The sequence below is a fragment of the Carettochelys insculpta genome, chromosome 7 (assembly GCF_033958435.1).
Source record: "Carettochelys insculpta isolate YL-2023 chromosome 7, ASM3395843v1, whole genome shotgun sequence".
Lineage (NCBI taxonomy): Eukaryota > Metazoa > Chordata > Testudines > Carettochelyidae > Carettochelys > Carettochelys insculpta.
Genome location: NC_134143.1, coordinates 71,417,533 through 71,636,939, shown reverse-complemented (window position 1 = coordinate 71,636,939; position 219,407 = coordinate 71,417,533). Strand labels below are relative to the sequence as shown.

At 46.6% G+C, this 219,407-nt stretch overlaps 5 protein-coding genes across 12 annotated transcripts; 2 read left to right on the top strand and 3 right to left on the bottom strand.

The window, feature by feature from the left end:
* Positions 1-31,714: 31,714 nt before the first annotated feature.
* On the bottom strand, positions 31,715-106,817 carry PCGF6 (polycomb group ring finger 6). 4 transcript variants are annotated; one of them, XR_012646200.1, is made up of 11 exons: positions 106,459-106,817; positions 103,981-104,080; positions 102,907-103,003; positions 101,296-101,351; positions 96,849-96,908; positions 84,917-85,025; positions 73,852-73,879; positions 72,275-72,373; positions 36,077-36,159; positions 33,412-35,040; positions 31,715-32,546 (listed from the first exon to the last, which is right to left on the bottom strand). XR_012646200.1 is itself a non-coding variant. In XM_074999242.1 (10 exons), exons 1-10 carry the CDS (start codon positions 106,747-106,749, stop codon positions 55,400-55,402), a joined length of 984 nt encoding a protein of 327 aa, XP_074855343.1. In that variant the 5' UTR covers positions 106,750-106,788; the 3' UTR covers positions 53,933-55,399. The 4 variants fall into 4 exon arrangements, 2 of the variants coding, with proteins under 2 accessions (XP_074855343.1, XP_074855344.1); XR_012646201.1 differs by having other exon boundaries at positions 33,412-35,109; positions 106,459-106,815; XM_074999242.1 differs by lacking the exons at positions 31,715-32,546; positions 33,412-35,040; positions 36,077-36,159 and adding exons at positions 53,933-55,456; positions 56,525-56,611 and having other exon boundaries at positions 106,459-106,788.
* A 1,530-nt stretch (positions 106,818-108,347) lies between these two features.
* TAF5 (TATA-box binding protein associated factor 5) lies at positions 108,348-131,773 on the top strand. Of its 2 annotated transcripts, XR_012646199.1 has the most exons (12): positions 108,348-108,867; positions 110,760-110,997; positions 112,721-113,036; positions 113,861-114,024; positions 115,585-115,720; positions 116,556-116,676; positions 120,054-120,183; positions 125,408-125,572; positions 126,249-126,426; positions 127,343-127,520; positions 130,076-130,396; positions 131,015-131,773. XR_012646199.1 is itself a non-coding variant. In XM_074999232.1 (11 exons), exons 1-11 carry the CDS (start codon positions 108,348-108,350, stop codon positions 130,291-130,293), a joined length of 2,364 nt encoding a protein of 787 aa, XP_074855333.1. In that variant the 3' UTR covers positions 130,294-131,773. The 2 variants fall into 2 exon arrangements, 1 of the variants encoding a protein (XP_074855333.1); XM_074999232.1 differs by having other exon boundaries at positions 130,076-131,773.
* A 1,699-nt stretch (positions 131,774-133,472) lies between these two features.
* ATP5MK (ATP synthase membrane subunit k) lies at positions 133,473-142,191 on the bottom strand. The gene is made up of 4 exons (XM_074999233.1): positions 142,121-142,191; positions 140,487-140,584; positions 140,304-140,398; positions 133,473-133,572 (listed from the first exon to the last, which is right to left on the bottom strand). The coding sequence occupies exons 2-3, from the start codon at positions 140,571-140,573 to the stop codon at positions 140,306-140,308; spliced, it is 180 nt and encodes a 59-aa protein (XP_074855334.1). The 5' UTR covers positions 140,574-140,584; positions 142,121-142,191; the 3' UTR covers positions 133,473-133,572; positions 140,304-140,305.
* A 223-nt stretch (positions 142,192-142,414) lies between these two features.
* PDCD11 (programmed cell death 11) lies at positions 142,415-193,679 on the top strand. 4 transcript variants are annotated; one of them, XR_012646198.1, is made up of 36 exons: positions 142,415-142,446; positions 144,362-144,476; positions 146,576-146,707; positions 147,384-147,551; positions 148,501-148,662; positions 149,307-149,430; positions 152,046-152,227; positions 155,746-155,853; positions 157,126-157,332; positions 162,065-162,189; positions 162,805-162,865; positions 164,108-164,254; positions 165,471-165,722; positions 167,373-167,516; positions 168,943-169,137; positions 169,785-169,955; positions 170,540-170,759; positions 172,760-172,912; positions 174,583-174,698; positions 174,912-175,426; positions 176,252-176,314; positions 177,151-177,259; positions 177,992-178,081; positions 179,010-179,112; positions 179,736-179,913; positions 181,676-181,732; positions 182,908-183,030; positions 183,551-183,673; positions 184,719-184,899; positions 185,679-185,789; positions 187,675-187,818; positions 188,552-188,802; positions 189,520-189,688; positions 190,815-190,968; positions 191,643-191,788; positions 193,156-193,294. XR_012646198.1 is itself a non-coding variant. In XM_074999229.1 (36 exons), exons 2-36 carry the CDS (start codon positions 144,375-144,377, stop codon positions 193,325-193,327), a joined length of 5,478 nt encoding a protein of 1,825 aa, XP_074855330.1. In that variant the 5' UTR covers positions 142,425-142,446; positions 144,365-144,374; the 3' UTR covers positions 193,328-193,679. The 4 variants fall into 4 exon arrangements, 3 of the variants coding, with proteins under 3 accessions (XP_074855330.1, XP_074855329.1, XP_074855331.1); XM_074999229.1 differs by having other exon boundaries at positions 142,425-142,446; positions 144,365-144,476; positions 191,623-191,788; positions 193,156-193,679; XM_074999228.1 differs by having other exon boundaries at positions 142,427-142,446; positions 191,623-191,788; positions 193,156-193,679.
* A 6,371-nt stretch (positions 193,680-200,050) lies between these two features.
* On the bottom strand, positions 200,051-212,206 carry CALHM2 (calcium homeostasis modulator family member 2). Its single transcript, XM_074999902.1, has 3 exons — positions 212,024-212,206; positions 205,053-205,671; positions 200,051-202,197 (listed from the first exon to the last, which is right to left on the bottom strand). The coding sequence occupies exons 2-3, from the start codon at positions 205,593-205,595 to the stop codon at positions 201,781-201,783; spliced, it is 960 nt and encodes a 319-aa protein (XP_074856003.1). The 5' UTR covers positions 205,596-205,671; positions 212,024-212,206; the 3' UTR covers positions 200,051-201,780.
* Positions 212,207-219,407: the final 7,201 nt, after the last annotated feature.

Genomic DNA, 219,407 nt, shown 5'->3' with positions numbered 1-219,407 from the left:
ATCCTCTCTGCAGTGCTGCAAGACAGAGCAAGTGCCACGTCAGGAACACGGACCACCATGCTTGCCGTGGCTTTTGTGATTCTATGAAATGCAACTGCAAGCGTTGCCTGAGACCCAGACCGCTGTGAGGATGCAAAACAATTGATCTGGTTGTCCCCGCATTCCTCTGCTAGGTAAGCTAGCGGCCCATCTACGAGTGTGAGGCACTGACACAATAGGTAATTTGCACATGCTCTCTCATTGAAGCGCCGGGACCACCGATCCCGCTTTGGGGAGGGGGGCAGGCGGATGAGCGGGTTGAAAAGGCAGGAGAGGGACCCATGGGTGCTGTTGCACACCCCCTAGCTAAAAGTGGTTTCCAGCATCTAAAGTGGCCGTCAACATCCGCACTATACAACTGTTCCAGCACGTATCCTGGAGGTACCTGGAGCATAGGTGCTGGAAGTCCGGGGTGCTGCAGTACCCTCTGACTTGACAGTTTATTGTATACCGGATTTACAGTTTGGTTTAATGGATCGCAGCATCTCTACTTTCAAAATTCTTGCAGCCCCCCTGCTTGGACTGATGCCAAGGTCAGTCCCACAGCAAACAGGGGCTGTATGCAGAAGACTATGTAATGCATTCAGACCTTTGCAACAATCACCCTTGGTTCACACAGGGCTGAGACCACTCTGCACAGATTAAATGAGGCTGCAGTTTCAGCATCCACAGCACAATTGTTGCTCTCTGCAGCGGATGCCAGAGACCCCTGTCTTTTTCCTGCCCCCATCCCTGAACTGCAACAGCAACTATGACACTGGGTCTCTCTTCTCAGTGACATTAACAGTCAGAGCTGGCAGTGCCAGTCCCCCATCCCAAAAGCTTTAAAACCTGGGCAGCCTCCTGTCCCTTGGTTGGCAACCGGGTTTGGTGGTGCCAGCCTAGTCTCCCCATTCCATTGGCTTCAGAGACAATTTGCCAAGCAATTGCAGATATGGCTGGCTCTTTTGTGCATTACTTATGCTGTAAAGTATCAAAAGGTACAAGCTGGCCTGGATGAAAGATGCAGATGAATGTGGGGTGAGTATGGGGCAACAGACAATATAACAGAGAAGTAGCTGGTGTCCATATGTTTATCTCACTATGAGTAGTAGCATCCTTCAGTCTACGTAGACTATGGATTGCGCCCTTCCTAGTTCCGTTTGGCATCCTCATTTGCAGCGTTGGCTGTGACTGTGAAGACCCACATGAGAGTGACAGTCCTTGCTGCATCTGTTGCATATGTAATGGGTGTCTGGCAGGTCCTTGCTGTGCTTTCTGTGGGCTTGCTTCTCCTTTGCTAGCTGTCTGATCCTCAGCTCACCCTTCTGAAGGCCCTTGTATAGTTCCTGCCTCCATCTGCTGCGATCGTCTGCCAGCTCCTCCCGACTGTCTGGCTTGATGTCTCCTTCCCTGAGGTCTCTCTTGCAAACATCATTGTAGCGCAGCTGGGGGCGTCCAGGAGGTCTTTTGCCAGAGGCTAGCTCACCATACAAGATGTCTTTTGCGATCCTTCCATCATTCAGCCTGTGGACATGGCCAAGCCAGCGGAGCCGCTGCTGCCTGAGGAGGGTGTGCATAGTTGGGATTCCAGCTTGCTCAAGGACAGTCGTGTTGGACACTCTGTCCTTCCATGATATTCCAAGGATGTGCCTGAGGCAGCGCAAGTGGAGAGAGGGAGAGGTTCCACAGGACATGCGCGACGCTAACATCGTAACCTTGTATAAGAACAAAGGAGACAGAAGTGACTGCAACAATTACAGTGGAATCTCCCTCCTAAGCATCATTGGTAAACTGTTCACTCGCATCATCCTCGGCAGACTCCAGAAGATTGCTGAGAGGGTGTATCCTGAATCACAGTGTATCTCACTATCATGGTAGAGTAAAGCTGGTGCAAGCATGGGAAACAGAAACATGCACACTCTCTGAAGGCACTGATGAATCTCACACCCACCACGTACACATTTCAACCTGTTAGAAGATAAGGGTTTAAAGATTTGACAATCAAAATGGGAAGAAAATGAAAATGTCTCCTTCTGTCCGCCAAAATAAATCCTATATTTATGCAGAAAAATTAATTGGCTTATTACTCTAATTGGTTTGTGCTCCAAACATCCCAGACTTTCCACCATCTGCTTAGTAACAGCAACCTACCTTCTGCACTGTATATCACATAGCAAGCATCCTGGGCTGCATCCTTACTTCTACAACTCTGCACCAGGGAACAAGCAAGGGAAACCACAGCTTCAAATATACTGTCCTGTGAGAACCGTGTTTTGCGTATGTATTGCCAAAATGGACTACAACTGTACATAAAATAGACAAAAACATTTGCTGCCTTTCTAGTTTTAAAGTTCTGTTCCATTAAGTTCCATTAAAAGTTTGTATTGTGTGGCCTGTTTTTGCACATGGTTTTCCTGTCCAGTTTTTGACACTTCATACATTTTTAATAAAATAATCTTTATGAGTTTGCAAGATGTTGCAGCATGTTGAGCACTCCCAAAGCATCCTCTATTTGTCAATATACAGCACCACAGAACTGATAGGTTCAAGAAAATACCCAGTCTTACATACAAATATACAGTAAACACCAGACAAATCCTAATAACCCCCAGAACTTCAGTCCAGCTTCAGGATGTTCCTGTAGCTGACTGGTAAAGGTTGAAGTAATTAGTCAGGGCCTCCCTCTGCTGCAGTGACTCTTGTCTCTGGCTGTTTGAAGTCAGTAGCCAACCACTCCTCACTTTGGCATCTACTTTTCCACCTTTGCCTCAAAAAATATTTTGCAGAAAACAGCGCTAGCTGTAACCATTGGGCTACTTTTCTCAGTGAGATCCAGCCTAGTGAGTTGAAATTGCCAACATCCTTCAATTTCTCAAAAGCAAATTCGGCTCCCATTCTGTACCTGCCTACCAGCGGTTGAATCTTTCTTTGGTGCTGGTGAGTTGGCCATTGTAAAGATTCCCATCATTCATCCTTGGCCACAAGAAATTTTCTACCACCAAGTCCTGTGTCTTATGGTGGCCAAAATGGTGCACAACTGGTGAGTCATGGCATATCCTTAACACTTTGAGTTTGGGCCAACCTTCCTGAATGTAAAGGCACTGTCTATGATATTAGTAGAACATCATACAAACAGACAACTGAGCTAAAGGAGGCATTGGAGCAATCATGGGTCTGAGGGATTTTGGTCATCTGCAGGTCTTTTGGGAGTAGAGTCTGAATGGGGGACATCGAACTCAGGGCTTCAGTTCCACAAATAAAATTAGTTGGCAGATAGACAAGTTAGATAGACAAAAATAAAATACTATGGCACAGTATTTTTGGGACCCATGATCAGTGCACCAAGAAAGCTCTGAAATCCCTTTACATACTGTGGGGTGCTCCACCCGGTGGCAGCAGATACTTTCAGTTGTCCGTTATTGAACCCTCAGGGAAATTGATGTGACTGAGGACCTCGACAGTGTCCTTGTTGAATTTACATTTATCCAGTTTGATGGGAAGAGGTTTCTGGCAGAGTATGGCACTGGCAACTGGGTAGCGAGATCTCAGCCAGCAGAGCAGCAATCTGGGTCTACAGTCTCTGCAAGCTGCTGATTACCTCTGTCAGGAAGAGGAAAGCCTTGACAAGGGCCAAATTTACAGCTGAACACAGTCTTTGGTAGTTCTCTCGTGGGCTCCGTAAACAGTTAGAATCACCACTGGGATCTGGGCAGCTAATGCCTAGAGCTGTGGAAGTGGCCAGGTCTGGAATTTTAGAGCAGAGCCAAGGGGGTCAAAAGTAAGGGCCCTGGGACACCTGGGGGCAGAACTCGGAGCAAAGCCAAGAAACAGAGTCATGGAACAGAAACCAAATGCCAGAGAGGTGGCTGTAAAGCAGAGCTGAGGGTACATGAAGGTGAATGACAGAACCAGAAACATGGTCATGCAGCAGAGCCAGGTTCCTGGTCAAGAATCAGAAGCCAGAGCCAAGGGGTGGGCTGCACACATGGTCAGAAAATGGAGCTGGGGATCAAAGCCAGAGGTGTTGTTGCCTGATCACAGATTGCTTATGAATTTCAGTTCCCATCTTTAGGGCTGACAGGTCCTTTGTCCCAGGATCAGCTCCAGTATTTAGTTACTCTGTGGTGGGACCCTGATGTGCACAGTTGCAGCATTCAGACTGCAGAACTCTTTTATATTTAAAAATATAGTGTTTAAATACATAGAGCAGTCAGGAACACCCCAATTGTATAAGATACACAGGGAACGTTCATCTATATTTTCATACCATATACTCACATCATTCTTTCTAGAACAATCCGAGGTTTTCCGCATCGCCTTTGCCTTCATCATCATTACCAGTGGCTGTTATTCTGGGGCCTCCCAAGGACTACATCTTTTTCTCCCACCCCCTATGCTGGGATGTGCCATTTATAATATATTATTGCTGACGTTATGTTTGATACATATTCAGTAGGGGATGTTTCCTTTTCTCCTTATTTGTATTTTCTCACCTTATTAATGGTGAAGTGTTTTTCTCTGGAAGTCAGTATATTGCTGATCTCAACTTATTATCCTATACGTCAGTTTGTTATCACAATAGTTATTTCTATTCTACCAGCATATTTAGTCTGGTCTTGACCGGTTATTTCAGGTTTTTCTAAGTAATGATGAACCTGCAAAGCTCAAGGGTACTTTTGGAAGCCAATAAGCATTGGAAGTTGCTTTATCTAGGTTAAAGGTCCCAAATATATGCAGACTGACTTTGCTATCTGGGTGAAAGCCCCAGGCCTGTGCATGCTAACTTTGCCTTAGCTCCACATACAGGATGTAGCCTCTAAGACCCTTGTGTTACAGCCAAATTGCCAATACAAACCTACTGAAACTTATTATGACAAACATATAATCAAAATAATAAAAAAATACTAAATCTATCTATTTATCTGTCTATAGGCAAAGCAGCAGGTTTACCCTATAGGCTACCTCCCTCTTGATGGGGTGAAATATAAAATGAACCCTGTCACAAGGCACAGATGTAAATGGTCAGATATTTGTAGGGGCAGTTTCAACACTATTTTCCCCCCACTCAGGGTGGATGAGACGTATCATAAAGATGATACTTCTGATATATTTCCAGGATGTGCACCATACACATACATGTGCTCTTATCAATGTGTGGCACCTGTCTAGGTCTTTGATTGTACTTGTTACTGTCCTAGAATAATGAAAATCCCAATAATTCCTGATCTATAACCCTTAGCCTCGCCAAGCACCATGACAGTGATTACTTATTCCGTTACTCCCCCCCGCTGCAGTCCACACAGAAGTGTCTGTCTTAAACACATTACATCTACAGATTAGCAAAATAGTTTATTAGGTGAGCTTTCGTGGGACAGACCCACTTCTTCAGACCATAGCCAGACCAGAACAGACTCAATATTTAAGGCACAGAGAACCAAAACAGTAAGCAAGGAGGACAAATCAGAAAAAGATAATCAAGGTGAGCAAATCAGAGAGTGTAGGGGTAGGGGGGAAGGTCAAGAATTAGATTGAGCCAAGTATGCAGACGAGTCCCTATAGTGACTCAGAAAGTTCCCATCACGATTTAAACCATGTGTTAATGTGCCGAATTTGAATATAAAAGCCAGCTCGGCTGCTTCCCTTTCCAGAACGGTGTGATAATTCTTCTTCAGTAACACACATACCTTTAGGTCATTGACAGAATGCCCCATTCCATTAAAATGTTGACTAACTGGTTTGTGGATCTGGAGTGTTTTGATGTCTGTTTTGTGCCCATTGACCCTTTGTCTAAGGGAGTTAGAAGTCTGTCCAATATACAAAGCATCTGGGCATTGTTGGCACATGATGGCATATATGATGTTAGTAGAGGAGCATGAGAAAGTGCCCGTGATTCTGTGAGTAACCTGGTTAGGGCCAGAGAAGATATGTGGACAAAGTTGGCAGCGGGCTTTGTTGCAGGGAAAGGTTCCAGGACTGGTGTTCCTGGGGTATAGACTGTGGCTGCTAGTGAGGATCCTCATGAGGTTGGGAGGTTGTCTGTAAGAGAGAACAGGCATGTCACCCAGGGCCTTCTGGAGTGTAGCATCGTGATTAAGGACAGGTTGTAGGTCTTTAATAATTCGTTGCAGTGGTCTGAGTTGTGGGCTGTAGGTGATGACCAGTGGTGTTCTGTTCTTGGCTTTTTTGGGCCGATCTTGGAATAGCTGGTCTCTGGGTACTTGTCTGGCCCTGTCAATTTGTTTTTTTAATTCTCCTGGTGGGTAATTCAAGTTTATGAATAGTTGGTAAAGTTCTTGTCGTTTTTGGTCTCTGTCAGCTGGATCAGAGCAAATGTGATTGTACCTAAGAGCTTGACTGTAAACAATGGATCTAGTCACGTGTGCAGGATGGAAACTAGAAGGGTGTAGATAAGTATAGCAATCAGTAGGTTTTTGGTACAGTGTAGTACTGATCAGGCCGTCCTTGATTAGTACTGTAGTGTCCAGGAAATGTATCTCTTGCATGTTGTAATCGAGGCATAAGTTGATGGTGGGGTGTAGATTGTTAAAGTCTCTGTGGAATTCTTCTAGAGCCTCTGTACCATGGGTCCAAATCATAAAGATGTCATCAGTGTATCTTAAGTAGAGGAGTGGTAATAGGGGATGAGAGCTGAGGAATCGTTGTTCTAGGTCAGCCATAAATATATTAGCATATTGTGGGGCCATGCGGGTGCCCATAGCAGTTCCACTAATCTGGAGGTATAAATTGTCCCCAAAATGGAAATGATTGTGTGTGAGAACAAAGTTACAGAGGTCAGACACCAGACTGGCTGTGGTGGTATCAGGGATGGTGTTCCTGATTGCTTGTAATCCGTCTTTTTGTGGAATGTTAGTGTACAGAGCCTCTACATCCATTGTGGCAAGGATGGCGTTATCAGGAACTTTGCTGATGTTTTGTAATTACCTCAGGAAGTCGGTGGTATCTCAGATATAGCTGGGAGCGTTGGTGGCATAGGGTTTGAGGAGGGAGTCCACGTAACTGGATAGTCTGGTGGTAAGGGTGCCAATACCTGAAATGATAGGGTGTCCAGGGTTTCCAGGTTCGTGGATTTTGGGAAGTGAATAGAATAATCCAGGCTGCGGCTCAGATGGTGTGTCTGAGTGAATGAGGTCCCGAGTAGCAGCAGGGAGTTCCTTCAGTAGTTGTTGTGATTTCCTTTGGAATTCCAAAGTGGGGTCAGTGATGAGAGGTCTGTAAAATGTGGTGTTGGAGAGTTGTCTGGCTGCCTCCTGTTCATAGTCTGACTTATTCAGGATGACAACAGCACCCCCTTTGTCAGCTGGTTTGATTTTGCTAGTCTTTAAAGTGCTACTTGACTACTTTTTGTTTTGATAGTGTATAGACTAGCATGGCTTCCTCTCTGTTACTATTCTGCATCTACAGATGTACTTGATCTCTGTGTTCTACACCCCAAGAACTCAGGTTTTTCCATTGGGCTGTTAGTCCGTATAATTAGATATCAATTAGGTATTATGGGCCTATTATATCAGATATTAGAGTTGATTAGCTATTATAGGTCTGGAGATTTAAACTAACTTGCCAAAACTAATGTCTTATAGGATACAGGCCTGCAGATGACTTGCATAATTGCTGATACGAGGCAGTACATAATGGAGCAGTGAATATAATGAAGCAGGAACAGAGTGGCAGTAAATATAACAAAGCTAAATTAGCCCACCAAGCCACAGTGTCAAGGATGGAGAAGGGCAGGACTGAAACTGGCCGGGTAGGAACAGGAGCAAGAGCAGGAGCATGCCCAGGCTGGATGGGAACAGGCACAGGAAGGAGCAAGTGCAGCTGCAGTGTGGGATGCAATGATCATCCAGTGAACTCTGGCTCTGTTGGCAGGGGCAGCAGGTTTGCAGAAAGGAGATACCCCAGGTGAGTGCTGCACCCCCTCCTCCTGTGCTCCTGCCTCCTCTCCTCACATTCCCTCCCAGAACCCACAACTCTTCCCCACTCAAATTCCCTCCCACCTGCCTAAGGCTCCAGGGGGCAATCAGGATGCAGGAGGATGTCTGTGATGCAAGACCAGGAGATTTTAGGTGCAGAAGCTTCAGCAGTGATGGCAACTGCAGCTCTAGGCCCCCTTGAAAGGCCAGACCCAGGGCAATTACCCTCCCCACTGTTGGCACGCCTGCTCCTGCTAATACACCCCAATACTTTTTTGCAACAGTTCACTCATATTTAGTGTGTGATCCGCTATGACCTCTAGATCCCTTTCCCTCGTATTTCTTCCTAGGCAGCCATTTGCCATTATGTATGTGTACAGCTGAAAGTTCCTTCCTAAGTGGAGTACTTTGCATTTGTCCATATTGAATTCCATCCTATTTTCTTCAGACCATGTCTCCAGTTCATCCAGCTCATTTTGAATTTTAATCCTATCCTCCATAGCACTTGCAACCCCTCCCAGCCTGGTATCATCTGCAACTTTGTGGGTGTACTGCCTATGCCATTCCCTGAATCACTGATGAAGACATTGAACAGAACTAGATCCAGAACTGAGCCCTGTGGGACCCCATTCATTATGCCCTTCCAGCACGACTATGAAACAGTGAGAACTACCCTCTGAGAATGGTTTTCCAACCAGTTGTGCACCTATCTTATGGCAGCTCCAGGTAGGTTGTATTTCCCTAGTTTGTTTATAAGCTTATGCAAGACAGTATCAAAAGCCTTACTAAGGTCAAGCTATGCCACATGTGCTACTTCATCTCATCCACAAAGCTTGTTATTATGTAAATTAAACATGCATTCATGCCTATGGCCGTGGCCTCACTTGGCCAAACTTTGAAATGGCCATGCTAATGGCCAAATCGAAGAATACTAATGAGGCGCTGACGTGAATATTCAGCACCTCATTAGCGTGCTGCCAGCCGCAGCACTTCGAAAGGGCCACTTTTGAATGCGTGCGGCTCGGCACGGCTACATGGGCGTGAAGCTGAGAGGAATAAGGGGATTTTGAAATGTGCAGGGTCCTTTCGAAAATGACCCCCATGTAGCTGTGCCAAGCCGCGCGCGCTTGAAAGCGGCATTTTTGAAGTGCCATGGCTGGCAGCATGCTAATGAGGCACTGAATATTCAATTCAGCACCTCATTAGTATTCTTTGATTTGGCCGTTAGCATGGCCATTTCAAAGCGTTGGCCAAGTGTGGCAAGAGCCTATGTGTACAGAGAGCCTATTCCTGCTCTAACTGAAGACAGTGGGACTGTGTCTACACTGAACCCTAGTGCTGACAGTTTGATGCAAATAAGCAGCCTTGAAAACACAAAATTGTGGCTCATTTGCATATTCATACAGCTAATCTGCCTATTTGCAGAGCTAATTTGCCTATTTACAGCAGAATTCAAGCCATGTAGATGTGGTTCTGCCAGCAAAACCTCCTTTTGTCAGCAGCCCCTTATGCCTGATTTTTTCCAGGCATAAGGGGCTTCTGACAAAGAGGTTTTTTGCTAGCAGAGTGACATCTACATGGCTTGAGTTCTGCTGCAAATATGCAAATTAGCCCTCATAAATAAGCGCATTAGCCATGCAAATATGCAGACAGACCATATTTTGCATTTTCAAGACTGCTTATTTGCATCAGACTGTCAGCACTATGGCTCAGTGTAGACTCAGCCAGGGAGTTTTGCCATTGACATAAATGGGAACAGATATGGGCCCATATCATCACACCCAACTGAAGAGCTGCAGCTGCCGGCATGCTAATGAGGCGCAGAATATGCATTTCAGCGCCCCATTAGTAATCTTCGAAATGGCTATTTGCATGGCCATTTTGAAGATTTGAGCTAGTGTAGACATGGACCTAATGGTGTAAGATGGTCATCAGCATGCCGGCAGCTGCAGCTCTTCGAAATTGCTGCTTTTCGCTGCCACGCAGCTCGTCCAGACGGGGGCCCTTTTTGACAGGACCCCGCCAACTTTGAAATCCCCTTATTCAGCAGATAGGAAAAAGGGGATTTCGAAGTTGGCAGGGTCCTTTTGAAAAGAGCCCCTGTTTGGACGAGCTGCGCGGCAGCGAAAAGCAGCAATTTCAAAGAGCCACAGCTGCTGGCATGCTAAAGAGGCGCAGAATATGCATTTCAGTGCCTCACTAGTAATCTTTGAAATGGCCATTTGCATGGCCATTTCGAAGATTTGGGTTAGTGTAGACGTAGCCTAGGAGTGAGTATTTTCTAGTGATAAGAATGTGGGACTGGGAATCAGAAGGTCTATTTCCCTTCCTGCTCAGGGCATGACTCAAAGAGATCTGAAATGACCCAGAGAAAACTGAGAACGCTTTTCAGGAGTAGATGGCACCAAGGCCGTCAAAGTTAAACCCCTTCAGGTCTTCCACCTCTTATTAGAGAGAGGAGCAGAAGAGGCCAAAACTGCAGAGGCGAATTTGGTAGGGCAAAGTCCCGACATTGTTGCACATGGGGAAATTCTGCAGATTCTACATTTACGCCAAACCACCCACTTAATCAATGAAAACTTTAAAAAGAAAATATTAGTCATTCATTTTGTGAAACCTAAAAGAACATTCACAATGGAATGTCAGCTGGGAAATAGAAGTCCATGGATAATTGCTTTAGAAAAGCACAGACAGATGACAGTGGGAGTTCTACACAAAGATTAAAGCCTGACAAACATCCTGGTCCTGCAAAAACTTCTACATCTCTTTAACTTTACTTAGTTTACTCACTACTGAAGTCGTCCATGGGGCCACACTTGTGATTAACGTTACCCAAGAGCATCACTTTTTGAAGATGGAAGCCCAAGGCACAAAGATATTTAAGCTCCTCATTCCTACTGCAGTCAGGAACGTTTGAGGATCTCCTTTGTTTTGGACTCCTTCTTTTGGTTTTTCCATAGCAGTCAAAGGGATGCCATCAAAATGAAATCCATTTTCTTTCAGAAAATGAGTTCAAAGAACTTTCAAGACATGTGCCTCCCCTTCAGTATTTCTGCTAGTTTTAGTTGGTTTGCAGGCAGATTCTTCTTTTGATAAATAATCCCATCTCCACTGTCACTACATGTAAAACATGCACAAAAGCTCAAGAGGAGGCTGAAGTGACAATGCAAGATGCAGTGGAAACCAACTGTGCTATATACAAAGTGCTGTATAATACACAAGTAAAACAAAAAGCAGTCAAGTAGCACTTTAAAGACTAGCAAAATAGTTCATTAGGTGAGGTTCCGTGGGACAGAGCCACTTCTTCAGACCTGGTCTGATGAAGTGGGTCTGTCCCACGAAAGCTCACCTAATAAACTATTTTGCTAGTCTTTAAAGTGCTACTTGACAGCTTTTTGTTTTGATAGCGTATAGACGAGCACGGCTTCCTCTCTGTTACTACACAAGTAAAACTACTGAAACTATTATTAGCCTCAGTTGTCTTAAGTGTTTCTTGTAACAAACTAAAGTAAAACCTCAGAGTTATAAACACATCAGAAATGGGGGTGTTGCTCATAAATGAACCAATTTTTATGTTTATTTCACAAGTTTATAACTGAACATTAACTTAATACAGCTTAGAAATATTACAATGCAGAACAAAAATGACCATCTTAATTCAAATGAAACAAGCGCAGAAAGTTTCTTTACCTTTTCACATTTTTTTTTTAAATTTTCTCTCTTTTTTTAGCAGTTGACATGTAACAGCACTGGATAGCATGGGTTTTGGGTTTTTTTGGTCTGCTCTTTGATTGCTTACTTTCATGTCCAAAGGAAGTGTATGACTGACTGGTCAGTTTGTAACTTGCGTGTTCTTAACTCTGAGATTCTACTGTATGTAAAAATACCCCACCCATTTCAGACAGAACTGTGAATTTCAAGTTGGTAGTGACCTTTCCAGCTACCTATATGGTCCCGTCATGGTAATTTTTCAATGAACTTTTCTGTATGATATCAGTTCCCTGAATGATAAATGCTGCAGATGTTCTTTACATAGGCAGGTGTGCACATGTGTCTTAGTTCATCACTCGCATGTGCATGGACACGAAAAATGTATGTGACTATGGATCCATGCACAGATATGTGTGCAACTAACTTGACATTGATGAAAAGTGGTTTCCAGCTGCTGAACTATGCAAGATGTCAGAAACAACTGGGCATCTAGAAATATCTCCACACTTAAAACCTTCTTGTCCAAGGGTGGGAGCACCCTTCCAAAGTCAGTACCAACCCTGCTGTTCCAGCAAATTTCTTTCCATGCTAGAAACTACTAACTAGCATCCATTAGTTCCATCTTGTCAAGCTTGAGCTTCATCCAGCTAGCTCATTCACCACCAAATCCAGTGCTGGCATACACTGCAATAACTATCCACTCACTTCTAGTCCATGTGAGGCAGAAAGGGAGACAGAATAACTCCACACAAGAAAGCCTGAGGGGCAGGTGAACAACTATGTATGTGTGTGATTTTTGTGTGTGCAACTCTGGAAGTGTGTTAAGTGTGTATCTACATGTGTGTGTATGAGATTCAGTGTGTCCATGTTTGCGAGCTTGTGAACACGTGTGTGTTTCATTCATACCTGCATGCCTTTGTGCATCCTTATATGTGTCTGTGTTTGGCTATGTATTTATAATAGTCTATTTGTATGTGTGTGTGTGTGTAATTTTCTGTGTTCATTTGTGTTAATATACTTATCTTTGCTTCTGTTGCACTAAGGGTTTTGCTTGACATAACCACAAACCCCAATCTTTCTTTTACAAAGAGTGTCACTCGCTTCTGCCTGTCCAACAAGAGAGCTGCTGGCAGCAGCTGGATGGAAGATGCTTTCTGCCTTCATTAGTCTCCAGTTCTGCAGCCAGGGGAAGCATTCCCTTCCCATGTGACTCTTTTGCACAAAAGCCAGGTGATGAAACATGCATCTAGTATTTGTTTAATGGCGCGTGCTGAAAATTGTATGAAACAAGCACATTCCATATGTGGCATATGCAATAACAAGACATCTTGCCTTTTCATCACAGACACTGAGCAGAGCCAGACAAATTGCAGCTAGTGGGACAAAGTTTAATAGGTGGACCTTGTACAGTGAGGACCACAAAGGTGTAAGCTACTTCCTATTGAATCTGCATTGTGAGGTCCAAAAGAGATGGCAAGATAATGGCTATGCCATTGTTCTATGCATATTGCACATTTAAATCTCTTAAGCGGTGTATACACTTGCATTCCTCTTTTGAAAGAATCTTGCAAATGAGGGAAATCAAAAATGCAAATAAGATGCAGATTTGCATATCTGGCACCTCACTTGCATGTTCTTCTTTCTAAAGATTCTTTTGAAAGAAGAAAAGCAGTGTAGACACAGCTCTTTCAAAAGTAATCCCCATCTTTGAAATAACTCTTCTTCCCATTAAAAAAAAGGTAAGAAGGGTTCTTTTGAAGACGGTGTCTACTTTCGAAAGAATATGCAAATGAGGTGCCAGATATGCAAATATACACCTCATTTGCATTTCCAATTTCCCTCATTTGCATGCCTCTTTCGAAAGAGGAATGCCAGTGTAGACACAGCCCTAACGATTCAGCCATCTATAGAAGCAGGAAGCTGCTTTTTGTGCAATTTGGTGCAGACTAGCACACAGGAAACGAGGAAGGTCACGTCTCCGCTGCTTTTGGAAGCAGCGGTGGTGAGAATGTTGGGAGGGGATTGTGTCATTCACCACAGAGATCTCTGGCCCAATGGATCTGCAATCAACTGGGCCCCTCCATTTCAACTAACAGCTGCTGTAGTCCACCCTCAAAATAGCTGCATTTCAGTGGTGGATGGAGATGTCCATTTTTATTGCTTATCACTTCCCTCCCTCACTGGGGAGTTGTGAAGCTCTGGTAAATACTGGCTGCAAAATGCTGTGAGATCAGGCTATAGAAGTGCAAACAGATTTATTGTCAAAGAAATGTTATCAGCAAGCAATGAAAATCATCAGCATGCCAACCAGTGACGCTCAGAACAACCTAAAAGGAAGGCAGCCATTATTCAACAAAGGGGAAATCCAGGGAAAGAGCCCAGAGTCTAAGTAATTGGGTTGTGGGATCATCCGTATGCATATGGGGCTTGGCTGGGCAATGGAATCCTCAGCCCCAGGCTGTAACAGCTGGAGACGAAAGGTAGAAGTAGCATCCACATGTCACTGTTACCCCCACTGCACAGTTCACAGACATGCCTGCCATGCCTCCCACCTGTCCCATCACACCTCCTCATCCTTCCTGTGCACAGACCATGACTGAACTATGCCCCACGCACCAACAGAGGATGCAGACTCCCACCACCTGTGCTTTCTGTAGCCTGAGTACAGATAGGCTCTTTCCCAAGAATTTGGAGTCAGCTGTGTCTGTGCAGGCCAGGCTAGGGTCTGGCCACAGCGGTCTCCTCCATCGGATGCTTTGGGGGGCCCCGTGGTGGCTGCTTGAACCATCCTATGGGTGTGGCCCAGGGCAGCCCAGGGGATTACTTGGGGGCTGGCATGGGGCAGCAGCAGGGGTTGTCCCCCCACATTCACTACGGCCGCAGGAGCCAGGGCGACCCAGCAGCCTGTTTTGCTTGGCCGCATCACCCTCTCCTGGGCTGCTGTGCTCAGCTCCACTGCAGCAGCAGGAAGAAGAGCACCTTAGCCCAGAGCACTCCACTTCCCGCGGTTGCAATACAGGGGAGTGCAGGAGGTGGGAGATGCGCAGCAAAGTAGAGCAGATGCTGGGTTGCTCAGGCTCCCAACGCTGAGGTGATTGCAGGGGGAGGCAACCCTGCTGCTACCCCATGCCAGACCCCCGGTAAACCCCCAGCTCTTGTCACTTGTGGGAGGGGGCTCTGGGCAAGGGGGTGGAGCAGAAGTGGGGCTTGGGGGAGGGGTGCAGCCATAAGCAAGGGGGATACCCTGGGCCCCACTCCTGCCTGGGGGACGATTGCCTCGGGCCCTGAACTCCCCCAGGGATGGCCCTGGTCTGGCCTACAGTTCCTGAGGCTATAGGCAGTATTCACTGCCTTTCTCTGAAGTTTGCAATAACACTTTGCCCATATAAGCTCTTTGTCAGAAGGACCTTCTTATTATTTCATGTATGTACAGTGCTTAGTGCAGTGATACCAAGAGCTTCCGGGTGTTACTGCAATGCAAATAAATAACAGTCACGTAAAGCAGCTTTTATGTGGGAATCGGAAAGATTCATTTTCAGGCCTGGACTCTGAGCTTAGAAGAGCCATTAACTTGTTTTTCCATTATAAATTTTGCTGCTATAATGAATTACGTTCTCCATTGCTCGAGCACGTTCCAGCCCAGATTCTGATCCTGCAATTAGATCTGTTAGAGTGGGCCCCTGCTGCCATTCAGAGCCCCATTGAAATCAATGGAGCTCAGTGTGTGAACATAAGAACAGCCACACTGGGTGAGATCAATGGTCTATCTCGCCCAGTATCCTGTTTTCTCGCAGTGGCTGGCAGAGTCTTCTGAGCGAGTGAACACAATAAAGCCATCACTGTGTGATCCATCCTGTCATCCAACCAGCTTCTGACAGTCGGAGGTTTGGAGACACCTAGAGAATGGGGTTGCACCCCTGAACATCTTAGCTAAAAGTCATTAATGGACCTACCATCCAAGTCACTAGTGGACAACCAATGGCCTGAGGGCCTATGTGGCCCACTGGGGTTCTATATGTGGCCCACGGGATATTTTATTTACTGCTGCTCATGCGCAGGGTTGCCAGATCCCTCTGCTTTCTGTCCGCGTAGTTTATTTTTCCTACTAGCATTGCAAAAGGGACACACTTAGAGCCAGGGCACGTGAAGCGAAGTGTATGCTGACTGCACACAACACTGTGAGACTCATGCAGTCCCTCTGCAGCCAGTCAAAGCACTGCCTTCGTTCAACTGGTGCACCCTGCGGTGGTGTGTTGTGGGAAGAAGGACCCCCTTATGTTTATTTTGAATGTTATGCCCATTAATTTAATTGGGTGATTCCTGGTTCTTGTGTTATATGAAGGGGAAAAGGACACTTTTGTATTGGCTTTCTCTGCACCATTCATAACTTTATAGATCTCTATTGTATCTCCTCCCTTTTGTGGCATCCACTCTGGATGATCTACTTACCGGAGTGGGACTGAAATCCATTCAATACCAGTAAAATACAATCATAGCTGGGGTGGAACGCTGTGACTAGCACACAGTGCACTGCAAAACGACAGGGGGAGAAGGGAAAATTTTGGTGAGGTGCCAGCCACTTCCCTTATAAAAGTCTCAGGGGAAATTTAAGGTCTATTCCAAAGCAGTAGGACCTCCCTTTGTAAGGCTTCAATTGTGCGTTTAACACATTTCTTTGTTCATAGATAAGTAAAACTTGTGAAGTTTTTGGGGGGTAGTCAGGTTAGTTTGTTTACAAAAAAAAAAAGCAGTACAGTGGCACTTTAAAGTCTAACAAATTTATTTGGGGATAAGCTTTTGCAGGCTGACAAAATGGGTTCCAGACCACACAAGCTTACGCCCAAATAAATTTGTTAGTCTTCAAAGTGCCACAGGACTCCATTACTTTTGAAATTATCACCTCACCATATTCAGACTTGTCACATCCTTATGGATATTTGTACATCTATCATAAATAATCACAAATCTATCTGTTGTCATTGCTATCTTTTAAATAACTATCATTTTGGATATTCTATATTATATATTAAAATAAAGTAGTTCTATATGAGATCCACCCATGAGAACACCCTGTCATTCCCTCCCTAATCAATCGCATTTGTGACAGAAAATTCCTCACAAAAATATTCTGTAAAGCACACAGATGTGCTCATTCACTTTAGCTAAAGCTACTACATTAAATAGATTCTTTCCACCTTTTAACTCCTAGTCAGCAATCTGACATCCATCACTAGTTTTAACTCCATTGACTTCAGCAGGGTTACACCATGGTCAGCTTTATCCCAATATGTGAATGCAGTACTGTGCAAAAATTCTGGAAATTTTCCTGTTGTTGATCAGTGCACAGAGCTGAGGGCAAAGGTGATTTTAATGTGTTTCTTTTCCATGTGTTTCTAACTCACTAAGGCAGGAGAAGAACACAGTGTAACAGAGCTCAAGAGTGAGTTAATCCAACCTAGTCTAAGTATCTAATCAGCTATGCACTTACCTATTCGCTCACTTTTTTCATACTCCAATTTGAGGTGGGTCTTACCCACGAGACCTCATTACCTAATAAGTAAATGTGTTAGTCTTTGAGGTGCTACAGGACTGCTTGTTAACTGTCTGCTCCCGCACCCACCTAACCCACTCCCAACCCCGCACTTCCTAGGCCTTGCTAAAGTGGATCCGGACCTTTCCTTCCATTACATTTCTCCTCCAGGGGTCTTGCACTCTGCTGTTCAAGTTGCCTCAGGCCAGGCGAATACAGAGCCACAGGTGACTGCAAGATGCCAGCCTGCGTTAAGACTGCAGCCAGAGGGGGGTGTGAGAGTAGTAGTAGTAGCATCCTTCAGTCTATGTAGACTATGGATCGCGCCCTTCGTAGTTCCATTTGGGATCATCATTTGCAGCATCAACTGTGACTGTGAAGGCCCAGACGAGAGTGACAGTCCCTGCTGCATCTGTTGCATGTGTAATGGGTGTCTGGCAGGTCCTTACTGTGCTTTCTGTGAGCTCGTTTCTGCTCTGCTGTCTGATCTTCATCTCACCCTTCTGAAGGCCCTTGTGTAGTTCCTGCCTCCATCTGCTGTGATCGTCTGACAGCTCCTCCCAGCTGTCTGGCTTGATGTCTGCCTCCCTGAGATCCCTCTTGCAAACATCTCTGTAGCACAACTGGGGGTGTCCGGGAAGTCTTTTGCCAGAGGCTAGCTCGCCATACAGGATGTCTTTTGGGAAACTTCCATCATTCATCCTGTGGACGTGGCCAAGCCAGCGGAGCCACTGCTGCCTGAGGAGGGTGTGCATGGTTGGGATTCCAGCTTGCTCAAGGATGGCGGTGTTGGGCAGTCTGTCCTTCCACGATATTCCAAGGACGCGCCTGAGGCAGCGTAAGTGGAAGACGTTCAGCCTCTTTTCCTGGCGGGCGTACAGGGTCCAAGACTTGCTGCCGTAAAGGAGGGTGCTGAGGATGCAGGCTCTGTAGACTTGCATTTTGGTGTGGGTGTACAACTTGATGTTATTCCACACTCTCTTGCTGAGTCTGGACAGAGTTGTGGCTGCTTTACCAATCCTCCTATTTAGCTCAGTCTCCAATGACAGGGTGTCAGTGATGGTGGACCCGAGGTGAACAAACTCGTGGATGACCTCTAACGAATAGTTGTCAATGCTGATTGATGGAGGTTCAGCAACGTCCTGACCAAGTACGTTTGTCTTCTTTAGGCTGATGGAAAGCCCGAAGTCCTTGCATGCTGTGGAGAACTGATCCAGCAGTTTCTGAAGCTGGTCTTCTGTGTGTGACACTACAGCAGCATCATCTGCGAACAGCATATCTCTGATAAGGATTTCCCGCACCTTAGATTTAACTTTCAGCCTTGCAAGATTAAACAGTTTCCTGTCAGATCTTGTGTGCAAAAAGATGCCCTCTGTTGAAGATCCAAAGGTGTGCTTCAGGAGGAGTACAAAGAAGATCCTGAACAATGTCGGAGCAAGGGCGCATCCTTGTTTGACGCCGCTCCTGATGCTGAAAACATCCGATAATGTGCCATCATACTGGATGGTTCCTCTCATGTCTTCGTGGAAAGACTGGATCATCTTGAGTAACTGTTGGTGGACAGCCTATCTTGTGGAGCACTTTGAACAGTCCATCCCTGCTGACCAAGTCGAAGGCCTTGGTCAGGTCAATGAAGGCAATATAGAGTGGCTTCCTCTGCTCCCTGAGAAGAGGTGATGGATTTCCTGCCCCCTCCCACTTCCTGCGGGGGGATCTGTCCATCTGTCCAGCTCCCCCTACCAGGAAGCATCAGCCCCACCTCTCCAGCTCCGCTGCCTGCCTTCTCTTACCCGGCCTGTACTTGGCTGGACCACAGCCTGGGGCTCTCATGGGTGGAGCTGAGCCACGCTGGGGCCCGCCCAGGCCGGAGCAGCTGCCAGCGCGGCTGCTGGGCCGCATACCTCGGCAGCGGGAGCAGCAGAGGCGGGGGGCCGAGCTGTGGTGGTGGCGGGTCCAGCTGGAGTGAGCCCGGGCTGGAGCAGCTGGCCACGGAGGTTGCATGCTGCGAGGACAGAGCAGGGGCTGAGAAGCAAGCGGAGACACTGCAGGAGGTGCTCGCCTTCCTGCTCCAGGCGCACGAGGGGGAGCTGCAGCCAGAGACCTCCAGGCTGGAGCTGAGCTCGGCGCTCCAGGAAGTCCATGCTCAGTAGGAGGCGCTGGCTGCCAGGAGTGGGGCTGCCCTGGGGTTGTCCGGCTCCGGGAGCAGGAGGAGCGCAGCAGTCAGGCCCTGCGGAGGCAGAGGCAAGCGCTGGAGGAGAGGTGGAGCAAGGAGGGGGGCGGATTGCATGTGAGGGAGCTCCTGCAGCGCCGGGCACCTCTGTCTCTTGTTATCTTGCATGCTCTGTGCAGCGTTAGGCACCTCTGTTCCTTGCAATCCTGCATGTTCTGTGCAACGTTGGGCACCTTTGTTCCCTGCAAACCTGCATGATCTGTGCAGCGCTGGGCACCTCTGCTCCCTGCAATCCTGCATGTTCTGTGCAACGCAGGGCACCTCTGCTCCCTGCAATCCTGCATGCTCTGTGCAGCGCTGGGCACCTCTGCTCCCTGCAATCCTGCATGCTCTGTGCAGCACTGGGCACCTCTGCTCCCTGCAATCCTGCATGCTCTGTGCAGCGCTGGGCACCTCTGCTCCCTGCAATCCTGCATGCTCTGTGCAGTGCAGAGCACCTCTGCTCCCTGCAATCCTGCATGCTCTGTGCAACGCCGGGCACCTCTATGCCATATAGGGGTACTTGTTTGCTTGCAGCATTGAGTATTTCTCACCCACGCAGACCTAGGGACCCATGGCCATCTCTAGCTAGGCCCAACTGCCATATTTCTTCCTTGCAGTTCCGGGCATGTCTGTCTTGTGCAGCATTGGGCTGACTCCATTGCCTGAGCAATGACAGTCTGGGAAGTCCGGTTCTTGCAGCTCAACCAGGGAAGCCTGGTGAGTTTTCCAGTTTAAAGGGGAAGCAGTGACCACGGAGTTTTCTTTCAAACCAACCCATGCATGTGCAGCTGGAATTGCAGAGGTCTCGCACCTGGGAGAAAGTTAAAGGACGTTCTGGGGGAAAAGATCCCAGAAGACGAAGGACATCTTGGGGCTGGCTGATAGGGAGATTTGCCATTGGCTTTAGTGGAGCAAGGATTACATGCATTGTGTTGGACTGCGGAGCAGCTGCGCCGAGAAGGTAGTTGTGTAAGTGCATAGATTTGCGACCGGGTGCTGGCAAACAGGGTGCGTGCTAACAGGAGGGAGTTTGGAGAGGCTCTCCTGGAGGAGGAGAAGGAAGGAGCAAACTAAAGCACCGTGGGGTAAGTGGCTGCTTATATTTGGAGGTTTTGGGCTTGTGTGTTTGTTTGGAGTTTGGAGTTTGGAGTTTGTTTGTTTGGAGTGCTGAGCTGAGTGTGTGTTTGTTTGTTTGAAAGGCCGTGTGCTCAGGCAGGCAGGCAGGCAGCTGGAAGCTGATTAGGTTTGAATTGAAACACCGTGTGCTGATTGGCTGAGCTGTAGGCAGAGGGAGGAGCTATCAGGGAGGCCGAGCACTTAAACCCTGCTAGTAAGCGACCAGGGAGCTTTGCGACCGGGTGCTGGCAAACAGGGTGCGTGCTAACAGGAGGGAGTTTGGAGAGGGGAGTTGAGAGGGGGAGCTTGGAGGGAGCCAGTGACTTCTGTTGCCCTTAAACTAAATCCTTTATAACAACCTCTATCTGAAACATTTAATTAACCCTCATATATAACTAGAGTAGGAAATGGAGGCAGAAGCCCAGCAGCAGAGTGGGGGCTATCCTGTTTATTGTGTCGAGTGCAGTATGTATGACTACCTACCCTGTGGGCGGGTGGCGTATGTGTGCGCTCGATGCAAGGAGCTCCTGGCCCTCAGAGACCGAGTGCGTGCTTTGGAGGCCAGGGTGGCTGAACTGGAGGAGCTAAGGAAGGCAGAGGTGTTTGTGGATGAGACTTTCCGGGACATAGTAGGGCTGTCCCACCTCCAATCTGACAGTCCTGAGGCTGTTACGGAGGATGAAAGGCTCAGGGAAGGAGAGCAGTCAAGGGGAGCAGAGGGAAACCATCCCGTAGTTGGGACCCTCCTTCCAGAGGGTGGTGATGTATCCTCTCATGCCGAGGATACTTCTCCGGGGGAGGGAGCGCCAGCTGTTAGGAAGAAGCAGGTTTTAGTAGTGGGGGATTCGATCATTAGAAATATAGATAGTTGGGTTTGTGATGACCGGGAGAACCGTATGGTGACTTGCCTGCCTGGTGCGAAGGTTGCGGATCTCTCGAGGCATCTAGACAGACTTATAGGCAGTGCTGGGGAGGAGCCGGTCGTCGTGGTACATGTTGGTACCAATGACATAGGGAAGGGTAGAAGAGATGTTCTGGAGGCCAAATTTAGGTTACTAGGAAAGAGACTGAAATCCAGAACATCTTTGGTGGCATTCTCCGAAATGCTTCCAGTTCCATGCGCAGGGCCAGATAGACAGGCAGAACTTCAGAGTCTCAATGCGTGGATGAGACGATGGTGTAGGGAAGAGGGGTTTAGATTTATTAGGAACTGGGGACACTTTTGGGGTAGGGGGAGCCTATACAGGAAGGATGGGCTCCACCTAAATCAAGGTGGATCCAGACTGCTGGCATTAAACATTAAAAAGGACATAGAGCAGTTTTTAAACTAAGAGGTGGGGGAAAGCCGATTGGTGCGGGGGAGCACCTGGATCGGACGGAGACTTCTCTTACACGAGGCTCCATAGACAGGGATTCCCTAGAAGTTAGTCAGATAGGGAACGTGGGAAATAATATATGGGCAAGATCAGATGTGAAACAATCGTGCATAAAAAAATCCAACGCGTCTGTGAAAGGCGGACATATAAATAGTGGTAGTTTTCTAACATGCTTTTACACTAATGCTAGGAGTCTGTCTAATAAGATGGGTGAACTGGAGTACCTCATATCAAAGGAGGAAGTTGACATAATAGGCATCTCAGAAACATGGTGGAATGAGGACAATCAGTGGGACACTATCATACCGGGATATAAATTATATCGGAAAGACAGAACAGGTCGTGCGGGTGGCGGAGTGGTACTATATGTGAAGGATAATATAGAATCAAATGAAGTAAAAATCCTAAAGGAATCAAAATGTTCCATAGAATCATTATGGATAACAATTCATTCCTCTAATATGAATATGGCATTAGGAATATATTACCGACCACCTAACCAGGACGGTGATAGTGATGCTGAAATGATGAGGGAGATTAGAGAGGCTATCAAAATAAAAAACACAGTAATAATAGGAGATTTCAATTATCCCCATATTGATTGGGTGCATGTCACCTCAGGACGGGATTCAGAGATTAAATTTCTTGATGCCTTAAATGACTGCTTCTTGGAGCAGCTAGTACAGGAACCCACAAGGGGAGAGTCGATTCTCGATCTAGTCTTGACTGGAACGCAGGATCTGGTCCAAGAGGTAACTGTTACTGGACCGCTTGGAAATAGTGACCACAATATAATAACTTTTAATATTCCTGTGTTGGGAAGAACACCGCAGCGGTCAAACACTCTGGCATTTAATTTCAAAAAGGGGAATTACACTAAAATGAGGAAGCTAGTTAAACAGAATCTAAAAGGTAGAGTAATTAAACTAAAATCCCTGGAAGCTGCATGGAAACTGTTTAAAGACACCATACTAGAGGCCCAACTTAAATGTGTACCCCAAATAAAAAAACACAGTAAGAGACCTAACAAAGAACCACCATGGCTAAACAGCCATGTTAAAAAGGCAGTGAGAGAGAAAAGGGCAGCTTTTAAAAGTGGAAGTCAAATCCTAGTGAGGAAAATAGAAAGGAACATAAACACTCCCAAATTAACTGTCATAATGTAGTAAGAAAAGCCAAAAAAGAGTTTGAGGAACAGCTAGCCAAAAATTCAAAAAACAATAGTAAAATGTTTTTTAAATACATTAGAAGCAGGAAGCCTGCTAAAAAAGCAGTGGGGCCCTTGGATGATAAAGATATAAAAGGAGCGATCAAGGAAGACAGTGCCATTGCGGAGCGATTAAATGATTTCTTTGCTTCAGTCTTCACGGCTGAAGATGTTACAGAGGTTCCTAAATCTGAGCCAGCCTTTTTAGGCGACAAATCTGAGGAACTCACTCAGATTGAAGTGACATTAGAGGAGGTTTTGGAATTAATTGATAAGCTGAATAGTAACAAGTCTCCAGGACCAGATGGCATTCACCCAAGGGTTCTGAAAGAACTCAAATGTGAAATTGCGGAGTTATTAACAGTGGTTTGTAACCTATCCTTTAAATCCACTTTGGTACCAAATGACTGGAAGACGGCCAATATAACACCAATATTTAAAAAAGGCTCTAGAGGAGATCCTGGCAATTATAGGCCGATAAGTTTAACATCAGTACCAGGTAAATTAGTAGAAACACTAGTAAAGAGTAAAATTGCAAGGCACATAGAAGAGCACGAATTGTTGGGCAAAAGTCAGCATGGTTTCTGCAGAGGGAAGTCGTGTCTGTCTAATCTATTAGAATTCTTTGAAGGGGTTAATAAACATGCGGACAAAGGGCACCCAGTGGACATAATATACCTAGATTTCCAGAAAGCCTTTGACACGGTCCCACACCAAAGGCTTTTATGTAAATTAGGTGGTCATGGGATAGGAGGAAAGGTCCTTTCATGGATCGGGAATTGGTTAAAAGACAGAAAACAAAGGGTTGGAATAAATGGTAAATTTTCACAATGGAGGGGGGTAACTAGTGGTGTTCTCCAGGGCTCAGTCCTGGGACCGATCCTGTTCAACTTGTTCATCAATGATCTAGAAAATGAGGTAAGCAGTGAGGTGGCAAAGTTTGCAGATGACACCAAGTTGTTCAGGACAGTCAAAAGCAAAAGGGATTGTGAAGAACTACAAAAAGATCTCAGCAAACTGAGTGATTGGGCAGCAAAATGGCAAATGAAATTTAATGTGGGTAAGTGTAAGGTAATGCATGTTGGAAAAAATAACCCAAATTACACGTACTACATGATGGGGTCAAATTTAGCTACGACAGATCAGGAAAGGGATCTTGGAGTTATAGTGGATAGTTCTCTGAAGACATCCACGTAGTGTGCAGCGGCAGTTAGTGAGGCAAATAGGATGTTAGGAATTATTAAAAAAGGGATCGATAATAAGACAAAAGATATCATACTTCCCCTATATAAAACTATGGTACGCCCACATCTCGAGTACTGCGTGCAGATGTGGTCTCCTCACCTCAAAAAAGATATATTGGCATTAGAAAAGGTTCAGAAAAGGGCGACTAAGATGATTAGGGGCTTGGAAAGGGTCCCATATGGGGAGAGGCTAGAGAGACTGGGACTTTTCAGTTTGGAAAAGAGGCGATTGAGGGGCGATATGATAGAGGTATATAAAATCATGAATGGTGTGGAGAAGGTGAATATAGAAAAATTATTTACCTTTTCCCATAATACAAGAACTAGGGGACACCAAATGAAATTGATGGGTAGTAGGTTCAAAACTAATAAAAGGAAATTTTTCTTCACACAGCGCACAGTCAACCTGTGGAACTCCTTGCCCGAGGAGGCTGTGAAGGCCAGGACTCTATTAGGGTTTAAAAAAGAGCTTGATAAATTTTTGCAGGTCAGGTCCATAAATGGCTATTAGCCAGGGATAAAGTATGGTGCCCTAGCCTTCATAACAAGGGCAGGAGATGGATGGCAGGAGATAAATCACTTGTCTTCTGTTCTCCTTCTCTGGGGCACCTGGCATTGGCCACCGTCGGCAGATGGGATGCTGGGCTTGATGGACCTTTGGTCTGACCCAGTATGGCCATTCTTATGTTCTTATGTTCTTATAGAGGTGCACTCAGCCATAGCCAGGGTTCACACTTAACTTTTTCCATCCATGGGCGGAATAAATTTTTATGCACCCCAAGGCATTTGCAGATGTGCACGACCAACAGAAACACAGGCTCTTGGCTGTGGGTGCTCTGCTAATCAGCTGGATGGCACATGACTCGTTCCTGGAAGTCATCCAAGCATTCAGCTAACAGGAAACACTGGCCATAGCCAGCAGGGCCAACAGCCAACTTGGGCCCAGGGCAAGGTGGGAGGGGAAACCAGTTGGGGCCAAGGGTAGAATGGGTGGATCTGATGGCAGTCAGCTGTGCCCCTCCTCGCCCCCCACTTCCCACTCCCTCAGAGCCCCATGCAGTGGGGTGGCACAGCACTGCCATGGGGTTTCAAGGAGGCCTGGGGCAATTGCCCCTTTGCCACTCCCTGTTGGCAGGCCTGGCCTATAGGAATGTGTAAGCAAAGGGGTCAGTCTCCAGGTCTGCTTTTCCCACCCTCATGAACGTGTATCTGTGTCTGCACTGCAAGTACCATGTGTGGTGCTGCAAAGCCTGTCTCTATCCAAGGTACTGAAGTTGACATTTACCTTCATTCGACTTCTGGGGATCATCACAGAAAGTCTTTTAATTAATGTGAAACGAATGAAGAGAATTTCTTCCCAAGTCAGCCGTTAAAATCAATTTGGTCACTTTGCATCAAAGCTGGAATCCTGGCTGGAAACTGGGTCATTTCTAGAAATCATTTGAGCTGCATTACAGCTGCCTTTCCCTGTTTTCAAGGGCATTTCTTATATGTATGTGTAACCTTAGAACTCTTCAAAGCGGTCCTAGGAGAATTATTCCTTAGGGCCTTTTCCAAAGAGTGGAAAAGAGTCACCCTGATTAAACGGGCTCTTATATGGTGAATAGATGCTAATTTAAATTCCCCCACTTCTCAACAAAATATTATGTTTTTTCCTATTTTTCCTATGGAGAAGCCCTCATGATGATAAAAAATAGCAAGGTTGCAAATCTTGGTACTGTAAATGATCAGCCATACCTCAGCTGTGCAGCTTCTTTCTGAATAAATGACTTAATAGTGAACTGATACTATTTAATGTTTGTATTGCAGTACCACCTCTGTCATTTTCAGGGCCTCACTGTGCTAAATTGCTTGCAATCTAAGTAAATAGTTTGTGCTATTCTCCTTCACTTAATAATATGGAATTAGTTTGGTGTCCTGTGACATTGCATACAGGTGAACACAAAGGAATTACATATTAGTAACTCTCAAATATTGTGGCCCTTATGCCAGGTGAAAAGAGACTGCAAGAACATATGTAGGAAGAAGTACTACAACCAAATTAAAATCTGGCATAGTTGAAATTTATCTATTTATGAAATACTGACTTCTGAATGTATGAACTTTGGATTTTCGGTTAGTGGGGGTAATACTTAGCTACATCTCTTGCAAACCTTCTAGGAAATTATAGAGATTAGATCAGGAGTGTCTATTTTAGCAGAAAATTAGATTCTTTCTTTCATTTGGGACTTATTAAACCATCCTGTAGATTTCTCCAGCAGAGATACATTTTCTCTATGAAATTCTACAGCACTGTTAAAAAACACACAGAAAGAGTCTGAGTTTCTATTCAGTTCTATGGAGCTGTGCATACACTAGCCCCTTCCTTTCAGAAGGGCATGGTAATGAGTGAGGTCAGAAGATACTAATGAGGTGCTTCCCTGAATATGCTGTGCGTCATTAGCATAATGGCGGCCATGGAGATTCAAAAGTGTTGCTTTCTAATCGCACATTGCCAGTGTAGATGGGAGTCTTTCGAAAGGACGCCTCAGTCTTCAAAAGCCCCATTTTCCTAACGCCTCATCAGCATCTTCTGACCTCACTCATTACCATGCCTCTTCCAGAAAGAAGGGGCTAGTGTAGACACAGCTTAGACTTTTCCTCACAGCTGCTACCACCTGATTCCTTGTTACATATAACTCTCCAGACTTGACTGCTGTTTTGTTCTGAAATAGCTTCCTCATGCTAGCAGGCACAGGCCTTGGGCCAAATGTAGCCCACTCTTAGGGTGACCATATTTTCCTGTGCTGAATATGGTACATCTGGGAACATTACTCCTATTCAAACAAGTTCAATGGCAGCCAATCAGAACTAGTTAGTACAGACATTCAAATTAACCTCAAATTGACTGAGCCCCTGTTAAAAGGAGATACTGCACAGCTGGAGTCTTTTTATTTACCTTCAAGTTTTGCATGGGGAGAGGTGAACCCCACAATCACCTGCACCACTTTCACACAAGGATGGGCTGGCCAACCAGCCTGACCCAACCCTCCCTGACCAGTGCTCTCCACGATCCAGGCCTGGCTGGGCCCCCAGAATGGACCCCCATCTCCTGGTACCTGGCACTGCATCTTCTTAAGGCAAACTGTAGGGGGTCTCCAGGGTCACATACCTGCATCCACAGATTTCTGTTGGGGTTCACACAAGAACGAGGCCAGCAGCACCCTTTTGGCACTGTGCAGGAGGGAACGGACAGGAGCTGTTTCAGCTGTTGGGGTGTGGGGGTTAGGAATAACTAGGCCCATGTCCCTGCGGAGATCCTTTCTTCCCCCTGTTCCCCACCCCACTCCCTGGTGGCTAGAAGCAGTTTGTCTCTTCCATCCAATAGAAAGGCAGCTAACACCTCCAAGCTATTGTTGGCCAGTGACATGAAATAGCTGCCTCCTGCCTCCTGGCTGTAGATTGGGCAGTAAGTGGTTAAGCCCTCGGGTTGCAGTTAGCACCAGAGCCCAGGAAATCTGACTACAGAGGCTTCAGAAAACCTGGCCAGACAGGTGGCTCATCAGGAGAGGGTGTCTAGGGGACAGAGTAGCCCCACACTGCCTTGGGGCAGGACCTAAGGTGGGGGTGGCATGTAAGTCGCTGCCAGGGGAATGGGGGCTGCTGTGGAGCCTGCACGGTTGGGTCATAAATGGTCTGGACATGGTTTCCTCCCCACCATTCTACAGCTCAGCTAAGGGGCAGATAAGCTTCTCTGTAACCGTTCAGTGTGGGCCTACGGCATGTGTGGGGCTTGGCCTCTCATGTCCAGCACCCTAGACCAGAGGATCTTCAGCTTTCCACAGCATCCAGCCCAACCAGCGGCAGTGGAGGGAGGAAGGAGCCTGCCAGCCAGGCTCTTGGTGAGCTGAAAGATCTAACTAGGGCCTGTTTCTCTGCACAGTGCTGGCAACAGGATGCATCCTGCGGGGTGTGGGGGGATATGAAGGAGCAGCCGGGCTGAGGGGGTGAAGGGGCACTGCAGGGAGAGGGCAGGGAGAAGGGACACATGTAAAGGGCTGATGGTCAGGCGGCAGAAACAACACCACCTGCGCCCACAGCAAGCAGCCAACGGTGGCTGGAAATGGGACAGTGGTGAAGGTGGCCTGCTGGCTAAGATGAGCCACACAACAGGACTGCGCGATGGAACAGTTGGGGGGAGCAGCCAGCCTCATGCACTGCAGTGTTGCATTGCACACTCACCCCACTGTTACCTCAGCGCTCACCGCTGGTGGCTGGCGACCAAGGATTGGGCTGGCAGAAGGCTCCAACAGTACTTATGGGAGTGGAGAGACAAAATATGGGACAATTTGCTACTTGTTAAGAAAATATAGGGACACTTGCAGAAGGGACTGTCCCTTTAAAAATGGGACATCTGGCCCCCGTATATTGAATTCAACAATTAGGACCATTGGTACCTTCATAGTTGACATGCAGGTGTGGTCCAGCATGCAGTGCTCCTTCATTTCATCTGCCTGACATTTCGTTTCTGAACGTTTCCTCTTCCAACAGTTATGGGGGCTACAGTGCAACAAGGGCCTGAATAAGGGGCTTGGTTTAGTAAAACGTAAAGGGAAGATAGATTATTAATTACAGTTTGACCCTAAGAGGTGCTGAGCACCTGCCGCTTGTACTGAGTTTCACAGGGCATCACAAGAGCTCCCTGAACTCAAACCCAGAGGTAATCATAGAGTCATGGAACTCTAGAACTGAAAGAGATCTCGAGAGTTCATCAGCTCCAGGCACCTGCCCTGGTGGCAGGATCAAGCACCATCTTGCCCATCCCTGACAGGTGTTTGTCTAACCTGTTCTTAAATATCTCCAGTGATGGAAATTCCACAACGTCCCTTGGCAATTTATTCCAGAGCTTAACCACCCTGACAGGCACTTTTTCTTAATGTCAGAGTAAACGGTCCTTGCTGCAATTTAAACCCATTGCTCCTTGTCCTACTTTCAGAGGTTAAGGAGAATAATTTTTTCCTTCCTCCTTGTAACAGTCTTTTAGGTACTTCAAAGCTGTAATCATGTCCCATCTCAGGTCATGTCTACACTAGGAAAATAAGTTGATTTCAGATACACAGTTCTAGCTATGGCAATTGTGTAGCCAGAATCAACTTATCTTAAATCAACTTACCTGGCTGTCCTCACTGAGAAAGGCTGATGCAGAGTTTCTCCCACTGACCTCCCTTACTCCTCATGACAGGGAGGAGTACAGGGCTCGACTGTAGACCCCGATAAGTTAACTTCACGCACACCTACTAGACACGCGAAATCGAACCCTAGAGGACCAACCCTGGAGCAGGTCAATCTTCTGGGTAATGTAGTCGTGGCCTCGGTCTTTTCCAAACTAAACAAACCTAGTTCTTTCGATCGTCCTTCATATGTCATATTTTCTAGACCTTTAATCATTTTTGTTGCTCTTCTTTGGACAGTCTCCAATTTCTCCACCTCCTTCTTGAAATGTGGTGCCCAGAATTGGACACTATGGCTACGTCTACACGTGAAGCCTACATCGAAATAGCTTATTTCGATGTTGCGACATCGAAATAGGCTATTTCGATGAATAACGTCTACACGTCCTCCAGGGCTGGCAACGTCGATCTTCAACTTCGACGTTGCTCAGCCCAACATCGAAATAGGCGCAGCGAGGGAACGTCTACACGTCAAAGTAGCACACATCGAAACAGGGATGCCAGGCACAACTGCAGACAGGGTCAACGGGCGGACTAGCGCTTCCGGGGCAACAGCTAGCCGCTCCCTTAAAGGGCCCCTCCCACATACACTCAGCCTGCACAGCACGCGGTCTGAGGAGCCATAGGCACACAGACCCCGGGTGCCGCAGTCATGGACCCCCAGCAGCAGCAGCAGCAGCAGCAGCTAGAGGTCCACCCAGCCCTCCCGGCAGGAGCAGGGCTTGCCCTGGCCCATGCCATGTGGGAGGCAGCTGAGTACCTTCTTGCCCCAGGGGAGGAGATGCCCCCAGGGCAGCAGGGCTCAACCCCTACCCCTGCAGCACCCCGCTCCACCCCCCGCCTCACACGCCGGCGGCTGTGGAGCTACCCCACCAGCACCGACTGGTGGGAGCGGCTGGTGCTTGGGGAGTGGGACGACGACCACTGGCTCAGGAACTTCAGGATGAGCCGGCAGACATTCCTGGAGCTGTGCCAGTGGCTCACCCCCGCACTCAGGCACCGGGACACTGCCATGCGGCGTGCCCTCCCTGTGGAGAAACGGGTCGGCATCGCTGTCTGGAAGCTGGCCACTCCGGACAGCTACCGATCCGTGGGGCAGCAGTTTGGTGTTGGAAAGGCCACCGTCGGGGCTGTCTTCATGGAGGTAAGAGAACCCATGGGGGCAGGCCAGGGCAGGGCAGGGGGGCCAGGGCAGGGCAGGGCCACGCACACCCTGCTCACCCCTTCTTGGGGCTGTCCTATGTGCTTTCTCTGCAGGTCGTGCGTGCCATCAACGCCATGCTCCTGCACAGGCTCGTGAGGCTGGGGGACCCACATGCCACCGTCGCTGCCTTTGACACCCTGGGCTTCCCCAACTGCTTCGGGGCTCTGGATGGGACTCACATCCCCATCCGCGCCCCGCATCACAGTGGAGGACGATACCTCAATCGGAAGGGCTACCATTCTGTCGTCCTGCAGGCCTTGGTGGACAGCCAGGGACGTTTCCAGGACATTTACGTGGGCTGGCCTGGAAGCACCCACGACGCCCGGGTTTTTCGGAACTCGGGCCTGTGCCGCTGGCTGGAGGCGGGGACCTACATCCCCCAGCGGGAGATCCCTCTGGGGGACACCACCATGCCCTTCTGCGTCATCGCAGATGCGGCATACCCCCTCCGGCCGTGGCTCATGCACCCCTACACGGGCCATCTCTCCGCTAGCCAGGAGCGCTTCAACGAGCGCCTGAACCATGCACGCCAGGTGGTGGAGCGCTCATTTGGCCGCCTCAAGGGACGCTGGCGATGTCTCCTGACCCGCCTGGATGCGGGCCCCAACAACATCCCCCAGATTGTGGGTGCCTGCTGCGCCCTGCACAACCTCGTGGAGAGCAAGGGGGAGACCTTTCTGCAGGGCTGGGCCGCGGAGGCCCGCAGGGCACATGTGCAGCCACCTGCTGCCCCCAGTTGGCAGGTGGACCCCGAGGGGACCCGGGTCCGGGAGGCCCTGCGGGCCCACTTCGACCAACAGGCCGCGGGGTGAACTCTGCCCAGGCCCCCTACTGCCCGCCCCTTCCTCCCCCACACTCCTGCCCCAACGCCCACACCATGGAGCACCCCACCGCCCCCCCCCCCCAACTTGTCCTGGACAAATGACAGCACGAACTTGTGGCTGAACGTAAACTTTTTTTTTGTCTTTCAGAACCTTTTGTTTTTTGTATGTAAATAAATAAATATGTGAAACACAAACCAAAAAGTAGGGACAAACGTTCAACAAAAGCAAGATGTGCACAAATAAAACAATACAACAACAAAGCAAACAAGTGTGCGCCATCAACAAAAAAGAAAACCAGGGAGGAGAACGGGGAGAACTATTTACATGGGGGGGATGGGGCAAACGGGGGCACCAAAAAAAACCAGTCCAACTATATACAACAAGGGGGGGCCACGTCCCGGGCCCCTCGCGCCTAGAGCCCAGCACTGGGCGTGCCCGGCCGGGAGCCCCGCCGTGCCTGCAGTCTGGTCCACGGCTGGGTGGGAGCAGGCTGGACCGGAAGGTATCGGTGCCGGCGAGTCTCAGGTGGCTCCAGGGGTCCCTCGGCGCTCTGGCCCTCGCGGGTGGGCGGTGGGGCGACGGCGGACGGCCCGGCGACGGCCGGAGCAGCTGGTGGTGGGGCTGCAGGAGCGGGCACGGCGGGCGATGGCTCGGCCGGCGTGGCATGGGGGGCCAGGTACTCAACCAGCCGGTTAAATGTCTGCATATAGGCCCCCCATGCCTCCTGGCACCAGGCCAGCGCCCGCTCCTGCAGCTGGAGGTGCTGCTCCGAGACCTCCAGCTGCCGGCGGAGGATGGCCAGCAGCTGGGGGTCCGTCGCCATCGCCGGTAGTAGGCGCGGGGTCCGCCGTCTTGCCCTCCGCGGGGCTGGTCGTTCCTCAGCCGAGGGGCTGCCCTGGAGCGATGGTCCCAGAGGGCTCTCCGGGACAACTGAGGCCTCGCCGGCGCTCTCTTCCGGTCCTTCGGATGGTGCAGGTGCAGGTGCAGGTGCAGGACACAGGAGAGGAGGGGGGAAAGAAGAATGGAGACAGGCGTTAGTGTGGGCCCCGAGCCGTGGCCTCTGTCCCCCCTGCCCTGTGCTGCAGGTTCCCCATCCCCGTCCCTGGGAGATGCTGCTGTGATGGATGGGGTTCAGGGGTCCCCCTGCCCTGCACCCCGTCCCCTGGTGGGAGCGACTCTCACTTCACCCCGCAGGGTCTGAGAGCAGGAGAGCTTTCTTAGGCCACAGATGGCCAGTTTCTGGCAGGAGTGACAGCACCAGCTGTCGGAAGAGACAGTCCTTCCAACCCGTCATGGGGAGAAGACCCCAAGGGGGGCCCCTCTGGGATGCAGCTTTCCCCCTCCTCTGGCTGGCTGCCTACCAGCTCTCCCTTCCCCTAGCCTCTACCTGTGGCCCCCGCCCTCGCCCCCCAATTCCAAGCCAGCTCGGCTCCTCCCTCCTGTTTGCTCAGGGCAGAGGTGTCACCTGCCAGCTGTAGCGCCAGGATCCTCCTTTGGCCCTGGGAGCTCTTCGGCTCTGGTGGCTCATATGTAGCCTGAGTCTCCCTTTGGCACTCCCCCCACTCCATCACATGCTGCTGCTGCGGGGTGTCCCACTCCCTCCGCCCGGGGGCCCCTCGAGGTTCCGCTCCCCCCTGGCCCGGGGATGGGGCATGGCACTGTCATGCAGGGTGGGGGGGCAGGGGCTGATGGCTGCAGTGCTGTGAGGGCCATGGCCCTGGTGTCCTTGGGGCCATGGCCATGTGAGCGTGTGGGGGGCCCTGGACACATCTCTGTTACCCCCGCCCCTCAAGCCCAGGGGTGTCCACCAGAGAGGGGTACCTACCTGTGGGTCCGCTCCCACGGTCTGGAGATCCCCGGGGGTCGGAGGCCCTGCTGCTGCTCCAGGATGGCAGGAGGAGGATCTGCAGGCTGGATTCTGTGGAGGAGGAGCCCCCCTCCTCCTCCTCCTCCTCCTCCTGCCGCGATGTCCCGGGAATGGCCTCCGGGGGGGGGGCCCCCGGGGTGCGGGGCTTGCCTCCGGGGCGGACTCCGGCTGCAGGGCCTGCTGGGCCTCGTCAGCCGAGGTGTCAAGGGTGGCCGGAGGGGAGGAGGTGTGCCGGGAGCCCAGGATGTCCCTGAGCTCCCTGTAAAAGGGGCAAGTGACGGGGGCGGCCCCAGATCGGCTGGCCGCATCCCGGGCCCGGGCATAACCCTGCCGCAGCTCCTTCACCTTACTCCTCACACGATCCGGAGTGCGGGCAGGGTGACCCTGGGCAGCCAGGCCGTCGGCCAGCCCAGCGAACGCATCCGCGTTCCACCTCTTGCTCCCCATTACCTGGAGCACCTCCTCCTCGCTCCAGAGCCCCAGCAGGTCCCGCAGCTCGGCCTCCGTCCAGGAGGGGCCCCGCTGCCGCTTCCCAGAGTGGCTGGTCCTCTGGCTTGGCTGGCTGCCCTGGCTCCCCTTGGGGGGGGTCCCCTGGGGGCGCTGGGGGGGCTGATGGCTCGCCATTGCAGCTGTGTGGGGGGCTGATGGCTGTGCAGGCTGCCCACGTGTGCAGGCTGCAGCCTGCACGTTGCCTCAGCTTCCTGCAGAGTCAGGGCGGGGAAGGGGACCTTTAAGGGGCCGCTCCACGCGGCCACCAGTGAGCTGAGGGGCTGGAGAGAGCGTCTCTCAGCCCCCCAGCTGATGGCCGCCATGGAGGACCCGGCAATTTCGACGTTGCGGGACGCGGATCGTCTACACTGTCCCTACTTCGACGTTGAACGTCGAAGTAGGGTGCTATTCCTATCTCCTCATGGGGTTAGCGACTTCGACGTCTCGCCGCCTAACGTCGAAGTTAACTTCGAAATAGCGCCCGACGCGTGTAGCCGCGACGGGCGCTATTTCGAAGTTAGTGCCGCTACTTCGAAGTAGCGTGCACGTGTAGACACAGCTAATAGTGCAGATGCAGCCAAACCTTTTTACAGTGTCGGAACAAGTGGTATGAAAAGCAGCCTCATCTCACCCATGTGAGCTTCAATCCAATCTGGGGCCAGTGGGGTAGGAAATACATTTATCATGTAGGCAACATGTGGGGACACACAGGGGCCGCATGCATCCCACAATGCCCTCCCCTGCACTCAACATCAATGCTGCATTTTGCTGCTTCTGGTGAGTGTGGGGGCTGTCCCACCCCTCCCCAAAAGCAGCATGGCCCGAGAACAATGTGAGCTTCCCAGCTCCTGCCACTCTCAGGCCACACTGCTCCGGGGTTGGGGAGGGGACTGCCCCTGCCTTCACCAGAAGTGGCACAGCGTTCCTGCAGGAAGAGGCAGGAGGGGAGGGGCATGGGTGGGGACATGGCACTTGGAATCTCTGCACCTGTTGCCTCTGATTTACCTGCATCTTCATCTTGGATTTCCACATGACTGACAGCCCCCGATAGCATCTGAAGTGTGACTGCCACTCCCTGTGCCTGACACAAGCTGTTCCCTGCTGACACAGGATCATGCAGAATGAAATGACAAAGAAGCTGGATTCATATGTTGGTCCAGAACCAACCTATGATAGCAGGAAAACACAAACTGTACTTAAAAAAGGGGTGTGGCGGTGGGGCACAGAGGCGGAGCTCTGTCTCTGAAATACTTAAGTCTGTCAATATGCTGGATATTCTTGTCCCACCCTAGAGCAATAGGGGAGAGGAATATAGCCAAGTTGTACACAGGAAAGGTTTTGTATGCACAATTGCCATGACCAAAGGATTAGAGGAAAGGAAAAGAGCAGTGGTTTGTCTGAGAGTGGAGTTATTACCCAACAAATCCAATGTTGATTCAGGCGGTCAGTGGCACAGCATTTTTCTAGAAGAGAGCTGGATTGAAGTTCCATGGGAGCCACAAGATGTTGCTCATCTGACCCCCAGCTGAGGTTAGCATGGTAGGTCCCTCCCTCTCAAAGGTTGGAGTGTTGCCTATGGAGTGGCCATAGACAGTATGGGGTCTACCAGGCTGCCATTTTGCTGCTGCTGTAGGACACTTCAGTTCCTGCTGTACCATGGAACAAGTTTGTAGCTGTGATCCAGTGGTTAACATTTCTCCATGCAAAAAAAGTGGTGTCTACTCGTAGTCGTGCCTAAACTCTCAGCTAAACCCTTAGCCATGAGAAAGGGAAGGCCTCTCTAGCCCAATCCTTACCTTTCCTTTAGGGCTTGGGCTCCCACCACACATAGCTCTTGTCCTGCCTCTGAATGGTCAAGACCAACGCCATTCCACAACTTCCTGCTTTATTTTCTCAATCTCTAAGGGCCAAATTCTCATAGGAGGTGCTGAGTACCCATCTCTTCCACTGGCAGATGGTGGTCAACAGCTTTCAGAACTGGGTCCCTAGCGAGTTATTTCTCTCAACCCTCGGTTCCCTAGATGTGACTAATTGGACGCATTTGTCAAACTGTTCCTATAACAAACATCCAAGAAATTAAATAAAGCATTTGGAAAAATGGAAGAGGCTGCTCTTGTTTTCATGTTGCAGTTACCTTGGTTGGAATTTCCCCTTGCTTCCCTCTCGTACAGGATTCTGCTGGGATGAATGAGTTGGCAATGGTATTTGTTCCTTTCTCTGTAACGAAATGAACATAAAGCGTTCAGCGCAGGACTTTGCTTTTGAAACACGGCTCCTAATCTCTCTGAGTTTGCTTTATTGCAGGCCAGCATCAGTCAGCTGCCGAATGATGTGAGGATCACAAAGAGCGAAATGGCTCATCACCCGAGAGAGCATCAAGACTTGCTCAATGTTCAAATGGCTCTGGATATGGAAATCGCTGCATACAGGTAACATAGCACAGTATTTATTTGACCTGCCCTCCTCTGTGCTGCTCTGCCTGGTATAAAACTACAGATTGAACCCCTCTAAGCCAGAACTCTCTGGTCTGGCAACATCTCTGGTCTGGTAGAATCAGGGATGTTTCTGGACCAGAGAGCCCTGCTGGCTGGGAGTCCAGCAGCAAGAGGGCTGGTTTCCAGGAGTGGAGCTGGACTGGTGTCAGAGGGGCCAAACTTGCAAATAAACAGAGTTAGCAGGAGCTATTCAGGTAAATTAATATTGTGCTAGCAAACCTTTAATGAATCATGTATCTGTTTGAACATGCATTACCTGAATGGAGTTCGTGCGTGACCTGTGAGAATAAGATGATAGAGCAAACTAGAAACCTTATTGTAAATCTAGGAGAACTTACCTCTCCATGGACACGGGTAGCCTAGAAGATCCCCTAACCAGGGGTGTGCAAAGTGGGGGGCAGCCCACACTGGGGAGGTGTGAAATTTCATAAGTGGGGGGGGTACAGGACAATTGGCTGCTGGGTGTCAGGCTCACCCATCTCATTAAAAATGCTGAAATACATAACTATTTCTATGTAGGTGTAGTCACGTGTATGTACCAATTAATAAGGTATTTACATTCTACATACTTATTTTCTTACACATTCCAACACTTTTTTTTCTGAGATAGAAGAGCTTAGGAGACAGCTGAAGTTATAAACCCAATAAACCATACAAGCCAGGTCACAGAACACGCTGGAGGTAAGTATTTAAAGCCAACTGCCAGACAAACCTTTCGCCAACTGCTAAAAGGAAAGCCAGAGCAGATCCACAGAGCACTGAAGCTTCATGTATGGAATGAACAGAAGCAAAGAGCCACATTAATCTCAGTAGATGCCCAGAACAAAACAGGAAAGAGAAAACAAGGGAAGGAGAGACAATCTCTACAGATGCTCCATGGGTGCACAAAGCAGGTCCTGGACCACAGTGGTACATCACTTTGTCATCTGTCATGGTACAACAGTCAGAGACGCAGGCTCCCTTTTAATGAGGGGCCAGCCTGCTGTTGCAGCTGCTACCCTGCACTGTGCATGTAAGCTAGTTAACTGGCTATTCCAGTCTGCTGAGCAGAGGGTGACAAGGGACACAGCCCCACTGGCAGCATGAGAAGCAGAATGAGGCTGCCTGCCCGAAGGAATAAATAGTCCAGAGCCTCAAGCAAGTGCTTGCCTTAGCGATGACTGCTGTATTCTTCATTCACTGCCAGGTCTTGCTGCTAGTTCCTGTCTTCATTCCCCTGACTCTGAGTCCCCCTTAAGCCCTACCCTTCTTTCTCCCATCTCCCCCAAATTCTCCCTCCCTGCCCCTGCTTCTTCTCTGACCCCCATTTTAAATCCAGATGATCCTGCCTCTCCTATTTCTCTCCTTTTCCCTCTTCTCTGTGTGCTTTCACTCTCTCCTTTCCCCGGAAACACATGAAACTATCAGGGCAACACATCACCAGGCTCAACTGACACTCGAAAGCATTTACCAGTGCAACAGTCCTTCAAAGCTAGACTCAAAGGGGAAAGCAATACATCATTGCAGAGCTAATCTGAGGTATTTTGAATGGTTAAACCTTTCCGGTTGTTGCCCTTCCCCCATCCCCTTTGAATTTAAATGGAGTGACTCTGCACTTCAGTCACAAACACAAACCTCTATTTGGTTTCTTGCTTAGCTGGCTCTTCCAAGTCTAGCTAACGAAGCCTGGATTTTTATTTGAGTGAAGGAAATCCAAAGGAATTACGTCCATTTTAATAGAATGGAGACAGGAAGGGGGGGTGTTTTTAGAAACCAGATTTAATTTAATTAATTTAGCATTAAAACTTAGAACAGGCTTTTCTGGAGATTTCTAATATTTCCTGGTTTCTGCCTGGGCTAGAACTATTGCAATATTTTGGCACTTTCCTTTCCTGGTTTGCTTCAGAGCACAGAGAGAGGGGGCAGGAATCAGGAAAAGCTTTGGAAGGGAATCAAACACTTAAGAAATGAGAGGTTCTGGGTTTTTTATGACAGTCACACAAATGTGCATGGTGCTATCTGGGCATGCAGTAAACCATGGTTCCAGCCCAAATATTTGATCCTGCCAAACCTTACTCACTCAACTAGCCCCCAACACATGAAAATAACCCTAGAGAAGTCCTATAAAGATTAGTTTTATAAGAGCTTGCAGGGTGGGCTACAAGTTAAGACAATTCACAGGGAAAGAGCCCAAACCTGGGAAATGATAGAAGCCTTCAGTTCTCAGTCAATCAGTGGAAACTGAGGGCACTAAGCACCTGGCACAATATAGTCTAATGGATGATGAGAAATGTCAGGTAATTTTAGCCCCTATCCTTGCAAGATTACACACACTCACAGTGACTCCAATGAGATATTGCACCTGAAGTGGAATCAATCATATGGGTAAGATCTTACAGAATGGGTCCTCTGATTGATAGTCTCATATTCTGCCTCGCCTAATAACATCTAGGATACCGTATATCAGCAGTGAAGCAAATCTTGGATATTAGAGCAGTTGTTATGTTTCTGAGCACGAAGTTAGCAAGGGAAGGTTAACAGAGAGGAGTGAGTTTTGAGGAGGGGGAAGACCTGGGATGAGGGAAGCTCCTTCTGACACAAGGAAAGGTGCATAAGTGCAAGCAGAAGGAGTCAGCAAAGGGTTCTTGGAGGAGTTCTTCAGTTCCTGGAGCCCTGGTGTCATGTCCCACGCCAATGCTTTATTAAAATTGGATTATGAATATGAATATCTTGTAGATGCTTTACACAAAATACATAATGAAACACATCACTTTTAAATGTACAGTCTGCTCAATGTGTATATTCTCGTTTTGTGCTTGTATCATTCTGGTATGTGAAGTTAGAGATGTGAAGTGTGATCTGTTTATAGTTCTAAATGTGCTAAAGGTGGCCATTAGTGATATTTCAGGTACCAAATAACTCAGTACTCAAATCAATGACCTGTGAATGGTTGTGCTTGTCCTAATGGTTGTGCTTGTCCTAGAAAGACATGTAACCCATGCCAACTGCTATTGGAATCCATCTTGAACCTGGTATTTTTCCATGGGACTGGAGGGTGCTGAACAAAGGGTTCCTGGGCGGGGGAAAGTCTATTTAAGCAATGGGAAGCCATCAATGCTTTGTCTTCAGCTAGCTTTTGAAACTGCATAGCCCATCCTAAGAGGATACCTGACAATGAAGGACTCTGAAAAAGCTTTAGACCCAGGCCAGAATAAAGATCAACTCTGACTTGAAGCTTTTTACTTGAGGTAAAAACAGCTGTTCAGGATAAGAATTTGCATGGAACAATTTTCTTAGTGGTAAGAACTAGCTAACATTTTTTATTCATTTTAATTTAGTAACTTTGATCTGTTTTCACTTGCAACCACTTAAATCCAACTTGCCATACTTAAAGAAACACTTTTTTATTACTGAACCCCCTCTAAATAATTGTTACTGGCGAGGGGAAGGGGAGGGTAGTAACCACTATGTATCTCTCATTTTCCTTGATAAAGTGGGCAACCCTTGTGAGCTTTTTCATTGCAAAACTTTTACATTGAGTAAAATGAAATTATTTGGGGTTTCAGGCCTTTTGGGGGTTTGCTTTCCTGGGTGCTGAGCCCTTGCAGCTGAGCCCCTCTGGAGATGAACTGGTTCTGCACCTGAGTTGTTCTGCAATGGGTAGTAACCCGAAGTCTGTCTTGCCTGGGGGAGACCAGAGGATCTGACCCAGCAGGAAATGGTGGTGGGGAGCACCAGAGTACGGGAAGGCAGGTGTCCATGGCATGATCAGCATCCTGGGGGATAACCCCAAGGCGATTTCTGTGATCTAACGCGTCATGCCTGGGAGCATGTACAGGGATACCAAGGGCACAGCTGTAACCAAGAGCAGAGAGAGGTTCAAAGTGAGACACCAATGCTAATTTTTTGCTACACCAATTCATTCCTTCTGTAAAAATGCATGTGAGGGTGGCTCCTTTCCAATACACACACATTAAATGGGACATTGTTTGTTCCATTGGCTTCTGGAGACTGGCCCTCCACAAACACTTCAGCAATGGAAAAAGGAAAGTGGTGGCTAACGCACAGAACTCACATGCTATGGTGCTCAGCAGCAGGACCTGGGCCTTATCACGTCTCCCAGCTGTAAAGAGAGAACAATACTGACTTTGTAGGGACACAGTGAACCTTGGTTCCCTGATAGCTATACAAAGGGTTTTAGACACTCAGAGGGAGAATGCAGAGAATGGCAAAGCATTTTTTACAGAGAATGGCAAAGCATTTTTTACAGTGATCGGGAAGCCACTTTCAGCACATTAGCCAAGGCTAGTAATTTACTTATCAGTTTCTTTTTTTTTCTTCTTTGGAGCCTTTGCTGCTGGATTTGATCACAATTTCTTTCTTGAAACTAAGCTAAACAGTTCATGCGTGAACAGCCCTGGCACAGGTTTATGTTCTCAGCTGACATCACAACTCACGTGGGCTCTTACAAAACTGTGTGACCACACACCTCTGATGTAAGCCCTTGGTTCCGACACACCAATACGTGCCACCGGGAGACTGCCAGTTCACGCAGAGTGGCCTCGTAGATACCGCACATGGCTGATAATAGCCTAAGATTCAAATTCCAACCTCAGTTTTGCGAGTGTAAGCCCTGAGGAACCTCAGTAGTTACACACTGGATTTCCACACAGAAGTTAAGAGCTCACTCTTCCAAGTGACTGCTGCACCTCTTCAAGAGAAGGAAGGACTGCTGTGTGCTGCTGGCTTCTTCATCCTGTAACAATGGCTCGGCATGAGCCAAGCGAGTGGAGATCAGCTCAGTGCAGTAGGGAACTAGGACCACAACATCATCAGTTACTCTCCAGTGCTTGTGCCTGCCCTGGAGGGGCGGCTGCACCCTCCAAAGCCTATCCAATAAAGAGAAGGTGACTGGAAGACCCGTGAGTGGATAGAGGCAGCGCCTGGAAGGCCCTGGCTACCAAGTTGAATGAAGGCCACGCCCATGTTTTTTTAAAGAATTTCTTGTAAGGTTGCAGATATTGATGAGTGGAAACAGTCCAAAAGTCAGTGGGTGCTTTGAGATCCTGTCTCTTTAGGCATGAATCATCACACTTGGATTTTGGCAAAGCTGGAAGGCTGAGTTCAAACATTCAGGGTCTCTGTCAGTCCCTGGCCTATGCTAATTGCCCCTACAGAACCCATTGCACAGGTGACTCTGCATAGCTTCTGCTCACTGTTGTAATTGGGTTGAGTAAGATCCAAGTGAGTAGCTTATAAAATGCCAGGGTGTGTAAAGAAGCCACAGTGAGCCATCTCATCCCCAGGCAATCTGTCAGATGCACCCCAAGCTATCGCAAACCCTTGTTTGACGTCACGGTTCTTAGAGTTAGAACTGTTCTGACACAGCGCTGGGTGCTTTTTGTCTAGCCCCACCAAGCAAGCTTTCATTACTTTACTCTCCCCATTTGGAAATGTCAGTGGGTGAAGCTAATGATTATAGACTGACAGATCTACTTGTCATTCAATTTGCATTACATTTGCGGTGACTCCAGTGGCTCCAGATTCTCTTTGTACATTCATTCATCTATTCCAGTGTGGCTGCTTTTGTTTACCTGCCACTCTTCTTTGTAAGAGTCCTCGGACAGGGGTCCAGGCTGGAGCTGGGTAACAAATCCTCCTTTGTGGTCTCATGTTTCTACTGGATTCCTTGCCAAGACTGCATTAGGAAAGGAGTGAGTCACACTGCAGATGTGGAATGATTTATACCTCTGCAGTGACTGGCCCCTCTGAAAGAACAGGCAGTTGCAGCAGCTCAGGTTGCACTGTTTGAAAAAGAAGCAGCAAAAAGCTTTCCATTTCTTGGGACCCATCTGAATATTTATCATTATGGTTAGCTTCATCCTGGGGCCACCAGCTCACACTGAATGGCTGAGTGCTTATTTCTTTGCCAGTTACTTTCCCTGTGGAGGGTGATAATGGCTGGTGCACAGCATACCACTGGGCTGCCTCATTTTATGGCTGAACAGTAACAGAAGTAGCCCTGTTAGTCTGTAGTCTAACAAAACAAAACAGCAGTCATGTAGCACTTTAAAGACTAACAAAATGATTTATTTGGTGATGAGCTTTTGTGGGACAGACCCACTTTATCAGATCAATCGCATTACCAGTACAGAGTTACATCTATAAGTACTCTGTTGCCAACTTTTCCACATATTTATTCTGGGGATACTGTCACTGGACCGAACCATGTTAGTTACAAGATCAAGGGCTCGTTCTCATGTACCTCAACCAATATTATATATGCCATTATGTGCCAGCAATGCTCCTCCACTATGTACGTTGGACAAAATGGGTAAACTCTTCGCCAAAGAGTGAATGGACACTGAGCAGATATCAGGAATCGCAATACACATAAGCCAGTCAGTAAACACTTCAGTGGAGTGGGCAATTCTGTAAAAGACCTGAGAATATGCATCTTACAACAAAGAGACTTTAAAAACAGGCTGCATAGGGGGATTTGTGAATTGGAGTTCATATTCAAATTTGACACATTAACACTTGGTATGAACAAAGACAACAATTACCTCACGCATTACAAGGACTGGAAACAGAGAGGTAGCTGGGTTAGTCTATATTCTATCACGACAAAAACGCAGTCCAGTAGCACTTTAAAGACTAACAAAATTATTTATTAGGTGGTGAACTTTTGTGGGATAGACCCACTTCTTCAGACCATAGCCGTACCAGAACAGACTCAATATTTAAGACACAGAGGCTATGTCTACACTAGCCAAAAACTTCAAAATGGCCATGCAAATGGCCATTTCGAAGCTTACTAATAAAGTGCTGAAATACATATTCAGCGCCTCATTAGCATGTGGGCGGCTGCGGCACTTTGAAATTGATGCTGCTCGCTGCTGCGCGGCTCATCCAGACGGGGCTCCTTTTCGAAAGGACCCTGGCTACTTCGAAGTCCCCTTATTCTCATCTGCTCATATGAATAAGGGGACTTCGAAGTAGCCAGGGTCCTTTCGAAAAGGAGCCTTGTCTGGACAAGCCGCGTGGCGGCAAGCTGTGTCAATTTCGAAGTGCTGCGGCTGCCCGCATGCTAACGAGGCGCTGAATATGTATTTCAGTGCTTTGTTAGTAAACTTCAAAATGGCCATTTGCATGGCCATTTCAGAGTTTTTGGCTAGGGTAGACACGGCCAGAGAAACAAAAATAGTTATCAAGGTTGACAAATCAGAATATATTACAAAGACTGCTTCCCTTCCTTTGATGCTCATGATTACCTCAGGCAAGACATTTAACATCCTCCACCCCTCACTCCCCTCCTTCAGTCCTATGTACTTGATTTGTCAGTTTTTATTGCAATTTTTTTTGGACTTCTTTAATTACAGATGTCACTCTGTACTGGAAATGCTATTGATTTGATGAGGTCTCTGTCCCATGAAAGCTCACCAACGAATAAATCATTTTGTTAGTATTTAAGTATTTAAAGTGCTACATTACTGCTGTTTTATTTCATTTCATGGCTGTGTGACTCCACTTGCTTCACTTGCATAATGATCAGCTACAGCGACTGCAGTTAGTGGTGGGTAGAGTTCAGTTGATTTCACAGCACCTAGGCAATAGAAGAGGCTCATAAATTCGAAGGCCAGAAGGGACACTGCTGTCCTCTAGTCTGACCTTCTGTAGAGCACAGGCTATAAATGTCACCAAAATAATTCCTAGAGCACATATCCTAGAAAAAAAATCCAATCTGGATTTAAAAATTGCTAGCAATGGAGAATCCATCATGTCCCTTGATAAACTGTCCCAATGGTTAATTATCCTCACCATTAAAAATTGTGCTTTACTTTAACTCTGAATTTCCAGCCACTGGACTATGTAGACCTTTCTCTGATAGATTGAAGAGCCCACTACTAAATATTTGTTCCCCATGTTGTGGTAGTTGCAGTGGAAAATTACCAGCAATAAAGTCCTCATCACCTTAGATGCGGTGGAGACTGAGGCCTGAGGCCCGAGGCCCAGGTGAAACCAGAAACAAAAGCCTTGAGCACATGGTATTTTCCCCCATGCCGCCATATAAGGTGATAAGATAAATCTCTGCTAAAAAGAGGAAACTAACCTATTGCGAACCCCACATGCCATATAAGGCAATCTGCCAAAAAGAGAAACTTAATCTAGCTAAAGTGCAAAAAGGAGAAAAGGTATAAAGAAGTAGGAGCATCCCCCTGCCCCCAACGAGCCACGCGGGGTGGAACAGATCACCCAGACAGCTTGATTCCCATCACCCAGGATACTGGGGGAAGGGGGGGGGTACTCCCGGGAGGGCAGCTAATACCTGAGGGAAGAGGGTCGTCTGTCCACTGGGGACCCTTGCTGTGCTTGCGAAATAATTGCTGGAGCTTTTATGTCAACAAACTAGATCTTTAGTTTACTATTTGGAGTTACTGGCCTTTATTGAATGTGGTCAGCTCAGCTCTCAACAATAAGGCATCACCCTATTCTGCACACATGGAGGCCTTTTAATTTTTTTAATTAAGAAAATAGAAAGGCTGAGTTTGCTACTGGTGATTCAGCAGGCTTTATTTTCACTCTCCAAACACAGATACACTCAACTTCCTGCACAGGATTCTGGGTAGCATAGTCCAGAGTCATTTCCTATACCAAGAAATAATATCACTAGAGCAAATCTTTCTGTCTTAGGTACATGTATGGCCTCCCGCTATCATAGTATCTGAGTGCATCAAAATAATTAATGCATACATCCTTTCCACCCCGTAAGACATGGCAGTGCTTATGTTCACCTAACTCTGTAAGTGTTTGCACTGAACTGCCACTTCCACTGATGTAAGCTGCCCACCCCACTGGCCTAATAACTCCACCTTCGCAAGAGGCATAGTGCTGAGGTCAAGACAGTTAGGTCTCTGCAGTGTCCTTGTAGGCACTGTGAAGCTTACATCGACTGGTGCTGCCTTTCAGAAGCCATCCCACAATGTCCCACGCTGACAGTTAAATCAGTGCAAGTGCTTTTGGTGAAGACGCACACTGCCGACACAAGAATTGTAGTGTGGATTATGCAAAAACTATTTCATGACTGTGGTGGCTCCACAATGACATAACTTAGGTCAATTTAATTTTGAAGTGCAGACTTGCCCTAAGGAACTTGCCCAATGTCATACAGGAAGTCTGTAGCAGGGCAGGGAATTGAATCCAGAGGATTCAACCACTAGACCATTCTTCCTCCTTGGAAATTCACCCAAGTGCAGAGGCCCGGATCATGCTCTATGCAGCAACCCCACTTAAAATCTTGATTTCAGGGTTAGGTGGTAAATAGAGCCTTCTGCAAGCTCTCTGTACTGGGAGGGCTTTATGCGAAGTGCACATTGCACACACAAATTCAATCTAAACAGTGCTACATACTCTGTGAAACCGACACAGACACATACTCAAGAGGCTGAGGAAAGGCAGCAAGGGTTTTGTGTATGGACTGTTCAGTGCAACTACACTAAGCCTCCTCACAGGACGGTGGGCTGGAAACTTGCTGCATCACAGGAGTGTGAGAGGAGGGGTAATGGCTGCTCCTGCCAGGAGGGCTGGGTGGACCTCTGGCTGCTGGCTTTAGGGGAACGAAGGCGACCTCTGGCTGCTGCTGCTGCTGGGGTTCCATGACTGCGTCGCCCGGGGTCTGTGCCCCTATGGCTCCTCAGACCACGTGCTGTGCAGGCTGAGTGTGTCTGGGAGGGGCCCTTTAAGGGAGCGGCTAGCTGTTGCCCCGGAAGCGCTAGTCCGCCCTGTGACCCTGTCTGCAGCTGTGCCTGGCATCCCTATTTCGATGTGTGCTACTTTGGCATGTAGACGTTCCCTCGCTGCGCCTATTTCAATGTTGTGCTGCGCAACGTCGAAGTTGAACATCGACGTTGCCAGCCCTGGAGGACGTGTAGACATTATTCATTGAAATAGCCTATTTCGATGTCTCCACATCGAAATAAGCTATTTCGATGTAGGCTTCACGTGTACACGTAGCCAGAGAGAGAGAGGAACAAATCTATGGAGGGATGTCAAAACAAGGAAGGGGACATTTCAGACAGGATCTTGAAACGAAGTAGGAGACAATGGAGTAGTTTGAGGTCAGAGGTTATGCAGTCACTATTTATATCACAGTAGTGCCTGGAAGTCCCAGTCATGAACCAGGACTAGGCACTGTGCTAGGTGCTGTACAGACACAGGACAAAGAGACCTGCCCAACAGAACTCATAGTAAAGCTTGTTTGCACAGACAAGACTGAGAAACGCAGCCTGTGAACGTCTAACAGAGATGGAGAGAGGTTGGAAGGCACTACTTCTAGCCCAGGAAATAGCACACAGAGGCTTGTGGTTACATTTTCCTTCCCTGTGAGAGGTCAGAGGATGAGGACTGTGAAGTGTCAAGTGTGGGAAAGCTCACATTACTGCCATCAGCTGTTGCCAGCTCCACTCAAGGACGGAGGGCTCTGGTTTCTGACACCACTGCTTCTGCTGTCACCACAAGTGCCAAAGCATCAAGGGTCAAAAATACAAACTTCAGTTTTGACCTCCTGGGTCCAGCACCCTCAGGACCTGAGTGGTCCCAGATGAGGGATTTTGCCCAACCAGAGGAGGTCAGTGCTCCCCTGCTTCAGACAAAGGAATGCACAGAATAGGCAGGGCATTAAAAAAAAAAAAAAGGGGCGGGGTACTGGTATACAGTCATCACCATATGGGATTACAGCAGCACAAGAGCAGCTGGGTTCTGGCTGGGACTGCCATGGGGTCCCTGGAATTCATTTCACCAGTGACTTGTTCAGTTCAGCTGAAAGAGAAAATGGTCCATGAATGAATGTTAAAAAAAGAAAACGTTTGGCAACAGGACAAAGGTCTCCATTCCCAAAACCTGAGTTGCAGTGTCTTTCCGTCTGCACACCCAGCTTCAGTCTCCTTCCCAGCCAGTTCTCATTCCCAACTCCGGTCTCATCTTTTCCTCATGTCCCCACCCCCCGGCATCCCCAGCTCCCAGTCTCCTTCCCTGAGTAATTCTTGCAATCTCAGTCTCCCCTCTGAACCTGCTTCCTGGCTCCTTACTCCAGATTTATTGCTCAGTTATTCCCCCAACACTTCAAATCCTTGTGTCAGATCTGTCTGTCCCCCCCTGCCAAGTTGAAAGACCCGGCTCCAAAGCATGGGGGTATTAGAGTATTTCAAAGAAAAGGTTGCCAGAGTTTGTTTTTTTCCCCACATGGTCATAACAATCTAGTTTTGCCCTAGTTTCATTTTCAAAAATTGCTCAACCATTTTTACTGAATAAATTTTTTTTTTCCAGCCAAAGGCAGAGACCAGGCATGGAAAATTTCAGTTCAAACATTTTAAAACTTAGCATAGTTACAAACAACTGAAAACAGGGCCTTAGAATGGGAAGTGGAAGGCAGCCTTAACAATTGGCACCTCTACCAACCTTGCCTATAATATATACGAACAAGTTAATAGCTATGAAAAGACTATCCTTAGTATTCTGCCAGCCAGTACCCTGCTTCTATGTATTAACACTTAGCACTTACTGTATATAGTGCTTTTCATCCACAGCTCGTCAAACCTTTTAAAAGAGTGGGTATCTATTATTACTGTGAAAATTGTGGCTACAAGTCACAGAGGGAGCTGGGAACACAACACAGATGTCCTGACTCCCACTCTGTCACCCAGTCTGCAAGCTCACACAGCCTTCCATGTCTAAAGTAAATTACACAGTATCAAGAACAATCACAGTAACATTTTATCTTAACACGCAACCCTCCCCCCCACATGCTACAAGAACACATCCTGAACATACTGTGATCTCTTGGAACAAAACATCTATTCTCATGCACAAAGTGAAAAATGGTTTCAAAAAGACACACATAGATATGCATTATGAAGCAAACAACCTCTGCCAACAAATCAAATAAAAAAACCCCAACAACCCATGGCTCAGTCTTCTATTGTTAACATTTCACTTAGGAAAAAATGGACATTGGAAGCTTTGAAAGAACTTTTTATATAAACAAGCCCTCCCAAAAGTTTCCCAGCCTTTACATTCAGAGAAATACATTGGTGTCAAACCATCAGTGACCTGCCCTCCAATCCCAAAATCCCCAACACCAAACCCAACCAGCATCACCATTAGAACTAATTAAAAAGTACTAAACATAAAATTATGCCATCCAGCATGGAAAAGCCAGCAAGTGTTCTGCAGTCAATCAGAACTGTATTTCATTTGGAAGTGGGTTATCACTAATGTCTAGAGGCAACAAAATGTAAATCACAGCAGTCTAATGATAAAACCCAAATCCATGGCAACCTGTTAAAACTACCAGAAAGCCTTAGGTTTCTTGACCCTTAGGCTACGTCTACACTAGCCCCAAACTTCAAAATGACGCGCAAATGGCCTTTTCGAAGTTTACTAATGAAGCGCTAAAATGCATATTCAGCGCTTCATTAGCATGCAGATGGCTGCGGCACTTCGAAATTGACGTGCCTCGCCGCCACGCGGCTTGTCCCGACGGGGCTCCTTTTCGAAAGGACCCCGCCTACTTCGAAGTCCCCTTATTCCCATCAGCTCATGGGAATAAGGGGACTTCGAAGTAGGCGGGGTCCTTTCGAAAAGGAGCCCCGTCGGGATGAGCCGCGCGGCTGCGAGGTGCGTCAATTTCGAAGTGCTGCGGCCGCCCGCATGCTAATGAAGCACTGAATATGCATTTCAGCGCTTCATTAGTAAACTTCGAAATGGCCATTTGCGTGGTCATTTCGAAGTTTGGGGCTAGTGTAGACACGGCCTTAGATGGGGAACTCGCTCAAACAATAAGAATCTCCCAGAGAAGACAAAGGTCAGAAACAGGTGTGAACATCAGCTTGCTTCTGTTGGTCCAAACTGGTTCATCAGTCATGAATGGTTATAAACAAAGGGGTGGGGAAGCACCCCTGTTGAGAACTTGCTGGCTTGCAACAGGCTGTGGCTACGTCTACACTATGAAATAAATTCAGATTTAGTAAAATCAATTTTATAACACTGGATTTTATAAATTCGAATTTGAGTATCCTCACCTCCCCACGTGTTCCCCACAAAGTCGACTTATTGTGCCATACTTGATTGGCAAACAACGACTGTTATAACAGTGCATTGTAGGAACCTATCCCACAGTTCCCTCATCCCCATAGCATTCTGGGTATTTTCACTGGTGCAACATGGGAAAAAAATGCCCAGCAAGTGGTTGTGGAGTATTTGACATCATCTTCCCCCATTGTATTGCCCTCATTCCTTTTCCATGGTACGCACATGTCCATTCTTCCAGATGGAAAGAAGGAAAAGTATGGCATCAACAAAGATCGCCGAATAACAAAGACCACCAAATTAACAGAAATCTCTTGCTTCTATAACTGAATTGCTGTTTAAAACTGTAACAGTAACTGAATTATCAAAGGCTTTATAAAAAGCAGCAGGCGTGTGTCTTCTCAACTGGCTCTCCACCCACTGTCCCCTCACCATTGATTACATCTGTTCCCTGATAATAATACAGGGACAACGCAAAGCTTGAAGAAAGAGTAGATAGTCAAGATTTTGAAAAAAGAGGTTTGGTGAGGGAGGGTTTTTGGCTTACCAGTTCATTATACAGCTTCTGTGCACAGTCTGTGTTTTCTCAGCTGGCCCTCCACCCACGCTTCCCTGCATGAAGGGGTCCAATGTTAGAAGAAAGAGGATAGAAAAGGCTATGGAAAAAGATTTTTGGCTTCCCTCTTCACTACACAGACACTGCCAACACAGGGGATTGGGCTCGCCAAATTTCATTGCCATTGTGGGACAGTTTGGTATTTGGGAGGTTGAATGGCCAGTTGACGTGGTCCCCGAAAATCTTTTTGGGTGGTGGGTGTGGGGTCCATGGCTTGAGGGCCACTTCAACTGTTCCCCTCGGGCGGCAGCCAGGCCCCGCAATTCATATCTGCTAGAGGGAGACTTCCCCCTGGCGACAGCTAGCCCCCAGTTCCCTTGCTGTGGCGGGCGATGTGGGGAGGTTTGGGTGGAAGACCAGTTGAGGTGTTCACCCCAGGTGGCAGCTAAGCCCTGCAAGTCTTAGCTGCCAGGGAGAGACTTCCCATGGGTGGCTGCAAGCCCCCAAAAATCTTTCCTGCCCTTGTGTGCCCTCACTGCACACAAGCCGGGACGTGGTGCTGTCTGGCAGTATGGTCAGCACTGAATGGCAGGCACATCCTTTTATTGTGTGAGGGGCTAGCCATGTGTTGTGGTTGAGCACGGAAAAGACAACGACTACATGGCACCTATGGGGGAGGGAACGGAGGTCTGCACCAATGTAAACTGCGGAGAAGTTTCTCAGCCTTTCATACAAGCACAACCTCTGCAGCAGGTGCGGCAGGGCATTGGCTGACGCCAGACAAAACAGAAAAAAAAACCCACCCAAGTATAGAGACAGAACCACAAACTCCATACTGGGGCTATTTGTAAAAGGTAGGTGTGCTCACAGAGCTAATAGCAAAGAAAGAAAGACGTTTCTCAGTCTCTCATATAAGCATGACCCCACAGGGCTTCCTGGTCCCTAATTGAAATTCAGAGTCTTCCTGTTACCTAATTCATGTGCACCTGCAGAGCAGCGGAGATGGAAGCGGCCAGAGCGGAGCACTGGGGGGCATTGTGGGGGCACATACAGGATATCTCTGGAGGCTAATAAATTCAATGTTAAGACATGGCACTTCCACACTAGCTTTCATTTGAACCTTTAGATTCAAACATGATGCTACACCGAGCCAGTGTTGGCGATATTAGTGCTCCCTAAATCGAGCTAATGGTATTTACAGTGAAGGCAGTCACATTGTAATATTGAGCTAACTGCTTTAAATTTCAATTTATTTCACAGTGTAGACGTAGCCTGTGTCTGCCTCTCAGCAGGGATCTGATGGAACTGAATGAGTAATCTTAAAACCACCCAAAGATTCAAGCAGGTGAGTTATGTACTGCATATATATTGAATACACAGCACATATATGGCATTTCAGTGCACCTCAATTTTAAAAGAAAATACATAGCACCTTCCTGCTCTAGTGTTTGCAAGCAGCTGACAGGGTTAATCAATGCTGAATATGAATGGATGAGATGCAGCTTTCACAAGAATATGAATGAACATAGAAACAGAGTAATCTGAAAGTACTGTGCTGGCCATTAACATCAGTTAACTCATTGTGCAGGGGAGGAGATGAAGAGCCACTGAAATGCGCCTAAGGCAGACCAGCATCTTCACAATGTATTTTATTGAGCTCATCTTGTGTCTGAAGAATTGAATGTTAATAGTTCAATTGGCCTGTGCATATTACAGTCTGGTGCTGCTGCAAAGAGAGAATTGAAATACACACTTAGGGTAACTCGTCCCCACCCTGTCTGGATGAAAGGACTCTCAGCTGCCCATTTCCACATACTTCTGTGCTTTCCTCCTCATAGCTCTGGATCTGTATGACGCAGACAGTAGTGAACATGAATCGAGTGGAATTGCTAACAGTGCTAGTGAAGCTCAAACATTCTGAGCTGGCTGGCGTGTAGCCCTGTTTTCTTTTTAAAAACACTACATTTTGAACCCATTTCAACACAACTCTGCCAGCTCACATCAGGAGAACTTGAAATCCATTCGCAGTACTGCGCAAGTCCTGTTTAGTCAGGACTTATTAGCCATATTACTGACATGTAGGAAACCAGAAAAAACCAACTGCTCCATCAAATAAGACAGCAGTAGACTTAGTTGTGGGACAGCTGTACTGCTCCTGACCTCTCTCCATCCTTCAAGAGTGAGAAATTGGCACATCTCCCAAAAGGACAAAGAAACCATACCAAAGAGGGCCTGCTGCTTCAGATCTTCCATGCACAGGGCCAAAAGTGATTGGAAGAAAGCCAAAGACTTAAGCAAGCAATGAACAGGAAATAAAGCAGACACAGGGGCAGCTGCAGGCAAGTAAAAGGAGACTGGGACATCTTAAAAATAAGCAGCATCCAGCATAGCTTTCATGTGGGTAACTGAGCAGCCTCCGTTCAAATCTGGTACTAACCAGACATCCCCTTCTGTGTCTAAGTGCCCACACTAGTACCTGATGAAGCAGTGCAGGAGCTTGACAAAAGATGAACAGTGATCTCACACATCAGTGCACTGAAAACTTGCTGCAAGGCAGGACAGCAGAATGCTTTGATTTCAGGCCTCCTTGGCCAGAAGAATGGGCTGGTGTTGTGCTGTAGGAAGGCCCTGAAGGGAGAGAAGTGGAAGAAGGAAGAGTGGGAAAATAGGCAGTGCAGGCATCACCGAGGCCATGCCACATGCAGGAGCAGCAGCAAAAACACCCACAAGCTGCATCCTTCTAATTTATCGGTTTTAAATAAAACCTCTTCGATAGGCTTGCTAACACTGGGACTGCCACATGGTGATGGGTTTACCACAAACTTTTTTCAAGGATATGGCAAAAACGGGGTGTAAAGACAACCACCTCCAACAGATCCACTGCTGTGGTTACTGCTCCATGTGCACAGTATCAACCAACCAAGTCAAATGGATTAGCCAAATTGTGATCAAAACTAATTTATTTTCAAAGGGAAACCAACTTCTGTGTCAAAAATGCTGGTACATTTACTTACAGGAAGGGCGTCTCTTAATGAAAGCATTGTAATTTTGTGCCTATACATGAATCAGCCCTGTAGGCACAAATGGTCTAATATAAAGATGGGCATTCTGGAATGCCCATGATTAAAATTAGTTAAGGCTTTTATAAGTGCAAGTTGTCTTTTAAAATAAGCCTTTTTTAGACAAAGGATGAAGCCAGAGTTCACAGCATAACGAGTGACTGAATTAACAGGCAATTTTTTAAAATAGTTTATACAGAAAAAATAAAGTGGTAATGAAACAGGAAGCAGCCCTACTGATGTCTTGATATCATGTATCAAGCCAGAAAGATCAGCACTGAAGCCATAGGCATGGCCATACTAGATCTGATAAGAGATGGATTACCCCGATTAAATGGATTAAGCACAGATTCTGACAAGAAGTGCATTACAACACGGAGGCATCCAATGAAGAGAGTCGCCGCCTAAAAATGAAAATCTTCTATAGCCTCCTATGTCTGTGGCAACCAATTTTGTCTTAACAGGTAATCAACCCATTTTTTTTATTTAATAAAAAAGCAGATCCCTAAGATTTCACAGCATTTTAATTCATAATATTTCAAAGTCCCCATTGACATCAGGCATTTTAAAATACCACTTTCTAATTTCCTCTTCACACGTGTGGATTCTGGTTAAGTAAAAATGTTTGCTAGTCATCTCACTAATTTCACTAGCAGTTATTTTAGGGTAAAGTGAAGAAGAGTAGTCTTGCAATAAATATTTCTTAGAACATATGAATTTCAAGTAGGCTAAAATAAAATTTTATTTAACTCTTACAAGATATAATCTCCTCAATAAAATGCACATATTGTTTATAAAATAATCCCTTTTTCTGCTTCATTTTCAGCACTACTTTAATACAAACCTTGAAAATAAGTCAGAAATCTTGGCTATTAGTTGTTTTTACACATTTTTAGATGCATCACAAGAAGTGACTTTAGGTAAACAAGGTTTTTTTTCTTAAAGTGTCATCTTCACAGGCAAAGAAAACATTGGTTTTAAAGACTTCAGGGACAGATTTTCAAAGGGCAGTTAGACATCTAAGTCTCATTACAACCAATGGGAGTTAGGAACCCAGTTACCTATAAATCTGGCCTTTAAGTCCTAGTATGCAACAAAACCCTATTCCTGCATATCTCTAGTTATCTGTGGTAGAAATCATTCAAGTCTGATAAACAGAATATGAAAATATTAAGTGATCATAACAACAGATAGGTTAAAATTAAAAACTTCCTAGTAGTCTTAGTGAAATTGTAAAAACAGTAGTAATAACAGATGATCATTCCATTGCCCTGTACTCAGGAGCAGCCTCAAATGCGGTCTACCCCTAAATGCATTCCTGCTACTTGGAAGAGAATGTGAGTATCTTCATTTTTGCTGGGTTGCAGGGAGAGGTGTTAAAAATGAAAGGCTTTATTTTGTTACAGGCAAGTCAGCTGATTGACTTCAACGGGAGCAGGCTGAAAGTCTAATTATTTCATATATATCATAGGTGGAGGGAAGGTTGTAAACTCATGCCCTCTGTGCACAGAATAATCTGTTGGCCCACCTATGCTGACAGCAGAGCTATCATGAGCTATATAGTTACACAGTAGTTAACATGAGCCTAGCTACTACCAGTTGTGGACCTAGTGCAGATGAAATTTGTTCCCTTGATGAGAAACGATGTCTGAATGCTGTTTCTGGTAGAACTAGTAAAGTCAATATTTAACCCACGGAAAGCTGATTACCCATTTTGGCCTATGGACAAGCTGGAAAGCGCCCACTGCTACGCGCTATTTCTAATCGAGTGACATTCTTTTCAGGCAAATGATTAGCTGGCCTCACCAAAGAAAGGGACACCACCCACTGAAGATCATCTCTGAGAGCACAATTTGAGCCACATATTTCAGAAGTATGCAAAAAAGAACAATTAGGGACCTGCCCTACAATTAATATTAATGGAAGAGAAACCAAGTTAACTTTGAAATCGTGTGGTTTTAAGAAGGATTTAAAAATAAATTCATCTACTCTGAGTCTGCTGCTTTCCCTGAGCTAGCTGCAAGTTTAAGGAGCAACATTTGAACATAGAGCACTGCAGTGTTTGCAACTGTACTTACAGAGGGTGCATTTTTTACTGTGGCAAAGTCAAATGCTAAGTTATAAGTGTACAGCATTTAGTGGTAGTTTCATTTGTTTCCTGTGACAGGAAGCAAGTAGCATGGTGAGACACAGCACTGAGGAAGCATCTTCTTTGGTGAAACACAGCATTGAAGAAGCATCATGGTTTGGATCCTTTCACTTTCTGATATTCTAGCAGTCTTTTAAGTTATTGTTAGTGGAGATACCACAAGTCCATAGTGCAGTACAAGCAAGCCATCCTATAAGGAAAATGAAAATGTATCATGATTCCAGTAACAAATCAGCTAGTGGACAGAGACACAGCCACCATTTGCCAGAACATTAGTTCCAACTGACAAAGTGTTATTTCCTTCTAGTGCCTGAAGAGCATATAAAATTATTTTGAACCTCCCTCTTTCCCTACAATAAGCTTGAACTTCAAAATCTTGAAAAGTCAAGGCACTGGATAGCCACCCCCAAAGTAGGGAAATCTTACCAATAGATTTAAAAGTCTGTTTCTTCAAGTACAAATTATCAGTTTGCTTTTATTTTAAAACCATCCTAAAGTTGTCCTGATGTGTAAAATAGCACCGCTGTACAAGCCAAGTTGTCTCTGCTCAACCATCATCAACATAACCATTAGAGAAGCAGCTGAAGAAACCCTGTTCTTTAACACAACCCACCAAACCTAAGTAAGACACCGGGACTGGGAGCAGATCTTGAGTTTCAATCTTGGATCTTAGGAGTTGTAGCGTATGTATCAGGCACACTGTTGGCATTTATTATTTTGCATCTTTTGCTATGGGGTTTTAAATCACCACTGCGGTCCTGGTGGCACTGAAGGGCTGGCTGGGGGAGGCTTCCACCCAAGGCTCCACTCTTTCTGCAGGGCCCAGCAAAGTCTGTTCTCAGCCCTGTATGCAATCACAAGGCTAGTTTTCTTCAGGCTGCTTCTGGTCTTTTGGAGAGCCACAGATTCTCAAGGGTGGGGATGAAGGAGATGAAATGTTAACACAGAACAGTTTGGTTTAATTCATTGTGGTTATTACATCAACTCATTTAAAAAAGGAAACAAAACTCCTTTCCAGAACTCAAGTGAACCATCAAAAACTCAAAATGCATGGTGTAGAGCTCAGTTACAGGTACAATAAACAAAGCACTATTGGCTAATATATCTTGTATAAACTGACAGAATGAAGTAGTAACTTCTTGGATGAGCACAATGGGTGAAAGCATTTATAGTGGAGAATGCAGCTGTTTGGCTTGTTTTAAACAGAGCATCTTTTCAGAATGCACATTTTACAACATAGGCTAGCCACCATTCTTACCTGCACAGCACTGTCTCCTATAGCTTGGCGGATTTCCCTCAGTGTCTGATAGTGTTCTAGCAGGTGATCACCACATATTATGTCTACCTGTGACCAAACATAAGAGTCAGAAGTGCAATCTCTCCTTTGCCTTGGGAAGACTATCTGCTATGTAACACTGACTCATCAATGTTATATCAGAGCACTTGTGACTTGGTACTTACATTAATAAAATGAATCTAATGCTGGCAAAAGGTCCCTGGAGATTAATGTGCTTGTATTGTTTGTTACTCAAATACACATAGCATTAGCTGCAGCGATGCAAGTTTCCTTATATTGTCCTGACAATTGGCCTGAATTTTGCTCTACAGGGCCCAACACTAGAAGGTAGTTTATTATCAGCACCCCATTCACTACTTGGCCCCACTGGTGCAAATGGCCTGAAATGGGCTTTTTACTGGGAGTTGTGACATGGACTCACTGAGAATCCTACTCAGATCCACACTTTGTTTCACACAGGCCACAGGTACTAAAAACAAAGGCCAGGAACATTTCATTCCAGCCAGCAGCTCCAGAAAAGTAAGGTCTCTGGGGCAGGAGCTTTTTGTTCTGCATTTGTAGAGCACCTAGCACAACTGGGTTCTGGTCAACAACTGTAGAGACCTGCATACCCACGCATAGTGGAGCGGATATCCCTGCAGGGCTCTCTTCCCACCCCTCACAGAAAGAGGGAACCAGGGCAGGCCCCTGCACTGCCAGCAGGGAAAGGACACAAGAAGCTACAGCCTAAATCTCTGTGCAGGAGGGGCGCCAAATGCTGGCTCTACCTGGCCCCTCCTGTCCTCCTTCCCTCCCTGCCTGGTAAACAATGACCTATGGAGCCCCAGCCCCCTGCTGCCCCTCATTGAGAGTCCCTGCTGCCCCTAGGGTTGCCAGTTATTCAGATTTCAGTGACAAGTCCTGCATCCCACATTTACACAAAAATGTCCTGCAAGACAGATGACTTGAGCCTGGTAGATACAGATTCACATTTTTGTATCTGCACAGGATGCAACGCAGCTACACAGCTGGGCTCCTCTGTGCTACAGTAACACACATAAGTAAATTCTCCATGCCACATGCAGCAGTTGAGATACTATGCTTCACCAGACAAGAGGGACAAAATGTATTACTATTTCTAATTCATAGGACAGTGTTCCATTTCAGACAAAATAGTTTGATGCAAGCAACATGCAAAGGTTGGCTCACTATATGCTGCTTTTAGCAGGTACCTTACACATTACCCACTCCAAAAACAATCAGTTATATAGCAATGCCAGTGAGTGAAGGGACACACTCGGCAATTCCAGGCAGCAACCACTATCACAGCAAAACTAAGCCAGTGACATCAGCAGTGCTGCATTAGCCAGGTTATTCACATGTTTTAAATAAAACTTTCCAAAATGCAACCACTTAGGAAATAACATATTGGGAGAAGTGGGAGGGGGGGTTGGTGAGGAAGATTTTTTTTAAACAGAGTCACATTGAGCAGCTTGCCTTATGTGCACAATTAAACTGAATTTACTTTTCACAGAACTACTAGTATATATATTTATCATATGTTAACCAGGGCACACTTTAAACTGGTACATTTTAACATTTTAGGTAAAAGGAACAAAGACACAACATGATGGCTGCAAGTTTTAGATGTAGGAATGTATGTTGGGAGGGTTTCATATTTTGGTCAACTGACAAAGGCTGAGCAAAGAGAGATGTTTTGTAGCTTTCTCAATATGAGCTTAGTAACATCAATGATCTCAGAGCATTTATGAGCAATCTAGACTAACAAATGAGCCATCTGAGACAAGACAAGACAAGATGATCCCCTCCAACCCCCACAGCCTGATAGGGTAGTTTTGCTAATCATGCTTGCATACCTAGAATTTGCAGGGCATGTTAAATGAACCATAGAAGTGCTTTGATTGGATGCAGAGGGAGCATACAGCTCTCACAGTCAGTATGTAAAACCAACACCTCACTTCAAAAAACTATGCAGATGGAAATCAGAGGAATCTGGCAACCCTGCATAAGGGCAACAGTAAACGAAATGTCTCATGGGCCACATGAACCCTAACAGACCACAGGTTGCTCACCTCTGTCTTATAGGGTACTGTAATGTCATATCTGACCTTGTATGCACATATAGCTGCTGCAGTAGGACAAAATTAAGCTCTTTTCAGAGCTTTAAATACGAAACTGATCTGGATTTTTGTTTTATATTTGCTGTCCTATTTCTCTTTTTAGTTTACAAAGCAATCAAAGATCAAGAAGAAGAGTAAAGAAAGAATTATGCCCCTCTCTAAAGGGCTGAGCTTGGTTTGGGATCTGGGAACACATGAGTTCTAGGCCCTGCATATGCTAGGTCCACCAACAAATGGATGGCTAAGTCTCTCAACTTCTTTAGGTACTTCCATTTCCTCATCAGTAAAGTAGGGATAATTAAAAATATTTTGCCCACCTTACCAGGCATTGAGACTTTTAAGCAAGGATTGTAAAGTACTTTGAACCTATAAACCTCTAAGTATTACATCTGCTTTTAGTGCTTAAAAGGAACTCAATGGGCAAAAATTAATCTGGAGATTAAAATAATCTTGATAAATTACTGATTCTGATACTAATGTAGGATTTTTTTAAACTTTCCCATTTCTCACTGAGACATTAAAGAAATCAAATACATAGACTTCAAATAATCACTTATGTTTTTCTATCTATAGTCTGTTTCTGCAAATTATTCCTCTTCTATTCTCAAATTAACTACCTGAAATAACCAAATAGCACATGACGGGTGTGTCTACACAGCAAAGTTATTTTGGAATAACAGCTGGTATTCTGAAATAACTTTGCGAGTGTCTACGCAGCAAAACTGCTATTTCAAAATAGCGGATGGCTTGTTTCAAATTCTGTAAACCTCATTCTATGAGGAATAGCACCTATTCTGAAAAGATACCTTGGATAGGTGCTATTTCAATATAGGGGGCCTCCAGTCCCATCCAGGGTGCCTGGTCAATCAGTGTGGAGACCCTAAAAGTAGTTGAGTGCTACTTCAATATGTACTGTGTGTAGATGTGCTACTTCAAAAAAAGCTATTCCAGAAAACCTCTTCTGGAATAGCATATTCCACAATAATGCTGCTGTGTTGACATAGCCTATTAGTCCAGAAGACAGGCAAACTGAATTCTCTGTCATTTTTTTCTGGCAATATGCATAGGTAAATGATCTTAGATTACTGCTCTAAATTCTAACTTACTTTTTTAAGCTCGGTGAGGTTACTGACACCCCAATCCTGCTCCTCTAAAATCAATGAGACTCTTGCCAATGCTTTTAATAGAACCAGATCAAGACCTAAAGCAGGATTGGCTGCATCTTAACTGAGAGGAGGAGGGAAACCTGTACATGTTGACCTTTTTATAATAGAATACAGCAGTTTGTTCCCTTAAAGGACATAAATTGACACAATGGTAATTACTGGCAATTTAAAACTAACAGAACTATTTAAATAATTACCTAAAAATCATTTCCATTTGTGTGGCAACACCAAGCCTTCTGGGAAAACCGTGATGTTGACCCTGCTGCTGCAGATTCAGATGATAATCTGTGATGAATCAGTAACTTTTAATAAATTACCACAAAGCAATTTTCACATCCACATCCTTGGAGTGCTCTGAATACCAACTGCCTAATTCTACCATTTCATCATACATCCCCAAAGTTCTGCCTGAAAGTGCTGCTCTTGGGTTCCTTCCACTTATGCAAGAATAAAAATGGCAGAAGTACAGAATGGAAAAAGGCCAACACAATTATTCTCAAAATCTTGTTCCATAAGCATGTGTAATACAGGTACAAATCTACTTCACCTGGCCCCTGTACCATAAGGAAATTAATATATTCATAGAATCATAGAAGAGTGGGACCAGAAGGGACCTCGAAAGGCCATTGAGTCCAGCCCCCTGCCCTCGTGGCAGGACCAAGCACTTTCTAGACCATCCCTGAAAGCCATCTATCTAACCTCTTCTTAAATATCTCCAGTGATGGAGATTCCACCACCTCCCTTGGCAATTCGTTCCAGTGTTTGATCACCCTGACAGTTAGGAACTTTTTCCTAATGTCCAACCTGAACCTCCCCTGCTGCAATTTAAGTCCATTGCCTCTTGTTCTATCCTCAGAGGCAAGGAAGAACAAGTTCCCTCCCTCTGCCTTATGACACCCTTTTAGATACCTGAAAACTGCTATCATGTCCCCCCTCAATCTTCTCTTTTCCAAACTAAACAGGCCCAATTCTTTCAGTCTTTCTTCATAGGTCATGTTCTCTAGACCTTTGATCCTTCTCGTTGCTCTCCTCTGGACCCTCTCCAATTTCTCCACATCCTTCCTGAACTGCGGTGCCCAGAACTGGACACAATACTCCAGCTGAGGCCTAACCAGTGCAGAGTAGAGCAGGAGAATGACTTCTTGTGTCTTGTTCACAACACACCTGTTAATGCATCCTAGAATCATGTTTGTTTTTTTTTGCAACAGCATCACACTGTTGACTCATATTTAGCTTGTGGTCCACTATAACCCCTAGATCCCTTTCTGCTGTACTCATTCCTTTCCCATTCTGTATGTGTGACACTGATTGTTCCTTCCTAAGTGGAGCACTTTGCATTTGTCCTTATTAAACTTCATCCTGTTTACGTCAGCCCATTTCTCCAGTTTATCCAGATCCTTTTGAATTATGACCCTACCCTCCAAAGCAGTTGCAACCCCTCCCAGCTTGGTATCATCTGCAAACTATTATAGATGAAAAAAGAACTACCATTAACACAAGTGCTGAAAATCTACTTCAGGTGTTAAGACTTGACTAGCTGGTAAAATTGGTGCCAAATTTAGTAGTACTAAGCTACTGAAACAGCAGTGACTTTAATTAGTTTGACCTTTTGATGAAAAGGAAAGATTGATGTGATAATGCAGAATAACCTTAACAACCACTCACACTAAAGCAGAGTTAACAAAAGCAGCCTATTATGCCATTTTTTTCATTAAATGGCATATAAACTGCATGCAAAAGCTACTTTTTGAAACTCACAGTAACTGACAAATACAAACTAATGCATATTGTTTAAGAGGAAGACAAATAATCTGAGATATTATTGTACAATGCACAAAAATGATGTAGTCATATTAGGAATGAATTTGGTCCAATCAGTGTTCGAACTCAGTACAGTGGCTTTTTGTAAGTACAATTATTCAGGAGATAAAAAAATAAAACAATAACACCAAAGGTTTAGCTTTTGATATGTGGTTGACTAGTGATATACAGATTTGATTATACAAATTGACTAAACCACTCCATTTACTTCAACTATTGTCATTACAATCTTACTCTGCATCAGATATCGCCATCTCTGAGATTAAGGCTGGCATAATTATAGAGAGACTGCATCTGCAGATACATCCGTATGCGCACAGACTTCTGATCACTCCCCAAAGGGAGAGATTTACATGCATGCTTTCAGAAAAAACACATCTGATTATGGAACATTTCTACCCCATAAACCACATTTGCACGCTCAAAAGCAGCTGAGCTGCTGGTTTCTTCTTTGGTATCAGGGGATCTGTTCCATCATCTTTGGCAAGAAAGGATAATGCTGCCATTGGATGACTCCACGGGAAATAGAACATTGCAGTAACTAGTTGCAATATAATGTAGGCATCCTTCAGTCTGCATAGACTATGGATCGCGCCCTTTATAGTTTCAATTGAGGACTTCATTTACAGTGTCTACTGTGACTATGAAGACCCACACGAGAGTGACAGTCCTTGCTGCATCTCTTGCAGATGTGGTGGGTGTCTGGCAAGTCCTTAGTGTGCTTTCTGTGCGCTCGCTTCTCCTCTGCTAGCTGTCTGATCCTCATCTCACCCTTCTGAAGACCCTTGTGTAACCCCTGCCTCCATCTGCTGCGGTCGTCTGCTAGTTCTTCCCAGTTGTCCAGCTCGATGTCTACCTCTCTGAGGTCTCTCTTGCAGACATCTTTGTAGCGCAACTGGGGGTGGCCGGGAGGTCTTTTGCCAGAGGCTAGCCCGCCATACAGGATGTCTTTTGGGATCCTTCCATCATTCATCCTGTGGACATGGCCAACCCAGTGGAGCTGACGCTGCCTAAGGAGGGTGGGCATGGTTGGGATTCCAGCTCGCTCGAGGACAGTGGTGTTGGTCACTCTGTCCTTCCATGATATTCCAAGGATGCGCCTGAGGCAGTGCAAGTGGAAGACGTTCAGCCTCTTTTCCTGGCGGGCATACAGGGTCCAAGTCTCACTGCCATAAAGGAGGGTGCTGCAGATGTAGGCTTTGTAGACTTGCATTTTGGTGTGAGTGTACAGCTTGTTGTTATTCCACACTCTCTTTCTGAGTCTGGACAGAGTTGTGGCCGCTTTTCTGATCCTCCTATTTAGCTCAGTGTCCAACGACAGGGCGTCAGTGATGGTGGACCCGAGGTAAACGAACTCGTGGACGACCTCTAACATATAGTTGTCAATGCTGATTGATGGGGATTCAGCAACATCCTGACCGAGTACGTTTGTCTTCTTTAGGCTGATGGTAAGCCCAAAGTCCTTGCATGCTTTGGAGAACTGATCCAGCAGTTTTTGAAGCTGGTCTTCTGTGTGAGACACTACAGCAGCATCATCTGCGAACAGCATGTCTCTGACGAGGACTTCCTGCACCTTAGACTTAGCTTTCAGCCTTGCAAGATTAAACAGTTTCCCATCAGATCTCGTGTGCAGCAAGATGCCCTCTGTTGAAGATCCAAAGGCATGCTTCAGGAGGAGTGCGAAGAAGATCCCGAACAATGTCGGAGCAAGCACGCATCCTTGTTTGATGCCGCTCCTGATTCTGAAAGCATCCGATAATGAGCTGTCATATTGGATGGTTCCTCTCATGTCTTCGTGGAACGACTGGATCATCTTGAGTAACCGTGGAGGACAGCCTATCTTGTGAAGCAGTTTGAACAGACCATCCCTGCTGACCAAGTCAAAGGCCTTGGTCAGGTCGATCTTCATTGACCTGCAATATAATGAGGGCCTGAGGTTTCCACCCATTGTTAGGAAAAGAAAAATTACACGATCAGATATTAGACACTAGCACAAATTCCCTTAGAGAAATACCCAAGATAACATTGTTTTAAATATTCAGCATATTCTAGAAACAAAGTCTCTGTAAAGCAGGGAGACCATCTGTCCTGTATTGGATGGGATGGTCCCATATTTGGGATGCCAAAAAGCTGTCCCGACTTATTTTTTAAAAGGGACTAAACATCCCATATTTAGGCCCTCAGGGGCTAGGGGTGGGGGTGGGAGCACCCGTGGCTGCTGCTTCTCTGGGGCTCCAGGCAGGGAGCGCTCACAGCCACCACCTCCCCAGGGCTCCAGGGCGGGAGGCACCCAAGGCTGATGCTTCCCAGGGGCTCTGGGGCTGAGAATGTCCTTGGCAGCCGCTTCCCCGGGGCTGGGGGGTGGGACACCATCTCCCTGGGGCTTGGTGCAGGCAGGAAGAGCCACTGCTCCCCCACAAATCTCCCTGTCCCAAAAAGATATGGTTGCCTTACTGAAAAGCATCTTGGAATTGCTAGTGAGCATTTAAAACTTCTCAAAAAAAGATTCAAGCTTCAGTGGAAAAACAAGCTCCAATGAGATAAAGCTGAATATTCAAGAGGCACCCTGTAATTAGAAATGTAATGTATGCAGAGAGATAAAACTAGTCATTCCCCAAGGCAGGATGATTAAAACAAAGCAAAGTAATAAACAGGCTGCCAGCCCAAATGATGGATAAAAATTAGTGTTAACCTTTCAGATGGCTGTGGAATTTGAACTAAAATCCATAAGCAAACTTAAATACAAAAGCTCAGCAAATAATCTGAAACCATCCCTCACACTTCAGATGGGAACTTTTTACTCAAAATTGCCCTTTGGATTTTTGTCTGTTCCTTCACATGTTTTAAAAAGGTGTTTTATCATTTGAAGCATTCCATTAACCTTAAGTCCTCCTCCACTAACCGGAGTCAGATAGGAAGTCACTGGATGAAGGTCAAAGATCAGCAAACATTCTGCACATGCACAAATGTGGTCAAACTGCTTCAAAGCTAGTCAGCAGTTTGGGAAACTGGAAATGGAGTACAGAACCTTTCACCTCTTGGACGCTGGCTCAAAGATGACCCAGACAGTTAATAACCATTTAGCAGCTTACTTGAGAGAAGCTGCACATTAGGAACTGAATTTGGTTTATCAGGTCAGAACATTCACTATAACTGACACTCATTAAAAGCCTGAACAGAGAGTCTAAGGATGAAACTGGCATGTTGGGGGAGACACACACAGGATGTATGCTCTATGGCTACATCTCCCCTAGAAGCATCTGTCTATGGAAGTTACTGTTGGAAGAGATGTGCCAACAAGACTTCTGTCGACAAACTGCGTCTACACATAAAAGCAGATTGTTTTTTTTGATCTGCTGTGGCGACAAAGGGGCTCCTAAAGCGACTATACAGCTTTTTTGTCAACAGTTTCTGTTGACAAAATGCATTTTGTGTGTAGATGCTCCGCTGGCATGGGGGTGGGATTTTGAATAATGGTTAAAACATAATTCAGTTCAATATTTTTGGGAGAGGAATCATGCCAATGACTTACACAAGTATACTAGAATTCAGAAAGGGGAAATTAATAATAAAAATAAACAACGAGGAAAATAATCTATCAACCACCTTCAAATCAGAAGTGAGGAAACTAAAAATCCTTAGACTCAGTAAGGATGTTATGAAGCCTTCTATAGTACAGCTTCAGAAAGGGGATGTATCCCTGTACAAAAAGGGAAGCCAATACAGTTGAATGATAAGGCCACATTAATGTAAAGCAATTGTTTCTTATGTAAAGGCTACACTAACGTTTCCTTCCAAGCAATAATGCAATCTGTTGTTCTAAGTGTTAACACTGCTCTACCAACAATGGACCTCATACTTTCCCAAGGTCCTTCATCAGACTGGCTTACTATATCATTGACTCCATTTCAAAACTGCCCTCCTGGTTTTTCAGAGTTCTCCACAGATTCAGTTTACAGCTACTGGCCTGGAAACTGCATTGAAAGTTTCATGCCATTGCACATAACAAAATCTGTGTGGAGGGACTGGGGATAAGGGGTTCTGAGTATGGAAGGGGGCTCAGGCCTGGGGCAGAGGGTTGGGGTGCAAGGGCTCTGGCCGGGGATGATAAGTTTGAGGTGCTGGCGGGGGGGCTTCAGGTTTGGGGGGTGCTGGGGGTTGGTGTGCAGGAGGGGGTACTGGCTTGGGAAGGGAGTATGGGCTTTGGGGTATGGAGTGTGCTCAGGGCTGGGGAGGGTGTTAGTTGTGGCAGGGGGCTGGGGTTCGGGCTTACCTGGGTACCTGGGTGGCTTCTTGCGGGAGACTGTGAGAAAGGGTGTCCCCTGCTCAGCTGCAACAGCCCTGTGCTGGGGCCAGCAGGGAGAGTCACCCTCCCCTCAACCATTCCCAACAGCTCCATGCTGCAGCTGGCTGGGAGGAACTCTGGGGCTTGGAGAAAGATCTCTCTCTGTGCTGCACTCCAAGTCCCTGAGAAAGGCTTATGGGAAAGTTGCATAGCTTGGGGTGGAGGAGAAACAGGTTAGGACTCAAATTCTGTTCTCAAAACTGCTGTTGACTTGGTGTGTGATACTGAACAAGTCACTCTGTCAGCATATGCCTAAACTTTGGCACCCTAAAAATGAGGGCACCAAGATGAATCATTGTCAAAACAGAGAGAAATTTAGATGAAAGCATTATTGTAGATAAAGGTGCAGAGAAGGATCTTACCATGGTTTCAAAAGTGAAGCTGGGGAAGGTGAGGCACAAAGGGAAAGGGACTTGCTGAATATCACACAGATATTGGCAGAACTGGAAATAGAACCCAAGAGTACCAACCTCCAGTCACTTTCAAAGTTTTACTCTAGAGCTTTGATTTTGTGCAGTTGCTTTTCTAAGTGAAGCAGTGTTTGAACTGTGAAAGAGCGGAACTACAGTAAGGTCTCGGAGTATGCGAGGGTTCCGTTCCACGCACCCTCGCATAACACGGATTTTGCGTAAGTGGGGGTCTGGCTTTTTCCCTGGCAGAACACATGTTCTGCAGCTGGGGAAGCAGCGGAAAGGTAAGTCCTGGAGTGAGGGGCAGTTGGGGAGGGTTAAGCCTGGTGGTGGGTTGGGGTTGTGGGAGGTGGGTGGGGGAGATAAGGCTGGGATGGGTTAGGGCTCCAGGGGGGAGAGGGGTGGAGTTAAGCTGGAGCTGTGTGTGGGGTGGTGGGTCAGAGCCCTTCTCAGGCGGTGACCCAGGACGCAGTGGGAGGTTGAACCGCAGCCAGAGCCAGGCACGGGTGGTGAGACGGCAGGGGGAGGGTGAACTGGGGGTGGAGTTGAATTGGAGCCACGCGTGGGAGTTTAAACCAGGGTGGGAGGATGGAAACAGGACCACGTGCGAGAGGTTTGAATTGGAGCCGCATGTGGGGGCTTTAAACCGGGGCAGGGAGTGGAAGGTGAACCGGAGCCACACATGAGGGGTGGTGAGCCAGAGCCAGAGGTGGGGTAGCAGGTGAGCCAGAGCTGCACATGGGCGGTGAGCCAGCAGGGGATGTTGAATGGGGACCAGGGAGGTTGAGTTGGAGTTGTGCCTGAGGGGTGGTGAGCTAGAGCCAGAGGAAGGAGTTGGGGGTGAGCAGGAGCTACGTGCGGCGGAGCTGGGGGGGGCTGAGCCAGGGTTGTGCAAAGCCAGTGGGGTTGAGCCAGTATGGGGGGGGAACGAGTTAAGCGCAACTGGAAATCATGCTACAGGGTTTACAACAGGAATCAGGGTCAGTCGCGTAAGTGCAGGGTCGCATACTCTGAGTTCTCATACTCTGAGACCTTACTGTACTTTAAAAAGTCACATTGTCAGCACTTAAAAAACCAACAGAAAACCCAGCAAAACCTTCTGAAAATACTTCCTGAAGTCAACAAGCAAGTGCACCATGTTCCTGTATTAACAGCTTACTGAACTTCCATAAAATGAAACCAAATTAAGATTCCCAGAGACTCCTAAACTTAATGCTACATAAGCAAAAGTCATTGTCTCTAGTACATATTTCTGCTTACTATATTGTTAATACGGCAGCCCTCACTGAATGATCCATAGAACAGGATTGTGGGACTAAAGGAACAAGTGCATAACCACACCATTATACTGCAGTTATAATGTATTGGATACATGGCAGCATCTCAAGTGAATGTAAGCAAACATTTAAATGTGAGAGATTTCAATCATGAGCAGTGAACATTTGGTATTTTCTTCATGTGTATGAGAACATAACAGCAGAAACAAATGCACTAAAATGCTCAGAGAATGGCAAGCTGTTCAATGAAACACAAGCAAGCATTCCACACTGCAAACTGAGTTGGATTAGAGCCAGAGCAAGGAACCTGCTCCTCCCACTACAGAAAAGTTGGCCATTGTGCTCTTTGGCCTCATTATAACCCTATCTGGATTTTTTTTCTACATGCCTTGCAAGGAGCTTTTTGGCTGCTGTTTGCAGAAAATATTCAAATAGCTAGACTGTCATTTCAAAAATCCACAGGTCATCATGCCAGTAAGCAAACAGTGCAATCATCCTGCATTTTCACAGCAGGAGAACAGCATAAAAAAGACATTCAAAGCTATTACTATGCACCAAGCAACATTAATTGACAGTTGGCTGCATAAAACAGTACTTCTCTGGTTTCCTTACAGGAGAACAAAATGCATGCCTCCCTCTTGCTTTTGATAGCAGAATGGGGAAGCTGTTTACACAGCTACATTCCTAAGGTGGACAAACTCGGATAGAATCTGGTTTCACAGAGCTTCTTTCACCCTTAGTCCACAAGCACATGCAATTTTAGAGTGTCTGACGATGGGCATGCACAATCAGCTCCTATTATGCCATAATCCAAATTATGTTGAACTCTGTTGTCTTGTTGGTGTGAAAAGGGCCAACCCAGTTCAACTCATATTTCACGAGAATGTTGTCATTCTAACGCATTTCAGAGCACTGTAAGAGTACTGACCATACTTCATTAGAAATAAGTGTTCATCTCTACTGACTCACTGCAGTTAAACCAGGAATCTGTGTTTGATACCCATTTTCAGACACTGAAGGAACACCATCTTAGACAGCCCAAGTGAGTTAATGCTAGTGCAGCAGGCATGTGGATAAACAGGTGTTAGGAAATCAAACAGCTCTCACTCGACTATAAATGTTGGAATGTGTTATGCATTGAGAAAAAATGCTGGCCAGGAAATAGAAGTCTGGATTACATGCTTGTTAGACTGTAACCAATTCAGGGCAGAAAATGTGCTGTTTCTATATTTTGGAAATGGCCAAATATATTTATTGCACTAAGCAGTACTGAGTAACCAATAGGCTATGTCTACACTAGCCCCAAACTTCAAAATGGCCATTCAAATGGCCATTTCGAAGTTTACTAATGAAGCACTGAAATACATATTCAGCGCCTCATTAGCATGCGGGCGGCCACAGCACTTCGAAATTGACGCGGCTCGCCGCTGCGTGGCTCATCCAGATGGGGCTCCTTTTTGAAAGGACCCTGCCTACTTCGAAGTCCCCTTATTCCTATGAGCAGATGGGAATAAGGGTACTTCGAAGTAGGCAGGGTCCTTTCGAAAAGGAGCCCCATCTGGATGAGCTGCATGGCGGCGAGCTGCATCAATTTCGAAGTGCCGCGGCTGCCTGCATGCTAACGAGGCGCTGAATATGTATTTCAGCGCTTCATTAGTAAACTTTGAAATGGCCATTTGCATGGCCATTTCGAAGTTTTTGGCTAGTGTAGACACGGCCATAATTGCTTAACCCGTCTATTTAGACAAGTCCATAGTCTTTGACAACAACAAAATCATTTTAAGATCCTTAGAATAAACTGGACAGTTTTCTCAAGCAAGAAGAGCATTCCTTATTTTGAGGATGGTCCATGTATACACTGCTCATTTCTCCTCACCTTTGAAGGCAAGAACGCTAGAGAAGAAAGTGCTGCACTAAGAACCATCTGGAGCCTTTAAACACCACACTAAGCAGGTCAGAATGGGAGGGGACAAAGTAACAGTTCCTCCTTCTACAACAATGGTTCTCAGTCAGGGTATGCATACCCTAAGGCTATGTAGAGGTCTTCCGGGGGTACATCAACTCATCTAGGTATTAGCCTCGTTTTACAACAGGCTACATAAAAAGCACTACAAAGGCCATACAAACTAAAATTTCATACAACTTGCTCCTACTGCTTTATTTGCTGTGCTCTGAAATGTAAGTATGATATTTATATTTCAGTTATTTTACAAGTGTATCAGGAAGATGAGAACATAAGCCATTTTTCACTAATAATGTGCTGTGACAATGTTGTATTTTTATGTCTGATTTTGTAAACAAGTAATTTTAAGGGAGATGAAACTTGGGATACGCAAGACATATCAGACTTCTGAAAGGAGCATAGTAGTCTGGAAAGGTTGCTGCACTTCCTGGTTGTGACTACACTACATTCCCCTTTTGGAAGGGGAATACAAATGTGATGGACCGGAAATGCACATGAGGCATTGGTTTACATATTGTGTGCCTCAATTGCATAATGACGGCCACTTGCTGTTCTGGAAGAGCTGTTTTTGAGGGGAAAAAAAAGCAGTGTAGACAGGGTTCATTCAAAAGGAAACCCCGCTTTCGAAAGTACCATTTCTTCCCGAAAAATATGAGGAAGTGTGCTTTCAAAAGTGGGGTTTCCTTTCGAATGAACTCCATCTACACTAATTGTTTTTTTTCCTGAAAACAGCACTTTCAGAACAGCGAGTGCCACCATTATGCAAATGAGGTGTGAGGTGTAAATCTGTACCTCATTTGCATTTCTGATTGGCCACATTTGCATTCCCCTTCTGAAAGGGGAATGTAGTGTTGCCACAGCTCCTAAGAGGCTAAAGAACTGATGCTGGAAATCACACGTCCTGGCACACCATGCAAAGGGCATTTTTGTCAGCCTTTTCCAATGCTTTAGTTATTGCACAGTGTCTGTAAGAGTCCAGTTGACAATAATAAGAAAAATAATTATCTAACACTGTATACATAAATCTACTTGTTCATGAATGAAAGGCAATCAACTCTGGGGTGACACAGCATCTATTTTACAACAGATAACAACACACTTTAGGACACACAAAGTGGGAAAATACTGTATTAAATGATACAAGAATTTTAGCTTGGCAGAATTAGAAACAAGTTTATAAAATGGCATTGGCCTGACTTTCAAAACTGAGTACTTGCAGCTTCCACTTCTTCAGAATATGAGGACTCAAATAGGATGTCTTTTTAAACCATGGCCAAAATGAACTGTGATTTCATAACTAAGAAAGATGTTATTTAGTTAGGATTCCCGAACAGCACTATCTATAATGGGAAGCTATGTTCTTACTGAGATGGAACCAGTACACATAACTAGATTGTTTCTGCAGGTTGATGAATATATATCCAAGCTGCACTGTCACCATGGGACAGCAAGCAGCTGAATAAAGACTCAAACTGGAAAAAACCAAGAGTCATGCTTTATTGCCTTAAAAACAAGGGGGAACAAACGGATGTAGAAGACAAACAGAACTCCAAGATCACTGTTTAATTTCTGCTATTTGCCTATTCTCATCAACAGCAGTTGGATTTTCCAGTTACCTGTCATCACCTGGATAGGTCACTTATGCATTATAGACCTTCTCAGTTGAATAGTTGGAATCACTTTCTATAAATTGCATAGCGTATGAGTCTCATTGATTTCAATGGGAACTGGGCACTTAAATCCTTTGCATCAAATTTTAGTGTTCCTCTGTTTATGTGTTTTATACCTCCACCCCACCCCCCCACTTTTATTCCACACCATCCCTCCAAAATCACCTTCTTCCCTCATTATCCTAGAACTTTCTTGAACCTCCTTCAACCTTCAGTTCAATCTTACTGTGTTTGCCTAAACCTGACCCTCCCTGTATCTCTGTTCTTATATCCTCCCACACTACCTCCTACCTGTCTGTACTGTTTGTTTGTAATGTCTTTGGACTTTTGTGGAACATACACACCTACTGTCAAGTACCAGGTAAAATTAAAGTGATAAATAGGTAGTACTATCAGAAAATTTAAAAAACACTGCCACTTAATGGGGAAAGCTATATCTTGTATCATCTCCAGATCCATACACTGAATCACAGCTTTTAAGAGTTTCTGTACTGCATTAGATGAATACCATGGCTCTGCCTTTGGCCTCTCAGAGTATCTGCCAGCAAGCCTCCAAGCCCGGGTTGACAGACTTGCACTACTGGGGGTCTGTACTAGTGCGTTAACAGCTGTTCTGACATTACTTTGATGGTATGCAGGCTTGAGAACCGAAGTTCCAGCCTGAGATGCAATGTCTATCCTCCTATTCTTAGTAAGCTAGTGAGAGGCCCACTAACACAAAGCTGTAGAGCCCAGGTGCCAGCCTCCCTTCCAGCCGCAGTGTAGTTCTACCCCTAATATAGCAACAAAAGTGTTTTGTTTGCAGGAGATTGTACAGATTGTACAGCCAAGATCAGAGTGAAACTGCAGCCACTGAATACATTACTCACTTGCAATATTAAGGGAGGAAAAGAAAACCTTTGCACATGATGTTGGCTGTCTCCCTTTTCTGTAACATACCTGACAAGCAGGGTCGAGATCCATTTTCCTTCTCAAGAATTTTTTCACATGTCCAATGGTTGCTTCTCCTGAAACTCGCACAAACTTCTTTTCCAACGGCTGCCAAAAGACCACATGGTGAGTAACTTAAGAATGCTGAGTGTTCCCACCCAGGATTCTCTACAGAGGATTCCTCCAGCTCAAACCGGACCCTTGGCTCAAAGACCCCACACACTACAGCTGAAGGTGGAAGAATTAGCCTCAGACATTAGGGCCAGAAAATCTGACCTCTTGAATATTGCAGGCCACCTCAAACATTCACTCCTGTAACAGGTCCACTAACTTCTGACAGAGTTCCTCTCTGCCCTGTTTCCAGATCATTTTGGTATGAAAATAATAGACAGATTACCAGGGACCAATCCTGCCTCCATTTAAATAAATGGCAACACCCGCCTCCACTGACTTCAACAAGAGCACAATGGAATTCCAAGTCTATATGCCAATTACTTTTTTAACTACAGAACAAAGATGCTTTACATAATACACTACAATACAGACATTAGATTGCTATCATACAGTATCTTAAATACTGTACCTCTTTTTATCTATGAGCAAAGAATTGCTTGGCACAGGCACAACAGGAAGTTTAATAAAATGTGTGTCATGCCCATGATCTCATGCCACATTTCAGAGCTACAATAAGAAAATAAAACACTTTGATATCTCCCAGCCCACAGAGCCTAATTTTTATGCTCTGTAAGTGACGGCTCAGCTCTGCTGTGGCTAGATTAGCACTCACTGAATCCCAGAATCACTTAAAAATGTGTCAGTGGGGAATACAAGGACAAGACTAGTTGGGAGGCTTTTATTGTCATTTACAAGTATTATCAAGGTGAGGACTGTAACAACGGGACATTTATTATGCCATTCTTAAAATATTTTTAAATGGATTTTATTCACAGATAAAATACTAAACAACTGCCTGATGATTTGGGTGGATACAAAAAAGAAAAAAAAAGACAAAACAGACTGCAGCACTCAAAATAATAGATGGATTTCCCTTTGTCCTAATTAATTGGATTTTTACATTAAATTATAGACAGCTGTGATTTCTTAGCCAACCCACATTCCAAACACAAAGAGCACAATGAACAAGGAAGGCCAAGCTACTCTGATTTAAGTCACAGGCACACATATTTATTATATCTGTAATAATATAGGCTCAGCTAAGCTCTTAGGGACAGGGGCAATCTCATGTCAATGTTGGTAGAGTGCCTAGTATAGTGGGGCCCTTTTCTCAGTTGGATTTTAAGCTTTACCATAATGGTTAATAAATCATTACAAATATGTATAGTTGCACCCAGGCAGAGTTGTGCCTTCAACATGGACAGAAATCAACCCAGCTAAAAACAGAGGCGAGGCAAAGAAAAAATACCATATAGCCCAATAGCACCTTATTGTCCACTGGGTAAACTCCAGACTGTGTCTCTAAGTATACATTTAATGCAAGGCAAACCCATATGAGCTAAATTAAATTAGTGTTAAGTTACAGAAATTTCCCTAGTGTACAGGAAAATAAGTTCAATTTACATCCATACCTTAAAATTCCCTGTGCCATCATTAGCTCTGAAAGACAAAAGTTAACATAATCAATAAAATCTCTAAGCAGCATGGTTATAAGCAACCTCAAGTTACTTTAATCAATAAGCCACAACCATACCACACAGTTTTAATACATTAAATACCTTATTTCCTTTTAATTAAATTCCAAAAAACAAATGAAATACAATTAGGCTGCATTTATGTGGTTATTCCTTTTTCTCTTTTACTGCATTTCTGTAAATTAAGTTACTTATGGCTTTTTCGTATTTAAATCTGCCAGTCTGAAGTGAAAATAAACAAATAAACCAGACTAACACACTCAAATCTCATATATATATACTATGAACTATCATATACAACGTTAACTTTCTTAGGAGTGGTCTGGAACAAAAAATAGCTTGGAAACAAAAACGTCTTCCAAAGGTTACAAACACTGCTGTCTAGATATTTATACTGTGCTTCACTCATCTTTAAGCTCCTAACTAAGTTTGCTCAATAGTGCTGACAGAACATCTCCCACCTTACTCCCGAGGCAATTCTGCACACAATATTTCACAATTCTGCAAAATCCTACAAATTTTATTTGTCAAAATAACACAATATAACCACTGCCAGTTTCAGTCATTTTGAGCATTCATTTCAAAATACCTGTCAGTAAGTATGACTGTAATAATACAATAAAACAAAAAAGATTTAAGATTTTTTTTGACATATAGGCTATGTCTACACTATCCCAAAACTTTGAAATGGCCATGCAAATGGCCATTTCGAAGTTTACTAATGAAGCGCTGAAATACATATTCAGCGCCTCATTAGAATGCCGGCAGCCACGGCATTTCAAAATTGACGTGGCTTGCCGCCACGCGGCTTGTCCAGACGGGCTCTTTTTCGAAAGGACCCTGGAAACTTTGAAATCCTCTTATTCGTATCTGCTGTTAGGAATAAGGGGATTTCGAAGTTGCTGGAGTCCTTTCAAAAAGGTCCCCTGTCTGGACGAGCTGCACAGCGGTCAGCCGCGTCAATTTCGAAGTGCCGCGGCTTCTGGCATTCTAATGAGGCGCTGAATAGGTATTTCAGCACTTCATTAGTAAACTTCGAAATGGCCATTTGGAAGTTTTGGGCTAGTGTAGACACAGCCATAGATTCCTTACAAGGCATAGTAACACAGAATATGAATCATAATGCATTTAAAATACAACATAGAAATGTGTTTCCTGCCCCCCTAAAAAGCAGTTGCAAAGGCTTAACAAAGAAGCTGAGGGAGAGGGACGTAATTGCTGGAAGAAGCCTGTGAGTGAATCTGGTGGAAGGTGGGAAAAGAATGGAAGAGTGTTTTTTTGGGGGGGAGGAATTGTTAGGGAGTTGGGGAACCTCCCGCATGCAGACCTTGGCAGGCCCCTAGCTACTCCCATTTACTCAGACACATCCCCTTGTGCTCTTCAGAACCAACTCCCTCCACCCTAACGTGGCCCTACAGTCCACCGCACTTCCCAGCCAGCCCCTGGCTCAATGCAGTCACCCCAGTAGCTCCTGAGCCTACATCTGTGTTTTTTTCCCACCGCTAGCCCTTCTAAAACCCAGTGTATGACCCCCCCCACACCCAGCAGCCACATGTGCTCTGCTCTGTCCACCTGATGCCTCCTCACCTGGTCCTACTGTTAGGAATGCACACTCTAACCCAGTTAGCTTCCCTCTCATCTGATACCACAGTGCCCCTAGGGGGCAGCATCATACCAGCAGAATCTATATTCTGCAGAGAACAAAAAATCTGCAGGGGACATGAATTCTGCATGTGTACAGTGGTGCAGAATTTCTCCGGAAGTAGTACATATATGCTCATTAGTGGAGACACTGTCTAGGAAAGAAGGATAATACCAAATGCTTCAGACAAAAACAAAAAAAGAATTGGCAAATCCCACCTCCTCCCCAACAAAATTAGAGCCAAATTTGCAGCTAGTGGAAATCAACAATTACACTGACTTCAATGGAGTGCCACTGATTTACACATCAGCTGATCATCCAGACCAGAGACTATGTTTAGACAACAGCGCAACACTGTACATTTTAAGCTGGTGAGGATGTGGGAGAGAAGAATTCCAGCTAAAAGTTCAACACAAGAAAAACAAGCCAACAGAGTTTTGCCTATAAAACTCTCTTAAAAGGGATGGCTTTCACCAAGAAAAATGCCCACTTTCTCAAGTCTCATTGTGTGCCAGCTAAGGATGTGTGCATGAAATGGTGCTGCACTTTTTGTCTTACAAGAAGCAAATCAAGCACTGCCCACTGAATGTATACTGACTATAATTTATACAGCTCACGTATATGTAAGAGAGAAAAATGTTTTTGGAATGCCTACATGAACCTAGTGTTGGCATGAAGCTTTAGATTGCTATATTTAGGTATCACCATCCAACAGTGAGAGAGACAGATGAATAAAACCAGCATTACAATCAGCTGCTGAAATGTATTTTAAAAGATGAGAAGCATTTTCCTAGGTGTAGGGGACTGAATCACACAGGCCAGAATTTTATCTTTCAGAATGCCTCACTTTATTTGTTATTTGTATGTGTGTCTGACACTGGACAGGAGAGTATGGTCTGAATGATTTTAAAAAGGGACTGAAAACAAATGTTATCAGCAGGAAAAAGATAGTGATGAGCATTTCTGTTCCAGGAGTGGCTCTTTGATCTATTTCTATTGTCTCAGAAAATATTTAACAATTTAAGATGCGCTGAGAAGAAGATACAAGTAATTCGTGAACAAATATTTATGTAAAAATCTCCTAGTGAACTCAATCCTTTAAGTTTTCTTTAATAGCTGAGACTTCATAATGTCTCTCTCCATCTCCTGGAAAAGTTATTCCTGACTTTAAGTTTTGTAAAAAGTGTTTTCCTCTTCAATGTCCACAATTCTTAAACATCTGTGTAAGAATAAACTTTAAGTAAATGACAGTCACCTAATTTTATAAATATATATATATATAAAATGACTGAAAACAAACTAAAACAGCAACAACAAAAAACACACGTTTGGGTGCAGTAATCTAAGGAGCAACTAAGAAAACTTAACACACACACAAAACCAAATTTCTGTATCTATCTATCTATCAGTATAGATATAGATAGATATACATACGCTACTGATGTTAAGTTTCCTCAGTGGTTCCTTGGATTAATGAACCTAAATGTGTTTTTATTGTTTCTGTTTTAGTTTAAGTTTTCAGTCATTTTGCTGTTTATTACTTTTTGTACTTCATGCACTACAGACAATGAAAGGGAACTGATCAGACAGTAGAGGGGGAGTCAAGAATTAGATTAAGCCAAGTATGCAAAAGAGCTCCTATAATGACCTAAAAAATTCCCATCCCAGTTCAAACCATGTATTAATGTATCAAATTTGAATATAAAAGAGTTCAGCAGCCTCTCTACTGCCCTGTCCCTCTACTCTCTGATTGGCTCACCTTGATAGTATTTTTCTGATTTGTCAACCTTGATTACTATTTTTGGTTCTATGTGCCTTAAATATTGAGTCTGTTCTGTTATGGCTATGATCTGAAGAAGTGGGTCTGTCCCACAAAAGCTCATCACCTAATAAATGATCTTGTTAGTCTTTAAAGTACTACTGGACTGCTTTTTTGTTTTGATAGCATATAGACTAGCACGGCTTTATCTCTGTTACTGTTTTATGGTTAGGGTGAGACCGTGTCAAGAAGTTTTCTAAACAGTCATTAACCATTACTAGCATTCTTATAAGCATATCATTCCTTTAAAAAATGCAGCATTGATATGCTGCCTTTGAGGGACACTTTATGTTGAAACAATATTTCAGTTTTTAAGAAGTTGCAAGTTACTAATTACAGTTTATTATATCCAGAAAGGTGAATATTTGTCAATGTACTATCGGTGTTGGGAAGAATTTAAGTAAATGTACCCATTGCACAATGCACATTGTCCCTGCCACCTTGTGGTATAAGATAGTAATGTTTTCTATCAATCTGAGATCCCAATCTTGTGATGAAATGGACCTGAAGTCAATGGGAACCTGCCCAGTGTTTGTCAGTGGAACATGTATTTTTATATCACACTGACTATGGTAGAAACATGTTAAAATACGAGTTAAATGAACATTAAGTTTGCAAAGTCAATCAGTCAAATGCTAGGAGAGGTCATAGTTAAGGTTGTCTATTCAATACAAGAAGTCTCCAACTTACGAACGGATTGTGTTCCACAAGTTTGTTTGTAAGTCAGTCGTTTAGAACTCAGAACGTTGTTTCTATGGGAAAACGTTTTATAAATGGTAGTTAGGTTTCCAGTGTAGCTCACAAAAGCCTGTTTAACGCATAATATAGCTGTATAAGTGCAAGGAAAAATTATATAAATAGTGTTTATTTAACCTTGAATGCTGGTGCTTGAGGAAAGGCTGGTTTAATTAGAGGAGGATGAGGAAGTAGGTGGAGATTCTGAAGGGGACTTCTAGGTATCCCCCAGATGCCACCCCCAGCAGGCTCTGTGCTGGCTCTTGTGGCCAGCCCCAACCTCCGGCCACTCCCTGCCCTCAGCCCACATTCACCAGGAGGCAATGAGGGGAATGAGTGTGGGCCAGAGGAGCAGGGGACAGTCATGCAGCCAGTGGATGGAGAGGAGTGGCAGTTTCCTCTCTGAAGTCCCCTTCTCTCGAGCTACTGACTGCGCGACTTTCCCCTGCTACTCTGGAGTCCTCCAGCCAGCACTTGCACTGCTTGCCACCACCTATGCCTCTCGCATGTTCCCCTAGGCTGCAAGTAATCATTTGTGTGTATGTACAGAGGTTTGTAAATCAGATTTTTGTAACTCAAGGAGTGCCCGTACATCGTTTTCTCGTTGTTTAATGTGACCCCAAGCTACAAAATATTCAGACCTTGTTCAGCACACAGAATTTGTAATTTCCTTACGGGCTTTCTGTGATGCTCATCACTATGGATCCTAATGCTTCACAAATACTAATTTATTTTCAGAACGCTCCTGTGTGATCAAGGGTCATTATCCACATTTTTCAGATACGGAACTGAAGCACGGAAATTAAAAATCAAAATCTATCCACAAATTTTGGGTGCCCAACTAGAGACACCCAAGACTTGGTTTTTCAGATTATTTAGAGTGCTATCAAAAGCAACAAGAAGACCTGTAGCACCAGATAGACCAACAGGTATTTTGGATCATAAGGTTTCAGTGGCAAAGACCCACTCCAAAATATCTGTTAGTTTATAAGGTACCACAAGTCTTCTTGTTGCTTTTGAAGATACAGACTAATTCAGCTACCCCTCTGATACTTAGCATACTATTGCACTTCAGATGTTTAAAATGCAGCTCCCATTGGGACTGCTCAGCATTTCTGCAAATCAGACTCCTGGGTCTAGAGTCAGGTGCCCAGAAAATAAATAATTAGTGATCATGGGTGAAGAAATGTGTTTGAATGACTTGTACACCCTCACAGAGAAAGTCTTTGGCAGAGATATGGATAGAATCCAATTTACAAGTATACTGCTTTAACCAGGATGCTACCTTGTCTCTTCATGAATTCCATCTCACTTGCCACACATCTTTCAAACTAGTAACAGAGAAGGAGCCGTGCTAGTCTATACACTATCAAAACAAAGAGCAGTCAAGTAGCACTTTAAAGACTAGCAAAATAATTTATTAGGTGAGCTTTCATGGGACAGACCCACTTCTTCAGACCATAGCCAGACCAGAACAGACTCAATATTTAAGGCACAGAGAACCAAAAACAGTAATCAAGGAGGACAAATCAGAAAAAAAAATGATCAAGGTGAGCAAATCAGAGAGTGGAGGGGTGGGGGAGGAAGGTCAACCTCCCAACCTTATGAGGATCCTCACAAACAGCCACAGTCTATACCCCAGGAACACCAGTCCTGGAGCCTTTCCTTGGAACAAAGCCCACTGCCAGCTTTGTTCACATATCTTCTCTGGGAAATACCATCACTGGACCTAACCAGGTTACTCACAGAATCATGGGCACTTTCTCATGCTCCTCTACCAACATCATATATGCCATCATGTGCCAACAATGTCCAGATGCTTTGTATATTGGACAGACTTCTAACTCCCTTAGACAAAAGGTTAATGGGCACAAAACAGACATCAAAGCACTCCAGATCCACAAACCAGTTAGTCAACATTTTAATTGAATGGGGCATTCTATTAATGACCTAAAGGTATGTGTGTTACTGAAAAAAACTTTCGCACCACTATTCAAAGAGAAGCAGCTGAGCTGGCTTTTATATTGAAATTCAGCACATTAACGCGTGGTTTGAACCGGGACGTGAACTTTCTGAGTCACAACAAGGGCTTATCTGCATACTTGGCTTAATCTAATTCTTGACCGATATTATGGAGGAGGAAGTAGAAAAAGCAGTGAAATCACTAAAGAACAACAAGAGCCCTGGAAATGATAAGATCATGAGAGAGGTGATCAAATACGGCCGAGAAAGCATGATTCAGGAAATACACTGACTATGTAATATAGCATGGAAAGAAGGGAAGGCGCCTAAAGAATGGACAAGATCTGTGCTGGTGACAATACCCAAGAAAGTAAGTACATTGGAGTGCAAGAACTACACAACAATTGCCCTAATGAGTCATCTAGGTAAGATGCTGATGATGATACTGACTGAGAGGTTAAGATCGCAGATAGAAGAACATATAGCAGATGAGCAAGCGGGGTTCAGAAAAGATAGAAGTACCATGCAGCAGATATTGGCACTAAGACTGATAGTGGAGAAAGCTCGACGAAAGAACAAGAACATATACGCTTGTTTCGTCGATTTTCAAAAGACATGCGACAGTATAGATCAGAAAGTGACTTGGGCGGTGTTGGAGTCATACCGAGTGGATAGCAGACTGATATGGCTGTTGAAGAATATCAATGACAATGAGGACGCAGCAGTGAGAACATGTGGGGAGTTGGGAAATTGGTTTAAAACAAGCAGAGGTACAAGACAAGGAGATCCAATATTGCCAAGTATCGTTGCACATCTGGAGAGAACGATGGACAAGATCAAGGAAGAGGCAGAAGAGATATCTGTGCACAGGAAAAGAATTAAAAACTTGAGGTCCATGGATGATATAGTTATCATTGAGGAAAATGAGGAGAAGCTAGCGAAAACAGTGCAGATGTTAAACAAAGATGGGAGGCGGTACAGACTGATTATGAACATCGATAAAACAAAAACTATAGTACTTTCGAGATAAGGAAACAGGAAGGAAGAACAGTGTGGATAGTATTGAATTAGAAAGTGTAGAGAAGTTCACATATCTGGGGAGCAACATAACATATGATCTCGACTGCGAGAAGGAAATAGTGACTAGAATAGCGAAAGCAAGAGCGAGTTTGAAGGTGATGGATAAGATCTGGAAAAGCAAAGCAATTAGCTTAAGAATGAAGCTGAGCATCTTGAAAACGTGTGTATTCAGCAGCATGTTGTACGGATGTGAGACATGGTTGATAACGAAAGATTCGAAAAGAAGAATATCAGCATTCCAAAGGAGTTGTTATAGAAAGATTCTGAGAATAGGATGGACACAGAAGGTCACCAATGAGGACTTATATAGGATGATAAAGCCAAAAGAGAACCTGCTGCAGAAGGTTATAAAACGGAAGCTACAACTATTTGGACATATTTGCAGAATGAACAATGAACAAAAAATCAAGACCCTAGTATTCGGCATAATGGATGGTTCGAATAGGAGAGGCAGACCCCACATTGAATGGATAGATGATATAGTAGATTGGTGTGAAGCCAGTCTACAGAAACTAAGCCACTCTGCACTGGACAGGGAAAGATGGAAGGAAACAGTGAGAGAGGCATCAGACACCAATGGGCGCTGAGCCCACAGTTATTGATGAGGATAATGATGATGTTAATGAGGTACTTCGGAAGATGCTAATAAGGCACTGACATGAATGTGCAGTGCCTCACTAGTATAGCGGTGGCCAGGAGCAATTTCGAAAGGACCCCCTGACGCTAAAAGCCCTTTCTTCCTAAAAGCAAATAGGAAAAAGGGGCTTTCAAAGTCAGGGGATCCTTTCAAAAGGCTCCCTCGTCTACAGGGGCGGTGTGCGTTCTGAAAGCAGCACTTTTGAATCGTGCATGGCTGCCATTATGTTAATCAGACACTACATATTCATGTCAGTGCCTCATTAGCATCTTCTGAAGTGCCTCATTAACATGCCCCTTCCAAAAGGACCGGGCATGTGTAGACCCAGTTTTTGCCAGTAGGTTTCCTACTGGTGGTGAAACTGAGGGCTCATCAGTTCCACTCAAGATTCTGGAAAAGAGTGTCAAGTGGGCACAGACGCTTCTGCTTACTCCCCCAAACTTTGGTCCTTCCGTCTTGTTCCGTCTGACCTGTCTCTGTCCCAGTACTCTCTCAGTCCAACCTTTGGCTCCTTTTTTTAACATGCACTGAACATTTTGTCCAGCCTTCTTGGAAACAGGTGAACTGTTCTGGCTGAGCTTAAAAAAAGAAAAAAATCACCCTGAGACAGACACTTGGCATGTAAAACTCTATTTCAAATTATTACGCTTTGGTAAAATTAGAAGCAATTGAAAACACGGCCTTATAGTGCCAGTAGCTTAAATAACAGGCACTACTATTAGCCCTATCTATAATATGTATTATTATATATAATATAAATGGTGCTCTAACTGCCCTGATTGTTTTGGTCAGGCGCATTTAAAAAAAGTTTCTTTAAGTTACTACATGCCACTTGCTTTGTCTGGTCCTACACAGGTAAATTATTTGTAGGCCTCAAGTTCCTGGCAAGCTGACAAAATAACCTTTCAGCCCTAAAGGCTTGGAAGCCCATGCCCTTTATAGAGGTTCTCTTAAAATTATATTGTGCAACTAGAGCTTCAAAGTGATAAACTGTAGAAACCAGCCTGCCATGTAAGTGTATAGTGCTGAGCTAAGGGAGCTTCTGGAAGGCACATCATGAGAAGGATCCCAGATGCCATGTGTCAAATGAGATGCCACTCCACTGTTGTAATCTGAGCATTGATCTTTATGTGCTATATCTTGATTCAGCTTTGTACTGCACTGCCCAGAATATTAACACTGAAGTCAGAGTGGATATGGTATCATTTCTTTGTTCCAGAGGAGACTTAGGGTGCCAGTCTGCATTTGGATGCTATTCCTAGTAACTTATCTTGAGGATGCAATATCATTTGTGGCGAGCAGAGCACATGTAATGACGTACAGTCACAATCCCCTCGTTATGAGAACAAGTCCCAGAATGGACAGTATCAGAATAACAGCATAGCATCACCATGAGTTCATGTCTGTCTCAACAACCATAGGGGTTGGGAGAGGGAGAGAAAGTTATCCAAAACTACAGTAAACTCTTTCATATCCGGCAGCTCCAGGCCTGGGAGGTGGCTGGATATTCAAATATTCTGGATAATAGAGCGGTATACCTAGCTATGTATAAGAATAAAGAAAAATAAGATTAGCTATTAAGAAACAAACAAAAATGTATGCAGAATACTTTATCAACAACAGTAGTACTGTACACTGTAAACTTCTACAATAAACCGCAAGAAGCACAATTTCAATCTGCACTTAACTCACATTAATGCGAGTTAAGTGCAAATCGAAAACGCTGTCCCCTGTCCCCCAGCCCCTAGATCCTACGGCGGGGAGAACCCAGCGGGCAGACAGCTGAATCATTGCAGCAGCATATTAAGGTAGAATCTGTGTGCCATTCCAGACAGAAGAATGCAATGTGTCTTTGAAACACAAGGGCCAGTAATACTAAAGAATACACCAGTATGGCACTTTGTACCTCAGGGTAGCATCCTGGAACTTCCATATTGATCTCTGTCTTATAATCATGATATATTCTGCACAAAGTTTACCTTGTGAGGAATTGTTTTAAAAAATTTGATCTGTTGAGCATTAATATTCTGTTGGATTGTACATGCTGACTTAGTATGTAAAGTCATGAAGTGTTACTATACATGTCACTGAAATATGACATCAGGTTGGGGAGGAAACATCCATAACCAGTTTCAACAAAGGAGTAGCCGTTAATAGCCAGATGGCATTAATGGCTCAACAACACACAATCCATTACTGTGGAGACTTCTCAGAGAAGGCACATGTGTCATGGAGGTGTACTAACACTTCTTACAGCAAAGGTCTTTCTAGCTAGCTGGAAAAAGGTATCAAAATTGAGACAGTGAAACCATCGCTTGGCCTCTCTCCTTGCAATTCAACACCTGAAAGAATTTCTGGAGAACAAGAGATTTTGAACTGAGGGAGTCTGGGCTCCCTTCCAGTCTGGAACCAGTCTGTATATTGAGGAACTGTAACCTGATGGTAACATCTGTCAGGATGAGAAAAACTGTTTGATTAACTCTTGCTTAGACTAAAAGTCTAGGATTTAAAATGTGTGGTTGCCTTTTATTAAGGCAACACTCACTTATAAAAACTGAAAATCTATTTTTCTGTAACTAATAAACTTATTTTAATGTATTAGTGTTACCCACTGAGTATCTAATGTGCTTGGAAATTTCAGTTCAGGTTACAAAGATTGGTGCATGTCCACTATCCGATGAAGAAATGAAGAACTAAGTAATGAACTTATACTGTTCAGGATTCTGATCAGTTCAAGACAATACAGTTCTGGTGCATAAGACTGGGAAGAATTGGCTGGAGCCTTTATACCTATAATTCATGAGTGGCTGGGAGATGGTTCATGAAACTCAGATGGGTGTTTCCCTGCCTGTGTGTATCTGTGGAAGTGCAGTGCTTATCAGAGGTTTGAAGCTTGACATCTGCATTACTGTGTGAGAGGCAACCCAGGCTGGCAGAACAGAAGGCTCAGCTCTCCCACAGTTCATGTTGTACCCGTCACCATCAGACAGACACTCAAAAAAAAACAAAAAACACACACACAAACTTCCCAGGTTATTACAAAGACTAAGTCTGGTGCTCACATTTCAAACCCTCTTTCTTACACTTTTACACAACCTGCTGAAAGTTTGAGGTTTTTTTGACTCACCCAATGAACTCCAAAAGCAGTGAGACGTCAAGTTCTGGTGGGATTCGGAACACTGACCCCAAGACTTTCCGTGGTCGTCCTCTGCTCACAGGAACCGGCTGTGGGACAGCTAAAGAAATCAAAGTGACCAAAAAAAACAAAAAACAAAAAAAGAGTCAGCTGCTTGAGTTCACTATGGCTACATCTACACTAGAGCGATACTTCGACATAGAGACAGAAAGATGCTATTTCGACTCGTAGAGTCTACACACGTGCCGGGGCTGACTCCATTGACGTGCAACTTCGAAATAGCGACATGGCATGTTGAAAGGGGCCGACCCGGACGCAGAAAGGGAGCACATCCTACACACCCTCACAGGTGCCTATGTCCCCTGCCCACAAGTGGTCAACGCCCTGAATGCTCTGCTCCTGCAGAGAGTCATTTGCACTGAGGACCTGGATGCAGACATCGTGGGCTTTGCCACACTGGGGTTCCAGAATTGCTTCGGGGCCCTTGATGGCACCCATGTCCCCATTTGTGCTCTGGAGCACAGCGGGGGATAATACATAGACTGGAAAGGTTACCACTGGATAGCTAGCGCCAGTTCCAGGACATATACGTGGGCTGGCCTTGCTGCACCCACGACACACGGGTCTTCTGCAACTTGGGCCTGTGTCACCAGCTGGAGGCAGGGAACTACATTCCCCAGCGGGAGATCCTGCTGGGGGACACCACCATGCCCCTCTGCCTGGAGGCCAACATACCTGCTCCAGCCCTGGCTCATGTAACCAACAACAGTGCAGAAAACTATGTACATGAGGAGGGTCAACTATTTACAGGAAGTGGATCAACTATGTAAGGCAGGGGTGGGGAGGCATACTCAGATGGCCTGGCCGTTGGCTTGTTACTCCAGGGCGGGAGTAGAGGGGCACGACTCCCACAGACTCCGGGTCTTTGCCCACAAAAGCTTATGCTCCAAAATACCTGTTAGTCTATAAGGTGCCACAGGACTTCTTGGTGTTCTCAAAGATACAGACTAACACAGCTGTCTCTCTGATACTCTCTCAGAACAGTGGTTTGTGTCACAATGGGACATGAAAGTCATTTTACACAAGGATCTTTCAATTTACAATGGTCTTTAAAGACCTTAACTAATATTTTAATTACCATACCATTCAAATTACTTCTTACTAGGGCTGTCAATTAATGAGCATTAATGCTTGTTAATTAACAGCACTACTTTACAAAACCAGCACCTGGGGCTGTTGCAATCCAAAGGAGAGATTCCCTACTGCAGCAGAGATTGTTTTGGATTCCCTTAGACCATTTAAATGCTAATTTAGCAAGCCCTGACTTGAAGCAGGTTTGCTCAACCCAGCTGCGCTTTACCACCCATAACAAAAAATCTGTGTGTTGATTAGAAAGTACTGTAATTTACTAGTTGTTGGGGGAGGGGCAGAGGGAGAAAAGGTGGATACTGGAATTAACTCTTGAAAAACTGCTGGCTTGCAGAATGGTACTTACGTGAATACCTTAGTGAAGGTGCAATATATTGTCTAGGGAGACAGAGAGCACTCTGAATAAATTTGAAGTTTGTGATGAAATTTTTCAAAAGGCCTGGAGCATACCTTAGTAATGAGGATTAATGGAATGTTATGCTTCAGGTCACAGGCTGACAGCTCCCAGGTGTCTGGTAGCAACTCCCTTAATCCTATTCCCACACATGGGCCAAATTCATGCTGGCTGGTTGGCTTTCCTGTGTCAGAAACTGGCTTCTGCCAGAGCCACAATACCAAACAAAATACTGGCCCTGCCATAAGAACAGCTCTTGTGGATGCCTTTTTCCCCCATCTTAGAACGCTGGATGGTCTACATTAGCAGATCTCATAGTAGAATGAGCACTTATAGGAAATCCTGTGCACGTTGGGCAAAATTGCATGCTGCACCTCCCACCATACTGCTAACCCCAAGCATTCAAAAACTGGGAGATTTGATTTGCAAATCAGGAGATTTTGTAGAAAAATAAAACTTGGGTTCTGTTTGCTTTCTGGGTCCAGTCCCTTAGGTTTCCCACATTCAACCATAAGAGCTAAATTAAAAAAAAAATTATTGTTTAACAGCATGATTCATTTTTTGAATCATGCGATTAATTTTTTTAAATCACTTGACAGCTGTACGTCTTACCTTCATTAACGCTTAATAGCTATGTCTACACTAGAATGCTACATCAACGTAGCGTATTTTGATGTAGAGACACTGAGTGGAGGGGTTGCCCCAGACCACGGGGCCTGTCTGGTCCACCCTGTTGGGTGCTCCACCAGCTACGGAGCTACCCTACCACCACAGAGTGGTGGGAGCACTTGGTTATGGCACAGTGGACGATGACCACTGGCTCCAGAATTTCTGGATGCGCCAGAAGACGTTCCTCGAGCTCCGCCAGTGGCTCAGCCCCACTCTGAGGCACCATGACACCTGCATGCAGTGCGCCCTCACCGTCGAGAAATGGGTCAGCATTGCTGTCTGGAAGCTGGCCGCTCCAGACAGATACTGATCCATAGGACACCAGTTCGGTGTGGGCAAGGCCACTGTTGGAGCAGTCATCACAGAGGTAAGGGGGCCCAGATGGGGACCCATGGGGGGTGGGGGTCCGGGGAGGAGGCCCAGTGGGAAGCCTGGGGAGGGGAGGCCAGGCAGACCCTGCACACCCTCATGGGTGCCCATGTCCTCTCCTCACAGGTGATCTGTGCGCTGAATGCCCTGCTGCTCCACAGGCTCATGCAGATCAGGGATCTGGATGCAGACATCATGAGGTTCGCCGGCATGGGGTTCCCCAACTGCTTCGGGGCCCTAGATGGGACCCACATCTCCATCCACGCTGCGGACCACAGCAGAGAACGCTCTATAAACTGGAAGGACTGCCACTTGGTGGTCCTCCAGGCCATGGTGGACAGCTGGGGCCACTTCCAAGATGTATATGTTGGCTGGTCAGGCAGCACCCACGATGCCCGAGTTTTCAGGACCTCTGGCCTGTGCTGCGGCTGGAGGCGGGGACCTACATCCCCTGAGAGGGAGATCCCTCTGGGGGACAACACCTTGCCCCTCTGCCTCATGGCAGATGCATCCGACCCCCTCCAGCCCTGGTTTATGCGGCCCTACACAGGCCACCTCAACGCCAGCCAAGAGTGGTTCAATGGTCACCTGAACCATGTTGGCCTCCCAAACATCCCCCAGGTTGTGGGCGCATGCTGCACACTCCACAACCTGGTGGAGAGCAAGGGGGAGGCCTTCGTGCCGGGGTCGGCTGTGGAGGTTGGCATGGCCTACCCCCAGCCAGCTGCCTCCCCCAGCCATCAAGCCCACCACGAGGGGGTCTGGGCCTGAGAGGCCCTATGTTAACCAGGGAGTAGAGTGAACACAACCCCAGCCATCCCTAGCAGGCCTCCCACACACTGCCCTCACCAACTACACACTTCCCTCATAAAGAGCTCACGACACACATTTTTGAAAAATACAACTGTGAATATAGTATTTAAAGAACCAAATGTGTCAATCAATTCTGTAACGGAACGAATATCTATGGGGAAACTATGGGGGCAGGAATGCTACCTAAAGGTGGGGGAAACAACTATGTACAACAGAGGCGGAGAGGAACTATATACAGTGGAAGCCGGGGCTGTGTGGCCCAGTCCTTGGCCCCTCACTGCCCCACATCTGGTGTGGAGGGGCGCGACCCCTGCTGGGTCACAGTCGCCACCACCCCCCTTGTCCGGGGTCCCTGTCGTGGCTCAGTGGGGGCCAAGAGGACCAGCAATTATGGCCGGGCTGGCTCTGGAGCCCCGCAGTCCTCCTCAGAGGGCTCCAGTGCAGAGGGGATGCCGGGAGGGATGGTCTGCGATCCTCTTGAGGATCCTGGCGATGCGGTCAAATGTCCGCACAAAGGACCCCCAGGCCTCCTGGTGCCAGGCCAGCGCCTGCTCCTCCCACTGGACACAACTTCGAAATAAGGGGCCAGGAAAGCCCGCGGACAGGGTCACAGGCTGGACTAGCCCTTCTGGGGCAACAGCAAGCTGCTCCCTTAAAGAGCCCCTCCCAGACACACCTGGCCTGCATAGCACGAGGTCTGCACAGCGATAGCCACATTCTCGCACATTGACACACAGCAGCCACGGACCCTCAGCAGCACCCGGAAGCTAGCCACTCCAGACAGCTACCGCTCTGTGGGACACCAGTTTGGAGTGGGAAAGGCCACGGTCGGGGCTCTCATCATGGAGGTAAGGAGGCCTGGGCATGCAGGCCCATTTTGATCAGGGGGACCCCTGAGGACCTCCCTGGCCATCCCAGGCAGGCCTCCCACACACCGCCCCCACCACCAGCACACTGCCCCTACTGCTCGCACATAATCCCTGCAACAAACACACGTCTCAGGTTCTTTGGAAAGTAAACTGTCAGTTATTGAATACTGGTAAAACTGTCTGGTATGTGCACAACAAAAACGAACCAATATACAAATGGGGGGACAACTATATACAAATGGGGGGCCAGCTGATGGCTTGGCTGTCAGCCGATCAATCTGGGGTGGGGGTAGAGGAGGGCGACCCCCAGCGGGCACGGGTAGCTGGCCCCCCACTTGACTGCAGTTCCTGGCGCAGCAGGCTGGAGGGCGGGAGGACTGGCAGGTACGGCCGAGATGCCTCCACCGGCCCGTCTCCAGCCTTGGGGGGCTAGCAGGCGAGGCAGCGGGCGAGGCAGGCAGGGTGGCGGGCGAGGCAGGCAGAGCAATAGGGAGGGCGGCAGGGGAAGCAGCGGGGGGCGGGAGCTGGGCCACAGCCTCCCAGAGCGAGCCAGCTATGTCCTGGAAGACCCCCATGAACTCCTGCCATGCCGCCCAGTGCCGGGTGGACTCCTCGCGGTTGAACTGCAGCCTCTCCTCGGCCACCTCCACCTGCAGCTGGAGAGCCGCCAGGAGCTGGGGGTCCACAGGGGCCATTCCCTGGGTCCAGAGGTGGCGTGTCCGTCCTAGCCTTGGAGGTGTCCCCGGGCGATGGCGGTGCCTGACCTCCAGCGGGCTCTCAGGGACAACAGAAGATGCCTGGCTGCCTGGAGCCTCGGATGGTGTGGCTGTGGAAAGGGAGACAAAAGGAGGGGAAGGCTGTTAGTACTGTGCCCTGGACTTTGGCCCACGCCCCCGTCCCTTCTTGCGTGCTGGGTCTCTGTCACCCATCCGTAGGTGGTCCCCCGCCCCTGGGGTTAGGGCACAGTGCTGTCCATGGGTGTGGGTGCTGAGGGGCACTGATGGCCATGCCACCATCCTGGGACCGTGCTGTGGCTGGGCAGTTGTGGGTTGGGGTCTGCTGGGGGTGCGTGGGGCCTCGGTCTTGTCTGGAGCCACTGCCCTATGGCCCGGAGGCGTGTGCCCTGTGCAGTACGTACCTGACCCATCCACTGCCGCGGTCGGGGGAACCCCAGTGGGCGGATGCCCGGCTGGTGCTCCAGGAGGAGAAGTCAATGAGGAGCCCCCACTCCTTGCTGCTGGACCCTCCTTTGCTGTCCCAAGCGCTGGCTCCTCGGGTGGGCCCCAGGGTGCGGGGCTGGCCACTGGGCTGGCCTCCGGCTCTGAGGCCTGCTGGGACTCCTTGGCTGCAGTGTCCAGTGTGGCCTGGGGGGAGGTGGTGTCCCAAGGGCCCAGGATGGCCCTGAGCTACCTGTAATAGGGGCAAGCAGCAGGGGCGGCCCCAGACCGGCTGGCCGAGTCCCGGCCCCGGGTATAACCCTGCCGCAACTCCTTCACCTTGCTGCAGACGTAATCCGGAGTGAGGACAAGGTGACCCCAGGTGGCCAGGCCCTCAGCCAGTCGGGTGAACGCTTCTGCATTCTGCTGCTTGCTCCCCATCACGTGGAGCAACTCCTCTTCACCCCAGAGCCCCAGGAGGTCTCAGAGCTCAGCCTCCAACCAGGAGGGGCCCCAGCGCTTTTTGGCCCCCCCGTTTGGCTGCCGGGGGGCCCTGGGTCCCCTCAGGGGGTTGGCTGGATGCCATGGCACTGCGTGGACGGATGGGGGTCCGTGGAGGTCGTGCAGGGCTAGCATGTGCGTGTACTGCTGCCTACACGCTCTCAGCTGCCTGCCTCAGGAAATCCAGGTGCGTGGTGCTTTAAGGGCTGCTGTGAGCGGTGATCACAGAGCCCTGCAGGGGCTGAAGAGCACGTCTCAACCTCTCAGATGATTGCTGCCATGGAGGACCCCGCTATTTTGAAGTAGCAGGACGCAGATTGTCTACACACGCCCTACTTTGATGTTGAACGTCGAAGTAGGGCGCTATTCCCATCTTTGGATAGGAATAGCGATTTCGACGTCTTGCTGCCTAACGTCAAAGTAGCACATGGCGCATGTAGACACGATGTAGACACGGTTACTTCGAAGTAACCGGCTAGTGTAGACGCACCCGATATGTTTGTTCAGATGTTTTCAGTTTTGTTTATTTTCACAGGAACCTAGGAACTACCTTAGTGGATCAGACCAATGATCTATCTCCAACAATGGCCAGAATCAGCTACTTAAAGGAAGAAGTCTTGTAGAGGGCTGTTATGAGATATATCAAAAAAGTTTGTTCTGAGGCAGAAGCCAAGCTCTTTAATATTTACCATAAATGCTCTGTATATCCTTGTTATTCTTGCTGTCATGATAAAAATCAATCATCTATTCTCTTTTTCTTTCTTTTTCTTTAGCAGTGTCTGAGACAGGACAGTACTTTGTCCTTCACATCATGACTAAATTATTTTCTTTAGTAGCTTCTTGTGATGGACACTTCAGCAAAAATGGATTAGTGAGGCACAATTTTTCCTCTGAAGAAGCTGTCCTGGATGGCTCCTACCATATCATGATCGTCTAGATGTTTAATATACCACTTTTAAAGTCTTTAAAAAGATTGATAATGTATTAAAGAAAAAAAAAAAAAAAACTTTGCACTTTTACCCCTACTTTTCATTACAGGGCACCTGATTAGTTCAATGAACTTCGTAACACCCTAGGAAGGGAGAGAAGGCACTACACTCATCCCTCACTATACCAGCAGAATTGGTTTCTAACTTTTTGCTCATCAGCGAAAACTTGTAAGAGGAACACTAAATTCCTACTAAAATATGTGTAAAAGTCTCTGATTGGTTCCAAGTGCTTGGAGCGGCAGCAGGTGTCGCTACTTTTGAAAGGTAAGTGAACCTGGGGTTGGGAGGAGATTAAAGGTTGGGGGCAGTTTGGGGCCATGAGTGGGAGGGAGGGTTAAAACCTGCAGGCGGCTCAGGTGGAGGAGGTGGCAGCTTGTTCCTCCTGGCTGCAGCAGAGGTACCTGGGGGAGTGTGGAGGGCTGGAGGGTTTGGAACAGGATGGGGTGGGTGTTGGGAGCGGGCTGTGGGGGTTGCATGGGGAGCTGTGGGAATGTTGGGACTGGTCAGGGGGGTGCACCAGGAGTTACCAGATGGGGAGTGTTGGGAGTGGGCCCTGCAGGGCTGTGGGTTTCCCTGGGTCCCAGCCAGGGATCTTGAGGCTAGAGCTAAGCCAGCCGTGGGGCTACGGGTCTCTGCGCCCCCCGGCCAGGGACCCCGCGGCTGGCCCGGCTCCAGCTATGGGTCTCCCCGCTGGGGACCCAGCAGCTGGAGCAGACTGCTGGACTTGCTGCCCCCTGCCAGGGAGCCTGTGGCTGGAGTGGAGCCAGCCGCAAGGCTGCTGGATTCGCCGCCTCCCTGTCAGGGAACCTGCAGGGCTGCTGGACTCGCTGCCTCCCCGTCGAGGACCCAGTGGCTGAAGCGGAGCCAGCCGCAGGGCTGCTAGTCTCTCAGCCCCCAACAGAGGCTGGTTCGTATTAGCGGGGGAAGTTCATTTGTCTAGTGAACATTGGTAGGTGTGTCCCCCTCGCTTTAATGACTAGTCCTAAGTAAAGTACTCGTTAAACAAGGGATGAGTGTATAATCTTCATTTTACATTTTAAGAAAGGTGAAAGGACTTGCCCAACATATGACTGAAAATTATTCAACTGAGAAGCAATTAGTACATCACAGATACAATACTGTGCATTTTTGAAATCTGTAATAGTGGAAATTATTTGTTACATTTTCACACTGTAACACTGTCCCGAGCTTTTATGAAATATCTAAAAGGTCAAGATATATCTTTTACACACACAAAACCAAAACATAGCTCAAAATAACCTCAATTAGTTAAAGCAGACTTTCTGGCCGCGTCTACGTGGGCAAGTTCTTTCGGAAGAAGATACCCTGGAAACTGTCTTCCGGAAGAACCCCACCATGGGGTTTCTGGGTCCTTGCAGTTTTTAAAACGGCTGGAGGCAGGGACCATAAAGACTCACTGGGGCTGGGGCAAGGGCTTCTTCATGCCCCTTCTGGCTGCTGGAATGGTGACAGCTGGCTGGCTTCTGGCCATGGTTGGTGCAGGCAGCTGGCTGCGCAGACATGGTGCAAAATAGCTCATGGCCCCAACTGTTTGCAAGCCAGGGACTCGGGGTCCAGTCACACATCCTGCGCATTCCAAAGGTCAGCGGAGCAGTCTGCTCCTTTCAGGGAAAGCAAGGCATTGCACACTGCTCAGCCCTCGGCCCCAGAGGCATGGACCCCCAGCCTCCCCATGTCTACCTATACGCCCTGACCTGGCTGCTGGCCTTCCTCATGACCGCCACTGTCCACATGTTCCGGGTGCTGATGAATGTGCTGGTACCCCGAGTCACCACTCCGTCCCCCACCACGCACCTGTGCCCAGCAGCTGCGGTTGCAGCCCCACGGCTGGCTCTGCCGGGTGGGACCAGGCGGCACTCCACGAGTGGGACAATGAGTGCTGGCTGAGGAGTTTCCGCATGAGGCGGGACACCTTCATGGAACTCTGTAGGTGCCTTGCCCCTAGCTTTCATCACCAGGACACCTGCATGCAGCCTGCGGTCACCATGCAGAAGTGGGTCACCATCTGGAGACTTGCCACCACACACATCTACCAGGCTGGGGCTGGCAGTTTGGAGTGAGCAAGACTATAGGTACCACCCTCCATGTGGTAAGAAATGCTCCCCATGCAGCCCTCACACCAGGAAGGAAAGGGGGTGGTGAGGCCTGGCCCCAGGTGACCAAGCCGCCCTCGCTGGACCCAGGCTTGCTGTCAGAAGGGCTTCGCCACTGGGGGGGTGGGATGTGTTTTCCCAGAGAGTCCATGGGTGGCGGGGCTGGGAGGGGGCAAGGGCAGCTGCATGCACAGTTACAGGCGTGTCTGCCCTCCATCTCCCATAGGTCATGGAGACCATCAGCCAGGTGCTGCTCTGGGGGCTCATGCACGTCAGGGACTTGGACAAGGTAGCCGCAGGGTTTGCTGGCCTTGGCTTCCCCGACTGCTTCGGCGTACTCCACATAATGCACATTGCCATCCGTGTCCTGGACTGGTACCCTGACCGCTATGTGAACCACATGGCTGTCACACCGTTGTGCTGCAGGTGCTGGTGGACCATTGGGGTCACTTTATGGACATCTGCGTGGTTAGCCTGGGCTTGGCCCACAAGGTGCGCCTGTTCAAGACCTCCAGCCTGTACCACAGGATGGAGGCCAGGACCTACATCCTGCAGCATGAGTGCATGGTTGGGGACATAAGCATACCCCTGTGTGTGGCCTGCCCCTGCTGTTGTGGCTGATGAGGCCTTACACGGGGTGCCCTGACCACCCCCAGGTGCTCTTCAATGGATGCCTGGCCCAGGCACTCTCCCTTATGAAGTGTGCCTTTGCCCACTTGCAGGTGAAATTTAGGAGCCTCCTGACATCATGCATGTGAGGGTGGAGGACATCTCCCAGGTCACGGAGGCCTGCTGCATCCTGCAGGAGCTCACCAAGGGCAGGGAGGGCCTCTTCCCCCAGGCCTGGCTGGACGAGGCCATACCAGGCTAACAGAAGCCTGAGGCGGCCCCTGGCCACTGGGTTGACCTTGTGAGGCTCTGCATTTAGGATGCCTGCAGGCAGGAGTTTGCCCACAAGCCCCTGTGAGCAGTCCCCAGGCAGCTGAGGGCCTCAGGGCCACCGGCCACTGCACTACTACACCCCTCCCAACCCCCAGCCAACCTTCCCTTGCCCACCCCCACCAAACTAGAAACAAGGGACTTGAAGGTGCTGGGTACCTGAACAGGGTTTCCATACATTCCTGTGATGGACCTTTCAGAGCACTGAATAATGTAGATGACTTAGCTAGAGCTTCGTGAAGGATAAATGATCTAGTTGAAGCAAGCACAATGTTGTTGAGCTGCACCATTCTCTCCTACCTATGCATAGGGGAGCCCTGTCCACATTAGGGGTGGCAAGGGACGTGGATAGGGATGCAGGGAAGTGGTGGTCAGGGGACATGTATTGGCCTAGTCAGGGCCCAGCTGGGCCATGCTGCAGGTCACGGGGAGTTGTGCGGAGGGAGGCCTGCGAGGGGCAAGGCAGTGGGTGCCTCGTAGGTGAGTGGGGCACCAAAAGAGGTGTCTAGAGGAGCAGGGAGCTGAGCCGGCTCATCCTGCAGGCCCTGTGGGGTTGGCGGGGGAGATACGTCCATGATGTCTCCGCAGACCTCCCACCGGCAGCCCAGGTTGGCCTGGTGATAATACAGCAGGTCCTGCAGGAGCTGTTTCTGCTGCTGGGGTATGGGTGTGTAGATGGCATTCTCTGCGTCTCAGGGGCAGCTGGGATGATGGTGTGTCCTGTTGTGGACACAGCCGATCACGGGTGGTGTGGTTTTGCTGTGCCAGTGTGCTTGTGTCCTAGTGCAATGGCCAGGGCTGGACATGTCCAGCAGTGAAGTGGGTCCCACCTGGCCCTTGGGTGGTACAGTTGTAGGGAGGGGTGGGTGGGGGGGAGACAGTGTGCCGTTCCTGCAGCTGGGCATCAAGGGCTGTGCCCCCACCCCAGGGAACGAGCTGGCGGGCAGGGAGGTCATCCAGAGACAGGGGTCCCTGCATGGGGCAGGGGGGGGAGTGGGGTGTGTGTGGCCAGTTGGTTCCCAAGCCCATCCACGCAGATGTGTGGCTTGCAGCACTGTCTGTGGATACAGGTGTTGGATGTTGTATGCAGGCATGCCTGAGTGCTGGGGTGGTGCTCCTGAGTGGGACCACTGGGGTCAGGGCATGGGCATATGCCCACCCCATCCCACCACAAGCATATGCCCACCCCATCCCAGCCCACCACAAGAGATATGATATGTGCCAGATGCTTTCCTGGTAAGTCCATCACAGTGGGTGGCCTTGCTGGTGGCGTGACAGGTCAATGACGCCTAGGGCCTCGCGATGACGAGGATGCCATGCATGGGGTGGTCATGGGACGGGACATGTGGGCCCATGTCCATCTCCCAGCATGGCCCCTCTGCATTGCAAGGCTGACGTGTTGTCCATGGAGTGGGCCAGGGGTGTGGGTGCCTGCCCCAGGGGAGGGTGTGGAGACATGCTGGCACCTGGCTTGCATCTCTGCTCGTGCAACACAGTGGCCTTAGTGTGATAAGGGTTCCAGGACTCCCTGCCACTTTAAGGGCAGCAGGAGCATGGGACTGGATCATGGTGCTGTGTATCATGCTTCCGCACTCCCTGCAGCTGGCACCATGGCGGACTGTTCTTTCAGAAGAGGGGCTTGCAGAGTGTCTACACGCACTTTCTTCCAGAAGATTCTTCTGGAGGAGGGTGCTCTTCCTGAAATGGGACTCCAGAAGAGGCGCTACATTCTTTCAGATTCTTTCCGGAAGAACCTCTTTTGTGTGTAGACGCTCCCAGTATTTTCTGGAAGAGTGTCACATTCTTCCAGAAGAACTTGCCTGTATAGACACAGCCTCTGTTGCTGCTGCATTTCTTCCAAAAGCAAACCACTATTTCAAAACATAACTTCCAAGCAGTAGTCTTTTTTCCTCTTTTTGTAATATTGTACTTATTCCCCCACAGTAAATTATAAACTCACCAGGTTTGGGTACTTCTAGGCCCCTTTCTTTATAGAAATCATGCATCTGCTTTTTCTCTCCTGGGGGGGGGGAAAAAAAAGTACACAGCATAAGCTGAGCTTTATTACTTATGGCCAATACTATATAGTATGTCTGGGTTGTTTCCAACAGATGCCTAAAGAATTTACTGGAACAATTCCAATTACCATTAGCAGGGGCTTCCCAGTACTAGTGGATCAGCAAACTCCTGAGTGGTTTATAGTTTAATATGATTTGTCTCTAATGAAGTATATTAGCAAATACAACCAGGATTTGGGAAACTGCCACAGGATATTTTATTTTTATACCAAATGCCGCATGCTATTCCTTAGCTTAATCACGCCTGAGAAACAAATATGTTGCTTCAACAGCTTTTAACAGTTTGACTTCTTTTCCTTAACAGCTTTCAACAGTTTGTTGACTTCTGTTACTGTACATATGTAAAAAGGCCTCATATTTTAATGGCACTTCTGGCCGATACAGATGATCATCCATGATGCATACTAGCACACAAAGCATTCCAGAGACACCCCAGATGGCAAATGGTCACACGCATTTAACCAGATAATGCCTGAAAATTAATATAGTATCATTACACCACACCACATTACATTACTATGTTGGCTCATAGAGATTTCAGTTGAGCACTCTTCACTATTAGGGTATTCTCTGAATAGCAAATAATTTACCAGTCTCATCCATCATTTATATCCACACCAGTCCCAACCCACATGTCTTACCCCCACCAAGCATCATACTACTCAAATGCACTCAGATTCTTCAGCACATACTCTTTCAATTACAATATGACCAACCAAAATACACATATCCAATTTCTCACAAGAGCACTCAGATAAAAGGGGAAAGCAAAGTGGGCACTGGCATGAGATGAAAAATAGGATAGGCTTGGTGTGATCTATAGTTAGGTTGACATAAGGCTATTTACATTGACCTAATTATGTCAGTATCTACACTATAATGAGGTTTAAGAGCCTGCTACACCAACACAGAAAATCCACCTTCTGAGGTGGTATCATGCATATGCTGACAGGCAATCAGTGGCTACGTGGACTGAATTACTTACATTAGCTGTTGGGGTAGACAGCTGGGGCATTCCCCATTCCACAGGTGCTGACTGCTGAGGTCATAGGTTCACAGCTGTGAACCTTCCCCTGTGCCAGCACTGACAACCCAAGAGCCTCGCTGTTGCTTGTTGGTGAGAGACTTGTGGGGATGGGGAGAGGACAGTGGGGCTGACAGCCACCGTGCACCCTTGGGTGAGGTGTGGGAGGGGTTCATCTCTGCACTCCTGGAATGGTCAGGGCCAAGGGCAGTCAGCCCTTAGTGCCACCCAGACCACAGTGTGGCTCTTCCCCTCAGCTCTCAAGGCTCTGTGGAGTGGTGTGCCAGCATTCAGCTGATATCTTTGAGCAGGGGGTGGGGAGGACAGCTGTACATTGATGTAATTGAAGTTGACTTAATTTTGTAGTGTAGACAAGCCCTCAGTGTGACATGGAAGGATTCCAAAAGACATCCTGTATGGCGAGCTAGCCTCTGGCAAAAGACCTCCTGGACGCCCCCAGTTGTGCTACAAAGATGTCTGCAAGAGAGACGTCGAGCTGGACAACTGGGAAGAACTAGCAGATGACCGCAGCAGATGGAGGCAGGGGTTACACAAGGGCCTTCAGAAGGGTGAGATGAGGATCAGACAGCTAGCAGAGGAGAAGCGAGCGCACAGAAAGCACACTAAGGATTTGCCAGACACCCACCACATCTGCAAGAGATGCAGCAAGGACTGTCACTCTCGTGTGGGTCTTCATAGTCACAGTAAACGCTGTAAATGAAGTCCTCAATTGAAACATTAAAGGGCGCGATCCATAGTCTATGCAGACTGAAGGATGCCTACTAGTGTGACAGATATAGCAACTACATACAGTATCTGAGATGACTACTGTACTAACGTTACAAAGATTCTATGTATTATTGTGGGCTAGGGACTGTACTCTAGTCCATAGGTGAAAGTTTTTGTAACTCCTCCAAGAACGAAGAGCAGAACGCAGTGATGACTTCCATCCTTGAGAGCGTAAAGAGCTCCATAAAAATACCACTGTGGGATGTGTGTGTTAAGAGATATTGACCCAGGCTGGCTTCAAGAGATGCAGAGGAAAAAAAAAAAACCCTCACTTATGGTACAAAGTATGAACTTACTTTCTATCCAGACTTTTGTCCAAAGAGACCTGTTAAAGGATTGCAATAGGTTTGACCTGTCAGACTCCCCCAAAGGGAAAAACTGGCAACTTCTGATACAGTTGGTATGTGTTTAGACCATCTTATCATTGTATGAGTTTTCTCAGTTTGCTTTTGTTCATGAATAAAGGTATTCTGTTTTGACAGAGCTATTTGGCTACTGGCAATGTGAGCACACACTGGGGTCTTTTACCTTGGAGGGAAAGCAAAGAGCACAGTCTGGACTCCTAGTTGAGCCTACCAGGATAAACATAATGAAGTGCAATGGGGCTACCAGCCTAAATGCCTGGTGGGAAGAACAGTAACGGAGAGATAGCCATGTTAGTCTGTATTCTATCAAAACAAAAAAGCACATCAACAAAATAATTAATTAGGTGGTGAGCTTTCGTGGGACAGACCCACTTCTTCAGATCTATAGCCTTACCAGAACAGACTCAATATATAAAGCACCGAGGTCCAAAAATTGTTATCAAGGTTGGCAAATCAGATAGAAGAGCAGAAAGACAGGGGTGAGGGGCGGGGAAGTTAAATGTTAGGTCAAACATCAAAGTATGTGAAAGAGTCCTTATAATGGGTCATGTAATTGCTGTCCCTATTCAAATCAAGTGTTAATGTGTTGACTTTGAATAGAATGTTCAGAACAAACATTCATATCTGTAGATGGTTGTTAAAGTCTCTTTTCTCCAGGACACAAACTCTCAGATCTTTAACAGAACGGTCCATTCCATTAAAGTGCTGACTGACAGGTTTGTGTATTTGGAAATGTTTGATGTCTGCTCTGCGTCCATTCATTTTTTGGTGAAGAGTGTTTACAGTTTGACCAATATATACACTGTGTGGGCATTGCTGGCATATGGTGGCACATATGACATTAGTTGAGGAACAGGAGAATTCTCTGTATAGCCAGCACTTTAATGGAGTGGGCCAGTCTGTTAAAGACCTGAGAGTCTGTGTCCTGGAGAAAAGAGACTTTAACAACTGTTTACAGAGAGAATGTTCAGAACTAACATTCATATTCAGAGTTGACACATTAACACTTGGATTTGAACAGGCACAGCAATTACCTGACCCACAATAAGAACTCTTCCATGTATTTTGATGTTTGACCTAACATTTAACTTCTCCACCCCTTACCCTCCTCTTTCTGCAGTTCTATCTGATTTGCCAACCTTGATAACAATTTTTATGATTTGTCAACCTTGATAACAATTTTTGGACCTCTGTGCTTTTTATATTGAGTCTGTTCTGGTAAGGCTACAGATCTGAAGAAGTGGGTCTGTCCCACAAAAGCTCATCACCTAATAAATTGTTTTGTTAGTCTTTGAAGTGCTACATGACTGCTTTTTTCTTTTGGTGGGAAGAGTGTGAGACCTTACCAGAGGGAGGTGTCAGCTTGAAACCTGAAATTTTAAAGGGCATATCCTGAGTAGGCCACAATGGCAGTCAATGATACAGCCACTCCAAAATCATGACACCTAATTTCTGTATGATCACACTTCCCACTGAAATGGTGCTTTGTGCACTCAGGATCTTAAACCGTTCTCCTGACTTACCCCCCAGTGCATTTAAAAATGTGTGGACATGAGGGATGATGGCTGGAGTTTCTGGCAACTATGGTTCTTTAGCTGTAAGGAGCAAAACAAATACATAAACCCCTCAAAAGCTACCATTAGGTCTAAATTTCAAAAGAGGGAACATGTTAATAAATCCACGAGGAAAAAGATATTATGGACCATTAAATCGTTCCCTGGATTGGTAGCGTATGAAGTTTTGTCTAGAAGGCCTGGAAATTACATAGAATTACTTGAAATTGGTATGCAAAGATTTTACAAATTCCAATAGAAGCTTAACTGTCGAATCACTAATGACTCCATCACAGTGACTATAGTGTGTGACCTACATTTTGTCAGGAGAAAAAAAGTTTCACTGTGTTCATGGACTGCATGTAATAATATCTTAGCTGCTTGATGAAAAACAAACAAAGAAACAATCTGTGTGGTGAATAAGATGTATGGACAACACAAAGCTAATATTTACTAAAAACATGTAAATTCAAAATTTTCAAGGAGCTGAAATGCAGAATTACAGTGTTCTAAACTGAAGCAGCTATCAACTTGTTTGTACAATTCCTTCCTGTTTAATTAGGATAACAGGATGGTAATGAAGTGAAAATAGACTTACTTTCCTCCAGATTGACAACTAATTTATACACTATGTCTTGTAATTGTCGATCCAACCTAAGGAAAGAAAGGGAATGATCCTTAGTTAGGCTGCACACATTCACATAATAAGTTACTGAACAGTTTGTAAATTAAAAACATGCTTTAACAGATAAGAATATCTTTTGGATGTAATATAAAATACTTATATTAATCATAACGTTTTTGTAGAGAAGCTAAATATATTGCTGAAAACTGTACATGCCAACAAGAAAGTTACAGATGGAGAATTTAACTCTGTCTGTCTGCATTCAGCTCGTGTCTATAGCACCTCAGGTAACCAAACCTCAGACTGAAAATGCATCTTCAGGGAACAAAGAAGAAATCTGCAGTGTATTTTTCAAAGCTCATGATAAGTATTTAGGCCCACAAGTCTGGTTACGTATAACTCACTGGTTCTCAAACTTTTTTGCCAGAAGACCAACCCGCTCAACACAAACCTTGATGGGCCACCCTAGGCCCTGGGGTGAGGCAAAAATGAGGAATTTAGTGTGCAGAAGGGGGCTGCCAATGAGCAGTATAGGTGGGATTGGGGGTGTAGGATCTGAGCAGGAGGGAACGTGCAGGAGCCGGGTGGGAAGTCTGGGAAAGAGGGAGGGTAGAGTGGGATGGAGTCTGGAAGAGAGGCAGGGTTGAAGAGGGGATGCAGGAGCAGATTGTGGATGTGGTAGGGAGGGAGAATGCAGGAGCAGGGTAGGGGGCTAAGGGTCTGGTTGGGAGGGAAAGTGCAGAAGTAGAAAGGTGGTGGGGATGTAGGAGGGTTGCAGTCTTGTGGGTGTGCAAGAACAGTGTGGGGGACAGGGTCTCAGTGGGAAGGGGTGCACGAGGGTGATGGGGGTCCAGGACCTGGGCACAAGGGGGGTGATGGTACTTACTTGACTCCACATCCTACAGTACTCTCAGACACCACCCTATGCTGCTCCCATTGGCTGGATTCTGGCCAATAACAGCAGAGAGGAAAGAGTCCCAACAAGCAGCTTCCTGAGCATCTGCTCCCCCCAGCTCTGTGGATGATAGCAGCATTGTGCAGAGCCACTTAATCTTAAATTGGATCTGGCCTGTGCACCTCAGAGCTCCCTGCCCCTCACAGTAGGAAGCTGGCACTGGTGCTGCAGCCTCATAAGCGGGGGCTGTGGGACTGGAGTGCCAGTATGGGCTTCCCAGTGCAGCGAGGAAGGGAGAAGAGCAAGCCCCAAACCTGCAACCCATCTGCAAGGTGGTCACGGCCTGCCAACCACACTTTGAGAACCATTGGTGTAAGTTCAACAAAGCCTAATGGAAGATTAAGTGTCAAGGTTTCGATTTAACATGACCAGCAGCATTGTGCTAGTGAGTGACATGCAGAAAATAAAAGTGATTCGAGACAGAACCAAGTACAGCATATGTAAACAAAGAGTATCTATCATACAGTAAATTAGCTTTTAAACTGTTCTTTCAACTTCAATAACCAAAGATCATGTGCCACTTGAAAAATACACACAAGTCTAAAATTTTACAAGGAAATAAAAATGTTTTAAACGGTGTTATTTATAACAAAATAAACTGATAGTAATAACTGAGACACTTTTATTACCTGATATTATAAAGAGGCTGTGTCTGATGTACAACAATGTTGCATTTTGGACATCTGTTACTGTAGTAAAAATGTCTTACTATGCAGCTTTTGCAGACTGTATAGAAAAAAATTAAAAAGCCCATTATATCGTAAGAAATGTTCACTGGAGGTAATTCAGGAAGAATAATTAGTTTGAGATAGCACTCAGACAACAATAAGTACAGGAAAACAAATTACACAAAATTAATTAAGTCAATGTAATTTTTATGTGAACTTTTCACACGTTGGAGACATTAACAATTGAGTGAATTTAAACTCAGGATCAGTTTGGCATGAATTTTTAACTTGAATCCATTCTTCTTTTCAAGGTATCCTACAGCTTTCCTTTGTATTTCAAAACAGCATACAACCTTATTGTCTGTTATAAGTTAGACTAGGTCTAGACTGTAGGCTTCTGTCAACAAAGCCAGAAGTTTTGTTGACAGAGTATACATCCAGACTGCAGATCTCTCGGAAGGGATCTGCCTGTTGGGAGTGTTCTGTTGAAATCTTTGTACACCTTATTCTTCCTCGGAGGAAGAAGGGATGTCTCGACATAGGGATTCTTCCAACATTTGACTCCACGTGGATGGGCCAAATGTCAGAAAAGTCTCTCCTGACAGAACTGTCGGCAATTTAGACACAGCCTTTTTGACAAATTACTAACAGCTTTGTCCGATTATTGTATACATTGATCTGTCTGCCATTGCTTTTATGGACCTCCCGCAGAGCTATCTTGAACATTCACAGTTAAGACTTCCATTGGAATAAGAGAGATGGTCAAGACTTCTATTTTGCTAGGACAGTAACCAGAGCAATACCAATGGAAAGCAAGCATTTCTGAGTCTGCAACAGACAAAAACTTTCCATTGATCTCTCAGAAGTACTCAAGAGCCCTTACCCCAGTGAAAGGAATAAGCAGTGAATACAGTAATTTTAGACAGGCAATTCCCTTTTATGAGAACATGTAAATCTCATTCATGATGTTTTAGTAAGCTGATTTCTCTCTACATTTGAAATTAAATTCTTAAAAAGGACAACATGGAGACTTACACGTATGAAGACACTCTGTAATCGTTGTGGCATCTATAAAATAGCCTTTGCAGATGGAACACAAGATGTATGGTGTCAGCTCGGACAGATTTATCACACGCTATAAATACAATTGAAATTGTTTGAGAATACAAATTAAAGAAAAAAAGTTTCTCACTCCATCTTCTGCAGTTTCACAGCCTCAAGTCACATTAAGGGTGACCATAGGTACATGAAAGCTGTTATCCTAAAACTCATTTGAGGCCTCGACAAGGATCAAACCCACAAGCTCTGGTTTACAAGGCCAATACACCAAGCTATTCCTTCTCCTACCAAAAATCTCTGAAGTTTCATGACCATCATACTTCCTTCACTTGAACATCATTCTAACCCCTTCACTTCTTCCATCTTTCTTTCAATCAACATTAATTCTCCATTCTCATCAATTCCAAAACCAGAAGGGACCCCGTAATCTGGTTTACATGTTATATTCCCATATAACAGAGGCCATAGGCTTACATGGTTATTGCTTCCCATGCCAGCTAAGTCCTCCTTTGTCATGGCTGCCATCATCTTCTTGGTCACTCTATCAAACCTTGGACAGACTGCCTTCTTTCTAACTGCATGCATCCAGGTTTTGCAAAAAGCTCAGCTCTGCTTATTCTCTCTCTATATGTTAATCTCTCGTCCAGGACATTGTATTTTATCTTAACTATTGCAATCCCATGCTTTCCAAACTTCCTGATATCCAGCTTTTCCCCTTCATTTTAAGCATGGTGAGTTCTATCTTGATCCCAACAGCCAAGCGCCATGCTACACAATGAGCTTTTAGTCTCATCCGGGCAGCCTTTCTGCAGGTCTTTGACAGAGATAAAGTACTACATGTTGGGAAGTGACTGGGCAAGATGGCAATTGGGCTGGCAACATTCTTATGTTGCAGCTCTCAGAAACATCTTCTCTAGTATCGTTTAATGTAAGCCAATCTCCTATACACTCATCCCTCGCTATACAAGCACAGTTGGTTTCCAACTTTCTGCTCGTAGGCGAAAACTCATAAGAGGGACACTAAATTCCCATTAAAATATGTTTAAAACTATCTGATCGGTTCCACGTGCTCCGAGTGGCACCAGGTGGCACTGCTTTTAAAAGATGAGCGAGCCTTGGGTTGGGGGGAGCCTGTGGGAGGGGTTAAAGGCTGGAGGCAATTTGGGGACTTGAGTGAAAGGGAGGGTTAAAACATGGTGGCGGGTTGGGCCCACAAGGGGGGGTGGGGTTCAGGCTGCTGCTGGTTGGGTTTGTGGGGCTGGCTGGGAGTTAAGGCTGCGATGGTTTTGGTCTGTGAGGCTGGCGGGGTTAGGCTGCAACGGTTTAGCTGTGTGGGGTCGGCTGGAGGGGGGCTGTTAAGGTTGTGGCGGTTTGTTGGCTGCGGAGCCAGCGAGGGGGTTTAGGTTGCGGTGGTTCAGGTGTGTGGGGCTTGCCGGGGGGGGGGTGTGTGTTAGGCTGCGGCGGTTCAGGTGTGGGGAGCCCGCAGGTGTGTGGGGGGGGAAGGTTAGGCTGTGGCGGTTCAGGTGTGCAGGGCTGGTGGGGGGGTGGTGTTAAGCTGTGGTGGTTCAGGTGCACGGGGCCGGTGGGGGGCTTTAGGCTGTGGTTGTTCAGGTGCTTAGGGCTTGGGGGGGCGGGGTTAGGTTGTGGTAGTTTAGGTGTGCGGGGCCAGTGGGAGGGTCAGGATGCAGCGGGTTGAAGCTGCGTGGAGGGGTAAGGCTCGTATTAGTGGGGGGAGTTCACTTGTCTTGTGAACAAAAGGTAAGTATATGTGTCCCTCGTTTAAGCGAGCACTCGTAAAGAGAAAATACTCGTTTAACGAGGGATGAGTGTATTCCAATAGTGAGTAATACCAGGTGCTTCAGAGGGAATGAACAGAAAAGGGAAATTAGAAAGTCATGTTGTCCCCTCCCCTTTCTCAGTTTGAGCTGGAGCAGAGGCTGCCCTCAGCTAGTCCTAATTGACACAGTCTACCTCTCTTGGGGTTTAAGGCAGAGTGGTACATATCCGGAGCTATCACCTCATGATGGAGGGAGCACCTCCTCTATGCTCCAGACAGAGTGGTGCATGCTGGGAGTATCACTTCATGAAGCGGGAAGTGCCTCATGTAGCGGGAACATCTCCCGTGTTCCAAGCACAGGAACTGCATCCTGGGAACTACCTGCCTTATGAAATGGGGGCACTTCCCCTGCCCTCAAGGCACAGGAGTGCATGCTGGGAGTTTTGCCTCATGAAGCAGGACAGACTAGTGCATGCTGGGAGTTTTGCCTCATGAAGCAGGACAGACTAGTGCATGCTGGGAGTATCACCTCATGAAGTGGACAGAGCAGAGCATGCTGGGAGATGCCAACTCTGTCGGGTAGGGTGGCTGGTGGCCACAAGGGCCTCATCTCGAGGCATGACTGGACTGCCTGCTCTGTCCAGCCTCTGACTTGACTTTGATGCCTCCCCCGTTACCTCGCGCTCAGCGTCCGAGTCCAGGTCCCGCTCCTCCTCTCGACAGGCCCGAAAGCGGGTCCCAGGAACCCCCTCCAGCTCCTCTTCCTCCAGCTCCTCCTCCTCGTCGTCCTCCTCTTCCTCCCCGCTGGAGTCAGAGCGGCTCCTCTCGAAATCGAACTGGAGGGAGCCGGCCCCAGAGCACCCCGGGGCGCCCCCGACCTCCAGATCCTCCTCGCCCGGCCCCACGCCCGGCCCGTCCCCGCCGGACAGGCCCGAGACCACTGAGCCTTCATCCACCTCCATGTCCATGGTGGCGGGGGAGGGGGCGCTGCAGCGTAACGGGCGGCCAAGCGCGGGAAGGGGCGATGGGAAATGTAGTTCTCAACGCCTCCTCTGCCTCGTTCACCGCGCCGCCGAGCGGCCAGTGAGGCAGTACGCATGCGCGCTAAGCACGCAGCGGCGCAGGTGGGGAATTATACGGTTTGCCTAGGTCACGTTGCGACTGTGTCCAAGCCTGGGAAATCTCAAACAATGCTCGGAAATGTAGTTTTTAAAATTGCTATGCCTGTCCTGGCAGCACACCTTGCCCTTGCCGGAATGATATATCAAGTACATGTATTATGAAGTTCAGAAGAGGCCATTAAATATCCCACGGGAACACATAGGCCACAAAATCCTTCTCCAAAGTGGCGTTTACTAACTTCCCTGAGAATTAATAAAGACATGGTGGATGAATAGTCTCAGAGGTATAGCCCTGTTAGTCTTGTAGCTTCACAAATAATAAGCAGTCCTGTAGCACCTTAAAAACTAGTACTACAGGGCTGTTTGTTATAGGATGAGTGAGGTATCATCTTTTATTGGACCAATGCTGTGAAGGCCTCCACGTAGTTGTGAATAAGGTAAACTGCACCAGTGCCTGGAGCCCCTGGGGGAATCCAACCCAGACTGCAAACTATGGTTTATGTAGGTTAGGAGTACAGCCTTTCCATCTGTAAGACAGTTCAGGGCAGCCACCCCAGTGAGCAGGGTCCAGGGTGCTCTGCTTCTTGCTGCCACAGTGAATACAGGAGTAGGGTGGGGGAGAGGGATGTGACCCTTGCTGCCACCCTGCACCAGGCTCCCTGGTAATTCCCCACATTGAATAGCTCTGGGGAGAAGGCTTCAGGGAAAGACTACAGAAAAAGATGGGGTGGGGGCAGAGCAAGGGTGGGGCTTGTGGAAAAGAGGAGTAGTAGTGGCAGCGTAGAATGGGGGCAGGAAGTGATGGGGTGGTTTGGGTTGGGGCAGAGTTTTCCCCCAAACCCTTAGGGACATCCCTAGGGATAGGACCTATGTTACAAGTTTGTACTGGGCCTGAAAAAATATGTTTGGACCCTGAATGCTGCTAGTGAAAGAGATAAGCTTTCAAGCATACACTGAGCACTTCAGTTATGGGCGAAGTACTTAACGAGTGAACATGGGGTGACAAAAGTCAGGACAACATCAGCAGAGGAACAAATACTGCTATGTCTTAACACATAGTGTAAGCACTAATAGTGACTGATAAAAGAAATGGGAGTGGAAGGAAAGAAAAGAGACTCCCACTCAAGAAAGTCAGTGCTGATTTGGTCCAGACCCTGAAATTTCTGAAGCTGGTCAAATTATATAATTCAGGCTTCAGAGAGTGGCAAAGATCTACTATCATGGGTCAATCTGTAGACTCCAGAAGGCCCTAGAGACGAGACGAGGCGAGGCAAAGAAAAACTAGTTGGGCATCTCTTTCTGCTGAACAGGGCATGATACCTCCCTGCCCTAGATCAATACCTGGCGTGTCGCAAAAGGTGCTGAGCTCCCGACCGTTTTGCCCTCAGTGTCGCAAACACATAGGCGCTTGACGGCTGCCGGGCAGCGCGGGGCCGTTGCCCAAGATGGCGGCTCTGTCTGAGGAGCCGGCTGAAGTGGTGGTGAAGCCGGACCCGGATGGCGGTGTCCCGCCGCAGTCTTCTCCGGCTCCCCCACCCGCCGCTCCCCCCACCACGGCGCCGGCGGAGGGGGAGGCGGCGGCGGCGGCGGCGGCGGCGGCGGCGAGCACAGGGGAGGCCGCTCCCGCCAAGCCGCCCCCCCCGGGTCCGGCCGCCTCCCCCGCTCCCACGGACCGTCAGACCCTCCTGGCCGTGCTCCAGTTCCTGCGTCGCAACAACCTCCGCGATTCTGAGGACATCCTGCGCCGGGAGGCACGGCTGCTGGGGGAGGATTTGGCCGCGGGTACCCTCAGCCCCTCGGGAGCCGGTGCTCAGGGGACCCCCGGTGGGGAGACAGAGGCTGCCGGGGGCGAGGCGCTGCTCAGCAGGGTCGCCGCCGGTTCTGGCACGGCAGGAGGGAGCGTCGCTGCTGGCGCCTCTGCGACACCCGGGGGCGCCCCTGTAGTCGCAGCACCGCCAGGAAAAGGTGAGAACCTGGTCGGGGGGAAGGGACAGGTGGAAAGCAAGTGATTGAGGGCCGGTAGGGAGCCTCAGAGAGGGCTTGCCTGGATGGGGTGTCATCTTCTTTGGTCCTACTGCGTAAATGAGGGGTCACCCACCATCGGTTCGCCTGACCACACTGGAAGAGTTACTAAGGGTGAGGACATCTGCAGTTGGTGGGGGCAGCTGATTGAGAGGCATCAAGAGGGGTAAGGAAAATTCCTAGTGAGACAGAAGGGATGGTAACAGAGAGGGTTTTATGCGCTCTGACTTTTAGGCTGTTATCATCTATGAAGATAGTTATGGAATAAAACTGATAATTCTTAACAGAGCTGTTTTGTGAGCTAGCTTTACAGAATACTAAAAGCACACTGAGATTTTTAGCACCAACCTATGGGTTGTGTTGTGGTGATCATGTTACAGTCTGAAAGTGTTCAGGTACTGTGATGATAGGTACTTAGACCATGCACTGAAGCAAATGTTTTGAAAGGATGACTGTCTTGGAAGATACCACCCATGGTGTAAGTGGTGAACAAAAGCAAGCGAACAAAAGTCATTATTATCAGAAGATTGTTCAGTGGTCTGTGTGAACTGTCTGTTTTTTGGAGCCTCCAGGTTGCCTCAGTCAAAAACTAGGTTCATTGTAATTCACTTACTGAGGTTTTGATGCATGTGTGCGTGTGGATGCTCAATTTATTTGGATGTAACTTCAGTTGGTTTTTTACCAACTTAAGTTATTCTATAACTTATATATTAATGTAATGTATTATAATAAAAATATAGTTATACTGCATAACTTATATAAGTTATAACATAAGAAATTAGTGTGATATTTATTTCTGAAATTGGTTAGCTTTATGGCCAGTAGTCACCTCTTGTGGGAGTAAGTTCTATTGCCCATGTCCTGTGCTGGTTTTGGTCTCCTGCGTTGAAAATTTTTTCCCTATTTACTTAAAGACTAACAGTATTTATTAGGTGATGAACTTTCATGGGACAGACCCACTTCTTCAGCTCTCTGAAGAAGTGGGTCTGTCCCATCAAAGCTCATCACCTAATAAATAATATTTTTAGTCTTTAAGGTGCTACAGAATTGCCTTTTTTGGTTTGTGAAGACACAGACTAACATGGCTATCTCTCTCAGACTATTCCCGATTAATGAAAGTTTAAAGTTGTCATTGGAGGTCCCGGTTATGGAGGGAGAATAGATTTGTTGGGTAGCATTGGCCAGTTTCCTGGAGAATTTGGGTTATCACAGAAGAGATCTTGAACAGGAGTCTGAATGGTGATCCAATATAGAAAGAGAAGCTGTGCTGTGTCACAGTAATACTAGAAGTAGAACACACACACACCACACACACAATCACAATCACAATCACAATGAAGGAAAGAGGATTTTTAACTTTTCCGTGTTTCTCTTTTTCCTTTACAAAACAGGAAGAATACTTCCTTTTGTCTAAATGTTTTCAATAACACCAGTGAAGAAAGCTTATTTTTCTGTTATTAATGACTTTTTCTGTAGAAACATTTTTATTAGAATTAATTTTATTATTATTAGTTTTTGATAAATGCTAATTTAAATGGAACCAAGTAGCAAATGAAGCACAAAAGTGGAGCAGAAGTTGATAGTAAGAACTGGAAATTGAGTTTATGATTCACGTGATATCTTTCATCTCAAATTTAAACATAGTGAACTTCAGTGATTTGAACGTTGATACAGTTATCTGGAAAATTTCTGTAAATGGCCATACAGTACTTCGCTACCCATTCTGAGCTCTCACTGTTCACTTCAGTTACACGGCAAGCATTAGCCAATGATATATTTGCATGCACTTTCTTTCATGTATACAAACCTTTTTGTGTATATTGATACATTTTCAGTTGGAGGAGTACCTGTAGAAGATCAGCCAGATGTGAGTGCAGTGTTGTCTGCCTACAACCAGCAGGGGGATCCAGCTCTATATGAAGAATACTACAGTGGACTGAAGCACTTCATTGAGTGTGCCCTAGACTGTCATCGTGCTGAATTATCCCAGTTGTTTTACCCTCTCTTTGTGCATATGTATTTGGAATTGGTTTACAATCAGCATGAGAATGAAGCAAAGTCTTTCTTTGAAAAGTAATATGTTTACATTAATATATTTGCATCCTTTTTATGTTGTCATTTATTGTGGTTAAATCTGTTAGCACAGTTTTTTACGTTTTAATGTATTTTTTAAAACAGTGGTGTCAAAAAGAAATTTAAATATTGTGGGGTGTCTCACCCCCAAAAAGCCAGGCATTGACCTCTGAATCAGGCACCCCTGCAAACTGCTGGTGACTCACCGGACCAGCCCCAAGCTGAGCTGCCCAGTCCCACAGCCCTGAACAAGCTGCAGGAGGAGCTGCCGCCTCTGCTGCCACCACACACTTCTACCACCAAGTGGTGGAGCATGTGCATAGAGGGGTGGAATGCACTCCACCTGTGCGTCTCAAAGGAGCTGGTTTGCAACACCATGTTGTCCAGTTCATAGAATCATAGAATACTAGGACTGAAAGGGATCTCAAGAGGTCATTGAGTCCAGCCCCCTGCCCTCATGGCAGGACCAAGTACTGTCTAGACCATCTCTGTTAGACATTTATCTAACCTGTTCTTAAATATCTCCAACAACAATGTATTGGACACTGCGGTTTTAAAAGATGAAAAGGAAATTGAAGAGAGGAAAAGACTTAGTAGGTGTGGCATTATATAATGTTGCAAACTGTCTTGTACAATTTATGTTTTAATCCCAGTTGTAGCATAGGGGGACACACAAAAAATTCTTGCACTAGAAAGTTATACAAGTTTTGAATCATCTTTACAGTAGGCTAGCAGTGGTCATGCATCCTCTCCAGAACTCAGATTGGCTAATGGAGGGTCACAAAATATATGCTTCCTATTTTGGGGAAGACTGTTCAGTACCATTTGGCTAAAGTATATCCAGATGCCACGGTAGTGGGTTTATTATAAATACCTACACTGATATAGCTAATGTTGCAAGCAACTTAAAATGAAGTCATATGTCTTGTTTTCTGTGTACAAAATAATTTTAACCTATAACATTGTAAATATATTTTTAAAATTATAAATTACATAGTAACTCCTCATTGAAAACTAGTCACATGTAGACTTTTATATTTTAATAATCTATTTTTGTAAATTTCCAAATATTCTTAAATTTCTCTTAAGGTCTAAAACATGATTGAATTTGTCCGTTACTTGCTCCACTCCACTGTAGCCCCTCTTTGGAGCTAGATCAGCCCTGAAATATTTCAGCCCAAAGGGACGGGGTATATTTTTCCGGATATTTATCAATAAGTATTCCTTTGCAAACTTAATTATGGCAATCACAGTCACAAATTGTATAGTGTGCTCTTAGTAAATATATAAAGCAGAGTAGTAATCGAATAATACAACTGAATAGTTCAGTTTACCAAACAGTTGAGATGCTCATCATTTGTGGTCACTAAAGATCCTCTGGCACTTTTTCTTGTGGTGGTAGTGTTAGTCGCAGTGACATTACCAAAAATACAGATGGTAGCATTTTGCCTACTTGTAAGTCTCACTGCAGTTTCATTAGATATGTATTCTTTACTTCCTGTTGTAAACTGCTGGGTGCTGTTACTTCATGCTGTAAATAGCTGCTGCACTCCATTCCAGAGGTAGTTTTACTTCAGATTATCATGTATATATTATCCTATAAATTTGTAAAATGCATTGGGATGCTTGATGATGTACAGAAGTGTATTATTATTTTCTGTCAAGATGTAATAATGCATACTTAATACGTTTTTAATGTCTCTTTAAAACCATATTTTAATAGATTTCATGGAGATCAAGAGTGCTATTATCAGGACGACCTGCGTGTATTATCTAGTTTAACCAAAAAGGAGCACATGAAAGGGAATGAGACCATGCTAGATTTCCGAACAAGCAAGTTTGTCCTGCGCATTTCTCGTGACTCTTATCAACTCTTGAAGAGACACCTTCAGGAAAAACAGAACAATCAGATCTGGAACATTGTTCAGGAGCATCTCTACATTGATATTTTTGATGGAATGCCTCGCAGTAAACAACAGATAGATGCTATGGTGGGAAGCTTGGCAGGGGAGGCTAAACGTGAGGCTAATAAAGCAAAGGTATGAGGCAAATCCTGTTAATGCCTATTAATAACCAGTTGTAAGAAGTAGAGTAGCTTGAAACGGATATACTTGTTGTATTTATATAAACAGAACTTGGATTCAGAGTCCTGGCGGCTCACTTGAGGTAATGGCAGAGCATGGTGAATTTGGCTGGCAGCACATTCTTTGCCATCGTACCATTGGAAGAGTCAGTCTTGTTGAGTGGACAGAACATAGGGCTGCCTCATGAATTCTTATGCTGGCTTTGCCACCAGCTGTGTGTGTGTGTTTTAAACCATAAGAATGGCATACTGGGTCAGATCAAAGGTCCAGCTAACCCAGTATCCTGTCTTCCAATGGTGGCTAATGCCAAGTGTCTCATGAGGAATGGACAGAACAGGTAATCAAGTGATCCATCCCCAGTCATCGCTTCCCAGCTTCTGGCAAGCAGAAGCTAGAAACACCATCTCTGCCCATCCTTGCTATTAGCTATTGATGGACCGATCCTCCATGAACTTACCCAATATTTTTTGAACTCTGTTATTGTCTTGGCTTTCACAGCATCCACTGGCAAGGTCACAAAAAGGAATGTATGGTGCTCAGCATTTCTCGGGGCCAGTTGCCTCGTAGTAAGATAATTAAAGGTAGCACATAAAGTGTCACAAATTGTTTAATCAGAAGTGAAGTTACATCTTGTTGTCATCTTAGATTCAAAGAGGCTAGATATTGGTCATTAATTTGCTGTTACTTAAAGGTTCCATCTGAGGATTGTTTTTCATTGAGAAAAATAATGCAAAGATTTTTTTGTTACATGACTGTTCCATGACTCTCTTGGGTTGCAGGTTTTCTTTGGCTTATTAAAAGAACCAGAGATTGAAGTACCTTTGGATGATGAAGATGAAGAAGGGGAGAATGAGGAAGGAAAACCAAAGAAGAAAAAACCTAAAAGAGAGAGCATGGGATCAAAAAGTAAAAAACAAGACCCTAATGCTCCCCCACAAAACAGGTAACTTAGAAATAGGCAAGAATAGCTGATAAATCTAGTCTATTACCTGTCAATTCTTGATTGCTCCCAACATTGTTTTTTAGTGTTTTCTTCAGACTAGTTCCAGATGGACTTACCACTGAGGCTTCCATCATTTCCCTTGGGATATTTATTCCACATCTCAAAAGACCTCACCATTGGGAAGCTTTCTAAGTTTTTAATACAAAATTTTCCCTATTAAAGGTTTGTTCCATTACCTGTAGCCTCTTCAGATGACTTTAAGCAATACCTCACCCTCCTTCTTGTTTACGTTCTTCAATTTACCCTCCTTACTTGTAGGCTGACAGAAGTCAAAGCCAGAAAGGACCATCATGATCATCTAGTCTGACCTGCATGTTGCAGGTCACTGAATCTTGCCCACTCACTCCTGTAGTAAGCCCATAACTTTGGCTAAGTTAATGAAGTCCTCAAATCTTGAGTGGAAGACTTAAAGTTACACAGAATCTGCCATTTACTCTAATTGAAATCAGGGAATGGCTCATGTCCTATGCTGTGAGTTAGCAGAAAAACTCCAAGGATCTCTGGGGGAAAATTCCTTCCCAGCCACAAATGTGTTAAGTTAGGCCCTAAACAGGAGGGTGAAACCCAGCAGCCTGACAGAGAATTCTGTGTAGTAACAGAAATCTTTCTGTATCTCATACGCTTCACCTACCACTGGAGGTGTTTACTAATAGCAGTTGTGGGTGAGCCATATGCCATCGTAGATAATCTCATAACATACTGTCTATTATCTTATTTAGATCAGTCTTTAAAAAAAATTAGTATTTTTCCCACTGCAGTCCTATTGGAAAGCTGTTCCAGAGTATAACTTCTCTAATAGTTAGAAATCAGTGTAATTTCAAACCTAAACTTGTTGTTGGTCAGTTTATGTCCATTTGTTCGTGTGTCAGCAGTATCCCTTACCTTAAATAGTTTGTCTTCTGCTCTTGGTGTTTATTCCTCTGATTTATTCATCGTAGCAGTCATATTCTGTCTGCCTTTGTTTTGTTAGGCTAAACACACAAAGATGTTAACTCTCCTATTGTAAGGTTGTTTCTCTGTTCTGCTGATCATCCTAATAGCCCTTCTCTGCACGTATTCCACATTTGAATTCATCTTTCTGAAACCAGGGACACCACAGTTGTATAAAGTATTCCAGATGAGGTATCACCAGTGCCTACTGTCATAGTGATAACACTTCCCTATCTCTGCCAGCAATATTTTGCCTAATGCACTGTAGAATTACATTAGCCTTTTTTCATGTCTGTGTCACATTACCATTATATTATGATAGAGCTAGGTGTATTCAAACTCACGGATCTCTGCTTTATAGTTCTGTTTAAACTACAGGTATTTAATTCTTTTAATCTTTTCACATCAGTCAGTTCCTCCAGACCTCCTTTTTATTGGTAACATTCTCCTGTCATCCCTTCTAATGCTGAGGTGCCTGGGCCTTTTTGTTCCTTCAGAGGAGGGTTCCGTATACATTTAAGTCGCAATACTAAGGCATTGCTGCTTCATACGATAACTTTCTTCTTATAGAATTCCTCTTCCTGAACTGAAAGACTCTGACAAGTTGGATAAAATAATGAACATGAAGGAAGCCACAAAACGTGTGCGTCTTGGTCCAGAATATTTGCCTTCTATCTGTTTCTACACATTCCTTAATGCCTACCAGGTCAGCAAGGGCAACTTGGGTGGCATGAAAAAGGGAGGGATAAGTGGCAGAAACCACAAAATATCTGAGATAAGGAAAAAAGCCATATTATAGTTCTGCAAAGAGAATTCAAACCTTGAGTTTGGTACTGTGACTGAATCAAATATTAAGTAGACATTTTGCTGTCTAGTAAAGATTCTTCTCAGTTAATATTGAGACTGTAAACATAAACTTAAGTATCTGAGGCTCAACTTGTGTACCATACTGACCGTGCTGAGAAGTCTTTTGAATAGATTTGATTAGATTTACTGAGAAGAAATAAGCTGTACATGTTGTTATAGCAGAAAATTATTAGTTGAAATAAGCAATTTTCTAGCTCATTTTGATTAAGTATAATGCAATTGAAAGTTGAGATTTAAAACTATATAAAGGGAAGCTCTGTTTAAATGCTTCCTTAGATTATCTTAGTACTACACTTTTGTTTGGGCATTTCTACATTCCTTCTCTTCCCCACCCCCCCACACTTTGGTTGAGGTGTGGGAGTTTTCTGAGAAGAGCGGGTGATCATGAATTCTGCAGATACTTTGTAGTACAGTGCTGGGGAATAGCACTGCTATGGCTTATTAAATGGGTGTCTCTCTCTAATATCTTTGTTAAATGGCCTAACTATTAGATATAGTTATAGTTCTATATACCTGTATTTTTGTGCAGTCTTCTTGAAATAATTCCCATAGTTTATGCAGAACTAAGGTAATTAATAGTTTAACATTAATGGCAGGATTGTCTAATGCATGTATTTGATTATATGCCTCCTCCACCATCAAAGCTTAACATAAAGTAACTGTTTTGTGTACAGGGTCTTACTGCTGTAGATACCACTGATGACTCTAGCATGATTGTAGGCGGTTTTGCTGACTCCACTGTGAGAGTATGGTCTGTGACACCAAAAAAACTACGCAGTGTGAAATCAGCAGCAGGTAATGAAGACAGTAAGACATACTTAAGCATTAATTCTGATAGTTTTATGCAATCTGTCAGAAATTATGCTGTAGTAGCTTAAATGGCTGGAAGTGGTCAAGAGCCTGTGAACTTCAACTTTTAAAGTGGATAACATGTATATAATATTTAAATGTAGACTGTGCTTCATATATACAAGACACAGAATCCGGACAACTTCTTTCCCAAAGCATTTACAATCGAAGAAACTCATAGAATAGATAAGATGCGCTAAGAAGCTGAGAGGGAATATAGCTTTGTTTATGGTCCTGATTCAGGAAGGTACTGAAGCACATGCTTACATAACTTGCTGAATAATATGGTGATACACTAAAGCCAACATGGCTTTTTCAGAAAAAAATTGGTACCAAAAACCTAATGCTGCGGTGGGATAACCTATGGCCTGCAGATGCCCAGGTGCCCCTCTCCCCCAGACACCTCTTGTACACCAGGCACTGGAGGCCAGCACTTCCTTGCTCCTCCCCAGCCATCCCAGCACCTTCAGATCATGCGACTCTCCTGATTTGTGCCCCATCTGCACTCCTCCCCGCTTCCTCCCAGAGCTGGAATGCTACAAATCAACTGTTCATGGTGCTCCAGTTCTGGGAGGGGGAATGGAATGCGAATCAGGTGATCGGCATGCTCTGAATGTTCTGGGAGGGGGTGGGAGGTAGAGTTAAGCGAGGGCTCTGTTTCCCCAGTGCATGAGAGGCACATGAGGGAGGAGGCCCTGCAGGTGGAACCCTAGTGGGGCTGTGGGCTGCTGAAGGAGGAGTGCTCATGTGGTCCACTCACTATAGGTATTTGCCTGCCCCAGACCTAATGTCTTCCTTTGGTGGGGTTACCAGTCTGGTGGATGAGGAAAGCAGTAGACACGATATAGCTTGAATTTAGTAAGGCTTTTGACAATCCCACCAGACATTTTCATAAGCAATCTAAGGAAATACGGTCTAAATGAAATTACTAAAAGTGACTATACAACTAGTTGAAAAACAGTACTCAGTAGTGTGTGTGGTTTGCTGTTACTTGATATGATCTGTCAATTTAAGATCTCACAAGGGTCTGTCATTGGTTTGATATTAGTCAATATTTTCTAAGGGCTGTCAATTTCAGTTATTGCCTGTGATTAACTGACAGAAAAATTAACATGTTAATATTTTAAATGTGTTAATCATTAAGCCTGTGGGTGAGGCAGAGTGGGAGGCATCAACAGTGGCAAGCTGAAGCAGCCCTAGCCCATAGCTCCAATGGCAGCATGAGTGTGTGGAGGAAAGGGACAACATGAAACCCAATGCACCCCCAGCCGAATCTATATTTGAAAATGTTGAAAAACCCCAACAATATTTAAGGAAATGGTATTCTGTTATTGTTTAACAGTATGATTAAATTTGCAGTTAATCAAGAGTACAGTTTTTAATCCCTTGAGAACCCTAATTATTTTAATCAACAACTTGGATGGTGGAATAGAGTACAGATTTAAAATTTGCAGATGCTAGCTGGAAAAGGTTTCTCCTTGGAGGACAGGATTAGAGTTCAAAATGATCTTGATAAAATGGAGGAGAATTGATCTGAAATAAAGATGAAATTCATTGAAATGAGGCAGAGTACTACATTGTTAACTCGTTCTTTCTCTGCTATCTAAAATACACAGGTTCACAGCCAGACTCTTTAGCTGAAGATATATTTGTCACAAAGTGCCATAGGCTAGGGTTAAAAGCAAACGCACACCCACATTCAGATGCTCATGTTAAATGCAGTATTACAAAGTTATGCCCTATATACTATGTAAACATTTTTTCTGCCTAGTACTAAGATTAGTTTGATAACCCAGTCATTTATGTGATCCAGTTCCTCTCTGACTGTTCTCTTACCTTGCTAGACAAACAGGCATCATTTCATGTGTCCCAACATCTGAAAAATACATTCTGTATATTATGTCCTACACACCTAAGAAAGGTATGAACAAATTGGCGATAGGCCAGAGATGAGCAATGAAAATAAGGGGGTTAAACCTGACCGATAAAGAAAGGTTGAAAGAATTATTTAGTTTAGAGAAGAAGGACATGATAGGATTCAGATACATAAAAGGTTATTCTAAAAAGAACAGTGATCAGTTATTCTCCATGTTCACTATGATTAGGACAAGAAGTAATTGACTTAATTTGAAGTAAGGGATAGTTAAATTAGATTTTAAATTATTCCTAAGGATAAGGACCATTAAGCACTGGATCTGGTTGTGCAGGTGCGTTCCCTATTAGTTGGGTGGAGGTTAAGAACAGATTAGTCAAACACCAATTATGCAGGGTCTAGGTATATTTAAACCTGATCTGGAGTGTGGGGATGGACCAGATGACTTCTTGATATACCTTTCAGCTCTATATTCATATGAATCATACGCTAAATTTGGATAGCTTGCAAACGATATTAAAATCACGTTTTGTGCACTCCAGAAAGCTTTTTTTGGGTAGATTTTGGTGTTGATAGTTTTGCAGAGGCGTGGAGCACCAAAGAAAGATTTCTTATCTGTGTTGTTTAAGTAGTGAGAGCAGTGAAGTCTGTTGGTGACTTACTGACTGAAAACTAACTACTTATGTTGGGAATGTGTTATTTTAAATTAAAATATATTGAAATCTAAAAATGCGTGACAAGTAGTTTAAAGCTTTCTAGGGAGAGATGTAGAAATCTAGGTCCTTCGACATGGTATCAGTCTTTCAAGATAATTAGAGACTGATATGGTGAATGAATCAGAAGTGGCATATCTGAGGGTTAAACTAATCCTAGATGCACTTGGTGAAGGATACCAAAAAGAGTGGTTATCTGGAAATAAGTCTTTCAACAACTCTAAAATATCAACTGAAAATGTGTGTGTAGTATAATACCCCATCCAGGAACATATGCTCAAGTTCTGAATATAAATGTTTATCTACAGCATTTTTTCTGATTGTTTATGATAGGGTAACATAACACAAATTCAGAGGTGAAGGACCTGTGGTCTTTAGCTCCATCAAAGCTGCAACCTAAAGATTCTCGCTTGAATCATCTTAATCACTATTTCCTTCACAACAGTTCTCAAAATATCTAAGTTTGTACGCTATGTAACTTTGAGTCTAAAACCAAAACCTACTCTAGTTTAAATATCCTATCTGTTTTGGAGCTGGGGTTAATATTTACATAGACAACTAATATTCAAGAAAGATCTTTTGTCCACTTTATACTTTCAGTGAGTACCAAGAAAGACTGTATAGTCTGCTTAAATTATACATTAATTTTTGTATACATGTAAGCATTCTCAACTATTGGCAGCCAGTGTGGATGAAATATATGTGTGTTGTAACTGGGAACTTCTCAAATTTTACAGAACTCGGTCTCATAGACAAAGAATCAGATGATGTCTTGGAGAGGATCATGGATGAGAAAACAGCAAGTGAATTGAAGATTTTATATGGTCACAGTGGACCTGTCTATGGTACCAGCTTCAGTCCTGATAGGTAAAATATGTTTTAGAAATTCTCTAGAGTAATGCTTTTTAAGAGCTAATGAAATATTAGTTGCTATAAACATGTTCTTCAGCTTTTTGCTGTAAGTTGGGACCATACTTGCAGATGCAGTTCATAATGATACCATTGTGTGTGAGTTTTGAGGTCTGATCTTACGAAGTTCAGAGACTCTGTTGGGAGATGCTATGTATTTTTATCTCCTTTGAGTCAGAGAGTGTGAGGGTGCTCAGCTCTTTACAGCTTCAGGACTTATGATAGCTAATTATACAATCTTATCTGAAAGTCATATCTTTAGTTGTTTTAACTGAATATGTAAGTAGTAAAGAGGAGAAATATTATGGCAGCATTTATTTCCGTTACTGGAATGAAAAACGTATTTTTTTCTAATGTCCACACACATATCTCTCACTATTGCTAGTTTGCCTCTAACCTTTCTTCTCTTAATGCATGCCAGTTGTAGTCTTACGAAGAAGGCATTTTTAAAAGTGTGCAATTATGAAGATTGTTGTGGTGGTTTATTAGGAACTGGTTTAAAACACTAATTTATTCTGTTTCTTAGGTAAGCACACACTGAAATGTCTGGTAGTAACATGGTAAGCAGCCCTGTCCAAGAAGCAAACCACCAAGAAATCAAATATAAAGGAGGGTTCTCTTGGAAAAGTTGAGTTATGCTGAAGTAAAATAAGGCATAGACATGGCATGTATTGTCTGTGCCCATGATGTTTCAAAATAAGGAGCATGTATTATGTAATATAAAATAAGAAAATGACAGTGGCAACTGGCAATTCTAAATTTCTCTTACTGCAGCTTTCTGTACTGCGTACCTGAGTAATAGATTCTAAACCATAGTTAACTAATTAAACAGGCAATAAGGATTAGCTAAGATACTTTTTTTCTCTATCAACATTCAGCACAGCAAACAGCTTGGGAATTTCCTTGTCAAATCACACAGGTTGAATCTCTCTAGACAGAATCACAGGGTTGGAAGAGACCTCAGGAGGTCATCTAGTCCAGCCCCCTGCTGCAAGCAGGATCAACCCCCTCTAAGTCATCACAGCCAGGACCTTGTCGAGCTGGGACTTAGCTCAAGGGATGGAGAATCCACCGCCTCTCTAGGCAACGCATTCCAATGCTTCACCATCCTCCTGGTGAAGTATTTTTTCCTATTATCTAACCTACACCTCTCCCTCTTCAACTTCAGCCATTTACTCCTTGTTCTGCCATCTGACACCATGGAGAACAGTTTCTCACCCTCCTCTTTAGAGCTCCCCTTCAGGAAGTTGAGGGCTGCTGTTAAATCACCCTTAAGTCTTCTCTTTTGTAAACTAAACAAGCCCAAATCCCTCAGCCTATCCTCATAGGTCTTGTGCTCCAGCACCTTAATCATTTTTGTTGCCCTCTGCTGAACCTGCTCCAGCAAATCCACATCCTTTTTATACCGGGGGGGCCCAAAACTGGACACACTATTCAAGATGTGGCCTCACCAGTGCCGAATAGAGGGGAATAACTACTTCTCTAGATCTGCTTGAAATGCTCCTCCTAACGCACCCTATTATGCCATTATCCTTCTTGGCTACAAGGGCACACTGTTTACTCATATCTAGCCTTTCATCCACCATAACCCCTAGGTCCCTTTCCATCGTACTGCTGCTGAGCCAGTCGGTCCCTCGCCTGTAACAATGCTTGGTATTCTTCCGCCCCAGGTGCAGGACTCCACACTTCTTCTTGTTGAACTGCATCAGATTTCTTTTGGCCCAGTCTTCCAATTTATCCAGGTCACTCTGGATTCTCTCTGTACCCTCCAACGTATCTACCTCTACCCCTAGTTTTGTGTCATCGCAAACTTGCTGAGAGTGCAATCCAGTCCCTCATCCAGGTCATTAATAAAGATGTTGAAAAACACTGTCCCCAGAAGCGAGCTTTGCGGCACTCTGCTTGAAACTGGTCGCCATCCAGATATTGAGCTATTGACCATTACCTGTTGGGCCTGACCCTCAAGCCAGCTTTCTTTCCATCTTATAGTCCAAAGATCCAATCCATATTTTCTTAACTTATGGACAGGAATGTTGTGGGAGACTGTATCAAAAGCCTTGCTGAAGTCAAGGTGTATCACAGCCACTGACTTCCCCATGTCCAGAGAGTTTGTTCCCTCATCATAGAAGCTAATTGGGTTGGTCAGGCAGGACTTGCCCCTGGTGAATCCATGTTGGATACTTTTGATCACTTTCCCCTCTTCCATGTGCTCCAAAATGGATTCCCTGAGGATTCCCTCCATTATTTTCCCAGGGATTGAGGTAAGGCTGACCGGTCTATAGTTCCCTGGATTGTCCTTCTTTCCTTTTTTAAAGATGGGCACTACATTTGCCTTTTTCCAGTCATCCGGGATCTCTCCTGATCACCAAGAGTCTTCAAGGATAATGGCCAAAGGTTCAGCAATGACCTCTGCCAATTCCCTTAGTATCCTCAGGTGCATTAAATCCAGACCCATGGACTTGTGAACATCTAGTTTTTCCATATAGCTCAGAACTTGTTCCTTCCCTAGAGATGGCTGCCCTCCACCTTCCCATACTTCATTGTATAGGACTGTCATGTGGAAGTTGACTTTGTTTGTGAAGACTGAGACAAAAAAAGCATTGAGTACTTCAGCTTTTCCTGCATCATCTGTCACTAGGTTACCTCCCTCGTGCAGTAACGGCCCCACACCTTCTCTGATAACCCGTTTATTGTTAACATGCCTGTAGAAACCCTTCTTGTTACTCTTCACATCTCTTGCCAGCTGCAGTTCCAATTTGTGTTTTCGCTTTCCTGAGTACTGCCTGGCATTCTGCAGCCATTTGTTTATACTCTTCTTTAGTCAACTGTCCCCATTTCCATTTCTTGTGTGCATTCTTTTTGAATTTAATCTGACTAAGGATTTTTCCGTTAAGCCAAGCTGGTTGCTTACCATGTTTGCATTTCTTACTATGCAGTGGGATGCTTTGTTCCTGGGCCTTCAGTGAGACTTTTTTAAAATACTGCCATTTTTCTTCAACTCTTTTCACCTTCATCTTTGTTTCCCAAGGGATCCTGCTCATCCGTTCTCTCAGGGAGTTGAAGTCTGCTCTCCTGAAATCAAGGGCCTGTATGTTACTGCTCACCTTTCTTCCTTTTGTCCAGATCCTGAAATCTATGATCTCATAGTTGCTGCAGCCCAGGTTTCCTCCCACTTCTCTTTCTTCTACTAGTTCTTCCCTTTTTGTGAGCAGCAGGTCAAGTTGCGCATGGCCCCTGGTCGGTTCCTTCGGCAGTTGTACCAAGAAGTTATCCCTAACATTCTCCAAAAACTTCCTGGATTGTCTGTGTGCTGATGTATTGGTCTCCCAACAAATGTCCGGATAATAAAAGTATCCCATGAGAACCAGGGCCTGTGATTTGGAAGCTTCACTTAGCTGCTTGAAGAAAGCCTCATCTATCTCATCTCCCTGATCTGGCGGTCTATAGCAGACACCAACTACAACATCACCTGTGACTTCCGCCTCTAAGCTTAACCCAAAGACACTCAACTGGATTTTCTCCTTCCTCATACTGGAGCTCTGAGCAATCATACTGCTCCCTCACATAGAGCGCAGCTCCTCCTCCTTCTCTCCCCCGTCTGTCCTTCCTAAACAGTTTATAACCTTCCATGACTGTGCTCCAGTTATGCGAATCGTCCCACCAAGTCTCTGTTATTCTAACCACCTCATACTTATTTGACTGTGCCAGGGCCTCTGATTCTTCCTGTTTGTTCCCCAGGCTTCTGGCATTTGTGTACGAGCATCTTAGAGAAGTGGCTGATTGGCCCACATTCTCCTCTTCACCCAGGAAACCCACTGAGTTGTTCCCTCCTCCTTCCCCACTAACCTCAGAGCATGTGTCACTTTCCCCGATGAACCTAGTTTAAAGCCCTCCTCACTAGGGTTTGGGACCTGACCTGGGCTGAACAAGAGAATTTTCTAGAACACATGAGGTCAGACAACATTACAAACACTTACACAGCTTAGTGGGTGCTTAGAAGAGATTTAGAAGTAATTTACAGCTAAATAACAGCACAGAACACTGAGAGCCAGGACTGGTGGCTGTAAACAAATTTAATGGGACCACAGAAAACTTGGCCACACCCATGATGTGGTCACCCAGTTTAATAAAATCATGCCAGATTATGAATGTTGCCGGACAAGAGAGTGCCAGATTAGAGAGGTTCAGCCTGTACTAAAAGGCATAGTCCTAAAGAATGATGTATTGCAAAGTTTTAAGTTACTAACTTGCAGGTAGTTTCTGCATCATCTTCTTGCACAGCACACTTGTCATGTTTTCTTTTTTACCCTGGCAATTAATTTCTTCAAAATATTCGCAAACAGGATCTCTCTTATGCGCAGAAGCCATGACAGATTTTCTGTGGTGAAAGCGTGGGAGGGATATAGGAAGCTGTATGTGCTGAATAATGTTTTCCCTTTTTCTTTCAGTCCAGTCCACTGTTCCTTTGTGTGCTACTTCCATCCTTTCCTGTATATGGTTTCTGTATTAAAAACGTCTTAACTTGCTCTACTGTGCGTGGCCAAGGTCCACCACCTCAAAAGCACAGAACAAAAATAAGCCTATCCATCTCGTGTCTGTCTTTGCATGTGTAACTTTTTAATTTGCTGAGATACAGAAATTGAAAGTCCAGAACTTTTAAGAAGCAAGAGCTAGTAGTTAGGTTGGATAGACTGGAGCCATTAATTCATTTTTATGAGATTGTAAGTGTATGTGTAGCATGTTTGTGATATTTAATCGTAGCTGTTACTTTTAAATGAGAATTTTTAAATTTTATTGATAATTTTTTAAAAATAAAAAAAGCTGTTTTAAATTTTGGGGAAAAAAGCCAAAATTGGATTTTTTTAAATCAATTTTTATCCACTCCTCCTATATGAAATGTCTCTGAATCCAATGAGGATTCAGATTCTACAGCAAATTCCACACAACAGCTAGTTAGAGGACAGTACGCTTGTCTCAGATACGCTATTTGTGCAGTACACTACACCAGAATATTGGGTGTACACTGCAAAAATAGTGTAAGACTATGAGTTTGTCTATGTGTACCATTCACTGACTAGCTGGTGCATGGCGTTTGCTGTAGAATGAGTCCTCATTGGATTCAGAGACAATTGATACATAAGGAGTTCAAACGTTGTATTTCTTTTCTTTTGCTCTGTAATAGGAACTACCTCTTGTCCTGTTCAGAGGATGGCACTGTCAGATTGTGGAGCCTTCAAACATTCACATGCCTCGTGGGATACAAAGGACACAACTATCCAGTGTGGGATACACAGTTCTCTCCCTATGGATATTACTTTGTATCAGGTGGACATGATAGAGTGGCTCGGTAAGAATGGGGATGCAGGAGCAGGGGAAGGAAGCTGAAATATATGGTCTGCTTCCTCTCACACCACTGTTTGTCCCTGAGGCCTGCTTCCATGCCACCTCTTTCCCCCAAAACCCAACCTCCTGCTCACTCCTCTCTGTCCCCTTTAGCCCTCTGCTTCCTACAGTTGCTCTCCCTTACAGCAAGTAAAAAGTGGGAGGGCTGTGCTTTTAAAGTAATGGGGCCATAGCCAATGTTCTCTCTAATTTCTTGCATGTGTGCAATAAATTTTATGTGCACCAAAGCTTATGCAGATGAGCAGTACAAGTAGAAACACTTGTTGCTGGCTGTGCATTATGTGGACATTCTGCTAATCAACGGGGTGATAGCATTCACTGGGGCATTCCTAAAGAGAATGGCTCCATCCCTCTGGGTAAGACATGATAATGCATATCCCTAATCCCTTCATTGTGGAGAAACTACTGCATCTCTTCCTTTGCTTTTTTTGATGGCTACAGTTAAAGCACTTCTTCTGTTTTGTTTTAGAGAAGGATTCTCTTCTCTTTTGCTAACTCCTTAAATGGGTCAAGTGGAAACATCTCTGTGTAATAGGTCCATGGTTACTACATGTAGGATTTCAAGCTTTACAAGGGGTCTCGTTTTTTTCTTTAATCTTAAACTATTCTCTTCTTTTAAGCTTGTGGGCTACAGATCACTATCAGCCTTTACGGATTTTTGCCGGCCACCTTGCTGATGTCACATGTACGCGGTTTCACCCCAATTCCAACTATATTGCCACAGGCTCGGCAGACAGGACTGTACGACTCTGGGATGTTCTGAACGGGAATTGTGTAAGAATCTTCACTGGACATAAGGTAAAGGAATTTCAAAGGCAAGATGAAAGTGCTTCACTAACAGTACATGGTCAGTGCCCTGTTGGCATATTTTATTTACATTTGTAATGCGCAGAAATGTCTGTATGTCTGACTCTAGATCAGCAGTGGACAACATAGTCTAGTGAGTGGTGTGCATGAGTGGTCCTCCTTCATCTCAGTGGGTGCAAGATGATGTAACCAAGATGGTCTCCCAGGGCTGAGTAGTTTTACTAACTTAGCACGCATACCTAAAATTTGCAGGGTGTGTCAGCTGAATCTCAGCAACACTTTGATTGGATACAAGGAGTGTGTGGCTCTCACAGTCAATGTTGTGTGCAATCAACACATCACTTCATGTGCCCTCACTTTAGTAATACCAGTAGGGAAAAAAACTATGTGGATGGAAGCCAGTGGACTCTGACTAGCCTGCATGTGGGCAACGGAATAAAAAGTCTAGTAGGCCACACATAAAAACCCCAGTGGGCTGCAGGTTGCCCATCTCTGCTCTAGACACTTTGAGTAACTTCCACTCAAAAACAAAACTCCCTCTTCATAAATATCCGTTCCCATTAAGCACAACTAAATTGTACACCACAAAAGTTAACAAATTTCAGATTATTTTGGATCAAGTGGAGAATAGGTTTCAAAACTTAGGCCTCAGAGAGAATTACCCACTTTACTTAAAAGTGAGATCCGACTTAAATGCCTTTTTGATCATAACTGTAATATGGCTCAAGAATAGAGGCAGTCTCTTTTGTAGGCAGGTTTAAGTAGTACTGTTGCAAAGCAGTTACAGTTTGCCAAACGTGTTTAATTTGGGGGCTAAGGTTTAAAATTAATACAGCTCAGTTCTTTTAAAGGTAAGTAGACTCAGCTGACTAATTTATGACTCTCGAACTGGATTCTTCTCTTATAGGGACCAATTCATTCATTGGCATTTTCTCCTAATGGAAGATTCTTGGCTACTGGAGCAACAGATGGAAGAGTGCTGCTTTGGGACATTGGCCATGGTTTGATGGTGGGAGAGCTGAAAGGGCATACTGACACAGTCTATGCACTCAGATTCAGTAGAGACGGGGAAATTTTAGCATCAGGTATGTAGCCCAGACTTTCTTTCATTGGAATAAAGTAGTCTGAACTAGAATAACAGTGTTTTTGTGTGACTGGTAGTAATCCAAATCTTTCTTCCTTCTCTTTGAGAAGGATCAGACTACTGCTTACTGACCAATACTTGCAGCTATGAAGTTATACACAAGTTTAATATCTGCGACCTTGTAAGGTAGCTTCAGAACTGAGGCACAGATGTTAATATATGCAAAGAACTATCAGAATTCTGTGGCAGACTGGAAAATAGTCTGGAATTGGTTTATAACCCTAAAACTATGCCTCTTCTAAAACTGAGCCCATGTTGAAACCAGATGATTATTTTGTATGTCAAACTGAATTTATTTTTTAAAACTATTAATAATTCAGCCGTTGCTTCAGTGAAGTTTCAAAATATTTCCTTTGCAAATAATGAGCAGGGAGTCTCCAAATAGTGATCAGCACAAAATGTGTCCAACTTTCTGAATAAGTAAAAAAGATGGTAATATTTCAAGATTAAGTTCATCTTATTCCTTACTAATGAGTGTGTATGTAAAGAGCATGAATACTCAGTGGAGTCTCTGGTTATCAGGGCTGTCCCTTTGGGTACGGTGAATCAGGCCAGCCAGTCTAGGCCCCATGCTTTTGAGTGGGCCTCACACTTTAGTGTGTGTGTCTGTTTGTCGTGTGGGGCTTGGGCTTGGTTTCTGGCAGCAGAAGCCATAGGCACCAACTCAGTGGGTGCTCCGGGGATGGAGCACCCTTTAGGTAGCCCCTTTCAATGTTTCTCCCTCCCAGCACCTACCACCCACCATGGATCAGTTGTTTTGCAGCATCAGGAGATGCTGGGGAGGAGTGGGGAGGGAGGAGGGAGCAGAGTACCCAGGGAAAGAGACAGACCTGGGCAAGAAGAGACAGGGCATTGGGGAAGAGGTGACGTGCTTGGGGCCTTGTTGGAGTCAGAAGGGAGCACCCCTTTGTTTAACAGATTAGAAACACACATTCATTTGTCCTGGGCTCTGCACCCACCTAGGGATTGCTCTGATTGTCACATTCATTTAAAACAAAAATGTAAATAGCTGGTAGTGTTACCTATGCTTAAGATTGTTTAATTTGTTCCCATATAAAACCCTGTTGCTGATAACGTGGTGAAAATGGTGGTGTTTGTAAGAATGAGATTAGGGGAAAATATGTTTAGCCAATGTTAAAATTCTTAGTTATTTCACTTAAAAGCATTAGTTCTTCTGTGATTTAGAGAAGAGCTTGGAATTTGGCTGGGAGTCGCCTTCGGCAATCCCTGTGAAAATTCACCCTAATTTTGCCAAACTATAATCCTCTGTACAATCTCAGTTTGCACATGCTCTTTAGAGATATGTAAGCAACTTGGGAGCTTTATTCTCAAAGATTCCCTCTGTGCTGAGCATGTTCTGTTCCCCAAAGTTTGTGTGTCATCAAGACTGTAGGACTTCTCCGCAATTGCTCTTCACACCTGCAAGAGGCTAGTAAGGTGCCAGTTGTGAGGAATGGGATGATGAGGAAAAGATGAAGTGCAGAGGAAATTGAAATGGAGATTGAGGGTAGAAAGGAGTGGTTAGAACGGGAACTGGAGCACAGGGAGATCAGGAGCTCTTTCTAGTCCACATTCTCTCCAGAAGTGAGAGGATAGGATTTAATTTAATATTTAATTTTTGTAACCTTAATATTCTCTTGACATAATTCTTTGATTATAATAATTAAAAATAACAAAAACAAAAAGCGTATTAGAAATGTATTACCAATTTGACTTTAGTAAGAAACTTTCTCTAGAGCAGCAGTTCCCAACCTTTTGCAGATAAGGGCCCATTTTGACAATTCAGGAAGACTTGGTGACCCAAGGCAACTCAAAAATATGAAAGGGAGGGGGCAAGCAGTGCTATAACTAGCTAAATTTGCTCCTGAGGCAAGAATATCAAATTGTGCCCCCTCATCCACCATATATTAAGCACTGTCAACCTTGATTACTATTTTTGGTTCTCTGTGCCTTAAATATTGAGTCTGTTCTGGTCTGGCTATGGTCTGAAGAAGTGGGTCTGTCCCACGAGAGCTCACCTAATAAATTGTTTTGTTAGTCTTTTTTAAAGTGCTACTTTACTGCTTTTTTGCTCTAGAGTCTGTAAAGTCATCCAACACTAGAACTGAAGCAGTTACTTCTGCTTTACTCACGAAGCTCATGTGTTGGACTGTGTTAAGACACCATCTTGCACATACTTATGCATGTACTAAACTGTACTATTGTGAGTATTCCTGTTGAAGTCAGTTTGCTTGCCACATTGGCCCTTACATTTTGAATGTTATGAACAATTCTGCAAAGGCTGAACAAGGTGAATCTTATAGTCTTACTAACTCTAATTTTATTGCCTTACCTTACAGTTCAGTTGCAGCATACCTTCCTCACTGTTTAATCTGTGGAACTATGGCTTCAGTAATTGCATAGTAGGGAATATTGCTGACTTTTAGTCTAAGTATTGCTTTTAAATATGCTCCGATAGAAAAAACTTTAAATTGTAATGCCCCACTTTCTCCCTAGGTTCAATGGATAACACAGTCCGGCTTTGGGATGCTGTCAAAGTATTTGAAGACTTAGAAACTGATGATTTTACTACAGCCACTGGACATATAAACCTGCCTGAAAACTCACAGGACTTGCTTTTGGGTACATACATGACCAAATCAACTCCAGTCATACACCTCCATTTTACTCGCAGAAACTTGCTACTAGCTTCAGGAGCATATAGTCCACAATAAACGATGAAGCTGTAAGACTGTGCAAGTCGAAGGACCTCAGAATTACTACAGTGTTTTAGACAAGGAGAAGAATCTTATGCAAATGGACAGCACTACACTCTTGGTAAGGGAAACTGTAAACTAAGATCCAAGCAATGTTTTTTGAGTTACTATGTCATACTTAGCCATAATTTGAAAAATGCTGGGAATTGACAAGATATCACAGCTTTAAGGGAAGGAATTGTTATGGTGCTCTTTTTTTTTTTTTGGTCACTTATCAGGAGAAATGGTAATGGACTCTGCTGAAAGTTAAGGGTCTCAGTACAGGTTCTTGAACAGTTTTTAAAAAGTGCTTAGTTTACTGTTGGCAAACATTTTGTCAGTCTGTGACTGGCAAAAACGATTAGATATCTGAAGAGATGATTTAGAAGAACTCATTATAACCTGTGCCGAGTAGCAAGTATTTGACTATTACCTTTTCCATGTCCTATTTGTAATAGAGGCCTCTAGTTTTACCATTTTATTGGATAGATAATGGCCTGAAAGATTTTTCAAACTTGGCTTTTGTCATCACTGCATTTTCCAGAGTGGCTAAAAAAAATCATGACTTGCAAGTTACCCAAGAAATAACAACTAAGCATCTGTCTGGGGAGAAGTGAGAAGGGTATTTGTATGCCATTTTATGATACTTAAGAGTTTGAAATTTTTTTCAATCTGCTTATGTTTTGTATGAAAAAATCAGAATCTGCAGAAGCTGGAAAATTGAGAGAAGCAAAATGAAGAAATAAAATTGAAGATATTAAAAGTTAATATTTAAATTCTATTAAAAGAAGCATTTAAGAGATTCAACCATCATCCTGTTATCTTTCATCCCATCTCTTCTTCCAATAAACATGACTGATATCTCCTGCAACTTTTTCTGCAAAATTAACAGTCCTGAGATTCTTGGTATTTCTAAGATAAAGTGGAACATTTGTTTTTAATCCCTTGTGATTTCTGTAAAAGTTTAAAGCAGAAAAAAGACACAAGCCCAATATTTCAAATCTGTTGCAGGTTACGTTGGTGGAAAGCTCTCCATTCACCATCCTCATTACTTAATTTAGGGAATTAAAGCTCACTGGCCATATATGCTTATCTAATAAAAACAAGGAAGGTAAAATTTGACATTTTTAAAACAAAATAGGAGGATACCTTCCTTCACAAAAGCAGCAGTATTCTAGCAAGTGAAGAAACATCAGTAGGGGGCTCATTTTAAAGAACATTTATTAGGGATGAAAACTTTGAGTCCCCTTTTTTAATGATCAAGTTGGTATGAGACTTGTACATCAGTTAAACCTTTTTTCAGCTGTATATAGCAGACAGATAAAGTGAAATCAATGTGACACTTGATCTGGAAGCAATTACAACTTTGATAGGTTAAAAAAAATCACTGCCACATTATGCCTTTGTATTTTGTACAGTTTTATACTTTTGATATTTTATAATAAAGACTATAAATGTTCTGTGTTTTATTGGACTGTATGTTACAGGAGGGGATTAACATGAAAGAAATTGCAATAGAAACAGGTCCGGCCATGGCAAGAAGTATGCTAGCAACCTCCCAAGAGATGAATTTAGTACGAAGAGGAATACAGTTTGTTCCTACATGATAAGCAGAAAAGTGGGGGGGAGGGGAGAGAATAAATTGGTTTTGAGTGACCAGGGGCGAGAAGGTTGAGAGGAAATGAGTGGACTAATGCAAAGTGAGTAATCTTTTCTCATTTTCCTTTTTATCGAAGATCCCTAAAATCCACTTAACCAATTCCTCACAAATCCACTCAGACTCTATCCTTTGTTTTCCCACTGAATACATTTTTCCACTCATTTTACAGAATGGTAGGAAAGCTTGAAAAGGAATGGACAGGGATACTTCCCTCCTCCCAAAAGTCATATCTTCCACACAAAACAGGTGAGCATTGTGTTTTGGTGGCAGAATTTTGGCTCATTACCATTACTTCTACAATAAGTTTTATGGATTTGTAATTTGCTTTGTAATTGAGACCAATTTCTATTTTAATGGACTCTGCTGCCTTCCCACCCATCTTTCACAAAACACTGGTGCTGATGTTTCTTTAATCTTATGTTCCAAGAATATTTGGAAGTGGGGGGAGCTAAGGGCAGGGAAACTGAAAAAGATCCTTTTGTTTTCTAAAGGTTTTGATTTCCCCCCCTCCACCCAATCTCTGACCAGCTTTGCTTAAGGATTTCAGTTTTACATCTTCATCTTAGCTGAAAAAAGCTTAATACATAATTCTGTAGTTACAGCTGGTAGCTTTTATTATTCCATTTGGCAAACGTGTTTGCATGCAGGATGTTGCAGTTAACCTGCACCAAGTGGATACAGTTCTTTTCCTCTAGTGATAACTGAACAAATTCATAAATCTGCTACATTGAGTAGTGTGTGTGTGTGTGCGCAGCGACAACATTTTTAGACTCCTATTTGTCTAGCATACCTTCACGTTTTGGATCACTTAAGACATAAGTGTCACATTACTCAACAATGGCTTGCTTTCTCATGTGTACCCTACAGTTCCTAATTTTAAAAAAAGTGGCATACAGCTAGTGTAGTTTTGTTTATACTTCTCTGCATGTGAAACAAACATTTTATAAAAATTTAGTTTGCAGGGAGTTTGCTAGTGCTTTTTACATTGCCTATTGTAAAACATCTGGCGCTGAAGACCTGAACCCCCACACAGTACACATGCCTCTGATTAAAAATCACTTTTAGCTGAGGTGATAAAGGTTTGTGTTTAGCAAAGGATGTTAAAGTAACTGCCCTTATCTGTTTAGTGTTTAGTTAACCAGTACTGTAACTGGGATGACCTACAGACTGGCAGATTGAGGCCCCTTACAATGTAAGACTCTTAAGGCTATCAAGGCTTAATACTTGACATTCCTTAGAATGCAGCTGCTTCCACAATTGAATCACTTGTCAGCAAGTGTGTCTTTGTGGCTCTATTAAACATCTTTGTGTTCCTTCATGGCTGAGTTACCTAGTGGTGCTTAGTAGGGCTTTAATTGTGCTGCTTCCACTCAACCCTGAATAGTTGTATTAAACAGGCTAAGAGCACTTCTCCTCCAGAAAAGTATAGTTTCAAGAGCTGAAAAAAAATTACCCATGTTTCTAGTTCTTATATTATTCCTATTCAACAATGAACAAGTATGTTTTGTTTGTTTTATTGGACTGTCCATAATAGTACATCAATTCCTTTTAAATTGCAACATTAGATGTGAGATCCAACACATACACATGCCAGCAACCTGCAAAGAGAAAAGATTTAGATTAATACCGTAACCTTTCAAATAAGCAGCTCTTGCTTAGTGCTGTTAGCTAGTGTTAGCATACAGGTAGTCACCCCAAAAACAAAAAAGATATGCAACATCAGGATGACATCCCTAACAGTGTGCCGTCTGGCTTACTGTTACACCTCACAACCTACTTTTTAAATCCCCTCTACCTATTTCAATGGTTATAAACTGACTCATGAGCAAGCTTTATACTTTATGGTCTATCAAAGTATTTTAAAAAGGATCCAAGTGAACTATCTATTAAACACTTAGTGCATTAGAATATATGGTCACAAAGATTGTGGGAAAGGGTGGGATAGCTCAGTGGTTTGGGTATTGGCCTGCTAAACCCAGGGTTGTGAGCGTAGTCCTTGAAGCCATTTAGGGGTCTGGGGGCAAACAAAAAAAAGCCTGTCATGCATAGTGCTTGGTCCTGCCATGAGGACAGGGAACTGGACTCAATGACCTCCCAAGGTCCCTTCCAGCTCTCAGATGTGTATCTCCATAAATAAAACAAAGTTATTCCCTTCCTCAACCAATTTGATTTTTCCATAACATCCACACTTTTTTTTAAAAGCTCAGTGCCCTTCCTTTATGCCACTTCAGTAATAAAGTCACTCTACAGGTGAAGTTATGGAAGCCCTATTGCTTCAAATTAAGAAGTTGATAGATTAGGAAAGAGCTGGGGATTTAAGGGCGGGGGGGGGGCTACATGAATGATGTAAAGAAATATTTTGCACTATATATCTTTCAACCCTAGTCACATGATTCAAACTATGCAAGCTTCATTTCACACAATTCACCCCATTAACCTCATTCCTGCAATGTGCCTTCAGCAGAGAATGTGCAAAGCCTTCACTGATCCATTTCTACATCTAGAGCTTTTACAGTATTATATGTACTACAGCTAAATCTTTCAAGAACTCAGTATTCCATAATGTACTTGTCTTGATAAATATGCTTAAGTCAAACTGTGTTTGTATATTAACTGTTGAATAAAACTCAGTTAAATGTTAAGTCTGTATTTTACTACATAGAGGCTACGTCTACCCTAGCACAAATCTTTGAAATGGCCATTTCAAAGATTACTAATGAGGTGCTGAAATGCATATTCAGCACCTCCATCAGCATTCTGCTAGCCACAGTTCTTCGAAATTGCTGCTTTTCCCTGCCACGTGGCTCGTCCAGACAGGAGTCCTTTTCAAAAGGACCCCAGGAACTTCAAAATCCCCTTATTCCTATCAGCACCAGCTAAAAGTGGCAATTTTGAAGAGCCGTGGCTGGCAGCATGCTAACTGATGCACTGAATATGCATTTCAGCGCCTCATTAGTAATCTTCAAAATGGTCATTTGCATGGCCATTTCTGAAGATTTGTGCTAGTGTAGACACAGCCAGAATGTTTAAAGATCTCATCAAGTTTGGCCCACAAAATTTAGGGGTTAAAAGGCAACTTTTTGTATAGTTAGCACACAAAGAAGAAGAGTTAACACTACATTCCAAGTCAAGCACTCAAGATTAGGAAATACCTTGATTCAGGCTACCTGTGCAACCTCAAATCGACCTCTCTAATCCAGAAAACTCTTGTCCAGCAGCATCTGTAATCCTGCATAATTTTGGTTAGCCAGATGACCACTTATCATTGGTGTGGCCACATTTCCCAGGGTCCCATAAAGTTTGTTTACATCCACCAGTCCTGATTCTCAGTGTTCTCTGTTACTTAGACATTTACTGGCAAATTAGAGCTAAGAGCTCAGTAAGCAATGGGGGTGTTGGTATTTTGCTAAACATTATTGACCTCCTGTGGTCCAGCAAATTCTCTCCTTTGGCACCAGTCAGGTCCCGAGGGTGCCAGAGGTAAGAGGTTCAACCTATAGAATGCAGCCCTAAGTACATGATCCTATTTTTCCACCAGATCCCTGCCTCATTCAATATACAGACTGGAGAAAACTCATTTAAAGAGCAGTTACTTTTAGTGATTAACATCCATACTGTGTAACAAATGAGGCAGGAATCCTGTGGGGGCGTAGGGGATGGAAGAGCCAAGTCTATACAGGCAACCTTAGTTCTGGCATTTTCTTATCTGAACACCTGACTTTGGAGTTAGAAAGCTGGATTGTTCTTTTAGTGCAGTGTGTGAGTAGATTCAGATTTGAAAAAAAAACACAAATGCCATCATGTGGCATCACATTAACACTCATGTGGTTCATCAGCATGAACCATCAATAGTGTAGGGACTTCTGCCACTTCAGGTAACAGTAACTGATAGCACTGGGAGGTTGTCATCCTCTGATCACAGTACTAGAAGGTGGGAGACTTTGCCAGGGGATTCAGATATTTGCTGACAGTAGCAAAGTGTGGAAATTCTGGAATCTCAGGTTCTATTCAAGACTCCGTACGGGAGCATGCTCTAGTGGCACAGACTCTGCTCATTTTCCTCCTGCCTCAAAACTGTACCTGTGTCAGTCCTGTCTCTTCCCACCTGGCTCCTCCTGCTCGTCCCACTCTGCACACCTAGCCAACTCCAGGACCATTCCAAATGTTTCTCGCGCCAGTCTCCTTGCCCACAAGTCCTAGTCTCATCCCTCTTGGCTCCCCATCTTGGTGTCTCTACCCAACCTATCCCAGTTCTACTCCTACATTTCAGATCATTAACAGATCAGTCTCTTCCCATACCTTATTTCTCCTACCCCACAAACTCTCAGTCCCAATCACAGAATCATAAGGCTGGAAGGGACCTCCAGAGGTCATCAAGTCCAGCTCCCTGCCCCAAGCAGGATCAACCCCAGCTAAGTCATACCAGCCATGACTATGTGAAGCCAGGACTTAAAAACCTCAAGGGATGGAGATTCCACCACCTCCATAGGCAATGCATTCCCATGCTTCACTCCCTCCTGGTGAAGTACTTCTTCCTAATATCCAACTTAAGTCCTCTCCTTCTGTAACTTCAGACCATTGCTCCTTGTTCTGTCATCTGTCACCACTGAGAACAGTTTCTCTCCATCCTCTTTAGAGCACCTCCTTCAGGAAGCTGAAGGCTGCTATCAAATCACCCCTCAGTCTTCTCTTGCAAACTAAGTAAGCCCAAATTTCTCAGTCTCTTCTCATAGGTCATGCCTTTATATAGCTACCTATGACTTTGGTTTGAATCAGTTGCTTTTTGTTTCCAGGTAGAGCCTTTCATCCTACATTCCTTTCTGCTGTAGTGCTGCTTAGCCAGTCGGTCTCTAGCCTACAACAATGCTTGGGATTCTTCGATCCCAAGTGCCGGACGCTACAGTTCTCCTTGTTGAACCGCATCAGATTTCTCTTGGCCCAATCCTCCAATTTATTCAGGTCACTCTGGATCCTCTTCCCCCGCCCCCCCAGCTTGGTGTCATCTGCAAACTTGCTGAGGGTGCAATCCAGTCCCATATCCATGTAATTAATAAAGATGTTGAACAACACTGGCCCCAGAACCAAGCCTTGGGGTACTCCCATTGAAACTGAACGCCATCCAGATATTGACCACTACCCATTGAGCCCAACCGTCAAACTAGCTTTCTATCCATTTTATAGTCCATATAGCCAGTCCATATTTCCTTAACTTATGGGCAAGAATGTTGTGGGAGACTGTATTAAAAGCTTTGCTGAAGTCAAGATATATCACATCCACTGACTTCCCCCGGTCCACAGAGCTTGTTACCTTCATCATAGAAGCTAATCAGATCAGTGAGGTAGGACTTGCCCTTGGTGAATACGTTGACTACTATTGATCACTCTCCCCTCTTCCAAGTGCTCCAAAATGGATTCCTTGAGGATCCCTTCCATTATTTTCCCAGGTATTGAGGTAAGGCTGATGGGTCTATAGTTCCCTGGATTGTCCTTTTTTTTTTTTTTTTTTTTAAGGATGGGCACTACATCTGTCTTTTCTGTCATCTAGAATCTCTTCTGATCTCCAAGTGTCTTCAGAGATAATGGCCAAAGTCTCAGCAGTGACATCTGCCAGTTCCCTCATCACCCTTGGGTGCATTAAATCCAGACCCAGGGATTTGTGCACATTTGTGCACTGTGCATTTGTGCAGTTTTTTCCAAGTAGCTCTTAGCTCATTTATTCCCCACCGAGGGCTGCCCTCCACCTTCCCATACTGCACTGTCTAGCACCATAGTACTTCAGCTTTCCTTACATCATTCATCACTAGGTTACCACTCTCATCCAATAACAGCCCCATACCTTCCCTGATAACCCTCTTACTGTTAACATGCCTGTAGAAACCCTTCTTGTTACCTTTCACATTCCTTGCCATCTGCAGTTCCAGTTGTGCCATTGCTGTCCTGATTACTGCCCAGCATTTGCCAGACATTTATACTCCTCCTCAGTCATCTGTCCAAGTTTCCGCTTCTTATACACATCCTTTTTGAATTTAAGCTGACCAAGGATTTCCCTGTTAAGCCAAGCTGGTTGCCTACCATATTTGTGTTTCTTACTATGCAGCGGGATGGTTTGTTCCTGTGTCTGAAGTAAGACTTCTTTAAAATACTGCCAGTTCTCCTGAACTCTTTTCCCCTTCATCTTCATCTCCCAGGCAATCCTGTCCATTAGTTATTTTAAGGGAGTCAAAGTCTGCTCTTTTGAGATCAAGTGTCTGTATATTACTGCTCACCTTTCTTCCTTTTTTAGGGACCCTGAAATCTACCACTGCAGCCCAGGTTGCCACCCACTTCTATTTCCCCTACTAGTTCTTCCCTGTTTGTGAGCAGCAAGTCAAGTTGTGCACAGCCCCTGGTCAGTTCCTTCAGCACTTGTACCAGGAAGTTATCCCCAACATTCTCCAAAAGTTTCCTGGATTGTCTGTGCCACTGTATTGGTCTCCCAACAAATGTCTGGATAATTAAAGTCTCCTGTGAGAACCAGGACCTGTGATTTGGAAGCTTCTCTTAGCTGTCTGAAGAAATCCTCATCTACCTGGAGCTCTGAGCAATCATACATTTTTCCATGGTAGTTGTCTGCCTTAAATGTAATTTAAAAAAAACAAACAAAAAAGCCTTCAGCCAAAGTAGTGCAGCAATTCTCTTGAATGAGATGAAGAGAAAACGCATCTTCTCTCCCTTTAAAAAAAAAAAAAATCTGGCAATCCTTGCATACTACTTAGACTGATCCCATCTCTTCCTAGCAACCCTTGTTCCTGAAACAGAATCCCATGGTCAAAGAAACCAAATCTTTCTCTGCCACACTACCTATGCAACCATGCATTTACCTTGGCAATTTGAAGAACTTGTCAAACTGCCCCTCTTGCTAAACAAATGCTCAGACACACAGGCAGACATTCAACCCACCAGCTCATAACGCAACCTCCCAAAAGCCACACTCACCTGAGCTCCTCTTGGATGCCTTCCCAGGCAAACTCCCTGTTAGCTACTCCTGTTTGCTGCTCACCAATGTTCCTCCCCAAGTCCCTCTCCCACCAGCTCCCAGTGCGCCCCATCCCACCCAGTGTCTAGTCCCACTGTGCCACTGCATTTAAATCAGGCGATTTTCTCTTCTACATTGCCTGGGCTCAGCAGTGGCTTCTTTAAGAACAAAGGAGAGACACTCACTGATTCCACTTCAGGCCTCCAGAACCAGCCTGGCTCATAGCAGCCCAGAGCTACAACTGGATAAAAAGTCCTGCTAAGCTCCAGACTGGGGCATGCCTAGTGCCAACAGACTCTGGAGAACGTAGCGCTGCAGTCTAAGACTTCTCTACTGAACATGGGCAAACTGTAATTTTTCCAATAACAAATTTTCCAAAGGATGACAAAACACATTCCTGACACAAAGGCCACCTCCCTGCCAAGTTTCATATCATTGCTCTAAAACGTGCGGTGTAAGAGATGTTCTAAGAAAAGATTGCCAGATTTTTTTAAAGGGAGGAAAGACGCATTTTCTCAGTCTCATTCAAGAGAATTGCTGTACTACTTCAGCTGAAGGGGTTTTGTTTGTTTGTTTTTTAATTATATTTAAGGCAGACACCTGCCATGGAAAATTTCAGCCCAAACAGTACAACAAAATTATAAGCAATTGAAAACTTGTTTTCAGTTACTTATATGGGAAGTGTCTGCTCACTTTCATGCAGTGCTGGATAGTACCACCTATATACATTCAAGACCAACAGAAACTGAGTTGTTGTTTTTTTTACTCCACTACTGTTAAACACTTTTTCAGATAAATATTTTTTTGTAATCTGAACATGCCAAAGCATTGATAATTTAGTACAGCCACATTGCAGAACTGAGGTGACTAAACCAAAATTAATCTAGATTTTTACAAGTTCTCACTGAAATGGCTAGAAGCACAGGAAATTTTCAAATTAATTTCACTGCTTATGCTGTTTTAATAAATTATTCTTGGAGTCAACAGTAAGAGAAGAATTTTAAATATGCCTTTGAGACAATAGGGCCTTTTTAGCAATGCACTCTATTCAGGACTGTCAACAGTCCATCTCATGTAAATCCTTTTAAAAATTTACCTCCTTGACAACTAGTGATGCAATATCCATTTTTTAATAAAAACATGAACTTTAAAAACTTTAATTAAACCACATGATAAGCACATGTCTAAGCTTCGTAACTACACAACCATAACCTGGTTATGTTAATTGCCTCAAACTCCATCTCCCTTACTAGTTGGTGTGGGAAGGCAAGGGACAGCATTTCTTGTGTGTGCTATAAAAAGCTAATGACTTACCACTATTTTTCTGTCACCGCTGGAGTTTGTTTTTTAGGCCTTAGCTTGAAATATAAGATGATCATGGCAATGCTTGCATATGTAGCTAGTACATACTAGAAAGGAAAAAAGAAAATTAAACTTAGATGCCTTCTAAAGCACCCTTGAAGCTTATCTTTTAAGGACAAGGTACCCACTACATACATTCCTTCTGCCTGTTATGGTGTAGGAATTGAAGTATTTCTGAAAACCAGTGAACTTGTGTTGCACTCCAGAGTCATGTCCTGCCATGGTTGCTGCTCCTAGATGCAATTAAATACAAGTTAGCATGTCTATTTTCAGATGAATCTGCTGGATAGTTCAGCAGATGACTAATGCAATGACTATTTCAATAGGGGCACATCAGCAGGTTTTACATTTGGGGTTGCTAGTGCCAGCAACTGATTTTTTTTAATTAGTTTCACTTAAGGGAGCTTTGAATATATAAAATACAAGTAGATTCCAGTGCTCTACCTGGAAACAAAACCCAACTGATTCAAACCAAAGTCATAGGTAGCTACATAAAGGCAAATTACTTAAGAACAGTTTTTTTCCAGATGTATGAAAGGGAAAAAACAAGAGGAAATTGCAACATAGTTAAGATTTTTTAAATCCTTTGAGATGATTTTTAGATATGCATTTCAGTTCTTCCTATTTCTACAAATGAAGATTTCTCAGAATTTCATGGGAAAAAAAAACCTCATATATTCTTGGTTATTGATCTATTCATGAAGCAATGCATTAAAATTCCTACCCAAGAAAAACTTTTCCTATTTCAGTTCTGCATGTCTTTTCTTCTCATTATAGACTACCAATCACACAAATTAGTTTACTAGATTACAGAGTCCCTCTATTTTATTGGCCTCTGCCCATACCCAGGTTTCTGATACTACTACACTTCAGTCATTCAATATTACTGTACTGTAGATCCCTTACTTACAAGATGGTTGTGTTCTTGCACAACCCCACATAAGTCAACATTCACACAACTCCATGCTAGACAGTGCTGGCCAGTTTCCTATTTCCTCTGAGTGGTGGGCAGCCTAGAGCCTGGCTCTGGACTGCCCACCACTCACAGTTCAGGGGAAACTGACCAGCGCTGATCAGTTTCCCCGCTCCTCTCAGGGGCCACAGCCTGCGTCTTGTCTCTGCCACCCCCTCTTCTCAGTGGCATCAGCCCAGAGTCAGGCTCTCAAGGAGAGGAGAGGAGCTGGAACCAGGTGGTGGCAAGCTCCCCAGCTCCCTTCCCCTCGCAGAGCCAGGGCTGCTCCCGCCTGGTTCCTAGCTCTCCTCTGCTTGCTGGAGCCAGGAAATTGACCAGGGCAGCAATGCTGATCACTTTCCCACTCCTGTCAGGAGCGGCAGCCTGACTCTCCCCGCCAGAGACAGGAGTGGAGAAACCTGACTGCGGACCAGTAGCGCTGGTCAGTGTCCCCGCTCCTCTCAGTGGCGTTAATCCGAGATACGAGCAACCGGCGCGCGCTATCTCGGGTCTACTGTACCCTTGGGGTTGGGGGAGGTGTGCAACGCAACATTGGGGTAAGCGGTAAAAGGCCGGACTCTGCCACGATGTTAATGGCGGAGCGTGGGGTCTGGGATGGAGAACGGGAGCAACAGCGCAAGCGGTTTTGTGGCCGACGGGGGGCACAGCCACCCCGGTGGGAATCCCGCCGTAGTCACAGCAACCCCCAGTTAGAGCACCGAGCACCGAACACCTCACCCCCTGCTGGACCGGCCCTATTCCCCCGTCACCCCTACCCCCAGGGGACCAACTCCGCCTGGCGCTAAACCGCCCTCACCTGCCCCAGCCGCTCTGTGCCCTTCGCCGACTCTGCAAGCAAGATGGCGCCAGGAAATCCCGCCTCGTCGCGCACGCGCGTCTCCCGATTGGACAATGAGGGCCTTACGTCCGGTCTCGCTGCGTTGTGAGGATCAGCGATTGGCTTTGGGAAATGCCCGTCAGCCGACCGTTCCTCCTCCCTCTCATGGATTGGCCTGTTGGTTACTCGGCATCTCGAGCCGTTGTTCGCCTCGCGGGCCGAAGGTTGTTTCCGCTTGACCTTTTGCCTCCAGGGGAGTGCTTCCGGGCTTCGGTGATGCTGTCCCACATGGGCTGCTGAAGGAGGTGAGTGTGTGAGGGGCCTGGCCGGTGCAGCCACGCGTGGGATGCGAGGGATCGTGCCCGGGGCGCTGGGATGGGAGTCCCTGCGGTAGTGTCCCTCCCCCCACCCCCCGCGCCAGCCGCTGAAATCAGCTCCGCGGGCTTCGGCTGAGGCGGGGAGCACGTGTGTGTGATCTGTCCTTCCTCCCCCCAGGGAGCCGCGCCTGCAGTCTGGCAGAGGACTGAGCCCCCAGCAGGGCGGGTCACTGGCCTGCGTCCCTCTCCATTTGGGAGCTGGTTTCCTGCAGACCTGGAGACAAACGGGTCACGGGGTGCTGGTGAGGGTCTCCACCTAGTTCTGTGGTCCAGAAGTCAGTTTATTTCCTCCTACTCTGGGTGCTAGTCACTGGTGTACGTCCCCAGGACTGGCACTTCTGGCGTTTGGGTTGCGAGGCTGCCTGTGTTCAATGATGGCCCTCTCTGCTGGGTGCTGGGGACCTCATTGGTGCACCAAGCCACAGTCTCATGATTGCGGGAGCAGCATAGCTGTGTTGGACAAGGCTCTGTAGTATAGGCAGCCCTAACTGCTTAGGGTTAGAGTTCTGACAAGATTGCAGCCCAATGTGATTTGTATGAAGGCGTGTTGCTACTCCTCTCTGGAGCTGGTATTTTGCCTGTTGCACATAAGGGTGCAGATAATTCCTTTCATGTATACGGGGTTCTCCCTTGTCACTGAAGACTGATAAGGTAATGTTGGTGAGAAGGGGAGTAATAAAAAGTGCTGGTGATTGATACATCTATATAATCAGAAGGAGAACTCTGTAAAATTGAAAGCTTGTCCTTTTCGCTACTGGAATTTGGTCCTAGGTAGTAAATGTTTGTTAAAATAGTTAACCAATTAAATGATTAAACTTATACCATATAATTGTTTATGGGCTTGCAGACGAGAGCCTCAACCAGTGTTCTGCCTGCCCTCCCAGAGTGGCTGGGCTCCAACCATGCAGCCCAGTGAAGGCAGGACTTCTCCAGCCTGCTGTGGTGGACTATGCAACTGGTTACAGAATCACAGAGCCACAGGGCTGGAAGGGACCTCAGGAGGTCATCTAGTCCAGCCTCCTGCTTCAAGCAGGATCAACCCTAAGTCCATCCCAGCCAGGACCTTGTCCAGCCGGGACTTGAAAACCTCGAGAGATGGAGAATCCACCACCTCTCTAGGCAACGCATTCCAATGCTTGTAAGCGTACCACTAAACCTAATAGTTTCGGGATAACTGGTTGACCTTTCTCATCTCTAGCTGACCCAATAAAAGATGTTACCTCACCCAACTTGCATCTCTAACTTGTGTATAACTGTCACTTTCAAATATCTGAAGGGTTCTCAGAGGCCTTTGTTTTGTCTTTGAACCTTAGATGTATTCCATGCAGTAAAATCCCTATTTACGCAATTTCAACTTGTGCATTACTTGGATTAATGCAAGTCAAAATCCTGAGTGGTGGGGAGATGGGAACCAGGGGGCAGCCTGGGTCCCATCTCCCCTCCTCTTGCACTGCTACTCTGGTCAGTTTCCTGGCTCCCAGAAGTGGCAGGGAGCTGGGAACCAGCTGTCACCTGGCCAGTCCCGAGATCCAGGAAACTGACCAGCTGCTGTCACTTGGTTCCAGTTCCCCACCAGTCCCAGGAGCCAGGAAAATGACCCATGCAGCAGTGCTACTCAGTTTCCAGATTCTCACGACATGTGAAATTTGACTTACATGTGGTTGCCTGGGAACGCAGCCTATGCATAAGTCAGGGGTTTACTGTATTTTTTTTTGTCATTTACTACAAATCCAAGTGAATCTTTTAGTCTCCAAGATAGTTCATTCTCTTGCATTTAAACTCTGATGTCATAACAATTGCAGATTTCATGGTTTTTTTTTTTTTTTTTTTTTTGGTTTCCCAGCAGAAGCGCAAGAATGACATCCATGGAAGCAAACTTCCCTCGAGGTGGCACTCAGAAAAAACCACTGCAGGAACAAACACCCAGGCGACCAATAGAACAGGATAACTTATTTGATGTGAGTTGTGTGCACATACTGGATGAAGCTCTGAGAGCTTAAGGACCAAACCCTGTAGTTCTTACTCCTGCTGACCTTGTCAGGTTTGTCTGAGAGTGGGCGTCAGGACTGAGCCCCAACATTTGTTTTAGTACTTGTGAACGGTCTTCAGCATGGAATCCATGACTTTTGACAGATGTCTGATCTTGGGTGAATGTGATGACAGATCATTACTCAAACTTAATTGACCAGTGTTTAACTTTGAAATACCTGGGTCTGATTGCATGTGATCTGCTTTTAGTAGTAAAAGCTTAATCTGGATAGAGGGAGTGGGTCGAATCCAGCACTAGTATAAGGACATTGAGTTCAGGGGTGTTACTCTAGAGTTAATTTGATCTAGTATCGGAGGGGTGGCCGTGTTAGTCTGGATCTGTAACAGCAACGAAGGGTCCTGTGGCACCTTATAGACTAACACAAAAGTTTTGAGCATGAGCTTTCGTGAGCACAAACTCTCTGATGAAGTGAGTCTGTGCTCACGAAAGCTCATGCTCAAAACTTTTCTGTTAGTCTATAAGGTGCCACAGGACCCTTTGTTGTTGATCTAGTACGTTTCTCTTGTTTCACATTTCTGTGGCTAAAAGAACAGGGTGTGTGACAGATCATCTTCATCTGCCTCTTGCACACACACCCCATTTTAAAATGCCAATTACAGTAATTGTAACTGGGCGGGGAGGGATAGCTCAGTGGTTTGAGCATTGGCTTGCTAAACCTGGGGTTGTGAGTTTAATCCTTGAGGAGGCTGTTTAGCGATTGGGGCAAATAGATGTCAGGGATGGTGCTTGGTCCTGCCAAGAGAGCAGGGGACTGGACTAGATGACCTCCCAAGGTCCCTTCCAGTTCTAGGAAATGTGTATCTCCAGTTATTTATTTAAACTCTTTCATATCTGGCATTCTGTCATGCGGAACTCTCAAAATAACTGGCATTTTAATCATAAGTGAATTTTAGATCAATTTTTTGTAAGTGCAGTATAGTGAAAGTAAATACCAATAAATGCAGCAAATACAGTATAAATGTACAGTGTACAATACTACTGTTGGTTTTAAATAAAGTACCCTACATATATTTTTGTTTCCTTCTTAATATCTGTTATTGTTTTTCTCGAGTGTTATGCATTTTTAGGTATATCTCTCTGTTACCCACAATATTTGCCTATCTGGCAACTTCCCAGTACCAGGGCTCCTGGATATGAAAGAGTTCACTGTAGTTTGGTATTTCTAAACAAATTGTTTCGGGTGTAGCAATGCTGAGCTGCCTCCCTGAGGGCTCTGGCACCCATTCAGCAGAACACTGAAGACATGTTCTTAATTTCAGATGTCATCATCCCACTGACCTTGTGAGACTGCTGATGTGCTGAAAGATAAGAACTGCCCTCAGTGCTGTGCTGGATTGGTGTCTCTGTCCTTGCTAAGTCTGAGGTTTTAAGGTCCAGCTGTGATCTAAATTATCAATCTCTGCTGAAATAACTACATTGCTCAGGTATATGAAAAATCTACACCTTTTGTGTGACGTAGTTATATTGACTTATTCCGCTGCCTTATGTGGACAGTGCTATATTGCCAAGAGAGCTTCTCTCATCAACGTAACTATTGCCTCTTGGGGAGCTGGATTGACAACATTGACAGCACAGCACCCTTCCGTTGGTGTAGAACTTCATTGAAGTGTGACAGCTGCACTGATCCAGCTGTTTTGATGCGGGGGTTTATGTGTAGATGTGCTTTCAGTCACTCTTCAGTTTTCTTTGCAAATGAAGGCTCAGGGTGCTGATGACAGTGATTTTTCTTTTTCCCACAAGAGGATGAAATGTCTCTTTTTGCTCATTCTAATGCAAAAGTTGTTAAGTGGTTTTACGCTTTATACAAAATATGTTAAATTTGAGTCCAAAGGGAGAAATTTTGAGAGACCTAGATACCATTGAACATAAGGGTTTGCAATGAAATTTCCTTCTCACCCTCAACTCTAGCATTTGCCTTCCTCTCGGATGATAGTTTTGCTTTACTGCAGTGGAACACAACAGTTATCTTTTCCAATTCTCTGATCTCCCCCTTAAAATCTGCCCTAGACTCATCATGAAGAAGGATCCCAGAAAAGAAAGAGGATTCAAGAAGATCAAGGGAAGCAGAAAAAGCTCAAGACTGAGAAAAAGGAAGCCGTGCAAGCAAATGCCAAAGATTTTGAACTTCCCTCAGTTGAGGTTTGTGGATGAGTGTTCAGATAAGCCTGCATGTATCTAAAAGGTTATTATGGAGAGGAGAGTGAGGAGCTGCTCTCTTTATCCAGTGTGGATGGGACAAGAAATAATGGGCTTAAGTTGCAGTGCAGAAAGTTTGTGTTAAAAATTTAAGGAAAACTTCACAATTGTAAGGATAGTTACGCACCTGTGTTCCCTCTAATGGTGCATGTCTGTACAAGATCAAGAGCCATCGCTTGATTAGTGCAGGCATGTAGCCACCGTGGGCAAGTAGGGTCAGAGGTGGTAGTGATCCGTGAGAATCGGGGGTGGGGGTGGGGGGGGGGTGGCTCTGGTGCGGAGAGATGTCTCTGTCTCCTAGACCTCGAGGACTGGGGTAAGAAGAGGTGATTCAGAGCCCTCTCTCCCCACCGCAGCCCCAGGGCTGGGACTCAGAAGCTCTTGGCAAGTCAAGATGTTTTTGTTTCTTTGTGCTGACCTTTTAAGAGAGCTGTCTCTAACTGCAGCATGTCTGCAGTGGGTTACTGAGTGGCTTGGTGGCTCTTGGAGGTGCTGATAGTGATTCGTGGCCTGAGTCTTGGTTCTGAGTTTTTCTTGACTTTCAGCAGTTTAACTTTCAGTCTTATTAGGCGTGGTGGCTTGCCGGGACCCACCAAGTGCTACTTGTTCTTTTCTCCAGACCCTAAGCGAGGGGGTGCTGCTGCTTGGCTGTGTGAAGGAGTCCAACGACTTCGAGTTAGTGATCAGCTTGCCTAATGGACTGATTGGATTTGTACAAGTAACGCACATCTGTGATGCCTACAGCAAAATGTTGAATGAGCAGGTGGCCACGGAAGAGCTCCTGGAGGTGAGGGGTGACCTGAGAGATGGTGTGTCCCAAGGCTGGGTGATATAAAGAGAGCCTTGCAAGCAGGGGCCCAGTGGGAGACCCCGGTTTTCACTGTTGTGCAGGAAATTCTGATCCCTTTCATGTCCTGCTCTCTTGCTTCCTTGGCCAGTAGGGCCTGTGAATGCTAAAGGCAGCAAGTTCGTTGCACTGCTCAATGCAGCTACCACTGTACGCTTCCTCGCTAGGATACCCATAGCTATAACATGTGGTGGCAAGCCGAGAGGGATGCTTAAGGGAAGAAGCTGAGGATGTGTTAGGGAGAAGCTTCTCCTTTCCAACAGGGCTGCAGAGGTCTCGGCCCTCTTCCCCAAACCCAGTGTAACCCCTCAAAAGTGTAGGTGAAAGGCTTTTGTGATGTTCTGTGTGGCATGTTACCAGCTAATGCCATAGTATTAGAATAACTGTGTCTGATGCAGCCTGTGCAATGCCCTGACAACACAGATGGCCCGAGGAAAGGAAGGGAGATAGTCCATCACCCTTTGTGCGTGTTTATATTTCTCCACCCACCACAGACAATGTATTTTTGGAACTGCAAGATGCTGGAAGTCCCTGGGTTCTTTTTCCTCTTTGCTAATGAAATACTTGGAAGTGGAACCATAATCAGCTTGGGTGAAGAACCTTCATCCTGATCCTCCTCCTTGTTCCAGCTTTGGACAGAGTCTGGCAGTCATGTTTGAATCTTCCAGTCTCAGCCTTGTAACACTGCATACGTTTTTTTTCTGTGTGTCCTTAGTCAGGTTTGAAACTCACTGTGCCCCAGACTTCATGCCATTTAGCTGCTGGTGAGGTCAGAGCTTTCCTTTTGGTTTTGGATGTCAAAATCCTCTTCAGTGACAAATTCTGGACCCATGCATGACTTAATGATCTTTCTCTTTTGATGATCTCCTTTCTCTGTCTTGCTGTGTAGGATTTGAATTCACTATCAGACCTGTACCCCCCTGGAATGCTGGTCAGATGCATCGTAAGCAGCGTGGGAAAGACTGCAGGAGGACACCAGAGCATCAAGCTATCTATTAATCCTAAAGATGTCAACCAGGCTCTGCACACCGCAGGTCTTCGATCAGGCATGGTACATGTTCTGGGAACACCATAGCCTCCCTGCAGTTTGGAGAAATCTTTTCGCAGCCTCTTGTCTTGCATGAATTCAGTTTTGTCACCTTATGCAAGTAAAGCCTCTGTGCCTTTTCTGGTGTAACTGATCTTAGTAGGAAGTGTGAAGCAGTGGGTAGAGCAAAGGTCTGTACCATAATTTAGGGGATTAGTTGCTCTGCCACTGGCTTGTCTGTTCTTGGGCAAGTCGCTTAACTTTGCTGCCTCAGTTTTTCCATCAGTGAACTAGGAGCAATACTTATTTAACCACCTCGCAGATGAGCTCTGAGCTTAGCTAAGTCTTCTCTTGCACCCAGCTTCACTGAGGCTGTCGGCATGTGTCAACCATGTGGTTGCCTGTTGCTTTGCAACTTTATGATGCCACCAGAGCATCAGAAAGCCAAGAATCCTCTAGACCCATGCCTTGTTTGGACAGCAGGGCAGCTGAGGCTTCAATGCCAGAGGAAGCAGAGACTAATGTTCCCAAAGCAATTCCAGGACTTCCAGCATGCTGACCCCCAGAGAGAAGAAATCTGCATACAAGCAGCCTGCTAGCAGAATTGCTTTCCTGCTGATCTAACCATTCCTTTCTATTGTTGAATTTTTACATTTCTCTCCCAACAGTTACTCTCTGGTTTGGTGTCTAGCGTTGAAGATCATGGCTACCTCGTTGATATTGGAGTCAGTGGTGCTAAAGCATTTCTGCCTCGTCAGAAATCCCAGAGTTACATCAAATCAGCCAATAAAGGTAAGGTGTCCAGCAGGAGCTAAAGCCTGAGGTGGGGAGCTCGGAGGCTCAGAGGAGTGGGGATGGTACTGGAGCCTTTCACCTCTCCATTGCTGACTCAAACTCGGCACCAGTTAGGAGAGGTCAGAAGTCTCCGCCCATGTTCAGTCGTTCACATGCCACTGAACATTGCTGAGCCTCAGTTCATTTGCTGATGAACGGGCAGCCTCCCAGTAAACACCTCTGTCATGAATGTCAGTAATTACTCCCTTTGTCAGATGCTAGTGCAGAGAAGCGCAGGTTCAGAGGGAGGTAGTGCCTATCTCACCCCTTTCATTACCCCCATGCTGAGAAGTATTTGCTCTGGGTCCTGGTTGAGGCGCATTGGCAGGAAGTTATAGGAGAAGCATGTGCCGCTGCGGCCCACATTTTCCCTGCCCTGAAGATTGAGTGGCTTCTAGGATTGTCTGAGAGCCCCTTCCATCACACTAAATCCACATCCCTTTGAAGTCAGCCAGTCAAAGGGGCAGTTTCCTGGTTTAAAGGCAGGTACACTGAGGGTGTACTGATGTATATCCCTAAACGCGCTAGCATGGAAAGACTCTGAGGCCTGGTCTACACGAGGGAACAAAGTTGATCCCGGATATGCAATTCTAGCTACGCCATTCACGTAGCTAGAACTGACATATCAGGATGGATTCTGTTCCCTGCTGTAGATTGGGCACTTTGGGCTCATGCCGATGTCCCTTATTACATGTGGTAGCGTGGAGTGCCAGGGTCAGTGGCTGAGCCCAGAGAGAGTGATTTTTTTCAAACTCCGGTGGACAGATCATGGCGCATTGATATAGACATACCCGAGAGCACCTTTCTCTGCCATTGTATTCAGGTGGTTCTCTTTTGACTCAGGCTGGCAGAGACCTGAAATATGTCACCTGCTAAGACAAAAATCTATTTATTGTTCCCAAAGGCAATGGATAAAAGGGAATTAGTCTCTTCACCCTTGGTTTACTGCTGGCAAATGTGGGGAGGAAAGGATTGTGGTGTAGCAGGAGCTTCCATTGCTGCTGCTTGTGATGTATATGTTCTCCGCGGGAGCATGTAAAAAACCATTCTCATCCCCATAAATGAGTTACATTAGTGCCCAGAGGCCTGTTGGCATTGGGGCCCAGTTGCAATAAGCACTGCGCATAGCAGCAAGCAGGGTCCTTACTGCAAAGGACTTACTGTCTAGGAAACCAAGTACTATGCAGAACCTGAGGCGTGGGGAGAATGGATATCTTCAGTCTTAAGAGATAAGAATGACTACACTGGCTCAGATCAAAGATCCATCTAGTCCAGTGTGCTGAGCCAGATGCCCTAGAGGGAGTGAACAGAACAAAATCATCAGGTGATCCCTCCCTTATCACCTGTTCCCAGATTCTTACAAACAGAGACTAGGGCTGCCATCACAGTCCTCCTGGCTAATAGCCACTGATGGACCTGACTTACCGAGTTCTTTTCTGAGCCCTGTTATAGTCTCGGCTTTCATGACCTCCACCAGCAAGGAGGTCTACAGGTTGACTGCGTGTTGTGTGAAGAAAAACTTCTTTTTGTTTGTTTTAACTCTACTGCCTATTCGTTATATTTGGTAACCCCTAGTTCTTGTGTTCTGGGAAGGAGTAAATAGCATATCCTTATTTGTTTTCTCTTCACCAGTCATGATTTTATAGCCCTCAATCCTCTCTCCCTGCCCTAAATCATCTCTTTTCTAAGCTAAAAAGTCCCAGTCTTATTAATCTCTTTTTATGTAGAAGCTATTCCATACCCCTAATCATTTGTGTTGCTCTTTTCTGAGCCCTTTCCATTTCAGTGCATCTCTTTGAGATGGGGAGACCACATGTGCGTGCAGTATTAAAGATGTGGGCATATCATGGATTTATATAAAGGCTATAATATATTTTCTTTTTTATTATCTGTCCCTTTCTGCTGGTTTTTTAGCAGCCACTGCACACTGAGTGGATGTTTTCATAGTGCTATCCACAGTGACTCCAAGATCTCTCTCTTGAGTAGTGACAGCTAAGTTAGACCCCATTTTATATGTAAATTTAGGATTATATTTTCTAATGCGCATTACTTTGCATTTTTCAACATTAAATTTCATCTGTCCTTTTGTTGTCCACTAACCTAATTTTGAGAGATCCTTTTGTAGCAATTTGCAGTTGCCTAGAACTTAACTCTCTTGAGTAGACACATAGATACTTTCTAATTGCAGAAATAAAGCAATACATTTCCCTGCCAGCCAGCCATTAAAACATGGACTGATTTTCTGATAAGTGGTGCAGCAGAAATGGCTCTTGAACAGAGAATTTGAAAATGTGGAAAGTAATTACCTTACAGGTCCTTTCAGAGAGGCTGTTGCACGTACAGGGTGACATGGGGAAGTATGAAACTGACATTGAAGGACGAGTAGCAGGGTGGGGCACTGTGATGAGAGATGAGAGTCTGTCAGAAGGGAGAAGCAGAGCTGGGAAGGGCCTTGAAAGTCTTTGGAAGAGAGGCTTGAACCGGCTGGACAAGGGGAACCAGCAAAGGGTTTTTGCAGGGGATATGTCAGACAGGAAGATGAGGGGATTTTCTGATGTTTCCTGTCTTTGTAGGGGCTGAGCTGAAAATAGGCCAGTACCTGAACTGTCTCATTGAAGAAGTGAAAAACAACGGCCGAATTGTCCGTCTGTCCATCCATCTGTCAGAGGTTGCTGCGGCCATTGCAACTGAAGAACAGAACTGGACGCTCAGTAACTTACTGCCGGGGCTGGTGGTGAAAGCACAGGTGCAGAAGGTAAGCCTGGGCTGTTTCGGAAGGATTGTTGAAGGGTGTTATTCGGACTGAGGGATAATGTCCTTTGTAATCTGCCCACACGAAGCTGAGCTGAAACTCAATGAACTTACAAGTCCACATAACGTTTTTCCTGCCTGCCAGCATCAGCAGTTGAACCTTAGAGTTTGAGCTCTCTTCTGTGCCCGGTCCCCAAGCTGTAAGACTCCAGTATCTGTGCTTGGCTAGTGGTGGTGGAGTGTGTGACAGAATCACATCCAGTTTGCTTTTCTCTGGCTCTTGGTCTTGTCTCTCTGCGAAAGACCACTTATTTCATAGGAGTAAAATCTTCTGGTTTGTCAGGGAACCAGCAGATCTGGGACAAAAGACACAAGGGAGTAAGGAGGTACAATTTTTGACTCCCTTTCTGTAACAACGCTGAGCTATTTGAAAATCCCACAGGAAAGGCTAACTGCAAGATGTGGTTCAAGCTTTTGCCTTCTGCACCAAGCAAAGAATTCACCTTTCAAGTCTCCTGGGTTGGCTTCTCTGGACCTTTTAGTTGTGACTGTGGAAACAGGAGAAATTTTCCTCCCTTTAGGGGACATGATAGCAGTTTTTTCAAGTACCTAAAAGAGAGTTACAAAGAAGAGGGGAGAAAAATTGTTCTCCTGGGCCTCTGGGTATAGGACAGGGCAGTGGGCTTGGGCTGCCGTGGGGAAGGTTTTTGGATTGGACATTGGGAGGGATTTCCTGGCTGTCTGGGTGGTTGGACACTTGAGTAAATTGCATAAGGAGGAGATACTGGAGATATTTAAGAGCAGAATGGACAGATGTCTATCAAATATAGATGGTGGTTGGTTCTGCCATGAGGGCAGGTGACTGGACTTGTAACCTCTCGATGTCCCTTCCAGTTCTAGTGTTCTATGATTCAATGATCCTTTCTTATGGATTCTTCCGTAAGTTCATTCAGAGGTCTGACTAGGGAAAACTTGAATGGTGGCACTCACCTCAGCTCACCAGCTTGACACCCATTTGAGTACGTTCTGCAGATCAGTGGTCCTTCTTCTTTGATCATTGGTAAAATGGCTGACACTGAAAGTTTCAGCATTAGATTCCAATGCTAACACCCCATTGTACAAATGGACGTGGCTCACACTGTTGAACTCTTATTGCCGGCTGCCTACAGACTCAGACAAACTTCACTGTATTTGCTTACGCTGAGTTCTCGGGTGGGTATTTTGCAACCTCAAGAGCTGGAATTGGTGTGGGAGGTTTGTTTTTAAATGGAAGCTTAGGGTTTGGGAGTACCAGAAGGCAGCTCCTGGGAAGAACACTGTCAGGGATTTTTCATCCCTTGGGCATAATCGTCCCCGTGGGCCAGGGGAAACAAGCCTTGGGCCTTTAATATCATTACAGGGGCAGGTAGACTCTAAAAGGTACATAGGCTGCCAGTTAGCAGCCCCCTGTAACGGTCACTCTGTGTCAGTTGGTTTTACCGGTAACCTGAACTCACAGACATTTCAAAATCATGGATTTAAAATCCAGGCTCCTCATTGGACAAAGGTGAGGCAGCTTCTAGAGAAGGACCTGTTTGAAAGCAGGACCTTCAGAACGTCCGTATGTAAATAGACTCATGAATAATGTATGAGATCAGGGAATATAAGGCAGCGCCCCACAGCGCTCGGGGGACTTGGTACCAGCTGCCTCTGAGGCGAAGACTTTTTGAAGAGCTCCTGCCTTTTTGAAGATTCCCTGAAGCAATTCCACCTCCGCCCAGCAGGGTCCGCCCTGCTGAGGTACTAGCTGAATCACTCACACTAAAAGAGCTTAGGCAGCAGCTCTGAGGTAAATTGGGTGAGGGGCGAAGTGGCCTCACCCTTAGGGTGGGGTACTGCGCTCTCGCTCGTTAGCACCCAGAGCCTGTCAATCACTGCGGCACCCCCGACCTCGCCGCCGACAAGCAGCTCAAAGGTGAATTTGGTGCGTGTCGAACTGGCTTCGCCCTTAGGGTGGAGTACTGCGCGCACATCAATTGAAGCCTAGAGCCTGCCACCTTCGCAGCACCTACGCTCTCGCTGCTCGTCGCTTTGATTCTTCTTCACCGGACGTGACCAATGCACTCAACTAGACTACCGGACTGGACCCTTACACCTGATTGGACACGTAAAACCCCCTCTACGCCCTGAGACACTAACTCTAAAACCTAATTCGGGCTGTGTAGGGGGATTTAACAGGCTGTGGCTCAGGTTGCAGTTTTTACCGGATCAACTAAGAGCCATAACCCGGAGTTAAAATTATTTGCTCCGAGCTGCGCAATTGATTAATAAGCCCATAGTCGAGGCTTTGTTAGTTAACTGTTATTGCTAAGGTTTCTCTTTTTCCTCCTAACCTTCCCTCTTTCTCTCTCCAATCCCCACTGGGAAATTCGTAATATATTATCTCAGTTGGGAGGAAACCTTGATAGGCTGGACCTCAAGGTTTTCCAATAGGGTGGCTCATCTAGCCATCCAGAGCATATAAGGGTAAAAAACTAATTTATCTTCCCTAGCTCGGAGAAAAAACTTATTTCAAAACTCATTGAGTCTTTTTTTACCCTTTTCTCTCATAAGAGAAGTCTCTCATAAGCTCCGTCCATGGAACTCTTGTTAATATTTAGCGTAAGTGTTTAGACTATATATTTTTATAATAATTAAATTTGGTTAAGTTAGTTGTTAATGAATAGTTATACAAGTTTAGTTCACGTGCAGTGTTTGTTCGTTTATATGTTGCTGTTTTTTGGTTAATAAACACAGACATTACTTAGTTTATTTTTCCTCTCCTTGTCTCACCCTTGCCTTTAACAAGCGAGCCAGCTCCTGACCTACCGGGAATTAGCTTCTCCCCAGCCTCTCCCCTCTAGCACAACGCTGGTCTCTAGGCCCCCTGCCTGAGGTGGGTGGGGTAGACCTGCTGAGGAGCGGAGCAGCCTTTGCCTGTCGGCGGGCTTCTGCCATCTCTTCTTTGCCCTCGTCTGAGGCCCCGTGGGGATCCGGACGGGACGCTGGTGCGGGGTCAGCGGGGGGTTTATTGCCCACGATTCTGCCCGCACTGACAAACACCTGCTTGCAAACTAGCACTGGGAGATTGTGGAGTTGATGAAATGTACACTTAGAAAATGTAAAAGTGTTCTTTTGTGATAGTGGCAGAAAACCAGCTCTTGAGCAATTAACTTGTCCTATTCAGTGTACTTATTAAAGACTGACAAGATGCCAGTTAGTGGTGGAATTAAAGGGCCGTCCACATGCAGATCTGCATAAGAACTTCCAACACAGATTCTCTGCTCTGACCTCCTGTATATCGCAGACCAACAGCCAGCTGTCCCCACTCCAATCACACAATTAAAATTAGACAGCGGCATTACAGCCTTTGGGGCACTCTACTGTTGTGTGTCACAGGCAGAAAACAGGAGAGACTGAGCGTGCCAGTGCCCAAGCCCTTGCAGTGGTAGCAAATTGATTTAATTGTACACCCTGAAGAAGAACTTCTCTTTCTTGGTTTAGGTGACCCCTTATGGTGTTACCCTGAGTTTCCTCTCCTCCTTCAGTGGGGTTGTGGACTTCATGCACCTGGATCCGAAGAAAGCGGGGAGTTATTCACAAGGACAGATGGTGAGAGGATGGTGAAGGGGCGATCGGAGTCACAAAGCAGCTAAACATATCCATATCCTTTGCTTCTCCAGCCTTTTTTTGGGGAAAAGGCTTTTTCAGGGGATTAGATAATGTCCACGAGCTGCTTTCTACACCCCTGGTAGGAAGACAGGGTGGGGGGCAGCCATTGACTTTGGGTGGTTAATATGGCTGCTGGAGAGCCTTGGAGCAGGTGTCCCTGTATGATTTTGGGAGTAGGGGCTGATTTGCCTGTAGTCTCTCTCCTCCCCTTATCTGCACTAACCTAGCTTACACAACTCAATCCACTCACTAAAGAAAAAATGCACCGCCCATAAAGATGTATGAGAGCTGAATGATAACTCTGCACTTTCCATCGTTCTTATGTAACTGAGACCCTTCTAGGTGTGCTTTACTGTCCCATCTAGGGGCACTGAAACCTCTTACAGAGAGAATAATGAGTCTACTCAGCAGCCTTAGCTACCAGCCAGCTGACTTTTAGCTCTTGTGGTTGAGGCTTATGTCCTAAGTTCCGGAGGTCCCAGGTTTGATTCTGCTCACAGACGACAAGGGTTTGTCATGGTTATACTTGCCGTACCTAGGCAAAACCTCCATGAAGGCATCAGGAGCAAGGTTGTCCAGAGAAGAACAACAAGAATGATCAAAGTTCTAGAGAACATGAGGGAAGACTGAAAGAACTGGGTTTGTTTAGTTTAGATAAGAGAAGGCTGAGGGGGGCTATGGTAGTGGTGAACAAGCATCTAAAAGGGTGTTACAAGAAGGAGGGAAAACAACGAGAAAATCTGTGGCAGTTTATAGATTAACAGGTTTATTGGAGCATAAGCTTTTGTGGGCAAAGACCCTCTTCATCCGATGCATCGAAAGAGGGAGAAAAATTATGCTCCTTGGCCTCTGAGGATAGAACAAGAAGCAATGGGCTTAAACTGCAGCAAGGGAGGTTCAGATTAGACATTAGGCAAAGCTTCCTACCTGTCATGGTGGCTAAACACTGGAATATATTGCCTAGGGAGGCTGTGGAATCTCCACCATTGGAGGTATTTAAGAGCAGGTTAGATAGACATCAGGGATGATCTAGATGGTGGTTTGTCCTGCTGTAAGTGCAGGGGACTGGACTCGATGACCTCTGAATGTCCCTTCCAGTTCTGGTGTCCTACGATTCTAAGGTGTCGTGTTGGATTGGGTGATTCAAAATGACTCTTGGCTCTTCACCTTGAGAGCCTGTCTAATCCCACCATCCTCTCTCCCCTGCAACAGGTGAAGGCCTGCATCCTCTCTGTCCATTCCACCTCCAAAGCAGTACGCCTTACGCTGCGGCAGGTCTTCCTTCAGCCGGGCAACATGCTAGGTCAGCTCTCCAGCAGTCGGATTGGTATGGTGGTGGAGGAGGCGGTGGTGAAGAGCTTCCATGCCAAGGCTGGCGCCATCTTTGAACTGGATGATGGCACTCTAGCCTTTGCACGGGTAAGTAAGAAATGCCCATTGGCTGGGTTAGAGTGTGAGTAAGGTTGCCACCAGCTGATGTGACATTACCAGCCAAGCCAGAGACTTCTTGTATTTAAAAATGTAAGTGGAAATGGTTGTAAAGAGTAGTCATCCTGCAGCGTTTGCAATCCAAACTTTGCCGTGTGTTGCCAAGGCCCGAGAGCCAGGAAATGAAACTGGCTATGCTCCATATTCATTGCCTGAGCTGAGGGGAAGAGAGAGGGAAACTCCTAGGCTGTGTCTACACGTGCCGCTTCTTCCAGAAGTGGCACGCTAATGAGCTATCTGGAAGATGCTAATGAGGTGCGGATGCAAATTTTCATGCCTCATTAGCATATCAGCATGTAGTTCGGAGTCTGGATGAAGCACTTCCAGACTCCAAAGTACACGTGCAGATGTGTGGCCCGCAGAGATCTTCCAGAAGGCCCTTCTTCCTCAAAATTTTGGGCTTCTTCCAGACTCCAAAACACGTTTCAGTACACTTAATGAGGCACAGAAAATTTGCATCCGCACCTCATTAGCTTCTTCCAGGTAGCTCATTAGCGTGCTGCTTCCAGAAGAAGTGGCACATGTAAACACAGCCCTAAAGAGTATAAAATAAAGTTAATTCATTCCATGTTGTTAATCTACATTCTTATTAATGACATAAGGAAATGGGTATGGCTGTTTGTTCTTTTTATCTCCCTGCGTTTCTGTAGCATGGTATCATTTAACATGAAAATGGGCTTTGCCATTATAAGCTTCCATTTCCAGGGTAGATGCTGACACTCCGTAGGTCCTCCAGCCCTGGGGCACCAATGGAAAAATATTAGCAGATATTAGCATCCACTAGCAGCCAGTTCCCTTCCGCTATCCTGCAGCGCCTCCTGCCCACTGGTGGCCCCACCAGTCTCAATTTCTCCTCCCTCCCATTGCCTCCCACCCACCTGGACTGGCTGTTGTGTGGCTGGCCGGGAGTGTTTCAGGAAGGAGGGGAAGACCTGCGACAGGGCATGCTTGGAGGAGGTGGCAGAACTGGGCAGGAAGAGCTTGGTTGTAGAGCGGGTGAGGAGAGACAGGGAAGCTTGGACTGGGGATGGGTCCTGGGGCAGTTGAGCACCCCACGAGGAAATGTATCGGATAAGCGATATGCTCTGGGTGTGGAGTATGTTGAAGGTTGAGCAAGCCTGGTGGGTAGAGGCTGATGGTACTTGATTTTTATTAGTAAACAAAACAAAATCAAATGTGGAGGAAGACTAACTCTTAGCCCTTGCTGAAAAGCATGAGCTTCTCATGGGGTTTTAATCCCCCAAATTAACCCCTATGTGCCATAGACAATGGATAAAATGTTCAAAAGCACTTCTGTGACTTAGGAGCCCAAAGCCATAAGCCACTCTCAGAAGTCACTTTCAGTGGGATTTAAGGTTTCAGGGCCAGATTCTGAAAGGTATTTCATCCTTGGTTCCCCACCGGCTGGGTCTCAGTGTAGCTCTGTGGGAGCACTGGTGGAACTTGTGCAGTAACTTAATTTAGTGACTATAGTTCCATTAAGCTCCTCTCTAGAGCTGCAAATAACCAACAGATGGAAACAGCTTAACATCGTAGAACTAAATCTTTGATGCGTGTGTTAAAAGTAACAATGAGGAAACTTGGCAGGGGAATAATGTTTGAGCACAGACATGCTGAACCCTAGCCATCCCACACTGTCTTTGCACGTGGGTACCATCTTACAGTTGGCTCAGTGCCTGGTTGTGACGATTCTCAGAGCCCAAGAGCAGGGTCTGAGTAGGGGACTGAGAGTCACCATGGCATGTCTGCCTCCAGCATGAAGTCTTGCTTTGGTATGGCTGGCTGTGAGCTGCTGAACACCACCCACTTTTCAGCCACTCCAACACTCTCCTCTGGCCTGTGGCAGCTATTTTTCACCTTGCTGCAGCCAGTGGTCCTTTGCATTATTTCCCTTTCACATCCAGCCCCTGACATCGGCTTCTCCCTTTAAGTCAAACCACCACTCCTGTAAACCACAACACTTGGGAGCACTTAAGTAAACTTGCTTTATTTCTTTTTATCATAAAATTAGTCATATCTGGAAATGAGGAAGTGATGGGAACGAATAGTTGCAATAAAAAATAAAAACGTCATAAACCCGCAAATGTGAGGCTTTCATTAATAGTTACCTTTCCTGTCGAATAAAGTAGGTCTCTGTCCTCCCACTCTTCTCTTCCTGGCTTGACATGAACTCGGATCCAATCTTTCACAAGAGCATCCCTGCTCTCGAGATGTCTCTTCTTTCCCTGTCCTCTTTTGTTTCTGTGCCTGCACAGGGCAAACCCCCATCTCAATATTCTGCCCCTTTTCTGCCTTCAGGTGGTTTGGGGTGTTGGCACTTCTTGTATGGTTTCCTTTTTAAGTCTTGGGCTGGACAGTTGACCTTGCATTGCATCACCTGCTAACCAGACCAGGGAACAATTCCTTCCTTCATTAAAGGAGCATTACCAAGATATATTAGGCCGGTGTCTAACTTCTCCTCCAGGCTTACAAAGCAGACTTTGAATATAAATACATTATTCTTTAGATATTCCTTGTATCTACATCTCACAATGATAGTTGAGTCCTGACAGATTCCAAGTGTTCTGTGGATGCCTTGCAGGTTACTCTTTCCCTAGACGTTTATCTGTAGACGAGTTCGGTGTAGTGTGTCCTCTTTGAGATGAGACTTGTTTGTGAAGAGCAAGGAACCCTTTGCCAAGGAGCCTCTGTGTCACACTGTGTTATGTACTCTGTGGGCTGGGGGAGTGTTTCAGGCTGAGGTGATTTAATTTTGGTTGGTTTTCCTCCCCTTTGTCAAAACAAATGCAGAATGGTGAGGGAGGAGCCAAGCTGGAGAAGGTGGGTTGACTGGGCCCATTCTCTAGTGCTGCCTGTCCTTAAAGCCCTGTGGAGATACAAAAATTGCATCCGCATCCACAGTAATTAATTTGTGCCGACCGGGGGTCAGACACACATCTTCATAAGTATCCACCTCTGCACCCACACCAGCACCCATCTTACTGTAATAGGTCTGTGCAAATACCAAAATGCGGATCTGCATCCCGTCCGTGATCCACAAAGATGGTGAGCGCAACATCCGCAAATAAAAAGCAGCTGTCCGCTGCTTTGCAGTGCTCTACTGGTCTTGGATTGGGTCGGTAGGGGACTGCAAGGTCAAAGACTCATTGAAACCTTTCGCCCAGTGCACAAGCAGGATGGGAGAAAAGGACACTATTAGCAAAGGAGTCAATGCACAATACAAGACTGTTACTGCAGAGGGCATTTGTCCGGAATGCTGTATGAGATGTTGGCCGGTTCTTTGAGGGAAGAATAGTCTTGTTTTGCTTCTCTGACCTGCTCTTCCTTTGTCCTTGGCTTCCACTCGCATCCTGCTGTTATTTCCTTGCTGCCCCCACAAAAAATCCCTTCCTCCCCCATCCTTTGAATCTCTTCTCAGGGCTACCCTGGTTGCTTTCTGCCTTGGGGATGGGTTTACTGACCTGGGCTGCACTTGAGCCTGTAATTTCCTCCCTAAGGTCCAGGCCTTGGCAGGGTTGAGTATCCTTCACGCCTGTGGGGGGCACTTGGTAACTTGCAGGGCTGAGCTCGAAATGCTTAGGGAAGTCTCTGGTCTTATAATATCTGGAACTCCATAGGTGCTCAGAGTGGTCCTCAGAAATGAGGTTAGTATACAGTGTGTCCAGCTTGGCATTTGGGCTCAGCTCAAACCTGTTCGGGTGGCCTGTTTCTCGTGCTCTTAATGGTCCATGAAAAAATTCTGCTAGCAGAATGCTGCCGCTCATATGAAGGGTAAAACACAACTTCTTCCTGAACGGTAACTATTGTACTGCAGGATCAGCCTCCCTCATCCAGCATCCTTGGGACCTGAGCAGTCCCGGACCATGGATCTTGCTGGATGAGGGGTGGTCAATTCTGTTTCCCTACTGAGACGCTGCTCTTGGGTTCCCTGCCCACAGATTCCCAACCTCCTCTACCCTCACGCAGGCTTCTCTTCTGCTGGCCCCAGCCAACACACCGCGGCCACAGCTTCCTGGGGCTGTGGCTTCTCTCGCAGCCCCAGCCATGAGTTCCAGGGGTTGCAGCTTCCTGCATGGCCCAGAGCATGGCTTCTCTCACAGCCCCAGCCGGGGCTTCCAGGGGTCGCAGCTTCCTGCATGGCCCAGAGCATGGCTTCTCTCACAGCCCCAGCCAGGGCTTCCAGGGGCCACGGCTTCCTGCACAGCCCAGGAGATGAGCTGCCAGTTTACCAGCCCAGGCCACTGCTCCCTGCTACTGCTAGCCCCCTCTTGCAGCCAGACCAGCTATGACTGCCCTGCCCTGACCTCTCGCTGCTGCTCTGGCTGGCCCCTCCTCCCAGCCTGGTGGCTCTCTGGGCCTGCAAGATCCGTGGTCCAGCCAGACAACAGATATTGCCAGATGAGAGAGTGCCGGCTTTGGGAGTTTTAACTTCCAGCTGCTCCCCAGCATAATGGGTTTGCCCGAGTCCCCATCCATCCTCCCAACTAACCCTTGCAGAGGGATGTAAGTGTTACAGCTTACCTGGTTAGAAACATTCATGTGAAAATTGCTGAATCTTACTGCTCTGTTATCTGTACTTCAAGCCAGTTCTGGTCTTGTTGTTCCAAGTCAGTACCAGCTCTGTTTCCAGATGGTGATACATTGCGTTTTTTTTTTTTTGTAGCTGAAGCATCTTTCGGACACCAAAAAATCCTTCAAACCAGGGGCATTTAAAATGGGAAGCAAGCACAGATGTCGAATCATTGACTACAGCCTTATGGATGAGCTGGCCCTGTTGTCTTTGAAACGGTAAGTTTCCTGTGTTGTTTCAGAATTGTTTGTGGGAGCCAGTGTGATAAAAGGAACTCTTAGGCATTGGAAAATACCAGGCTGCTTTGTTTGGCTGGAACCCACTCTTTGGGGTTTCCACTTATAATCTTTATCAGTTGTACTCATTTGGCCACGTTTCTTGGTAGCTGAGCATCTTGCAACTTTGAAAGCAGTTCTCCGCTCAACAGCTGTTATGCCCCTTGCACAGATGGGAACTGAGGCCCAGAGGGACTAAGTGACTTGCCCAAGGTCACAGGAAGACTTTGATAGAGCAAGTCTCAGGCTTGCGCTCCTCCCTGTCTAGTATAGATAGTGTCCTCTGAGGGCCTGTGGGTTCCCTGTGAATGGGGCTGTGGCTGCTTCCCACCATCCTTTGCCTCATAAGCTGGGACAAAGCTTAGACAACAAGCACTTTAATGGAGGGGTGGTCATCATGATGCTGACACAGGGCTATGGGCAGACACAGCATTGATGTGGTAAATGGGGGCTAAGTGTATTCTGGAAGGCACCGGAGTCGGGGGAATGCGTCTTCTAGGTTTTCCCTCACATTAAAAATGACTCTGGCAAACTAACCTTTGCTGCATCTTCTCCTAGTCAAATTATTGCTGCTCGGTTTCTGAGATACCAGGACGTCTGTCCTGGGCACGTGGTCCAGGTAAGATCATGAGAGAACGTTGCACGTTTGGCATTGTACAGCGTTTGTGCTTGTTGCTATGTCTTAGCCAAGGCACATTTCCTTTGCCTGGTTAATATCCGTTCACACCTGTTTGTCTCAGACCAGTACTGAGAATGCAAATACAGCACCAAGAAAAGTATCTCGCAGGTTGTCCTGGCTGTAGTTACCTAGCTGAGCAACACGTCAGCCCACGTTTGTCCGAGTTGCCTTGGTGGGGGTAGGATAATCTAGGGGTGAGCCAACATTTTACGTTGGGCCCCACTTTTGTCCCTTCATTTAGCAGGGCCCCCCACAACCTGTCTAATGTAACCCAAACTGATGGAAATTTCAGTTATGTTCATATAAAAACTCTTTTTCAGCACGTGTAAGAAAATAAGTATGTAGAATGTATAAACTTTGGTAATCAGGATATAAATGTGAACACAGACATACAAACCATAACATAGTTCAACATTTTTAATGAGAGGGATGAGCCTCAGACTTAGCAGCCTGTCATGCCGCACCCCCTCTTTTGAAATTTTATGCTCACCCCCGGGATAATCCAGCAGCCCTGGGACCGGGAAGCAGCTGCATGTTTAAATATGCTGGATAACAGAGTTCAACACTCTCTGCCTCCAGCCAGAGCACCAGCTCCTATTCAACTGCTGTCCCATTACCTTGTTGGTGGGGATGGCAGGGAGCCGCTTGTGGGGCTCAGGCACGGCTGTGCCATGTGGGGAGCTGTGTCATGCACTGGACGGGGAGCCATTCTGGAGGTGGCTGCTGTGCTGTTACTCAGGGCGGCAGGCACTGGGCAGGAGAGAGGAGGAGCTGCCAGCCACACACACACTCACTAAGAGGTCACCACAGTAAGAAGGGGATGGCTGGGGCGGGATGGAATGCTGGTTAATTGAGAATTCCAGTTGTTTGAACGCTGGATAAAACAGTTTATTGTACAGATAGGATCAGATCCTGGTCTATTGGAAGTCAGTGGGAACTGTACCATTGGCTTCTGCTGAACCAGTATGTGGCAAATGCAGCGCTGGCAGCCAAGGTGCAAGGAGCAGGGTAGCTTCCTTCCTGTAACACTGTTGCTCTGTGTGTGGTTAGTACACATGGTAGAGTTTGGGGTGGGGAGGGATAATGTGTGTTTACGTTTGGAGTTGTGGGTCAGCTATTTCCCATGCACCTCCCCAGCCCACACTGAAAACTTTCAATCCTGCTCTCTCCTTCGGACTCTAGGGCAGAGTGTTGGCGCTGAAACCCGTGGGGATGCAGGTGAAGGTGACTGATCACATCAGGGGGCTGGTGCCTCACCTGCACCTGGCGGACGTACTCCTGAAACAGCCCGAGAAGAAGTACAGCGTGGGAGATGAGGTCAAGTGCCGGGTGAGATCCTCCTGCCAGGAGCCAGCCGAGGGCTTGGGCTGTCTGAAGTTGTCCCCTTCCACCAGAGCCATGTCTTAGAGACTGGGCTGATTTCTGCTGAGAGTGGGTGACTCTCTCATGCACTTAGTTTATAAGTAGTCTTGGAGCTTGAGGCCGCTGGTATTTTGGAAGGAGAAGCTGCTCCCTTTTCTTAGTTGCCCCTCCCTTTAGGTCACTGGATTCCATGTGGGGCGGATTGCTTCACTGTGTGGCCTGATCAAATTATGCCCATGCATTCAAGCATCCACGGCTTTGGATGGTCTCAGGGTCTTTGGTGCCTAGCTACAAACACAGGGGGACTGATTTTGGGAGCTATTGAGCACCCACAACTCCACAACAGTAATGGGTGCTGCAAATACCCAACAGCTCTGAAAGTCAGGGGCTCAGGTTGTGATCCTTCTAAGTGGACACTTGAAAATGTTTAGGCCTTAACTTGTCAGCTTCCTCCCTATCAACCAGTGCTAGTGATACTTGCTCTCTTCTTAAAGTGCTTTGAGACCCTGGGATGAACTGAGCACTGTACATGTTGGATGGAATCATTTCACTTCCCAAAACCTCAAGAGTGTTTAACGACTTCAGAGGCCGTGACCATTTGAAATCCTTAGGGCGATTGCTTTTAGGAATCCAAATGTTGAACAGGAAACCCTGCATTTCCTTGTGCTGCTCCTCATAAGTCATGCTGCCGTCTGTCCTACTGAAATAGCCCCAGCTGTCGCTGAAGAAGCATTTGAATTTTATGTGCTGACTTTACTCCCACCCACTTCCATGCACACATTTAATTCACCTTCCTGGCTTTCTGCTAGACTTACTGAGATTAATATGCTATCATGCACCTCATGTGGGGACGGGTTTTGCTCCTGTTGGAGCTTGCTGGCACACAAATTCAGGCAAAGGGAAAACCACCATGAACTTAGACACCAAGTCACTTGACATCTTCTGCGTTATCAAGGTTAGCTCCCGAGACATTGTCAGCATGGATATTTGTAAGGTACTTTGTCTTACCTCTGAGGATCTCCAAAGCACTGTTGCTTCAGGATGTCTGAGGGTAGCACCAGCTTGCAGATGTATGTGAGATCCTTCCATGTAGTAAATATGAATCAAGGGTTTGCTGCCTTTTCCCTGCTGGAAAAGCTTCTTTGTACTCACCCTAACCTCTCATCCCACCTCATTCTCCTAGGTGTTAATATCTCATCCTGAGGAAAAGAAGCTGATCCTAACTCTGAAGAAAACTTTGGTCACCTCAAAACTTCCAGTCCTCACTAGTTACGAGGCCGCAAAGCCCGGCCTGATCACACATGGCTTCATTGTGTGCGCCAGGGAGTTCGGCTGCATTGTGAAGTTCTACAATGATGTGAAAGGTCTGGTTCCCAAGAACGAACTGAGCTCGGAGCCCATCCCTTCCCCAGAAAAAGTCTTCTACAAAGGCCAGGTAACCGCAATGCACAGATACCGCCCCGTGGGATAAACACAACAGAGACATTCCTGACATTGCACTGACAGAGAGGAAAGAAGATGCCCGCTAGTAGGTTATGGCTTGGGAGGACCACCTGGGAACCGAATGCACCTAGAGACCTGTAAAGCAATACTAGCAAGGCAGACATGCCTAACCATTAGACCTGCCTGGCGCTCTGGTTTGCAGTGTGGGGTGCGTTGGCCCCTCTGCTGTGCTACGATTAGACAGGCGAGTAAGAAATCTAGCCTGTATGAGCAATCACCTGCTTGCCACTGGCTTTTAGGTCCCTGAAGTAGATTTTTCCTGGACAGTCGCGTGATGCTGTCGCACCAATGTATAATCATAAGGACAACCTGATAACAGGGAAGAAGGGCCTCTCATGGGAAACGAAACCACTCACCCGAGGGAAGCGTCCCTGTCTAGCACTGCCTACTAGCAGCCTTCTGTCCCCTGCCCTGTTGTGTCCCCCATAGCTCTTAAGAGCTGGATTCCATCAGGTGTGAAACACCTCCAAACTCACCTTGAGTCCAAAGGTTTAAAGGACTCCAATCAGAGATGTTTACTGCAAACTGTGCGCCTCGTGGGAAATCATCTAACTGGCACAGATAACATGGGGGGACTGAAAGGATTGGGGATTTTGAAAATGTTCCCTTAGCGCAGTTGTTTCCTCTGTCCTTTATGCAGTTAAACAGGCTGGTCTGTTTGAGACTCCTTCCCCTCAACAACTTTGCACGGCTGTGCTCTTGCATGTTTCTGGCCCTTACCTGCTTCCGAGAGTGTATCAGGCACAGAGCTGTGTAGTGTAGCCTACATAGCCAGGCTGGCAGAGAAACCTAGCCCCAGGGTAGTTGGCTTGTCAGCTTGCTCAGCATGGTGGGGAGGGCTCCATGCTGCGGCCCTTTTTTTCAGGGGAGTGAAAACTTTTATTTTCAGGGTCAGGAGCATGCTCTTTTAAGTCTAAATTTTCCAAAATCTCACCCACGCTAGGCCTGGTCCCTTTACCAATGTCTAACTGCTTTTAATTCCAGTCTGTGCTTTGGGACATCCTGCTCACCCTATTCATAGAGCCTTTCATTTATTTTCAATGCTGGAATATTGAGCAGCTGCATAAAAGGTATGGTCTGCGGGTGAGAATCCGGAGACCTGGGTTCCATTCCCAGCTCTGTCATGGGCAAGTCATCTAAATGTCTCCTGTGCCTCAGTTTCCCATTTGAGATGCGAGGATTATGCTCACCTCACACTGGTTTTGTGAATCTGAATTCCTTCATGTTTGTTGCTCCCTTGTCCCCGTCGAACCTAGTTTAAAACCCTCCTCACTAGGGTAGCCAGTCTGCGTCCAAATAGGGTCTTCCCTCTCCTCGAAAGGTGAACGCCATCTCTGCCTAGCAGTCCTTCCTGGAACAGCATCCCATGGTTGAGGAAGACAAAGCCCTCCTGGTGACACCATTTACGCAGCCAGGCATTAACCTCCAGGATGCACCTGTCTCTGATGGACTTGAATGTGGGGTGGGGGAAGGTATTGAATAATTATTTCATTGATTTATGCACAGTACTGCTGTACACTAGAGAGAAGAGTGGGCCTGTGGAAAACTTCTGTTAAATGTTTTTTTTATTTCTTTTCAATAGGTTGTTAAAGTACTAGTCTTAAAGAGCGAGCCGGAGCAGGAGAAGCTGCTGCTGTCCTTCAAGTTGATGAGCAGACCTCTCGCAGAGGAGGGAGGAGAACAAACTGCAAAGAAGAGTCGGGAAGTGACTTACGAAATTGGACAGGTATTGATTATAAATGCCATCAGTCTCCTCGCCTTCCTGTTCCTCTCCTCCCACCTGTCCTCCACCCTGGTCACTAAGGAAATTATTTAACTTCTGAAACCTGCTTAAGGATTCTCACTAGGTGTGGACAATGACATGCAGGTATCTCTCATAGAAGTGCCATCCCAGAGTAAGCGTGTAGAGAAAAGTAATGAGACAGCGCGTCATATAGCGGTATGTTAGAGAACATACTTCTGTGAATATATTAAAACGGTTAGTGACCAGGCAGCTAAAGAGACAGAGTGAGGTGAAAAGAGGCCAGGAGATGCAGAAAGGCTGATCCGCAGGGCAGGTAAATGAAGAAATAGAATCAGTGTTTCACCTATTGTGAGGCTGGCTTCCCATTATGGATCTAGAGAAGATCCTGATGCCTTTTAGAAGAGGGAGAACAAAGGAGCCCCAGGAGATTATCGCAAGAATAGGGTGCTAACTCCAGCAGTCCCAGCAGATTACTGTATAAGGCCATAGTGCGCAACCTGCATCCCACTGGGGTTGCATGTGCAGCCAATAGACATTTTGCTGCTGTTGCCCATATGCAGGGCTTCTTCCTCCTGGTTTTACTAAAGTACCATGCATGTGACGCAGGGGCACGTGAGGCCATATGTGGACTGATTGTGTACAACGCTGACTGTGAGAGCGATGTGGTCTCTCTGCATCCCATCAAAGCATGACTGCGGTTCACCTGGCACACCCCGCAAAGTGTAGGTGCACAAGTGAAGTTAGCAAAAATACCCTTTCCCGGGAGATTCTCTTGGTTACAACATCTTGTTACAACACTGAGAGGAAGGAGGGCCGCTGATGCAGTCCACTCACTAGCCTAGGTTGCCCATTGCTGTTGTGAGGTCGGAAGGGACCACTGTGACCATCTGGTCTGACCTCTATAAGACGGTCATAGACCTTCTGAGTTAATTCCCAGTGGATGTGCTGGTCACATTGGTTTCTTAAGCTGGCATGCTGCAGTGTGCTGACAGCTGCCCCGTTTTTTTCCTCCAGAGGTGGCTGAGTTTCAATCATAGGTAAATATTTGAGATGTCAAGGCAATAGCTTTTTAAGAGTTTCAGTGTCACTTTAGAACAAAAGGTACTGCTGCCACCATGTAAATACACTTTTACTGCTGCCAGCATGGGGGTGTTTTATTTAAATGATCCCATCCCCTCCTCCTATCTGATCAAATGAGTTTTCCAGACTTTGACATCCAGGGTGTTTTCTGATAAATCTGTCTGGTGATTCTGAGGTTCTCTGCTATTGAAATGTGACAGGTCCTTGTTCCTAGCAGGACTATTAGTCACTACCTCAAAAGCCTAGAGTCTGACACCCTCTCATTTCAAGGGCGGGACCTCAGAGTTGTTTGCAGTCTAACATTCCATGTCTCCTGTTCTCTGTTCAGATGGTTGACGTGAAAATCCTGAAGAAGAAGGATAATGGTCTGGACGTTTCCATCTTGTCGGACAGTGTTTCCGCACATCTTCCCACAATGCATCTGTCTGATCACGTGCTTAACTGTAAACTCCTGTACCACTGGCTACAAGAGGGTGACGTCCTTCATAAGGTTATGTGCCTAAGTGTCAAGGGAGGACGCATTGTATCCTTTGACTGTTCATTCATGAAGTCTGTGGCCACTGAACACATACAATGATGGAAGAATCTATTTCAAATTTAGACTGCGCAAAGAAGAGAAATTTCACTCGTGTAAGTTGGGAGGCTGGTTCCATCCAGTCCTGGAATGGTGCCTAGACAGGAACCAGGGGTGGTTTGAAGGGAACCTCCTTGCAAACCACTGACACTTGAACTGAATCTTGTATGCCTCTGGGAATCCCGTCAGAGATAGGCTATGTTTCTAGCCCTTGTAGATTGTAAGGTATCGCACTTTAAAATCATAACATTGTGATTACTAACTTGTTTTTCTCCCTGGCTGGCCTGCATCAATGTCAGTTATGACCTGCCTTTGGTTCTCAGCGCTGGCTGTTTACTAATTAATTATAGAGTTTGTCATCAGGGGCTTCCAGCTTCCAGACGGTGTAATGTTTTAATTTCCAACTGGAGCAGTTCATGAGGTACAAAGCAAGGTGGTAATTGGAAAGCTGTGATTTTTAAGATTCTGTGTTGTACAACCGGCGAAGGCTCTGGGGAGACCCTCTGGGGATGCCAAGGTAATTAGTAGGCTCCTGAGCTTCTTTCCTCTCCCCTCTTTCCCGGGTCAGAAGGCCATGTTCCTTGACTCTTGTTTAGACCCTGTGCAGAAAGCCTGCAGTGATCTCTGCTGTGCAAGAGGAGCATGTGGTGAGGAGTTTCTCTGAACTCCAACCTGGGATGCAGTTGACTGGCTACGTGAGAAACGTCATGTCCTATGGAGTGTTTGTGGAGTTCCCATTTGGTCTGGCTGGACTGGCCCCCAAATCGGTAAGCTGAGCGTGACTTTTCCTCTTACAGCGCAATGTTTGCAGGCACAGAAAATGTGGCTGTAAGCAGGGCTGGAGAATGCCGCTCTCCTGCACTCATGCAACAGTCCCCAGCCTACTGGAAGTAAAAAACATCTGCTAGGATTTTATTTATAGAGCTCTGAGTGTCTCTGAGTGTCTAAGGGAGGGAAGACTACAAAAGAGCACAGAGGCAACTGAGGATGCTACAAAGAGCCCTTTTCCTAATCGCGGCACATCTCCCTCGCCATCAGTCTGTCTGTCTGGGACTGCATTGCAAAAAGTGCCACTGCTACAGGGAGGTAGCTAGCACATCAAGGAGGAGATGAGGCATTGCAGCTCCTCAGTTCTGTTCTTAGGCCTGCCACTGAGCTGCTCTACGACCTTGCACAAGTCACTTAACTTCCCTGTGCTTGTTCCTCAGCTCTCAGTTTGGATTAATAGCTACCAAGCTGAGAGAGAGGTTGAAGCTCAATTGTAGAAATGCTTGAAGGCGCTCTCCTGAAAGGTGCTCTAGTTCATTAGGTTTGCTAAGCAGCTGCATCTGCTGATCTCTTTTCCAAACAGGCCATGAGTGACAAGTTTGTGACGGACACCAAAGACCACTTTGAGGTGGGGCAGACGGTGATTGCTAAAGTGACAAGCATGGATGAGGAGAAGCAGCGTATTCTCTTGTGTCTGAAACTGTCTGAGGTCGCCTCGGAAGACCCCGTCACTGAGAGCTTCTCCCTACTGAGGCAGTGCTTTGAGGAGTTGAAGGAGGTCAGGAGCACTATGAGCAAAAGAGGTAAGTTTGGGAACAGTGCCATGAACACCATTCAGGTGATCAGGTCATGACACTTAGCGCTAGAGAAGTAATGCAAAGCATAAACCACTCCTTTGTCTCCCAGACAAGAGAAGAATCAAAGCAAGCTATGGTTTAATTTGAGAGCCAGGTTTGGTAAAGTGTGTGGTAGTATAGAATGAGTCGACGCCCTGAAAGGGTACAGACAAGAACAGAACTTTCTGGAACTCCCATCAGGAGTGAACACAACTAGCAAACCAAGAGCCAGGAGTTTTGTTGTTGATTTCAGTGGAAACGGGTTGAGGTCCTAAGTGATTAAGAACAGAGTGTTATGGGCTAGGGAGACAAGTTTCAGAGAGGTAGCTGTGTTAGTCTGTATCCACAAAAACAACAAGAAGTCCTGTGGCACCTTCCAGACCAACAGATTTATTGGAGCATAAACTTTCATGGGCAAAGACCCAATTCATCAGATGCATGGCGTGGAAATTCCAGAGGCAGGTATAAATGTAGAGGCACATGAAAAGAAGGGAGTCCCAATCGAGGCCAGCATTAACGAGGTCATTTCAGTCAGTGGAGGATGTGGCCCACTTCCAGCAGCTGATGTGGAGGTGTGAACACCAAGAGAGGAGAAACCGCTTTTGTAGTTGGTCAGCCACTCCCAGTCTTTGTTCAGTCCTAAACTGATGGTGTCAAATTTGCAAATGAATTGTAGCTCTCTTGTTTCTCTTTGGAGTCTGTTTTTGAAGTGTTTTTGTTCCAGGGTGGCTACTTTAAAATCTCCTACTGAGTATCCAGAGAACTTGAAGTGTTCTCCTACAAGCTTTTGTATGTTACCGTTCCAGATACCTGATTTGTGTCCATTTATTCTTTTACAAAGAGTCTGTCCAGTTTGGACAGTGTACGTGGCAGAAGGGCATTGCTGGCACATAATAGCATATATTACATTAGCAAATGTGCAGGTGACTGAGCCCTTGATGGTGTGGCTGATGTGGTTAGATCCTATGATGGTGTCGCTGGTGTAGATGTGTGGGCAGAGTTGGCACCGAGATTTATTTCAGGGCTATGGAGTTATTGGCCTTATGTTGAAATAACATAGAAAAAGAGCCCTGGAGACACAATGAGACAAAACTTGGTGCCTGGTAATTCTTTGCAGGGGATTGGGATTAGGATGAAGAGCAGACTGCTCTGAGAAGGTTACTGTGGACCTTTCCCTGCAGAGCAGTCAGTACTTTGATACTGTGGTCCAAGGTACAGTCAGGAAAACCACATTTTTAAAAAAAAAGGCTTAGGTGAAGTCTGCCTAACAGAGGGGAGAGGATTCTGGTGTGCCAGCTTATTTGGCTGCTGAGGAAGAGTGTTTTCTGGCTGCCTCCCCTGCCCAAGAGGACAAGGAAGGTCCTTCTATCTCTCTGAATGGTTGCTGCACGGTGTGTACCAACTACCTACTGCCCTGAGAACCTTGGAGGCCTATGGGTGGATGATTCATCGCACACAGATGCACACACCAAAGACAGGAGCAATTCTTGGGGATAGGGTCTAGGACCGATTTGTTTAGAAAACAGGCACCTAGCGCACTAATGCTTAGATATCAAGGTGATAGGCACCTTAGGAAATCCAGAGCTCATGCAGAGACTATAATAAAAGGACTGGAAATGCACCAAGAAAGAATTAGCTGCTAACTGAGGAAGACCTCAGTTGGGCTGCGTTAGTGAAAGGCCTCATTCAGCTGTAGGTTGATGGTCCGGGGGCAGTAAACGTGGCTAGTGATCAGCAGTGTGGGTCTGAATTTTAGTTTTTCCTACGTGTTTCCACTGGGATTAAGTTTTAATGCAATTTCTCTGTGTGTTGGAGGGTCTAAACCGTTTGATTCTATCCCTGTTTAGAGAGGGGCAAGACAATTCATACTAAGCAAAGGTGAACATTTTATCTTTGTTTCTTCAACAGATACAGTGGAAATAAAATTAACAATCTGTGTTTTGTTTTTTTTTCCCCTCCCCATTTAGATTTTTCCAAAGTAGCCCAAAACCTCTGTGCATTGGTACCTGGGCAGAAACTTGAGCTGGTCGTTCAAGAAGTGAAGGGGGATGGCTCAGCATTCTTTAATGGCAGCTGTGTTGCTGGGCTGACCATAAGAGCCACTCGCTATCATCTTGGAGGTGGGGCATTTCTTTTATGGCCTTATTTCTTTGTGTTTCGTCATCCTGTAGGCTACAGGGTATTCTCACGGTGCTTTGTCTGGAATGAAATAACATTGTTGATGGAACAGTGAGCATTACTGATTAGAGAGAATGAGCTAAGTCCCCTGGGTGTGTCTTTCTAGCTCTGCCACCCATCCAGAGCATGGTTTGGGCCACGTTGATCAGACCTATGTGACTCTGTCATCCCCATCAGTAAATGGGGACAGTGCCCCCTACCTCACTGCGTTTGTATGAGGTGTAATTAGTGTTTAGAGGTGAAAGAAGGTGAAAGTGTTAATGAGTAGTTTTTTAGATTCCCCCCCCTTCCTCTTGAAGGAGATAGAATATGCTCAACTGTTACATAATTTTTCTTGTAATTCAATTAACTTTATGAAGTAAAATTGCAATTTCAGACAAATTTATAACTCAAATAATATCCCAGAAAAGTGTCATTTTGTACAGAAAATTATCCTAGGCATTCAGAGCTATTTTTAACTTTTTCCTCATTGCCCCATATATGACATTTCCACGCAAGTATTAACAAATTTTATTCAAGCCTGCATTTGTTGCCTTTTAGAAGACCCCTTTGTGTTTAGTTACAAACTTTTAATTTGGGTATTTGTTTTGTTCAATTCTGAAATAATGATAGTTATCTTTACAATGGACGGTATTTCCTAGTGGAAGGAGCCCTGGCCTGGGGCTTAAAAGGCCTGAGTTCTATTCCCAGCTATGCCATTGGCCTAGTGGGTAATTTTGGACTGCTCACTCCCTGCTCTGTGCCTCAGTCTCCCCCTCTCTAAAATGGGAATAATGATACCAACCTCCTTTTTAAAGGGCTTTGGAATCTCCTCATGAAAAGTTCTGTATGTGAACTAGATTTTGTTTTATTGTAAATTGGATTGGATCCTGTTCTTTTCCTGAGCTGCCTTCTTTCCCTAGTGAAAGGCTAATCCTGCCCCTGTTCCCCCTCTACCCCCAGCATTAATGGCGTGGATAATATGTGGTTAATACCTGTATTGTGAATTGGTCCTTTGCTGGTGCCAGTAACCTCCTGTGGACTGTGGAACAGTTTTACTATTAGCCTGTCTCACAGGGTCAGGCCAGTAGGCCCCGGGATAAGGGTGGAAGGGCTAGGGGAAGAACGCAGAGTTAATTAACCTCCCAGATGGAGATGTGGCAGCAGGCACTCAATTGACAAGGACCAGTGAGCTGACTGCTGGGAGGCATAGAAACAGCGGAGGCAAACAGAGCTAGCGAGGAGGAGGAGAATGAGAGAGGTGGTGGAGGAGTGTGAAAGACACTGCGAGGGGAATAAGAAGTAGCTACAGCAGGTCGGAAGGAGGACAGTGCCTACCATAGGGCTGAGGAGGAGAAGAGGGCTGGGCACTCCTCCCCTCCCCCAGCCAGTTCGACAGCTCTGTTTAGTGAGGGAAGAGGGAGGAAGGCCGGCCCTGACCAGAACAGCGGGGGCAGCTGAAGCCCTGTCCCTCCATCTTGAGGCGCAGAGGCAAAAGGAGCACCTTGCTACACATGGTAGCATCAGGAGCTCAGATTATCCTTTAATGTGCTGGCCCTTGGCTTTGTCACGCACCAGGGTCATGGCTGGTCCAAATCCTCCTGGCTGTCAGCAGTTAATCTTGTTTTTATAGACAAGAGCTTGGTGGCTGGTCAGAAAGCAAGAGTCTTGGTTCTCCATATTGATGCCCTCAAATCTGAGGTTCACGTCTCCCTTCGAGAAGAGCTGTTGAACCCAAAACCCAAGCGGGTACGTCTGGCTCGCATTCTCTTATCAAGTCTTGTGTGTGTTTTGTCCCTGTGCCTGGCATGTGTCCGCCAAGCTACTGGGTCTTAAACAGTGCCCTGGAGGGAAATGTTACAAACAAGAGGAGGTGGGTGGGATGAAGGGAAGGGCTGTGAATATCTTAGCTTGGCCTCCAAAGTTCCGACAGAAAAGTCACTGCCTGTCTCTGTTTGACAGCTTGTGGAAAATTCCCAGCACCCTGCTGTTGTGCAGCATGTGGCAGAAGAGTTTGCCATTGCCTCGTTGGTGGAGACAGGTCAGCTGACTGCCATCCCCGTGGCCTCTCATTTCAATGACACGTTCCGCTTTGACTCGGAGAAACTGAAGGTGGGACAGGCTGTCTCTGTGACATTAAAAATGGTGCAGCCCGGTGACTATGGTGCCCTGTTAGCGGTGCAAGGCCCAGCAAAGAAAAGGGCTTTTATAAGATCCCAGAAAGAGTCTGAGACAGTAGAGGAGGCCCTGACTGCGGTGAAACACTCCCTATGCATAGGAGATGTGGTCACAGGAATGGTGAAGTCCGTCAGACCGACCCATGTGACAGTTGCTATTGATGACAAATTAACGGGCTCTATCCACGTGTCCCGGATCCTGGATGATGTCCCCATAGGCACATTTGCAACATCCAGGCTGAAAGCTGGTCAGAAGGTGACTGCCCGGGTCATTGGAGGCCGAGACGTGAAGACTCACAGGTAGCAAAAGATCTTTGTTGTCCGTTCCAGGGGAAGGTGGTGGTGAAGCAGAAATTTAGATCAGATTCGTCCGTATTGTTGAGGCATTTTGTCGTTTGGGAACCTGACACCCACCAAGACTTGAGGGGACTGCCGGGGGTTCGGTCACCTGGTGAGCTAGCACGTTACGCGTGTATCACTGGAGACAGGCATTCTTTCCTGGCTTAGGTCACAGAGAGAGAGGGCCTTAATCAAAGCTCCCATGGGGTTTCCAATGGAACAGGAGCTAGACCTGAGTGAAGATTAAGGGCTTGATTTCAGAGGTGATGGATGAATCCTGTACTTCCAGTCTAATTCCAGTGGCATTTGGACACCCTTAGGTTTATCCAAAAATCCTGTCTGCTGATTTCACAGGTGATTGTATTTTAGCATCTCACCCTTCCCCCTGCCTTCCCCAGAGAAGGCTACTGCGTGGAGGCAGAGAAGGGGGGATAATGAGCCATCCTGTGACACCTTAGAGACTAACACATTTATTAGGTCATGAGCTTTCTTGGGTAGAACCTACCTTGAGAGGCAGAGCTAATCTGATCAGGGTTCACTGCCAGGGCTGGTCTGGCAGTGGCTCTGTTACAGAGCCAACACTGTGGATGGTTCCTAAGCTGGATGGAAACAAGGAAAGGGCTGAGGCCCGGGACTGGGTGGCTGTGAGTTTTAAGAGTGCTTGGGTTTGTGTGCTTGGGTTTAAGAGTGTTTGGGTTTGTGCTGTGCTGGTAGCAGGAAGGGGGCACCTTGCTGCCGTGTGCTGGGGTAGGGAGAGAGGGAACTGAATGGTTTCCTCTGTTGCAGGTGTTTGCCCATCACCCATCCACACTTCACTCAGACCATTCCAGAGCTCAGCATTAGGCCAAGGTAAGAACTGCACATTCTGTACTAGCCTCCTGCCTACCTGGGTTAATGTTTGTAAAGCACCGTGAAGATGGAAAGTGCCAAATTCCAGCCTGTCAGCTGTTGCAGGGGATGTGCTGTCCCACTGGGGGAGGGAGAAGGGTGGCCACCTTCGTTATCCACTACCCCGTGCACTACAAAGCTCTGCTCTGCAGAGGTTCCTTATCTGTAGGCTAGAGAGCACCAGGAACAGGCCAGGAGCAAGGGATCCATGAGACAACAGGACACACAAGCATGTCACTCCCTGCTTCTTTCCATCTCAGTTCTGTAAGTTAAAGCGCCTAATGCTCCTCTAACACACAGCCACGCTGACACTGTTTAGCACTGGCCCTGCGTCCAATTGCACCTCAGTGCTTCAGTCTGTACTAGGGGCAGAGGTGGAAAAAGTACCCAAAAAGTTACTTGAAGAAAATTGCAGCTGTTTTTACTTCTGGATACTTGAGTACAATCAAGCTGTGGCATGTATACTTTTACTCAAGTATTTTCCCAGAGGGACACCAGTGATTCGTACTCAGTTACACTGCCCGCCCCCTCCCTGCAGCTACCTGTATTTTTACTCAAGTAGCTTTTGGGGTATGTTTTCCACCTGTGACTAGGGGGGCTTTGCTTTACATCATAAGCGTTCCTGTCCAGAGCAGACTAAGGGAACGAGAAGTGGGAGAAGAGAGAGTGGGGTGAACTTTACGGGGTGCTGCCCATGGGATATTTCATCATCCTAAACAGTCTCCTGGAATCACCATGCTTGGAGCTGGGACAGCACCTTTTTCCCATCTGTGCCCGTCTCTCCCCTTTGTGAACAGTGACCTGAAGGGGGATGGCAGCACAGCGTTGAGCCTCCCAGGAGACAATCCCAGCAAGCGGCTCAGGCCCTACAAAGAGGGGCAGATGGTGACCTGCTTTGTGAAGAAGGTGAGATTCGGAGGCTTCCAAAATAAATGCTGGGAAAGGGCCAACTCTAGGGCCTGGGTCTAACTCATTCCCTGGAAAATTGAGATGTGCCAGTAAAATGCTGGGTTGGTGTATTCAAAATCCATCCCTGATCTTTGTTGGCCAAACGGAACGTGAAGGAGCAGAACAACTCGAGTGCTTGAGGAGAGCGGGTGGCATCACAGCCTGTTTGTCCCCAGTGCAAAGTCACCTCACCACCCCAGTGCTCTGGCAGAATGCCATCTGGGGAGAAAAACCACCAGTCCCAAATGTGCCAGACACTGAAAGACCAATGCATTTGTATGAGACTCACTGCAGTGTAGTAGCAAGATACCACTGGGGCCAAGTCATAATTCCCTGCCACCCAAAAGATCTCTTTAGCTAGGTAGGTTCTGTCAGTGCCTCTGTGAGCGGAGAAATGCAAACGCTGATTTCCCTCTTTGGGGAGATCCCGTCCTCTCCTCAGATTGTGCACAAAGAAGCCCCTATGCTGTCTGAGTTCTAATCAGTAAACAATTGGGATCAAAGCCAGAAACCCTCGGGAGGTTTTCTGGCTTGTGCTATGCAGGAAGTCAAGTAGATGGTCGTAAATGGGCCCTTTTTGGCCTCGATCTGTGATTTTTTTTTTTTTTTTTTTTCCCCCCCTCAGTTGAATCTATGAAGCTTCTGCTAAGTCTAACGTTCTTCTTTTGTGGCTGGTTGGTTCCTTTTCAGTACAACACCATGAAGACTTGGCTTGAGGTGGAGATCACCCCTGAAGTTCGAGGAAGAGTTCCTCAGCTGCTGCTTTCCCTTACCCCCAAGGTCAGTCCTCCCCAGAGAATCAAAACATGCAAAGCTTTTACTTGTGCAGGGCTATGAGCCCCCAAACATGCAAATGTCTCCAGCAACTTCCAACTTTTTGGTTCCTCTCTGCTCCCTGATCCAGTGGCAGTGCCAGGGCTGAGTGCGCTGTTCCTCTTTCAGCCTGGATAACTACTCCGTAAGGAGCCTTGATGACCAGGTTGTTCTTAGAGAAACATTAGATGGTGAAGATCAGAGGTTTATTTTTCTTTTCAAAGGAGAAGCGCAGAGCTTCCAAGTCAAATGCCAGATGGTTAGCTGAACCAATTGGGTCTGTTTGCCACTTAACAGAAGTATTTGGAAATGGGTTCCCTACCATATCCTGTTACGCTTTGTGAGCCACTGTCTCTGTGGAGTTGCTTTTTTATATACACTGGAACCAGATAAGTAATACAATACTTGGGTATTACATAGTGGTCTTCAGCCGTAGATCTCAAGCCACTTTACAGAGGATGTCAGCATCTTTATCCCCGATTTACAGGTGGAGAAACTGAGGCACAGTGTGGTACATGATTAGCCCAAGGTCACCCAGCAAGCCAGTGGCAGAGTTTGGAATAGACCCCAGGTTTCCTAGATCCCTGTCCAGTGTTGGGTTTTTGATTTTTGTTGTTTTGTTTTGTTTTGTTTTGGGGAGGGTGTTTGTTTGGGGTTGGGAGGGAGGGTTCCCATGAGGCTAGCTGCCTCCGTAAAACATGAGCAGTAAGAACTGCTGTGTTTACTGCTCGAATTATCCAGTGTCATGTGATGTTTCTTTACCTGGATTTAATAGATGCACTGATGTTGCTCCCTAATGCCAACTGTAGATCTTCCAATGTGCTGAGGTGATTACCCTGGTTAAAAATGAGGGGCTGAAGTCCCAAGTAACAAGCAGAGGTCTCTTTCCTCTCAGGTCTTAAAGCACCCGGAAAAGAGCTTCAAGAATGGCCAAGCTCTGTCTGCGACAGTGACTGGCAAAGACGCCTCTGAGACCAATCTCTACCTGTCACTTATAGGTAGGGTAAAGCTTTGATTTCTGCGGAGCCCTTCCTATGGGGGCTCCTCGGTCTACTCCGCAATTAGGCATGGCCCTGGACTGAAATCGTGGGATCAAAATGTTGCAGGCCAGAGCCAGATATCGTGTCTCAGTCATGGGCAGAACTAGCACCCTGAATTTGAATCCAGAGTTCAAACTGTTTTGATGTTCAGATTCAGCCTGTATAGAGTGGTTCAAGCCTTAGGCTAAAGCAGCTGTTCTCCTTCTGGGTGTGACAAGCAGGTTCCCAGTTTCTGCTCAGTTCTAAAACAACATTGCTTCTGACTGGTCTCCATCAGACATCAGGTGGTGCACAAGCTGTTTATCAGTTACTGTGGGTCCTGGTGTCATGGGTTGATGTGTGTGTCTGGGTGGAAGGGTTGTAAATGGGCGAATGTGGGACCATTGTTACAAAAGGGATTGTGAACCGAGAAAGCAGCACAAGCCACGTGTGGCCAAGGGATTGAGGATGGTAGACAACTGGGAAATCACCCCCTACCTCCTTCCCGTCTGCTTGATTCCTTTTCCCCACACTGGGACTAGCTTCACTCTTTGTGGCATCAGACTGAAAGAACCCCTTTGCAATGCCTGTGCTCCTGGCAGGAATCCACTCGCTGGTGGAAGGAACCATCACCGTGGGCACCGTAGTGAAAGTGACTCCACACGTTGGCCTAACCATTGCACTTCCCTTTGGAAAGAGTGGCAAAGCCAGCATCTTTCACCTGAGCGATTCGTACACCGAGCAGCCGCTGGAGAACTTCAGCATTGGGAAGCTCGTCAGGTCTGAGATCCTCCTCTTTTTGTCTCTTTTTTTCGCTTTCTCAAGTGGGAGGGCCTCGAAGAATCCTTCAGTGATCCTGAGTGGTTTGGCAGAAGCACTGTGAGGTTTTGCTTGCATTGCAGCTGGAGTGTTAACCTTTCCGGGGCAAAGTGTAAAGCATTAGAGGGCTTAAAAACATCAGTGTGCTTAGCTCTTTGGTTCCTCTAGGGGAGAAGGTTGTAGCTAGTGTTGCGTCTAATTTTTTTCCGTCCACGGGCAGACGACATTTTGTTATGTGCACCAAGGCATGTACACACTGCTGGCTGTGGGTGCTCTGCTAATCTGCTGGCCGGCACCTGAATCTCTCCTGAGTGGCCGCCCAGCTGTTCCACTTACTGGGAATGCTGTTTGTAACCTTACATTTGTGTCTGCTTGGAGCAGCTGCCCACTTCCTTCAGTTCCCTTTCCAGCACGCGTTTCTGAAAGAATGTTGCCTTGATTAGGGTGCTCGTTTGGGACGTGGGAGGCCTGGGTTTAATTCCCATGATCTTGAACAAGTCACGTACACCCAGATACTAAAGAGAATTAAGTGCTGCTGTGCTCACTGGTGCTGTTCCTGATGGATTTAGGCGCCTCTCTGATTTTCCAAAGGAACGTAAGCACTTAGGAGACAGAATCCATTGACAGTCCAAGGGATTTAGATTCCTAAATGTTTAAAACCTGTTTGAAATGAGACTGAAGCTACTAAGTCTCTTAGAGACAGCGGGCTTGTCTACACTAGCCCCCAGCTTCGAAGGGGCCATGTTAATCAAGGCGACAGGAGATTACGAATGAAGTGCTGTGGTGAATACGCAGCGCTTCATTAGGCTAATTTCTCCTCGTGGCAACTTGGAAGCACCGTCATGGGTATAACCATGGGCACTTCTTGCCCATGCTATTTCAAAGTCCCTTTACTCAGAATTTAGGCATGGAGGGGAGGAGCTGCTCTCTCTTACCAGTGTATAGAGATCCAGCAACCACACACACAGTGTGTCAGAGCAAAAGCTCTAACACAGCCTGTTGCCTCCGCAGCCTGGTACCTCAACATTGTGAGGAGTAAAGGGACTTTGAAGTAGTGCGGGTACTTCAAAGCGCCCACAGCTACACGCATGCTGGCACTTGGAAGTTTGAAGGTTCGAAGTTGCTGCGGGGGAGAATTAGCCGAATGATGTGCTGTGTATTCCCCACAGCACTTCATTAGTAATCTCCCGTTGTCCTCATTAACATGTCCCCTTCGAAGTTGGGGGCAAGTGTAGACCCAGCCAGCAATATTTAAATACATGGGCCATGGTGTGTCTGCACCTGACTTCCCCAGCTCTGATCAGACTTGAGCGTTCTGGGTTATGAGAATCACAGAATCCCAGGGTTGGAAGGGACCTCAGGAGGTCATCTAGTCCAGCCCCCTGCTTCAAGCAGGATCAACCCTCACTAAGTCCATCCTAGCTGGCACTTAAAAACCTCGAGAGATGGAGAATCCACCACCTCTCTAGGCAACGCATTCCAGTGATTCACCACCCGCCTGGAAGCTCTGATAGGGTGGTGTAGATGATATTTTTTTCACAAAACCTTCTCAGCTGATTTCCTGAATGGTTGTGGTAGACTGTAAGTGCTCCCAGGTACTGGCTTCTGAGTGCACCACCTGCGTTTAATGCTGCTATATGAAGAATTTCTCTGCTTCCTCTGTGCGCACCTCTTTTAATCTGTTCAAAAGTTTCCTCTTTTCTCCCCTCTCCCACATCTCCAGGTGCTGTGTGCTTTGCAATGAAGACAAGAAAATAGAAGTATCTCTCCGGCAGTCCAGGTAGGTGCCTTTGCATTAGTCTGTAGATCTTTTGAGAGTGATAACAAGAGAAGTGAAACTTGATATTGTTTTTTACCCTCCCGGAAACCCATATTTACCATCCCAGCCCAATGTTAATTTACATAATTAACCTGCTGACCCAGACTTTGTAAGAGATGGAGATAGTTTGGACACTTGTTGCTCATTCTGCATAGAGGATTTCCTGTCTCCTGGAGCACGTTGAGGATGCCTGGTTCTGAATAGCTTTTCACACATGTGTTTATAATCGTTTTTGGCCTGGTCGAGTGTCACTGCTCTGCTAGCTCTGTCTGCATGGCTGCAGTTGTATCCATGTTCTTTCTCTCAGTGAATTTACTTAGGCCTAGTTTAAAAAAAAATGGCTTCCCCTACCCAGGCCTGCTGACAGTGGAGGGGAGGGGGAGCAAAGAGGACAACTGCCCCGGGGCCCCTTTGCGGGGCTGCTGCAGTGTTGCTCTGGCTGCACGTGGCCCAGTGCCGTGGTCTGGGGAGCACGGAGGGCTGACTACTCTGGGCCCTGCTGTAGCTCTCTGACTGAAGTGGGCAGCATAAACGTTTCACTTCAAACATGCAGGCGGACCTGTTACTTTTTAGAAGATATGGCGAATTAAGGGCTTCGTTGTTTTTAAGTCTGGAGTCTCTCTTTGTGCCAGTAGCGTGTTTTCGTCCCTATCCACAGCGCATTGCAAAGACGCAAACGATGACATCACAGTACTTGATTGTGTCCAGAGATCAGGTTGCTGGACTCATGAATGCACGTGATGGGGAGGATAAGCCAAGGCCTCTTTGGGGCAGAAGGACCCCACGTTTCTATATAACCTCTGTGCTTTTGCCCTTTCTCCTTCTCCTGGCATGATCTCAACAGTATACCCTACCCAGGGCTTTCCTACAAACCCTTCTCCCATGCCACAAACCCTCATTACAGGTCCATGGATTGCTGGATAGTGCTATGTACATTCTGTAGCTGGAAGAAGATGCAGACTATGGGCTTAAATAAACGGGAGGAAAAATAAGAATGTTCTTGGTCTTTCTTACACCTGAAAGGGCTCACCGCTTTCCCGTTTCCCAGCAGTTTGGGTGATTTTTCAGGACCATCAGAATACGGAACATTCAGTTGCAATGTGGGTTTTCCTCCTCCTCCTCTCTCTCCTATCTAGGACAAATCCAAAGAGCAAAATCAAAGTGGAAGATCCTGAAATTACCTGTGAGGAGGATGTTCAGGAAGGCCAGCTGGTCAGAGGCTATGTCAGATCTGTCAACCAGTCAGGGGTGTTCTTTAGGTGAGTAGCTCATGCCTAGAGAAGTGCATTGGGCCTTGTAGGCCATAGGTCTATGCATGCACCCTTGTTTTGTGTTGATAGCGCTAGAATTCAAAGCTCTGCTGTGTCTCTGACAACGTAGCACCACTTGCCAGCGTGAATTTCATTCTGCAAATCAGAATTATTAGTGTTCCCTGTGAGCTTGTAAAGTTCATAGGAAAAATGGCATCCTGTCTAACATGGAGCAGATCACATGGGAGGCAGGTGCTGTGCTGGCATCCTATACACAGTGCTCTAGTTGTCCATCACTCCCAATCTGCAGCATCCTCCGCCGCTCCAGCTCCACCCTTCTGGCTCTGCCAGTGTGCTCCAGACTGACTTGCTGTACTTGTTCCTCTGCTGCTTTGTCTTGCCAGTATTGGAGGCGGCCGCTAGCGATGGTGGTTTGGTGAGGTGCACAGGGCCCCATAATACAGCCGCTGTGATGGTGAAGTTATAGACACGTGATTTCACTGATGCGATTCTGACTCTTTCTCCCCAGTTTGTCCAGCTCAGTTGTGGGCCGAATCCAATTCCACAACGTCGTCCCCTTCTTCATACCGAAACAATCCCTGTATGAGCAGTACGTGCCTGAGGGGAAGTTCCTCACTGCCAAGGTCCTCAGGTAGGTGGGAGGCCCCAGCAGGGTAGTGAACTGACGCTCTGGGGGAAAGGGGGCCACAAGAAGGGGTGATGCATACCTGGGCAATCTGGAGAGGTGCAGAGACAGGGAGATGGTCAGTGGTGTGGAGGCTGTCCTACTAGGGGAGGATTAGAAGAGTTTGGTTTGTTTAGCCTGAGGCCTCATCTAGACATTAAGTTAATACGTGACAGGCTGGGACGGGAGTAGATCAGGACACACTTGGGATCTTATTGTGTGTGGTAATAGGATCCACATGGCCAGTTACTGCGCAGGAGGCTGGTGCACTGTCGACTTCCTCACCAACTTGCTCTCCAGACAAGCCCTTGTGAAACGAGAGGGGCTCGGTGCTCTCTATAGATATCCCCCAGGAAAAGGGGATAAACCAGAGAGGAGGAAGAGCTCTTGAGGCTAAAGGATGAAGCTGAACACCTGGGAATAAACTGGCTGTGAATACATTGTAGGCTGGAAATTAGAGCAGGTACCTAATGATCAGCAGAGTGGGGTTCTGGAGCAGCCGCCTCCTAGGAGTGTTGGGGGAAGACAAGCTAACTGGTTTCAGTTTATCAATGGAATTGTTTGAGCGCAGGGAGTGAGGAGGTGAACTTGCCTGCTGATCACTTAGATGGTAGTTAGAGCTGCAGGAGACTCTGACTGGGGCAGTCATCTGATCTGGGTGGGATTGTGTTCATTTGGGCTCATTAGCCAGAGCTGATCAAGAAGGCCTGGGAAAGAAGTTGGGGTGAGGGAAAGAGGAGCAGAGCTCACCAAATGCGAATAGGTGGGGCCAGGGGAAACTGGTTGGGTTGGTGAAGGGGATTCCGTGTCCCTGGACACACACCCTGTGGAGTCTGCGTGATTTCTGAGGGGAGGAGCCTGGGAGTGGCACGAGGTTCACCTGCAGTAGCAAGGGACTGAACTCGGTGACCCAAGGGCTCCCTTCCCGTCCTGGGTGCCTAAAGCTCATCCATGCACAGCAATTCATGTATTCCTCGTTTCCTGTTCTCTTCCCCCTGGACATGTGCCACAGTGTAAATCATAAAGAGAAGCACATTGAGCTCTCTCTCCTCCCTGCTGACACCGGGAAGCCAAGCATCCTGCCTGAGTCACTGGGGCTGCCACCCTGTGACGCAGACAAAGGGAAGGAGAAAAGAGAGGAGTTCTTGAAGCTGAAATCAAAACGGAAGAGAAAAGTCTCAGGAGGCAAACAGGTAGGTGCACAGGCCGGAGCTGGCTTCCCAGAGTAGGGTGGGTTGCTTTGCTGGCTAAGGTGCCTTTCCCTTGCTTCTGTTCCACTTCACCCTCAAAGCAGGGCATTCTGGATGGTAAAGCACAGCTGATTTTAATAGAAACTAACATGAAGTTTTTATGGATTAGAAAAAAGAACTCTGGTCCATAACTCTTCTCTGCTGCAGATACTGCCCTAAATCAGGCTGCAGGAATTGCAGCATTACATTGTATGAAGCGGAATTTCTGACTGCACATGGAGGACTTGAACCTGGGACCTCTTGCTCTCAAAGCTTGAGTCTCAACAGCCAAAGCTATAGCAGGCTTATTGACCTCTGTGTGGGATCAGGCACCCCTGAAGGGGGATGGAGCGCCACACTGGCCGTGAAGCTTACACATGTACCTCTAGACGACCTATGTCATGGCTGCCCCGCCCCCTGAAGTGTATGTATGCTGGGAAAGAAAATCGTTGCACCACTCCGCCCCCCCACAAACCTCCCGACTTACATTCCTGTATCTTGAATTCTCTGGCAGGCGCCGGGGCACAGGACCTGCCAGAATTTGACCCAGAACAGTTGCTTTGACCATCTGTGTTGCAGCTTGAGGCCTGACAAATTTGTGACTTTTGTGGCTCAAGCTGTACGTGTGTCTCTGTGTGATTGGGGAAGGTGGCGGCTGGCCGTGGTCAGTGTTGGATGTTTACAAATAGACTTCTCTTAAAGTCACTTTCCAGTGGTTCACCATTTCCCTGCTCTTGCTGCAGGAGGGGAAGCCAAGGAAAAAGCGAGCACGGGAGACTGAGGAGGATGACAGCGGTGTTGAAGTCTATTGCCGGGAGGAGGAGGAGGAAGAGGAGAAAAAGGGGGAATCCAAGGTGAGAGGACATGGAGGAAGAACCGCATCCCTGAAGAGCAGGCTGTGAGGAAGCAAAAGGGGTGTTCGGGAGGATGGCCTGGGGTGGCTGAGGTGGGGGCTTAGGGTATGTTGTTACAAGCTACTTGCTTTTTTAGGCCCATGGAGATGTGTGAGGCAACAGGCTGTGTTAGAACTTTTGCTCTGACATGCTTTGTGTCAGGTTGCTGGATCTCTCTTTATACACTGATGATAGAGAGCAGCTCTTCCCCTCTGTGCTTAAAAGGAACTGCATCAGCAAGGAGCAGACCTGTGGCTCTATATAAGGTTGGTTCCTAATGGTCCATAGAGAGGCAGGTCAGTGCACTGGGAGCAGAGCCCTGAAATCCAGAACTGGAGTCCTTTGACTTCGTGTTCTTCCCCCCACCTTGGGGTGATTCTGGGCATTTTAAACTGGGTAATAAAGGTTACAGGAGGGCTGGTGAGTGCTGGAAGAGAGACCGTCAAGAGAAAGCAAACTGATGTGGGTGATTCTCCTAGTCTCTTGCCTTTATGGGCACTTGGGTCTCTTGTCATCCCTTACAAGAACAGGTGTTTTGGCTTCCAGGACCTGGCCAAATTCGGCCTGAGGGCTAACTGCAATTACAACTGGAAACAGTATGTTTTGTGTTCTACTCTGCTGTGCTGTCAAGCAGCCATCATAGAATCACAGAATGCTAGGACTGGAAGGGACCTTGAGAGGCCATCGAGTCCAGCCCCCTGCCCTAATAGCAGGACCAAGTACTGTTTAAACCATCCCTGATAGACATTTATCTAACCTGTTCTTAAATATCTCCAGCGATGGAGATTCCACAACCTCCCTCGGCAATTTATTCCACTGTTTGACCACCCTGACAGTTAGGAACTTTTTCCTAATGTCCAACCTAAACCTCCCTTGCTGCAGTTTAAGTCCATTCTGCCCTTGCTGCCTCTTGTTCTATCCTCAGAGGCCAAAAAAAACAAGTTTTCTCCCTCCTCCTTATGACACCCTTTTAGATACCTGAAAACCGCTATCATGTATCCTCTCAATCTTCTCTTTTCCAAACTAAACAAGCCCAATTCTTTCAGCCTTTCTTCACAGGTCACATCCCCTAATCGTTTAATCATTCTTGTCGCTCTTTTCTGGACCCTCTCTAATTTCTCCACATCTTTCTTGAACTGCGGTGCCCAGAACTGGACACTATACTCCAGCTGAGGCCTAACCAGCGCAGAGCAGAGCGGGAGAATGACTTCTTGTGTCTTGTTCACAACACACCTGTTAATGCCTCCCAGAATCATGTTTACACTGTTAACTCATATTTAGCTTGTGGTCCACTCTAACCCCTAGATCCCTTTCTGCTGTAGTCATTCCTAGACAGTCTCTCCCCATTCTGTATGTGTGAAACTGATTGTTCCTTCCCAAGTGGAGCACTTTGCATTTGTCCTTATTAACCTTCATCCTGTTTACCTCAGACCATTTCTCCAATTTATCCAGATCATTTTGAATTATGACCCTACCCTCCAAAGCAGTTGCAACCCCTCCCAGCTTGGTATCATCTGCAGACATAATAAGCGTACTTTCTATGCCAATATCTAAATTGTTGATGAAATCATGTTCCTCCCCAGAAGTGCTTGCATTCCAGAAGTGATGCCTATCTCTATAAAACATCCACATATATACATTTATTTATCTATGGGGTGGGGGGCATGTCATGGTTTGAAAGTTTCTATATAAATGCAAACAAAGTGCTCCGGAGCAATGAGAACAAAATTGAAATTCTCAGGTTTTTCTCACTGCTTCTCCCACCATGGCCCCAATATGTTATGGCCAAGTTTCCTCAGACCGGAATGTAAAGCCAGTGGTATCTCTCCTCTCCTCCTTCTAACAGGAGCGAAAACGTGCAGAGGCTCCAAGGCTGCAGGTTTCTAGTGGCTTCACTTGGGACGAGGGTTTAAGTGCCCTTGAGGTGCCAGTATTGAATCATCAGGAGGAGAACTCAGACAGCGAAGAAGAGGAAGAGACACAGACCACGGTATTGTATCCTAGCAGCGTGGAAGCTGCTGTATCTTGCCTCTGATCGCTCACCTTCTCTCTAACGGACAGAGCCTTGTGTCAGATGGCAAAGGCTGCACTAACCCAAGTGCTTATCTTCTCCAGTTGGATGATATTATGCTCCTTAATGTGGGTGAGTGAACCCGAGAGAGGGGAAGGTGATGATCTTTGAGGGATAGCATGGATGGGTGTTGTGGCGTGAGGTTGGCTTCTTTCTCACAGCCCTACCCTGGCACTTACGCCATCCTTCCAATCCTGACCCCATCCCCTGGCGTTCTGCCAGTGCACCTCAGTCTTGACCTTGCCCCATCCTTCCAATCCCCAGGCTCTCCAGAGCCATGCTGTACACTGAGGATGTAGCAGTGGTCTCCAGCAACCGTGGGGTGAAATCACTTTTGAGTGGGACTTTGAAGTGTAAACTCTGCAGTCAGGGGTGTCAGGTTAGGGAATGAGCTCCCTCCCCGATGTGCTTTGAGGGGAAGGACTATCCCTCCCCGCTTGTGCTGCTGCTGGTTTGAGACAGCTTCCGGTGCAATTCTAAAACTGTTTCATTTCCTCCTTTCAAAAATTGGCCCAGTCTGTTGAATAGAAACCTCCCCAGTCCTCCCCCATGCCTCAGCATATGGCCATTCTGCCTCCAGTGCTAGCTGGGCCCTGAAGAGTTCCAAAGTGCCACTGCCTCTTCTTCTCACCCCTTTCCTTGCCTGCCTCAGAGGAAGAAGCAGATGAAGAAGGAGAAAGAGCAGGAGAAGCAGCGGGTGGAGAAGGAGCTCTCCAAGATTGAAGCTGCCCTGATGGACCCCAGTCGGCAGCCCCAGACGGCGGACGACTTTGACCGCCTGGTGCTGAGCAATCCCAGCAGCTCCATCCTGTGGCTGCAGTACATGGCCTTCCACCTCCAAGCTACGGAGATCGAGAAGGCCAGGGCCGTGGCAGAGAGGGCACTCAAAACCATCTCCTTCAGGTAAGATGTTTCCCCCTGGCATGGGAGGGCAGCAGCCGGGTCTGCATATGCCATTGGCACCTTTACTCTGCATAGGCCTCAGAGCTGTGTCTGGAAATGGAGCGTGGATCGCCAGCTACCTGGGTGGGGCACACAAAGTGCTGCTCTGGCAGCCCCCTCGTCCCTGAGGGCTGCAAGTCTCCGCTTGCCTTGGTTGGGGGAGGACCCAGGCTGAACAGCCGCAGGGGCCCTCCAGAGGTCTGCAGCCAGCCCGTCACACTGGGATCCAGTTAGCGCTGCAAGCTAAGCAGTGCCCAGCCAGGGTATTGCTGGGATGGGAGACGTGCAGGAGTGAAAGGGTGCTGCAGAAAGAGGAGCTGATCGTTCCATAGGCACCAGTCTTCCCTCTGAATCTGCGTCCCAAGGCAGAGCTGTGGTTCTTCCATAGGTGGGACCTAAAACTCTTCTGGCCCTTTTCTTGAGAGTCAGGGTGTTACCCTGGGCACTGTGGACTTACTTCAACTCAAATCTATATATTCTACTGCCTTTAAATTCTCCAGGCAGTTTCAGTTGGTTACACAATTCTTCCTCGCTTCCTCTTGCCCAGTGCCCTGTTACTGTGCAGCATAAAACCATCATCAGACGCTACCCCGGAGGGGGTTGTGTCTCAGTGGTGCAGTGAAAACCTGCAGGGTTTGGAGTTCCCCCAACAAAGTTCTTGCCCTGTTGTGCTTTCAGGGAGGAGCAGGAGAAACTGAACGTGTGGGTAGCTCTGCTGAACCTAGAGAACATGTATGGCACTGAGGAGACACTGATGAAGGTTTTTGAGAGGGCGGCTCAATACAACGAGCCCTTAAAAGTCTTCCAGCACCTGGCTGACATCTACGCCAGCTCAGAGAAATACCAGGTCGGTACTTTGGACCGCTGATGCGCTGAGAAGCAGATTCCTTCCCTGCAGAGGACGGCTTTTTTTTCCTTCCTTAGAAAGTGCCTGGCCGAATCTAATTTTTGGGCCCCAGCTGGGTGTATATGACAGCCATCCAGCTGGAGCATTATGGTGCAGACCTGCCTGACAGGCTGGAGCAGCATGGGAGCTTGCCGTGGCTTTATTTCTTACATGGGTCTAAGGGTCTCTGGATTTGGTGCTCCTGGAAGTGGGAGGGACCAGTCACACTGATGAGAGCTGGATCTGTAATGCACGTGCTAGGAAACTTCCCGCACAGCTGTGCCATTGTGGACCCCAGTCCAGACCCTGCAAGCTCTCCTGGGTTTGGTTTGGTTGAGCAGTGATAGATGGGCATGCCAAGCTGGCCCTGGAGGCCAGGCGGGCAAATGCCAAATTCAGGGTCACTTAAGCTCTAAGCATGCATCTCATTCCTAGTGTGGAGAGTGGAAAAGGCCCTGTGTGTTAACTCTGCTCCAGGGATACTGTTTCCTACGTAGTCTGAAGCCACAGAGTCAAAATCTATCCTTTTGGGGAGGTAACATGGTCATCAGAGCCAGGCACAGGCATGGGGTGGGAAGACCTGGGCTCTGTTCTTAGCTTGGCCGTGAGTTGCTGTGTGATCTTGAGAAGGTTGTTCCACTGCTCTGAACTCCAGTTTCCCCATCTCTTTTAAAAAGGGTGGCTTTTCCTGCCCACCTCTGTTAAATTGCACTGGGGACTGTAGTGGTAGAGGTGTCCCAGCCATAAGTTGCAAGTGTAGATGCAGCCGACACCAATGAAGAGGGTTTTCCATTGGGGGTGAGAACATGAAACAACCAAGCAACAGCAGCTATGTCAGCGGCCACCTTCTTCTGCTGATGTAGTTGGTGTCTGCATGGAGGTTAGGCAGGTGTAGCTCTGGCACATGGGAAGCGGATTCTTCACACCTCTGACTGATGTGGCTGTGTAGACCTAGCTTTTAAGTGTAGACCAGGCCTTAGGGATCATGGCTGGAAGGCTCTCTGGAAGTCCCAGACTCTGATATATGGTGGTATGATCCGACCCTGTGTTACATTGACCTCCTCTTTCTGCGCTCCTCTCTCTCCAGGAAGCAGATGACCTGTACAACAGGATGCTGAAACGTTTCCGCCAGGAGAAATCAGTGTGGTTGAAATATGCCACCTTCCTCCTGAAACGAGGCCAGATTCAGGCCACACACCGACTCCTAGAACGCGCCCTCAAAGGCCTGCCAGATAAAGAACGTAAGTGCCCTGGGGCTGGCATCTCTCCCAGTCCAGGGTCTGTATCATCCTTCCTATTCCTTGGGTTCCTGCTTCTTAGGTGGCTTGTTTGATCTTTGGCATCCTGCAATGCTCACAGCTGGGACGAAACAAATAGGTCTGCAACCTTCTGATGCCTGGCAGTGAGCGGGGAGAGACTTTTAGTCAGGATGCCAAAGTCAGTCCACCGGGAACACTGAGCCATGGAATCAGCTCACAGAGATGACCTTGTTTTTTAAGGCCTGGGAACCACCACCCAAAGTCAACGGCCTGGCATACAGGTTCTGCCTCTGGCATGGGAAGGGTGGTGAGTAGGCCCTGCTGGGATTTGAGTCATGGATCTCGGGGAGCCCTGGAAAGTTGAAAGACAAGGGAACTGTGCCTAAGACTTCCACTCCAGGAGAGACCCGAATAAAACAGATGGGAAATGAGATGCTGTCGGCTCTGGGGTTGCAGATCCCCATCCCAAGCAAAAGCCTCTTTCTTCGCAGAGGCTCAAAGAATTAGCTGCAGACAACATTGTCCTTGCAACTGTGGGCAGTTGTCTGTATGTGTTTGCAGGAGGTCGGGGGGAAGGGAGGGGCAGACGCCTATGCTGGTGTGTGTAGTGCTTTGAGGGGTGTCTTCTCATTGTAGATGTGGATGTGATTTCCAAGTTTGCCCAGCTGGAGTTCCACTTTGGGGATCCTGAACACGCCAAGGCCATATTTGAGAGCACGCTCAGCAGCTACCCAAAACGCACGGACATCTGGTCCATCTACATAGACATGATGATCAAACATGGCAGCCAGAAGGAAGTACGGTGAGTGCTCGCGACGCTGTGGGGAAGGGAATGGTGAGGGGGCGTACAAGGCTCAAAACTTGCCCCCCACAGTATGGGGCGGTGTGGGAGGTCCCAGGTCAACAGCGAATCCATCCTGGTGATAGGGGAAAGCAAATGGGTCTGGGCTCATGTTTGCTGGAAAGGAGGAGAGCTTGACAGGCTCAGTGGGCAGACTTGGCTGGAGCTTTCATAGCAATGTGGAGCCAAAAACTAGAGAATCGATCTAAATCTCCGAGATCCCAGCAGATCTGCGCAGCACACAGGGAAATACTTCTGGACGTCTTTTGACCTCTTTACTTGCTGCTTGGAGCATTTCTCCAGTAACCAGTTTTGTATGTCTATAAAGCTGAGAGCAGGGGACTGCCAAAGACTGAGGAGCAAGCGCCTAGTTAATTTCTTTATGTCATGCGGATGCTCTTTGCACTCCACATGGATGTGGTTCCTAGGAGAACATATTCATCTCCCAGCCCTCAGGCTGGGTCACCCCTCGTCATGCAAGGAATCGTACATCCGTGCTAAGCAACAGTGAAAGATGATCAACCCTTCCATTTTACATTGTCCCAGAGTTAGTCTTCGTGGGATTAGATTTTTATTGGTAAATATTGATAAACCTCAACTTCACCGCTAGCACAAGCCAATGACTGATGCACAGAATTTCCAGAACGACCGGGGGAGGGGGACACTTATTTTTTGTTTTGAGGCTAATTACTTCATATATTGTGACGTGCCTTGGTAATTTGTGCTTTACCTTTTTGACTCTTGAACATCTACGGTCATTAAATAATTAGTTTGGCCTCTTCTCTCATCCCCCTATAATTATCTGTGCCTGTGAACATTTAAATTGGTAACGTATTAAAAAATGCTTCAAGCCCATAATGGTGCATCACTGTAAAAAGTTAAAAACCCAAAAATAGGAAGAAAAAAGACTGACTTGTTAAAAAACATAAAATGGAATTTTGTTAAGTCTACCCAGGGTGCAACAAGGGCTACTCAATGGCCTAAGCTTTGGAGGCTGTGAAAGGAAACCTTGCTTGCCACAAAGTGTAGCCAACCTGGTAGCATTCCCTGAGCTTGGGTGAATACCGTGGGCTTTAGAGAAAGAGCTGTATAATTTCTTCAGCAAACATGGTAGCTCTGCAAGCAACAAGGAAGGGGGCTTCTGAAGCATGCTTATTCGCGGGGATCATCTGATCTTTCGTGCAGCAACAGGCTAAGTGCATGTATTGTATTTCCTTTGCCTTCCACTGACCGCGTGACCTGTTCTGCCTGTTGTTCAGAGGCAGAGTCTCAGGCTTGCAGGTCTCGTGCCCAATCCATGTTCTGAATGGGTGTTCCAATTCTTCTAGGGACATTTTTGAGCGGGTCATTCACCTGAGCTTGGCAGCGAAGAGGATGAAGTTTTTCTTCAAGCGCTACCTGGATTATGAGAAGAAATACGGCACCTCAGAAACCATCCAGGCAGTGAAAGCAGCAGCGCTGGAGTATGTAGAGTCCAAGAGCTCACTTGCCGAGAGCTAGCTCCTGGAACAGAGAGACTGAAATCACATGGCAGTCTGCCTGAGTGTGGTGCTGGAAGGGGAGCTGCGCAGTAACACTCTGTCTGTGTCCATAAATGTTGCCTTTCCAGAGAGAACCAGCAGCCAGCTGGATTCAGCAGGACCAAACTAGGATGGGAGGTACAGACTGTAAGAAGTAAACATTTACAGGTGCTTTCCATCTTACCCCACTGTGCAAGGGACTTTTACGATGTGGATGATTTTGGATCTAGTTATTTAAATGCTGATTGTTTTATAACCAGGAGAAACAGTGACGGTCCATTCTGCTCTCCTGTCAGAATGGAGCAGCTTGTGATTCCTCGTCATTAAATGCAATGATATGGCATAAGTTTCCTTCTCTTTCATGCCCCTCACTCTTCCCAGCATCACTGCAAATGTTCTCACCCTTCACCTGCATCAGTCTCTTTCAAAATTTGTCTTCAATGTCTTTGGGCAGCCAGCAATTTAACACAACCATCTGTGTGACTAATTCCTCTAAAAGCCTACAGCCATCCAATTAAATCAGATCCAGTGCTCAGGAGCAATTCTAGGGTGACAGTCCCAGCCTGTGATGGACAGAAGTTAGAGGGGAGGCTGCCCCAGCAGCTGTCTGAGAGCTTATAAAACCGAGAGAAGAAACCAAGTGTGCTGTGCTGAAAAATAACCAATCCTATTTTAGCATTTTCATACTTGGAATAGGACTGCCTGATTAAGGTTCTGATATGGCTGTCATCAGTGTAGTATCTGAATCCTTCTCAGTCTTTAATGGATTTATCCCCTCATCTACCCACTGAGGTAGTGCAGTGTTGTTACTCCCTTGTACAACTGGTGGAGCTGCGACACAGGTGGAGTGACTGGCCCACGGCTATGCAGGAGACCTGTGGTGGAGCCTGGAATTGACCCCACAGACTTAGCACTATAATCACTAAACCACTATCTACAGGCCCTGGTGTTTCATGCAAGTGGTGATTCTTAGAGACCAGCTTTCATCAAAAGGGTCCATACTAGGTCACAACACAAAGAAACCTCCACCCCCACTGCCAGCTGCAAGAGAAGTTGTGACCGTTTGGTTCCTAAGCCAGTTATTGAACAAAAGGACAGGTAGTAACTAATACTTCTCTAGAACACGTTCCAGCGAGTTCTGAGCAAAACCTCCATGTGTTGTCCTGTTTTTAAATCCACTTATCTCCATAAGATTAAATCAATAATTAGATTCCAGTTATAGCATCAGGGAGTCGCAAGTTCTTTTGTGCTTTTCCAGCTGAGGTGTTGCACATCTACTGGAAGAGCCTAAGTCCAAATGCTGAACCTTTCTTCACGAAAGAAAATGTGACCTCTTCCATTTACGGGAGAACAGTGTGTCAGCAGGATCTGTCATTGTTCCCTTCTAAGTCTGGGAACAGTCCAGAGGCACTGAAGCAACATAATCATTCATGAGATAAGAGGAAAGATCCTTTCATGTATTAGTAACAGGTGAAAAGAGAGGAAGCAAAGGGTAGAAATAAAGGGCTATTTTTCACAATGAAGAGTGGTGAATAGCAATACTGGGAGCTGTGCTCTTTAACATGTTCATGAATGATGTGGAAAAAGGGATAGACAATGAAGCGGCTAAGTTAGGAGATGATACGCAATTGCTCAAGGTAAGTCCAAAGCAAAGTGAGACGTGTTACAAAGGAATCTTGGAAAGCCAGGTCATTGGGCAGCACAAAGGCAGATGAAATTCAGCATTGATAAATGCAAAGTAATGCACACTGGAAAATACAATCCCAACTGTACATACAAAACAATGGGCTGCAACTTAGATGTTACTGCTCAACACGGAGATCTTGGATTCCTTGTGTGGATAGTTCTCTGAGAATGTCTCAGTTTGCAGTGGTGGTCAAAAAAGCTATGAACAGATGGGAACCTTAGGAAAGCAATAGACAGTAAGAAAAATGCAGAGAAGGGCCACAAAAATGAATTGGTGTGTGGAACAGCTTTCATATGAGTCAAGATTAAAAAGCATGGGATTGTTCTGCTTCATAAAGGGATGGCAAAGAGGAGATGTGATTGAGGTCTAGATATACTTATGGATGGTGCGGAGAAAGTGAGTAAGGAAGTGTTGTATACCTCTTCATGTAATACAAGAACCAGGGGTCACCCAAAGAAATTAATAGGCTGCCATCCTAAAACAGCCGTAAGGAAGTGCCTCTTCATACCACACCCCATAACGATGTGGAACTTTGTTGCCAGTGGATGTTGTGAAGGCCAGCTGAGTTCAAAAGAGAATTAGATACACTCATGGAGGCTCGCTCCATCAGTGGGTGTTAACCAAGATGGTCAGGATTGTAACCCCATGCTTTGGGTGTACCTAAACCTTTGGCTGCTGGGTCTGGATGACAGGGGTATGGATCACTCGATAATTGCCCTGTTTTGTTCATTCCTTCTGAAGCCTTATGGTGCTGGCCATTGCTGGAAGACAGGATCCTGGGGTAATTGGACCACTCGTCTGACCCAATACTGGCTGCATTTTATCCCTTCCTTTTTCTATAGAGAAGGAAGAACATAGGAAGGCCGCCATGGCCCAGATTGAGAACTGTCATTTTAGGACGTGTCTATGCTTACCAGAAGATCAACTTCTTCAGGTCGATCTTCCTAGGTTTGATTTTGCGCACTTAGTAGGAGCATATCAGGGCTCTCCAGTCGACCTCTGCACTCCTCAGTCTCACAATAGTAAGGGAGAGTTTCTCCTGTCAGCCTCCTTCTGGGAGGATGGCCAGGTAAGGTGATTGTAAATGAGCTGATTCTAGCTAGAATTGCATATCTACAGTCGACTTTAGCGTCTAGTATGGACCTGGTCTAAGGCTTGTTCTGGGGCCTCAGGGTCAGTAGGGTTAATCTGACAGGTGGAATTATGGGCCCTTCAACATGTTACACACTACATCAGTGCAAGCTAACATTGTGACGCTTTTGTTTAACCTTTAGTGAGAAGGTTGGGGGTTGTAATTAGTTGAATCTAAGATTAATTTGTGATCTTTAAAGCAAATCTGTGTTTGCTCTTTCCAGCCCCTAGTCAGAGGCAGTGGAAATGAATGTTGGCTATGGTGCCTGTTTGTTAATATTTCCCTTGTTTGTGGAGGTCTCCTAAGATGGGGGAACAGCCTGTTCCTAACTGAGTCTTGGGTATCCTCCATCAGTACAAAATCCATGCTGAAGTCCTAGCAGAGGTCAGCAACCGGCAGCTCTGGAGCTGCCTGTGGCTCTTTAAGGAGTCACTTGTGGCTCCAAGCTCTGACTCCTTTGCAGTTCCAGATGGTGGAATTAAGTTTATTGTATGTCCAGTTAACCCTCTGTCCAGCCAGGTGTTTACAAAATCAGAAAATGTCTGGGATTTTGCTCAGTCCCTGCAACTCTTTCTGCAGCCCTGGAGTTTTTCCTGAGTTGCGTTTGCCTCAGCTCAAGTTACAGCTGCTCCAGCTAGTCAGCAGGGAGCAAAGTCAGAAAAGGAGCGGGCAGGAGTGGAGCTGTGCTAGGGGATAGTAGAAGGGTTCCTCCCGCCTTTTAATTTAGGGAATGGAGATCAGGATGGGGATGTTTCAGGCTGGGAGTTTAGCCCCTCCAGCCAGTACCATGTTTGCAGCCAGCCAGCCCAGGCAGTATAGAATCATAGAATCATAGGGCTGGAAGGGACCTCAGGAGGTCGTCTAGTCCAGCCCCCTGCTTCATGCAGGATCAGCTCCAACTAAGTCATCCCAGCCAGGACCTTGCCACTCACTGACAAGGTAAACACTCTCCTTGTGGGGATGAGTTCAGGCTGAGAGCAGGCAGAGTGTTTGCAGCCCAGCTGTGAATGGAGCCAGCCAGCCTAAGGATGGAGAGAAGTAGCTCCAGGGTAAGCTGCATTGCTACATTTGCCAGACAGAGCTGCCTTAGCCTGATTGCTGTACAGTAACTGTCAGGGTTTTGAACATTGTGCTCAAATTAATTAATACGGAGTTTTCCCCAAGCTATGGACTCAGGGGAGCAGGAGAGAAGAAACGAAGTGTTCAGTTTGGATGGCAAAAGGATGCTCAGGGTCACTGTGGGCTATTGCATCCTCTTCCACCTACTCCCCTAGGTCTGTGATGATCTAAGGCTCAGGGTCTGTCCTCCACTGATGGGCTTTTAGCTTCCCTTCATGCTCTGGGCTGTAGAGCCCAGCAACTAGGATGCTTGAAGAGCACGTTTGCCATAGGCTGCTAATGGGGATCAACCATATAAGTTTTTCATTTTCCCAATATCCCTGTGAGACAGGAAGAATTATTAAACCCGTTTCACAGATAGGTAGAGTGTCCATCCTTCCCGTTATTTGGTGAGATGGTCCCGTATCTGGGAAGCCAAAAAGGCATTGTACTTATTTTAGAAAAGGAACTAATTGTCCCATATTTTCTGCCAGCAGATGCAGCTGCTGGACAGAGAGCCGGGAGCTCGCAGGTTAGCCTAATTTCCCCTTCCCCAGGGCTCGGGGAAGTAGGGGGGAGCACGGGCAGCTGCCCTGTCCCTGCTGCTTCCCTGGGGCTCGGTGAAGGTGCGGGGGAAGTGCCACGGCTGCCCTGTCCCTGCAGCTTCCTCGGGGCTCAGGCAAGGGGAGAAATGCTGCAGCTGCCTGATCCCTGCTGCTGAGGCTTGGGGAAGGCGAGGCAGAAGCACCGCATTTGCCCTGTCCCTGCAGCTTCCTCGGGGCTCCCGGGAGCGCTGTGGGCTGCCATAGCTGAGGGCTTGGGGAGGATGGGCGGCTGCTGCCTCCTTCCCAGATCCCTGGGGTGTGGAGCAGCCAGGAGGAGCCACCCCATCCCCCCAGTATCTCCCTGTCCCGTCTTTGGGACAGGGAGCTACAGTTGCCCTACAGATGGGGCAGCTCAGGTTGTGAGAGAGCCAGGCCTCACAAGTGCTGCAAAACTGTGTGAAAAACGGGCCTGGGCTAACCCCGGTTTGCTGCCAGCGTGCTTTGAAAGCCACTCTCAAGCTTGGTGTGCCATTTATGGACGTCTGCTTAAGCTGAACCAGTGAAATGCTGGAAAGACAATTAGTGTCCAGATGCCTCCGCTTCAGCTGTAAGCACTGTGAAGGGGGCATGAAGTTTCATAACATGGGCACAGTGCAATCAGCCTCCGCCCTGTGGCCCCTGCTGGCTCCCCTCCTCACCCCCGCCATTGCCAGAGGAGCATGGAGCACAACTTATGGGTAACTGACGCTCGCCTCTGGGGCATTGGACAAGTTGGGGGAGGGGCCTTGTTAATTGCAGGGACAAAAATTAGGTCCCAACTTAAAGGGTGCTGACCCCTGCTAGACTGCGTACTCCTAAATTGACCCCCTTTGGATCGCCAATTGATAGGACTGATTTTGGAGCTTACTAGGACTCAGAAACGGGTTAAATATTTGCATGGATGGGGCATTACAAATTAGTGTGTGCGTGCTGCTCTTAAAAGAGGGGGTGACAAATAGTACGGTTTGACGTTATTTATTAAGGACTGTTGTATTCCCACGCATGGCGGCTCTCGAAGGATGGATTTTGGAACTGAATTTGAAAAAATGGCTCTTCTTGCTATTTTGGTTGCAGACCTCTGTCCTAGTTGGTAACCAGCAGAGCCCACAGTTAGAAGTTACTGGAGTGGTGTTGCTATTGCTTGTTACCCGTGTTCCCTGTGAGCTGAGTGCTTGGGCAGCTCCCCAGGAGAGATTTAGGTGCCACCCAGCTGATTAGCCGAGCACCTACAGCCACCAGCATGTGGTTTTATTGGTAGTACACACCCACATATGTCGTGGTGTGGACAACAAAATTTAATCCGCCCATAAATGGAAAAAATTAGAGGAAACACTGCTTGCTACCCCCTGGAGTTCCTGAGCTGAGGGGCATAACTAGCAGTCACTCACTATACTGAGTCTTGACTTCTTTCTATTCATCATGCTTTCATAAGAGTGCTGATGGTTGTCTGCCGTAGATCTCCTAGAAGAGCTGCATAGTGTCGGCACCCAAAAGGAGAAGGAGAATTAAACCCAGATGGGATACCTTAGTGAAGGGGCTGCAATACTTCACTTCCTGCCAGCCTCTGATATACAGCGTAACAACCCAGGTGTAATAGCACAAGCAGTTGGCGAGATATCACCCAGTGCCTGTTTTCAATCGCTAGCCGTTCTCCTGCTCTCTTAGGCTATGTCTACACTAGGCAAAGTAGGTTGACTGCAGATGCGCAATTTTAGCTATGGCAATTGTGTAGCTAGAATTGACCTATCTGCACTCAGCTTACTTGGCTGTCCCTGCTGAACAAGCTCGACGGGAGAGTTTCTCCCATTGATCGCCTTTACTCCTCGCATCTCACAAGGAGTATGGGGCCAACTGCAACCCCTGAGAGGTCGCTTTCCAGGCTAGTGTAGACATAGCCATACTCACAAGAGAACACAGTGACAAAGCAGGTTCTTCCTACACCCTCTGTAAGACCTGCACCTAGCTCAATGCAACAAGAACTAGCCTGGAAGGCAACATCACCAGCTCTCATGAGAAATTGCAACTTGCTTCAACCTTCAGCTCCTGGAGCTGTGTGCACATAACAGAGTGGGAACTTTTAAAAAGTAAATTTCCGGCCCTTGTCTTGAAAGTAAAGCTTGAAAATGTGACCCAACTCCACCCAAAACGGTCAGAAACCAGAAAGCAAAGAAAGAATTCAAATATTTTTTTAAAAAACCTTGTCATTTTTAATCCAGTCACATGAGTTTAAAGTGCTGACTCGTGATATTTGTATGCTTGGAGGTGATACCCTGAAAGGCATAGCAAAAGTGCATAAAAATGAGGAGCATATTTAAAGGAGCATTATAAACAGGAAAAGCCAACACCAATGTGCTGCTACCCATTACAATAGAGACACTTGTGTGTGTCTAATTCAACATGCAGTTATAGGCAGGTGACTTGTGCAGTGCAGTGAGTGCAAATCCAGCTCTTCAGCCTGTGGTCAACACAACGGTGCAATGACAGTGGTACAGTTAAACCTTCCCATCTCTGTTTCTCAGAGGGAACTTAGCTCTTGAGACAGACAATCGGCAAAGATCTCATTCAGGAGTCCTCTAAGGCAGTGGAAATAGTTTTAAAACGCTAATAAAAGAAGGGAGGAGTGGTTCCTCTGTCGTATGGCTGAATCCCTCCAATTCCAGTCACTGCAAACCTCAAGTCTCCACAGGTATAAGACGTGCTCCCAATGCAGTCTTTTTGACTGGTGGGTTTCTGATCTCTTCCAGTGGGAGAAAGATGCTTAACTGATACATGGCTGTGTGAAGTATGTGTTGGAACTAAATCAGATTGAGTGTGTTGTATGTTGGAACCTAAGCTAGGATGATGCTGGTCAGTGCTTGGGGCTGCAGGAAGTGGCTTTAACTCAGCCTATGCCAAGGCAGGTCACCAGGATGCTGTTCTACTGACAGTGCTATCTTGCAGATGACTGTGATGACCATTTGTGCACATGACCAAGAGTGTCTGGGGTTCTAGTCAGTTTCCATTTGGGGAAATTACATTCTACTTCAGTACCAGTGTCCTACTTGCCTGGCATCATGTCAGCTTGACCCCAAAGAATTAGAGGGGGAGGATACACAGGTAGGCCAATAGGTCCCTTCTGGTGACATGCAAAGCAGCGTGGGATAGCACTGGGAGGACTGCCCAAATAGTGTGAATGAGAAATGTGTATACATGAGCCTGGGTTTGTATAACTCGGTACCCAGTGAACTTTGTACACTTCTACTGTGCAGCTAGCGTGCTTTTAGAGCTAGCATCTGTGTTGTGTGAACGTGGGTTACTTCACTGTGTACAAATCCACGTTGGTGCATAGTGCTCCCTCCTTTTCCTCCTGTTGTGTAGACAAACCCTTGGACTTTGGAGTTTTTCTGCAAATTGGTAGACTACCATTGTGTTCCACCCCAGATCCAGCTGCCCAACAGGTGCTCTGGGAATTTCTTTGTTCAATAGAACTGCAAGGTTAAGTCTTAATAATAAAATAGGCAGGTGTTGTGGTTAGTCCTGGACCTTGAAATGAAAGAAAGCAAAGAGGCTGCAGCATTCGTAGCTGGAATCGGGGAAGGCTGGTAGCATATCATATCTGTTTTCCCATCTTTTAACATGTCATTGTGTAAGTGTCAGATGAGTAGGGCTGCAGTTTGGAGACAGGTGCACATAGCTGCATTAGGTGCCATGTTGTCAGTGTGGGACCACCAGGGCACAGTTGTGTCTTAGAGATGGGTTCCTGGCATGACATGGCTGGTCTTTATTCCAAAGCTGTTCATCCTTCCTCCCTAGCCAGGTCTTTGAGGAACAGCTCTTTGGAGGAGAATTATCAGCCAAGCGACCATCTGTGCTGTTTGTACCTATCTGAACATACAGTGAAGCAAAAAGGGGGAAGAGAACTGGTCCCATCATACCCAGGGCTTCTGGTTCCTTTATGTGGCTAGGAAGACCATTTCCTGACCATCAGGCCCTGGCCCGTTCCCCTCCACCCCTTTGGCCCACTTATGGAGCCGGCTGTAGAGTGGGAAGCCCTTGTTTTCCCGGTAGATGTAGACCCCAGTGATGGCGTTCCACTGCGGGCTTGGCTGGACGCCCTCCACTGGGAACTCCTCCATCAGCCCCTTCTCCTCCTTATCCAGAGCCACGAAGCCGAAGAACTGCTTGACATTGTTGGCAGCCAGGATCTTGGAGTGGACCTCGGCAGTGCGCTGGAAGAGCTTGGCCTCGCTGGAGCGGTACTGGGCCCAGTAGTCCTCTTGCCGGTAGCTGAGCGGCGAGCAGCAATGCTTCAGGCACTTGGTAAGGAAAATCAAGACTGCCACAACCCCAATGAGCAGCCATCCGAAGAGCTGAGGAAGAGATAGAGAGGAGCTGCGTCAGGACGCCTCAGCGGTCCATTCTCCAATGCAAGAACCTGCCCTGTTTTATCCAGGGGTTTGCCCCAGTTCATTCGGGCTCAGGAGGACTCTGGCACTTGGATATTTTGTTTATGCCTCCGCGAACGTGATGCAGGACTAACGGTAGCATAGGCAAGTGCTGCAGGAGATTCCCAGCAGTCCTCTGCCAATGCCCGTCAGTCCTGACCAGTGTGCGCCCTAAGCTGAATGCCTGGGTGGCCACCAGGAGAGATTCAAATGCGCCCAGCTGATTATCAGAGCACCTGCAGTGCCCACAGCTAGCAGCCTCTGTTTCTATGGGTGGTGCACATCTGCTCATGCCTTGGTGCACAGAACAAATTTATTCTGCACATGGAAGATAAAAATTAGAGGCATCTGACCCACAACACTTCCTGCTCTTCCAGATTGGGTCCAAGACCCAGCTCAGTTGATGCACCTCAGTTCGGACCTGCAGCTCCCGCTCCTACTCCAGCTTGGGCAGTGCCCCCTCTGACTTGGGCACCCCCTTCTATTCCACTTCAGGGACAGGTACCATCACCTCTGCTCCTGCCTGGCCCAAAGGGGATGGCTGGAGAGTGAACAGAGCAGTCTGAGCACCATCCAACATGGTGCTGGAGAACTGCAAAGCCTGGGGCTCGCTGATGTGGTGTCGATACTGATCCCTGCGTGTCTGGTTAACATATTGTTCTCTTTCATCTAACACAGCTGTTCTTTTTGTTTTGTTTTGTATTGGTAGGTCCTCAAAGGCTGCAAACAAAGTGTTAAAAGCAATTTCCTCCCACCCCACCCCGGGGCAGATTATTAATGTAAAAAACTACAGGTTTCTGTGGCTAAGCCTGGCCCACGGACAGCTCACGCCTGAGCTGGGTATAAATCACCCGTGACTTCTGAACATGCGATGCTCACAGGCATAGGGCGTGGGCCAGGTTAACAGCATCTGTACCAGCGCTGTGGCTGTGGGCTCACCAGTTAAATTATCTCAGAGTGAAGCTGCAGGCAAGCTGTGCCTAACTGACAGATTGATTTTTGAGACACCCTCATGGCCCCCCCACCTCTTCTTTACCATCATCCAACCCCCCTTTAACAAAAAATTCAATTTGTAATTTAAAATATACACAAAGACCTGATATAAAAGTGTAATTTAAAATTAAAAATAAGCACAAGTTGTTTTTCTTGGCCCCTTGCGGGTGCCTGGTGCAGCCCCAGCCCCAGCTGGCCAGCTGCCTGAGCCCTGTGCCAGCCGCCAGAGTTGCCCGCGCCAGCCAGCCGCCTGAGACCTGTACTGCCAAAGCCGCCCGCCCAAGCCCTGCGCTGCCCGGGCTAGCTGCCCGCCCGCCAGCCAGCCCAAGCTGCCAGAGCCCCAAGAGTCCTGCAAGCTGCCCAGCTGCCCAAGCCCCTCCCCTCCCACAAAGCCAGGCACCCCCAGCCCCCCATCTAAGCGCATCCTCCTCCTCCCCTCCCCCAGCCCACACTCACTCACCTTTGCATGTGGGTCTTTGCCAGCTGCCTGCTTTTTATAGTGGCTACATCGGGTCACCCATGTAAAATGGTAGGGGCTGAGAGCCAGAAGCAAAGGCTGGCTCTTTGTTTGGGCGGGAGGAAATGATGGAGGGAGGCTGGGTCACCTCACACACCCCCACCTCACCCAGGAAGTTTGGCATGCTCCCCAGTTTGGGAAACCGTGGTCCAGGCAGTAGAAAAGGCACAAGAAGGAAGTGCTCAAGAGGCAGAGGAGCCTGAATGTGCTCTAATGCCTTCTTCCCCACTTATAGGGGTGGGGGGCAATACCCTTGGTCTCCCAACTCCTTGGCCAAATACATTAAGAACTCTGAGCACTATGTTGCTCGAACAGAGACGCAAATGGTCTCCGGCACTGTCACAGCTCCGACCAGAGCTGGATGTTTCAGGGCTGCCTTTCCCAGTTTGCTTAGCTTGGCTTCCCAGTGCTGCATTTCTGATGAGACACAGAAACTAAGCTGCACAGGGAAAAGTGGGTGTTCTCTGCGTCAGAGAGGAGATGGTAATGGGGCACCAAGAGGGGAAGTAACTTCCCCAAACTCACACAGTGGCCGTGTCTACACTAACCCCAAACTTCAAAATGGCTATGCAAATGGCCATTTTGAAGTTTACTAATGAAGCGCTGAAATACATATTCAGCGCTTCATTAGCATACGGGCGGCCGCAGCGCTTTGAAATTGACTCGCCTCGCCGCTGCGCGGCTCGTCCCGACGGGGCTCCTTTTCGAAAGGACCCCGCCTACTTCGAAGTCCCCTTATTCGGGGAGGAGCTGCGAGGCTGCTCATTCGGGCATAAGGGGACTTTGAAGTAGGCGGGGTCCTTTCGAAAAGGAGCCCCGTTGGGATGAGCCGTGCGGCGGCGAGGTGCGTCAATTTCGAAGCGCCGTGGCCGCCCGTATGCTAATGAAGTGCTGAATATGTATTTCAGCGCTTCATTAGTAAACTTCGAAATGGCCATTTGCATGGCCATTTTGAAGTCTGGGGCTAGTGTAGACACAGCCAGTAAGTGTGGGGCAGAGTCAGGAATACATCTCAAAAGCCCTGCTCTGTTACTAGACAACACGATATAATATCCTGGCTTCAATTAAGTAAATGGCAAAACTTGCATTGACTTAATGGGACCAGGATTTCAACTTCTGTCTCTGAACTTTGGAGTCTGGGTTTCCTTTTCTAATTCCAGCACAGCCTTCTCACCCTGAGCCAGAAATAATACATGGGAGTCTGGCTCTCTGTCTCCTTTAACCCTTGTCACTTTTCCTTCCCTGGTCAGACTTACAAATAAATCCGTACCTGGGACTCATATCTTAGTCTTCGCATAACTTCTTCCTTAAAACTTGTCAGGTTGTCTGGAATGTCCTTGCAAGGGAACCTGGCCAGGGTCTCTGGTCCATATCTGGGTGGGAATTTATCTAGGGAGGCAGGATCCACAAATTCACTGAGGGCGCAGACGTAGGCTTCTCCCCGGAGCAGCGAGATGACGGACCAAGTGACGGGGGCCACAGCAGCCCGCCCCATGATGGAGCCAAAGAGCAGGAAGGTGGCTGCAGCTGAGAAGTTCTTGGCCCCTCGCTTGTGGCACTCGGCCACCAGATTCCAGGTGTGGTTGTTCCAGATGACCCCAATAAGGAACAGGGCCAGGGCTGGGACTCCAATGGCAGCCAGTCCATAGATGTAGTTCCTGGCTGGAGAACAGGGACAGTGGAAGGCGACCACAGAGAAGAGCTCCTGGCTGCCCACTGTGCCCAGGGCCACCAGGCCATTGAATATCATCACATCTTTGCTTTTGAAGAACAGAGAAAGGAAGCGGAAGTTCTCAGTGATGAGGGCGGCCATCTTGCTGTCTCCCTCGTGGATGGAGCTTCCAAGTCGAGGTGCCTACAGCAGCCTGGGTCCTGTCACCTCATGCAGGCTACAACGACAATAACAGCACTGAGAAACAGGAATGACAGAGCCAACGTGTGAGAGGCAGCAACAGGGCACTGCGCCCCCCACTCTTTACCCTACCTTGCTTCCCAGAGAGCTTCTGGTGACTTTGGGGGGACTCGTGACTGAGTATTTTCATAGCCAGCTGGAGTAGGGAGTCTAGAGTAGGTGGGTAGTCTGGCTGGTGGGATGGATCTAGCTCAAAATCTGCCACGTTCTTGCTGTCAGACTCAGCCAGGGAATAGTTTAATGGGAGTGGAGAAGCTCCAGGGATAGTAGCTGGCCCCTCCCTGCCTGCTGCTGCTCTCCCACCTCTCAGGACCAGAGGCTGAAGAGAAGAAAAGGGTGAGAGTTGAGAGAGGAATAGCCTCTGGAGAGCTGCTCCCCTTGTAGGCCTCGTGTGGCAGATGGTCACAGTCTGGCATATTTTTACATGTGAGCAGGGTCCTAACTCCTGCAAAACCAGAGCTTGGAGAAGACCTCATGCTGACTTTGGCCTCAGTAGGTAAGTAAGCAAGACTCTTCCACTGCTACATCTTAGAGCATAGACCATTGGCTGCCGTTTGCCTGGCCACCATTCACCAGTCTCCCCTGTCCTGGGCTTTCTTTTCCAATTCTGACCAAATGTATCCTGTCTTCTTAGTGTCTGCCTTCAGGTCTCTTTGCCAGGTCCAAAGTACCTGAGGCTCCTGCTGGACCACAAGCAGATTTAAATTGTGCTTCAGCAAGACTGTTAGACACTAATGAAAGGTCTGGTATAGTACTTACGAGGCGCCTATCACTCTACTTGCCGGGCAACTTTAATGCATGAAACAGAAGGCAAAGTGACCAAACTCTCAATGATTGCCTGTAGGGCTGTGTTTACACTTGCATTCCTCTTTTGAGAGGGGTATGCAAATGAGGAAAATAAAAAATGAAATGAGGTGCAGATTTGCATACCGGCTACCTCATTTGCATATTCTTATTTTGAAAGAAGAAAACCAATGTAGACACTGCTCTTTCGAAATTAAACCCGACCCTCAAAAGAATCCTTCTTCCCCTTTTTTTATGGGAAGAAGGATTCTTTCGAAGATGGGGTTTACTTTCGAAAGAGCAGTCTCTACACTGGTTTTCTACTTTCAAAAGAAGCTCCTTTCAAATAAGAATATGCAAGTGAGGTGCCATACATGCAAATCTATACCTCATTTGCATTTTATTTCCCTCATTTGCGTACGTCTTTCGAAAGCGGAATGTAAGTGTAGACTCAGCCTCGAGCAGGGGCTTGACCCTGGCTCTCCTAAGTCCTGGGCAGGTGCTCTAATCAGTGGACTGTCCTTCCTCACTGCAAACACTCTTTCATACATGCTGCAGAGTTCACAGCTTTGCTGTCTAGCTGTCAGAGCCCAGACATCAGGGCTGTCAATACACATAAGCCTGTCAGTGAGCATTTCATGGAGTGGGCCATTCTGTTAAAGACCCGAGAATATGCATCTTACAACAAAGAGACTTTAAAAACAGAGGGAGATTTGTGAACTGGGGTTCATATTCAAATTCAGCACATACACACAATGTGGTATGAACAAAAACAGCAATTATCTCACGCATTACAAGGACTGCTTCCCTTCCTTTGATGTTTGTAATTCTCTCAGGCAAGACAATTACCATCCCCCACCTTACACTCCCATTCTTCAGTCCTTTGTACTTGATTTGTCAGTTTTTATTGCAATTTTTTGACCTCTGTACTAGATAGCTGTCAGTCTGTACTGGAAATGCTGTAGATCTGAAGAAGTAGGTCTGTCCCACAAAAGCTCATCACCGAATAAATCATTTAGTTAGTCTTTAAAGTGCTACATGACTGCTGGTTTGTTTTTTTTTTCAGGGGCCACCATGAGATTATTAGTCCCCGTACTCCACCCTCCATCTCAGACCAGTGACACATTCTGGCAACAGTGACTGGCAGTGAAATAGATCACAATGTTGACACTTCACAAGTCAGGAATAGGGTTCAGACGTGACACCCACTGTCTAGCCACAAACACTGTGGAATGAAAAGTAACAAAGAGGAAGCCATGCTAGTCTATACACTATCAAAACAAAAAGCAGTCAAGTAGCACTTTAAAGACTAGCAAAATAGTTTATTAGGTGAGCTTTCGTGGGACAGACCCACTTCTTCAGACCATAGCCAGACCAGAACAGACTCAATATTTAAGGCACATTACTGTTTTTGGTTCTCTGTGCCTTAAATATTGAGTCTGTTCTGGTCTGGCTATGGTCTGAAGAAGTGGGTCTGTCCCACGAAAGCTCACCTAATAAACCATTTTGCTAGTCTTTAAAGTGCTACTTGACTGCTTTTTGTGGAATGAAAAGTATTTTTCAACTGACGGTGAGAAACAAGGAGCAGAAGGGATTTCTGAGGGAATAAATTTGAACTAGGAGGAAAAGTTCAGGCTTTTCTATTTCCCAGTGAATTCCCAAAAGCAGTATCTGCCAGAGATAGTTACTTAACAAAAAAAAAAGTTGCATCTGATCCTCTCTCTGCGGCTGGCTGCCTCTTTCCTTCCATCATCGGAGAGGCCGGTCAAGCCTTTGCCAGCAAATTGGCATGGCCTTTATCACTCCACACTAGCAGCTCTTGCAAATTGGCAATAAAGAACGGCAGTGTTATCGAACTCTGAGCAGAGGTTTGGAATTTGGATGGGTAGATTGCTACTGTTTTGCTTTGCAACCCTGGGGCAAATCATACTCTTCTCTGGGAGTTCAACAGGAAACCGAGAAGCCTGAGATTTTCCTGCTAGGTCAAGCTTCCTGCCTCAGCAGTTGCAGGTTCTGATTCTAGTTATCTGCCTCTGGGGGACTAATGAATGAGAAACTGCCGTTTTGGAGGTCCTTGAGCCAAATGTTCGGTGGAAGGGCAGGCTGTGATGATAATCATGGGTCTTGAAGGCTAGTATGGCAGATTTGGAGTGAATGGTAGTTGCCAGCGGCCAGTACTGTTGATGAGAAGTGGAGGTAAATCTTGCAATAACACAAGTCTCTGTTCTGAGAATGGGTACAAGGAAAGGTGCCTCCCTAGGTGTTTTAATACTGCGCAAAAGTCTTAGGCCTGAGTTGGAGTCTGAAGTTTACATCATAGTGTAGACACCCTAACTTCCCTTCCATGTACACACAAATTGCACTAACGGAGGCTTCAACCAAAGGGTATCAGGACCCCCAGGTGGGGCTGAGCTTGGGTGCAAGCCAAGACACAATGTAAAAGTCCTGTTCCTTTGCAGTGTGGACGCTGGGCTCATGCTCTGAGAGTCCACCAAAAGTGTTCCATACTCCCCTGGGTTTTCTTTGTTCTCAGGAAAGTCAAATTTGGTGGACAGCCAAGTTTTGTCCCACTGCACCACGAGCAAACAACTAGAGTGGCCACAGTGAGAGGTTGCCAGGAAGCCTGGGGTGTGGATGGGGGTCTCCATAATGCATCATAGATGCTGGAGATGAAAATTGGGACCCAGGCTTCTACAATTCTTAATCTGAGTGTACAGATGAGTATAGATGCTCAAGCCCTATGTTAACAAACTCAAATCTGCTAACTTGAGTTCTACCAGCCCTGAGCTTACACTCCAGCCCTGACATAACCTCTGTGTCCTAAGGGGTTGCCCTAACTGTGCCCTGCGCAGTTCTCTCAAGCTACACTGGAATACTACCCCAACCCAACTCTCCGTCACACACGAGAATTTCTAGCTCAAGTTAAGTAGTGCTTTAAGATAGAACTCGCTCTCCTGCTCGAGGGGTGGGTTGAAGCTTGATGTTGGAGCTAGTAATGGGGATGCAGCAATGCCACCTACAGCAATTCAGCAGCAGCTAATCCAATCACTCTCTGCTGCCAGTCCAATCACCCAGGCAACTCCAGGGTTGTTTTGACCTGTGGTTGCAAGGCTTGCTCGCGTGCTAACAGATGCAGCCAAGATAAGTCCTTTCTGTAGCTCAGATTTCCTGTGTAATGTGCACAGCGTGCAATGGAAGGCCTCTGCTGGCAGTTCTGATCACAGCATTCGTTAGTACAGGAAGGGCCAGGTGAGCTGCACTAGCCTGAGCGCAGAGCATGTTGCTCTGGTGTTGGAGACTGGAATGATAAGGAAGCCTGGTGTTCTGATAGCAGTGAATGTTATAGGGCTCTGTCTCTCTTCCCCCAAAAGGCACCCTCCATATGCTCAATGTATGGCCCCCAGGAGGGCACAGCAGGACAGAGGTTGCTTTGCTGTCACTGCCCTTCACCCAGTAGCTGGGGCTTAGTTTTTACCTGCTGTGGTACATTAGGGGCCAGTTTAGATTCTTGGACAAGGCAACAGCCTTAGTGCTGAGTCAAGTGAAATCCCGTCTCCTCCAGCAGGACTCCCAGGCTTGCATGGTTTCGCCTGTGCTCCTGCCACCAGGATAGCACCACACGTCATTTCTGGGGATCCCCAAGCACTTCACTAACTATGGACCCTATTCTGCAGCACTCAAAGGGTTTTCTTGTCTGACTTGAGTGGGCTTGTAGGATGGGAGCCTTGTGTACCATAATGTTTATCTCCTAACTCTCTTCAACAGTACATCACAAAGCACTTTGGTATCATTACCTGCATTTTACAAACAGTGATGCTGAGGTGAAGCAATGTGCCTGAGGTCACCCAGCAAACAGTGGCAGAGCCAGGAATAGTACAAAGGTCTTTGCTCCAGTGCTTTATTCCCAAGGCAGCACTGCCTCTAATACATCCCAGCGGCCCTGAAGTGTAGCCACCTCTGCAGGGGAAGATGGGCAGGGAGCGGTGTGAAAAGGCAGCAGCTCTGGTTCATCAGGGCTGGGTTTTTCAGTCGCTTGGGCTTCACTCCATGCTCCAGGTTTAATTGATGTGAACCTCAGCTCAACCTACGAAGCAGCAGGTTTCAGGTGAAAGCTATGATTCACTGAGGCTAGAGCAAGGTTGGGAAACTGCAGCCCACCAGCCAGATGCAGCTTAATTTCATCCAGCCCTCAGCAAGGCTCGATGCTCACAGGGGGCTGGAACTGCAAGCACAAGCTCATCCCATCTTGGGAGGATGACCCAAGACTTGGCGCTCCCACCTCCCAGCAGTGCTGGAACCATGAGCACCAGATTGTCCTGCCACAGGAAGCCGTGAGCCTCTGCACTCCTGCTCCCCAGGTGGGTGAGTGACCATTTAGTATTTCTCTTTAAAAAAACAAAACTAAACTTCAGTGGCTTTTTCCTCGTGTGGGACCTGGGCTGGTTTTTCCTGTGGGTCAGTTCCCCAACCCTGGGCTAGAGCTTTGACAAAGTCTCATCTGAGAAGCAGGTGAACCTGCCCTGGGTTTGACGTCAAGACTTATACCATGGCCATCTGTGTCTCCGGAATGGCACACAGCCCTCTAGGAGCTGATCATGGAAACCCATTATCCTCCTCAGGGCAGACCCTGGAGGGCTTGGCCTGGCAGGTCAAGCTCTGTCTGGACAGATTGCTCGCTAGAACCTTTGAGACAGGCCAGCCCTACATCCTGCATGTCAGCAGCAAATGTCACAGAGCCCCTCAGCTCTCCTGAAAAGTAGCAGGGAATCGTTCATATCCATGCCAATGAGATGACAGAAACCAATTTTAAGGTCTCCTGTGAAAGGTCCACATGTGTCTGGTACTTGGTTAACAGACCCTGGGAAGAGTGAGCTGATCCTACTGAGATTATGGCAGGCAGCTCATCCAATTTTCATGCCTGCCTCTACTAGTTCACAATGGGTCAATTACTATGCCACTTACCCCCATGGAGCTCAGTTTGTGGTTTGGCACAGGGGTGAGTGCAGAGTTCTCTCCAGTGCACTCTCTTATTTCTGTCCTTTAGCGAGTCTGTTGGACTTATTCTGTAAAACCACTGAAGGTTTAAACAGTAAAAACCAAGCGCCTGTTTCCCTACAGCAGTGCGCCAGGTTTACATCAGTGAAACCCTCTCATCAGCAGAGTTCTGATAGTATAAAATCAGCGAAAAACAGCATAAAGAATGAGACTCATGATCTTGGCTGCTATAAAGTTTGCCCTGTGTAGCGTTGGGTGCTCCCCAGTGACTCTGAAGCTGAACTAGGATGATAAAAAACTGGGACCACTAAGAAGGGGAACCCAAAGTGCTTGCACAAGACTCAAATCTTGCAGCCCTCCCCTTCAAGGGACTCAGACCCAGCCAAACTAAGGATGGGTGGCAAATGGAAACGCTCCATCCTCAGGGAGAAGTCGCCCATCGCTGTGGATTTTGTTCTCAGCACAGTGCATGTGCTGATTTTTAAGTAGCTTCTATTTCAGCACCACCCTCAGAATAAATGTAAAGGCAAGAGGAAAGCTAAACCACTTACTTGAGAGGTTGTTAAATCTGTTTTCAGAGCCTCTCGGCTACAGTCCCAGGGTAGCAGTCTCTCCTGCTGCTGCGGGAGGAGGGGAGCAGGACTCCAGCTCAGAAAACGCCAGCCAAGAAGTGAAACTGGTTCAGAATAGCTTTTATTTTCTGCAGCTTCCTTTCAGCTTGCCCAAGGGGTCCAGTGTTGTGGGATGTTTTGTGATGGGAGGGGAAAGTCTCAGCCTTGCATCAGGGTGGGGCTTGTTCAGCAGCAAACAGCAAGTTGCTTTTTGCCTGTGTCAGAGAGAACATGGTGCCTTTAAAAGCAAAAAAAAACAAAAAAAAAAACCAGGCATGAAAAATAGTGGAAAAAAATGCATAATCCGCCCCCAAACCAGAGTGAGATCGCATGGCAATGTCAGGTGGTGGACGGAAATGTGGCATGCAGCCGCCCCATCAGCCAGGGAGTGGCTTGAGCTCTCTTCATCACTGCCCCCATGGAGGATGCTTGCTCTGAGCACTGTGAAACTTCTGTGAGGGGATGGTCTAGCTGGGGTAATGCCAGGGCCATGCACAGAAGGGTTATGTCCTCACGGTCTGCTACAGCTGACTGTCTCTGAAAGGTGGCTGCAAGGGGGCTGCAGGTCAGGACCGAGGTGAATTGCAGGAGTTGTGTGGGTGGGTGTCCCAGGACTACAGTAATAGGGGGTGCTGCAGGTCAGGAGCAAATTCCTGTGCCCCTCTACCGACATGAGTAAGCACCATCGACTGGTGAGGGGAGGGCACTTTGGAGTTGCCAGGATGCGGGAATCGAGGCAGCCCCCTGCACAAACTGGAACTGGCGAGATCTGTGGGTTCGGGTTAATTAAACACAGAGGCTGGCAGCTCTGATCCTCCCCCAGCTTTGGGGACGGCTAGATCCCATTCTGCACACCTACCACATGGCAGCCAGTACACCCATCCAAACGCGGGCACCATTTGGCTGCTGTGATGCTAGGGGGCAGGCTGGGAGATGAATGGGGACAAATGGCCTAGTGGCAGGGACGTGCCTGTGTCTGATAGCTCTTTGGGTAGCACAGTGAGGCAATGGCTCTTTGAGAGCTCTGGCACCATCTCCTACTCAGGCAGAGCTGGGTGTGGTCAGAGGCTGGGACAGCCAGCGATTTGGCCGGAGCAGCACATTCCTGCCTGACTCTGCTTTTCCGCTTTCCACTTCCTTTTCAGAGCCGAGCCATGAAGGCAGAGGAGGCTGGGCCGTCCCCCTTTTTCCTCTGTCACTCTCCCCAGCCCCACCCCAGCTGGCTGGCTCTCCTTCTTCTGGCCTGCTGCAGGCTTCTCTCCCCTCAAGCTTCATGGATGCGGTGCCCCTGGAGCAAATCCCAGCCCCCCAGATTAGCCGCGAGAAACTCACAGCAACCCCCCTGTTGATTTGTGCACAGCCTCGGGTTCCTCTCAGAGCCCTGGAAGGGAACGAAATCCGTCCCAGGCTGTGTGTTATTGTGGAGAGAGGCCTGCGTGGGAGACTTCCTGGTTAGGGCCTCTGGATTTGGGGCTCCTGCTACAGAAACACCCCACCCCCAGTGGGAAATCTGGAGCTGGGTTTGAGTTTGACTCTCACCTCTCGAGTTCTGATCTGAACTTCTGGTGCCAGCCCTTCTCTGCCTATTACTGATTTAATCCGAGCTCTGCCACGGTTGCTGTGTCCTCTTAGGCCAATCACGCGCCATCTCTCTGCTGTTTCCCCTCCCACCCTTTGTTTACTTGGGACACAGGTTCCTCGGGGTAGAGCCTGTAGCTCAAGGATGGGATTTCAGCCAAGGCTGGCACATTGTTTGCAATGACAGGAAATGGTCCAGCAGCCCTCTGGTCACTGTAGCCCCGCAAAAGGGAGGGTGGAGGAAGGGGGATTCTGTCTCTGACTGGCTGTGTGCCCCGCTTGCTCCACCTCCTAGGGCTAAGAAACAAGTCCCAGTGGCTATAGGAGGCCCTCTTGCCCTCGCCTCTTGGTACTCTAAAGCTGCTGTCTTCGGAGAGAGGGGAGCTAAAAGCCCGGCTGCTCGGGGTGGCTCTGCTCCCTCCACCCCTGTGAGAAATGGGAGATGAGTCTTCCGCACCTGCTCCCTGCAGCACCTGGCCTGGGAGGGAGCAGAAGGGGTGAAGAACATCTGGAACTGTCCCTCGCCAGCCTGGAAGGGGAGCAGGGGCCCTGCTGCAGTCCCCTCCTGGGCCTGGGAGAAGGGAGTGAAGAGCCCCAGGAGCAGAGAGGAGGCTGGGGGCTGGGCTGACGAGAGGAGCGAGGTAGACGTGGAATAAAACAGAATTCTCGTTAAATGAAAGCTGGGTCTGATCTCGGCACGTGACTGCAGAAGCTGCGGCCTTGGCCATGGCGCTGTGGTACCTGGGCCTGGATCCCGCCCTGGTTGCCTCAGCAAGCTGGTCACTGTGGGTGCGGGTCGTTGGACTCCCAGTTTGTCAGTATCTTTCTAGCAATGCAGGGGCCAGCAGTGAATCTGCTCTTCCAGTGGCAGTCTCCTCTGCATGACACAGTGATGTTGCATGTGCCACCCTGAACTGCATTGGGCTCTTTTTGCTGCTACTGCATCTCATTGCAAACTCATCCCAAATATGCCGTCCCCTGTCACTCCCACCCTCTTCTGGCCAGCCCTGCTTCCCAGGCTTGGCCCTCTCTCGGGGTGTCTGGGCCTCAGATTCGCTTCCCCAGACGCGCTGTTCCAAGCTGAGTCTCATGTTATTTGTTAATGATAATTAAGTGTGTTGGTGACTGGGGTGCGCAAGGGGGGCATGCAGGGAGGGCCACCCCAAGGAACAGGGAGAGGGCACCACAGGAGTCCCCCAGTTAGCAATTAAACTGTTGGTGGGGGCACACTGGGCAGTGCGCGTCTCGAGTGCTACCATGAGTCACCTATCATGATGTTGCATTAACAATGCACCCAGCCATTGCAGGGTGTTTTGCATTGCCCTGTTCAGAGGCATCTCAGCCTGGGCTTTTTCAGTCATGCTGCAGGAAGTGCACAGAAATAGCTGAAGCTGTTTGCTGGGTTGAGCAGATCCTTGCCAGGTGAGTCAGCTGCAAAGCCTGGTGTTTGTCTCAACTTCAGAGGCCTGGGGAAGGACAAGATCCTCTGGAGGACGAGGTCGCATCTGGTTGGGTTGCAGGAGCCCTAGGAGAATGGTGAAGGAGCTGTTACCAAGAAGCCTGGTCACTGGGGATCTGTCTGCCTGTGTGATTACTATGGACTCATCTGTGGGAGCTCAGAGCTCCCGGATGCAGGGTCGCTTCCAATAGTGCTGGGACATTTGTTAACAGTGAGGGTGCTGACAGCTGATGGTCCTCACCCCGCTTGTAGTCCTGTGCATAAGGAGAGCGGGGGCAAGGATCAGGGACATGGCTCTGGGTGTGTAGGTGGCTGGGATGCACTAGACAGGGTTAAGGGTCCAAGTGCAGGACTGCCAGCAGCCCTGGGCATGAGGCTGGCAGCAGCCAGGAGCTGAGCCTCAAGTACAGGGCCGGCAGGAGCACATGCAGAGACCTGGGTGCAGCCCCTGTGGTGCTTGGCAGCCCCCCCCAGGCATAGGTCCTGCAGCAGCCAGGGCTGGGCACAGAGCTCCGGGCATGGGTCCTGCAGCAGCTGACACTGCAGGTGTAGGCCCAGCAGTGGAGCCTCAGGCAACGGACAGGCCCCTGGGACTGTGGGCATGGGGTGTCAGGTGGGACCTACACAAAAGCTGGGGGTGCTTCAGCACCCCTCTGCGCCCCTAGTTCCTGCACCCAGATCCCTCCCCTGCTGCCTGATCCTGCCATGGCAGTGGCCTCCCAGTCCCAGCCTGGCCCCTGCCACAGCAGCCTGGCCCTGATCCTGCTTCGGCTAGAGAGGCCCAGCCTTAGCCTGGCTCAGAGTCTGCCACAGCCACGGCAGCCCAGCCCCAGAGTTGCTATGGCAGGCAGAGGTGCCGTTCCCTCCCCTCCCCCAGCACATCCCAGCCCAGGTGCAGCTGTGAGGAGAGAGAGCTGGGGGCTGGTGCACCGCCTTTGCCCCAAACTCCTCCCAAATGCTGCCCCATCTCATAGTCTGTACCCCCAGCTGGAGCCCTCACACCCCAGCATCCCAACTTTCTGCTTCTGCTCTGAGCCCCTCATCCCCAGTCCCACACCTAAGTCTGCACCCCCAGCCAGAGCCCTGGCACCCCACCCCGTGCCCCAGCCCTAAGATCCCCTTTGGAGGAAGACTCAACAGCAGCAGCAGCTGGCTGTGGATGCCTCCAGGAAGGGTCAGAGCACAGGAAGGAAAGTTAGAAATGGGGGCACTAGGGCCCAGGGGAGGCAGAGCCTTCTCTGGCTTATATCTGCCACCCAGCAAGTGATAGAAGGTGAGTAAGTCTTGACCAATGTCCCTTGCATCAGCCTGCGCAAGGAATAAAAGCAACCCAGGCTTGCTACCTCTGGCTCCCCAGCCTAGAGTTTTGGCTGGCACATGGGGCCCTCTAGTGTCTGCGAGACTGGTTCTGCAGCAGTTCGGTGCGCTTCAGAGAATCCAGGGCTCTGTCTACACGGCACTTTTGTTAGTAAAACTTTTGTCCGTCGGGGTGTGAGAAGAACTCGCCCAAATGACATAATTTCACCAGCAGAAACGCCATTGTGGACAGCACTGTGTAGGCAGGAGCTCCTCTCCCACCAGCATAGCTACCACTGGTCACTGGGGGGGTTAATTATGCTGGCAGAGCTGTCTCCCGCCAGCATGGAGAGGCTTTGCAGAAGACCTGGCAGCAATGAGGACGTCGTGGTGCAGTTATGCTGTTGTAAGGTCTGTAGTGTAGAGACGCAGGTTTTGTTGCATGCCAGGTAACTCATAGCACACAAGCCAGAAGTGTGTGCCCCGGGTGGCAGCCTGCATCGCTGTGCACCCATGGTGGCAGTTTGTTACCTGCTCAGTTTGCAGCTTTCGCCAAAGGCATGCCAGGGCCCTGTGCGTTACTTGCTGTGCATTGTGGGATGTACAGTGAAGTTAGACTGATTCAGATTTTTTAAAAAATGCCGTGATTCATCCATTTCCGTCCTTCCTGCCTTTCTGGGTGGACTAGTCCTGCTGCTATCATCAGGGACCCAGCAATGATCCATGCCTCTGTGCTGGCATCCTCAGCTACATGTGGACCCTGGAGCTGTATTTCAATGTTCAAATTCTGAGGAATTTGGCATTGGACTTTGCCTGCTTCACCACCAAGCAGGTGATGGTGCAGCTGCTCCTTCAGCAGTGGTGGGATCAGGACCCAGAAGAGGATGACACCAAGCAACTGGTAGAGCAGTGGTTCCTCTCCTGTGGTCTGTTTACGTGGGGGTGGGATTTGGAAACTATGTCTGAGGGGCTGTGAAAGTTACCATAGTACAGTGGTTTTCAACCTGTGGTCCGTAGACTCCTGGGGGTCCCACAATGGGTCTGCGATTTCCAAAGGGGTCCAAACCTCCCCTTGAAATTATTTAGGGGTCTGCAAATGGAAAAAGGTGGAGAGCCACTGTGATAGAGAGCTGGTTCCTAGAGCAGTTTCACAGCCTGGGAAACCAGTATTGCTTGCTGGGAACAGATTGTTCTACAGACCAGGGATGGCCAATAGGGGTGATTGGATTTCAAAGGTGACCTTTTTGGAGCTAGGTGCTGTGTGGCGGGACATTCCTCGTACTTTATGAAAATCTGCTTGTGATATAAAGGTCATAACTGAGCTGTGCTTTGTGCAGGATGGCTCACATAGTTATTGTTCGTAAGGCTGTGACTTAATGACTATGACTATCCAGTTTGTATGCATGTATCATACTTGTAAATGAAGTTACAGATATTTCATACTTGCTACTTTGGGTTGCATGCACTGGTGGCTGTTCAGGTACAAAGAAGAAAGAGGCTACAGTAAGAGACAATGAACTGTAAAAGAGCTTACCTTTTCCCTGAGTGTTGGCCCAGGAAGATTGGCTATGGGGCCCTACAGAGACATGTGCCATGTCACCTGACACTGAAAACCATCCTGAGTTCTGTAATTCTCTATGAGAAGCTGCAAGAGGGTCAAACAATGAACCTGTTTAAGGGGAGTGGGAATGTGAGATAACCTTGGTTGTCACTTCCGCCATCTTCCCCTCACACAATGACTGCTGGAAACAACTGACTGTGAACTGACACTGGGCCCAGGCTGGAAAGGCATCCAGTCTGTGAAGAAAATTAGTAGAACCGCTTGTAGGGTGAACTATTACATGGAACTAGCTCGTTCAGTGTATTAAGCGTAGTGTGCGTTTGTTTATTTCACGCAGTTACCTACCTTGTTTTGTTTGCTACCTCTCAGGACCACTTAAATATTATCTTTTTCCATTTAATAAAATCACTGTTGCTTCATAACAAACCCAGTGTCAGTGATTAGTGCCTAGGGGAGCAAGGTGCCCGTGCGTATCTCTGTTTATGTTGAGAGAGAGGGCGAATTTCCTGAGCATACGCTGTAGAGATCCCTACAAAGAGGCTGTGTCTACACTACAAAAATATCTTCAAATTTGCTTACTTCAAAGTACAACTTTGGGTAGCAGATTCAAAACTAATAAAAGAAAGTTTTTCTTCACACAGCGCACAGTCAACCTGTGGAACTCCTTGCCAGAGGACGCTGTAAAGGCCAGGACTCTAACAGAGTTTAAAAAAGAGCTCGATAAATATTTGGAGGTTAGGTCCATAGATGGCTATTAACAAGGGGTAAGGTATGGTGCCTAGCCTTTTGTCGAAGGCGGGAGATGGATGGCAGGAGACAAATGGCTTGATCATTGTCTTTGGTTCACCTCTGGGGCACCAGGCATTGGCTACTGTCGGCAGACAGGATACTGGGCTAGATGGACCTTTGGTCTGACCCAGTATGGCCGTTCTTATGTTCTTATGTAAAGTAACTTCAAAGTAGAACATTTACACACACCCTACTTTGAAGTTAAACTTCGAAGTAGGGCACTACTCCATTCCTGGGAATGGAGTAAGGACTTCGAAGTTAAGCTCTTTACTTCAAAGTTAACTTGGAAGTAAGGGAAAATGTGTGTAGACTCTTTGCTGGCTACTTCGATGTAGTGCTTAACTTTGAAGTGCAGACGCACCCAGAGTGAAGCAGATTTATCTAGGGTGCAGCATGCAGAGTGTACTTGAGTGCTGGCAAAAGGTCTCACACTCATTGCTTTCAATCTGTGTCTGCACCCTTGTGGGGTGTAGTCTTATGCCTGAGTCTGTGCTGAGGCAGGCTGGAGGTCTGGGCTCAGCAAGAGAGGTGCTCAGGTTGTCAGGCGAAGTAGGCTCAGTGATATCTCAGCACATCAGATGACAGTCCCACAGGGATCCCGGCCTGTCACTGGCTGAGCTAGCCCTGCTGCTACAGTAGAT

Coding starts and splice junctions, on each gene's coding strand:
- CALHM2 (XM_074999902.1), bottom strand. CDS start 205,595: ATGGCCGCCCTCATCACTGAGAACTTCCGCTTCCTTTCTCTGTTCTTC. Junction 202,198..205,052: donor GACTAAGATATGAGTCCCAG/GTACGGATTTAT, acceptor TCTCTTCCTCAG/CTCTTCGGATGGCTGCTCAT.
- TAF5 (XM_074999232.1), top strand. CDS start 108,348: ATGGCGGCTCTGTCTGAGGAGCCGGCTGAAGTGGTGGTGAAGCCGGAC. Junction 108,868..110,759: donor CGCAGCACCGCCAGGAAAAG/GTGAGAACCTGG, acceptor ATACATTTTCAG/TTGGAGGAGTACCTGTAGAA. Junction 126,427..127,342: donor GAATCTTCACTGGACATAAG/GTAAAGGAATTT, acceptor CTTCTCTTATAG/GGACCAATTCATTCATTGGC.
- PDCD11 (XM_074999229.1), top strand. CDS start 144,375: ATGACATCCATGGAAGCAAACTTCCCTCGAGGTGGCACTCAGAAAAAA. Junction 164,255..165,470: donor GAGATGAGGTCAAGTGCCGG/GTGAGATCCTCC, acceptor TCATTCTCCTAG/GTGTTAATATCTCATCCTGA. Junction 181,733..182,907: donor GTATCTCTCCGGCAGTCCAG/GTAGGTGCCTTT, acceptor TCTCCTATCTAG/GACAAATCCAAAGAGCAAAA.
- ATP5MK (XM_074999233.1), bottom strand. CDS start 140,573: ATGGCAGGACATGACTCTGGAGTGCAACACAAGTTCACTGGTTTTCAG. Junction 140,399..140,486: donor CCATAACAGGCAGAAGGAAT/GTATGTAGTGGG, acceptor TTTCCTTTCTAG/TATGTACTAGCTACATATGC.
- PCGF6 (XM_074999242.1), bottom strand. CDS start 106,749: ATGGACATGGAGGTGGATGAAGGCTCAGTGGTCTCGGGCCTGTCCGGC. Junction 103,004..103,980: donor TACAGAGTGTCTTCATACGT/GTAAGTCTCCAT, acceptor TTTTCTATACAG/TCTGCAAAAGCTGCATAGTA. Junction 56,612..72,274: donor ATCTCGACCCTGCTTGTCAG/GTATGTTACAGA, acceptor GTTTGGTCACAG/GTAGACATAATATGTGGTGA.